Below are 244,351 nucleotides of genomic sequence, written 5' to 3' on the forward strand. Positions count from 1 at the left end.
AGTAAGTGCCCAATAAGTTATGTGTGGCTAAAACACTTATTTATTTCTCGTAAACACTCGGGTGTCTCGCAGACGCCAGGTACTCACCCCTTTCCTCAAGCTCTTTCCACGTCAGAGCTCACAGCTGGTTGTAGCTCCTGGAAAATGGCTAGCTCAGGCTCTTCCTCCAGTAGGTCGAGATCACATTTTAGTATCCTCTGCTGCCACTTAAAATCACTGCACCACTCACTCACATTTAGTATTTTTATTTTTAAAAAGATCGAAAAAGTGGTTTGCTTATGTAGAACTTTTGAGAAGCGCAGAGGAGGGCACCTATATTTTGGTATTATTTAGTATTTTTTAGTATTAAGTATTTAGTATTATTTAGTATTTAGTATTTGGTACTAAGTGTTATTTAGTATTTTTAGTATTATTTAGTATTTGGTACTAAGTGCTATTTAGTATTTTTAGTATTATTTAGTATTTAGTATTTGGTAACGAAATACTTTCAGCTATCTTACTTATAATTGACATATATGACTGGCGACATACACTGCAGAAAATAGTTGAGCAACCTGTGAATATGTGGTGGCTGAAAGAAAGTCGCGTTCGAGTAAGAAAACACCTGGTTGGTTGGATTCCTTTTATTCATAGTTTATTTCAATATTTTATATGTTAGGCAAATTATGCAAAATGATAAAAAAAACGTATATATAAGAACCCTTCTAGCAATTACAGTTAGATTACAATTTATAATTATAATTGTTTTGATTTTGAGCTAAATTGAACAAATTGTTCGCAACGTTACAATATTTTTTTGTATTTCTTTCTGTTTCTGTATCTGTTTGTGGTTTTACAAAATGCCTGTATAGAGCATTGAATTTCTGAGATATTTATTACAATCATGTTGCGTTTGTCCAAATTCGAAAGCAAACTTTATAAATAATTACTCTGTAAATAACTGCGAATACAAAAAAAAGACGAGCACAATAAAAATGTTAAGGTAACTTATGATTTACGTAATACTTTTGCTTATTTAAAACCAAGTATGGGTTGGGGGTGTACACTCGTAGTTTCGTTGATTCTCCTAGTAAACCCACATCAAGTAACGATTTTCTAGGGGCAAGTTTGGGGCGGTTCTTTACACGTCTATATCTATTGAAAGCACTGGCTCTTAACTCTCCGGTATTTCTTTTTTCAGGCCTGCCTGGGGCAACAAGCCACATTTCCTTTAGAGTGTCCTCGTCTATTTCCCCCACACGCTCGAAATGAAGTAGTTTGGCAGTGCCTGAGAGTGCATTTTTATTAAATAAAAACGCATCTGCATGCCAGTGGATTGCCAGTGCGCTGCAGGAAACTAGGCGTATAATTGGTATAAATAATAGGAAAATGCAGGTTGATTGGGAAATATCGTACAGCATGGCAAAGAACGGACTCAACTGCAACTTTACCACCAGCGTAGTAAAGTAGTCGTTTCTGTACTGTCCAATGTTACCCATTGGACTTCACATTACTTTGCGGGTATATTCGTACTGATGATGGATGCCTTGCATATGCGTTCGTTTGGATACTAAATGAGTCGGGTGAAGGTAATTTGACGGTTTTGGAGTGTTTTCGCGGAAATGGTACATGGATATAAGCCAACGCCTTGCCTATAACTCCTCGTTTCTTCGCAGTGGTTGTGGTAATGGGAGATTGGGTGTATATTTAATGCCTAGAATGTCATACGTGAGTCCATGTACATACAAATTTATTTAATATGCCTTTATAACTAGTACAATCGTAATTATAGCTGCGCGCCCTCCCTCTAGACTATATGTATACATAGAAGTTTCAATTCATTGTTTTAATTGCGAATGCAAACTCTTTATCCTACCGCTAAACGCACTTAACAAACTTACCCGCTATAAATATACTTTCATGTAGTTTAATTCCCGAATCGCGTGGTGGCTTTCGTAAAACTAAAAAAAAAAATTAAGGATGCAAGTGGTTCCTTACACTAATATAAGTATATATCATTAATATATATATATATGTATCTATATATGGTAGCCTAATGCGATTAACTGTATGCCTTTACATTTACAATTTTAAAAAATTTGGAAAAAATTAAGTGTTTTATTCCTCTTCATTGCGCTTAAACAAACTGTCGTTGATTTGAAAGTTCTTTATGTATACTTGTTCATAATAGGATATTTCTTGTTCTAGGGTTCATATAAGTTTAAAATTGTGTGTGGTGTGTATATATATGTATGTCTCTTTATATACGAATAATGCATTTTGTACCGAACTAGCTATAGTCTACACAAAAAAAGGTGGTTTTAAAATTGGGTTTTACGTATAATCCGCCTATACGAATTTGGGATTTTATGCTTCTAAATGCGACTCTAAATCGCCCTAACGGATTTGAGTCTCTGTCTATTTGCTTTTTAACCATGTAACCATCATCTAACTCGTTGACGATTACACATTGCTCGTCGCATTTGCCTTTCTTGCCTGTTGTGTTGCATGTTCATCGATTTAATTACTAAAACCTACATCAGTCGTTTGGCACACAAGTCACGCAGTGGCGTGAACCACGGAACAGAATCCTTCCGCCGGCTATTTTTACAAGCCGCAACAGCGGATGTTGATGTTCATGTTGATGTTGATGTTGATGTTGTATTTTGTATTTTGTATTTTGTTGTCGACTGGGGGCTGCAACCCTTCCCTCTACGCAATAAAGTTATCAGCTCCAGCTTTTAGCCCGCCATGGATTCCCCATGCCTCGATCCGCATCTACTGCTGCTCGCTGTCAGCAGCGACATCCCATTCCATCGCATCTCGATTCAATTGGTTATAGTGCATCACGATGGGGATCGCCGTGGGTGCCAAACTAGACCTCGGTGCCATCCTCGCCCTCGTCGTCGAAGAGCTGGCTGGTGCTGCCCTGGCCGCTGCGCGTCGTCGTCACGGACATCTTCTTCTTGGGCTTCGGTGGTGGGCGTGGTGGGATCTTGGCGGCCTTCGGGGAGTCGCCGCTGCTGCTGGCGTGACTCGGCGAGACGGCAGCACCCGAGCCGGGTGATAGGTAGGCGGCGTGGCCCAGTCCGGCCCCACTAATGCTGGAGCCGGGCAGTATCGTGATCCCCTGTTGCCGAACTCCGTACAGGGGTTCCGTGTCCATGGAGCCCAGTCGCTGCTGCTGCTGCTGCTGGTGCTGTTGCAACTGCTGTTGCTGCTGTATTAGCTCGTGTATGGGCTCGTAAATCTTGCTGGCATTGGTCGCCGAGGACACCGATGTGAGGCTGGGCGTGGCCGGAAGTGGCCGGTCCCGCATCGAGTACTGCTGACCAGCGGCCTGCGAGCCGGCGATCTTGGTCAGATTGAGGGTGGAGTTGCCACCGGCGGTGGTGCGCAGTCCCAAATTATCGTACACGGGCTCCGCCTGCAGTTCCGCTGTGGTGGCGGTGCCCGTCTCGCTGGGATTCGGCGATGTGGGGCTCTGGAACTCACTTAGCTGAATGGTTCCGTGGCCAGCGGCGCCGGACGTACTGGGCGCCCAGCTGGGGGCGCGCGGCTTGCGCGGAATGGTCATGTATCCCTGCTTCATGACCACGCCCGTGGCCGGCGAGTAGACGACCGGTGCGGGCAGGAAGGGCGATGTGGTGGCCAGCGGATGTTGCTGCTGCTGCTGTTGCTGCTGCTGCTGATGCTGCTGCAGTTGGTGGTGATGCTGGTGCTGGTGCTGGCGACTGCTATTGGCGGTGGCGATGAGCGCCAGGTTGCGCGACTTGGGATGCTGCAGCGTCATGAAGCCGTTGTGCGGTGCCGTCATCGTCTTGGTGCCGTAGATGCCGTGCGGCGTCATGTGCGTGTAAACCGGACTGGTCAGCGACGGCGGCGAGCGGATGCCGTAGATCACCTGGTCGGGAATGTTCGACTGCGAGGACTGCATCGAGGGCGAGGTGGGCGGCACGCGGGCGGGAAAGGCCAGCAGATCCGGTGGCAAGCTGTTTGCGTACGCATCATCCACGTAGGTGTGTCGAGATCGGGGCGTGGTCGTCGTATCCGACATGGCCACTGAGACGGCCTCCTCATCGCGCGAGTGATTGGCCACTGGAATGGAGAAATGGAGAGTTGATTTACATTATTAACTGCCTGTATCTATTAACTACATCTGGATGCGAGATATGATCTTAAATCCTACCCTAACGCAGACGGTAATCAACTGCCAGTGGTCAAGCATTAAAGGCAGCAGCACCAATCCATTGAAAAATACATTTATTCTTTACTTTAATCCCACTCCTTTGTGCAGTTCCTGTTGAATGCGGCAAATTTCACTATGCAATTCATTTCGAACGAATTCGAATTCGAATTCGAATATATTGCCAGGAGAAGCTTGTGTTGCGTGGACAAAAAGGAGGGATTAATTCCGTTTGATTTTCCTACTATGCTTTATGTATTCGGGGGGATATTCAATAGTTATGTGCCTCGCAAAGCCCTCTGTGGCTTAATCCGGCATTCGGCATTCGGCATTTCCGCGTCCGTGCGAAATAGTTTTGACAGCCATTTCTTTTGAAAAATATAATGATTCTTGGGTAATCCCTCGCCATGGAAACGGAGCACACTTGGCACATGTCACTGCTCGTTTGCCCCATCGGACAGGGAACACTGGGCGGCTTAAGTGACACGAGCTCGCTTCAGTTCAGTTCAGTTCATCCCAGTCCAGTGCAGTGCAGTGTGTCCATCAATTGCATTCAATTGTCTTTGCCATTGTCAGCGCACTCCAATTGTCAACAGCAATTGGCTTCTTTCCCACTTGTTTGTTTTAGTTTGCTTTAGTTTATTTTATTATTTTATTATTTTATTGCATATCCCCGTGCCACGAGAAGAGATTTGAAAAAAGGCGGCCACATGCCAATACAAAGGTTATGGATTATAATATAAACCATGATATATTATAGCTTTAATATACAAACTGCTAAAGCAAAACGTGGCGAAACTAGAGTTCTTCTGCCTACATAGCGTACATAGTACTACTGTGACTTTGCCCTACTTATCTCATCATTAAGATATCATTCCTCCTGTTCAGACATCCACAGACATCCATTCATGTGATGACTGATGGATAGTGACTGGCCATCGAATGTGGCAACATCAAGTGCTGGATTAGCTAATAGATTCATCGCGAATCCCCGTGATTTACGTGGCTAATTTAGTTTTGACAGAATCGTTTAATATTGCCATGGCAATGCTTCTGCGACTATGTAATGCTGTTGTTGTGTTTGCCAAACATTGTTGGTTTTGTGGCCTCTGCGCTTTCCCAAATAGTTGATGGGCAATGGGCAATGGGAAATTTTAAGCAAACAAGCGACCGCCTGGCCCCAGGAGATCCAGGAGGCCAGGTTAACCATTTTGGAGGGGAACCCGGGGCAAATGAAATTTCGGTGTTGCCTTTTCCGCGAAAATACAAGTGTGTTTGCATTGGCACACGAATTGGCATTGGCATTGGCATGGTCATTCCGCTGACAAACGTCCTGGAGTGCCATCCAGATGGAAACTCTGAAACTCTGAAACTCTGAAACTCTGTCCAAATAGAGACGAACATGCCGTGTTGACAAGCGTCTCGCATCATTTGCTGCTCAACCGCCATGATGACACATAAAATAAGCCAATGTATAGTAGCTCGTTATTAAATCGCACAACTTTTCCACTACTCGTAAATTCCGTGTGAAAAGTAGGTTGGCATGATAACTAATCTCTTCAAGGAGCATGAGATCTCCTGCTTTTTTTTTTTAAACTTTGTCATGTCATTTATTAACATTACACGGCAATTTGCCTGCTTTTTCTGATCCCGCAACAATGGCAATTTATGATTTTTATTGAAAAAGCCAGGCCATAATCACAACTGCTGATTGAAACAGCAGCAACAACTGGCGAGTGGCAATTGCATTAGGTGTGGAAAAAGTATATGGATATGGATATGGAAGTGGAAATGGAGCCACACTTTGGATTTAGTTGGCCACTAAATACGCAGCTTTTTACAAATAATAAACAGTAATGACGGAATAAAATATGCAATCATGGCCAGCATGTGTGGTTACAATTTAGTCTGGCAATAAAAACTTAAATCCTTAACATTTTCGCGCTTAAATAGAAGGCATTTGTGCATTTGTGCAAATGTGCAAATGCATTTCAATATTAAAATAGTTCTGATTGGGAGAGTTGGTTTACGTAGCCATAATTAAAAAATAGCCTTTTATAGTTATATTTATTTTTTTTTATAATGCACTGCATTAAAAACTTGTTTTTTTCCCACCCAATTATGTCTATTTTAATTGGAACATTCTTGCTCATTTTGCATGCAAAAATATAAAAATTATTTGTGAAATATTCTACTCACCATAGACGGTGTCGTCGAGCAGCGTCTTCTTGATCTCGAGCACGTCGTCGCCACCATCCACGCTCTCGATGTCGGTGCGGCGTGGCGGCTTCTCGACGGGATTAACCTCGTTGAGGAGGCTCTTCTGCATCTCCATGATGACGGAGCCCTCGAGCATGGAGCCGTTGTGCGTCTTGTCCATCTTGGAGGAGATCAGGCCGTCGCCGCTCATCATGGTGGTGTCCTTCTGGTAGGTCTTGATGCGACGGCAGTACCAGAAGAGCGTCAGCACCGCCACAAGCACGAGCAGCAGCAGCGTGGTGATGATCAGGCAGATGATGAGGAACATGTTCGTCTGCGGATCCAGGGTTGGTGCTCCAATGGCGCCCATGCCCATGCCATCGGAGGCGGAAACGGCGCCGGCATAGTCGCCGCTCACGAGCAGCTGGAACTCGGCCTCCGCACGTCCGCCACGGTTGTCCGCCACACAGGTGTAGGCGCCCTTGTCGGAGGCCCTCAGGCCAACGATGCGCAGCTCCGAGGTGAGCACCTGGGTGGTCTGCTCCGGCAGCTGCTCCACGGAGGTGAGGACGCGCACCCGGGGATCGTATTGCTGCAATGGCCGCTTGTTGTACACCCAGGTGACATTGGGACGCGGACTGCCGACGATGCGGCAGGGCAGCGAGATGTTGTCGTGATTCGCCTCGATGAAGGAGCGCACGGAGCCGAGGATGCGCGGTCGGCAGGCGAAGTTCTCCGATGGCACCTCGCTCCACAGTTTGCCGCGCAGCTGGGGCGGCTCCTGGCAGTCGGTGGGCGGCGTATAGAGACGCTTGCTGATGGCAAAGTCGCGAAAGTCCTGCAGCTCGCAGCTGCAGTTCCACGCGTTGCCCTGCAGCGACAGATGCATCAGCTTCTGCAGATCCTTGAACGTCTCCTTGTGCAGATGGGAGAGGCGATTCTGCTCCAGCGAAATGGCGCTCAGCGCCATCGTTCCGGCGAAGACGTGCAGCTGCACCTGGCGCAAGCGATTGTTCCGGAACTCGATGCGTGACAGGTAGCTCAGGTTGACGAACAGATGGTTGGGCAGCACCTCGATCTCGTTGTTGTTGATGATCACGTTGCGCAGCTTCTCCAGGCCGGCGAACGTGCCCGGATGCAGTTCCCGTATGCGATTGCCCGACATGTCCAGCTCGATGAGTATGTGCAGTCCCTTGAACGCCTCGCGATGCACCTCCTGGATGGTGCAGTTGCGCAGAAAGATCTTGTGCACATTGGGCAGCCCGGCCAGTAGAAACTCCTCGCGCCGCAGCTCCGGTATTTGGTTGTGGGCAAAGTCCAGCACCTGCATCTCATTGCTCATGTCCTGCGGTATTTTGGTGAGCGCCTTGTTCTTGCAGTCGGCGCTCTTCTTGCCCGAGTTCCACTGGCAGTGGCAGGTGCCGCAGCTCTGCATCCAGTCGGTGGTGCCCGCCGTGGGTGGTGGCAGTGCCATCAGCACCACCAGCACTCCCAGCAGCAGGAGGATGCCCAGTCGTCCGTTCCCCTCCGCTCTGTTGCCCATCATCGCTGCTTGTGGCTCCAAGTCTGCGTCGATGTCGATGTCTGTGTCTGTGTCTGTGGGTCTGAATCTGAATCTGGCTGTGGATGTGGTTGTGGATGTGGTTGTGGATGTGGGTGTGTTTCTGGCTGTGATTTGTCGTTCGTTGTGGTGCGGCTGTATCGGGATTTATCGCTAATCCGCGACGACGAGCCGCCGAACACGTGCCAAAGGAGGCAGCTTCGCAACTACGCTGCAAACTAAGCTCCAAACTGCGTAACCCGCTGACCCTGGAATGTGGATCTCGGGTCGGTCGGTTGGTTTACTCGTGCTACGTGCTCCGTGCTCCAACTCCAACTCCAATCCCTGCTCCTGCCCTTGGCTGCCTTGGCTGCACGGGGTTAATCCTTTTGACGCACTGTTAATTTGATTTCTGCACCCTTCTCCAGTCTCCTGTACTCCTGTACTCCAGTACTCCTGTACTCCTGTTTGTTTGGCCGTTTTGGCCACTCCTCGATCCTTGCGAATGACAAGGCCGTGATTAATTAATGTCCCGGAGGACAGTGGGTATGGTCTCTAAGCTCGCGAATAGCCGTGCTTCTCCTGCTCTTGTCGCTGCTCTTTCCACCTGAAGGAAATGCGAATAAAAAAAGAATGCAGAGAGTTTGTCAATTAATAAAGTGTTCCGAAAAGTGTGGGCTTAACTCCGACTTTCTGCCTGTCCAAAGGGACGAGGAGGACATGGACAAGGATACCGATGCGGTTGGGAATGGGGATAACCGGACCCAGGGGTTGCTAGCTAACGAGCCAAAAGGTGAGACATTAGCGGCAAGGCCAGAAATCCCTCTGCCTTATTGGCAAAAGTTTGTTGTGTGCCATCAATGGGATTGGATAATTAGCGTGGTATTCGCAGCTACCGCATAACACAACATATGTATGTATATATGATGTCTACTTGGTGTATACTACATACTATATATGGCTTGGTGTGGTCCCGATATAAGAGGATTATTTTCTCCATGTCTCGCAGGAGTAGCAAGTTTTATTACAAATTGATCGCATGGCTGCTATTTGCATATATGTACATATGTACGAGTAAATGCGATGACTTCAAAGAACCATTAATTAAAGACACATTTTCTGAGCATTTGAATGCTAATTAAACTTATTTTGCTTATGATTTATATGCAAGGAAACATTCAAGTTGCATTCAAGCCAGAAACTTTCTTGTGCAAATTAAAGTTAATAAACACATTAAAATATATACATATATGTGATATACAGGAATGTTAAATAGCATAATTAATTGTACTTAGCTGAAATGACTGGCACTAATGACTCGTCCTTTATATGGAAACCCACCTAAATATATGTATATAAAATCTGATTATATTGCCATTGTTGTCTATCAAGATATTTAATCCCTCTCATCATCATGCAGTTTTTGTCACTTTCGAGCAAATGTGAGTGAATAAATCAAATGGAGGAATGCGCGCCATAATTAAAAAGGGTTTGCGGGGTGGAGAAAGTGCCGGGGAAAGTGGAATCTTCCAGCCACACGACAAAGTCCACCGACTCGGAGCCGGAGGAATCTGCAGAAGAGATTGACACAGCGGGACGACAAAGGCAGAAACAAGGATTCCGATGCGGATTCGTCCTCGTCCTCGTCCCCTTAATCTGCTGTTTAGTCCTTTTTCTTTTTGGCCAGCTCTTCAGGTGGCAGAAAGGCAGGGAAAGCAGGGAAAGCAGGGAAATGCTGGGAAAAGCAGGGAAAAGCTGAGAAGAACAGAGAACAGCGGCGGCGGCTTGATTAATGAAAATGTTGTTAAACTGTGACAGTTTGCGGCTTCTAACTGACTTGCGGCATCGCTGCCAAACTGGCCCCCCGCCTCCCTTCATTTTTCACCATCATATTGGGATGGAGATTGGGAAGTGGGAACTGGGAACTGGGAAGTGGGAAATGGGAAATGGGTGGCTTTGCTCTTAAGCAAGTGCAAACAAGACACAAAAAATGGTGAGTTTGTGCGGCTGAAGGACGAAGGACGAAGGACCGCCTCTTTAGCATTGAGCCGGGTATTCCGCTTTAATTAAGCGCTATTCGTGACGTCAACACTTCCCAAAGCCCCAAAAAAAAAGCGCCACGTGCTCCTTGGCTCCTTGGCTCCCCAGTCGATCCATTTTCCGGCCATGGCGGCTATGGGACAAATATTGGTTCAACGTGGCACCACCGCTAAGAAAAACTTTATTTAATGCCCAAAGCCCCTCTCGCTCTCTCCACAGAACTTATTTAATATTTAAGAACTTGTAGTTATTTCGAGGAAAGAATCTGCAAATACTCCGGGCACTAAAAGCCGATTGCATACAACTCCTTATTGATTTAATGGAAGTAATTTAATTGAAGCGTTTTCAAATGCCTACTTTCCCCTCACCATTTCTATTTCCAACTCGTGAATCTCCTGAATATCCTGCATTTCCCACTACCCTTTGCTTGCGTTGCCTTTATTGCCGGCTTATAATTACAAATATTGGTAAATAAACAGAAAGAAATCCATATATTTGATGTGAGTTTGATACATTTTTCGATGGCCCAGATAGCTTTGCATTGTGGGGCTTGGGTTTTCAAGCTTGAGCCTTCGGGAAAATCAAGAGGCGGAGTTGAGTGGGCTTTCCATTCGTGGCTACGTACATTCGAGTATTTGAGTATTTGGTGTATTCGTGTATTCAGTTCAGTTGGTTGAATATACTTTGAGTGTATGCCCGTGTGTGCTGTTTGCTTTCCTTTTGTTTGTGCACAATTTTTGTAATTTTTTTCCATTTGTTGTTTTTTTTTTGTTTTTTCTTTCGGTTTTTGCCGCTGCCTGTGTCAGCGGTTTTTTTTGCTCGGATAGAAAAAACCTCAAAACAAATTAAATATGCAAATAAAAGAAAAGCGGTGCAATTTTTCGCTTTGTTAAATATTTTCTCAATGGGTTTTCGTTCGTTGTTTTGCCACTGAGTTTTGCGTTCTGGGTGTTCTCGGTGTTCTGGGTGATTGGCATGGGTTTGGGTTTTAGAAAGCTCCTTCAGTTTTGTGAGGATGGAATTTCGTGCGCAGAGAGTTGCCGGCGAAAAACCGCCAAACTTGGATTAATACCTCAAACTTTTGGAATTGAAATCGCAGCCATTTACAACGAACGCCCCACAAAACTTTTCAGCTCAACAGAGAGCGCTCTGTAATATGTGTGTGAAATTTGTGGGGTGCTGTAAATCCTTGCTTTTGTCCCCGTCGGCCAATTACCATATTTACTTGGTCATATGCGCTGCTCAGTGAGATTAGAAGCAACTACATGGTATAGTATACTGCACCCTGTATTAGCATAAATCAATCCCACGTAGTGACGAAGCGCACTAAGCGTAGTCCAGAAATGTATATTCAGAAGTTATGGTATTCTTCAATTTTACAGCACAGCAGTCCATTAAGCCGAAAAATGTGAATGCATCGGCATGCCAAATGTAATCCACTGCCTTAAAATATTCCATTTGGTTTATGAACAAACCAGTTGGCAGCCAAATAAAATCAGAGCTTCTAAATCTAGCTCAATCCCCCGGCAACGTGCTCGAAATGCAAAAATATGATTTCAATTTCATCTTTTCATCACATTTATAAATAGGGCAATACAAATTGATTGTTTTATAAATAACTTAAGTCCACTTCGTCCCGTTCCATCTCATCCCATGCCATGTCATTGGTTTCGCGTTCCGGACTGCAAACTGCCATAGAATTTAACGTGGTCATTTTATTGGCAATTGCGGTTGTAATTGCTATATGGCGGGCAGGCCCCATATTCAAATGATGCCAACTGAAGTGAACCCGAACTGCTCCAACTGAAAGTCCAGGGGTCTGGACTTTGTGTCCGCGGACAGAAAATCCACGGACAGACGGACGGACGGACAAACGGACGGACAAACGGACGGACGGGCGGTGGGCCCATTGTCTATTGTCAGATTAAATCGATTTAAACAAATTTAATTGCTTTGGTTTCGGTTTTCGTTCATTTTATGGCGCCCAATTCACTTTTTCCTGGCTCTATTCCATTTTTTTTTTTGTGTATTCTGCTCGTTTCTGCTTTGTTTTCTCGTTTCCCACTGTTTTCAGTGCTTTCGGTACTTTTGCTGCTTTCGATGGTTTCGATGCTTTGGATGCTTTCTGTGCTTCTCCTTTTGTCGTATGCCAATTGGCAATGGCATTTTAAGTGTGTCTATGCAACAAAAGTTGTTGAACCGTTGAAAGCGGACAAGAATTCAATTTTTTGTTATTCTGTCGTCACAACAATTTGTTGCTAAATGAAGCGCATTTATTTCCCTTTTATGATTTGCCCTATTTTTCCGATCCATTCGCGTTAAAGTAACAGTAGCAATAGCAATAGCAATAGCAATAGCAATAGCAATGTCTACATCAAGGGTTTTCACCACCACTCAGCCCCAAAAAGCTTCGCTCCTTTGCGTATTTCTACATCAACATCAAGGCTATTATAATTTTGATCCGAATGTTGGCATCACAGTTAAGACCCAGTGTTTTTCGTCTCTGTATCTGTATCTGTATCTACAGATAGACTGGCAGTTTTCACAGAAAAAAAGAGGGAAAATGACACATATTTAAATGGAACTTCTATGCAGGATAATACAGTTTTATATAGCATTATGTTGGCATTTTGAAATAGCAAAGGTGTTAGGTTCGCTTTAAATTTGTTGAATAGTTGAGACAAACTGTTACTTGGTTTCTTTAAAGTAAATACGTTAGGAGACTTGTTCAATTTGAAAAAGGTTCAATTAAGGCAAGTTTCAATTTAAGCAACCAACTCATGTAAGGGCATTCACAGTTCGGCTGTCCGCAGGCAACGTGGCACTCTAGTTTGTAATTGCTCTCTGAATGCGATTGTTAATCTAGCTGCTATTCAAAGAGCCAGCCATAAAAGCATGTGCTCGCTGCTTTGGCGCTAAAGGGGGGGACAAAGAAAAACATTTTTATATACATATTAGCTTTTCGTCGCTTTTCGCCACTGATGGCGACGAACGATGCAAGAACACTTCTTCACATGTGTTTTTGTTTCGCAAAGTTCTATTGGTGTTTGCTCTTTCGCCAGCAAACTTCTGCGCACTCCTGCCAAATATGGTTATTTGTCCTTCTACACGGCGAACTTTTGCGGTCACGTTGATTGTTTGCAATGCGAGTGCATTTAAATACAAGTTTTATTCAAGTTTTATTCGCATCTATACTTCATCTCCGGATAATGCTTTAAATCAGCATTGCAGCGATTGTCACAATGAATGCCATTCCATTGAGTAACTATGTATCTGTTTTCTGTGTGTTTGGGGCAAAAGTCAGGGCTATTTGGCCACAGTGCACTTTAAGCCTATTTGCAAATTACTCTGTGTCGAATTGGCGCCCAAGTGTTGCTCGGTTAGCCGCGCTTCAACGGTCATTGCAATCATTTAGCTGAATGGAAATGGAATCACAAGTGGAAATGGAAATGGGTGTGGGAGTGGGAGTGGGAGTGGAAATGGTGGGCACGACCGAAATTGCTATCTTCCCGTCGCTCGGTCTGCCATTTCTTTTAGTTGGATGCTTTATTAAAAAGCGTATATGCCACTAAATGGAAAATGGGGGAATTGAGGGGAATTGAGGGAAATGGGGGGTTATAGAAAGCGGCAGATATTTGTAAGATGGGAGTTGCTTTACCATGAAAGGGCTGAAATTCATGGAATTTCATAAACTTTCTGTTTATTATTTGCTGATTTAAGGGGATTTATTGCAGTAGCTAACCGAGAACTCGAAAAACCAATAAACGCAAGCGAGATACCCTTTACTTTATAAACACCTTCGATTCGAACAGTGTAGAGATATTTGCCGCCTGAATAAAATTCCATTCATCTACAAGATGAAGAAAGAAAAACAATGAAAGAGAGAGTATACCCCTTATTCATTTAATTTAGTTTTAATCCGGCTGCGAACTTTACTTCTCTAGTAGATGTATACATTATTATGTATGTATATTTTGCTGGCAGAAAACTGCTTCTAAGTTTCGTAGCAGCGGTGAAATGATGATGAAATGAGCCCACTTTATATGCACTTAATGGCTTCGTGGATGGCTTCTTGACTGCGCCATAAACATAAACGTGTGGCCGCAATTAAGGCATACAATGTTGGCAAATTCGTGGGTATAATGTATTTATTTCTTCTTTTCTTTTGCAGGTTTTTTTCTTTTTTTTTTGGTTTTTTGTTGCCCGCTGCGTTGGCCAATCTGCGTGGATTTAAATCGCTGACAGGTGTTTGGCGGCCAGGTGCATTTCCATATCGAAAATTGGCAAGCTGCACGCGACGGCTCAATAAGTCGCGGTGAGTCGCGCCTGTCAACGTGTCGCCTGCCAATCAAGTGTCGTGTGTAGTAGTGGGGGCATATATAGTGAGCTGTGGCATCCTGTGGCATCCTGATGCATTCTGTTGCATCATCGTGCATCCTTGTGCCTCCTGGTGCATCCTTGTGCATCCTGGTGCATCCTGGTGCATTCTGTTGCATCCTGGTGCGTTCTGGATGTACTGGGAGTACCAGCTCATCGTGGCGCAATCAATGCCACATTACATGGGGCATGTTGCACCATCATCATCATCAGTGCGATCATCATCCCCATCATGACCATCATCATCATCTCTCGCTTGCTGCCACGGACACAGCGACATTTTAAGGATTCATTTGCTTGGCAAGTAGTGAGGGCGGTCCAGTTCGAGTTCTGGTTCTGGTTCTAGTTCGGGTTCAAGTCCAGCTGACATTTGCCTGAGGCTGAATACCAGAGCAATAGTTGCTGGCGAGGATGGAGGATGCAGGATGGAGGATGTAGGATGGACTCAACTGTCATCTGGCTGCTCGCCTAATCAAATATTCAATTTCTTGCTCCTGCCCGCCGCAACTTCATGGCTCCTTTGGCTCCTTGGCCCCCAGCTTGCCCAGCTTGTCCAGCTGCAGTTTGTTTTTCAATTTCAGTCGAAGCTGCGACGACGACTTTCGCCTTGCCTGTGGACGCCGCAAGTCCACCACCTGCCACGTGGCCACGCCCCTTTTCAATTTGCTCCACTTCGGGCGCTGCCAAGTGGGAAGTGGGAAGTGGGCAAGTGGAAACTGGAAAGTGGAAAGTGGGGAGCTGGGAAGTTGCAAAGTTGGAGAATGGGGAATCCCCTTCATCAGCGCTTCAGCATGCATAGTGGCAGTGGCAACAGGCGACAAAACTTTCGCTATCGAGAACGCCGCAAAGAAATGGCAAAAAAAAAACGCGCAGAGAAGGAAAGAAAAAAAAAATGGAACTTTCTTGATTAAAGTCTCTCCGCTACACAAATCAGTTGGCGAAGACGGGTGTGAAGGCAAATGTTTGAGGTGGCGAAACTTTTTGCACAGCCTTCGGTTGCGAAAGTTAAACTTCAGCTTCAGCTCCAGCTCCATCCTTAGTCTAGACAAGATTGCCCTATGGATGTTCTTCATCTCTTAACACCACACACTTGCCAAAAACCTAGGTCATCCTTTTGCGAAATGCATCATAAAAGTGCCTGTTTCTCAAGAGAAATTTCTTTTTAAATGTAAATACTCTTGATACAGGCTTTAATCTTTGGAAGTTTGCGCACAAATATAATGGCTTTATTTGAAAATGAATTCTACCTAATGCAGTTAATTTTATTTAAGTGCAGTAAGTGATGAAAAGTACGGCCAGACACGAAGGCTGGAAAAGTGTTGCACTTGATTGCCGCGATTTGGATAATTTGGGCCCAAAGCCATCAAGAAACTAGCGAAGTAAATAATATTTCAATTCTTTTAATTCACCAAAAGACTCGTGAGTATTAGAAGTATTTCGACGCAGTAGGTACCGTGTACCAATTGCTGTCGCCCCCCTCGTAAAGCACTTTGCGCATTATTTAAGCTTTTTATTTTTCATTCGAAATAATATCAGCATAATTTTGAATAATTGATGCTTGGGGAGTCCTGCCATCGTGGCCATCATGCCATCCTGACCATCCTGGCATCCATCGCTCCATCCCCCCATCCTGCCATCCCCCCATCCTGCCATCCTTGTATCCTCTCGTCCTGCTGTCATGCCACGCAAATGGCCATGACGTTATGAATTTCTATGCTTAAATCGTTAACGGGCGGGGCGTTGAGCTCAATATTGTGCCACTCATTTACGATGCACTTACTCACTCGCCCGCCGGGCGGGGCACACACACACTCACACACACTCTCTCGCACACACACACACACACACACTGAATTGGGACATTACACGCAACTGCATTGCCATTTTGCGTAGAGCCCCGCCATTCGCCATTCGCCATTATTCGCCATTCACCGTGTGCCATTTTTGTAATACAATTTAATTTGTTTTGGGCCGAGACACGGCGTGTACTGAGTACACCGAGTATCGCGGGCTAACGCTTACGTCATGTGGCCTGACCACACACACACACACACACCACACATACACACCACACGGACACATACACACCACACGGACACAGACACAGACACTGCGACCTGCGACCTCCGACCTCTGAGCTCCACAGCTCGATGAGCTTACCAAGCAACACGCATTATGCCATGTGCTCAGTGTGCATAATAATAAAACACGTACATGCAAACGTGGCCAAATGTGTGCGAGTGTGTGTGTGCGAGTGTGTGTGTGTGTGTGTGTGTGTGTGTGGAAGACCCAACGAACTTTGCATCAATCATATCGTATTGGATATGGACAGTCGGTGTAATTTCCAACGAACCACGTCCTCACTTTGTCCCCCCGCCGCAACGTATTTCTTATTTATGAATTCATCGTCAGGAACAACGCCTATTAATGGGTGATTCCAGTAGATCCAGCCATCACTACCACACCAATACCAATACCAATAGCTACATATCCACACATATACCCACATATATCCATATATCCATTTTCAGGACCCAAATTACCACCGACCACCGAGATGCCCAATTGTCTGTCCTGTCCGATAAGTCCGTGGCATTATGTGGACTAGTAGTGGCAATGAGTGTGCCTGTGAGTGTGTGTGTGTGTGTGTGTGTGTGTGTGTGGGGGCACCCATTTGTCGACAGTTGTGTTTCGTGCATATGGCCAAGTGATCAGAGGGGCGTGAAAGTACAAAAAAAAAGTGCACTTACCAACTACTCTGGCCCAAAAACGCCCCCCAGCTCATTATGCTGTCCGCATTTGTTGTGTGTTTAGTGTTTACCTTACAAATGTGTCGACTCAAATCGACTCAAATCGCCTCGAATCGAAACGAAACGAATCGAAACAAATAGCCCCATTATAATGGGCAATTTTCATTTGAATCGATCATAATCGATTGCCAAGTGTTTTCTCATTATGACAATTACGCTGGCGGATATCTATCTGTATGTACATACATATGTGTACAAATTGATACAAGTATTTCTAGCGGATGAACTGATAAAAGCTGTTCCATGCATATCGCATGAATATGATAAGCAGGCGAGCTGCAAAACTAAGTACTCAAATCGAATCGAAACTAGGATACAATGCATAACTTTCATTTGAAGCGATCACAATCGATGGCAGACTTTTGCTTGGAGTGCAAGAACTGATGTTCTTTGGTAACTGGGGCATGTGGCACGGTTGCTACACTCGAACTGTGCCAAAATAAAGACTGGGCTTTAAAACTACTGGCTGTGCAGCAATCCACGAAATTAGAGGGCCTGCTGAGCAATGACCACTCTGCAATTGCAATCTCAACAGCAGCAGCAGCAGCAGCAGCAGCAGCAGCAGCAGCAGCTGCAGTCATGGCCAACATTTTTGCCAGAAACTGGCGAATTGTTAATAATCCAGGAGCAGGCCGGGCACCATTTATCTGTGTATCTGCTAATTTCCGCACTACGGCTTAGTTTGCACTGCCACGGCAAGATGGTCGCTTGGTTTCGAGGAAGGAGGCTTCCAAAAAGTGCCCTTTATTTTCATTAGCCACCAGGAAGCAGCAGGAAGTAGCAGGAAGTAGCAGGAAGTAGCAGGAAGTAGCAGGAAGCAGCAGTTGCTGCCAGATGAAGGTGAATGCTGAATGGGGAAATGCGAGCCAAAAGTGGGATTTCCATTGCAGCTGATTATAAAATAAATCCCTACAAATTTGCAATTAAATGAGATCAAAAGCGAGAAAATGAAAATGCTTGCTTTTCATATAACTTTCCATATAACTTTCCATAAGCAGACTTAAAGGGAATATAGGTGCTCTTAAGATTATTGCCCATGATCGACAATTTGCTTCTATTTCGTAGTAGTATTAGCATTATAAATTACCCAGCTTTGCCAGCAGTACCTTTATGCCACATCATACTGGATCCTTTATTGGGGCAAATACAACATACTACATAGAACGCCAGTCGAACAGAAGAAATGCAATTTAGCAGGCCCGTATTAAAATGGTGATTGAGTGTGTGGAGGATGGGAGAGAGAGGATGTCGCCTAGTTAACTCTTCAGGAAGAACAGATTTGCGGCTCCAACTGCCAACACATCCAACTTTCAACTTGAGGTGGGCCATTTTTAACGAGGGTGTTGGCCCCATTTTGCCCAGACGATGGCTTTTTCTTATGGACCTCGCACTGAGCCATTCAATTCAATTGAGCCACCCTCTTACAGTCGTTTGCGCAAAATTAGGAGAACATTTAACGCTCCGTTGCAGGCGTTTGGATGGATGAAATGGGAATGGGGAACAGGAGTCGGGGTGTAGGAGGCACTGGTCCTTGTGGACCTGTGGGCGTGGCAGCTACAGCTCTTTGTCCACAAAGCCGAAGCTGAATACTGCATAAGAAGCCCAACTACGCACAGCTTATTACTTAGTGTCGTCTGGCATGCCGCTTCTGACCATTGTTGTTTGTCTTAGCGCGGTTCCCTCCTCCATCCTCCGAGTTGCCCTCCATCCTCCGAGTTGCCTTCCATCCTACGAGTTGCCCTGCTTCCTGACCCACTCCCGGTTTTATTTGCTCGTCCTTTTCCCTTTCCGCTGCGAATATCAAAGGAGCGCCGTCTAGACGCGACAAATGGCTGTCGCAGCTCTCGAAGCTCTCCGAACTTCAAAGCTCTGTGGCAACAGCGAAACTTCTTACTCGTCGCCAGCACTGAGTAAGTATGCACTGCGCAAAACGGGGTGCTATGTTTGCTTCAGCCTTGGCAAGCTAAGAAAAGCAATTCGAGAGGCAAGCACTACAATCACAATAATCTTTTAATATATAATAAAATATTAAACATTTTTGGAAATATTCCAAAAACGAAATTGAAATGGTTTTCAGCGCCTTAAAGTTTAAAGCGATGTTATAATTCCCAACTCAAAGTCACAGTTCATGTGTTTATTTTCCTCTGTGTATCATAGTTCATATGTGGATTCTTGCGTTTCATGCACATGTTTTTCTCTCAGTGCACGGCCAGCCAGTTAGGCGGGCCAAAACTGTGAAGCTAAGCTCTAAGCCCCTGACGCAAGCCACTTGTGTCACTTTCCTGCCTTCCCCCGACCAAACCAGCCTCCGGCTCAGTCCCAGCTTCAGACCCAGCCCCAGCCCCAGCCTCATCCTCATCCTCATCCCCAGTTTCATTCTCATCCTCAAAGCAGTAAAAAATAAGTGCTTAGAAAAAATGGCAATTTACTTTGGTTTTACATGGCGACAAGGCACGATTGTCCCCTTCTTGCCACACATCCACCTTCATCTCTCCCCGCGCCGTCGCAGCAAGGAAAAGAGGAAAAAAAAAAGTTGGAGCAGAACTAAAATTTTATGCCATAAAAATTATTGTCTCGAGATTTGAGCACACAAAAGGTGGAGGCAGTGGTGGAGCTGTGGAGCTGTGGAGCTGTGGAACGGCGATGGAGTCGAGAGCCAAAAGGGTTAGCTACGCCCTTTTATGTACGCTCCTCAGAGCCGAGTGAAGTCTAACAAATGCGAGGGGGTCGCTGGTCCTAACAACTATAAAATGACTTTCAAGAAAATTAAGACGTTCTGTCTCAGAGGCGGCGGCAAAGAGGGGCGCACTCGCAGCTACAGGAAGTGTGTGCGAGTTCGCCAAGGGAGCCAGCGAATGGTACTACGTTGGGTAATAACGTAAATATCTCAAGGGTTGTCAAGGGGCGATGCTTAGCCATTAAAAGAGCGGTCCAGTGCGCTGTCTTGACCAAACTGAAGCTCGCTTGCCACTGCTCATCGAAATAATCGACCCCTTACACATATCGATATGTTTGTTATCGGCCAACTTCAAGCATCGAACTTTGATGGTTTAAACAGTTTTATTTCCCTGTTCTTACCACGAAAAGTAAACCAATCGATATATGATCTATAGCTATATCAGTTTTACGATCGATATGCTGCTGTCTAATGGGTGCGCATAGTTTTGCCGACTTCTGTCGCCCAGCCCCGTCTATTTAATCAATTTCTCAAACAAATAATGAACTTGCTCCCCTCTTTCATGAAAATGCCATGTTTGGAGCGAGCAAACTGACAGTTTCTTGCTACAAGTGAAAATCGGTAGATGGGCGGCGCCAGGACATTGGCCGACATCTCTGCTTTTTGCCCAGTCCTCCTCCCAATCCTCCCAGTTGCATCTATTGCTCTTTCTGGCATCAGGGACAAGTTTGATGGCGAACTGCAAACTGCGAACTGCAAACTGCAAACTGCGAAACCACCCACATCCGGTCTCCAGTGTAATCCGGACCAGGGGTGCCAAAAACTTGCTTATTGAACAGAAAACACCGAAACACATGTGCAAGAGTGTTGCTATTGGTGGCAAAAAGCAACGGAAGGCTGTTGGGACACATGCTCTTTAGGAGCAGTAGCTCTGTGAATGGGAACTAGAATGCTGGGATGCTGGGATGCTAGGATGATGGGATGCCAGGATGCTGGGATTCTGGGATGCACAAACGTACACCGAGAGCAATTATAAGAACAAGGGCGAAATGAGACTAGGCAACCCCAAAGTGGACCAATTCAATCGATTTAACATCCTGTTGCAATTCACCATTCACCACCTTCAGCTCCAGCTCCAGCTCCAGCTCCATCTCCAGCTTCGGCATCCCTGGAAGCTCCAGAGTGCCGCCTCCATCCTGGTCGGTGTCCTTCTGGCTGCTTCCGTGCGCTTTGACGCTTCCTGCAGTTTTAATTTATTTTCGCCCAAACAAAGTTTGATTGTATCAGGTGCTGCTCGCTCATTGTTCTCTGCTCCAGTGTATAATTATACCCTCGCAAAGAGGGTGTCACAATTTGTTCCACATGTTTGGAACTCCTCCTTGACCCCACATACTTTTCATTCTTCTTAGCATGGCTTTAAAATTCCAGTTCTCTAAGGCGAGGCAACACTGTATGTTAAAATGGCAGGGTATTTCGTAGTCGGGTTGTTCAAATACGAGGGCTTGCTTGTATTTTCAATTGCTGTCGTGCTGCTCGCTCTTGTCGCCACACACTCGACTGGGCAGCAGCCCCGTCGCGTTTTTTATCGAATTTCAAATTTATTTTATGGGATTTTTCGATTAAAACTTGCCAGGACAACAACAGCGTAAGGCGACATTCCTGGCCAAGGAATTACTATGCCGTCTAACAACATTAGCACAATGTCGACGTTGTCTGCCGCTCGTCCTGCCAAAAAGTACACTTTTTGTGTAGTCTCCTGACCTAAAAGGGGATATATGTATGTATGTCGTATTCGGATGCTCTCGAGCACTTATGTATGCCATAAAGGCATTAAGGGCATATGGTGAGTGTTTATCAATTCCGAATGCCACTCATGCCATTGAGAACCTGTCGACACATGGTGACTTGGCCCAGTTAATAGAAACAGTCAAATAGAAACTAGCCCCCAAAATCCAGCAACATAATAGAGATAGTGTCATAGAATCCTCAATTATGTTATTTCCAACTGAGCCAACAAGACCGACTGACTATCCCCCCCCCCAACCGCCTTTCGAAGCCATCTGGAGCGTCTGCGTTTTGGTCTTGGTCTTCATCTGCCAAACTTGAACTCCAGCCCCGGTGGAATATGTTATCCTACTCCGCTCCACCGCTCCATCGCTCCATCGTTCGATTTATATATTGCTGCACGCTGCGGGGAAGCGGAATTGGGCTCGGATGCAATTGTAATGGACAAATTCGGTTGGTTTACGTGCACGACAAGCTGCTAGACAAACCCACTAAAATTTAGCCCAACGCAAGTCACTTTCCAGGGCACATGCAGTCAAGTGATGTGTACGTACGCCATGCCGGCTCTGTTTGCCATCCTTTGAGTGGTTGAGAGTCCTCCTCCTTCTCCTTCTCCTGCTCCTTCTGCTCCTCCTGCTCCTACTTTTGGCCTCCTTACTGAGCCAGTATAGCGTTCTCGTTGTGGTGGCTGGAGTGGTGGTACTGGTGGTAGTGATGGTACTGCCGCCTTGTCCAAGTAGTATTAGTCCCCGAGCTCTGCGCTGGTGTGCAATACTTGAAATGCAACAAAATTTATGTGCATATGCATACGGCGTATGGTGTATGGTGTATGGTGTATGGCATATGGCATATTGTAGGCAGGAAGCCCGGCCCAAGAACGTAGCCTTTGTCTGCCATGCCCCTTCTTTATCCGGATACCCCCCTCTTACCCCACTTCTTTTACTGGGGCGAGCCTGATACAACAGGCACCACCGCATATTCTCGACTTGGGCTGCCAGCAAACTTAACAAATGAGCGCTTGAGAGTCCTGCCAAAAAGGGAAAAGCTGAAAGTTGAGCGCCGCTAAGCTGGCGCCAAAAGTTTCTCCGTTTCTCCGTTTCTCCGTCTCACCATTTCTCCAGTTATCCAGTTCTACAGTCTGCATTTCTCAATTTCCATGGAGCAGAACAAATGTTGGAAACAACTTGGAGCAAACTTAGCTGCGCGAGGCCAGTCAAGGAAGCAGCCAGTTTGAATGGGAGCACAGTTTGCGAAAGTTCACTAGCACTAGCACTTCTACTCCACTCAGTACTCACTATACTCACTACTCAGTACTCGGTACTCGGTACTGGGTACTCGGTGCTGGGTACTGGGTACTGGGTACTCGGTAGTGTGGCCAGTGCAAACAAAGTGAGTGCAGTTTGTTGTCCTCGCCTCGTCAGGAGCGCCGGAAAGTTTGAAGGCACTCGCGAGGGCTGAGCTGATGTATTGTGCGAATCATGGAATAGTTATAAAAAGCAGAGGGAAACTTTTCAGCCATGCCCACTGCCACTTTCACGCAACGGGGGGCGGGGGGTAAAAGCCCTATTTGTAACCGTTTCTCATTCGGCAAATGGGGTATGAGTATGCCAAAGGTAGACGGCATCATTCTTGATCAGCACTTAAAAGTCCATTCAACATCAAGTTGTACCGCAAAAGCCATTTCACATTCTTTCTAACTATGATGAGCAGTGTGACCAAATGCCAATGTCAATCAATAGTTAATGTCTTTGGTGTGACCATATCACCGGAAACTGTGTTATGCAAGTAGATCTCAACCAGAACAAGAATATGCATAAGTTTATGCGCACACCAATTAGCAGCCGTATATTTGATGGCAGAGATAAGTTTTCAGGCAATTCAAGTTTGTATTGTCAATATCTACCTTTGTTCTGACTCCGGATTTAATTTGGTTAGCAGATGAGCGCTTACACCTGGCAGAAAACTGAAGTCAGAGTTGAACCGTACGCTTCTGCGAGTGTGAGAAGGTGGAGCCTCTTTATAAAACACACCAGGGGGTTAGACACCCACACCCACACCCACACTCATGCACTTGCACTCGCACTCAGACAATGCAGTATAAGTGCCTGGCTACACATAATGTGCGAAAAATATACATTCTTATATATACACAACGAAAAACTGTGCCGCATAAAATACAAGCTCCTGAACTGAAGCGCACACGAGTAGAACCAGCACTTTTATTTGATTTCCCGACATTTTGGTGTGGAAATACAAGTGTGTGTTGTACTTATATTTTTGATGTAATTTGCCAAGCAAACAGAAAAATGTAAATATCTATTTGACTTGCGAATATTAAATGGATACGAAGCAGGCGCCCACATTTTTTTTCTCCGTGCACGACTGTCTGCACGGCGTACATGCATATGCATCCCAGTGCTGCAAAAAGTATGCAAATAGAACACAATTTGCATGCAAAGTGCCATCAAGAGAGCGACAGAGTGCGAGCGTGCGAGTGAGCGAGACGGAGCGACGAGCGAGAGGGCGGAAAAGCTGGCGCTGGAAAAGTGGAGTGAATCTTATTAGCCGCGCCAAGAAAAACCCGGTAGGTAGGGCTACGGGCTAAGGACTAAGAAAAGGACGACGGCTCCACCTGGAAGCCGGTGTTCATCACGTAGGATTTAAGTCGCGTTTGAAGACCTCGTCGACCTCAGCAAGTTGTAACCTCTTCTTTCTAAAAAATTGGCGGAGTAGTCGTGCCAAATAAACACATATTCCCTCGTACTCAACTATATACGAAGGTACATGAGACCTATGAAGTATATGAGGTGGATGTACATGAAACGATTTATGCAACTATAAAGTAAAATTCAGCAAAATGTCTAAAATATATCCAGTGCCGGGAATTGCACTGCATGTGGAGATGGTTATATTCCAGTTTATGTGTCATTCAAAGTAGAAATTGTTAAACAATTAATTTAAGACTATGTTCGTGTTAAAAAACGATCTTGTATAAATAAACATCTTTGTAATTGGGAAAAATTCGAATGAATACATATGAACAAATAAAAGAAGAAACTTTATTCAGCTACAAAATAATGCACTTTTAAACATGCTATTCATTTCCCCCATGTCTTATTCATTTTCCATCAGAGTTTGCGATTTGTGTACGTCATTTGCGGTTTTTGGTCAAATAGATAATAAAATGGAAACAGTGGTTTAGAGTGATGAATAGTTGTCTATGCAAGATCGAGATTCATAAATTCCTTTCTACTAAGAAAGGATATTGTTTGGCAAACATAGAAAACTGCTATCACAAATTGAGCGAATTAAATTTCGCATTTAATTACACAACAATGCGCCGCACTTCATGGCATTCATTCCGTTTTCATTCAAGTTTTGCCAATTTTTGCACTTTCCTGTTGGCCATTTGTATACGTCATCTGCGGTTCTTGTTTTTGTTCGTATGGATGCAAGAATGACCTCGGAACAAATTGTTCTTGTTGTTTTGGCCTGTTTGTGCCGCCTTCAAGTGCCTTCTAGTGCCTGGCTTGTAGTTTGTATCGCATGTTTTGATTTCTTGCGCATTTTAGCCATTAAAATGCAGTGCATTTTCTTTAAAACGAACATTTCTGCCGGAATTTCGCTCGACTCTTTTTCTTAAACTCTCGCAAGCGGAACACAACGCGACAAAACACTACCCTTCTTTTTTTTTTATTTTTAATTTTTTTTTTACATTTTCATTTTCATTTCCACTTTTTTTTTTACATTTTTGTTGTTGTTGTTTTGGCTATGTGTGCTGTTTGTGTGTGGGCGGAAGTTCGCGTGCCATTGTGTGTGTGTATGTGTGTGTGTGCGGGTGTGTGCGGGTGTGTGCGGGTGTGTGCGTGGGTGTGTGCAAAAGTTTTACGAGCAAACCGAACTGACATGTTAATTATTTTCCGTGGAACTCCAAAGACGAATAATACGCCGGCAAAGTACGTGTGGCGCAGGAAGTGGGCGGTAATGAGCTAAAAAAATTGCTGCCAATGTGGGCCACTTGCCACTGGAAAAAGGGTATGCGGCATGCGGCATGTGGCGTGGCAAGTAAGGGGAAGGGGGGGAAAAGTGCAGAATGCCATGGCAAATTGGCCCAGAAACATTAATCAAATCGACTGGGCAAAGTGGCATCTAACGATCCGCAAAAGTTTTATGACTTCGTTGGTTGCTTTTGCAGATAATTGCATTTGACTGCAATTGTGGTTGCTTTATTACAGCCAAACTACAAAAGAGTTTCCGTGCAATGTTTGTTTTGGTTTCAAGTTAACTTTAACTTTCGTATAACTTACCCATTTAATAAAAAAACCCGACAATCTGCAAGAGAAGAGACAGCGAATTAGCTATATTGTGTGCACGAGATGAAAAGCCTTTAGGATAATTTGGGTTTTTGTTTGGTTTTTCTTTTCTTTTTTTTTTTTGGTTTGAACAGTATACCTGTTACATGCATATACATTTATAGAATATTTTTAAAACGAGACAGCTCCTAATGGCGAAGGAAATTCCCTGGAGTTTCGTGGCCGGGAAATTCCATATCTGTTTGGAAAATCTGCCGCGCCCTGGGGAGTGTAAAAAACTGCTATTTAGTTGGGGCTGCACGATATCTAAATATATAGTTTCCGATGGTTGGAGGGTAAAATCGAAATCGAAACTCCCCAAATTGCTCTATTAGTTCGAAACTTTATTGTGCGGATGAATCATTTGTGTGCAATTCACACTGCGGGCTGTTTGGTTTTCTTTTACCAATTTCGTTGGCACGAAAACTGGTGAATTGTTTTCCTCCTCCTTTTTTTTGTGTTTTTTTTTTTTTTTTTGGTTTTGTTTTGAATATAAATACTTAAAAATAAGCACAGTACATTTTGGTATAGTATCGAAAATCTGGCCAAATCGGATTAGTTTTTTAGTTGATCAATACATTTGGTGTGTACCACCTTTAATACTATTTCAGTAATAATTTAGCAGTGGTTACCCCCCCCACCCAACCCCCCTCGAGATTATCGCCCAGAGCAGAGCATCCGCTTTCCCGATTCCCCGCTCCATCCCGATTGCCATTCAGGGGGAGGGAGGGAGGAGGAGCAGAGGATGTCAATCCAACTACATGGCGAAATCCATAAAGATTTCGTTCGCCCAATGCCCGGAGGCCTAACTCGAATATAGGTGCAAAAATGATTGGGCGGAGGTGAAAGCGTGGAAAGTGGGGGAAGTTTGGGAGATTGGGAGATTCGGGGGCGTGGATGCTGCAGAATCAAACAATAAATCTCTTTTTGCCAGCGACGTTACACACACTAAGCTCATTTAGATTTATGTACCCCAAAACTGTTTCGGGAAATCCATTTGTGCGCTGCAAACTTTTCTGCTTACGCATTTTGCCGCCTCCTGCGCCACGCCTCCACCACCGCAGCTCTTTAGGCGTTTTGGCTGGTACACTGAACACACACCAAACACATCGAGTACCAGAGAACCAGATACTAGATTTACCCACGCGGAAAATTCTGGCAACGCCTCGCCCGCTTTTCCCCACTTTTTCCCACTTTTTCCCACTTTTTTGCCCATTTTCCACGTCTCAAAAATCGCGAAAATCGGTCGCCTCCTTCCCAGCACAATTCCTTTTTCAAGGTAGAAAAGTTAGCATTGTCAGTATCAATATAACTTTTTATAAAATTACCATAAATGTTTGATTTGAACCAAAGTTGCGCAAATGTATTTCAGTGATGCAACATAAGTTGTTGTATCCATCAAATCAGCCAGCCAGTAATGCCTATTTTATTATTTAAAATAAAATAAAAAGTTTCAAACGTCAAGTGAATTGCCTGTGGGCTTAGCTTAACCTTCTGCAAAGGCATGCAAATAATTGAATGCTGATTTCAATGGGTTTTCCTTTCAAAATATATATATATACAAGCAGCTCTTCTATTTTTGAGTTTTTCAATGCCGATCGAGAATTGCTTTTAGCCATCGCGTTACGCGTATAATAATATATTTATTTTTATTGCGAATTGCGAATTGCTTATAAAGTATTTAGAAGCCCGGAGGAGCTGATTCGATTGCATATTTATGGTGGAGTTTGGTCGAGCAAGCAGAGGAGCCAAAGGAGCCAGAGGAGCAAAAGGAGTCAAAGGAGCACGGATTCCCTGACTGAGTCGAGGACTCCTCCTCGCGATGTAGTTTTCTAGCTGACAGCACAGCAGTTGCATTTGCAGCTGCATTCGCCGCACAGGAAGCACGCTTCTTGTCCACGCAGCAAAGTCAACGTCGTCAGTGGATGTGGATGTGGATGAGGATGTGGATGTGGATGAGGATGTGGGTATGGGTGTGGGTGTGTTTGTGCACTCAACCAGGACACCTGTCTCCAGTTCTGCGCCAGATAGATGTAGTCTACGCTCGTGTAGCACACAAGTGCACATGGGCTGCTGGGAGAAGCGGCAACCTAGAGATTCACTCGATTTAATTCAGTTTGTTTCCCCAGATCGGGCGCCCATTTTGGCTGCTGGTGCAGAAGAAGCTGTGAAGCTTTTGCCGCTTACATTCCCGATAATATGTTGGAATAAGAGGTAAGTACATCACCTAAATAACGACATGCCAAAGTGAGTTAGCGAGCATTCTGGGCTGATGATTCTCGATTGCTTTCATGTGAATCAGGCATGTGCATCTACATAAAAATTGACTCTTTTTTTTTTCCGGATCCAACTATGTACATGCTTTGACTGTGAATCTAAGCCGCTGCTTGACCATCAAGTTGGCCAAAGTTCTCACTAAATAACAACAGGGAATACATTTCAAATTATTCAAAAGCAGCTGTGGAAATCTGTGACAGGTTGAATACGTTAGGACATTCAAAGAGCCTCTCCTCCAACCCCCCCCAAAAAAAAGAAGAAAATGTATATCAAACAATGGAAAGAAAAATAGGTTCCAAGAAAAAAAAACAGAACACAAAACGAGGGGACAGTAATGTGAATCGACGTTTGACTTGCGAAACCTTTATGTCACTCCCAACAAAATACTAGTATCTGTATCTGTAAATGTATCTGTATCTGTATCTGTTGAATGCCCAATGCGATGTCAGAACCAATTTGATTCTTTTGTATCGCGCCCCAAAATCTTTGGGGCTCATGCAGCAGTATTAGTTGTAGCCGTAGTAGTCAATAAAGAAATACTTTAAAAAGTCGAACGTAGCCGAGAATCGCACTCTTTATGACTCCGGAGACTTAGATTTGGGTATAAATGAAGCATTTTAGGCCCGTTTGGTTCGCTGTTGTGCCACATCCGCTCCCTAATCTCCCCGTGATTCCCACTTGCACTCCCAATCCCAATCCCAGTCCCACTCTCGCTCCACTTCTACTCCTACTTTCGGTGTCCCCAAAATACAGGCGGGACAATCAGTTGTAACATTTGCAGGCTTATCGGTTCAACCCGAGAGCCGACCAGCCCACCAGCCGAAAAAGAGGCCCACGCTGACATGAGCTCTGGGGAGCAGGACGTGGTGGCCATGTGGCCATGTGGGAAGTGGTCTCTAGGATGTAGGCTGTAGCATGTTGGACGTGGCCTATGGGCTGTGGGCTGTGTGCTGTGTGCTGTGGGCCGTTGAATGTCGGAGGTAGAAGTGAACGGTCAAGACCGCCGGCCTGGGCAACCGTTTTTCAATGGCTTTTGAGGCTTTTGTTATTTTTGGTCCCCGAGCCTCAGTGTTTTTCCCCACTTCCCCATTTCCCATTCTATTTTTTCCCCAAGCCCCATCTGTGCTGGATTTGTCAGCCCTGCGACGATGCAGAAGGCAAACGAAGAAGGCGAAGGCAGACGAGTCGGGGCGGGGGGAGCTTTTCACCCTGTCATATTCTCGTATTCTATACAAGGCCGCCTTGCACCCCTTCGTTGTACTTTTTAATCGCCGTTTCGGAATTTAATAATTTTAGGCCGCAGGTTGCAGGTCGCAGGTCGGAGGACTTTGGCCCTTGGGTCACTCGCCTTCTACTTCTGCCATGTCGAAACACATTTTCCCCATTTACTTTTCTCTTAACCATTTTTACACCTGTTTGCCATTTGTTTTGGGGCGAGTAAGTGGCAAAAGATGATCTGGTTTTGGTGCTCATGCTAGTGTTCTTGTTTTTGTTCTTGTTTTTTTTTTTCCCGGCTTGACCTGATGGCCTTCATTGCGGTTTTTGCCAGCATCCTTTTTGTTTTTAGTCCTGTGCTCCCAATTTAACTGCGAAAAAGGCCGTGCAGTTGCTTTTCATTTACTTTTGTTGCGCATAAATTCATTATTGCTCACTTGGACTTGGCAAAAAAGTTGCAAACGGGTTGACCCAATGGCGCAAGGCGTCGGTTCGGTTTGTCTTTTCGCACTCAAGCAACAAATTTTGTAGTGAAAAACACAATTAAATGCTGTTTTGACATCTTTACAAGCATTTTAATTATTTGTTCTTGCCGTGTTTGTGCCACTTTACACTTTTCTGCTTTCAAGAGCTACAAGCTTAGGCATTGGGCAGTACTGGAAAATTAATAATTATATCTTTTGCACCGTCTCTTTAAAATTGCTATAATAGCTATCACTTTCTCCGCGTTCTTTTCGCTTCTTCTAAATATATTTTATTTTCCATAATCTCCGATACATACGTGTGTATATGCAACATTATGCCGCAGTTGCATTGCCACTATTGTTGCCACAGCCACCGGAAGAGGTGGACATCATTGCATTTGTATGCCACCACAAATGGGATCGAGATTCTGTGGGATAGAGGACGCATCCGGGCCGTGGGGCATGTATGCGGTGCACAGTTATACTTTTGCATTTACATATACATACACATACATACATGGTCATAGTCGGAGCCATAGTCATTAAGATAAGTTAGTCTCTTGGACAATGGGAGCGGCACGTGCGTGACAAGTAAATTAACAACCAATCCCAATGTCCGCCCTCCCCCCACCCCCCTGGGCCACAATTATCTGTCAAGCGACCATAAAAATGCTCAATTACATCAGCGCGCTGCGTTTTCCAATATCCCAATATCGCTACATTCAATGTGGCACACGTGCAACGCCACACATCCCACACATGCCACACATGCCACACATGCTACACATGCATCAAATAAATTATGAACTCACTATCGCCAAGCGATTTATCAACAGTTCGAAAACTCGATTGTGCGATAAGCAAAACGAAAGCGAAAGCGAAAACGCAATCGGATTCGGCACACGCAAGTAGTAAATCCATTATCTCGCCAATTGCAAACTATTTGAAAGTTTCGAAATAAACAAGTCCTGCCAACCACAACTTCGCCAACATCTTAGGGGAGCTATATAAATTTCAAACTTATTGCCGGCGCCATAACTATAATGAATGATTGCTAATTTGAGGAGCACCTCCTAATGGCTGGCATGTGTACTATTTTATTCCATTCTATTATCTGCTTTAATATCCATTATTGTAAATTGCCAAATCGTGACAACTCACATCCACTTTGGGGCCAAACACACACATGGTTCAACTTGCAATAAAAGTGATTGAAAATTATTTGAAAAGTTCGGCGAAATTGTGTGTAACAGGTGGGCATTTTTTGCGTTTTAAATATTGCATTGAATATGTTTTTGCCCAGCGGGAAATACAAATATTTCGATTGGATTTACCCCTGAAGTGAAATATTTTCCACCCACAACTAACTTAATTGAAAGTTAATAAGCACACTTAGTTATAAATTCACTGAAACTTACCAGGTTTGTTGTGCAATTATAGTTCCTTCGTCCCTTTCCAATTCACGTGTGTTGTTTGCTCCTGTTTGTGTCAGTTTTTATGCATTTGACTTGAAGAACCATGACGATTGCCAAACGTGATTACCCTGGAAGATGATGCAGCAGAACAAAGAGGTAGAGTCAGTGAGTTTCAACCTGTTTTCACCCATAGATACTTAAATTTAATTATAATTAGCCTCGTTCACGGCGGAGCCAAGTGACTGACGCTCGCACGTGAAGTGAAAACAAGCCGTTGAATTGGGCGTAGTACAAAGGGCGCCCTGAAATGGAAAGCTCATGGCGCTGGAATGTGTTGGCGGCGATCAACTGTTAGTGGTCGCCCATTAGGCGCCTAATCGAGCGTGCCTCCCATCCGTAACCCATCATATCCCGATATCCCTGAATCCCCCTATCCCTGAATCCCCATATCCCTGAATCCTCATATCCCCGAATCCCCAATATCCCCATTTACCCATATCCCCATTTACCCATATCCCCATTTACCCATATCCCCATTTACCCATATCCCTGAATTCCCATATCACTGAACTCCCATTCACCCGAATCCCCTATATTCATCCGCTCCCCTCGTCGAATCGAACCCATCTATTCCATCCGTAACCGAATGCACACTAGTCTTACAGCACGCGAGCACGTGAGGCGATGCTGATTGACAGGTGCAGCCAATTAAGTGGTGCTCCTGGGTAACCGGGCTAGCCCACCAGCAGTTGGGCTCCATGCTGATTAGGGGGGTTACCCGCTTGATACCCGCTTGATACCCGTGTGATACCCCTGTGATACCCCGTGATACCTTTCGTACCTGGTGCGCTTGCTAGCTGCTGCTGCTGTGTAGTTCTGTTCGGCCAGCGATTCCGGTTGTCCGACGTGTGCGAGTGTCAGTGTTTCTCCCGCTGGACTGACGATGGATTTATTTCAGCGCAAAAATGGCAAACAGGAAGCGAGCGAGTGAGCATGCAAGGACGAAGGACGAGGGTGCTGCGACAGCTGCAGCTGCAAATGCAACAGCAACAGCAACAGCAACAGCTAGAGCTAGAGCTAGAGCTGGAATAGAAGCCCACTGCATTGTCACGACGACAGCTGTCCTGGCAACGTGCAACGCGAACGGGGACAGAAACAGAAACAGAAACAGGAACAGGAACATCAATAGCCATAGAGCAATAGAATCAGCAACAAGGGTCCGCGATTGCGGTACTAGCGGCGGATGGTATCGCAAATATAAAGCAACCCCCATCATCCGGCTCACATCACATCCCAAACATCCCATTCCATTGGCATCCGCATCCTACCCTCTTGCACATTCCATTCCATTCGCCCGATGCGATATTAATTCAATGGAACTCGGTTATCGAATAAACATTCTGTTCATTATAAGTTATAAGGCGAGGGTTCGGCTTATCGACGCGCGGAGGGAGGAAAGGTCGGAGCAGCTGGAGGATCATCAGCCACAATGCCATGTCCACACCATAGAGCATACTCGTCGAAGGTTCGAGTGACTTGAAACCATAGGTGTAACTTGTATGAAAACGCAATACATATGGAGTTATATGAGTAAAATGGTAGCATAAGATTGCCAGTTCGATATCAACTTGGCAGCAGGGAAGCGAAAAGTGTTCGTGCATTTATAAACATGGCCAAACCACTTTAATATTGATATGAAAACGTTCGCTTCACTTTAAGACCATCATATTTGCGGGCTACAATCTCGGGCCAAAGATTGCTCCATCTGCGTGCTGAACTGCGGTTGCTTTGCCAGCCACACAATTTGCAAACCGCGTTAAAGTGCCTTCTGCCAGGAGGAGTCAGGGAATCAGATGCAGCCGTTGCTATCCTGGCCATCCCATCCTGGCTATCCCATCCTCGCTATCGCTGGAAGGGTGAACGTCTCCTGGCACATCGAGCGAACTGCACTTTGCTTCCACCTTTTCCGTGGGGCTTCGACTTTGGCTTTGGATTCGAGTTTGGCTTTGGGTTTTGAGTTTGGGTTTGGGTTCGGGTTTGGATTCGGGTTTGAGTATGAGTTTGGCTTTGGCTTTGGGTCTGGGTATGGACTGCGAATTAAAGGTACATGGCTGCGTTGAAAACTGCAGCGAAAATTTGCATAAGCAATTACGGGCGCTTTTTGTGCGGGAAGGCAGTTGGGCAGAGGAAAGTGGGTGGTGGCAGTGATGGGTGGTTAGCACAAATATTGTCCTTCGCCGTCTATCCGTCTGCTTTTCCACCGGGCCGCTCGACAACCTGAGTTCAAGATGACAGGGAGGAGGAGGTAGGGGAAATTCAGCGGGGATGAATTCAGAATGCAATTGGCTTGGCTGGGTGTCGCCATCGAAGTAACGACATCATCGTCGCGAGTCGCGAGTCGTCGCCAAGTGCCTGCCACGAAATTTGTAATGCATCAAAACAAAAATAACAGGTGTTGGCAAAAAATGCAACACTGCACTTAGGCGCAAGGTGTGCCACGGGGGAAAGCTGAGGTTTTACGTAGCGCAAACAGAATGAGTGATTCCAAGGACCCTCTAATAGGGATGCCCATCCACGGGGAAATGTGATCAAAGAGCCGTCATGATGGGCAATTCAGTTGGCAAAGCATCATTAAATTCACATTTTTTTTAGCTTGCAAGTATGTAAGTATTTAAGTTAATATATTACATAATAAACAGCGTGTAAACATGTACGAAATTAAATCGGAGAACTTTTCAAGTATTTTCAAGTGTTTTTATCATTTACAAGTTGCGTTTCTTATTTTTGTAAATAAACCAAGCTGCTAACTGCAAGCCTAGCAACTTTGGCTGCAAGAAAAGAGCACGTTAAAAACTAAAAATTAATAAACTACTACGAGCGTTGGGATTAAAAATAAGTACTTTAAATTGCACTGTTTGCATGGGGGAATGCTGCAAAAACCGGGGAGATGCGCCAGAAAAACCCGAGTATAATAAACTGCATCATGTCGGGAAAATGCCCCCACTTTTACAACGGTGGGGCGAAATGCTGTGGGGTTTCTTTCCGGACTGAACTTTTGAGGAAATCGGCTCACAGTTTGAGAGCTGTGCAAATTTCCCGGCTGCTAACAAAATTTATTTGTGTGCCCTTTTTGGGCGGAATTGCAGGCAATTAAAGTTGCAACTTAAAGGCACTGCCACCTCAACGAGCTGTTTGTTAAACACAAAGTAAGTGGCCATTTAAATTGTTGTGAAACCTTCAAAGGTAGTGAAATTCTGCAGGTCATGTTGATTTATGGCCAGCGGTTTTCGTTTTCGTTTTTTTTTTTTTTTTTTGCTGTCAGTTATGTGTATCAATCAATTTCGCATTATTACAGGTTTCACATGCACATCATGCACTTAACACATAGGCTTTTAACCCTATAATATAATGTGTACACAAACTTGAGGATCCGAACTCAAGCTTTCAAAACAAAACATGGTATACTCTTCTTATTCAGAAGAGTGTTATAAATAAATTCGTCTTTGGAATGCTAAATTAACATAATCACATTTCGATGTAACCCAATATATTTTGCCACTTTTGCTGGCCTCCTCGTCGCTGTTCCTTGTCTCGGGGTCAGTAAAACCATTTTCGAGGGTTCCACTTCCACGAACGCGGAAGCCCCGAACATTAGCCACTCTATAATATCGGCATTATTCGCGTTCCACTTGGGTAGAGCAAGCACCCCGATAATTTAGCCCGCCTCAAAACCGAAAACCCTCCAGATCCGACGGGGCAAAACCGCTAACGGGTTCGTTAGACGCCGGCCACTGCAATCAGTTAAACAATGTTGCATATTAACGCGTAGCCCAGCGAAATGTGGCGCCCAACGCGGGGCCCTGACTCGCCCCACCCGAACAAATATAGTACTGAACTTCATTTCACATTTCACATCTGCCAGTGTCGAGGAGCGCGGAACGGAAGTGAACAGGACAGGGCAGGGCAGGACAGGAACGGAACGGACCGGACCGTGCCGGACCGCAATATCTTTGCATAAATAAAACATAAATTACCGACAGGCGGTGTCGGTCTTCGCTGGGCATGGCACAGAGGCAAAGAGGCAAAGAGGCAGAGTGGCAAAGAGGCATAGAAACTGAAGCAGAAACAGGAACAGGAACAGAAACAGAAACGGGGGCACGGAAAGGCATCTGGTCTGTGGAGTGGATAGTATGAGATGGTATGAGATGGTATGGGATGGTCTATGGTCTATGGTGTATGGTCTGGGTGGGCTAATTAAAACACTTGATGGCCTCTTCTCGCGTGCGACGTGCCGCCCCTCTTCATCGCCACTCGACTGGGCGTCTGGCGTCTGGTGTCAAAACCTCCTAGCTGGCGGCCTTGTTGATGGAGAATTTCGAATGGCCCCCGCGGCTGGAGAGGCTGAGGATGAGATGTAGCTGGTGGAGGAGCAAATGGAGGAGGAGCAAGAGGCTAAGGCTGAGAGGATGATGTTGTTATTACACATTTTTCCTACGCCCCGCGATGAAGGGGGTGTTCTAGGTAATGGTAAGCCTTATCCTGGGGGCGTGTCGGCTTTATTACGCGGAAGGGACAGCTGTCGATGCCAAGTTTTTCGCTTTTCGGCCTGCCAGCAAAAGCAAAGCAAATGCAAAGCAATAGCAAAAGCATAGCAAAAGCAAATGGCAGCTCTCTCACCTGTCACGCATTGCAAATAATTTATTGATATTAAGTGCTATTAATTATGATGCCATTTACGAAGGTATTCATTGGAGACTTGGGTCGGTTTTTGAGGCTTTGCCTTTGGTTTGTATATGATTTCTCTGGTCTGGCATAAATTGATTTCGTGAGCGTAGCCGCGGAATTTTAATGTATTTTGAAGAGGCGGAGAAATGCTGCGGTGAACTGATTTATTTCGTACACTTCAAGCAAAAATAGCAGAACGAGTGCGCTGAGTTTACACATTCGACAACAAAGGGACGTTTTCCCAGAACTTTAGAGGGAACTTTGTGATATTTGGTATTGTTCTGGAAGTAGTAAAAATACGCATTTAAGGTGTAAAGAAGTTCCACCACATTGGTAAATAAAAAAAAAAGAAGGAAAGTTCTTGGAAAACATGCGCGATTTTGCAAACAACTATTACACTACGTTTGAGAACCTACACTTGAAAGTATTTGCAACTGCATATCTAAGCTATTTCGACTTATATCAAGACATTTGCTTAGTAATACAATTATTACAAATCCATTGTTGTAAGTGGAAAATAAATATTAATTGTATGGATATTGATTTTATTTTAAAGATAAAGGACAGCAATGGTATTAAATGAGGATAAATAAATAACTTGCCTTGTAAGCTATGTACTCCTACTTCACAGCTGCTATTTGAATTTGAAATAGCCAAAAAGTCGTTATGGATGAGAAAGCCAATTGAAAATTGAAATACAATTAGGTACTAAAATCGATGTTGGTTTTCTGGAAGTGTTCATTCCACGACGATGGGGCCAAACATTGAGAATGGGCAAACTTGGTAAATGTTGTAAGTTGGCATCTCACCCGTCCGTTTGGGTTTATAGAGGGTCACGTGCTAACTTGGTTCATTTTATGGATATTTCGCCAGTGCCTCCGACACGTTTACTTTTAGTGTAAAGCGTCATCCGAAAGTAAAAGAATCGACGGACACGGGATCTTGTGGGCTAGTTGTCGAAGGAAAGGAAAGGAAAGGGAAGTGTTGGTCACCAAATTCGTTGTCACAGTTACGCCAACTTATTTTAGTTGTCGGACACTTGCGATTGGGAAGAGCATGACAAAAATGAAAAGCAATAAAAATTTCGAACATAAAATTTAACTTTTGCTCCCTCCATTCTGTTGGTGCGGGGCATTAAAAATCTAGCGTTGCAGTCTCCGACTACAACTGCGAAAGAAAAAAACAAGCAAGCAGATAAGAGGAATGCCTGATGCGAAATCCCCAATCCCCAAGAGCTTTTCGCCCAGTTTATCTTATTTGAGCGAAACGACGTAAGTCGTTAAAACCAAGCGGATTTCGCTATTGAATCTCTGCAGGACCTTTACGCAAAAAAAAAAACAGAAAAGCGAACTTCGGCCAATATTAAAAAATCAAAAATGGCTAAAAATGTGAAAAAATTAATTTTTTTTTTTTGAAAACAGAGCTTGATTGGAAATTTAATTACGAACTCAACGAGGTATGACATACCATATTCGGACCAATATTTCAAATGTTCTGATCAAAATACTGATGTTTATAATCGCAAAATAACAGAAAATCGATTTTCGGCAATTTCAATATTTACGATTGGTATTTTCGGTATAACTTAGCTAAAGATGGTCAGAAAGCGAAAAGGATTACATTCTTTTACTCCTAATTACCAATACTAACCAACCAAATCACTTTTTGACCGACTCTGTTAAAATAATTTTTGGCCAAATTTTCGCATTTTTTGTAAGGGGTAACATCGTCAAAAATTACAAAAATTGTGAAAAAAATAGAAATTTTTTTTGAAAACACAGTTCGATTGGAAATTTAATTACGAACTCAACGAGGTATGCCATTCCATATTTGGACCACTATTTCAAATGCTGTGATCAAAAAACTGATAATTATTTACGCAAAAACCAGAAAATCGATTTTCGGCAAAATTTCAATATTTACGATTGGTATTTTCGGTATAACTTAGCTAAAAATGGTCAGAAAGCGAAAATAATTACATTTTTTTACTCCTAATTACCAATACTAACCATTTTTTCGCATTTTTTTGTAAGGGGTAACATCAAAAAAATTTGCAAACAAAAGGCCAAAAAATAAGTTTTCCAAATTTGAATGCCAATCGATTGGGAAAGTCCTGTCTACTGCTTTATGGCCTAAGCTTATTATGAAACTTCTCATAAAGGTGCATAAACGTATGCAATAATAAATGGTAAACTATAATAGACAACGGAATTTGTTGTATACTTTTAGACACATTTGTCGTACGGTTGCAGTTTCATAAAGTTGCTCCCAACTGACACGTATGATTAAGTATTTGAGAAATTTGCAATGTCCAAACTGATTTCATAACTAATTATTTAGATGTATTGTGGGCGGTTAGAATGCCGGAAAATCCCTTTCTTGCCTTTGTGATTTGTTTGTGACAGCGAACAACTGAACCAAAAAAAAAAGAATTGAAAACGAAAACGGTTTTTTTCCATTAATCCTAAGCCCAGCAGTGCGTACTACCAGCTCACTGGGTGTGTTCGTAATTCACTTGGGGCGACTATGGATAGATTAAGATCTGACTTGGGCTTAATGGAGCTCGGCGCTTTATACAAGTTTCAGTGGCGCCATCGTCCAGCTGTGGACTCTTTTTCCCAGCAAAATTCATTTCGGCGATTTAATCAAGCGAGTCAGGCCAAAACCGCCCATTTAAGTTACGTGCAAACCTCACGAACGGACCAACCAACCAACTAGCCAGCGAACCAGCGAACCAGCGATCCTAGGATGTGAAAAACAGGGAAGGGGCACTACCTCTACATACATGGCACATGGCACACGGCACATGGCCACATGGCCATACAACGTAACGTTCCAAATAATAAACGAAATCAAATTAATGTAAATCGCGTTGTACCCATACTTTCTCGTTTACGTATACGGCACTACAATTTTAATAGCTACTGCGGTTTTGCGTGCAATTAAGCATTTTGTCTCAGCAGGCGGGGAGTTCGGAGGTGTCGAAGGATAAATGGGGATGGAGTTTGTTGTAAGGACTCACTGCGGTGCGGTGTGTGGATGTGGCTGCCATTTAATGGATGGAGACATGATCCGGGAAATAGCTCAAAGAGCTTGTACCTCTTAACAGCAGGGGAAATTAAGCGGAGTTTAATTTACTCGTTTTCATTACAGTGGAATTTGAGATAGGTCGATGTCGATGGGAAGTCGGTCGGTTCGGTTGAGTGAAGGATACGTTTTATTTCTGTTCTAAATTCACCAGCGAAATAGAAATCGCTAAATGGGAAAATTGCTCAAGCGAATATCTGCTATAGAGCTAAAACCTTACCTTTAACTTTCAAACGAATTTCACATTTGACTAAGTTAATGCAAACACTTGCATTTTGCAATTCTATTGCGTTGATTGAACCAAAAATATTACATTATACATAGTGAGTTGATATCTTTTCTTTATATTTAGTAGTCTGCTTCGCACTTTTTCCTAGTAATGTCTACCATGATTCATAAATTTCTTTGTTTTCAACATTTTTGTAGCATTTCTGAAGTTAAAGGTACACATATAGTAATGAGAATGTGCGGTTCATGAATAAACCTCCAGTTCAATGAAGTCAGAGGTAACTGGCTTGGAAGACTACAGAAATACCGATATGTTTGGCCGCTTTTGTTGCGTCTGGCCAAATTCCATTGGAGTTAACTTTCGGCGTACTCCGTGGCTAAGTAAAAGGAGTGCCCCATTGTGAGCACTCAAAAAGTTCGTCTCGTTGGGCACTTTTTTGTGACTTATCACATCGCAGTGCCAGCCAGGAGGTCGCCATCATCGTTCCACAATGCAAGTCGTCCTGTGTGTCCTTGGCTAATGCCAAAGATCTTTGTTTCGCTCCCGGTGTTCCCATTCCATTGTCGAGAATCGGTATTCATATTCCCGCCGGGGGGGCGGCAGCAGCAACAGCAGCAGCAACAGCAGCAAGTAGAAGGATTGTTGTTGGCTGGCTGTCGCCGGCGCTGGGACACATTCTCCAATCTCCCAGCCACCCATCTCCTTTCCACATCCACATCTCCATGCCCATGCCCACACTCATCGCCATGCCCATGCCCATCCAGCTCCTTTGTGGGCCGAAATATCGGACAAGCACTTGTCACTTTTCACTGCAGTTGGCAACAGCAAAAGCATCAGCATCAGCATCAGCAGCTGAAACAGGCAACAGAGGACAGGAGGCAGGAAGGCAATGGAATGGGATGGGGCAGGCGTCTCGCATGGCTGATGCTAAAAATGCATCATGCCATCATACCAGATGCCACAGAGACGAGACACTCCATCTCTGAATAGGTCATTAACTTTGGCTAGCATCGTCACTTGGAAATGTGCGGTGTTCTTTAAATTGATTGAAGCGATTTAAAAAAGTCTTCCGCTGGTCGAAAATTTTGATTACAAAAACCAGGTGCGAAAATGGAAAAGCATACACACTATACATACGTATTTATATATATGTATATATGTATATATATATCAAAGGAAAGAAGTGAAATGCGGGAAGCTGGCGGTTAAATCTGGAAAACGTTTTCGTTTTATTCGGCTTCGGTGTTCGTTTGGCTTTTTGCTGCTCCCTCGCACTCACACTTGCACTCACACTCACACTCACTCTCACACTCACACTCGCATTCACACTCACTGGCAGCCCACGTTTCACCATTCCATTTAAAAAGCAATTTGATTTATTTGCCATGCAAACGCCAAACAGCGACAAGAACAATGCCAGCGACAACAAACAGTAACAAACAACAACAAACAACCAGCAAACAACCATCGTTGATTGTTGTTCGTGATGGTGTGGTTGTTGCCGTGGTTGTTACTGTGGTTCCTGCTGCTGCTGCTGTTGCTGCTGCTGCTGTTGCTGCTGCTGCTGCTGCTGCTGATTTGGCCAACTCTGTTTTTGTCAGGCAGCACTCGTGGCATGAAACATACCAGACTGACTCCATCCATACGTATTCGTATTCGTATTCGTATATATGCAATGTATAATTATAATGGCATTTTGCCAAAATGCTTTACAAAAAATGAAACACAAACACATGTTTCTATGTCAAGGCGATGGCCCCCGATATGGGGGCGTGGCAGAGTACTCGCATAATGGTATAATGGGTGCGGGGGGCATCATATAGTTGCAGCCGACTCTAATGCAACATGGCGCATTGAGCGTATGGTAAACTTTCGCCAGGACGCCAAACGCCAAATGCCAAACGCAAAACCAACATGATAGCACTGATATCGTTGTGGATTCCACTGAAATTTGAAATTGAAACTGGACAATGCCGCACTACAGTGGGCTTTTGGTCTCCTGAGTATGTAATCCAATTGGTATGCGCTCGCAACGGGCATTTACGCTTCTGAAAGTTATTTGGCATTATCTGAAGTTGTACGAAAATCTACTTTTAGATACTTTCGATGCAGCGAGCATCAATGGTTTTGAATCTTACTCGATGGTATTGCTTGTTTCTCTATATTTTTGTGTCTTTTTTGAGATGCAAAACCCTAAAACGCCATCACTTGCGGAGTTGCATCTCTAACTATCTATAATTTATCGTACGCTATTAATGTTTATAATGAAAGCACATATAATGTAAATAGCAGTGATGTAATAATCATAGAAAACCGCATCACTCGTCTGCCTCAGTGCGTTGCACATGAGAATATCGATTGGGTTGCCAAGTCATAATTTCGTTAAGAATAGTTTAGGCGAAGGGGGAAATTCCTGAAGGAGACAAGTGAAAGGGTTAACGATGGGCGTGGTTGGATGGGATGTTGGGTTGACGGTTTGATGGGTTGATGGCTTGATGGAAAATTGGTGAGCAGCAAAACGGGGACAGGACATTATGAAAACGTCGTTTTCGTTGTTGTCGTTGTCGTGGGCAACATATAAATTGCATTTTGGAAAATGTTGCATATCATATATAAATGTAAGGGAAAATAAATCAACTTTGTTGACATTTGTCAGTGTGTTTTTTTGTTTTGTTTCTTTCTTTCTTTCCAGCATTTTCATACTTTGGTCGTTGCCCTGCTGCTGCTGTTGTTGTTGTTGTTGCTGTTCTTGCTGCAGTTGTTGCAGTTGCAATATATTTGTCGCTGCAATTGTTATTGTTGTTGGCGTATATGTTTATGTTGTGTTCCTGCTGATGTTTCTGCAGCTATTTCAGCTGCTGTGCTGCCTCGAATCCAAGCACAAAATTCAGTTTTTCTATGTTCTTTCCACTACGAAGCCCCCCTCTTTCCGCCTTCCCTCTCCACACTCCACGCTGCCTTGCACCCCCCCCTCTACTGGTTTTGTTTCGTTTCATATTTTTTATTTCCCCCCATGTTTTTTGCCTCCATTTCATATTTTAGCCCTCTGCGCTAGAGAAATGTCAAGCGCACTTGCACGACCTCCCAGCCACGCCTTTCAACTGAGTGCTCCTTATGCTTCTGCTGTGTTGACTGACAAAATGCTTCTAAGTGCACAATATTGCTCACATGGCTATGTGGGCGTTCGTCGGAGCATTCCCCTCGCATTTCCCCCCCCCCAGACTTCACGGATTACCCAGAATCCCTGGGATGCTCGTGGGTGCCAGGGGAACCAGACTGACAATAAGCAAATGACTGGAGCAACAAGACGAATACGAATACGAATACGAACACGAATACGAATACGCAGCAGCACCAACAGCAGAGTACATACAGAGTACAGAGCACAGAGCAAGACTTTTCGAAAACTTTTAAAAGGATCTCCATCTCACACTCTGGCTGGGCTAATGCGAGTTTGCCCGGAACTCATTATCTGCTAGATTCACCGGGTCACCGAAAGCTACCTGGTGGTACATAAATACACTTGGAGAACACAGGCTGCACTGCTGCTGGGGGGTTTAACAACGGTTACTTGCTAAAAATAATGCTTAACTTTTCTCTTCTCTTAAGCACTCAGCCACACGGAAAAGTTGCTCTGGGTTCTGTAAGCTCATTTACCATATTAAGGCGGGGGTGTTTGGTTTTGCAACACATTTCCGTAGAAATCATGGGGAAATCATAAACAATAACACTACTAATCTAATTAAAAATTGTGCGAGGGCGGTCACTTTCGCCGCCTATGAAAATGAACATTCAAAAATTAAAGAGTAAAGTAACTGATTAAGTCACACTTTTCGCTATCACCCCAAAGATAAAAAGTTTAAGAGTGTGTTAGATTGCTAATAGCTAGTGTATGAGCACACGATTAACCCCACGGCGACCGGAGGACAGGTGATTTGGAGGACAGGTGAACTGGAGGGCATGAGAACAGGAGGAGAGGGGGACATGAGGTCATCACCTGGAGACTGACAGATGCTCATTAGAGTATTCACGAAGTGGTGCGTACCAGAGAACTGCAGCAAGCCACCGGCACTCCAAGTGCACCCGTGTTTACACTCTATTTGCGGCAATAACAAACACCCGGGTGTTTTGCCACATTAAAAGAAAAAAATGAAAAATACTAAACCTTAAAAAATACTAACTACTAAATACTAAATAATACTAAATATTAATACTAAATGTACCTAAATACTAAATAATACTAAATAATTAATACTAGAAAATACTAAATAATACCAAAATATAGGTGCCCTCCTCTGCGCTTCTCAAAAGTTCTACATAAGCAAACCACTTTTTCGATCTTTTTAAAAATAAAAATACTAAATGTGAGTGAGTGGTGCAGTGATTTTAAGTGGCAGCAGAGGATACTAACAGTGTGATCTCGACCTACTGGAGGAAGAGCCTGAGCTAGCCATTTTCCGGGAGCTACAACCAGCTGTTCGCTCTGACGTGGAGAGAGCTTGAGGAAAGTGATGAGTACCTGGTGTCTGCGAGACACCCGAGTGTTTACGAGAAATAAATAAGTGATTCGGGTATTTGCAAATGCCAGTCTTGCAGTTCTATAGTGCGTACTTTTATGGTAGTTACACCATTTAATTTGACTTTCCCTCAAGTTAAGCAGATAGTTTACAACTGGAAACGCTGCCATTTGCCATTTGGAGTTGGTTGCCACATAAATGAGTTGTGATATTTCAAAATCGATGTAAGCACCGATGCACTGACATCGCCATCGCGGGCTATGGCTATAAATCAGAGTCTTTAACGTGCTCCAAATGTTTTCCCCTTCGCCCAGATAACTTATCTTGAAGTCACAGGGCTAAAAATAAAGTCTACTCAACGAGCCACGGTGTCATTTCGAGAACGAACACGCCTCTTTGCAACGCCCACCGATAATGATAATATTGAATTCGCCTGATAAGGAACAAAGCCGCTTATCGCACACACACTTTCGATAAGTGCGAGCAGCTTTCGCCGCTGCCATAAATCAAAAGTGAATGTGAATGTGTTCAACAAAAGCGGTGAGCAGCGCACATGAACGAAATGCAAACAAAATGCAAAGAGCAGCAGTGCAGCATTTACTTCACTTGGCCACCAACTCATTCCGAATCCGTTCAACTGCAGCTGGGTCAAATGTGCGAAATGATTCGATGTCTAGATGCTGAATGTACAGAACATGGGATATTTTGTTGTATTTTGTTTGTGTTGTGTTTGTGTTGTGTTGTGTTTCACTCTGGCTTTTTGTCACCTCGTGGCACAAATTTAAACTTTAACTAAAATCGCAACTTTACGCGAAACACACACAGCAACCAGCACACAAAACACCAAACACAGAAACTAAAATGAACTCAGCATTCAGAGTACCAAACCCTCATTTCTTTTTTTTTTTTTTTTTTGGCATTTTTCGTTGTGATGCTGAAGTTAGTTGTGCGTAGAGTTCCATCAGATGTCATTACATGCACATAAAAAGTGCACACAGTTGGCGAATGCAAATAACTGCAACTGTTTTTAACTGTTTTTCCACATGACATGTGGACTGGCATGAGTCCATGCTGATTAAGTTGGCCCAAAATGTTTACCTTTCGGCAAGTGAAACACTAATGAATTGCTAGTTTTTGGCCAAGTATCGCAAATGAACATAGTTATGGCCAATCTGAACCTACTCACCAAATTTGCAAACATTTTCTTGCGGTGCATTCAACTTGTTCTTTTGCAAATAAGCAGTTTCAAAAACAAACCATTCGAATACTTGATTCAGAAAAAACGCGCTCTACTCGATTTCGGTATGCACAACTGTTTATATTAATTTGGCTTAAATGTATTGAACTTATTATCCCATATCTGCGTCCATTCAGCTGATAAAACAATATTGACTAAAAGTTTTTATATGCTGCACAGATGGAAAACTGATTTAAATTCAAATTGATTTCCCCAAAAATGGCAGAAAAGTAAGAAGCACAACTTTATGGTTAAATTGCAGCTCATATTTTCGCTGAAAAGCATGCTAAACTTTTTTTTTTTTTGGTATAATGAAATCCATTAACCGAAATTCTAAATATGTATCAATAATCCTACAAAATTCTTTAACGAAAGTAACTCATTTAGATCAGCTTGTGCTCAATTTCTTAATTTAAAATCCTTTCTGTCTCTAAGTCATTATCTTGGCACACAGTGGCCAAAAGTGGCGCACATTTGGGGCCGTTTTCAATGGGAATGGTAAATAGAGGACACTAAATGGGTTTTTCTCGGCCCTTGCTCAAATCTCTTATCAATCACAAGGGAGCCACATTTGATTTTTGGCTAAAAGAGACATTTGTGACACCCCAGCTGGTAATTGTTTGTAAATGCCGACCTCTCGGGAGCCATTTCGAGTTGGCCAAGAGCAAAAATCGTGAATGTAGGACGGCGTTTGAGGGCCCGCCTAATTAGTAGCGCCAAGTGGGTGGTGCTGGGTGGTTACTGGGTGGTTTCTGGTTGGTTTCTGGGTGGTTTCCCGGCTGTCTCGAACATGGAACATGTTGCACGGCCTTGAGGGGACTTTCCACTGTAACTGCTGCTGACGTTTTGGCTCATGTTGCTGCCACCAATGTTGCTGCTTTTGCTGTTGTTGCTGCTGCCGTCGCTGTTGCCTAATGAGCGTCAATTAAAGTGGCATTAACGCAGCTCGGACGGCCAAGTGGGACCCACCAAAGCGATCCGATCAATCAAGGCACAATGGTAAGGTGATTGTTGCCAAAGGGAAGCCTTTTTGCCTTTTTGCTTAGCATATTTTTTTTTTTTTTTTGCTATGTGTGTGAGTGTCGTTTGTGCGTTGTTTTCTGTGTGGTTTGTGTGTTGTTTCTGGGTGTTTTTGCCCCGCCCCGCTTTTTGCGTAGAAATAAATTGAGTGGAAATAATTTTTTTATGTTCTCCCTGCCTTTATCTGCCACCCATTTTTCTGTTTTCTGTGCGTAGCGTTGCGTTGCGTTGCGTTTGCCTTTTTATGAATTTGTCGTTCGTCTCTCGTTTGCCTCGCCCGTTTTATTGTTGAACTTAAGTAGATTATTTGTTTATTAACACAAAAGGCAGTCGGACCCAAAGCTTTGAAGGCATAGACCCAAGGCCCAAGACCCAAGTCGTCGCCAGTTCCAGTTCCAGTCCCTCGTTGCCAACTGGTCAGCAGCAGTGGCTTTAGTGGGTAAATTGCCCTATTTTTCATATTTCGCATAGAAAACAACAAGCGTACTTATTGTTATTGGCCGACTTGCTGACATTTTCATTAACAGGGCAAATAAAAAAGAATTGCTTTAATCGCCCAGCATGACTTATAAAGCACTTGCTATCCTGAAGTGATAAATACATTTATATATTGGTGTTTTATAACAATCACAAGCGTTTTTCAATCAGTGGTCCAAAAGGACACTTTTATAAGGTTTTTAATACAAATAGTGGAAATTCCTTTATATATTTTAAAATATACATTAAGTACCCAAGGCACTCTAGTATATTTCATCGAACGATAAAGTCAAGTTTCGCTGCGCATTTTAATCAAATTAGTAATATACCTGCGAGTATATATTACCAATGCAAAGTTTTTTGGCCCCAAAACTTTAAATTACGAACGCTTCCGAATTTTATGGCTGAAGGAAGGAAGGAGTGATGGTGCCGCCAGATTCTGATTTCGTTCGTCATTTGAACTTTGTCGGTTCAGCGCGCCCATCGATTGCCAGACTCCGGCGTTTATATTCGTTTATTCGTTTATTTTTGTTTTGGCCATCGCCGTACCGATGGCGGATGGTGATGTCACCGGTGATTCCTCGATGCTTCTGACAACAAACCCCCCTCCCCCCGCGAAAACACCTCGCCGGATATTATGCAGAGCCCCTCCTCCTCCGCTGAGCTCATTATCAGAAGTAATTTAACTTTGGTGCCGCTTCTTCGCTAATGAAAGGTGTTCCACCCCCCTCCCCCGAAGCGCTCCACCTTTTAACAAGCAGCTGTTCCGGTCATCTGAAAGCTGCCATTTTCCGGAAAGGTTGAGAATCGCCCGGAGCCGCACACCAAATGATTGCCGACAAAATGAAATTGCAGTCGAGCATCCGGTAAAGTTCGGTTAACGTGCCCTAATGATTGACCACTTTTTTCAAACGAAACTTTGGCTTAATATTTGATTTGACCTATGAAAGTCAAAGAAAGGAAGCTTAAACAATAAACAAGTTACAAGTATGAATGCTAAAAAGTGTACAAAAGTGTAGTGATGTAAGAAAAGTAGCGATGTAAAAGTGTAGCGATGTAAAAAGTGTAGCGATGTAAAAGTGTAGCGATGTAAAAAGTGTAGCGATTCAAGAGTAAAAGATAGAATCGGCGAATAAAATGCGATACTTCTAAGAAATATGCATAGAAATCTGTAGAAAATGATTTTCAAAATTGATAAAAATTGTTTTGCTGCTACAAAACGGCAACGGCAACGGCAAATCGTCTTTGGGTAAACCCAAATTTGAATATTTTGTTGGAGGTGAGCGCACTGCACTGGCTGGCGCCGAAATATTGATGTCGTTGTTAGTGGCATTTGCATTTGCATTTTCAGATTCAGTTGGGAACTGAGCTCAGTTGGTGAACTGAAATGGGCGATGGGCGGCGGGTGGCATGCAGAATGCAATTTCTATATTTGCTTTTTCCTCCTTTTTTTTTCTTCCGTTTTCTCCAATTTTTTTTTCTCAATTTTTCTTCATTTTTTTTCTTTTTTTTTTTTGAGCAATGCACAAACATAAATATAAACGAGTGCCGCGGGTGTTGGAGGAAAAGGGGAGCAGAGAGGCTCCGACAATCACAAGTCGGTCTTTAAAGTCGCTGATGGCTGTAGATGGTGAATAGTTACTGGTGAAAATGCTGCCGACGCTGACAATCGCAGCGATTTCTTTGTAATTTCATCGATTTTGGCAACGACTTGGCTCCTGATGCCCGATAAAATTAATGAACATTCAGAGCTCTGACCTGAAAAATGAAATGCACCAGCACTAGCAGCGTTTTGCCTTGGCATTTGTGTTTTGCTGCTGATGTTGCAGTTTCACTTGATTTCCAAAGCGATTCGATTCGTTTCGATTCGATTCAAATCGCAAAGGGGCAAGAATGGTGTATGGTGTATGGTGTATGGTGTATGGTGGGGGGGCGGCTCTTTAACTGGAGCCTTTGGATGATTGAGCAGGCAAACAAAAACAAAATCAATTTATTTGCGATTATTCAACGGTTGCAACTTGCAAGCTGCAACAACAGAGCTGCAAAACAACACAAAACAACACAAAACAACACAAAACAACACAACACAAAACATCAGAAAACATCACAGTGCGGAATGGTGCAGAAGAAAAACAGCTAAATCAATGGCCATTGGCTATTGTGTTTCAAGGAGCTGTCGACTGCTGGGTCTCTTCTGGACCCTCGAACAGTTGAATGAATAAACAAGATATGCTCTTCAGTCAGTAAGTAAGTGGGGGGGGGGGGGGGGGCCTGAATAAAGTGAAATCCGTTTATTGCAACTAATTGCATTCAATTGAACTTTTATGGGCCCCCCATTTACTTATCACCCCGCACTTGCAGCTGCTAATAATGCATCGGATAACTTACTTTCTGCTGCTCCGTTAAGTAAACTCTGCCACGGGCTTAATCAACAATGCCATATTGCTCTTGGCATTCGACAACGAGTGTGAATCGCCCGGAGGATGAACTGGGATGTACTGGGATGCCATGGGATGCACTGGATGCAGTTGATTCAGTGGTGACTGGGTATGCATACCAAAGTGTTTTCAAAAGAAAGGTCAAGTGGTCGGTCGAGCCAACGGATAGAAATCGCCAGAGGCTTGGAAAAATTAACAAGAAGGTTATTGATGCCAATGCCAATTGAAAATTGTAAACAAAAAAAAAAAAAAGAAGGCATGCAATAATACATACCAAATGCAATACTGGAAAACCATTTCATTTCTACTAAAGCAATTCGCAACAAACAATTTTGCGCATAAATATTATCGCCGCATAAACATAACGTTTTATTTTCAGAACGTAAATGAAGCTTGGTGCAATAAAAATGTGTGTTGTAATGAGAGGAAATCCAATAAAAAAGATATATAATTTTTGAAAGCCTATAAGTAATAAAGCTTTGCCAACACAACTTTGCCAAAGTCAAGATTCAGTACAAGTTGAAATATGCTCCCAGAAATAACAGAAGATATTAGCATTTAAAAGAACATTTTATGGCTGTGTAAAATATTAACGAACTCCCAAGATTGTTGCTCATTTAAATTGATTGCAATTGCAACTATTGCCACTAGGCAATTGAAAAATGACAATGGGTAACAAAAAAGTACGCGACCAGCAGTTTTTGGCCATTAAATTCGGTTTTAGCCAGCGAAAAAAAACCCTTCAGCTGGATTTTGGCCCAAAAGCTCTTTAGCCATACCGATACCGATACCGAAACCGAAAAGGTCCATAAAAATGCGATGAGTGTGGCTGGTGCTCGTGAAAGCATCTAATTTCCATTTCCATCTGCCTGCGGCACTCATAATCCTTAACTCAGCCAGCAAATCCCGCACATTTAGCATAAATGATATTATCAGGCAGCCTCATCAGCATCATCATCATCATCATCATCTACACCATCGCCATCGCCACCATCACCATCACTATCGTCTACACCAAACTCATCGCACCCAACTGCTCCTCCAATCGAAAACTGTCAACAGCTGGTAGTTGCTTTCGACTAACCGGTTTGAGTCATCAGAGTCATCAGGGCAGAAGCCGCCACAATATGGGGACATTGACTGGATGGATCCGCTCCGGACTTGGATGCACTGATCCCAGACTCCGCCCATTTGCCTATCTGGATGATCTCTGGGATGGGCATACATACATATATAATGCAGGTCATATGCTCAGTGGGTTGCCTCGGCAAATTTCCATTCATCCTGCCACTTCAAATTAAATGCGCTTAATGTCTTTATGCGGTTGTTGCCGCTGCAATATGATGCAGTTCAGCCGCCGAGGAGGCGGAATTACATCAGGACACCGCATCTTTGCCATACATTATTGCGGATACGGATAGAGATGTATATATATATATATATATATATACGTTGCGAGTGGATTGAAATTAAAATGGAAGGGAAGGACGTCCTCCTCTTTGCTTGGCATAATTTCTATGAGATTCGCTTGGCTCAGCGAAAGTAGCAACACTGCCGTAAATTATTTATTTGGGGCCAAGCAAGCGACAGCTAAGTGTATGGCAACAAGTGCACAGAAAGAAATATTCTTTATTAGCTATTGTAACCTTTTTCATAACCTTACGCATAATGTGGTAAAAACAAGTGTCAAAAAGTATGCTGCCTAGAAAAGAAAAAACATAGTTTAACAATATTTGTTGCATATTTTTAAGCACATATGTACAATGTGCTATTGTGATCTTTTCAGGATTTGACGCAGAGTGTCACTCTTTGAAATGAAGACTTAAGAATCCTGGCTCAACGCTGCGTATTTTTGGTTGCAAATTTTCGTAAGCTCAATTATTGATATCAGAAACAAAGTGATTTCTGTGGCATTATTATTTGTGCTTATAAAGCAGCTCAAAAACAAAATCACAACAAAATCACCACATAAACATAAGTATAAGAATGAGTGTCAAAATGCTTTGTGGCATCATTTGTTTTGGGAAAACAATTTTGCCCGCTGGAGTACTGAGCCATATTTCTTTGATATTAATTACTGATTAAAAACATACCAAACAATGCAAATCTCAATTTGACCTATAAATACGAAATTAACGCCGAGAGCTGCCTTTTTATCCGTGTAGCAAGCAGCCAACGACGACGACGACAACATGAAAATGTAGAATGAAATGAAAATTGTTTCATTCTAATTAGAGCAGCAACATTTTGCGCTGAGACAGCAAACAGCAGTGGGGTGGTAGCTAGTGGGTGGTGGGTGGTTAGTGGGTGGTAAGTGGGCGGTTATGGGCCACGACTGTCGACTAGAGATAGACGACAATTAGGCAACGGCTTCGCGAGAGAAGAAGGTGGGTGGGTGGTTGGTTGGTATGGGTTTGTGGGGATGGCAAGAGGCGTGTGCAGATTGGGGCATCAAATTAAATGAGTTGGCGCTTTGCCTGCCCCTTCCCCTCCCTGCATTGCCCTGCCTACTGCTGAGTATTGCTGAAAGTAAAAGTGTTAAAAAGCTGAGCTGCTCACTTGAAGGTAAATCTGTAGCTCAAGTAAGCAAATGCATGTGTAGCTGTGTGTGTGTGTGTGTGATTATGACACTTATGTGCTCATTTCTGTCACGCCCCATTTTCGAGGCAAGCGGCAAAAAAGCATGGCAAAAGCATAGCAAAAGCAAGAAACTGAAGCAGAAGCAAAGACTTGGCGCTTGGAAGTTGTGCTTTGCATTTGTTGTTTGTTGTTTGTTGTTTGTTGTTTGCTGGCGCTGCGCTTTGTTCATTTCTCGACTTGAAATAGAGAGCATTTGAGACGTATTTAAAAAACAATTAGAGACGGAAAGGATGTTGGGCAGGGGGGGCAGGGGGAGGGCAGAGGGGCTGGCGTTTCTGGTTACGCGGATTGCTTAATTTCAAAATTCCTGAGTGCCAGTACCTTCTCCCGCCATTCGCGCCACCAAAATAAAATTAATTTTTAGCCAAGCGACCGTAAAATGTATAAAAAACAATTATGTTCCTTTCCTCGTTGCTGTTTTCTTGATTTTTGCCTTCCGTTTCAATTTTTTTTCTTTTGCAAAACATGTGTTAATTGGAGAATAGTTGCTCCATCACACATTTGAATTTCTAGAGCTTGATTAAATTGACTCGTTGAAATGGGATACTTGATCCACCTGAATCAAACAACTTTTGACGCTGATTAAGGGGAATTCTCTGGGGCAAAGTTCTTTTACCAAATTAGAAATGGCAAACCATTTAAATACATGTCATTCTTATTGAGGAAATTCAAGCGCTGCAATTGATGCTGCGGGTTATAATTTCTGATAGAAAGCAGAATATTCAATTACTAAATAATGGATAGCTCCGTAATTGAATTTCAAGTGGAAAAATCATGCTTTGTTATTAATTTTTTTTTTTCATTTTGTCTTTTCGTCTTTTTGTCTTTTTACTCAAATTGATAATCAACCGGGCGAGGCATTTCACTTAATCAAGTGGGCAGCACATCTTTGACAATCAAATTGATTTCATCCTCAATCTGGGCCACTCGATTATCCCTCAAGGCTGTCACAAATTGTTTCCAAAGTTGGTGGTGAGCGTTGTGCATATAAAATTGCAATTTTGAATGCAACTTTAGCCAACGACGAGAGCAGTAGCAAAAGTGGCAACTATAGACAGGCAGGCGGCCACAAAAAGAGTGAGCCGAGTAAAATTATACAAGTTTTTGCCATCTACCGACTGACTACCCTGACTATCCTGACTATCCTGACTACTCCCCAAAGCCCAGTCATAGTCACAGTCCCAGTCACAGTCTCAGTCCCAATCCCAGTCCCATCCCAATTGCAGTTGAGTTTCAAACTCATCCCACTCACCTCTCTATTCTCAAACTTAATTAAAAACCCTCGCCTCGCCGAATCAGAAATGTTCAAAAAGTGCTCAAAAAAAAAAAAAAAAAAATGTGTACACATAAAAATGCTAATAAATGCGTCGCGGTGCTTCTGCTATCCTGTCATTCTACCATCCTGATATCCTGCCATCCTGCCAACCTGCAATCCCAATCGGAGAATCGGGAACTTCGGCTGCTTGCCACCCACATGCATTTCCTGGTTCCTGTTGCCCAATTTGGTGCCACTTTCCAATTGCAATCCTTGGCCATGGCCGTAGTGTCACCAACGCAAAATGGAAAGTACCCCGGAGTTACAGTTTTTGGTTTTGGTTTTGGATTTGCTTTTGCCTTTTCGGCCTTTGAGCCTGAGGAGTCAACTTAGGCAACTTGGCCCTGGTTCGATGCCTTGCAATTTGGCCGATTGTGCACGTAACATGAAATCAAGTAAAATACACGAATTACATTAGCCCTTTGCGTGCCATGCGCCATTTGTTGCAAACGTGACAGTAGTCCAAGTCCAAGTCGAAGTCGAAGGATTCGTTCCTGCTCCTGCTCCTTGAGACACCCCATTCTCATTACCGGTCATATTTTACGCTCCCTGTGGCCATAACCAAAAATGTGGAGCACTTCGTGCTGTCACTCGAGTCCAAGGAGCGGTGGCTGGGCAAAGGACACTCCATTTGGAGGCCCATTCGACAGCTGGGTTAACTCTCAGCAAAAGAAAACACACACACAAACTTAAGGATTCGGACATGACTTGGATTGTGATTTTTTTTGACCCACTCGAATACCGGGAAATATTTTAAACTACAGATTAAACCCAACCACTTCATTGATAGGCATAATCTTCGCTTGGTTTGTATTTTACTCTGAGCTAAAATAAGAAGAGTTTTCTTTTTTAAGATAAATATAATAAACCTGGAGTGCATTTCTTGACTTTTGAGTAAGAACTGTAGCTTGTGAATTGCCATTAATGTTGAGAACTCAATTGTCATTTGGAAAGAATATTGTTTACAGTTGCGCTGGTCACACACGCAATGGCTCTATAAAAATATAAATATAAATATTAATGCTGTACCCATGTGAAGCTTAATTTATTAATATTTAAATTACCCGGATTATTTACATGAGTAAATAGCAGCGCGTATGTACATTTTTACTATACGACCTGCGTGTGTGGACTAATGGTCAACAACGTGCTACCTCCCATCTCCATACAGTGCATATGGCATCGAATTCAGGACACTCTTGTTCAACAGTTTTATGAACTTTAATAAAAATATATAAGAAATACTTAAATAAAATATTCTTCCTGCTTTCTAATGATTGGTTTGAACTCCTCACTCTAACTTCCTGCTTTCTAATGATTGGTTTGAACTGCTCACTCTAACTCTGGCTAATTAAATCTGCAGAACTTAACAACTATTAAATATTTATAAGTGCATTTGCATTATGGTTTCCCCATTAGCTGTTTAAAAAGCACGAATCCCGCGAGTGAGAGTGAGTGCAGTGGAATTGCTGGTTTTGCCCCATTTTCGCGCTGATCACGATCATTTGTCAGGCGCATTACTGGGTTCAACTTCAGGAGCTCCAGTCCGTCCGTCTGGGGTGGTCATAAATTGTTTCTTTGCATGCCGCAGTGGCGGATAATGCAGCTCAGAAAATATTAATTAAAAATACAACGCGTGTGGGTGTGTGAGTGGGTGTATGTGGGTGTGCAAATTAGTGCCGAAGTAAGCATTCAGCTGGGGAAATGTGTGAGTGGCTTAGTAGAGGACTGCGCTACGCAGGAGCTAATATAAATGGTAATGGTGAGCTGGGGAGGAGCGGGAAAAGTTGGCAGACAATAAGTAAACCCAGCTAGCAGCAAAAACTCTTGAAATTAATGAATATACATTGTTAAATGTATTTAATTAAAGCTCCAAAAAGAAAGTAAGATGTGCGGGGTGAGTTGGTAGGTGGTAGGTAAAGCCACCAAAAGCCGTTCCAAGTGCAGATGAAGTTTCAAAGCAACCAACACAAACGAGCACTCTTTACCACAACAACCTTTGCCTAAATAAAACGCCATAAAGTTGATAAATACCCGCCCATTCGAACTTTACGAAAGTAACTACTTCATTCGCCCCCCTTATTTTCGGTAACTTAAGGTATATGGTTACAACCATTTTATGGCTTTTAAGCCATTGGTTTGTGATGCAAGATGGCGTTTACTAAAAAATCAACAGCGCATACATAATTTACAGATAGAAAGTTACATTTAGAAGACGTTTAATGAAGCTCAGCTCAAATAAAACAAAGCAGCTTTTAAATTCTAGTGACGATTGTACCAAGTTCTGTTAGCAAAATGGGCGACAAAAATCCAAACATTTTTCAATTTTGTTTAAAACAAATGCTAATTCCAGAGCAATACATTTTCCGAAAAGCCAGCGCCTAAACTGGGTTTTTTTTTGTAGAAACCCACAAAATGTGTACTTGTGGCCAACACTCGTTCCGCTCGCGTATCTCGGCATAAGATTTATTTATTAGCATTACAATATTTCATCGATATGTCAACAAAGTTTTGGCTCGATGCTGCTTATGCAGTTATACATAGATGTCGTTATCATTTCATGGAGGAGCAATTGCCACAAATAAATCAATGTTATTAAATGCTGTTAACGTACACCGCTTATTTATACTGTGTGACTTTTTGCTCGCCAGCCTGGGAGCCACTTAAACCATTTAAATTGTACTATTTGCTTGGAGCGAGGGCGTTAGTAATTGAAAAGGGGTGGTATCTCTACTATAAATAATGTATATATATATATGCATTTGCAGGCAAAGGTAGTCGACTTTCGTTTGTCAATAAATTATTTAATGTGTTCAAAATGATATAATTAGATTTTTATTGTTTTTAGAACTAAACAATGCCAGCCAATTGTCACTGGAAGAATACATTAGGCTTGTTCTTCAATTAATTAAATGAATTGTTGCAATATCTTGTTGGTTTCAATCATCAATCAACAAGATGGTGTTATTGATGTGTCGAATTTAAATTAATTAGAGACACTTTATGCAAGCTTACCAATGCTTTGTTATTTCAAATATAAATACGCTTTTGTCGTGAATATCCCGATTATGTTTGAGATGCATTCTCACCTGCAAAAGTGGGAAAAATCGTTGGTTAATAATTATTTATTGGTGGAAAAGGTAGAAAAATTAATGAATGCCATACATAATTTATTTTTACACGAATTAATTTAAGCGTTATGCCTTTTGAGGCAAAATGAACATTGTCAAAATCGATAAATCACGCGGTGAAAGAGTACATTGTTTTCGTGAATAATATCTTTAGTGCTTTAATGTGTGCATCACATCGCATATGTGTGGCTAATTGTTTGATTTGCGGACACTTTTCCCACGGCCAATTACGAAATTAAATTAATGTAAGTCCACTCAGCGGAATCAGAAACAAAGGCAACAGAGCAGGCAAAGAGTAAACGGTCAGTATCGATTTTCGACCCCACACAACAGCGAAATGCACTTAAATTAATATTTATGTCGGTGGAGGGGTTGACAAATTGCAAATTGTAAGGTATAAACTAACGAATTTCCAATTATTTTCGCAATTATATTGAAAGATGTACATTGCAAGTACAAGTAAATTAACGAAAACTAAACAGAGTTTATGGAAAATTATGAATGTTTTGGCCATTTTTGTTTATTTATTATAATACAATCAGAAGTTGAATTGCTCACAAATAGGAGTATGCTTTCTCTCTCATTAAGTTATTAATTGCATTATCAATTATAATAGTTTATTTTAATTAGATCCCAAGGGTAAATCCATATTGAGTGGAATTGCAAGATGTTTTACAGGGTATTTAAATCTCTGCCCGCCGAAATGAACTCCTCCGCCTCGTTCATTTTCTGCGTGACCATGGTGTCTGGTCACAAACCACGTGACCCATCTTTTGTCTCCACGCATCCAACCAGATAACCGCGTAGCGGAGCAGGAGCAAGTCACTCCCCCACATCCACAAAATGGGATTGGAGATTGGAGCCACGACCCGACCCGACTCGCAACTCGGAAGAAGGCGCCAGTGTTCACAGTTTTGGGTCAGGAGGAGCAGCAGTTGGTGGTAATGGTTTATGCAGCGACGCCTGCCAAAAAAATATTTATACCACCGTGTGTACATGTGTACGTATGTTACGTATACTTTTTGCCGCGGTGGCAAAAAGTTTCGGCCCAGGGCAAATGTATTCACACTACGAGGAGGCATCGAGTGGCCATAAATAAGATACTAATGCAACTTAAATAAGACAATAATATGGGAAATCTGCCGGGAACTGGCGCCAATGATATATATTCCGCATAAGTAGACTGGCTGTTGGGAAAACCACAAAAAAGAAAAAAAAAAAAAAAAAGAAACCAAGCAAAAAATAAGGGGAACTAAATTCATAGTCGAAGATGCGATAATTTATTTAATTTCGGCTTAGTTTTTCACCTGCACTCGCTCTGGTTTATCCAATTTCAGTGGCTCTGCATGTCCACTTCGCTATGTATTTATTCAGAGGATACTCCGCCACTCGACACTCGCCACTTGCCACTTGCCACTTGCCACTCGCATCAATTGCCAAATCCTTCTGCCGACAGCTGCCCCACCTCCTTGTGCCGCTTAAGGAACTTTTTTTTCACTCAATCTGCCTGCCTGCGTCGCATCCTGGACATGTCTAGCAGGTCGATGAAGCGTTGGATGGATGGATGGATGGATGGATGGATGGATGGATGGACGGATGAATGAATGGATAGATGGATGAACGGTAGAATGGATGGATGGGTGGACGGTTTGCATACACTCATCTCTTACTTAAAACAACCAGAAACAATCCAAGTAAATCTGTTGTCTTAACACATAATAAATCAGCCACATTTTGAATGGCTATTTCGGCATTATTATGGGCATTGACTTTGACTTGGATGGAATGGATGGAGCGGAATGGAATGGATCCACCCAAGTGGGTGGCCGTGCCAAATTAAATATGCCGCACTTCAGGCGATGCCACTCAGGCGATGCCTCAATCAATCAATCACAGCCAACAGCTGCCGCTTCACTTGATGCTGATTCGTAGACTTAAGTCCTAGCTTCTTCTGCCTCTCGTCCTTCTTGGTTAATTAAATACGCTCATAAATTCAAAAGCCCCATCGTCCCCATCGTCATCGTTCTCGTTGTTGTCGTTTTATTCTTAGTCTTAGTCTTGGTTTTAGTCTTATTCTTAGTCATGAATGCCTGCGCCTGTATTGTTGTTTGTTTGTTGTATCATTGTGTCACTGAAGCCGCAGAAATGCCAGAGAGTTTGGTGCTTCAGTTTCTGGTTTGCCAACGAAAGAGCTACAGTTCCAGAGGTCAGAGGTTAGGTGGTTCGAGTTTCAAGATCCACGGCTACTATTGTTCGTTTGTCACGCCGAATGCGAGAACAACATGAACAAGGCACCTTAAGACCGCTTTCACCTTGGCCCATTCCCATTTCCACTGCCCACCTCCCAGCACCCCACTTTCCATTTTCCATTTTCCACTCCTTTTGCTACTGCTCCTCCTCCTCCTTCAACGGAATTCCAGCCCAGAAGTCGCCGCTTTGGGCCTATGAATGCAGCCAGCCAGCTTACTGCGAAAAGAACTGCGATTGGGAAACCCTTTGAGCTTGAAATCAAGTGTTCTGTTGTTGTTAATGTCGCTGCTCAGACATTGCGCGGCTTATTGATTGATTGAATGGCCTTGGGGGGATTTGCCAAGTGCTCAAGTGCAAAGCGAAAATATTGATCAAATTGAGAACTCAGAATTGAGGAATGAGGATTGGGGAATGGAGAATGGAGAACGCAATTGCACTTTACTCTGAACGTAGGCTTTTAAAAAGGGGAAGCCCCGGATGAGCTGCACAGATAAAAACAAAAGCTCAAATAAAAAACATTCTTACAAAGGAATGCGCTTCACATCTTCCACTTTCCAATCATCTCGAGATATATTCTTTATGCAAAATGAGTTGTTAATGTTCAAATCACCCAATTTCTAAACTATGTTCCATAGAAAGATGGAATTACAATTACACAAGTTTGCAAACAACAATATATACTTAATTCTGATTAGTGCCACTTTTTATAGTCACTCATGACTAAGATCACATGATCAAATAACTTTAAAACTTATTGTTGTGTTTAAAATGTGTTTTAAAGTACATTTCTGCAGTTCTGCAGTCAATTTCAATTTCTTTCCGTGTGTCCATTAAAATCGTGTGCGCCCTGTTAATTCAACAGTACAAGATTATTGGGGCAGTGAGGCATTGAGGTATTGAGGCATTGAGGCAAGCAGAAGCCAAATTGATTTTGATTGACCTCGCGCCCCGCGTTCGCCACTTGTCGCCAATATGTGTGCCAAAGTTTTGGGGTTCCCAGCAGGATGCTTTTGCCGCTTTACCTGCATTTTCCCGCATTTTCCCGCTTTTGCCACTTTTCTCGGTTTTATGTGATGACAACTTAAGGAGGGAGTCTCAACTTTTAAATCGAACTATCGACTATACTTTGAGCAAGTGGAAGAAGTGTGCAAAATGCTCCCTCAGCTCACTTTAAACCCATAAAGCCCCCGCACTTTTACCGCAATTTAATATTTTGCAACAACTCACACAAAACTTTTCCACCAGAGCCGCAAATTCGTATTAATCCAACTAGGAGTGGGCAAGGAGTGGAGTGGAGTGGAGACACAGCGGATCCAGGCAGGCATCCAAGTGTCCAAGTGCCCAACTACCCAAGGATTCGAGGAGCCGAGCAACCAGAGGAGATTGACAGTGACGGTGGGCTGAGGGGGGTTTAGGGGTAGGGGAAATGGTGGTCAGAGTGCAAAGTGTCTCACAAGTCCACTTGACACTAATAACAGATTTTGCGGTCGCTCGAAAAGTTGAGTAAGCACTACAACAACTGCAATGGCCGACAGTTTCCATTCCATTCCATTCCAATCCCCATTCGACCACAATTGCCCCCACTCCATAGATGAATTTGACCAGAATCGAACGATTTATATACTATGACAGCCTTAGGAAAAATCCTGCCATTCATAATGGTAATTGTATCACAGTCTTTGCCGAATTTGGGGCCTTTATGGCGAATAGAGCTGTGTATTTACAAGGACTTTACTGACTGAACGAATCATAACCTTCACATTGTTTAGTTTCAGTAATCACTGTGTATACATATAGTGTAAGCGTTAGTTAATGGCATAAAATCCTTACTTTGTAAGCTAAGTTCCCTGAAGTGAATGCAAGTCTTTGGTTTGTTTAAACAGCCGTCTAAAAATACACCGATTTTCGCTGATTAAGTGTGCGAAAGTAAGTTTGTAATGATGTTTTGGGTCGACGAGAACTGCGTAGTTAGTACGATTCTTGCCATCGTTACGCAGTGCGGCGTTAATTAATTCGTTACATAATCGGCAAATAACTCAGTAGTATCGCTGCCGGCTACTTTTTGACTTTTGTGGCGCCGCTGCTGCTGCTGCTGCTGCGGTGGGCTTGAAAATAAAAATGAAAATGAAAACTTTTGGGCCTACGGCCTGGCGGTCATAACTTCAGCTTTAACGGCGCGCAACACAACCCGCAGCGATGCGATGGCAGATGCGGATAAAGAAAAGGCAGATATTTACACAAAGGGTGTGGGGCCAGAAAACATTTACCACCCATTTACCATTTTCGCCTTCCCCTCCACCCCCCATTTCCAGCAACCTTGAAACTTTCCTGTGGCCTGTCCACTCACTCACACAAACCCCCAATATCGGCGGCATCGCATCTGGCGAACAAATCTCTCGCTCGCAATTCGGAAATGTCCAAAAACTGTTTTGCAGCCCATTGCGTGTGTCCTGCGTGTGCTCTCCAGCCCAAATGCTCCAGTATGCTCCAGTATGCTTCAGAGGGCTCCAAAATGCCTCCGAGCCACCTCCTCCATTCTGCTCCACCGCCCCCCTTCAGCGTGCATACATAGTATATGGGTAGCAGATAGTTCTCCTCTTATTTTTTTTTTTAGGGGTAGCTGGGATGCTCGGCTGGAATGGCGGCTGCTGCCTGCGGGCCAAAAACTGTTAAATTATTTTTTTATTGCCGGGCAGGAGGAGGAGCTGAGTGGCGCTCCTTTATGAAGGCGGCGGAGCTGTCTCTGCGTTGAAAGTAAGCGTTAAGTACGAACAAAGTGAAAAGTATTGCCCGTGCGTGCCCAAAGTTTTTACCCCAACAAAACAGTGCACCATCAGTACCACTACCAGTAGCAGTACAGTGGCAGTGGCAGAAAGGAGTGGAGTGGAGTGAAGTGAAGTGGGGTGGGGTGGAATGGGTTGCAACTCAACCCAGTTCAGCCATCAAGCCATCAGCCATCAGCCGCAGCGTCAAACAAAGCACTTGAAGTGAAAATTGTGCTGGCTTTTGTCTCTTTGTCTTTGCTTAACTTTGGTGTGCCACTGCTGCAGTTGCCCACTGCAGTCGTAAGACAAGAACGAAGGCTATAGTCAAGGGTTTACCCCCGACTTTCAGATACCCCGCCACCGACTAACAACTGCCAACTACCCAACTACCCAACTACACAACTGCCAACTGCCAACTACTAACTACCCTTTTGTGTAAAGTTTCAGCGGAACGTGGGCGTAATTTTTGTGAAAGTCAACGGTGTAGTGGTAACTTTTGCTAGAAATCACTACATGGGCGCAGACAGTATTAATGCCAACTAAATAAAATACAAAAATGCATAAAAACCAAAAAAAAAAAAACTGCAGTTGAGAGTTTGCTCCGCTTTGAAAAAGTCAAGCATATATCAGCAACTTGCTTACACATTGCAAGATATTAATAAAGGAGCATACTCGTAGTATAAATGAGCATAGTATCAATGTCAACAAAATATATATGAATGCCAATAAAAGTTATAGTCGAGCACTTCCCCCTTATCAGACTATCAGATACCCCACGACAAACAAGCCCTTTGTGAAAAGTTTTGTAATCATCATTAAAGTTAACTCTTAAGCAGTAACTCCGTTAAATATTAAAAAATATATTAAGCCAGCATGCTAAATTGGGTTAATGAAAAGTGATTGGGATGCATGAATACTTATCTTATTCTCCACGATTTATTTGTATTATTATTATGTATTTAATATAGAAAGTGTGGCACAAATTGCAATTGGCTTTTTATCATATTTCACCAATATTAATAATAATAATAATCAAAGGAATATTAGATTAATCCGCTCACAAGGCAAACAAATGAAGTGGTTAGGCGAAATACAAAGAATCTACGAAACAATACACGAACATTATTTGATTTTCAAGAGATTTGCTAGGAATGAAGGATTATATGTTTCCTTTAATTATTCCAAGATTCCACCGCTGTGCAAGAAAACGCACCACATTTTGAAGTTATGTGACCCATTTAAAAGGAATTTCATTAATTAATGTGTGTTGCCCGAACGTGCAGTGCAGTCATTTCAGCAAATCATTTTCAAACAACCCAACAAAGTTGAAACCTTAACTTCAAGCACAATCAAGCCCGCCCATTAAAGATTAATCCATTGCTGGGCGAAACCTTTGAGCCATAATTTTCGATGTGCGTTCGATGGCTGTTGTATTTTCGTATGTTCGTGTCCGTCTGATGTTTTCTGTTTTCGGTTTTAAAGCGACTAAGTGGTCTTTTGGCGTGATTAGTAAGTTTTTGAAACTGCCCAACATTTGCCGGACACTCTATATCACAATTTGTACACATTGTGCGAATGGAGAGTGAGTGAGTGAGTGAGTGAGTTCGAGTTATATAAACTCGTGCTAAACAAATGTGACGGCTCCTCCGACCGAAAAACACCAGAAATTGAGAGGTCATAAATAACTTATTTCCAAATTGCAGACGTGGTGGCGGCACACACCGCACACACTCGCTCGCTCCAATATGAACATACATTCGTATTCGCATTCGCATTCAACGTATTCGTAGCATTCATCGTATTCGAGAACCCACATCAGCTGTCACTCAAAAATGACTAACACGCATTGCCCCTCCGGTCGGAAGTTGTGCCGAGAGTTTGGACAGGACACGCTGAAGCGAAAGGAGCACCAACAGCAGCACCACCAGTATAAATGAGGATAAAAGTTTTCCTTTTGATTGATTTGAGTCATTTGAGTGCTCTGGACAAATTTCGATTCGTATGGCAGAGCATGGTCCATCAGGCAGTCGCTCTAATTAGTGTCCGTGTCCGTGTCTCTGATACGAGTAACATACATACATACATACATACATATGTACATACATATATATTTTCTCATATTGTGCCGGCACAATTTTGTGAAATATTCACTGGCCGCTCGGAATGCAGCCGAAAGTCGTTTGAATGGCCAAAAGTCGGATTCTTTACCATCATTGAAATGTGCGTAAATGAAAAATTTCGTTTACATAATACTCTCGAAATGAATGCGCCCCACAGAAAACGCAACGTAACGAAACGAAACGCAATCGCAAACGCAAACGCAAACGAACACGTAACGAACACACAAATCCGCATTCCCTTTCAATTCGCATAATGAATAGATCACAGAAAATGGCAAATTACCAAAATGCCAAGGCAAACTGCAAGTACGCTCCTACCAAATGCCTTCGCAATTGGGCGAGAAGGTCTCTCCGCGGAGCAGCCAGAGGTGTGGATGGCCGGATGGCCACAAAATCCATTAGGGTCAGGTCTGGAACGTTCCACAAACTGATGAATTGCCATAAGTTGACAGTGAGTGGGCCGCAATCGGTTATCAATAATGTAGGAATATGCAAATATGCGGTGTATGCCCCATAATGCTATTTGTAGCTTCCTTCGCAGCGTACACTGAAAACAATCAGCGCTGCCCGAGTTCGTCCATATAAGTCAGGTCGATAGAATTAATACATTTCTTTCAATTTATCAAAAATCAAATTTTTCTTGTCACTGATTGCTTTGCATTTTTCTGAGTGCGCCGCACGAAAACAAATTGATTTTCTAGTTGGGGAAACTCTAAACTTAAACTTGTAAAAGCTGTGCCATTTTCGTTTTTATTTCTTTTTTTTTTTTTTTTGGATCAAAAGGGAACAAAAACTTGATATGCGTGGGCATTACAAGAGTGATGCACTAAAAACACTCGAATTTCCATGAGCAGGGTTCTATGTGCATACAATATGGGTGTGATTCTGGACTCGACAAAATTTCAAGCATCATTGAAAAACCAGTTAAATGGGATATCTGGAATCGAATATGGCGGAAACGGAATAAGACAAAAAATATATAAATATATATATAAAAAGCCAGGAAAAGGTTGAGAAAAAATAAACAATAATAACAAAGTCGGAAGCGCCATAGAGATAAAAAATATATTTACGAAAAAAAAAAAAAAAAACTAAGCAAAGAGGCGAGAGAAGAAAATCATAAAAACGATATGAAATTTATGCGCATATTTCATTTCTTTTTGTTGAACGCCTGCTTCCTGCATCCACCCCACTTCAGTGGGTGGGTGGTGGTTGATGGTTGATGGGCGGTGGGTGGTGGGTGGTGGTGCAGAAGAGGCGTCTTCCATCTGAACCCCAAGTGATGGCCGTTTCTTGTTGAGTTTCATTCGATATTTTCTTTACATTTTCTTGTGCTCGCTACATTTTGTTTTCTTGCGGTTGTTATGACGATGCCGTTCTATTTTTCTATGCCACTCAGCCATTCCGAACTACCTCAAACCACCCGAAACCACTCAACCACCCAACTTCCTCGTTCGTTGGCGGCCAAGCCAAGGTGTAATGTAATGTAATTTAATTCATTCTTTATTCTCCTAACCGGTGGTACAATACAATTGTATCGTGCACATTGTATCATGCACAAGTTCCGTTTCCGACCGTACATACATATATAAGGTATACGTTCGTAATCCTGATCGGAATAAACTGCAATTAACTCGATCTAGCTAAAAGTATCTAAAACTATATAAAAGTATTTAAAGCGGTTATTAAAGATACAATAAACATTAAATGCAATTTATAAGATTGGCACATATCCATTAACTATATATATAAACCTTCTGAATTAAATTCAACAACTTTTGTGATTTACTCGTGTTCATCTATGATTTAATCAATATTTCGAAATATTTTAGTAATTTTTTAGTCATCTATGATTTAATCAATATTTCGAAATATTTTAGTAATTTTTTAACAGCTGCAAGGGTGTAAGCACTTCGGCTTGCTGAAGCTGCCACCTTTTGCTCGCTGTTTTTTTTTTGTGTTGTAGGTGGATTCCTTTGGAGCATGCATTAATATTGCCATCTCTCACATGACTCCCCTCAAATTTCCTGTCCAATCTGACCGCCCTGCTGGCCCTGCCGCTGCCAATATATTGATTCCCAGCATCCCCAGCGACCTTTTCCCCCCCCCGCCCCACTTTTCCCAATCCCCTCCACTTTTGGCCAGTTCGGCTGCTGGCAACTGGCAACTGGAAATCTTGGTAGTCGGCGCCCGTCGTAAAATGTTTGCCGTGATGCCGGCGCTATCTGTGCAACCGATATTGGATGCAGTCACGCCTCTCAGACACACAACCTTCCACTTGCCACCGGCCACACACACACACACACCTGCTTGTATACACACAGCGAAGATGTAAAAGTAACCCAACTGAGTGGTAGACATCATAAAGGAGCAGGTTTACATCGGTGTAACAATACAAAAAAATTTGCTCAACACAAATAGTTTGCATGCAGACTCTCCGATGTTCCTCCTTAAAAGACATCAACTTTGCTGTGTCTTCAATTTGTAGAAAATCAAAACTTAGAAACCCTACAAGTCAACAGAATGTTAATCGTGTTTATTACTACAGAATATTTAGTATTATTATAATCGCTTGCTAGGAAAGTTACTCAAAGATACGCTTTATCTGAGCACCACATTTTATACCCTTTCTTCATTTTAGTTCTTCGTTGCCATTAGCAACGAAATCTAACAAATTATCACATATGTTGTGCTCGTAAACAAAAAAATTATGCAGCCATATAAATGTGAGCAAAATAGCATTTCGGTATTAAATTTGTTTTCAGCCTCGCCTTTGTGTTCTAATCTCATTCATCTACGTGCGAGTACAATGCTTTCAAATGCTTTTACTTTTAAGAGCCATGTCGAAATTGTAGCCCTCTAGTTAAATGGGGTGCGGTGGGGCAATTGGGAATGGGGCAATGGGGCATGAGGCATGAGGCATGAGGCATGAGGCAGGGGACATGAGGCATGGAAAAGGGGGAGTCAATTATATTGTGCTTGTTTCACTCGTGGGCAACATAGAAAAATGAGAATTCGAAATGAAATACTCTCAGACGAGCGATCTCGTGCACAGCACAGATTCCGAGATTTACAGATTCACTGTGTGACTTGGATTCGAAATCGGAATTGTAATGCTGCTGATTTACCCGAATTTCCACATTTCCACTGACTGAAGCCGTTAATCGCAACGGAAAGCACATGGTATAGATTACATTTGAACTATGTCGCTCCACACAGCAAGTGCTATAGCCCCATCGCATATAGTATAGTTTTGGACGCTTTGGATTGAATTCTTCCCGCCAGCCAGTCCCTCGCACATGATTGACGTAACTATGTTTGGCGGCGGTTTTGGTCCCCAGTCGACTGTGCACCGTGTACTGTGTACTGTGTACCCTCAACTGTGAAGTGGAGCAAAGGGCAAAGGGCAAAGGGCAAACACCATGCAGCAAACACCATACACCCAACATCATACACCATACAGCTAACAGCTAACGACAGCGATAAACACGTGTTGGGCCAGTTGTGTCATTGTTTGTGGACCGGAATCAAAATCACGGAGTTTGGGTCCGAATCATCCAACAATAAATCGAAAACAAGAGCGGAAAAAAAACACACACACACACACTTAACGAGGCTCATCGAGTGAGGGGACAATTATTGGATGCACTGGGGAAAAAAACAAAGGGAATCCCAATTAAATCATTCAATTACGTATTGATTTATAGCACCCTTTTATTTGATAACGAACTATCAATCAATTGTTTGCTTGTTGCGTTAGGATTTTTCTTAGGGAACTTAAAAACTTACTTCGAGACAGAGCTGATTATTGTGACACTTTCTATGTCTGTTTATAAACACGGAGTGTAAAATGTTTGTGGCCCAGGGTGGAAAGTGATAGCAAAATAAACAGAGGGAACCAATTTGACTGGCATTTAAAAAATAATCGGTTTCGCTCGGTTAGCTTTGAAAAACACATGTGCAGCTGTGTTTACTCTTAACACATTGCGCCTGTGGTTTATTCTTTTACGCTCAGCTTTTTGTCAATTTGAAAATGTAACCTGTTCCTCAAACAGAACTGCATACGTGAGAATTTGGTGGCACGCCATACTCTTTAGTATATTCTTTAATATATGTACCCTTAACTTGTAGAACAAAAAGCTAAAGGCCTGCAACCGCAGAAAGTCATCATGATTTTAAAACTGATCTTAAATTACAAAATGGGCATTTAGTGTTTAGCTGTTGATTTAAAAGCTATTAACAAATATATATTTTAATTTAAGGAAGTTATGAGCAGTACATGCAACCACATTTTCCTCTCACTTTCGACAGCTGATATGTGATAGTTGATGACCTGATTTCTTTTATAAAAAAAAAAAGTTGAAGTTTACCTTATGCACTTCGCGTTCGATTTGAGAACTAATATTTTAGCACGTTGTGCAGTCGGACGTGAAATAGCCCACGATCCCCAGGCACCGAGCGACGTAATCATAAGTCTCGAGCGGTTGCTTCTCGACTTGTGAGGAAATTGATAGCCAGTGGGGGCGCTCAATCAAATGCGAGTGCATGCAGCTGGTGCCGTTGAATCATCGACGGCATTCATTAGTCATTTAAATTAATTGAACGCGCCTTTTTTCTTTTTCTTTTTTTTTTTTTTCTTTTTTGCCGAACAGGTGAAGGTCAACGGGCTAAGCCAGGCCACAGGTGCATTTCACGAACCGTTCTTGTGGGTATGAGAACGCAGCTTACCTGAAACGGAGCACAAAAAAAAAAAAAAGAGCTGTTGAAATATACATCATAAATGTTTTAGAGAGACAAAATATGGTGGAAGTTCGTCCTTTACCGCCCAACTAACTTGTAATTTTTCATCCAATAATGCCATATTGTGTCAAATTGGTCGGGGGGTAATTGGTAATAATTTAATCTAAAATGTACTGCCTGTTTCGTAACTTCCGTTACTGTTTTGTAATTCAATTTTTATTGGATATTTAATCGAAAGACAAGCGTCCGCGCGGAGGCCATTGCATGTTCACATGTAGGTCATCTATGATGGCTATGTTGGGAAGTTATCGCGCTTCGTCCGTCGTGCCACAACATTTTGAAGTCTCTGGTTCCGCCATTTCCAGTCATAAAGTCAGCTAGTCAGTCAGTCAGTCAGTCAGCCAGTCAGTCAGCCAGTCAGCCAGTCTGTCAGTTAGTCAGTCTGTCACACGGGTTAAGCCTCTGGAGGCGGAGGATCCCTAACGAAGCCAAAAGTGAGGGTTTTCAACGGGTTAGCCTCTGACCTCTTCACTTTCTGCCGCTTTGATTGCCTTCAAAAGTCGCGCGGCGCGGCGTAGTATTCCATGAGTGCTTTATCCGTTATCCGTAGCAAAACAAGTTCGTGTTCTATCACCACCACCCGTGACCTTTATCACAACTGTCAATTATGCTATAAAAAAAAAATATATATATCCTCAAATAATAAAGGAAAAATGTTCACGGGGCCAAATGAAAAAAAGAAAAAAGGAAGGAGCACCGCCACTGGCACAGAATTAAATTGTTTTATTTACGACCCGCCCACCATGCCAATTAAACCGGGTTACAAGCGAAAATATTCCTAAAAATGGATATTTCCTCATTTCTTATTTTACATTTTTCATCATTTTTAACATGCTGCATGAATGTAGGTGGGGGAAAAGGGTTGAAAATTTATGAACAATTACAAAAATATTGATCACGAGTCAGATATGTATATAAATATGTGCAGCTTGTACGTAGGTTGCTCTTGGTTACTGTTTTGCCATCTAAACAACTTTCTCTCAAAAAAAAAAATAAAACCAAATTAGAGGACTGAAGAATTTGCGTGGAAGTTTGTCTTTTATTTTTGCCAGCCAAGAAATATGTTTTCATTCATTTTCACCATTTATACCCAAATCACCATACCCACACATAAGCTGTCCAATTTTGGCGATATAAAATGAGCCTCCGCAGCCTTTTTGTACGAATTTCGTGGGACAAATATTTAATGCTACCAGTTTTATTAATTATATCGTGCTAAATTGGCACTTCCAGCACTGCGGTGCTGGCTGAAACCCGAACATCTGCCGGTTCTCATGTTGCGATTCGCTTTTGCCGCTTTCCCCCCCGCCCGGTAAATTGATGAGCTCAGCGTGGCAAACATCAACGGACACAACGGACACTCACCCACAGAGCAGTGGCATACGCCCACATAATTAACACTTTGCTTCGATGTGGGTAAATATTTAGCATGCGTCTATAAAGCGGACTACTCTGCGGCCAGTACGGCCAGTATGGCCAGCACGGAACGGCACGGAACGGGTGGGTCCTGCCAAATAAATTTATTCAAGCTATACCGTATACTACTCGTACGTAGCGTATACCCTAATAGAGCAACTTGACTGCCACCGAAGGCCACTGTTGAGTTCACGAGATGGAGGAGAAATCACAAAGGAGCCGAAAACAAATGGTGCTGGGGAAAGCGAAGTAACACCGCCCACTTTGGCTTGCTAGGTGGAGCCGGAGGCGGTCCAAAACGCCTCCGCCTTTGACTGGGATAATCAAAGCTTCGGATTGCCCCATGGCCCAGTCTAGCCACCATGCCACCAAGCCACCATGCCACATCACACCATGCCACACCACACACACGTGCTCCTTGGTTTGTGGGCTATGGGAACTGGGGTTGATTCAAATTACCCAACGCACTCAACAGAAAGGAGAAAAAAAAAAAAAAACAGAATAAAATAAGACACAAGAAAAGCTATCAACATACGTAAAAGTTCCTCGTGTATCGAGCTACCTTAAATCGCCACTTGAATAAATAAAAGTTATAAAATCGCTTGGGCGAGAAAAAATCATGACAGTGGCTTTGGGGTCCCGCAAGAGACCGTTTTCAGTAACAAATAAAAAATAGTTTAGTATAGTTTACAATACGTTGTTTCAATGAGAGTTATAAAATACAGGATAATCCCTTGCCGTTGCAAGGCGCCATAATGATGCCGAATCTCAACGGGGGCAAGCGCTTTTGGCTGAAAAATCACTTGGGCCCCGCCCACTGTCTATCTGCCACGCCCACCTAATGATGCCCTGCCCTAAATTTAAGAAAGTTCGAATGCAAAATAGTTAAAGTGTTATTCTGCGACATAGAGTCCATTCAATTATTTATAATTTAAAATGTATCCTTTTTCCAGTATGTTGCCCATATGCTGAGCCCATGAATAAACCTTCTTAAAGTTTGAAAACTGCCAAAGTGGTAGACTATCCGTACAAAGTGGACGTATTGGTCGTGTGCTAACTGTCAATCATCATAACTATATGTGACGTCTGAAGTAGTCTGGAATTAGAAAAAGCTTTTAGCTGGCCAATGCCAAAGGTGTACAAAAAGCATAAAAAAGTATGGCCAGGCATCGAGACTGCTGGCAGTTTGTGTGTGACTATCAGAAATGGCTGAATCGTACTTTATTGCCACTGAAAATGGGGTGCTAATTGCATCGACCTTTGCTAACAGTCGAGTCAGTCGTCCATCCGCCATCCGCTCCCATTCGAGCGTAGTATCAGTATCGGTATCGGTATCAGTTTCTGTTTCTGTTTCTGTTTCTACTTTTGCTACTGCTACTGCTACTGAACCGCGCACCTCCTCTTTTATTTATGTTTATCGCAATTAATTAATCTGTCTAATGGCGTGTTGGGTAACGAGTGCGGCGGGGCCAGCTTTAACCCAGTTTTGTTGCACAACTCTGACTGACATCCATCTCTCAATTCATCCGGCTGGCTGGTCGTTTGCGTCGTTTGCGTCCTCTACTCTGATGGCAAAGGCAACTTTTGTCCGTATGTCGGTATGTCCGTATGTCCGTATGCCCGTCCTTGTGTCTGTCCGCGTGTCCGTGTGACCGTCTGTCCGTATGTACATGCATCTGTCCGTATGTGTACGTCTGTCCGATGTGTCGGACGTGCGCTTGTCTAAATGCATTTATAATGCCAATCAATCAAACGCAATTATAAACCCTATTGGCGCGATGTCTGTTCATGCAATTGCCTCCTTTAAATGCGAAGGAGGCCGGCGCGGGTTGGATCTGCTCTGCTCTGCTCCGCTCTGCTCTGCTCTGTTCAGCTCAGTTTAGTTCATTTCAGTTCAGTTCAATTCGGTTAGGTTTGCTACGGAGAGGGCAAGTAATGGCATGTAATAGTCTGCATCGGGCCTGACTTGCAGTTTAATTCGATTCGGTTATAGGATGGCGCCCGTAATCGCTGTGGTTTTGCTAAATAAAGAAGGCGGGCGAGTGGAGCTCTGATCCAGTAAAGTAATTTCGATATATTCAGAGCTACGTTTACCTACCAGCCTTTTGCTGTCTATTTAGGAACTGTGGTTTAGATTTTTATGACAGCCCGCATTCGCTGGGTTCACTATATAAGATCTACAACTATATGACCTTACACTTGCACTTCTGTGCAGGCAACACAATTTTGTATTCTTTGCAATTTAATACTCAGATACCTTGGTACATAAATCTTAATGGAATTTTGGATTCGATGTTAATTTATAAGCCAGAATCAACAAAACGTTTCAGCAGCATTAGTCCAAACTTGGCCAAATGAAAACATAGATCGAATTTTCTGGCTAACGCCCAGTAGTCCAACAACACTCGAAAACAGAAAATTCCATAAGAAATGTTGCTGGATTTCTTGTTGTTTTTCAATGCAATTTCGTTAGTTTGCTTACTAATCCTGACAGGTATTTCATATTCGGCAGCTACCTTCTATTCGCTATTCATCATTTTTCCACTCCGCTTTTTGCCGCCCACAGCTTTTTTGCCTTTGTGAAGGGGCGTTGTAATACCTTTTAGTAGATGCGATTACCTTGAGCAATGCATTCATATTCATTGTAGTTGCTAACACTGACCCAGATCCTGCCACAGAACAAAGCTAAACGTGACCAAGCAGCAGATTCTCAGTGGCTTCTATCAAGCTTTTGCGTCCATTTTGCTGGCTGAATGGCTGGCTTGGTGGCGTCATAACGAACCAAAAGTGCAAGCCATAAGCATTTTCTAATTTGTAATATATCACAGTGCCGCACAGCAGCTGAACAATCCGATCCCAATGAGACAAGTACAATATTTTATTTCTATTTAAAATATATAAAAAACATACATATCTAAACGCACACACACACGCACACACGCACACTGTAAAAGGTTGTAATTAAAAGTCCCAAAATGCTTTGACTTGTGAAAGGAGGGGGGAGGTGGAGGAAGGGCGTGTGTGCGCTTTTCCGGTTATTATGAAAATTATAATAACCCAAAAATCAACATGGTCCTCGCCTCGAACCCACTGGCCCCACTGAACCCACCCATGTGGCCCATATAGGATTTAACTACCGAAAGGACCACCCACGGCGTATCCTTGCCCACTTTTTCTCTCTTTCGGGAGAAAGCGAGGCATTGCGTATGAAGTCCTTTTATGACATGTTTGCCGTTTATCTGTTTGTTTGTGAGCTTTGCCGTCTGTGTTTTGCTTTTTCGTCTGTTTGCTCCATTCTTTTTTGGTCATTGCCCATCTCTGTCGCGCTTTCTCACGCCCTCTCTTTCTAGTCTCGCTGGTTTTTTACTCGAAATTTGCATAATAAATAAATGCTGAAGGAATGAAAAGAGCAGGGCGAGAAGAAGAAGCGGGGAAAAGGAGAAGAAGAAGAAGAAAATATGACTTTTAGCCAAAACCCTTAATCAAAAGTTTAAACAATATAAAATTTTTTAAAATATGATGGAATAATAAAAGGGCCAGCGAAGAGACCGAGTTTCATAACATCGCATTCCCGCAGATATCCAAATAATGGAGTCCACACACTTTGTCCACTCGCAATTTTCTAGCTGCGCGCTGCCATTTGAAAGCACAATTTTCCCGCATTTCATGCTTTTCTACCCGTGGTCCTTGGTCCTTGGTCCTTGGTCCTTGGTCCTCTGTTCATATTGTCAGTTTTTTGTCCCGTGGCCTGCTTGCACTTGGCTAATGCAAAGAGCCAAATCGGAAATCTGGCCCAGTGGGCCAATGTTTTAGAAGAGGACAGACACACTCTCTCCTCTGTCCGCATCAAAGTTATTTAAGGTATTCCACTAAATCTTGCCCTAATGGCTAATTTAAAATATGGCAGGACCTTGGATCAGGAAAAGGCCATTCGTTCTGCCCCTCATTGTTTTCAAAGTTTTCAAACTTATTTTATTAGCGCTTTCATAAACTCCCTAAAGACTCTTTAAACAATAACGCGCACAGGCGTGTAACGTATTTTTTTTTTTTGGTTTCTTTGATTGATAACCCTCATCAGATTTAATGAAATTTTGAACTTGCAGCAGTTTTCACAGTTATCACCGATTCAAAACGATATAAGTTCAAGTTCAATTCACCGTTTACACATTACTGTTACGGCCAAAGGAAGCCAATGTATCAAGTTTATTTTTGTTAAGCACTAAAGTATTGCTCAAATGAAAATACGCACAATCATTTTGTGGCCAATAATGTCAGCCTGACTATTTGGAAAAACACCCAAAAATAGGCGCCTTTCCGCAAACAATATATTCATATTCACATTCACACTCAGGTGACAAGGCAGGAAATTTGCGCATACAAGGTGCTCGAAACTATGGGAAAATCCACACAAAAAAGCCACAAGACGAGCCAAATATAACAAATGTGGCTTGGTGGTCGCTCTTTTTGTATACTATTAATGGTCGGTCGTCGGTTGAGGCATGAGATTATTTGCTCGGCCGAAATGTTTAATAAAATTCGTGAAAAGGGGCAAAAGAAGACGAATCATCCCAAAGCACACCACCCTTGGCCCCAAAGTCATGTCTAATGAAATTCCTTTGATCCCTTACACCAGCAACATAACTCAATGGAGTTCGATGGCTGGCAACAAAGCGTTCGTTGTTCGCCTAATGGATTTTAAAATCATTTTTCCAAATTTGCCAAAGTGCAAGGCCATAACTGGACACTGGACACTGAACTGAACTGGCCTGGCCAAAAGCGCCTGGCAAAATTGGGCCAAAAGAATGCAAGTGTGTTAATCATCATGGAGAGCATATTTTGAAGAACATTAAAAGCGTTTTAAACGAGGCCAGAAATGCTAATAGCAAGCCTCGTAAATCTCAGCTTTTCCGCCCACTCCGCAGGATGGCCAATAAAGGGTCCAGCAGATAGTCGCTTCGGTCCCAGGAGCGTGTCCATGGTTTGTGGCCATGTATTCTGGTCTCCTGGTCGCCTCGTCTCCTCGTCTCCTCATCTCCTCATCTCCCGGCATCCTGTGTCCTTTTCCTGCTCCGTAGACCCGACTGCCGTTGGACCCTTTTAATCGGATGGCTTTTGTCACAGCTTACCCGCTCGGGAGTGGTTAGTTACGGTCCCTTCCACGGGAAGGGAAAAGGGGGCAGGATTGGTTGGGATTCGGTTGGTGATATCCGTACACAAAATTATTTCGATTCATATATGCAAGAGCCTAAAAGGATGCTGGCCGACAAAGTGGCTTATTCATTTGCTGGGGATTTCGATTAAGTGCACAACGGCTTCCGATTTGATCTGCACGATTTGAAAATTATTTAGGCAAACATTGGCAGTGTATATGTAAGCCCCATCACCACCACCTGTCGGTTACGCCCCCACCTCAGGCCCATATCCAGCATATGACACTTGTCGTCGTCACGGCACTTTGGCCTGTGACTGAAATCTGCTTGGGGGCGCACCTTCATCGTCCACTGTCCAGTGTCTAGTGTCCACTGTGCAGTGTCCAGTATCCAGTATCCAATGTCCAGTGTCTGAAAACCGGACGGAAACAGTGACAGCCGTGATGTATGATGTTTGTAATATTTTGTGTCACATTAAGAAACAGGTGCGTCCAAATACTTGGCCCCGGTGTGACAAGCGGTCACTTGGTCGATGGCCTGATGGCCTGTTAGCCTGTTAGCCTGTTAGCCCGATGGAGATGGATTCATTCGGTATGGCAATTCATTGGGTCGGGTTGGTTAATGAGCTCTGGGTGTATGAACCTCGTCTTATCGGTTTAAGTAAGTGCACTTGAGAGATTCAGCAGTTTTTGGGTATATTTACATACGATTTACTGATTCAGCGATTCACATTCGAGTCAGCACTTCATTTGGGGCAGTGTAACACAAAACGAGTTCCACTGAATCAGCACAGGTAATGCAATACTTCATGGCAAAATAATAAATCAGATGAGAACGCTTTCCAAATCGAAATACAAGAGAAGGAGATAGTTATGCAGCTATTTAAGTTACTAATCAAGCTGCCAGATGTACAAACCAACTATGTAAATGCAATAAATGAGTGCATGAGAGTTTAGAAAAGTTGCTACATTGTAGGGTATTTAAGTGCCAACGACACAGAGAGCAAATAAAAGCGCTGATTGTGTACGGGTTGGTTTTTTGTTTTCCAAAACCGAAGTGCCACATTAGAAGGTGGCCCCCCACTGTGATATAGGGAAAAACACGTTAAAATGCCTCTGGACCGCAAATATCCCGCTCTGCTTCTCTGTTTCTGGCCGCCATATAAAAAAAGAGGCAGTAAAACGCTTGCGGGCCAAAAGGAATGGAAAAAAGCGCAAACATAAAATTGCTAATTTGAATAAGTCACGTGACACACGGCGGCGTTAGCCTTGACAGCGGTGTTGCTGAATCGGAAAGTTCTGTGGATATGTGGTTCTGTATGCTCGTAAGTATATATATATGTATGTACATACGAATATATGTATACACAAGCATAACCGGCAATATATATACCCTGCGCTTTACTGGAGACGACGGCATTATACTTGGCCTGGCTCAGCAAATGGCCGACACGACTGTTGACGTAGTCAAACCCAAATTATGGAAATTTGTCATCGTGTGCGAAAACATGCGATATGTGGCTCAAGAGTTCTGAGCTGGGATGTGGATGCCAGGCTAGCTGGATGGTTGGATGAATGGTTGGTTGGTTGGATGGAAAAATACGAAACTGCGCCACATACAATGCGTTAACTGCAGTGCCGCCATCCCTGGACTTCATTATCATGCAAAGAGCGTTTCTCCAAGTGGGACTTCATCCTCCTACTGCTGCCTGCTGCTGTCCTCTTAATACGTTATTTATTCGCACACTTTCATTTTAATCGTAAATGCAGACGGGTCAGCGCCGCAATCTCCCAGAAAGAAACAAAAAAACAATTATGTCCGCAAATTGGTGTCAATTTTTGCGTCCGCTGTTTGTTATTGCCCCTGGTTGTCGGCTGTTGGTTGTTGGTTGTCGTTTGTCATGAATGCTAAAATGACATTGGTGTACCACCATCACGTTCCCAACTAACCAACCACCCACCACTTCCTTTAACGATGATGGAATCGCCGTCCGTCATGCAAAGTGCCTCGTCCACAAATGTTTATTTCACACGCTTTCATTTAAATTTGCTAATTTCTTACATACTAAATGTAACTGCCGCAGTCAGCCAACCAATTATCCGCTTAGGGCTGTAAATAAAACCGCATTTCATCGACAACCTACGAAATCTGTCAAATTCTTATCGCCTATCAATTGCCTATCCCAGGTATGTGGAGTATAAAATGTCACAGCATTGAATTGAATTGAATTGAATTAAGAAAATCTTGCACAAAATTAATCTTCTTTTGTGAGTGCAAGAAAGTGTCAGATTGTGTTTGGTTTTCTCGTTTTTGTAAGGCAAACCCCCTTTGAACTGTGCGTATAAATATTGAATAACATTTTTTTATAACAAATTGCAATGCGATTTTGTTGCATTTTCACTGTGAAGCCAGCCAGCGTACAAGGTATTAAGTTTACTTTTTCCGCCATGCAGCAACACAATCCATTCGTTTCTGATGCAAATTTAAAGGCGTGGCAATGGATGCGAACGGCATTCAATATCGCACAATATCGACACATTGCATATCCTCTAAATCGATTTTCAAATCATTTGAAAGCGAATACCTGAAAACAATCTTAACTATTCACTGTCTATCCGTCTTAATAGTACGGTGAACAAAACCAAGAAACTTTTCTGCGAAAACATTCGCACTTTCCTCGACTTCAACGACTTCTGCTCGCCCTTGTGAACAACTCAAATTCAAGCGCATAACGTTAATCGACATCCGGAATCTATTTTTCCCCTTTCACCCGCCAGTTTTCATCGTTGCTGACCGAATGGAACCGATTCCACCGATTCCACCGTCGACATTCAGAGTCGCAGTTTTTCAGCAGAATTCACTTTTGCTGACATCAACGCGAAATGACTTTCCGCGTGAAAATTGTCAGAAAAGTGTGGAAAAACTGCAGGCGGAAAAAGCCCGATGCGAAAACACAATTTCCCAAAGGTGTAACAAGAAGTAGATGTATCGAAAACAATTATTTATTTAAAGCGTTCAAGCAAATTTGCATGAGTTCATTTCGAGAAAGTATACAATTTGTTCTCAAAGATTATCAATCTGTTGTTTGTAATTGCAATGTTATTAGTTATTGCATATTTTAACTTTAATTGGCTTGAGAGCTCATTTTAAGTACTAATAAACTGCTGCTATTTAAAGTACATTTATCAACTTGTTAAGAGGGTTTTAAATTCAAAAATCGATAGCTATTAAATTTGTTAAAAGGGAATTGTAATTAAATTGGTTATTAGCAAATTGCAAAGAGCTGAGGCCTTTTTTATAATTAAAGTAAATAATGCAAGCATCGGAGTTTTTAAGCCCCTACATTTGACTTTTTGAGACCTATATTCTTTGTGCCGAGCTATATTTGTTCGAGTGGCTCTACATTTCCTGATTAATTATAACGCGTGACTCTCATAATTAGCGGGCTTTATATTTTATCATGACAGCGCTTCTGTTTCTGCTTCTACTTCTGTTTCTCCCTGGAAACAGCGCTTCCCATGTGTTTGCTGTTGTTGTTCCTCTTTGCCGAGAGTGAGGGGCTGTGCCACGCCCAGAATTTACGGTGGAACACAACAAAAATTAGCTTTTTAGAAAGATATGGCGAAGACATCGCAGCTCTCAACTCGCAACTCGCAACTCGCACTCGCAGTTGTCGCAGCTGTTTGTCATTTTTCCACTTTTCCATTTTTCCACACACACACAGTTTTGTTTCGCCGGTGGTAACTTGGTGACTTGGTTGGCAACTTGGCGACTTGGTGACCCGGCTGGTTTACTGGCTGGTTTGGTTAGCTTGTGGTGGGTGGGTGTGTTATGCTTTAATGCCGGTCATATGACTTCTGCTTTTCGCCGTCACTTTTATGCACATGAGACAATGCTTTATCAACAGCCATCCACTTTTTTGTTTTGCGTGCGGTGTTTTTTCGAATTTTCATAAATGAAAATTTGTTCCAACAATATTTTAAGTTTTTTTTACAAGAGCACTGGGACGAAGCCGTGTAGTAACTTCATGGAGCGGGGAAATTGGAAAACAGACTTGTAAGTGGTTTTCCTGATTAGACCACGGCTGGATAATGTGTGCTGTCTACTGGCATCCATGTGCGGCAACAAAGATTTACGCGCTAAACAACTTTTTTTTTTCCTTTTTTGTGTTTTTTTTTAACAAACTTTAAGTTGCAGGTGTGGCGACGCAGTACTGCTTGTTCAGTATTGTGGAAATCCAATCGGCAATATTGACAAAACACGAACGCTGCCGCATCCCGAATTGTCAGGATTCCAGATCGCAGTTCTACTTTCTAGAGGAAAAACGCAAGGAAGGGAGAAAAAAAAAAGGAAAAAAAAAAGGAAAAAATAAAAGAAGACAAAAAGTAGACAAAATTGGCTGTCAAATGGGCCGCTGGGGAGAGTGGCTGCTCGACAGCGCCGGCTAATGGCGCACTCGTCTCGATTCTTAATTCTAGTTCCCGACATGTGTGTACATGTGTGTGTAGTACGCAGCACTCGAGTTCGAGTGTATCATGTCCCAGGTTCTATGTCCCATGTCCTGTGTACTATGTCCTATGTGCTCCACGACAAGGTGCATATTTTGGCTTATTCATGGTTCAATTATCCATGGCGATGTGGCAAGGACGACGAGCGTGGGAAGCAATTTATGTCGCTTCGAGCGCATTTATTGTGAGTGTCGGATATAACTTAGAAGTTGTCAACCATCTCGGGTTTTTCTTCTTCGAAGCCATGTGTGTGTATGTGTGTGTTTGGCTTTCACCGGAAACTCGAGCTATCTATTTGTTATTATTTTAGCTAATTGTCCTTTTGGATATCCTGCGACAAAGTGCTCGTAATTTAATGAGTTTGTTCACTAAATACATATGCGTTGCACAAAAGGTTTTATATACATATATCAGATTTTAAGAACCGTCCTTGTGAGACGTCAAACGAGTGGGTGTTGGGTGTGTTGAAAGGCATGATTTAACGCCTTGATGCCAGGCTGTTTTATAAGGACCAAACACACACACACTTGAGTCTGATGAGCACAGCACGTACCTAAAATTATAGAAATTGCACGGCATACATGAATATTAAAAATGGCATACAATTATTTGTTTTCCTCTGACATTGAATACAGATGAACGATGAAACACACACACACACACACACAGCTGTGTGCAACATAATAGCACTCATCGAAATAATACGACGCTCATAAAAATACATAAATAATGTTACAGCTCAAAAATCTTGATTCAAGACCATAAAAACCAGATTGCCACACACAATATTTATGTCTTCATGCCTTCAACTTTAAAGGCTTGCCATTGCTCCTCTTGCCAGCCGTGCGGCAATTCTAAAGAATCCGTCTGATATCCAATGTTTAAAATTGTGATTTCATTTAGAGAACATTTTTTAATTGCATGACCCCAATCCACGGCTCTTCTTCCATCATCCAAGGTCTCGGTGGTGCACATGTGGCGGACGGATGGAGCTCTCGAATGGCGTCGAGGATGATGGGTGTGCATATGGATGCGGCTATGGATGTGGCTATGGATGTGGATGTGGATATGGATGTGCATATGGATGTGCCTGTGGATGTGGATGTGGCTATGCAGCATCCAAGCTGACGAGGAGGCCTTCCTTTTTTTAACCAACCAACAAACCAACCAACCAACAGTGGCAACAAAAATTACGAATATAATTCAACCCAATGAAATCTTCTTTGAAAGCAATCATTCGCTTCATGCGAAGCCCACTCGACTCGCCATAAAGCAGCTCGAGAATGGCCCTTCGTTAAAGTATTTGCAGTAAGTGTGAAAACTACATAAATAACATTATTTGTAATATTTTTAAAAGACACTATACACATTTTTGTTGCTTTTTTCATAGAGCTCCATCTACTGTGCCCGGACCCCTTCTTTTTCTTCCCTCGACCGCCTGGCTGTCTATGTTGTGTCTCATTATTTGTGATTTCTGGAAATCCCCTTCCGCCGACTCAATGCACTTCAACGCTTGGGCGGGCACCTCCCAACCACCCAACCACCCATCAACCACCCACCCATCCATGTACCACCTAAAGAACCCTCTAAAACCCCCTAAACCCCATCGCCATCGCCATCGCCATTGCCACTGCCATCGTCATCGCACCGAACATGACACGCATGCTGCCCCCACAGGAGGCGTGTACTTTGTTTGAAGCGAAGCTCGCAGACAAAATTCGCAGGCACACACTGAGAGAAAAGTGACGTGAGCCCACCCCCTTTTTTTTTTTTGCAAGTGGTGGTTTTGCTGGGACAAGAGATACGGTGGCAAACTCCGGTTTTGTGAGCGGCTGTTTACTTAACAAAACGCAAAAGTGGGCGCACTTCGACTTACGGAAAACGGAAGTTATTTCCGTTTTGCGACAAGACGCAAATGCCTTATCTTAATTGCAAAGGAAAAACACACACATATTCCACTTACGCATTCTTTGACATTTATTTGACATCATCAGCAGATTAATTCAAGATTTTTGATCCAACCTCAAATTGTTGGCTTTGAACTTTGTCTGCGAATTGCCATTTGCGTTTTCACAAAAGCGCAATACAAAGTTCTATCGCCGAAGGCGTTTCCCAATAAAAACGGAACCTTTTCCTTAAATCTCAGCACATCAGAACGATTTACTTAAGAGATGAGCTGTCTAATTAATGCTTATTAGTGCGATGAAAAGCGTATAACGAAAAAGGGTTCAATTGATGAATTATTAATTCGAGAACGGGCTTGAAAAAAAATGTTTAACTTACTTATTACTTAAGATTTACATTTACATTAATTTCATTTAAGCAATATTCAAATATTTTAGTGGTTTATGTATTAAATTTGTTATGCAGAACATTCACATTATAACCAAATTGTGGCCAGTTATCCATGTTTTTCAACCCGTTTTTCTCAGTTTGCTTACATTTCGAATGGCAGCATTCCAAAAAAGAGTAGAATTCATTTTTTGAGTGCAGATGTTTGTGTGCATTTATGTGTGGGCACCAGCAGCGCTGGAATACATTAACATCCAAAACGTTAGCGTGCCAAGGACCGACTGACAATAATTTTCCAGCCCTGCAAAGTAAATTTCTTTCCCCCCAGCTCCATTCAGCTCCAACCCATCAACACCACCCACTTTTATCGCATTCGACCTCAAACGGGGCAAAAGTGCTGTTTTGTCTGAGGCCATAAAAAGGAAATTTCAAAACCATAAATTGATAAATTGATAATATAAATTAACCAATTCGATATTAAACTTGAATGCGGTCTCGGGTGCGCCTTTAAGTGTGACGCCAAAAGAACAAAAAAAAAATACAAAAAAAAATACAAAAGAAAAAAAGAAAGTAAGAAATATTACAGTCAATAATCCCTCAGAAATATGACTTGAGTTGAGTCGAGTTGAGTTGAGTTTTTTTTTTTTTGGTGATTTTCAGGGCAGGGCGTGGCATTTATGTATATGTACCTGTACTTCTTGTTGCATACTTCTTTAGGAATTCCAAATACCCTTTGAAAATAAATGGGAGACACGGCCCAGCTGAACAAAGGGAAAATATTGTGCCAAAGGAAGTGGAAAAATGTTTTCGGTTCGTGGCACATCCTTGTCTCTTATCCTTGGACTTGCTGACCGAATCGACAATGACCACACAGATAATTTGCAGAGCCCTATGTACACATTGAAAAGCCAACAAACATATGTACATATATGTACTTAGTATTCTAAGAAGCTTTCTAATGCTGCTAATTAAACAAACTTTGAATTAATCAACTAATCACATTCGGTGATTTAGGGGAGCGTCGCTAAAATATTATTTATGGGATTAGTTGCCTCCCTCGAACAATAATCGATCCGGATGCCCAAATGTAATTCACATCTAATTTCGATTTATATTCAATGTCAATTTGTGACTTTCTACAAGTGTATCTCTGCCGTATGCCAGCCAACTTCCAAACCCACACCCTATTCATATCCATATCCATATCCTGCTATCCAAAGGCTCCTTGAATTCCATTTTGTATGCGGTGCCAGACGCTTTGATGTTACACGATGTTGTTATGCTCGTAAAAATACTTTTACGTAATCATTAGTATGGGCAGAAGCTGGCGAGAGCGTGGATTCACTGTGGAACAAACAGTTCAAGGATGGGATAGTTGGTTAGCTGGATAGCTGTATAGCTGGCTAGCTGGTGGACCCAGGACAACTCGGACTACCCATGCACACATAATTGCACACCACCACATGCCCATTAAGTTCTAATCCGAAAACGGCTATGGAAACTATTTGCCACTTAATGTTGATCAGTTCAGCTTAGCACCGAGTTCTTAGTGGGCAAACATTCATATATGTTTAACATTTTGGCTGGAATGCTGCTTAATTCCTGCCTGCCATGTGATTTAAACTTTTGACGAAAAGCCAGCTGAAAAGCGTAATCCGAAATATTATGCTTTGTTTAGGAAACACCATCTATGAAGCACTAGTAATACTCTGTAGATTTAATCACCAGACACATTAGTATTAGCCTCGTTCATTTTTTCCCACAATACGGATACGGCAGCCATAAATAACTCATAATCTTTAAGAGTTCAAGAGGTTAAGGGAAAAGCGGCAAAAACGTTGATTATGGCACTTGGAATTTTGTTTGGTCTACCCTAGATACATAAACAAACCATCGGTCACGGTCTATTGGCTTTGGTCAACATTTCTTGTTTCTTTTTGTTTTTGTTTGTTGTGTGTGTGTGTGTGTGTGTGTGTGTGTGTGTGTGTGTGTGTGTGTGTGTGTGTGTGTGTGTGTGTGTGTGTGTGTTATATATATATTTATAACCGAAATTAGCTGTCAATTATGAAAGTAAGTCGCTGGCGCCCGCAGAGGAATCCCGGGTGGAGCAGACATGCACGCAATGACTTCGGTGTCCATTACGTCCATTTTATTTGACCTATTGCGCCGTGCTGGAGGCTCTGCTCCTGCCAGCGCTTCTTAAGCCGGTAAATTGCTGTCAATTAGTGGGCGAAAGTAATAAATAAGCCAACCACGGCCAGAACCACAAACACCTCCTCCGCCAGGACCATGTTGTTACTCCAAGAGGCAATCAAGGGCGGGCGGCTCAGGAGGACAGGTGAGCTAGCTAGCTTCTCTAGCTCCACTAGCTCCCTCTAGCTCCACTAGCTTCCTCTAGCTTCCTCTAGCTCTTCCAGCTCCCCATCCTTTGGAGCTTCGGCCCAGAGTGCGTAACTTTTCCACACCTTCTGCTTCAGCGCTGCGGCGAAGTTGGGCGACCTTCATTGACATTTTTACATGTCCTGAAGGACACAGGCCATCCCTCCCCTCCCCTGCGCAAGCCCCCTGCGACCTGTGGCAGGAGCAGGAGCAGGAGGAGGAGGAGGATTCATTGTTATGGAAGGGCATGCTGTAATATGTTATTGTTGCCAGCATTTTTATTGGATTTTTACAGGTGAGCATTGCCATTAAGAACGCCCATGCCACACAATCTTACCCCAAAACCACATAGGTATGCAGTACAGTACATACATGTATGTATGTACATATGGGTGATATATATATTGAAAGGAGGCATAGGCATAGGCATTGGCAATGGCAATTCAATAGGCTCCCTAATAGAAATGCGATCGATCTAGATGTGTGCAACCTGTAACCTTTTTTCATACACCCACTTTAAGTCGCTAATCTGTTCAGGCCCAAAGAAAATCGAATAGATGAACTCCGGATACGTATACTTTTCGAGTAAGTTATTTGTTTCGCCCACACTTTCCCAAAAGTCACTTTTTCACAGCAGACTTTGGGAAAGCAGCGCTATCAAGACAGCAAGTTGCCATTAAAGCGTTGAGCACGGTCTGTTGAGCCAAGTGCTCCTAATTTTAATGAAATGTACTCCAAGCGTATATTTTCACGCATTAAACACATATGAAATGTGTTAAATATGTTAATTTGTTTATTTTATGGGAGCGCAAAAGTACGTAAGTAGACTGAACCGCAGGCATTCCATTCCATTGCGGTTTGGCGAAAGGCAGGAAGCGGGCTCTTCAGTTTGCGTTTCGATTGAAATCTTTAACTTTTTATCCTGTACAAATTTCAACTTTCATGTCCTGAATCAATGTTCCACTGAATCAATTAGGTCTATCGGGTTTCTACCTCTCACTATCGGAATATTGCTCAATTTTGCGGATAGATATCTGGGTGTGATTTTTCACAACAACTTTCTTTTTTGATTTCAGTAACAAAAAAAAAAAAAAAAACAGAAAACAAAAAAAAAAGACCTCTATTCGCTGGCAGGAATATTTTTCATGCATGCGTGTTTCACATTCCTCTCGTGTCGCCAGCCTTTTTTTCATCTATTTTTATTTACCCCAAGCCTTTTTTGTATGAGCACCCGATTCTCGGTTTGTCAGCAGAAAAACAAAAGGGGGTGTGGATGTGGGTGTGTGAGTGTGAGTGTGAGTGTGGGTGTGGGTGGATTGTGAATAAAAGACTGAGGAGCTGGGAACCCATATTGATTAATCTTGTCATTAACATTTTTGCAAATGTCATTTCAAGTTGATTCGTCCTTGTCTTCGTTCGGATATTGTTTGTTTGTTCCTCTACTTGATTTTCATAGCGAATGGCGAAAACAATTTAAGAATGGGAGCGAGCGGGAAATGTGGGGAAAGTAAGCTGACTAGCTGACTGGCTGACTGACTGGGATGTCTGAATGGCTCATCATCATTGTCATCGGCATCCGACATCCGACATCTTCGCGGAAACTTTGGATTCTGCCCCATGGAGCAAGCACTGCGTCGCCATCAATAGTAGACATACAAATGGTCCCCCGGAATTTCTATAATTTATAGGCTTTCAAAGCCATTTACATTCGCCATTTTGCCGACCATGGCCAAAACAGGAAACCCTACGCGTCAGCCACCATGACTATGGTATACGTTTTGGTTTCGTTTGGTTTGGTTTCGTTTGGTACATAAAGTCAAGTTGTCGCAGTTTGGCATACCATAAAAGCGGGCTAAATAAAATTCTGTCTCCTGCTGATGCTCCTTGGTTCTTTGGTGGTCCCCCCTGAACCTAATTTTATTATTTGTCAACTTTTATTACAATAAAAGATGGAACTTCAACACCGCCATCACACCACCTCTAACCATTATTTGCCATTAACCAATCTCGAATGGCTGTCGGCAATTGTGAGCATGGGTGTATTGTATAAGATTACCAATTAGCATCTTGTCCCAAGTACCAAGAAATAATAGAAACAATAGATTATGCATGATATTCACTGGGCGTGGTTAAAACAAAAAACCATTTTAAGTCCAAGAATTAGCTTCATCAGTTATCATGAAGAGCAGAGACGGTTCAAAGAGTTAATAAGTAAGAAACTGAGTTAATGGTAAAAAAGCGGAGACAGCTTAGTGAGAGCTTGATAATAAAATGCTTAAGCGGGTGCACTCGTAATTTTTTATGGTATGTTTGCATGTTTCTAATAACCCGTTGACAGCGTTCAACGCCAACAAAATCTTCGTTGTCACCGTGATGATGACGCATTTTGGCCTGGCGAAGAACAAAAATGAGCGGAAACACGCGGTGCAGATGGGGATGGAGATGTAGATGAACTCTGGAGAGGATGACGATGACGATGACCATGACGATGATGGTGATGGTGATGGTGATGGTGCTGGTGCTGGTGCTGGTGCTGGTGCTGGTGATGATGATGATGATGATGATGATGATTCAGATGCCAAAAGCAGTTAGGGGTCAGGGAAACTTTAACTTGGAGTCAGAACATGAAAAATTCCTTCTTTGATGTCCATTCATTTCGTTCTTCTGCCAACGACAAAGTTGCTCCACTCGCGTGACCTGCAGTTCGTCATCTTAATCTCCTCCACAAGAGTTGCCATCGGGCAACGGATTTACCTCCACCGAATCCACCTCCCTCGTCCACCTCCTCCGTCACTGGCCGAAAAAACAATGAAAATTAATGCATTTTGAGCTCAGCGCACAGAGAAATGAAATAATTCTGTATTAGTCGTTGTTGGAACAGCGTGAAAAACAAAGGACAGAAACGAATAGAATCCAGATAAAATGAAATGGAAGGGCACTCAATTCTAGAGCTTCCAAAAAAAAAAAAACACATTCACCTAAAAAACTGAAGATTAGCTACAATAACAATATTCGGGATTGACCCTCGCCAATCGAGTGAAAAGCAACGAGGGGAATCACACATTGTGTCTTCTTTGTTTTTATTTGCCAGCTTATATACATATACTATATGTACTTCCTGGGGATTAAGATATAGGGCACACATGCCATGCCCAAAAGACGTTGGTTGGTTCATAAAAAAAAAAAAAAGAAAAAAATGCAAACATGTGTTATTGATGAGTGATTCCCGGGGGCAGGGAAACCGAGCCGAGCCCACCAAATGAATTATTTAGCCATACGTAAATCTTGCCGTCCACTGGGAACTGCTAATTGTCACACAAAGTAGCTGGCAGCATAGATAAGCTGGAAGCACTTCTACTAAAAACGGGCAAGCTGAAGTAGTTCGTATCCACAGAGCAAATCAAATAAATTAGCAGGGACATTTGATTCACAGATTGTCACCATTTACTCGGTGAGCAGGCAGAAATATTTCGCACATATCCTTCGCAAATCGCTGTTTGCTGTTTGCTGTCTGCTGTCTACTGACTGCTGACTGCAAATGAAATGCTCGAAACCTTGGTCGAAAACATTTTCGATTTGAAGGTTGTTTGCTTAGCGTTTTAAATATGCATGAGTTTGATGGTGTGCTTATGCATACTCACACACACTTTTCGACAGCCGAGAGATACGCACTCAGCCACGCAAGCGAATGCCGCAAGCTCCTTGCGATGAAGTCGGGTCTTCTTGTTTTCAGGTTTTCAGGTCTTCTGGATTTCAGTTCTTCAGTTCTTCACACTCGAATAAATAACGAGTAAGACCGCAATACTCAAAGACCCCGCTCCTAGATTCAACAGATTCAAGAGATTCGAAAGCACTTCCTCTGCTTGTTTAGCAGCATATCTCAATCATGGAGTACATGTACATATGTTGTTTCCAAATGAAACTAAATCAAATGAGAAAGGGTACAAGATTTCACCTTGATGAATTATTCTAATTCCAACACTAGAGGCTCTTAAAGAACTGAATTTCGTGATTAAAGTATGTGAAAGAAGATTTAACAGAAGTGCAATAATAGTATGCATAAATAAGAGGCCCAAAGTCGACTTTAAAGCAGAAGTGACTTAAGCTTGATCCGCTCGCCAAACTGACATTTCATTAGACGCCACTTTGTTTGCCCGCCGGGTGGCAATTTAATAATGACCTAAAAATTCGCACCAATCTCACCACCACCACCAGCAGCACAGCACAGCAGCACCATCGTCTCAGATCAAATGACAAAGACCCAAGTACAAACACCGAAGGACAGCAAACCCTAACCCAAACATAAGACCCCCAATCCAATCCAATCCAACCCAATCACAACCACCTCCTTTCCAGTCTGCCCCATTCTGCTATAAGTAAACCCATCCAAGACAAACAAGATGAGGAGCAGTTGGCCAGATGCTTTTGCACCGTGAGCAGCGGCCTATAGTTTTAATTCAATTGATTGAGCTCAAGTTTTTTGGCCAACAGGCAACGGGCAACGGACAGCCGGCAATCGGCAATCGGCTACTGGCGACACCTTAATTCGGCGCCCAATCTCGTCAAGAGCCGAGACCCGGCACGTAGAAAACTTGCCTCCACAGTCCCAGAACTCGTTAACGAGATTCCTGTACATGGTCCGCTTGTCCCGGTCACATCTGTTTCTGTTTCATTGTCACAGCGACGACGACGACGACGACGGAGACGCTCGATATGGATATGGATGCCGATGTCGGGTGTTTAACCTCAACTAACACCTCTGCCATATCCACTTAGGGTCCAAATTGCAGACCTACACTCGGGAAAACTGCCTGCTGTGTAGTGTAAAAGTGGCACTTAACTAATTTACCCGAGTGCGGTTAGGGGAGGAAGGGCCGAGGAGAGGGCTTTCAATTCAACATTAATAATTTGCCCAAGACGATGATGGTGTTGATGGTGATGATGGGTGGTGGTCGACTGGAATCTTTGCTTATAAAGATGGGCATGTTAACGGGAACGGTTGTGTAGTCGTGTGCATCGGATGTTCAAGTTTTCTTTGAAGTTGGCCAGGCTGATACACATTTTGTACACTGTGCTAAATTCACTACATTCACAGCATGTATCAACGATATTGAATGATGCATTTTGTAGTTTGAAGCATCACTTCTTTGTCTGCAGCCACAGCATCTCATTCGATAACTTCGCACTTGCAAAGATGTCAGCCAAAGGGGTTGGTTAACCACCAGGCCACCCATTCTTCGCACATTCCACCCAATTATCCTGGATCTCCTTCACTGCGCTCTATTTGTCGTCCCAAGAGGCCGTGTTTGTCCACCTCCGCTCCAAGTGGACACAATTTAAATGCCATGTCAATGGCCATTGCATTCGGCATACAAAGCATAAGTCGTGCTGTTTGCAAAACTGCCACAAAGGTCTCAAACAGCACTTAGGGCCTATCAATGCCACGAAGCAGTGGTCTCTGTTCTCTGGTCTCTGGTCTTCTACTCGTATCTTGTAGCTCTTAGCTTGTAGCTTGAATCCACTCGAACTGACTTACTTTTGAATTAGCACTATGAATTGCAAGCGGGTGAAGCGGCGGAAGCAAGAACATTGCACTGTGAGGGCAGAATCTATTTTAATTAGTTTGTATATTTTACTGATTCGCATATCTTAACACATCTCCTGCTCGAATAATCCAACCCGAGCTGCCAGATCCATTTTCGATCTGCTGTTTTCACTGCACATGTTATTGCAATGCGGTTGCAAATGCAACTATTGATATGGCAAGTTTGCAAAACCTTAATTAGTGAATGGTTATAGGCGGCATATCCTTAATTATAAAGCTAAAGCTATGTCTACAATATGTATGTATATAAGGCATTTAATTTAACCACATTTATACCACAAGGTATCGATTTAAAAATAAGACGCATTCAATTACGGGCCGTTTTAAGGCAGCATTTTAGTCACCCCTATGAAGGTACGAACTTTCACAAAATCCCCCTCCTCTTTTATGTGAAATGCTGCTTGCTGTGCGTATTTTTTTGCGGTTTCATTTCGCATTCTCGTGCCAGCATTTTGCCTTTAATAATTATTTATGCACATGTCTGCTGCAGGCTCTTCCTCTCATTGCTCAACTCGACCATTGGACCACCCCCTCCTCGTGAAAAGGGGCAGTTGGGGCACATGGGGCAGTTGGGGCACATGGGGCAGGCTGGCCCACTGTGTCCGCTCGAGTAGCACTAAATCAAATTGTGTGGCTATCAAACATGCAACTAGCCGTTCCCGAGCAACGACAGCATTTCGGACTACACTTGCACAAAACTTCTTCTTTTCTTCTATGGAATTGTAAAGAAACTGTAGGGCTATGTAATGTGATTGGACTCGCGATCAAGGCCATCAAGGCCATTTGCCATTCAGAAAAGGAAAGGCCTTGTTTACTACAAAAAGTTCTTAAATCAGGCACCTATCTCAAAAGCTAGCCAGTTTCCAGGATGTAAATAGTTAAATTAGTTCAATTATTTATAGCTTACATCGAAACTCGTAGTTTGCTGTTCAGCCAAACTTATTACAATAGAGTCATCGCATAGTAAGTGGCCTTGTCTTGAATATACGATTGTTAGCAGCAATTGTTCTATTTTATCCTTGATATATTCTCAAAAGAAATCAGATGATAATTATGCCTACATGTCAATAGAAGTGTTGTTCCTTGAACATAACAAAGCTTTAGTTCCCGAGTTTCTGTGCGAGACTTTTCCCATCTGTATAACTTGGAACCTTTAAATCCGGATTATAGAATGCAGTATGGCATACTATTCAGTTTCAAAATACTGGATTCGAGAACGGTTATAACGATTATCTATCTGCCGTGGCGCATCGGATTATCTGTGCGTGTGGTGCGTGCCCTCGACTTTGCCCCTCACCTCTGCCAGTACTTTTACCTAGGTTTTCGCCTTTGGGATTGTAAATGTATCTGTATCTGTATCTATATCTGTATCTGTATATCTGTATATACGGCATATCGGTTAGCCGTGTTAATATTTGCGTTTTACATTGTGTGCTCACTGTGCTCAGACAGCGATAACGACAACGACGGCCAAGTGAGCAGAATGGAGCAGTTGGGTGGTTCGATGGTTGGTTGGTTGGCTGGTTGGGTGGAGTACTGCAGAAGTGGGGATCGGGATGTGGATGTGGATGTGAATGTGGATGTGGCTGTGGATGTGGCTGTGGATATGGAAGTTGCGTGGCTTTGCTTTGGAGAAGGGGTGAGTGGACGTAGTCGGATACCAAGAAGTGCACATATCTGAAGCTCCCAATATAGATTCCGATACAAATGCAACTACAAATAGTCGGTATCTTTGAACAGTTTTCATGTTTTGTTTGGCTTTTAGTGCCGGCTCAGTTGTTCCCTGCGTCGCACACACACACACACACACACACACATAGATACATTCGCAACACGTACGCAAACGATTTACCAACACAACCCAGCCACACAAGCTTAAACATTACCACAAACACGAGTGTATACGGAAAGTTACAGATGTACGCCCTATATACCTTGATACCAGTTCAAATAGGTTCACGTACGAGCACAGAAATATTATTAAGGAATCGTACAGGAAAAGGCACAAGTTGTCACTTTACGTTTTCCAAACAAACCAACAAATCTAAACTATGATCTGAGCTGGCTTTCATTAAACTACAAACTATACCTACCTTTTATCTAAATATGCTTTCAAAAACTTAATGAATTACAAAGGATACATTTTCCATTATGTCAACATCACGCCCTATCATTGTTACTACAAAAAATTCCAATCTTTTGCGTCAATACAACGTGGCTAAATATTTATTCACCTCAAATACTGTTGCTATTTACTGTCCCAGAACTGATAAGAAAGTGCAATCATTACACACATCAATTGCACGGAAAAAATACTTGCCCGTTTGATTGAGCAAATGCAAATACGACTGCAGTTCAAAGCGCCCTTTGTGCCGGAATCAAACTGCAAATACATGGCCTAAAAGCATTGGCAAACAAACTCGGCCATGTACTCTACTCCCCGCCCCCTTTCCCTGCCACGCCCCTTTTCCTAATGATTTTTTATTAATTTATCTGACTTTGCCATCGCATCTTGTTTGATCGGACATTAATGGCCATTCTGGAGTCAAAAGCTCAGCAAGTATTCGGGCATCTTCTTGGCTTGTTTGTCTTACTAATTTGACTTAAGTGGCAGGATCCTTGTGCTAATTGTTATTCCGATGCATTCTGGACTTCAATATTTCAATATTTACATTCTCATTTTCGTTGCTATTTTCAATTGCATTTCTGGGTTAAATGCTCCCTTTTCATTTGAAATTTTGCCTTCGCCTTCGCCTTTGTCTTTCGACTTAATAAACGTACATTTCAGCGAAATGCCTCGATGGCAAAGGTTAGTAATTATGAATTTGCTCACCTAATTCAAGGTGAAGAATGCTATTTTTGTGGCAAAGAGACAGAAATCTTCATGCACAAAAATGGAATGCAAACAGAGGTTTCGAGTTTTGGGTTTCGTGTTTCGGGTCAAATGTTCCTTAGTCGTTTGGGCATTTTTTGGGTTGCAGTCGAGCTGCAGCGCAATGCTTCTCCAATCACCGAAAATGCATTCCAAATAACTTTGGCCTAAACTTGGACCGATATGCCTCTCGGACGTGTTACGACCACGGCAATGGTGATGCTGATGGTGATGGCGTTGGCGTTGGCGATGGGTTAGAATGGCAAGACTTTGCCATCCCAAAGTTGCTTGCCCTGCCAACGCAGCTCCGAACGGCAGAGCACAGATTTTTTCTTCTTTCTTTTTTTTTCATCCAGTTTAAGCAGAAAATTGCACCTAAAAGAGCGTAGAATAGTTTCCAACACCAACACCATCAGCAACAGCATCAACCACCCATCCACAAACACGCCCATCCCGGCCAGCAGCCCCTCATCATCTGACCCTTGTTCCATCCACCCTTTATCCTCCATCATCCTCCTCCAGCCAGCACCCAGCACCCAGCATCCAGCACCCAGTGGATGCCCCGGCACACCAGCCTCATCTGGTCGAGCTTTGGGATAGTTGGATCGCTGGATAGCTGGATGGCTAGATGGGTAGAATGGGTGGATAACTGAATGGGTAAGAATGGGTAGGAATGGGTAGCTGGCTGGGAAACAACGGAAATTACAAATTGTTGTTTGCTTTGCATTTCACTCGCACCAAACGAGCGACGGATGACAACAACAGCAGCAGTCGAGCAGTTCGTGGAGAACAGAACAGAACACAAAAAGCAAAAGGGGCGCAGAAAGCTAAAAACAAGAGAGCCAAATGCAAATGAAAATAAAAATGAAAATGAAAATACATTGGCCAGAGAGCCAAAGGAAGAAATGTGGAAAATGCTCAGCCTCCTTACCCCTTAGTAGTGCGAGTAGTGCGAGTAGTGCCCTTCCCTGATGTTAGTGCACTTTTCTCGATTTATCCGAGTGCTCATGAAGCTATTAATTTCACGAATTCTTAAATACGTGGATTCAAAATAACGACTCCCAACCACCACCCACCACCTCCCTCCCAAACCCCACAGCCAGCCAGTTTATGCGACGCAGGCGAATTTGGGCAAAGGAAATTGTTTATCCACAAGCCAAAGGGTTTCCACTACAGCAGCATAGAGCTGCCATGCCAAAGAGCAAAGAACTTTTTCAGATACAAGAAACCTATTCAAGTATACATGTAATTAGTGTTATGCATAATTCCTTGGAAATTACCGACACTCTTTTGAGAAAACCCATTAATTAAACATTTTTCATATATTTTAAAACTGATTTCTAGTCCAGTTAGATAAGAAGTAGAAACATTTCTATTTCTATTTTTATTATTTCGATTTAATTTATTAAGCTCTTGGAGTATTTTTGGCCACTGACCTGCTTAACCCCCAAAACCCCCTGTGTTTCTACCCCTCATTTCCCCCTTCCCTTCCGCTTTCCCCCTTTCCTCTGGCGAACAAAAGCTGAGATGGCGGAAGTTCAAACAAAAGAGCAGCAGTCAAAATGCAGGGCTATTTACTTCGGTCATTTTTAGCAAGAGTTTGCCTCAAATGCGTAATTAATGAAATGAGCATTGTTACCCAGCGCCTCCAGACAGATAATGAATAAATTATATCACTCTTATCACGATTTATATAAAACAAATATACTAACATGCTAAAAATATGTAGCGCAAATGAACAATGATGTATGTTGGCATTGGGCAAAAGTGGCGCTTTCAGTTTCCTTTATTTCGATTTAATTTTTTTTCTATTTGCACAGAAATAATGCATATGAAATGGTGTCGCTTTTGTTAAATCGAATGGCCATACATTATGTAGCAAGTTAATCGTTATTGAAATAATTGAACTATACTTTACACATTACTATCAATTATTCAAAATGAAGCACAATTAATGCAAAGTTTCCTGAATGCAACCTTTTAAATTCCATTGTTTACACTGCCCAGGGCGATGACTCCTATAGGTCACAGTGGGGCATCGATATGTGTGCTCGTTCCGTACAAGTCAATATGGGTGTGTGTTCTCTGTGTGTGGAAGTGTGTGTATTTGTTTACATGTATCGAGTTGCATGCACACTGTACCTACAAACAACATTCATAAACTCGTACATCTTAAAGTGAGGTCTGCAGTCAATTTAGATAAACAATTATGAGCACAATTGTGCCAGAGCCGCCTGTTCCCCGCTTCCCGCTCCCCGCTCCACGATCCCCGCCAGCAATTCTTTCGGCGCAGCGGCACCCGTTCACTTCATTTGACCCACCATCAAGTGGAGTGCAGTGGAGTGGAGTGGCGAAGTGGAGTCGAGTGGTGCCACCAAGAAGCGGAATACGCCGTAAACAATGCAACGTTGAGTCAGAATGCCAAGCAAAAGTACAATTTTCTCATTTCTTTCCTTTTTTTTAATTTTTTTTTTTTCTGTGTGAGTTGTGAGTGGCGCGTTGCGGAGCCAACGAAAAATAACAATCAGAGCGATAATAAAGCCAGCGCAGGGAAAGTGTATACATGTACAAACGAACATACAAATATACCAAAAATGCATAAATTATTCCCTTTCTGTGAGCGGTGAGCATCTTGTGTACAAGATGCCGAGCAACAGCATTTAGGAATTTTAATTGGGCTCCAATAGTAAGCAAACAGAACGGAAAACACAAGGGTATATGTGACCAGAAACTGGGCGGGGATACCAATGGTCTACTGTACTGTTTATATTCGGATTGGGCACTTAATGCGATGCCTTCTTTGCTAAGCCTCAATAGAACATAGATCACGATGTATACATTTCTAGGGATAATTACGTCAAGTACTATCGCCTATTTATAGTCACCACTCCTTTTTACGTGGCTATGTACTTCTTACTTTCCGGAATGCGGAAAAGTACAAGGGCTCCCCACTTCAGCTGCAATGTGATGTGTCAATCTCACCTGGAAAGAGATAAAAATATGGATTTTATCAATAAAATAAAACGCAATAATCGTAATACAAATAATTAATTAGCGAACAAAATATGCTAGGCCATCAGTTCCATATTCTAAATGTGGTTACTGACATATTCTCAACATAATCACATTAGTGTGGTGTTATTAGTTTGCAATTATTCCTTTAACACAATTTATAAACTATTAGAACTCCAACTATTGATTTATAAACTATTAGACATCCAACTATTGATTTATAAACTATTAGAAATCCAACTATTGTTTTATAAACTATTAGAAATCCAACTATTGTTTTATAAACTTTTATAAATCCAACTATTGATTTATAAACTATTATAAATCCAACTATTGACATAACTTGATTTGATCCTCAATCGAATGCGCACTTTTCGTGAATCGAAGTAGTTAAAGGTCGATAAAATAATTATTTGCTTAAGTATTTCGAGAGGCTACCCATTAAACGTGATGTTAAAATCGTGACTGACGTCCAAGAATACTTAATTTGAACAAAATGGCAGACTTGAATATTTAGTCTCTGTAAAAATAAAGTTTTCAGCTCCATGGCGAGCAGTAGAAACTGAATCAATTCATCACCCAGTCGGGAGAAGTGTGACTTTAAGACCTTTGATCGCCGAACAAATTGAAAGGAGCTTCGAAGGGATAAAGGAATGCTGCTGCTGTTGCTGCTAGTGCAATTCAATTTAAAAATTCTGCGGCTAGCATCATTAATTACGTCACCGTCGCGACGTCACCGGCCAACCGGCGAAGAAGGAAGAAAGTGAGGCGTGAACAAACGAATGAATTAATGAATGAATGAATCGGGGAAACGAATAAACCCGTTCCCTGTACACTTGAATAACTGCGAAGAATTAAGCACGCCGGTAAGTGGAAGCATGTACGCTCTACCCTAGACTGCATACACGCGCCCACGTGTGGAGCCAGCCACATGCACTGGGAGAAAAGAGTGGGCAATTTCAATTTCAAACAAAAATGTATAAATTCATTTTATAAATAATTGAATTATCTCATGATAATTCATGGGAAACAAGCACACCTTGATAATATAGCAATGATGCAGCGTTGAATGTTGAAAGTTTTCGATGTGGGGAAAATCAAACTGTGTAGGTATTAGGTCGGAATATAAAAATAGTTGTATTTCAATAGTAACATTTAGCGGCAAATGAAAGAGATTTTGAACATGTGTGGAAACTTGAACATGGACCACAATTTGAATTCAACAGTTTTCGGTTTTCATACCAACTGAATTTCATACCAAGTTTGCAAAGGAATGCAGTTTCTATGCAATAAACATCCAACAATATATTCCAGAAAATAAACTTTAAAATATGTAGAAAAATGTTTGCAATTCAGTGGGGATTAAAACTCAACCTATTTGAATGCTGAGATTATTCGTAGCGAAAGAGAAGAGCAGAAAGCATATCGTTTTGATATTACCCACTCAAATACCCATTTGACCCGCGTATATCAAATATCGATGCCGTTGCCTCGATATCGTGCTGTTTGTTTTTATTCGTGTAGAATTAAGAATTCTCCTCTGGTGCAATTTTAAGCACGTGCTGCCAGCCATTTCCCGGTGCCTCCATCACCATCACCACCGCCACCGCCACCTCCTCCTCCACCTCCTCCGATTACATGGCTTCCATGGCCGCCTGGCACGCCGTCGTGCTCCACGGACCGCGGTCGAAAGCGGAGATGCACAAGGAAACAACAAAGGCAAGAAGTCCGTCTCAGTCCGTCGCAGTCCGTCCAGTTTGACCAATCCGTCCCGCAATCAAACAGGCAAGCAAATATCAATGCGAAATTTAATTAAAGCAATCCGACGGTGGGTTATACAAGGCTTTCGGGCCCTTGGAGCAGTTTCCGTACGAATTGCCGGCGCTAGTATCAATGACATCGATTGGTAAATTAGCTACCAGGCAACGAGGAGGCCCCTCGACCCCTCGACCCACCAAACCGCCAATCCGCCAATCTACCAATCTACCAATCCACCAATACTCCTGCCAGTCAGTCATTACACGTAGCGCTCATTTAAATAAATTTATATGTGCTATCGTATTTCTTCTGGCTCAGCTACATTTTATGGCATTTTTCCTTCCATTTGCCTTCCTGCCCTCCTGATATCCACAGTCTTTTTGCTTTTTTTGCGCCTATCGATTCGGAAAGCAGGTCGCGACACATTGCTCGGCTCATTTGAGGCGCATTGCGATGTTTTTGCAGTAGCGTCAAAATACTTATCTTAATCGCTTTCCACCCCTCCGCCGATTTTGGCCAAAAGCCTGGATATCCAAAAGCCAGCGACGAATGCATAACGCATAACGTATAACGCTTTTATTAACACATTAATTATATATATATCGATTTGACTCTACTTTGATTTCTCCTTCACTTTCGTGATCTTCACGACAACTTTGTTTGCCATTTGTGACGCTCGACTATTAATAAGCCATAATGTGGAAATGAGCCAATAATAAAATGATAACAATCAATCGAGAAACACATGAATTTACCAATGTGGAAAGCCACAAAGAACATTTCGTTTCTGGCATTCCTTCCAATTAATATTTTGCGCAAATGTCTCTTCTGATGATTATTTTCTTGAGAGTGGAAAATAAAAAATAAAAAATACAAACGAATCTAAATTAAATTCTACATAGTAAAAAGTAAAAAGTTGTTCTAAATCAGTTGAGAGAGACTCAAAAACTTGCGCCATTGGAAGCAGACTGTCAGAGTCCATAGCATTCTGATGTCCAATATCAATCCAATTAAAACTAAAAGTTTAGTTCAAAAGTAGCTTTCAAACTGGCAACTCATTTATGAAAATTTCTATTCCACCAGCTGCTTTTCCATCGTGCAAACTGATGCTGTGTGGAAAACGCGTCAAAAAGCATATTGTTCGTAGCAGCAAAATTCTTTATATCATTCATGGCTTCAATCTCTTGACGATGATGACCTCCTGCAGAACTGTGGAATGCTGTACAGATTTTGTTTGCCAGCAGATCTCAAAGCCTGGGTTCGGTTCCTACATCAACCTTTTACAAGGCTCATGGCTCCTTCATGCCCTTCATCCAACATCTAACATCCAACCATCCAAGCCACCTTCTCCTCCTCCTCCTCCAACCGCCCGGTTGTCTGTCAAAGATTTATTTTGTGCAGCAAACGTGAGCAAAACGTACGTAGTACTCGACTCAAATTTATGTATGCAATACGCATTTGGAGCTTTGTGGTCCCAATTCCAAAAGCCCTTCAATATGCCACTCGCCACTCGGCGCTCAACGCTCGGCGCCCCACAAAAGCCCACAACACCTCAGGCATCCAGTCACCCAGTCATCCCCAGCCATCCAGTCACCCAGTCATACAAGTCATACCAAGCCATACCAAGCCATACCAACCCATAGCATCCCATCCCATCCACATCCCATCCAGTCGACATGTCAGCGTTGATTATGGCCCAAGGCGACTTAAGATAAGCATCAAGCTGCGAAAAATGTTATAACTATTAGACACAAAGCAAAGCGACTGGTAAAACAAAAAAAAAAACAAAAAAAAAAAGAGAAAAAAAAGAGTGATGGCTGTGTGCTGACAAACAAACACACTTGGTAAAATCGCTTTTTGTACTCGTAGCCAGGGAATTTTTATGACCAAAGGCTCTACTCGGCACCTTAAATAAACTGTTCGATTTGACCAGAAATTCGCCATCGGTATTTATATATTCGCCATACACTCACCCATTATCTGGTGGTTTATATATATATATATATATATATATATATATATGTAGGAAGAGAGAGATTCGTGGTTTTTTCGCATAAAGTATAATAATATTTATGTGTTGATCGCATGAAATGTGCTGTATAAATTTATCCAAGCGCCAGTTCGGTGCATTTGCTTTCTTTTTATGGTCATAAAATAAAACTGAAGGGGCGGGCGGATGAGCAAGTGGGCAGGTGGTGCTATCGGTGGTGCTAGTGCTGCTGCTGCTGTTAAAGAAGATTCCTTTCGGGTGCCAGGCAGTCAACCAACCAGGCAGAGATTCCCGTTCCGTGCGTTTATTGCAAACTGTCACAATATTTCGAAGGAGCGAGTGCCTAAGAAAAATTGACAGGAAATAGTAAATGGAAATGCGAATGCGAAAGCGAAGGCGAATGTCACAGGCACAGTGTTCGTGATCTGAAGCGAGTGGTGCAAATGGTGGCACAGCACACTCAGTGGTTCTATCTATCTATCTATCTGACCCAGAACCCAGAACCCAGAAGCTGCTCGAATAATCTCATTCGCCACCGAACCGTACCGTACCGCACCGATAAAGTGATGATAGAATGCCAAATTCATGGAAATTTGCCAGCGCAGCCTGAGTTTTCCTTGCTGGCGTCACATTTTCTGCGGTAACCCACCCAAACTCCACTCCATCCTCGGCAATCCGGCAATCCGGTAAAAAGGTCATCGAACGCACGCTGTGATATGATATGTTGGTGGTGATATGGTTGGTAATCCGTAATACTGTTTGTGGTCAGTGGAATTTGGCCGGAAAGATTTGCATTTACCTGCGCTAATAAAATGAATTTGGTTCGCGCCAAAATAAAAAACAAAAGAAAACCAAATATATAATTTAATCAGCTTTGCTAGTTAAGTTGATTCAACTATGCATAGTGGGCAAAAACCCACTACAAATATCGATATTAATCTTTTAGACACAAAGAAAACGAAAGCAAATAGTTTTTCAGAGTTATGTGCGCTGCAAATGGGAAAATGAAATGCACGCACTTTTTAGTTTTAGCTCAGTATTTGGGCAAACAAAATCGCTGGCAACGCAAATAAATGCAAATACAACGAGTACTTGGCCCTAAGGGCAGCCTTTAGAAAAGTATTACATTTCTCCCATTCGCATTTATTAATTTTATTTGTTAGCCAAAACCAACTGTTATTGGTTTGCTTGTTTGCCAATGAAAATGTTTCGATAGGCAAATATTGCTACATAAATACGCTATTATTAGTATTTCTATTAGAAAGTCACGGTAACTTGTTAATTGACTTATTTCTTATTTGTATTCGAGTATGTACGCGAGTATTATAATAATGGAATTTTTTAACAAATCCATTGAAAAGCGGCAGATTAAATGCACTTACAAATTGTACAAATACAATTTAAATGTAACCACATTGGTTTCCGTTATTAAAAAGTATCCAGATGCATTGTTATTATTGCACAAGTGGGGTCAAAAGCACCAGTGCCGACAAAGCTGATTAAATTATAATATTTCATAGGCAAAATACCGTGGATAAACATTGCCAAATGACCGACACTTGATGCATTTTGGCGGTGTATTCAACTGGAAAATATATGATATATTGTTAATAACACCAAAGCTAAACCATAATTAACCAGATATTTGAGGTGAGAAACTAAAAATCGTGTGCGATTAGGGGGTATTCTCCAGTTTGGCACATCCGATGGCAGTCTTCTTTTCGTGTCCCCCTTTTGTGAGCAAGTGAGTCCTTGGGTTTTGCACCGGAATCTGGCAACTTGTCTCCGGAGATGGGTATCCAAACCGGTGGAAGTCGATGGCACTTGGTTGTGCCAAAGAGGAAAAGAGGCTGATGCTGATGTGGATGTGAATGTGGATGTGGAACCTGAAATGGTGTTGCTGAAATGGTGTTGCTGTGGCAAGTTGAAGTTCGTGTATGCGTTTTGTGTTCGAAAATAAACGGAAGCCATAATAATGAGATTTATCTTTGGATTCCCCAACAGTTCAACCTGCAGCGGCTGGATAGTAGGAGACTACTACAAAATGGCACTCTTAGAGGGGCGAAACGCCCATCGTTAAAAACGTATATTTTCCCCAAACAAGGATGCAAAAAATAAAGGGAAAACAGCGAAGAAACTGTGCGGTTGCTTGGAGTTTGGAAGTTGGGTTACCAAGGGATTTCGGAGCCACACAGCACGGCATATATGCCTATTATAATTTTGTGCGCATAAAACTCAAATATTTCTGTTTCGCCACCAGACCAGTTGTTGTGTTTAGCCTTCCGCCACCAGCAAAAAAAGAACAACAAAATAACGAAAAAAAAAAAAAGAAGAACCAATAAACAACATTTAACATATGTGGGATACGAACGGTTATTTTTAATAATAGACTTAAAAGAATTTAATACTTAGAGTCGTGCCCGGAGCAAGCAATTTCCTCAATCGCTGAACCAGGCTAAATCGATGATTCTGTGCCGTTCACATGCAAACACAAACAAACAAACACTCAGTACCTTGGCTTAAAAGGCTGAATATACATAAACTCCTTAATGAGCTGCTAAAAAGTTTCGTGCTCCCAAAAGTCAGTGTATAAAATCCAATTGCTTTTGGTTTAATTGCCCCTGCTGACATCCCTTTGTATTTTGTATTTTTTTCACGTGTTCGCGTACAGCTAATTATGTTTTTGTCTGGATTGTGTCAATAAAACGTTAATGAAATTTACGCACTGAAAGTATTAACTTCTTCGTTTGGGGCTCCCTGAACCGATGGTCAGTGCCAATACGAGGGTATTTCTAATGCCTGGGCGGCAAACATTACATTTGATTGTTATTTTTCTCAGCGCCCAGTGCCCAAACAGAAATGAAATCCGTAGCAGGCGCAGGCAGGCCTACAAGAACCGAATTCAAAACTGGAAAAGCAAAAGGGCGAAGGAGCTAAAATAAAATACAAAATACAAAAAACAAAAAAAAAAAAAAACCAAAGGCAGAGCGGAGCAAAACAAAAGAAATGACTGCCGTTGTTTGGACTGCATACAAATTTCGCATTAGCCCCGGCAAACCATTTCCCCAGCTCCAAAGCTCCACAGCTACCCAGCTCCCCAGTTCACGAGCTCCGGGGGTAATGGAGTTCCGCTTTCATCTGACTTCGGCTCCGTTTTGTAATGGCCCACATATATAGCATATATATTGGGTGTTGGATGGGTGGTTGGGTGGTTGGGTGGTTGGGGCGGCTGCCAGACGTTCATTTGCCCATTCATTCGGCGCTCATTCATACTTCAATTTGGTTTGGACCTTTATATAAAATTTCATTAATTTCCAATCGCCTGGCGCGGTTTGCATTATGAACTGGGCGAAGGCAACAACCACCTTCTGTGCATCATATTTTCCCTGTTTTCTTCTTTATTTTTTCCCATCATGTATACAATATACCATATATACAATATACAACATATATAGTATATTTACATAGTGGAATGTGCAGCCACAGCCATCCACCCCCAACGGCCACTCACCCTAACACTCACTGAGACATCTTGACGACGCATTTCGGTCTGTTTCCCTCATATCGAGGGCTCAATGTGCTTGCTGCATTCTGTACACAATATGTGGGAAGGAAGACGAGTGTTTCGTTTGCAACCCCATGATGTCCATACAATTCAATCGTGAAATGTACTTTCAATGTGCGTAGAGAAATGTCTTCCTGCTGCTTTCACTTTCTCGGTTTTCATATTTTTCATTTAGTTTTCAAAAAAAAAATGTTTACAAATTATTATGCACATTTATATTGAACGTATTTATATACATATATTCACTTGAACAATTTTCGAAGCAACTTGTAGGTCACATTTTTTCATTTTTTTTCTTTTTCCCAATGCGTGTGTGCTCATTGGGGTAATAGTAGTATAAGAGTGTGGTAAGGAGTATTTAAGCCCTGCCATCTGTGCGCCACCTTGACATCTGTTCACCGCAGTTGATTATTTCTCCACCCATGACCTTTCCCCTTTGAGCAAGACATATATATTGTAATTTTTCTTCTCTATTTAATTTTAGGGGTTCTTTCCCCGCCCCGAGAAAGCACACCTAAACCCAACATCCACACCCCATACCCGCACTCATTTCCGTTTAAGTTTCTCAGTTTCTCAGTTTCTTGGGAAACCGTGGGGCAACGTCTAGCAACATTTTGGCTCTTAAGAGGCGAAAGTCCCACGACTTGATCCGCATCCTCCCATCCTGCGAAATGTTTTCGTGGCAAGAAAGCTTGTTGCTTTGGCCCGAAAGTGCCATACTTCTCGACCTGGTTCTAAACAACATTTTCTTAGCCACTTGGCTAGCTCTCCGACCGTTCAATAATCTCGATTTAGCAGGCACATCACGTAATTCTAATTTAAAAATTACAAGCCTTGCTTGGCAGCCGGTATCATGGTATCATGCATTTGATAAGGCCCCATCGCATATGCATGCATGTATGTTTTCTGGCCTACAAATATATACATATACATATAAACTGGTTGGATTAGCGCCGTTTATTACCTGGAAACACATGGGCGTTTGCTAATCCCCAAAAGTTTATGCGCGACGAGTATTTTCTAAAGCAACTATCATATTCCTTATAAAACAGGCAAAAAACAATTGCTTAAAGTTAAGGTTAAATCTGTAAGTGTTTAAATTTGAATTTAGAATATATTTACCTTTATAATTATTTGACTCCAATCATCAGCAAGTCTTAAACTTCATCGGCGTTTAAAAAGTGTATATGGGAAACATGAACTATGACCCCAAAGGTAGTCTGAAAACAAATGAAATAGGGAAATCTTTAAAATTATGATTACATAAGTATATACATATGCACATAACATGGTATGTTTTTTTCCAACACACCCACTACAATTAACCATTTTCAGTTCTCCAGTAGCAGGTGCAAAAGGCGCTTTTTCGCGCACATTCGAACTCCAAAAGGCACATCCTCATTTCACGCAGTGAATCCACGAAAGCACTCACAGTTGTTGGTGGCACTTCTTTCGGTAATGTAGCGAATGCCAAGCCCTAATTAGAACACTAGGTATTTGGGTTCCTGTTTTTTTTTTTTGTGTTTTTTTTTTTTTTGGTTTTTTTTTTTTGCGCCCAGCACTTGCATTCAATTAGTTTCGAGCGACTAACGAAACTTGAAGAGCAAGTTGTTGCTCTGGGTTAAATGATGGTGGATGGTAGATGGTAGGAAATACTCGTATTCGTATTCACATGAAAACGAAACATCAGCACTCTTGGAGTGCATTTTAGCTGGAATAATAAATCATTCCACCTGTTGGTAATTACACACGATGGCGTTGACATGCATGTGGCATATGCACACTGCTCATTGATATAAATACATATAAATACTTCAAATATGGTTTCGCTTCTTAAAGCACGTGAGTTGCTCGGCAAGCGACTTAACTATTGACATTCGTATGGAAATTAAGACATTAACCATATAATGGTTTACCGCCACAAAAGGTAAAAGCACATAAATTATTTTATCCATTTTGTATTTAACGATTATTTGAGTACTTTGCGACACCCGCATGATTGCGACGTTATTACAGGAAAGTGACTTGTAAATGAGCAAGTATTATGATAAGTATTAATACACAGCCCATCTATGGTACACCCCCCATCCATTAATATCGCTTCCGTAAACTTTAACTTTGTTGAGATGAGTTAAAAACGCGTCGATTATGAGATTTGCCAGCGATGGGCAGAGATGAGTTAAATGAGCTGACGAACAGGGGCGAAAAAAATTTAATTTCACTTAAATCTTTCTTTCAATTAAAAGTTTTAATTGATTTTCCGTATATTCATTCACGCACACATGCACACATTGTGTGTGCGTGTCCGACATCGCGTGTGTGTACGACACGCGTGTGTGTAAGAGGCGCTTGACTCTGTGTGTGTATGTGTAAATGAAGTTCGCGATACCTGCAGTCCGTAATTAATAATAAATACAGGAGTGAGGTGTGGGAAAAGTTAGTTTAAGACACTTTTTTACAGATGTAGTACAAGCAAAAGTGTTTCGTGGTCTAGTCAAGCGATTATGACGACATAAGTTCTTAACACAATGGATTCTACTGCAAAGTCAGAAGTTCGTCAGCACACATTTATACATTAGATTATATGGACAAGAAAAAGTTTATAAATAATAAATTTATAAATTATTGCAATCACTTGGAATGTTACTGATAGCTCGCAATTTTATTTGTTTAAATCGAAAGACTTATCATCGAAACTATTATAAAATATTGTATGTAGCCGATGGTTTTTGCAAGTGTGGAATGCCAACAAACAGATTTGTATGAGAGTACACTTGGAGTAACCTCTCTAATGCTTGTTGCTATACTACATGTTCGCTATATCGAACATGTGCGAAGCAACAGCAAAACATAAATATGCTTATTGTATACTAATCAATTTGAAAATGCTTTAGACAATAGGAAGAACCAGTCTTATTTGCCACTTTACAAACAGAAATCCGGCCAGCCTGAAACGAAAAGAACGTCCTCACAACTTCTCCGAGTGCACGGCTCTAGAATCAAACATGTTCGAAGCAGCTGAATCGAACCTAACATCTCCGCAGTGAACTTCGAACTCCAGCCGCGTATGAGCTGATCATGAGAAGCCGAGACCCAAAAGAGAGAGACGAAGGAGAGCACGAAGACAGAGAGCGAATGGAGGGCATAAAAGGAGTAAACAATGATGAAGAACGCCACAAAGAGGAGCCCAGCACAGCGAGCAGAGGGTAAACTGAAACTTATTTATGAGTTTTAAGAAGTAGAAGTAAATGGTAAATGGCGTAGGCGCTAAAGAACAATACGCTCGCAAAACAAGCAAAACAAGCAAATCAAGCAAACACACTGAACACCACAAAACAGTCCGATAATGAAGCCGAAATAATGCAAAAACCACACACAATAGTTGAGTCGAGCATGAGAGTACGAAAATAAACCATATTGTGCCAAGGTAAATGTTAAATGACGTAGTAGCATGTAGATATAAAAAGTGCAGACTGGGGAACCCCCTTTCCGTAATTTAGGCGCAAAACAGTCTCACCTTTGGCAGAGTGAATGAAATGCTTTCATAAATCGCTATTTACATACATATATACATATGTACATACATACATATGAATATATTTGCTTTATTTTGTAACGACTTATCGCCTTTATTGAGCTTCGACTGCAGTTTTTCCCTTCCATATTTATTTATACCGTGCCATTTATCTACTTTCAGAACTGATAGACCAGTTTACCTACATAGATAACTTAAATGCACACAGCGGCATGGAAAAGTCGACTTCTTTATGTCGATGATTATGATGCGCTTACAATAAAAGCATTGTTTAACAATTTGCTCGAATTCTGGTTAAAATGCAACAGCTTTAAAGTGCAAACATTACAATCTAAATTTTTGCATTTAGGGCGCAGTAAAGTACCTAATAAATGTTATGAATTATTCAATTGACTGCCAGCTGTGCGCTTTGCTAACTTAACAATACTTCTTTGTTGTTGGCCATAATTAACTTTATGCGAATAAATAAAACTTAATCCAAAGGTTTTGTAAAAAATCGATTCTGATATTAACACACCAAAAACAAAAAGATATTGACTGTCAACTGACACTGGCACTTTTAAACTACTTGAAATTTATTATCTACTTTTCTTTTAGGTTTCCTTAGGTTGAAGATTATAAACCTATAGATTGATAACTTTATAGTACGCTTTAACGCTGGTTTGTGATTATTGAGTAACTTTAAAATAAACATTTCGTACGATTTATTTTAATTTAAAAGACATCATCAATCAATGCCAATTCTGGCAAAGACAAATTTGACCCTTTTTACCGCGCACCACCAGTTTTCCACCATTTTTCCAAGCGCATTGTTCTCCTTTTAAAAAGGGTTTGTGTTTTTTTTTTCGCGGGCGTAAAATTTGATTTCCAATTAGCCAAACACAAGGGGAGGGAAAAATCAGCGCTGGAAAAAACGCTGGCTTTTGTTGTGCAGTGTAGCATGGTACACACCGCCTTCCTGAGATATCTTTTTCACACATTTTTCGGGGCAGACATTCTGCACGTTTTGCGCATTATTTCGATTTGAAGTGATTCATTCATGTTCAAAATGCTGCTCACATGCGTTTTCAAAAAACTTGTCAATCGGCCGATAAGTGTTAACTTACCAAGATACATACAAGATGACGCATCCTGCGCAAAACAAAAAAAAAAACAAAAATACAGCACTTTTGTGCTTTTTAGATGCCATCTTGCTGCAAATGCTATTCTGCAAGATATCTACCCTTCTGGGAAAGATGAAAAAATACAGTTTCGCTGACCAAAAGTTCTGGCCACTACATACATACAATGTATTTCTGGGTTCTGACTGAGGAAGCTGGCTCGGTTTGGTTTTAGACTATTATTATCGCGTGGTTTCGATCAGGAAGCCGAAAAAGATGGCCAAGCTGTACTGCCTTAATGCCAAAAGCAAACAGTAACACAGTAACAACCACAGGCAATCCTTCATCTGCAACACAGCAGTGGTGGTTTAAACTTCGGTTTTCTCAGCATCTTTCTTCTTTTTCCCCCATAGCTTTTTTTCATCTTTTTTTCGCTTTGTGCTTGGCCCCAACTTTATTTGAAACTCCAACTCCATCTCCAGCTCCAACTCCAGCTCCACAGAGCTCTGCCTTTCCGCTTGGGCCATAATTGTTGTCAAAACGAGTTTTCGATGAAGTGGTTGCTCTGGTTGTTGTTGTTGTTGTTGCTGGTACTACTTGTTCCTGTTGTTGTTGCTTTTGCTGTAGAAGTGACCGTTGCTGTTTCCAATCTTGTTGTTGTTGCTGTTCTTGTTGTTCTTGTTGTTGTTGTTGGTGGTGGTGCACGTTAGTCTTAACTACAGCTAACCCAAACTCCGAAATCTAACTCAACGTTAACTCGAGCATGTAGAGACCAGAAAAAGAAAAGATCGCATTCGTCGCAGGCCTCGACTACGCTATACCCACTAATTAGGAGACTTTTAAAGGAAATCAAACGGGCGGTCATTTTGACATTACAGCTAATCATAACTAACCCAATCTTAACATTTACTCGCATGTAGAGACCAGAACAGATCGCATTTACCGCACGCCTCGCCTATTACATACCCACTTACTGCGAGGATTTTACACAAAACCCATTAAATGCTAAATCCAATATGAATAACTACACATACGAAATTCCGCTAGTTTGATAGACTCCAATAATTATTTCGAAAATGTCCATTGAAAGACTGTTTGTCATTGCCCTGGGAAACTCTGCGGCATTTCACGAGGAGCACTTGGTGTTGTTATCCATCTTCTGCAGTGGAACAGTGACTTGGCTTAAAGTCCAGTCCAAACGGTATGGATATTGAGCGCAACATGGGAAGCTTATGTGTGAAATGTGTGTGGAATGGCTTGGTTCACATGTACACATGCCACAAGACTGCTGATGCATCGTTTATCAACAACAGCTTTTTGGTGACTTCCCATGTTGACTTATGCACAAACATACATAGGTCCTATTCCAATTCGAAATCAATGACCTTAAATGTACTCTACTCGTTTGATATTTTCCGTTTGCTGATGTTATTTTCCCTGGGTTGTCTACGAATATTTAGATAACGTCTTTGTCAAGTGCCGTCGGTGGAAAAAATGCGGGAACAATTACAGGCAAGCAATGTTTAAACAATTTCCGACTCTACTTTCGGGTCATTGTCTTGATAAAATCGAGCTTTATCAAAAGTTTGCCAGTTTGCCAGTTCTCCCAGGCCAATTGTACTTTTGACTGTACAATTTTGAGGTAGTTTTAATGAACTTCGGATTCGTCGCTTCTGCAGTCGACTGACAGTCCAACCACAAAATTACCACCGGCATGTTTGCCCCTGGCAGCCCAAAATTCAGCTTAAGCCACACGCAAATCGCATCTGAAACTTCGTCTCGTCAGCAATTTGAAGGTGATAATCCCTATTGAGGTCCTTTTTGCTAAACGTTATTTGTGAGTTCCCTAATATACTTATGCGGGCTCTCCTTGGATAAACTTCAATGACATTCCTTTAGATTGAAGTCAGCACTCGGTGTACCACAAGAAACAGATATAAGATAGTATAAGATGTTTAGAAATACCTAGTTTATTTGAGAAAAAAAAAACTCCTTTCAATTTCCTACATGTTTGCATAAAACCCTAATTGTTATAAATTCTTATTTATTTATATTTATATTTATATTTAAGAGCAATCACTAAATGCGTCCTATAAAATTGTATCTATAAGATTCTTAGAGCTGTAAAACTACTTGACTTATCTATTCTTTCAAGTGCTTCTGGAATGGAATGTCTCACATGTTTGTCTTAGGACAATTTTGGTTATTGGTTCTTGTAGAAAATGAAAAACAATAATGGATAGTTTAAATAATTGCTTTCAATAAAATTGTGCGTGATCGTTTTTGTGGCAACTGTACATATGAATATGAATTTCTGAAATTGTTTGTGTTTAATTCAAGTGTTTTTGAGAAACAATAAAGTATAGAATTCTGCACCGCTTTTCTATGATAATTAATGGGAAGGGTAAGGAATTTTTTCTTTCAGAGATGAAGTGGAAATTCTATTTTCGTCGTAAGAAAATCATAATACGCATTCCCTAAATCGAAAAATTCCATTTCTGTCATATTTCATTTGGGTTGTAGTAAAAAAGGCGCCCCAAAATAAAATCCATAATCACATTACACCATTTAAAAACCATAAAACTCAGGGTAGTAAAATTAAATTTTTACTATACAAAATTATGACTGAAACTAGAGTGATAAACTAAAGCAATAAACAATTGTTTTATACACTGTGTTGAGTATACAGTTTAAAATGTATAACATTTAGATTTCTCATAATCTTAGATGGTATATGAAATCCATTTCCGTCTTAATCATGATGAAACGAGGAAAAACATAGGTTTCTAACGTTTTGAATTTGACCTTTAGTGCATATAAGCCAGCAAAAAACTTTGAGCAAGGGTATATCCAATTGCTTTTCAAGTCTTATTGGCACTTTTTCTTCGTGTCTCACTTTCTGGGCCGCAATATTCGCATCTTAGCTGGCTTTCCTGCGTGCTAATCGCTTTGTTTGTGCTTTTCCCTGTTTTCCCTGCCTTCCCGCTCCTTTTTCGCTCCTTTTGCCTGCAGTTCTTATTGGCCCGAGGATAAATTCATGAAAACAAAAAAGTGCCCCGCCAAAAACACCAACTCACACACGCACGCACCTACCAATACCAAGGTAATCGCACCCGCAGAAACACGCACACTTTGACAGTACCACTGGCGGCTAACTGTACTGCATGGACACAAGAAAAAACCAGCAAGAAAGGAAGCCAGCTTCTGCAAACCGAAGCCTATATACCCTTGCCGTAATACAAAAACCTGGTGTATACCGAATAGGAACACTATGATCAAAAACAATGTATCAATTATGTATTTCTAGCTTATTACTTTTAGATCATTTTCTGATTGTTTCTATGCCAGCTACATGATATAATCGTTTGATTTTGATCAAAACAAGACCGAAATGATATACATATTGTATTTAAACTGGAGTACACTGATAAAAAATAAAACGCAGATCGCCTTAAAACTGTAATAGAGATCAAGTATACTGAACAAGAATTATCTATACTTTACATACAGAAATCAATGTACCGTCTGCAAGGGTATAAAACCTGAAATTAAAGCAAAAAAAATTAAGTTTCTCTTCTGTTCGCTGTCTTCTAATTTCTGTTCGTGCTTTTGTTCTGCTCTTGTTTTGTTTTGTTCTACGTTTGTTTGTTTGTTTTTCATTCTTTCTTAATTTTTGGCAACGTCAATTACACGCGAAACTTCTTGCCTGAGTGCTTAACCCTTGGCAGGGCGCGCAGGTAGCGCGCGCTCGCTCGTATTAACCCTCCAGCGGGGCACGCACACACACGTCTGTTGTTAAAGACTATGGATATAGAAATATGGTTGCAAATTAAAGATCATATTGCATATTAGCCACCAATTTGTCAGAGGATCAGTGCAGTCTGGCCAAACAGAATTGAGTTCAGTGGGAAAATCACCGATCTCCGGGCAGATGATTCGTTACTTTAGTTTTTGGGGTTAATGGCTTTTAAACTGCACACCGCACTTTACGTACACGTACATATGTATGTGTATATACACACATATATATAAGATGTATGTTTTCTTTCTTTCTTTGCCTTTCCCTTATTTTCCTGCCTTCGAAAACGCAAATGATGCAGTTCGTTTGATTCATTTGACATTACAATTGCTGCAGCTGCACGTTGTTGTTCTCATTTTGTTGTCGTCGGTCGTCGTTGTTGTTGTTGTTGCAGGCGATGCTGCATTTTGCTTCAGTTTCAGTTTTTCATGTTTTTCCAAGCACAAACCACGCTGCAGTCGCAGTTGTTGTTGTTGTTATCATTGTTGCTTCTGTTGTTTTGCAGGTAAGTCGAAGATGAGTGTCGAACCGGTTCAACGGGTACACAAACACCATCGAAAGAAGCCACATACGTACATAAAAAGACACACACACAGGCACACCACACGGACATCACTTGCACTCTCCCGCTCCCGCTCTTTCTATCTCCATCTCTCTCCCTCGCACTCAATGCACTTATTTTGACTCTTTATCGCTCCCACTCTCTTTACCTCGCTTTGTGTTGATCCGCTCTCCGCTCCGTTATTTACTCCACGGCGTTGCTTTTCCGAATATAATCACCTTTGGCGTTTGATGCCAGCGAGGGGGATTGAAGTGTGGGGGGGAAGGGGTCGTTTAAGGGGTATCACTTGCAAGTAACCGAAAAAAAAAGAGTGAGTAATGCACTCGGGACCGCCGCAACAGCCGCGTGTTTCGCGCGTTCGAAAAAAAAGCAAACACACACACTCGCCGCCACTCAACTCAAGTGAACTCCACGCGACGCGAGGCGAGTCGACTTTTCGTGTTTCGTTAACCGCGACTGTCCATTCAATTGGCGGCAACAACTGACTGCTCCGCGCACTCGACTACGTACATATGTGTATGTGTGTGTGGGTGGGCGCTGCGCTCAACGTTTCACACTAGCAACAACCTACGCGACCGGCGTTTGCAACAACACTGCGACGCACATCTGTTCGAGAGCACGGCTCGATGCAAGCCGCTCGAGTCGAATCGAACCGAGTCATAGCGAACCGAACCGAACTAAGCCGAGCCGACATGCAACATGTTGGACCGGAACATCAGCTGAGTGGTTGCAACAGCAACAATGCACTCTAACAAAAAGTTTACAGAAGAATTATTAAAACAACCCTTTAAGTAACAAAATGACTTGCATACTCTTGTGCGTAAAATTATATTTTTTTTCACTTTTCTTCCAATTTTTGATGATGATTATTTCCGAAAATGGGTTTTCTGTCATTTTGCGACTATAAATATCAGTATTTTGATCAGAACATTCGAAATATTGGTCCGAATATGGAATGGCATACCTCGTTGAACTCGTAATTAAATTTCCTATGGAACTGTGTTTTCAAAAAATAAATTATATATTTTTCACTTTTCTTCCAATTTTTGATGATGATTATTTGCCGAAAATCGCTTTTCTGTCATTTTGCGACTATAAATATCAGTATTTTGATCAGAACATTCGAAATATTGGTCCGAATATGGAATGGCATACCTCGATGAGCTCGTAATTAAATTTCCTATCGAACTGTGTATTCAGAAAATAAATTATATATTTTTCACTTTTCTTCAAATTTTTTGATGATGATTTTTTGCCAATAACCGCTTTTCTGTTATTTTGCGACTATAAATATCAGTATTTTTATCAGAACATTCGAAATATTGGTCCGAATATGGAATGGCATACCTCGCTGAGTTCGTAATTAAATAAATAAAGTCGAGGAACCCGGCTATAAATGTAAATTGTAAAAACCCCAAAAATACAACAGAAATGTAAATTGTAAATGTCAACAAAGGTAAATAATAATATTAGTACCAAAGCAAAAAAAAGTAGTACAATGCTTTTTATTTAGAAGGTGTAAAAGCTTTTTCTCAGAACCAAATTAAAGTTTTGGATTTGGTTCAGTCAAATGGTAAAAGAACGGTTTTCATAATAGAAGCTATTGTTAAAGCTACCGAGCTTTCTAATTACGGCTTGTATTTAGTCACCTCGTGTTTATAGTTTAAATAAGTTATTTGACAAAAACTCAGGCGTATAGAAAATTGGAAGCCCAAGCTTCCTTTGATTATTACCATAAAGAAACATTCACCTCTGGTAATTTTGGGACATTTTAGGACATAGCTTTCTATACAAGCCTTAGGTTATGGAAACTAGGGGTGAAAAAAGTCGTGTATGGTGCAACATTTTACTCAACATGGTGTGGAGAAAGCAATCTTGCAATAAAAAAAAAGCTTTTAGGGGAAGAAAGTCCAGTGGATCCTGTGTTTTCATCTGAAATGTTGTTGTGAATTGCTGGCAATGAAACTGGGTATAACAGCTTTCAGGGGCGAACATTCTTTGCGGTACACACAAAAGAAAAAGTATTTATTATTGTGACATAACATTTAACATGCTTTATGCTAGGTTTAATGTTTGTTTGTTTTATTTCGCAATATTTGCATTTCAGAGCTCCGTTGCATTTTAAATATCGTATCAATGTGTATTCTCTGAAAAGTGTTTTGGTAAAAGCACTATTAAAATTTTCTCTGCGTGTACCGTATCCTTGAAGCGCTGACAGAAAGTTGACTTGCCCCTGAACGGAACGACACATGAATGATGTTAAATCCTTCTGGCACCAAATGAGATACCTGATTTCGATCTAACGTGATTGATTACTTGACTGATTACGTGAATTACTTTTTGTTTTAATTCCAAAAATACTAGCTTTTTGCAGCTTGAAAAGCATGTCATATACATAGCCGTATACATCGCCATTGACAGGCGGGAGGACAAAAAGCGGGGAGCACCACGTGGCGTCCAGTCCAGTCCAGTGCATCCTTAACATGCATCAACAAGGATGTTGTGTGGCAGTGCCAGCTAATTTGTTTACTTTTCACAACATTCCGGCAAGGCGTGCGCGCTGCTAACAGCAGGAGCCATCAGAGTCACCAGAGTCACCAGAGCCGAAGGACACGAAGGACACCCGATGGGGCGATGTTATGCTCTCGTTTAAGGTCACAGGACCGGCACGATGGTGGGCCACGTGTCGCTGCGGAGTCGGACTCAGTTGCAGTTGGAAAGTCGAGCGCGCTCCTCGTGGCCACTGTCTACATTCTCGGCTTTCTCAGCATTCTCAGCTTTCTCGGCTTTTTTGAAATGCTGTTGTGGTAGTTTGGACTTTTGTGCGGCATCGGACGCCTCTGCTATCACAGCCATTCAGTCGAGTGCGTGGTCGTGAGCGAATCGGTCGAGGAAGTGCTGCTGGTCACGTCAGTCCCATTCGCATCCGCATCCGTGTCCGTATCCGAATCGGAGTCACAATCCGAATCCAAATCCGAGTTGGGAAAAATAGCTGCTGGCAAGCGAGTAGCAAGCAAGCAAACAAACAAACAAACAAACAGCCGAAAATGTGCGTACTTTGAAATGGAATGTGAAATCAATGATAAATCCTCGAACGCGCCGTAAAATCACCTCCATCATCTATCGTCGCAGCGATCAACGTTTTTTTTTAAAGGTGTTACCCACATATATGTACATATATATATCAATACATATATCTGCATATATGTATCAATTTTTTTTTTTGTACAAGTTTCGTGCCTGCAGAGTGCCATGCATCCGTGGTGCGTAAAGTTCCTTGAGCAAGCGGTCAGTAATTGTGTAAATAGCCAACCGATGGTGCAACCAGTACTTATTATGGTACGAGTTCCATTGCCATACTCCATTTCCCCCACTTTGCATCCAATTTAGAGCACCAAACACTCGCCCTAGTGTTTTCGAAGCAAACTTTACTGGTCACGAGTGCTATGGGAAAATCAAAGCAAACCAAACAAAACCAAAAAAATTAGTCTCAATGGAGCTAGACAATTCATTCGTATCTATGCAAATATTATGACTGGTGAGTGCCCAAGAAAAGCCCCTTATCATTAGAAACCTGCGTTGATTGGCAAGGATTTAGCTTTGTTATCTCTGCAGCTATCAGCTTTATACCCATGCATAATCGCCAATGTGTGGTAGCTCCGGAAAAAATACATTAAATGTGTCATGTCGCAGAATACAAGTATTCAATTTAATCATCTTGCAAATTGTAAAAGTCCTCAGGCGGCTTCAAAAGCTCTTAGGATTTATGAATTCTATAGCTAGCTCTCATGCTGTGAATAAATATCTCTTTCATTTTACAGCTGAAAACTGGATAGGAATTGTATTTCTGTGAATTTCTTCTTCAAGAATTCAGGGAATTTATAAACTTTATAACTTTTTAAACTTTACAAGCCATTTGGAGGATACATTTAACCATTATAGATGATAAAAAAATTCGTTAATTGACATTAAATAAATGCCTTAGATGTTTTTAAGAACTGAGACCTTGCAAACGAATTTCCCCTACTTATTTTAAGGATTTTTGAGCAATTGAGAGTGGATTCTGGGCCAAAGCACTTCCTTCTACCTGTTACGTTATTTTTGCAAATATGTGAGGCGAGTAAAAACACATTATTCATTTGCAGGGTGCAAAAATAAACAAACAACTTAATTGCGCGCCATCCTCACTAAGTATTAAATATTTGAGGGTATGCTCACTAATTATTAAGTATTTGAGGGTATACGATAGGCAATACTGATATGAATACTTTGAAGATGGATTGTTAAGAATTGGAAAAGTGGAATTTCTCCATTAAAAACTTTGAGCAAGAATGAGGATAAATTTTTAACACTATTGGCCAATTTCTGTAATGAAGAAGTTATTCTTCACGCGCGCGGGTTTTTCTTTTTCAAGTGCAAGTGATAAACATTTAACATCAAACAGTGAAAGGTAAGTGATAAAGAAAATGTATTTTTAATTCACGTTTATATAAATACCGCAGCTTGCCATTGCTTTTCTTTTAGCCAACTTTTGCATGACTGAGTGAATTAGGGGCACTAAAAAGGCACAAACATTGTTTAAAAATAGAAAATCGCTGGTCGTATTGTATGTGTATATTGTGCATATGAAATCAGTGTAGTTGGAATCGCTGGAGTCCCACAAATGTATACCGCGAAAATTTCAATAGTAGTTTCCCTCAAAAGTATTAGTTCCATTTTAAATAAATTATGAATAGAAACGTATTGTGAAGAACGCTGATTAAATACATAAATCCTAAGCAAGATAAAAAAAATACAAAATTAAATCGAACAATAGGAAAAAGCATAAAAAAATATTAAAAATGTATATTATCTGTGAAATGAGTTGAACATTTGAACTGAAAACATCCCATATTTTCGGCTGCCTCGTAGCAAAAATTTTCAATTCCCCAAAAATGTAAGTAGATGCACGCAATTCCATTGTAAATTCATAAAACATTGCTCAATTCCAGGGGAAAGCATGGGACATCCGAAAAAAGACAGCAGCCCCCTTCTCCTCCTCAATTTAGACAGCAAAACGTAGATATTGCGAGGGTCCTAACCGTGGGGACAGGGTTATATTGTGGCAATCACTTGGGAGCAGCTGGCCAAGAACCTAAATGATAATGGACTGCCGCAGGATTTTTTACGGCCCCAGGGCGATGGGAATTTTTAAGGATGTAATCGAATAAATTTTGAATGTAATAATCAGCTGCACAGTGCCGGTTTATCATCTATTATTTTTGGGTTGTAAAAAAAAATGTGTGCTGCCTATTTATTTTTCAAGTAAGCCCAATCTCTAGCATCTTCAGTTGTTAAATCAAATTGAACCCAAAATTGCGCTTTAAATAGTTGCGTAATTTTAATAGTTTTTAAGTCTTGATTACAACAATTGTCACCATTATTTTAAACAATTTTATTTACATTAAACTTACCGCTTTAACTAACTTGCCTATATATGCTTGAGCTTGCCAACATTTAGGTCCATATATTTACCATATTCAACATAAATTTGTAGTAATAGAAACCAATCAAACAACCACATTTTCAAGCCTTTTTCTAAACTGAACTGCTTTGTCAACTCAAATCTCCATCTTTTATAACTCTTATTTTGAATTGCATCACATATTATAGAACATTCAATTAGACTGACTACAAAAATATTAAGATATTAATCAAGAACGGAAGCCAGTTTTGGGAATCCGAAGTCTTATACCATTGCAGTTTGATGATGAAAAATGCTGGCATTTTGTAAAACGAGTCAAGTGTCTATTTGTTGTAAATAATACCCTCTGCAATGGTATATTATCTCATGCTTTTAGACTAGCAACATTTTAAAACACCATTTCCTTAATTTTTTGCCTGCATTTCTTATCCACCAAGTATATGCTTGATTAGAATACTTATCGCAGTGTATTGACTGATATATCATAAACTTATATGCTAATTTACATGTAATGTACGCCGGTTTGCAATTAGAGAAATATATAAAATTTATAAAGAAAAAACCATAGTTGTATAATTTCCTAAATTTAAACTTTCACCCGTTGAAGCTAAAAAGGCCTTTCACCCGTAATATTTTTGGTCCAGACTTTATTTGCAATTTATTAAGCAATACATTTTTGATTTATTTTTGAATAGATTGACAAGATATATAGTAAGTAGTAACAGAACAAATGTGCATATTTTTCAGATGGGATCGGCATTTTCAAATTGGGCCAAACGAAATTGCGTCTAATTAAAAAAAATCCGAGCAACGTTTGGATAATCTTAAAGGTAAGTTGACAAAGTTTTTATAATTGATATAATTTTGCGAGTTTTACATTTAAAACGATTTTATTAAAAGTCAATTTGTTGTATTATTTATGTTGTTGTTATTTAAAAACTATTTAATATGCAATGTTATTTGTGTGACTTGTAAAACAAATGGCTAGGAGTCCATACAATGCATTCAATAAAATAAACATTTATAAACAAACAAATTTATATATAATTTCAGGCAATAAAATCAAAGTTCGACCAGGTGGACCAGGAAAATCTGTGGTTCTTCATTTGCATTTAATGCATTTCCCGGATCACGGAAATTACAATGCGGCCTAATATGCGGCCGATGAAAAGCCAAATCACTGGAAATAGTCGTGCACAAGAAAATTGTTTGATATTAAATAATATGCATAGTATTCTAAATAAATGTCACTCTTTAAAATCATATTCTATGTATACCGTCTTTGTGAACATTTTGTCATATCAACATAAAATCTAGATGAGTTTACTATGTTACTTGTGTAAATCTGGGGTCATCGTTTTCCTTTTTGTTATCTGATAACTACATCAACTCGCCTTCCAGTCATTTCTCAGACAATGTTGTTTAAAACACAGTATTTAAGCTGCTGCAGAAACCATTTTAATGCAATAAAAGGGAACATTCACACGAGATAATAATCAATGTCCGAAAGCAAGGTTCAAATTTTTGCCCAAGTATTTATTTAGATTAAAACCTAATCATTTCTTATCGCAAATTAAAATTGTGTGCCACTTTTCATTCCTTTACAGCCTGTCGAAAATGGATCGGCCTGTAAGAGTCTCACGATACTGTTGCAATTAAGAAAAGCTAATACAATCAAAGTTAAGGAAGATTAGAGTGCAGCCAAGTGTAAGGCGATACAATATGAGAAGTCAATCAAAATCAGAAAGCTAACGAAAAGCGTAGGATTAGAAGAAAGTCAATGGATGCAAAAAGTGGCACGAATGCGCACGATCAGTAGGCCAGAATCCAAAATTTGATTATCGACAACACCAACCAAAAAACACCAAAACACACCGGACGGACACCACAACAAATCACAATGCAAAACTATGGAAGTGAACTTAAAGGAGGCTGAGTCCCACTAACAACCTTCTGCGCCCACACATCTAAATCTAGATTATAGGATTATCGAGCTGCAGGATAATCGGGCTCAATCGAGTTATGAAGAAGCCATCACATACTCGGCCGGACAATCCACCACTCCGCCCTGGTCAGGAGCGATCGAGAACCATGAGCTTCCCACAGCCGCACTCATTGCCGGAAGCCACTGCGAACGGTGGCAAGATGCTGGTCTATGGCCTGGGCCTTTTGATTATGATACCGGGTGAGTGTCCATGTCCCACCAACTCTTCCGGAAAATACTTAAAAAACATGATAGAGATTCTTTGGGTATCCACAGTTCCATGCTGATCACATTATTACATATTTAACCTAGTTTTTTATAAGGCACATTTCACAAACCCTTAGGGAATCCTTGTTAAGCTAATCGTGAGACTCTGAACTCTTTTTACCATTTTCCCACAATCAGCTTGTACGGCTGGTCCCCATGAGAAGCGGTTGCTCCACGCCCTTCTGGACAACTACAACAGCTTGGAGCGTCCGGTGGTCAACGAATCCGATCCATTGCAACTGAGCTTCGGACTAACACTCATGCAGATCATCGATGTGGTAAGTGAATACTTCATAGTAGACCCGAAAGCGAGAATTCCATATATATAAGAGTGGAGTTCTTTAGACAGACACACTTTTTATCCAACTGACATTGTGTGTTTTTAACGTTTAGAAAGCAACTCTATATATATATTTTAAATAGTTTGTGCACACAAACTATACTTTAATAATACAATACATAGTAATTAGCAGAAATCAATAAGTTTGCATTTTCCATTTTTCAGGACGAAAAGAATCAACTGCTTATAACAAATATTTGGCTCAAATTGGTAAGTTATGGAGCCTCCCCACATCAGCCAGAAGAAAAAGCTTGTGGCAGTGAGTTGATAAGAATGCAATGTGGTTTCTTATCAGGAATGGAACGATATGAATCTTCGCTGGAATTCGAGTGAGTTTGGAGGAGTGCGGGATCTGCGGATTCCGCCACATCGCCTTTGGAAACCGGATGTTCTGATGTACAACAGGTAATTTACTTCACTAAACACTTGCTCTACTCTTGAATAACATACGTGCTGATAATTGCTGAATACTCTGTGACAAGTTGGTACAGTAAAGCCTGCTCTAACGTCTGCTTGCAGTGCGGACGAGGGCTTCGATGGAACGTACGCCACAAACGTGGTGGTGCGCAATAACGGGAGCTGCCTGTACGTGCCGCCAGGTATATTCAAGTCAACGTGTAAGATCGACATTACGTGGTTTCCATTCGACGATCAGCGATGTGAGATGAAGTTCGGTTCGTGGACCTACGATGGGTTTCAGGTAAATATGCAGCACTAGCTTAGTTACTAACAAATACGATCTACTTCGCATCCATTTCCCAGTTGGACCTGCAATTGCAGGACGAAGCTGGTGGCGACATTTCTAGCTTCATCACCAATGGCGAATGGGACTTGTTAGGTAGGTTAAGAGCACTGCACAAGCTAGCTTAGCACACTCTACTATCGCTCATCTGATTTATTCAGACCGATTCTAATGAAATGTATCTTATTAATTTCATAATTAATATCTTCTTCTCTACTCCGCCAACCAACCATGTGTCATATTGAAAAAAAAAAAACAATACCATTTGCTCAAAACCAAACGAAAAAAAAAAAAAAAACCAAACGAAAAAAAAAATAAACAAACACACGTTGAAATGATTCGAACTCAACTGACAGGTGTGCCCGGTAAACGAAATGAAATCTACTATAATTGCTGCCCAGAACCTTATATTGACATAACATTCGCCATTTTGATAAGACGCAAAACATTGTACTATTTTTTCAATCTGATTGTGCCGTGCGTACTGATCGCCTCCATGGCACTGCTAGGGTTTACACTGCCACCAGATTCTGGTGAAAAGCTTTCGCTTGGTAAGTGTCGTCCAGATGTTCTGGCCTGATCTCCCTGCCCTTCTATCTCTGTGCTCACGAATTTTCACAAACTAAAAACTAGAAACTGCAACCTACAAACTACAACCTAACAAACTACAACCTACAAACTATACCGATATTCGATAAACGATAACCGTTAACCGCTAACCGATACGATTCGAGCTTAGAACGAAACGAACTTTATTACCCAGTAGTCGAGATTGTGCAAATTACAATGCTACCCTCATTTACTTCTTGTTTGCTTTTGTTTTTAGACATGCTAATGCATCTGGAGTATCTATTGGAATTTAATGTAGATCTTTTGCATGCGACTCTGCAACTCATTCTAGCCACCAATTGCTCAAAACAATTCTTCCCAGTGTTTCCCATCTTAGATTATTTCTTCATGCTAATGCAGCACCACTTAAGCCAGTGTGAATAGCCTTTTCATTTGCTGCACTCGGTATTCGTTCTAATGAAATTCGTGGCAATATGTGTGACAGAAGTAGGGAAACGCGGCAGTGCGGCAGCACACGTAGTGACGAAGCGCACCGCAGAGTCATATACCTCATGCTTGATGTTTTTTCTGAATCTTTATCTTCTGGATAAAAAACCGTTTCCTCTGTCAAAAAATAATTCCTTTAAAAACAAAGTTAACCATTAAGATAATCATTACATTGAAAATTATATTAGAAACACACACTCAAAAACAGTTTTGTCTGCTCTTCAATCCAGAAGTTCTGAAAATAACTATCCCTTAACTAGGGAGATTTTCATCTATAGTAACTCTGTACTTGTATCTTGGATATCAGCGAATGCAACCAAGGACTTGAATTGTTACACATATTTCCACGAATATTGTGCACACGTGTACTGAGTATCGGACGGGAGCTAGAAACCTGATTGATGCATTGATGAACTGAAAGCTTGTTAAATTTTGATCGCTAAGTGGGGGTGAGGTTCAGTGCAGAAAATACGGTAGTAGTTTTTTATTGAAGGCAACGAAAGAAAGGTCATAATAATGGAAATGGCGACCATCCAATAAACCTGGCCAAGACATTGGACATGCAAAGCGGCAGTCGCAAATTCAGGATCATGAGGAGCGGAATCAGGATCAGCAGGATCACTGGTTATTACAATAAAATATTTTGTTAACGTAATCGTACTAGTGCACGCATTTAATGTGTAATAATCGTGGCAGCGCATTCAATTAGCAATGCATTGACTAACAAATGAACTTTCATCTAATTCCATGCCGCCTTCAATCCGTTCGATTGTCCTGACCAATTCAACTGAACGCTGCATCTGTGTGAATCGCAACAACACAAAACTGAATCACTATGATGATTGAGTGGCTCTTTAACCCTGTGCTGCCTACTTTCAGGAGTTACAATTCTATTATCGCTTACAGTCTTCCTCAACATGGTGGCCGAAACTATGCCGGCGACCTCCGATGCGGTGCCGCTGCTCGGTAAGTAGATCGTGGCCAGAATAATCAATACCGCCCGTCTCAATTTCAATCTCAATATCAATCTCAATCTCAATTCAAATCTACGTCTGACTAAGTTTCTAAACTAACGCACTACTCTCCACTCATTCAGCAATCATCCAAGACTCTTCTTTCCGCACAGCTTTGGCGTCTCAGCGTTCAAATAAACCATCACTGATTTTATCTTTTGCCTTTCTTATCAAGAAATTATATTTCTCTGTGAATTGGGGCACACATAAAGGGCTAAAATTTAGCTTCCCAAAATAAAATAAACCATAATCATCTCGTTAACCCCTTGAATAAAGAATCCCTACCAAGCACTATCATCAGTACATACACTGAAACAAGTAGCAAGTTAAATGAACTACAGGCATGCTTATCTAGTTTTTGCTAACGTCGCATGTTGTTTAATACTTATGATTTTTATCACAAATTTATTTGTTATTTGCTTTACGGGATATTAAGTGTAAAGAAATTTCGGTTTGAGTACTTCGTTTATGCTCGACACTCACTTAAAAAAAAGAATGTTAACATGCAGTTTAATGAGCGAATATCTGATCCAGATTCACTTTCTAAATTATTGCTTAAGGATATATTTAAAACTATATGAATTATCAGTATTTGCCTTCAATTCCGAAGTAACCATACTTAGATACATTAAATTAAATTATAGCTGGTTTTAAATGGCTATTGAGATTTACAAGTAAAGTACTTAAGTACTTAATGGAATGTTCGATTGAGGAGGCAGCAATACTTTATTAGTTTTTAGGCGAAAATCACTTGTTTTCTTTTTCTTTTTAAACCAAAATCAGGTTGATTTCATAACTAAAGTGAAGCGTAGATTATTTCTCATTTCAAAGATCGCTTTATTTGTTTTTAATCCGTTAGCAATATATTGTTTCACTAGTTCCAATTGACTTCGCATGGCAGCGCACATGTTAGATAAATAAATATAGTATTTTATTAAAGACCCTCTTCCCGCACATTTTGTAAACTATTAGCACACGTTTTCACTGTACAAGTATTTTGACCACGCAAATGAATAAAACACGAATACACACTTTATTGAACTCAAATATTAGTTTTTACAGATTTAAATATTTGTATACCTGTTGTATGCAGCCAAAGTAGAAACATTTTGTTATGAAACTCTAAAGAAAACTGGTAGGGAGTTTTATTTTCTCTCTGCTCCTTGAGCCAAAGGTATATTACATATTTTTGATTTTCCAGTATTGTATTTCTTGTTTGACAACGATTATTGTACAACATACATACATTTATGGATTTCATTTGTGCAAACTCATTTTGGGGAATTTCTGAAGAAGTCTGAGAAGCGCAGACTTTCTGTTTACTTATCAGTTCGGTTTGTGTTTGGATTAAATATTAATTTCAATTGATTCGTTTTGGTTTTCGCCAGTGAGATTTCCCAAGGACCACTACCACATAATGTATGCGAAAAAATGTTCTTGTTGGCATGAAGGAACACAAATGCCCGCCTGACTTTTCCATACGTCAAGCATCGGACTGAGGAAAATTGGTTTCCACGTAACGAAATCAATTTAACCCTTTCCCACTAAGCGCCACGCAAATACACCGTACACACTCGATACATATTCACCCACACGTATATGTTATATATATAGTAACACCGATATATGAGTACTACACCATTGTAAACCGAGATCTATACCCTTCTTCCATCCATCTGCGCCACAATATTTACTTAATATCCAAAAGCACCAACTAGCTGACTTAGGATCGAATATAAACGTAATCAGAACACACGAGAGTTTGTCTGACTTTACTGCGATTAAGGTGGCAGAATTCCCACATACAATTAAGCTAATATTAAAACTTTTCAATATTCAATTTGGTTTTCTTATTTTGTCCCCTTTGCCGCTACTTTTTGTTAAAAATCTGTGTTTGCTAAATAGGAAGACAACTTCTTAGAATCACACGACTGAAAGAATATTGTTTCCCAATTGAGTTACGAAAGCTAATTAATCTATATTTCTTTAACGATATGTAATAACTTTTATTAAATGTATATTTATATAATATATTTAATGCCACGTGCCAGGTGATTATTAGAATTTGATGGGATTATTCCAGACTTACTTGAAACAATCCAAACTCTTTTCCATATTGTGGTGTAGATACAACCGTCAGTCGAACGCTTCCATTTGCTCAACAAATCTTGTTGTTACCATTGCATTTCATTTAAACTCCTAAGTGTCGACTTATCTTCTCAAAGTCGAGTGCATTACTCCGAAAATGTGAACTTCTCAGACAGCTCAAAAAAATAAGAACAGGTATATATGTTGATAGATTTGCTCGTTGTTGCATTGCTGTTTTCCATTTTACAATAGCTGTTTTTATAAATGTCTCGACCATTTGTATGGAAAAGCATGCATATAAGTCTTGATTTAAATCAACATCAGCATCTGATCATTTCAAGAAATAGATTTGTTGTGCGGATGCCGACTTCCCTTTTCCATGACATTATCCTTCGGAACCATAAATATTGATAATACTCTTCTCAGACATTTACTCCACATTGAAATGTAGTGTGTACATATTGCCAAATGTATGTTACTGTCGAGATATATGTTGTTTACGATATGTTCAATTGTTTCCAAAGTAAAACCCACAAAATAACGTTTCAAGAAACTAACAAATACGATCCATGTTCAATTAACTACTCAATTATTCATGGTTGATTAAGAAGTTTGATTATATTCACCGATAATATTGACTAATCGACAATGTTTGAATATTATATGCATACATATATGCATTTTGTTTCTGTTAACAGACTCATTTCACCAGTTCAATTTGTTTATTGCTATATGAGCCATTGATAGTTTTTATTATATTTATGATGAATTGCGTAATAGTTGTGAGGTTTTTTTTTATCAGCAAATAGTGGGAATAGGGAATCTAACTTCAGCCAAGCTACACGATTTATGGTTTTCTATCTGAAGTCATCGTTTTTTCACAGTCATCTCTTACATCTTGGACATTTGTTTTATGTTGGCTATTTATGTGTATGGTTTTCTATCGTAACTTTTCTGTTTAACTGCCCAGTAGTGTGGTAAACAATAACAGAAATATCTTTATTGCTCCTTTCAATTGTTTGGGCAATTAATACCAAATAAATCTATACACCATAGGCTAGAAGAATTACCCTCACACTTGTAAATAACACACACCAAATCGTATCGTATGACTTCCCCAGATCCAGAAAATTGTAAAACACAAATTAAAGGAAATGCAGTAACTTATTTGTTATTACTTATCCGCTCAACAGGTATTGGAATTCTGCCAACCTTTTCCGTAAACTACATACATATGTATCTAAAAAAAAATGATTGCCTTTTTGGCCACTGATTGATTATTTCAGGCATATACTATATTATACCCATCAATAGTTTGTTTTCACGTACCTATAGAGCTCGGAAAAACATCTGTGTGGGGGTCAAATCTTTTATTTATAGGCTTTAACACATTTTTGCAGGGTATCTTCTAGTCAGCGAACTCGCCTATTATCCTTGTTCATCCCTGAAAATAGTTAAATGTCGAGACCAATGAATCAAATGCGTCGAAGTGTGTTTTATTACGGCTAGGCTAAACTTCGGAGTGGTTTACCTTAAGCTTTTACTCTTAAAAATCAAATACTGCGAAGCCCATGCATTTTTCAAGCTTACCCGCTGCTTTTCGATCTAGTGACGAAAAATTAGTAACGAGAAACTATCGATGGTTCTCAAAAATAGATCTACTTCTTTTATAAAAGTAGCAAATACATAATAATAATTAATTTGCCATCGATGTTTTTCCAGCTCTGTTTGTCTTGTTTTTTATTTTAATTACATTGTTCACAATTGGCTTAAAGAAAAGGAAGTATAAACAAATAAAAAGCAAAATTTATCCAGTATTAAACCCTCACTTTTTTTAGTTGAAAAGGCCATGTTTTTCATATTAGGATTGATTCGAAAAGAGAACCTTTCTTTATTTCCAACAAATATGCCCCAGATATTTATTTCGTTGTAACTTAGCAGATTTTTGCATATTTTAGTAAAATCATACTTAAGTATACTTGAAAGAGTATTTGCCATTCATACGCTTAGCGAAACGTGTGTGCCCCAAGAAACATTTAAGCCAAAATTGTACGCCCATGAGCGTTTAATTCTCATGTTCCTCAAGCCACTTACAAAATCATTAAAATGAAAGCTCATTTGAAAAAATCAGACCGCTTCAAAATAAATGCAAAATGGCGAACTATTTTTTTGACGAACATATGGCGAGTAACTTGTAGAGTGAAAAGTAGCGCAGCTACAGCCTAATTTTCTAGCAAACCCATTCACGTTTATTTGTTCATCAGTGCGCATACTAAAAACAGATGACATCTAACATTAATATTAATCCAAACGCCCTAATCAAGCCAATAAAAGTGTACTAATATCATGCTAATAAACCCCATTAAGAAAGCCGCCATCCAAATCTAAATTCCCACATTAAACTGCAACCACATCAATGAAAACCCGATCCAGAACAATAAAAACAACGTACCGTGTGGAAATGAACACAGACTGAGTAAAATATATATGCATAACCTAACTCAACTCAACTCAACTCAACGATTAAGAAAATTACCAATTAGATCTCGATTTTTAAAATAAAATGATGATTGCGGATAATTGGTTGTACACTCAGTGACGAACAAATGGTTGACATCACCCAGCATCCGAATTTAAGGCGATAATTACCAATAACAATATATATTATTTGATATATATGGTAGTGTCCTCTAAAAAAAAAACTATTAAAAAAAAAAAAGAAAAGAACCCAAACATCCACATTCAGCTATGTAAATTGGCAGCTGGCCTGCGCTTTGAATCGATCAATTTCGGGAATGTCAGCCACTGATGAGTTTTGGTTGCTAGGAGGAAATGCCATCAGGGGTTTGGTGGCGAAAGTTTGTAGTTAATTTCACTCTCTGAATCGCTAAGACGAGCGCCCACGCCCCCTTTTAATATTCCGCCCACACGGCCGAGTCTTATTCAATGGAAAAGGGAAATGCCAGCCCAACCCGCGTGCGTTTTCTATCCCAAAAGTATCATTTTGGATTTCGCGCCTAATCCCTCCTGCCCCCTCGAATTTTCTTTGCCATTTCACAAAAGTGACTTTTCCCCAATTTTTTCGCCTCTGCACGCAATCGATGTGTACAATACAAAATGAGCTTTAAAGGGCCGCCAAACTTTAATAAACTCTATATAAGCCCCGCACAAATTTTATTTTCCCCGCGACACTCGGTTTATTTTCAGATACACACAGCAGGTGGGTAGGATTTTACTTTTGATTTTTGGGCCTGAAAATGTGCCTTTCGCTTTCCTTTAATAATAAATTAAAAATTAAATTAAATTCAGTTTCGGTTACGAGGTTGGGTTTTTTGCACTGGCTTACATAATCTTATATATTTCTTAGCAATTTGCTTCTCAATTCTCCTTGTTTTAACAAAGAGCTAATGTCTTTATATAGTAATGTCCATAATTTTTCTTATTGTAATAAAATTTTATCCAATTTCATAAAGTAAAGTCTTAACAAACAAAGCGTTTGATATGTATTCTTAAAATGTACAATTTCGATTTAACAACACATATAATTCTACACCTAAGTGCTTGCTAGAAAAGGGAGCAATTGATGATTATTTTCAATTTAATGGATAATCAGAGTGGTTAATCAAACGGGGGGAAAATGGTAAATGGTAAATGGTAAATGGGAACAGGTGGAAAAAGCAGGTGCAGTGAAGAGCACATGAGCGAACACAAAAACACACCTACACTGTAACTTCGTCTATGCGTGATCGATTAGGAACTAGGTTAAGAAAAATGTGAACAAATCGAATACTTTTTACAAGTTTGTGTAATTTTTGTGTCCTTCTAGGAACTTATTTCAATTGCATTATGTTTATGGTGGCCTCATCAGTTGTGTCAACCATACTTATCCTCAATTATCATCATAGAAATCCAGATACGCATGAAATGAGTGAATGGGTAATATTTTTATATTCAAATTAACTTTACTACTTTCATACATTGTAAAAAAAAAAAAAAAAAAAGAAAGAAACCAATGCAATATAATTTTCTTTCCACATATATCACAACATACTGATTATGTTTCAAATTTTTGCATTATTCCACTGCTAAACATATGTATATTTATTGTTTGTTTACAAACGTGTTTTGGCTTACCAAAATAAACCAATCATTTTAAACCAATTTAATTGTAAATATCTAGGATACCAATAATAAAAACATCAATTTGCATCAACCCATATTTTTCGCCCATTAAATACACCAAACTCAATCACACCAATTCACCCAGTGACTTGCAAGATATACTCAAGTAAAGCATGAGAGACCAAAATTGAGTTCCCCATCTGTATACATATGTCTTCTACAAGAGCCCACTAAACTTCCTTAAAACTATAATAATATTCAAAATATCCTCTTCCGCAATGTGTCCATACACATATGTTAATCTAATCAAATCTAAAGATCACAAACTTATATACTTAAGAGTTTTAAACACACTACTAACTAAACAAGCATTTTAATATGGCCCCTTCGGACGAATTTGAATTTAAAGCCGCGTTAAATTGTTTTAAATTCATGCAAACTGGTTGAAACGATTTTCATTTAAAGCTCACACTTCTGGTACATTAAAATATATTGATAATCAATTGTTAACAACTTTCAAGCTAATTACAACTTCATAAGCAATGAATAACACGTTTATTTTCCTGGCTAAATTTAAATTACAAATAAAAGCGTATCGACAGTCGAGTATTGCCCCTTAAAAATACAATTTCCTATCTCATCTATGAGAAAGTGTTTAATTCTGATTTTGATTATTTTCGATTGTAAAACATACAGTTTTTAACACAAGTTCACTGTTAACTTCACGAGAAAGATCATTTCTGTACACTTTAGTAGTTTTCACACAAACACAAAGACCGTTTAAAAAATCTATTTAATTTCCAGCATAATCTTTTTACTTAAAAATGAAAGTGTCCGTTTTAACAACGCTTACAGAACTAAATTTGTACTAAACCTTTAATCTCAAAAATATCTTTAATCTCAAACAATACCAACAATTAAAACCCGATTTACACAAAGATAAAAAAAGAAAGTGACATAGAATTTGCTTTATGTATTCTCATTAAACGTAAACTATTTATCCTGAAAATTAATCAATGGATTGCAGGTATGTTTGTATAATGTAAGATTCGATATATTGCCATGCAAAATCAAGAAAGTTATTAGTGGTAATTAATTTCTGAATGAAACCATCATTTATTTGGACTCTTTCGAAAGGGTTTTTTTTTTATACTGCCATTCTGCCAAACTACGCGATTTAATAACTACGTAAATTGCATAGAATTTCTTGTGTTTAAATTATATTTTTAAATTTCAGTATACTCAGACTATAATCACATAATAATATAAGACTGTAATCCTTAATCCTTGAATTAAATAAGAGAACATAGTTTTCTAATCACACTGACTTTACTAATTACGAAAATGAAATCCTTCTAAGTGGAGTACAACTCATAAACGACTTTTGGATAAACCTTGACAGAGATTATTAGATTTGAGATTCCCCCGGTTGATAGCAAACTTTATTTAAATAAAAGTACGCATAAGTCTGTAGAACTGTTGGTTTAAAACTCTTAAGCATTTGAACCTCGATAAAAAAAACTCACCCATATAACGTTCATATGGGCTATTATTCAAGACCTGACCAAATGCAGTACCCTTTAGTAAAGAACGAAATTCATAGAAGCTTAGATAATGAAATAAGGATGAAAGTAGTATGCAAACTCTAAATTCAATACCGAATCGTATGTTTTTACCCAACACTGTTGCATAATTAGTTTCTAAGACTATTGACTGTACTTTCGAGAGTACTGAATACGATGTTTTGCAAATGTTTAGAGCCATTTCATTCATATTCCTCGATTTAGTTTTTGGTTCAATGTTCATGTTCACACGTTTTTCCACATACTAACTTACATACTTAAGAAATCGTCTACCAACAACAGCATCAATAATCACACAAAAATGTTTATTTTTCAACAAAAACTCTGGCCAACAACTACAACTACGCAAACCGGCAACTCAACTACTTTCAACGCAAATGACTCAACTCAATTGCCTCTTCAATTGTTTCTCTCTATATATATATATATATATCTTCCTCTTTCTACATGTGTATCTCTCTATCTCTCTCTGTTACTTTAACTATTAAAAAAAAAAAAAAAATATATACAAAAAACAAAAATTTAATTATATTCAAATATCAACATGGCGACCACAACAACGACGACAATTGCACGTGTCAATAAACTATACAACAAAAAACCAAAAACCAAAACCCATCGTACACACTCATCATCGCTGTCCCACATAAAAAAAAAAAAAACTCATAATTACCAACAACGAACAAAATGTATTAAAAAACGATCGATAAATATCTGTACGACGAACTGTTAAATAATCCCGAAACTTAAATAACCATCTTTCTGTTCATCCTCGTTTTCATGCTAATTCAACAAAACGTTTAAAATTAAAAAAAAAACAAAAATCTTACAACCAAACAACAAAACGCACCTGAGAAAACAACGTTAAAAAAAAAAAACAAAAAAATTGAAAACACTAATCATGAATTTAAACAAAAAAAAAATATTACTAACATAAACCTAAATGGCATTCATGTTAAAAAAAAATACTAAAAATTCGTATTGCTATTATTTTTAAACGCATTACCCAACTACACTCCGTCTCTCTGTCGAACTCGCACACACAGATAAGAGTAATATTCCTTTATTGGTTACCTTGCATATTGCGCATGCAAAGACCCGGACAGGTTGGCTACGAGTGTCCGCCGCCGCCCTCTTCTTCCAGTTCCTCCAACTCCGGCGAGAAGAAGCAACAGATCCAGAACGTTGAGCTCAAGGAGAGGTACGCTCGCCATGTGGCGCCTCCCTCCCCTTGTACATATGTACATGCATGAATATATAGGTGCTTAAATGCTACTAAACTACACACTCTGTACCAACCCGAAACAGATCCTCAAAGTCCCTGCTGGCCAACGTGCTCGATATAGACGATGATTTCCGCTGCAATCATCGATGTGCCAGCGCGACCTTGCCCCACCAGCCCACATATTACAGGACGATGTACAGGTGAGTGACTCCTTGCCTCGGATGACTCACTGCCACGCACTCCATCTCTGCTTGGTGATACATCAGCGATGAATCCGCATCCCTGAAGTACTTTTTAAGTATTTCCCACAGAGAGCTTCCTGCCAACTGCTTCATCGTGTAGAGCACATGCAGCTGATTCGCCGTCAATTAACCCAAACTATATCTTATAAAAATAGCAAATCCATACAAGTTTAAATGAGGTTTAACATCCCAAACTGAATGAATTAATGCAGATAACTATTCTTTCTAACAGTGCACCAACTTATTGCTGCATATAAAATAGTAGTTGTAATTTAAGGAAATTTATTCAAAAGTCACGTAAAAATGCTAGTTATTTCCGGGAAAACCCTCTTCATATTTATGATATCCAGCAAGTGGAGTGCGCACTTCATTTCAAGGCTGCTGTAGGTTAGAATGGTAGATTTGAAACTGCAAGTGCCACGGTTTTCGTAAGTAAAAAGACAATTACATTTGGATTACCGCGTTTTCGGGTGGGTGAGAGGGAAGAGGCAGTTGAAAGCAGTTCCTGCACTTGATTACCCAATCTAAGACATTACCATAACTCATCCACAGGCAAGGGGACGACGGCAGCGTAGGACCCGTGGGACCAGCCGGTCCAGTTGTGGATGGGCGTTTGCACGAGGCCATTTCCCACACCTGTCTGACCTCCTCGGCGGAGTACGAACTGGCGCTGATACTCAAGGAACTGCGCTGGATAACAGAACAGGTGCGTCTATACTCGTAGTTGGGGAAAGACCAAAATAGTTTAATAAATCCATAGAAGGCGACAGTGAAACCGCTTGTAAAGGTGTCTATATCTAATTTCAAGTCCCACAAAGCTCTCAAAATAAAACTAAGTTATTAATTATTCATTATTTACTTCATTTTTCTTATTTCAGCTCAAAAAAGAGGACGAGACAAGCGACATCACTCGAGATTGGAAGTTTGCAGCCATGGTCGTCGATCGTTTGTGCCTTATTATTTTCACCTTGTTTACTATTATCGCAACCCTCGCTGTACTCTTTTCAGCGCCACATTTCATTGTAAGTGGAGTCCGTGGATTCCTAAACGAGTTTTCTATTTGCGGACAGTAAGAATGGTTATTTATTTTCATTGCAGTTCCCGTAAGGCGGAAAAGCGACGCTGGCAAAAGCGGAAAATGTGGGGAAAAGCTGGAAAAAAAAAGGAGCAGAAAGTGAAAGTGACAGACAGATCATCGGCCACTGGAGTTTTGCGGTTGTATTGTGAAGTATATATACATACATATATGAAGAAGCCAATCAAAATATTAGGAACAGAGAACATGAATTCAACATGAAAACAGCGCGAACCTAAGCTTTTCCAACTGAAAATACTTTGACAGTCAAAGAGTTTTGCTATTCAACGTTTTTATACTTTTAAAGATGTGTCTGATGGTTATAAAAATATTAACAATGAATTGAGATATGAGATAGTAACGTATGTACGTATGTGAATGCATTTTGTATTGAAAACACCAAACCAAACCAAACGAAAAAAAACCCAAAATAAAGTCGGTATAATACAATAACTTTCCGGGCATACAAAAATGTACGTTGCCGTGTACATTGAACTTGCCCCTTAGATACAAAGCAGAGGTTTCTATATCTAAATCGCAAATCGCAAATTGCAAAACACCTATCGCTCGTAGAATTGCAATCCACCTCCCTCATTTAAACGATTTGAACAGAGAATGACATTTAAGGATATACATATGTATACAGCTTCACACTGTTACTGTTCAACTGAATCTGAAGTATCTACTATAAAATAGTCTGTATGTAGCATTCGAGAGGTTTTTTTTTTTTTAAATTTATTTTCACTTTGTACTGCATATTGTTTGTATCTTCTATTCTTACTTTTGAGCCCATGCTATTAGATTTTTATAGGAAAAAAACTGTATACAGATGTGTTGCTATGATATAAAAAGTATAAAATACTAGCAGTACGCAAATCAATCACAAGCAAATCAAATGCAAATTGAACGCAAACAAAAGTGAATAGTTGATAGTGGATAGTAAAAAGTGAATATTGAATATTGAATAGTGAATGAATTGCTGCCGGCAAGGAAGTGCACTTCAATAAGAAAATGTCATTTATCTGAAATGATCGCACAATAAATTCATAAATACTAACAAGCCAATGTCTAAATTGAAACGCAGCTGGACAACAAATCATAGTTGTGAATTAAAAGAAAACAAATTAAAACAATGCAAACAAAGTAAACAAATACAAGAATACTATTGAAAAAAGAATACTTGCTAAATTTATCGAATTGCACTCTGCAAATAACCAAAAGAAAACAAACACGAGACACTGATTGCATTTTCAAAAGATATGCGGTGCCAATGGCTCGACTGTGCACAGTACACAGAGGAAAATAATTGCTAGCCACTAGAGGAAATGAAATACATACATAGATGCCTATAGCTATATCACTAGATCACTATATCACTAGATCACTAGATCACACCCAATTCATCAAGTCTTTCCTGCTGATCGCTCAGCGGTTAAACGGTGCTTCAATATATACGGGTGCTTCATAACTAGGCGCCAGATACAAAGTAATTTTAACTTGTATAGTTAATGCTAATTGGCAAAACCACGAAATCAATCAAAAGGGTTTGTAGAACGTAAAGCAATCTAACGCAATGCTAGTGTAGTCAATTTGGAGTCCAAGCAGCCTCAGCAAAATTTTAAGCATTCCGATTCTGATATATTGGTATATTGGCGAATATAGCAGTTATTTGTAGCCAGTATTTTTGCCATCAGTGAAGTGATAACTTGCGGATTGCTTTCCCAGTTGAAACTCGACCTTCGCAAAGAGGAAAACCCCCTTGCTGTGCTAGCAAAAAAGTAATTTCCATCTGAGTACTGGACTTGGCGAGCGAGCATAACTTATCTTAAATGAAGCCAACATAATTTGGATGAAACATGAAACACATAAGCTAAAATTGTATGATAATGTTAAACACAAGTATAAAGTTAACTATTTTTAAATGAAACACAAGAGAAGAGTCTCAACAGCAACGAATGCCGAATATAATGAGCGTTAAATGAAGATATTTCAAGAGAGTATAGTTTTCAGAGAGAAAGTATCGCTATCGATATTCATGAATACGAAAGAAATATATATCACTACAGTCAAACTTCCATAACTCAGCCTTCTCTCTATGTAGTCGAACTGATTCTTTGTTGGCAGCAAAAAAATCGAAAATATGCCTCCAATCAATGCCTCTACCACGGGTCTCCATAAATCGCGAATTTTTTTTTTCTTAGCTGGCAGATGGCGGTTTGTGTTATCGAAGTTCGACTGTATCTTTGAATTCCGAAAAAAAAAAAAACAAGTGCAAGCTAGAATACAAGTTAGATTTAACACATTTTTAAACTAAAATTAAAACAGCAAAAAGTTAACAGAAAATTCATGAGAACCGTAAAAAATCTAGAGTAAACAAAAAATATGTAAGACCGAAACTGGAAACAATAAAATGTTTACATTTTAGCTAGTGCAAATCGGCAAGGTATTTCTTTGAAACTCTCGCTAACCAACCATTGGGCTATTTTTATTGCATTACATAATTAAACCCACATGTAATCCCTGATTTAGTGATTTGGTAAACAATTCGTTTAAAGAGTTACGAATTTTTATTTAAATTTAAAGCGCTATTTTGAGGGTTGCCACACTGTTTTTTCTGGTGCGTGTCCCGGCTGCCCATCACCAACATTTCGCAGGCCGCGTTTCGAAAGGTTTGGATCTTCGGTTCTTAAGTGCTTAGGTTTCAAAATGAATAATATTCAACGGCCATTTAAAATATCACGAAGTGGTTAGTTTTCCAATTTGGTTCAATTGTAATTGGCGTGCTGTATTAATAATAAATGCATATATAATTTATTTTCTAATGAACTGACTACTTAATTTGTTGTCCCAAGTCTTGAAATCCATTTCAAAAGGTTATATATTTTTCAAAATGTTATAAAATTAGGCTGGCTTCTTTACTGGCGATGGAATATGGTAATAGCTGCGCCTCTCTGCCATCCGATGCAATCGCTGGTAATTGGATAGTTGGGTCAGTGGTGTGTTGAGTGGCATGGAGTTCTCCGACTCCAGTGCGGACTGGAACTTCGCCAACTTGTGCCAAGTGTGTGACAATGTGGCGAAATTAGCTGCTGACCCTGCCCCTCCTCATTCCACAAATGTAATTATCGCATGGGCCCTCAGCTTCGGTTGCGGCATTATTCTCGGTCTGATCTCGAATGCTGGGAACCGGTTAGTGTCGACTGGCCTGCCCGAACTCGGCCAATAAACTAACCGCAAATATGTTGATTCCAAAGGTTTAGGACAGCACTGCCAGCCCCATCGGCGTTTGGACGTCGCAAATATGTTGTTGCAGTTGCAAATTGGAATTGGGAAGACAGCCATTGTCGCATAAATAGCACTGCTTCTTAATCCACAGCCTGAGTTCGAAGTACTAAATAGCAATTCAAACAGGAAGTGAAGTTTTCGCACTGCGATCAATTGCAGGTGCATAGTGCCATTAGATTAACACAGGTGGCGCTAGGTGCAGCCTCTATGATGCGAGCGCCATCTACATGTTAGTTTTTTTTTTCAACATTTATCATTAATACAACATACACTCATCAAAATGTCATTAAAACACATTTAAAATTCCACAAATTTGTTTCATACTTTTTTTTTTGAGTTACTATAATTGAGATATATTCAATATTACATATGCAATATTCATCCTCGTTGCTTATAACCTAGAATTCTAATCAAACGTTGGTGGGCGAATATTCAGTGTCATTGTATGACGTAGAATTGCGATATCAGCAAATAAATTTCAGGAATGAATTGTATTTGTAACGAATTGCAATGATTGTATGGGTATCGTTTGATTTGTTTTTAATCTGACGCGCCCTAATGAGAACGTTATGAAAACAAGTTTTATAATACCAATTAAACGCTTTTATATCCGCACAATCAAAAGTATAAATTCAGAGACATTTCTTTCCGGCGTCTTCTACCAAAAAAGTGCCAGTAATTGTAGCTCCAATATTGGTGGTTTCTGTGAGTCAATTGTGGTGTCGTCAGAAGAATTTTAACAATCACGGTTCCCCAGTAGAAAATTTGTTTGACTTTTGGTTAGAAGTGACACATAGTGTAGGCCAAAGTTTTTCCCTGCGAATTAGCGCCGTAAATATTTAAAGTCTGAGAAATTCTGACTACGATGACTTTTTTATGGAGCACAGTATTATGACGGCAATTACTGGATAGCTATGCCGTTTTGGGGACTTTGCTAGTTGAAGTAGTCTAATCTAGTTACAAATATTTAACCAAGTAATTGTATGTAGTGAGAGCAACTAGGCGATTGCACACAGTGGGTATTTAATTTCAGTGTACTGCCAATTGGCTTATCAATTGATAGTTTTCATCTATTGAGCTCCCGAAACTTCCAATCTTTTCGCCACAACACCAAATTAAACTCAGATGTAATAATTTCGCAATGATATATACCAAATGTATGTTTGCTTTAAGATCAAACGGAATGAGAATTTCGAGGTGCTATGAAATTGATTTCCTTTTCTTAATCTATGTGCGCTGATTTATATTGTTGATACGGCTTTCTTATCAAATGTTTAGGAAAATGCTAGGAAATTGAGGTTCAACAAGTGGTTTGTTGTCGTTGTCAGCGTTAATTGTTAACTTCCAAAACCAACTGCCGTGCAACTCGTGAATGACCCACAAGTTAGTTGTGTCTGCATGGCTAAGAATCGGTTAATTGGTGGAAACTTTCACCCAATCAGGTGGAATAATATTTTCGTAATTCCCAAGACGGGAACACAAACAAGAGTATCAAAAGTATCAGCACGCTTCACGGCCATTTTTCTCTGCGCTCTTCTAGGGCAATAAAAACATCACGGGACATTAAAACAAATAACGAAAAACACGCGAGCGTCGCAGATACTGTCTTTAAATGGGCACCGAAACGAGTATTTGTTGAATTTGCTCAAAATCAAGAACCTGACAAATTCAGCCAGTCATTGGCCCACAGCGAATTTGCCTTATGCTGGCGATGTCTCATCATCGTGGTGGTGAATGAAATGATAATGTATTCGATTTCCAAAAGCACGTACTACCTGCAAACACATAGGTACATATTACATCCACATCCCTATTCACATGTACTTATAGCTCCGAATTAATTCAGTCATAATGGCAGGGAATCGTTCTCGATTTGTTTGCCTATTTATCTCCGGCAAGAGCATTGTAATTGCTTTGGCCAACAGAATGCCCATTGCCGATTCGACCAGCGAACTGCGAGTGTAGTGCCCGCGAAACCGCAACCACCTGTTGTAAAAAAAGGGGGCTGAGCAAACTGTTGCTCCCACAATGTCATGAGGCCACTACACTGAGAGAAGCCAGAGGCACTTCTCTGCTATATAATACTATTACGTTTTACTGAGTGGCTAAAGCTGGCTACTCATTTGCCCACCGTGCTGCTGATGCATCGTTTACATCACATTTTCACAAAAAAAAGTTCAGCATATTAATTTTTAATGCCGAATAAATTATTCAATACATTTAAATAGATCATAGTACTAACAATATATGAAAATATTAAAAACTATATATGACAATTTTGTATGTTGTACCTAAGGAACAACATTTTATTCATGTTTTACCACTACAAATACTAGGAATGCAATATTCCATTGGCCACCACATTTTCTCCAAGTGCCAAGTTGGGTGACAGGGGCGATAGGTTGCCGGAACGAACGACTTACTTATCGTTTCCAAGGAGTTTTCATGTGGGGGCCACTAGTGGGAGTTGGGTGCGAGAGAGCGAGCCAGAGAGAGTGGGCTGCACAGTGGGGCAATGTGGCGAAACCGAAATAGAACCGTGAGTCAGGTTAATTAATTCGCCGGGCATTTGGTAAGTTATTGATGGGCCTGGGATACGGATTGAAAAATGATAGATGGCTCGTTGCTAATTGACATATGATCGAAAGCTTGGATTTTCTTCAATGGGGGATGGGGACGTTAATGGTGTTCATAATTACTTTATTGCAGTCGTAAAAATTAGAAAAAGGACATACGGAATTTTAAAAACATGTCAGTAAAAGGTAAATTCGTAATAGTAATTTAATTTAATTTTATGAGCCGCCTAACGATCGTTAATTGTGGTTAGCCCTAAAAAAACCTCATAGGGGTTGCTAGGAGTGACCAAATTATGCTACACTGTTCAAAAACATAATAACTTTAGTTATTCACGAGTCTTTCAAGTTGCTAAAAAGTAACAAAAGTTACGAATGCCTTCATGTATCGAATAGAAATTCAATTAATTTATGTCTTAAGCTCTGGTATAAATTGGTATTTTATTTAACGCTTTTGTCGTTATTATCGCTTCGCAGTTTCCTCTGTGTATGGCTAGTTGTCTGCCAACCAATTAGTGGCCACTGCCTACCTGGCCTGCGACCTTTGAACTTGCTGTGTGGCCGGCAAGTGGCAACAGTTGGTCGGTCGGTCGGTCCATAGAGCGGCTCTTTAAAGATCACCCACTCCGTCACACCTCGCTCTTTCTCTTTCTCTCTCCCTCTCTCCCTCTCTCCCTCTCTCCCTCTCTCTCTTTGTAGCTCTCTTTTTCTCCATCTGATGACTTTACTACACAGAAAAGTATTTGAACTCTATTGCTATTTTCCGGAATATGTAAGTTAAGCAAAGTGTTATTAAATATAAATATTAGCGATTTAGAAACGTTTTCAACTCTAAACAAGGAAATATACAACATTTTTCAGTTTCGCTCAGTGCAACGGGATCTCTGAGTGGATCTAGTCGCAGTCCAAGATCTACGCCGTCATCGTGATGCTGTAAACACTCGCCAAATCACATCACAGCCCACTGTTGAGCCGGTCTTGTGCGAGTGCGAAAGAGAGGCTCCAACCTGGCCCACACTGAGAGACAGAGAAAGAGAGTGGGAGCGAGAAAGAGAGAGAGAGAGAGAGAGAGAGATGGATATTGCCCGGCAACTGCTAATTGGGATGGCCAAGTGGTGCTGCATCGCATCCTCCTCTGCCGCGATTCCTGCTGCACTTACGGTGCATCCATAGTCTATCCTGGTGCTGCTGCCCACGCACGAAGAGAGCAGCGGAGCCACTTCACACTCTTCCCGCCTTTCGCCGGCGGTACACGGCGAGAAATGGTATCAATTTGTTAGTAAATTAAGTAAATTTGTAGCTGCATCTTTAAGCTCACATTTAACAGCCTTATCAACAACATAAATGTTGAAGATGTAATGCTAATGCTTATAATTTATAAAATAATAAATTAAATATAAATACAATGAATTTGTTTCAATAATAAGCTGATCATTTTATATATAATTATATATTTCAATAAAATATTATATATATCAAATAGTTTACAAAATATTTAATTAAATAAAAATACAATGAATTTGTTTCTTTAATAAGCGATTAGCTCACAATCACAATCACAATAATATATTACATATATTCAAGAGATGCACATATATTTTCGTGCTTGTCTCAGTGCTAATTTCTCTCAGTGCACTGCCAGCTCTCTCCGACCATCTCGCTCTCGCTCCGCCGTGCTGCTTTGCCAGTGCTTTGCTTTTGCCTTGCTTTGCTTTGGCGTAGAATGCTATAAAGCAGACCGCAGCAGAGGACGGCAGCAAGTCGACTGCTGGCCGCGTAACAGTAAACACACCCACGAGCGGACGGACGTGCACGGAGCGAAAGAAGGTGGCAGTTCCATGGAAACGAGCTCCCACCAAAGAGTTATTGTTTTTTAAGAACACCAGCCAGCCAGCCAACACAGCGGCAATACAAATATTGTGTGCCATTCAAAGAGAACAGCTGAGCCACACGCTGTTTTTCACGCTGTTTCGTGTTTTTTATTTACGGCACTTGCTGTTTGCTGTTTGCTGTTTACTGTCCGTATCCCCGTCGTTTGTCGTCGCATTTGAACACTCTTTTTGTTACTGTGCATTTATTTTTGAACTCTCTGTGTGCTGCACATACGGCAGGAAAAAGTGTTAGAATTCGCAGATCATCAAGACATCTGCTGCTGCCCTGTGATAATATCCAGCATTCAGCCAACTCGACGGCAAATCGGCAACAAGTTAACCCAGTAAGTCTCGATCAACAAGTGAAGAAGTTGGTGTTAAGTGACAATGAAACTGAGTACAAAGGTTTAAATTGAATTTGGCAATATGTGCCGATATTAAGCCGTAATCAGAAAGCTTTATTAAATGCGTGATTTGTGACAGCTATTTATGATGCAATACAAGTAGTTCTGGTGAAACTTATCAATTATCTCCCAAGCTAATGTAGCCCACCTTCCTGGGGTAGAGGATTTTCAGAAGCTTTAACCGTAATTAGATGGCAATAAAAACGTGTGAATTGTAAAGTTGTGAATTAACCTTATAGGATTTGTTGATGAATTAGCTGATGTTTCAATTATAAGCGCTGCCCAAGTTGGGATCCGTCTGGCGCCCATCCATAATTCCCCTCATTCCCAGATTCCCAGCAGCCGGATGATCTGATCCCGGAACCAAATTGAGTTTTGCCAAAGGTTTCAGCATTTTTCATGTGCATTTCTTTTTACCTAACCAACGACCAACGAGACGGGGAGCAGAAAATGTTTACCAAATTGAATTACACATTTTTATGATGTGCTGCTGGTGTGCCGTGTGCCGTGTGCCTTGCCTGTTCCCCCATCTCCCCAATCGCCCCAATCTCCGCCTGACAGGCCTCAGGTGCTGTCCTGAATCTGGAAATCCGGGTGGCGGTGCCGGAATGGTAGAAGTCCACGTTTTCGAACGGGAATGCATTTAGGGCGCCGCCATTAGGGTGGACCAGTAAATTGGGTTAATACTCCAAAGTGATCGAAAGCTTTAGCCGCACCTTATCATCTAGCAGAATGAACTTGCATATTCACAATGAAAGGAGAGTTATTCGCATTTCTATAGATGCTGCATTCATTACTCATTACATTCTACATTGAATCTATATTTGTGCCTATGTAATATAAACAGATTTCCACAATCTGTGCTACAATCAAGAGTATCACTGTTCTCGTTTGCATTCCCCTCATACGTTTGACCGTAGAGTAAAGATACGTTTCAAATCCTACACAATAGTCAAAATGAGCATAAATGAAGCATATGCTTGCATTATTATGAAAATCACAAATTTGACGCGAAACCTGGCTTGTAATGGCCGATTATTTGATTGAAAGGCAACTCAATGCAATCGAATACGTTTGTCCGTAGATAACATTGTTGGTTGCTAAGGTTTCCCTTGTATTTGCACTGGGCTCACAAAAGCTGCCGAAATTTCGTGTGAAATTCCGATTTAATTCCCCATCACCCAGAGATAACCTGTTGCATTTTGCAAAGGGGTAAACGAACAAAGGCCTTCTCTCGCCCACAGATTTTGAACTGCATATGGGGAAAAATTGGAACGCATTCAGCTGGAAAATTGATTGTATATTTCACATTTAGCTTGATTCTCTATTGAATCAACAGTTCTAAGCTGCTTACGTGCTGCTGGCCCCTTTGCAAATTGGCAATGGATTTGGGGCCGGTGCAAAGGTCTATTGTAAGTCCAGAAACTCGAGAGGTGATAAGCCTCCCAAAAGGCAGACTCTTATATGCCGGATACTCGTAGATAGTTGGGGTAATTCTCAAAAAAGTTACATTGCCTTCCGTCACTTCACAATGACTATTTAGAAAATGAAACCTATGGGATTATAATGATATTATATATCAACAGCATTGATTGAAACTAATTAGTGAGTTACGTAGTTCATTTTTAGCTTATAACCATGAATTTGGATTATTGAAGTGTCAGTTGTGATCTCAGTCAATCTGCTCATTGTAGATCGTGTGTCAGACACTTGTCTTGTATTTGACAGCACACCCAAGTGGCATTAGCATTTAGGTATTGAAACTGGAACCATTGGCCAGTTTGCCCAATAGAATTTCTGGGATTGCTTTTGGGTTTTGGGTTATGGGTTTTTGGGTTTTGGGTTTTGGGTTTCACCACTGCACCGCAATGCCCTAACCTGCACCGACTGCACTTCACTCCTCTCGCTCCACCAGCAACCACTTCAGTTCACGGAAGGCACCACTTGGTGGGAGTCGGGTTGAAGTACGTGAGTTTATTTGGCTGAACACAAAAATCAGAGACTCGAACGAACAACACAACAACACACCAGACCAAAAACAAAAAACAAAATTAAACACAAAAAAATCAAATAAAATAAAATAAGAGAACATAACAGAACATAACAGAACAGAACAGAGGAGAGGAGAGGAGAGAAGTGAAGTGCCTAGGAATGGCCTGAAATGTGCATTAAACGCTTTGCATAGGAAAGCGACATGGACATGGAATGGGGATTGCGCCGGAGATTGACATTCCCATTCCCATTGCCATTGCCATTCGGCTACCCACACTCCTATTCCCATTTCCCCATTCCCTGTCCCTACAATACCGATTTCACTGCAAGAATCGCAGGGAGCACACACACAAAACACAAAACACACAAAACACACATGTGAGAATGTGCCGGGTGTTGGGATTATTTTGTGGCCTGGTGTGAGGGGCCTTCGCCTTCAGGCCCTCGGGCAATAACAATCATTCGAAATGCGCCTTAAAATAGCAAGCTCCGAACACGTTGCTCATAATCTCGGATGCAATTGAGTGCTGGCAGCCAGCACATGAATGATAACTTTGTCCAGGCCCACTGGAGTATTAATAGCCATTTCTAGTCTCTATTGAAACCGAGCATGACGCCGCTGCCATGCCAACCAGCCACCATCAGCCACCAGCACCTACCATCAGCCACCAGCACCTACCATCAGCCACCAGCTCCTGCCATCTCCTGCCATCTCCTGTTAGCTCCTAACAGCTCCTACCAGCTTCCTGCCATTTCCCGACCCTGAAGAACAAAGCCGAAAAAACGTCCAAACCACAGTCCAACTTCAGTGGGGTTGTCACCAGATGGCCAGGTGGGCGGAGGGGCCATTGTCAATGTTTTAAATTGTGTTTTTGCATTTCCAAACACCACCCCTTTACTTGCACTTGTTGGCTTAATTAGCAGCGTCAACTTTTTCTAACACAACCAAAAACCAGCAGAACCCAGCAGCCAACTATTTGTTCAAGGTAGCGAAGTTCAACTGTATGCTGGCCGAGATTTGTTTCCCACTCTAGGGGGTTTGGGCTGGTCTTTATGCATTTTGCAGTTGGTTTTACACCACAGCTCCACACAAAAGTGTCAGGCGCTGTGGGATCGGAAGGTCATAGATTCTGTGGTACCAGGGGCTCTTTATTGGAGTTTACGATTCGATGCGTTTATATTACCGAAATAAACCCTAATTGGACACCTTGATGTTGCAAAACGCCACACACATTTGTGCCAGACTTTTCTCCTCTGTCCTCCCAGCAACGTTAATGTTGATTTCTAAAAACCGGTTTCAGCTCTATATGCATACAAATCACTTCCTCTAAACAGCGCGATTTCAGCGTCATTATAACGTCGAACGCAGAATACGCCCCTAAAAACGATAGTTTGACATATTTGTATAACCGTTTTTCAACGAGTAACTATATTAGTTAATCACGGCAGAAATAATACGTTTGGGTATATAACTAGGGATTACTAGCCAGCAATATGACTTCCGAAACAAATAATTAAATACACAGTTTTCCATAGAACTGTGTTGTTTTGATAGCAAGCATACTGCGCCGATATAAAAAACTTAATATTTCCCTACGCATTTTCTAGACACTCGACTTGAAAGCGTTGTGAAATTATTTGTTTTCGCCTCCCTCAAATACTAAATCACTTAATAATGTTCTTCAATCAGATCAAAGCAGAATCCGTTCCCATTGTAATCTTCTGAAAAGAGGTAAGCTCTATCTCGTGGATAGATGGATGATATCTCTTCATATAGACATCCCTACCAGTGGGTGAATATAATAGTATTATTTATGACGAAGGCCTCCGTTCACAAGTGCAGTGATTGCTTTCCTTCACAAGCTTTTGGTTCACCTCCAATCAGATTACATGCAGTGCATTAAAGTAGTAGTTATAGTATATGGTATATTCTCTTATTTGATCAGCTGAAAGTTCTCTTGGCGTTCTCTTACTTTGCTCATTAGCAGCGAATCAATTACGCGCGTATCTCTGGGCTTTAATCAATTCTCATTGACACAATTTAATTGAACCGTTTGCTTGTGAAATAAAACGATCTGAGCGCCAATTCGTTGACGCCTCTCGCAGACCCATGCATTCACATATACTATAAGTGAATGAATACTCACATATACTATAAGTGAATGAATACTCATATGTTGTATATACGATTCGATTCCGTTTATTACACACAAAGCAAACCGATTAATCTCAATTAGGGGCCAATTGGCTGAGCGAAAATGCTGGAGAAAACTTCCGTTGCGTGTGGAAACACTTGGAGAAAATCTTGTTCCTTAAAATAATAGAGATAGTAATACATTCCCATGTTAATTGGGAATTCAAAGCAGTACAAAAAGAATTATTATATAATATTATATTTTTTGTTATAATACTGCCTAACGCTCTTTGTTAGTTTTTTCAAAGTATAAATGTCAGCGTAGATAAGATATGTGCTTATATAATAGCTACTAATAATGTAGTGATATCGCTGATTCGCTGAGTGTATCAATGGGAAGCTTGTCGGCTAGTTGTTCGCCCATTAGTTGCACCTGTTCTACACGCTCGCTCCTTGTATTTTTTTCTACCCCGTCTGTGTGTGCCTGAGTGGGCATGTCGTGAACTTGAGAAGGTACAAGTGTTTCCACCATTTGTTCTCTGGCTCCGCTTGGTCCCGCCCAGAGATAACCGGCGATCGAACCTAATCAATAGTGCCGCCATCGGTGCCCTATCTATCCATCTATCTATCTATCTATCTTTCCGAGCGAGTGACTCATCAGGGCCAACCGACGACCGACGACCGACGACCGACCGTTCGTCATTCGGCTGCGATAAGGCCTAGAATTCGGTAGAGCCGTTAATTTGTACACGTAGAGAAATGCTGTCATTGGTAAACCCCATTTATTCATAGCTACAGATTGGAACCCCATTTATTCATAGCTACAGATTGGATTGGCTTTTTAAGGCTTACATCTTTGAACTTTCTTTTAGAATCTTCGGTAAGCCACCGCCAGATCCCGACATGAAACAGAATGCAAATAGTAAATAGCACGTGCTTTTCGCAAATGCTTATCAGCACCCACGGAATATCCACATCGATTCTTATCAGAGCAATGCGAAAAGTATTTGCCAATCCTGAGGCCCATTCAGTAGACCGCGAATCGGTGGTTCCTTTGTCTGATCGCTTGGGGCCACAGGGCTTTCCATTATTTGTGGCCCGTCTCTTATCGTACAAAAGATAAAGCCATTCGGCGGCCATAAGCCCAGCGAATCCCTTTGTTTATTAACTTATTTCTCTTCTTCTTCTACGGCGACCTTATGGAAATGCAAAATTATAGGCACAAGCGCCTTATCGGCGGCCAGGTGATCCAAATATAGGCTCCAACCATCCAAATCAAATCCTGATTTGTATTTTATTGGTGTGACAAATCGAAATATGTGTTGCTTGTTTGGCATGATTGGCATGTTGGGGAGAAATTAAAAAAATATAAATATATATATATATACCTGTGAAATTCCCAATTGTCCCCAACTAACCAACTAAACGGCCGGCACTTCCCAACTTTATCTCAGTTCGCTCGCATAGCATGAGTGTTTGCTTTCCAACACAAAATTGCTGTCCATGCGGCATGACTGCGCAAAATACAATGTCACTTATAAGAAAACATCGACGACGAATTGCGGAAACCACTCGGCACATGCCCCACCGATCCCCAAGCCCCAAAAACCGGAATATGGTGGATCGGTGGATCGGTCGATCTCTCAATCGCTCCAACTTGCTCGATATTCCGACGACTCAGAGCGAAAGTATCGCCCCAATAGTCTCATAAAAGCTAAGAGCAATATTGCATGTGGAATGTCATGCGATGAGCTTGCAAATACATATAGTGTAGCAAGTCGAGTGTTTGTTTCTAATCAGTTTTGATATGTTAATAGTGTAGTGGTTTAGGTTCAATGTTATCGCGTCGAAAATCTTGCAGTGCATGAAACTGAACACAATTGCCTTTTTCTTTGAGTTTTAAACGAGATTGTGTGACTTTTTGTATGCAAAGTAATTAGAAAAGGTGTCTAAAAGTATGCTATATCTTTAGTGGAAGTGGAAGTCGGTTATTTCAAACGTCCTATAAGTTCTGTTTAAAATTCTCACATATTCCGCTTATAACTAAGTTATTTGTTTAAATACGTAATCCCCCCCTTATACTTTGTTTAGTTAGTGGATTGATAATATCTTTATACTTTGTTTAGTTAGTGGATTGATAATATCTATAATGTAGCTCCACATATTTCTTGCTTGACTTTAGTGTATTCCCTGCTTCGTCCTGTGTAAATGGCCAGACGCTCATCCAGTTTTTCTCAATTGATCGATGGCTTGGAGCTCAGAGTCTGCTAAGTGCCAACGTCAGGGGTTTTTACTTCTGGTTGTACCCCTTCCCTTCCTTCCTCACTCGATCCCAGACGTGGTGGTTTCAGACTGACTGCGTCAGCGGGCGGGCGTCAATTTGTGGCACGCTTCGATGAAGTTCCATGGATGCTGTTGGCGATGGCGATGGTGATGATGGGATGGGGTACCAAGGGGGAGCCATGTCTGAATGAAGACATATCCACAGTGCAGCAGCTGTACTCGTCCACGCATTATCGATGCATAAGCAAACGAGATGCCACGATCCGCCGAGCAGTGCTTTTATTTTTACAACTTGTCTGTTGATTATCGCAAGAACCGAACGATGACAACGACGGCGTCTCGCCTTGCCCTGCCGCATTTTGATGGTCCGGTCTGGCGGCTTTCGCACTCCAATCTCCAATCTCCAATGTGCAATCTGCAATCAATGCGCCAATGGAAAGCACACCCGCTAAGTGATTTCCCTTCAAGATCACCAAATTGCTTCAGTTTCATTTGGGGGGCAGGAAGCGTGCCTCGCATACCCAAGCTCCGTGGTGTGTCGCACCCATGATGATGGCAAATCGAAAAATAGAAATAACTACAAGTGAACGATGGAGCCGGCCTATCGCGTGGTCTATCGACCCCGCCCCATTCATAAATGCCTATGACTGTCATATAATAATGACTGCAGCAATTCAGCTATCTCTTGCGATCCCAATTAGCAATTAGAGCATTATCTACCACCTCTGTCACCCCGCCAAAGAGTCGTTATAGGTGTGTCGCCGATTTAACAGTCGATATTGTTGAGGGGGAAAATATGTGATAATGCCAATGGAGCCTGATGATGACAGCTTTCCCAATCCCAATACCTTGTAATTTGGAAAAACGCCGGATGGGCGCATATGTTGTCCCAAGTGATGTGCATTTGTAGATTCTTTAGATCGCTTTTTATGGTTGGGTTTCTAACGTCTTCTTAGCATTTATAAAGTGAAAGAGTTCTCCGGGGAATAGGTGTTACCTAATGAAAAGTGTGAATGCATTTTAATTCACACAATTTACTCAGCACTTTGTACCTTAAAGTGGTGGGAAAACCGAAGTCAAACACCAAGATTCCACAGATACCACAGATGAAATAAATACCGAGCTTAATAGTTAAATAGTAATAGTTAAAAGTAGTTAAAACCTATGCAAGCTGGATATGAGTTTACCTAAGCAGTTGCTAATTTTTGTTGTTTCCACGAGAGCAGCAACTAATTTTGTGGAAAAATGCGACATTTGCTTATCATATAGCCCCGTATGCGTATCTAATTAGCACAGTTTCGTATAGGTCATTCATCGTACTATAGTTGGGTGTCTGTCTACAGCGCAATTTTCCCACTCCTTAAACGTTGAATCACTAAATAGTAAGCCTTTTAAGCAAGTTCTGCCTTGAGCGAAGAGAAAAGAGCTGAGCTAAAAAAAGAAACGACCCAGGCAGTGCCATTAATCAACGTCTTTGCACTTTCAGGATCAAATCGCGGCACAATGGAAAAATCCAGCTTAACGGAGAAGAATCACACCCAAGTGTACAATGACACAACGAAGCCAAAGAAGCCCAAGCGTCGCGACAGGAGCGATCTGGGTCCGGATTTTGTGGCGCCCGACGGCGGATGGGGCTGGGTGGTCTGTCTGGCAGCCGGTTTGAATAACGTGAGTGGCCGAGTTGGAGCAGTCAGAATGGGACATAATAATCCCTATTTCCATTCCCACCCCACAGTTCTTCCTTTTCCCGGCCTTGCAGCAGTATGGCCTGATCTACAGGGTGCGAATGGAAGCTTTGGGCTTCGATGACGAGGAGACCACGACCATTGTGAACGTGGTGATGGCCATCTCCTCGCTAGTGGGTAAGTTTCACCAGGCTAACGCTTAATCGATGATTCCATTGCTGATATATGTACATCTCGTTTGTCCCCTCCTCCATAGGCATTGTGAATGGCGCCATGTTCCGGCGGTTCACATTCCGTCAGGTGGCCTTGACCGGCACCACTTTGGCCTTCCTGGGCGTCTTCATGTCGTCGTATTGCACCACCTTCTGGCAGTATATCTTCTGCCTTTCGGCGGTATTTGGTACCGGTTTGGGTCTTGCCATGGCAGCCACCTCACTGGCGGTCAATACGTACTTCAAGCAGAAGAGGCGTCGCGCCACGGGCTTCTCGTGGACGATCACTGGCGCAGGACCCATATTCTTTCCACAGCTGTCCACCCTCCTGCTGGGCTACTATGGTGCACAGGGCACCATTTTGATCTACTCTGGAATCGCCATGAATGCCATACTCTGCGCTTTGACCCTGCAGCCGGTGCTGTGGCATGTGAAGAAGCCCGAGAAACAAGTACCAATTACAATCGAGGGGATTTCCGAGACGGAGAAGCTGCAACCAGAACTGCTGGAGGCCAATGGCAATCTGTTATCACCCAGCAATGATCCGTGGAAGGATTACGAGTGCAAGTACTGTCAGTATCAGAAACGTTCCAAGCGAGGCATCTTCTCGTCCCAATACCTCTTCAATGTCGATGATCCCGAGCGGCCTGGCTACGAGATCACCGAGCCGGGCACTCCCATGTTGGCCCGCGCCAATGATGGCTGGTTTGGATCCAAACTCTCCCTGACCTCGGAGAGCGTGGGCGGACCACGCTGTCGCACTCGCCAAGCGCTGATGCGTCAGGTTTCGTCCAAAAGTCGTGAGAATCTCGATAGACTGGAACAGAATCGACATGACCAGGGTCCAGACACTCCAACCGCTGCGCCCTTGTACAAGCCGAACTACTTTAATCGCGAGCGCGAAGACCTCGATCGCTATGCCAGCAAGACGAGCGTGTATTCCCGACCTGGTCAGGATGAGCTGCAGCGCTGCACCTGTGCGGAGGATAAGGTACTGCTGCAAAAGACCGCCGAATCGCTTCAGGTGGACCTGCTCAATAATGTGGCCGACGAGTTCACCGAGGAGGAGGCCAAGAAGCGCATGACCTTCTGCCAGAAGGTGAGCAAGTTCTTCGATCTGGACCTACTGCGTGACTTCACATTTGTCAACCTGGCCATTGGCATGAGCATCATGATGTTTGGCGAGATGAACTTCTCGGTGCTGACCCCATTCATACTGCACAGCTTTGGGTACACGGATACGCAGACCTCGCTGGTGATGTCGCTGCTGGCCTGCATGGATGTCACGGTGCGATTCCTCGCTCCGCTGGCCTTGGAGAAGGTGAAGCTGGATAACCGTGTGCTGTTCGCCTTCGGTATCCTCTGCATTGCCGTGGGCCGCGTGGTGGTGGCCTTCACCGACTCCTACGAGGTCATGATCGGTGTCTTCCTGCTGATCGGCTTCGGCAAGGCATTCCGCACCATCTTCTCACCGCTGATCATACCCAGCTACGTTCCGCTGACCCGCTTGCCAGCTGCATCTGGTCTGCAGCTCATCTTCAACACCGTGTTCTCCTTCGCCATGGGCCCCGTTCTTGGTGAGTTTCACTGGCTGATTGGTTGTGTCTACAGAACATAGTTATCATTACTATTTTTTTTTTAAAGGTATCATAACGAAGGCCTATGGTTATGCAGTCACCATCCATACCATCAATGCACTCACTTTATTGGCTTTACTCCTCTGGCTAACTGAGTCCGTGGTGCGCCGCATTTTGGGTAAACCCTCCAAAGGATTGGGTCAATAGAAGTCGCATTTATACTAATCCGAATTGAAAATGCAATAATGCGATAATGCGATAAGGCGACGAGTGGCAGCTCAAAAACCTTCGTCGGAACTGAACTACTTGCGTTTGTCCATCCCAGTGTGCGAGATCATGGCTAACTTGGAGCTGTAGACATAACCTAGTCCATACTTCCCGATCGATTTGTGTGAATAGTATTACTTGAGCGTAAAGATACCTAAGAATCATATCTCTTAACTAGCTCATAATCACCCATCGCTACCTAAACTTACGGTCCATTTTTTTTTTAGCTTTTGATACTCGTACTAGAATAATTGAATGTACTTAGTGATACGTTATAAGTGTAATAATATTGTCTTGCAGTTGATAAAAAAAAATATATATATATATATGTATATTAGTTAGAAAAAAGTATCGCAATTGTGCAAAAGTGAACACTTTTTGTTAAGTGACTATGTAATTTGAAATACACCATGGTTTGAATATGTGAGTCAACATATTTATCAAATGAGAATTTAAACTACTTTTTGTGTACGTTTGGATTTAAACGTAGTGATTAAGGGCAATATAAAAACATATCTCAACCTATGAGGATGATTTTAAAGAGTTGAGAGTTGAGTTGAGTTTACTCAAAGATTACTTAGCAGAAATAAATAATTAAGAGGCGTTCAAGAGTTTGTTCAATATTCATCAAGGTTCTAATTAAGATATCAGCTTAGAACAAATAAACAAAATCCCAAGTTTGTTTTGTTCTATGCGCCTTGTTGAAATAGCTTATCAAGATTCGTACTATCTTTGTGTGATGCAAGAAATATGAGACATTTTTTAAATAGCAATAGTTGATGTTTTCCATTTGAGAACGATTTACTTAAATTAATACAATTCAATTGCCCGTTGGTAGAAAATGTGTAGAATATGTGTAAACATTCTCCTTTGCATTTGAATGGTAACGTTAAACCAATAAATTGATAAGTAAATGTTGTGTGCGTTTCTTGTTCGATTCTGAATATTAAAAATGTATGTTATTGTGGTTTAAATACGAAATAAATGCAAACATATTTGTTTGATTTTATTTGTGAGCAAGTCATTTATTCGGAGAATAAATCTGTTTTGAGTGTGGGGTGCCCCTAAAAGTAGGCTTGAAAATTGTCTGCTTGTCAGGTTTTGCACACATATTTACCATAAATTATTTTTAGTTAAATACTAAATAATACTAAATACTTAATACCAAATAATACTAAATAATACCAAAATATAGGTGCCCTCCTCTGCGCTTCTCAAAAGTTCTACATAAGCAAACCACTTTTTCGATGTTTTTCAAAAAAAAAATACTAAATGTGAGTGAGTGGTGCAGTGATTTTAAGTGGCAGCAGAGGATATCAACAATGTGATTTCGGCCTACTGGAGGAAGTGCCTGAGCTAGCTCTTTTCCAGGAGCTACAACCAGCTCTCAGCTCTGACGTGGAAAGAGCTTGAGGAAAGGGGTGAGTACCCAAAAACAATTGGACAGTTTTAAAAACCCCCTCGATGTTTGAGATTTTGTTGTTAGTCCTCCCGCGATAAGTGAGAGGTTTGGTTATATTATTTATATGTTTAATTGCAATGTTATGGTACTAGTACTGCATGTACGGATTCGTCGCTTTAATAAAACTATTACAAGAAATTGAAAAAAAAAAGAAGTTATTTACGCCTTTAAGATTCAACACATGACTTTCTCTATATTTGTATATCTATGGCATACACTACAAATTATATTTTTGATGGGAAAAAGGACATACTAAAATCATTGCCCTTCTTAGGGGCGCAACGAAAGCGAGCATAAAATAAAACATCTTTTAGGGTTTGTTTTTCAGAATCAACGCTTCATTTATACATTCGATGAGCCAAATTAAAAATATAGTATCTATCGCTTCTAAAAACGTGATTTTCCATAGAAATATTAATACTCCGCGAATCTTAATTTAAATTAAATTTTTAACTTAAATTAAAGTTGTATAATCACGACAAATATATTCTCTGAATACTTTTTTGCAGACTTTTAAGTTTTGGAATCCCTAAAAACCCTAGTAACCCTTAAACTTGAATAAAAATACGCGTGTTTGTCTGCAGCATTACGTATATGCGTTTTCTTTTTTTTAGCCCTGCGAGGCTTCACTGTGCGCCACATTTTATAACATCTCCGACATCCGCCAGTCCGGCGATTCCAAATTTCGAATACGGAGCTTATCTTTGGCGGAGGGGGCAGGTCTCAAATATTAATGTATATTCCCCGATTATATGGCCATGTCATGGACATCGTCACTTGGACCGCAAAAAACTGCTGTTGCCGCTCTTCTATTTGCGTGTCGACACACCCACCTTGGTCTTTGTACCCGGGTGGCAAGAATCGAAATAAAAAAAGGAAAAATGAAGAATGAAGAATGCCCAATTCCAGGTAATCAAGATATCGACGAATTGTAAATGGCACAAACGAATGAATTCGCATTCTGACCACTCCAGCTGCCTGGGGAGCAAAGGTTCCAACAAGTGTCGCAATCTTTATTGGTAAAAATATCGATATGTATCAAAGCAATTTCGTATTTTTCCAGTCAATATCACAAGTTAATTATTTGAAGTTCCTCACGCAGAGTACGGTAGGTTATCCCTAAGATCATCAGGCAAAAAAAATATGAATTGCTTTGCAAGCTTATTTTTAGCACTTGACACTGATAATCGGACAGATGTCAGTGCAAAAGTGCAAAAACGAAATAATCCCAATTCGAGCAGAACCTTTCACTTGGCGCCCAGTCCTCGATCTGGTCATCATCATTCTGCGTCACGGGCTCCAACGGCCTTGAAATCAAATGCAAACTGCTGATATACATATGTATGTATTCTTAGTACGACTTGGTCAGAGTCTGGTCTCTGGTCCCTGTTCCAGTTCTAGTTACAGTGACAACCTGTCAGTTTCGGGTCCAAACCAAGGGCTTAACACGCCTGTCACTTGCCGGCCAACTATGCGCACTTCCTGTAGCCAAAGTCTGCTGGGAGACGTAAGACGCACAGTGGGATGGGATCTGTTTTAAATGCCTCAAACTGCAAAGTGCTATTTCGTGATATTTCACTCACTCATCTCATGTCTTTCTTAGTTATATTATGTAAGTGGGATTATCTTGGACAATTTGTAGTTATTCATTTTTTTTTCGAAGTCAAGGCTGAAAAAGCAACGACTAGTTCTAGACCATGTCGCCTCAAAAAAAGCCATTCTAATTGGCCTAGAAACCGTACTCATGTAGCACCAAATGTTTCGGCTTGTGGAGGATTGCTTCGTAAATAAATTGTATTACAATCATCGTTTGATCGCTTTCAATTAAAATGGGTAATTTAAAAATGTGTGCGCCTCTCGTTTGGCTGGCACTTATGGAAATTGTGCTTTGCAATTAATCAAATGACACTTTGCTCCAGGGTGTCGGTCGATGGCAAAATCAAATTCTAATCGTCGTCGCTATCATAATGTATTTATGAGTTGTGTTATTTGTTTTTGGTTTTCGCGCACCGGGCGTATACGTAATGCGCTCAGTTTGGAGTTATCTGTGTGCCAACTGTGTGTGTGTGTGTGTGTGTATGTGTGTGTGTGCACATGTGTGTATATACATACATGTGCCAGCATATGTATATGTATATGTGCTCATATTTGCCGCTGATAATCGGGTGTGCGACGACAAAACTAATTACAACAACAGTAAAGCAAATACAGTGGTAACACGGAATAATGGCCTTATCAGAACGCGGCAAGGCAACAACAACAACAAGTGCAAACAGAGCCAAAAAAAATAAGAAGCAGAAGAAGAAGCGGCAGAGCGAGCAGGAGCAACGGTAAAGCTAAAGCTGAAACCACCGAAGCTAAAGACCAAAATAACACGCACACCACCACAGTGGAAACAACAGTGAAACAGTGAAACAGTGAGCGGGCATTGCATTGATGTGTGCCAGTGTGTGCGTTGTGTTTGGCTCTTGAATACTATAATTCACAAAATTGTTCAGTTCAGTTCGCGCTGGTGAACGTAACGGAAAAGTCGTCGCCTGTTGAATATACACATATCTATATATGTGTATATATATATTCTATTTACTTGAATCGCCGCCGCCGCCACCGCCGCTCGTCTTCTTCTTCTAATTACTTATTTTTTTTTTTTTGGTGCTTTTGTTTTTGTTATTGTTTTGTATCTCAAGTTTACTGCAGCATTACAACAACAACAGCAACAGCCGACGGAGGAGAAGGGAAATCATTTACAAAAATAAAACGTACGGCCCAAATACATAAATATATGCACAAATATATATATATAGTGTGCGTGTGTGTGTGTGCGTTAGCATTTGTATTTAAGTTTAGTAGCAATTAGCACTAGAGCAGCAAACTAAATGATATTTTTTTTTTTACCCGAAGCGCGCGCTTTTCGCGAGACACGTGCACCATACTCAATATGTGGAGCGTATGTATCTGAAGCAGCGCTCAAGATACTTTTTCTAACTGAATGCGTGTGATTAAAAAACTCAAAAAACTCAAAACTCAAAACCCAAAACATACGTATCACTATTACCGGCGGAAACAATTTTATTGGTGGAACCAGAGCAGATAGGCAAATATTCTTGGAATTCCCAGCTTATTTTACTTCTCTTATCAAATAAGACAAATTTATGATTAACATGAATCAGATACCATGGAAAACTAGTGAATTTGCCAGCATTTTCACACAGATAGCTGGCAATTTCACCACCTTATTATTATGTGATCAGATATGTATATTTTATAAATAGTCAGTTTATTGTGAAATTGCGACGAATTAGGATGGGAATAGTTTTGAGCGTTACGTATGATTACGATATCGGTGCATATGTGCGCTGTTCTCCCGCCAATCAATCAAACATCAATCAAAGTCGCTTCTCCTCTCAAACGGAGCGATTTCACTTTATAAGTCGATAGAACCACAAAACGAGGCACACAGTGGCTACCAAAAGGCAGTCTACCGGCCGTAAATGCTTTTATGGCCCTCATCTCTGTTCCCACATCTTTGTTAGGCCAATGCAAATACTCCTTTATGGTGTGTGAATAATATACCTACGAACGGTGAGTGGCAATGTGAGTGGAGTGAATAGAGTGAGTGGGGGGTGCGGGGTAGTCATATAATGCGGAAAGCTCTAATTATACAAATGTTTGTGTTTGGCTTTAGACGGCTTTAGATCGCCTTTAACGACGCGTGTTAATCAAGCACTTGAGGGCAATTATACCACCTACGAGTATGTATGAATGTTTTTTTTTTTTTGGGTACTTAGATGGCTTTTCCAAGACGCTAATCTTGATATCGATGAATGCGCGAATAGCCGATGTACTAAACAGTTTGGAAAGTGAATTATCATCTAAGTTCTTTGTGGCAAGTGGGAGGATCTCGGGAAACGTCAATTGATCAGCGGTCAAAGTTTGCTCATCGAATTGATTCACATTCAATAGATTAGGAGACTGCATGATTTTATTACGCAAAAGCACTTTAATAGTTTAAAGTGTTGTTCATTTAATCAACTTGCCCTGTTTGAAAAACTAAAAGTAGCAGCTGTTCATTCGATTATATTTGATATTTGTCAAGTAATTATATCTGTTGCATCTCTGTAGTTTGTCCAGTCACATTGTGCAACAAATGTAATTATTTAGATGAAGATAGACCTAATTGGATTATGTGAGCATAAAAAAGATGCATTTCAAACAATAAATTTATAGTTAATCTGATTTCCATATACCCACACCAATTAAACGAATTTCAAGAGATTCCCAAACGAATTAAGTTTTAACGACGAGAGCCAGTTTTAAATTATCATAATTAAATTGTCAGATGATTTAAATTTAAAGTCCAAGTTTTTCTTTGGCATTTGGGTGCAGAACCTGGTCACGTGTATCTTGTCTTGTTGTTATGGCCAATTTGTGCCATGTGCTGCTGGCTGATCGATGATTGGCATTGAAAAATTCCACAATTGTGGCCATAACCGTATCCACTCTGCCAGGCGCTTCGATAACGCGACCAGACCAGCTGATTCACTTGGACTGAAAAGTGAGGTCAATTAGGCCCATTCCATTATATGCGATTATATCGAGTGCCGAATCACACTTCGATAAGCACTTCTTACCCACTGTGTTTGGCATGCATAGAAATGTGTATGTTGCTAATTGCGTGGCAATTAAACCACTGTAAAATTGTTATTTGAACAGCGGTTTTTTTTTTTTTTTTTTTAATGGCCAACTCGTTCTGTGTAGCGCGACCTTTAGTACAAGCCAGTAGTATATCGCATTTGAGGCGAACTTTGCCATTGCCAGCCAGTCTTATCTTCTGCCCCCATATACACATATTAGCAGTGGTCATTCGCGGATCGGTTCGGTTCGGCTTGGTTCGGTTCGGTTCATCTGCCGGAGCAGTCGCCAAACCACTGACCACTGGTAGCCATTCGGAGTTGGATAGAGCAGCAAGTAAGTGGGATGTTGGGTGCTTCAAGGAGAAGTCGGAAAAATTCCATCAACATTGCTTGTGGGAGGGGAATGATACAACACCAGGCTGATACAACACACCAGACTGATAAGCAGCAGTATTAAAGATAGTTTATAGCAAATTAAATCGGTAATACTCTTATTGAAAGAAAGGAAGCGCAATTTCTTCGAGTGCAGTGATTCGGGCGATTGATTGGTGATTGCTTGTGAGCAGCCTTGTGTGGCGGATATAACCGTGCCGCTACAATATAATTAGACGATATCGGTGGCCGAAGGAGTGCGCCTTATCACATGGCAACCCCCGTTCCGACAACCCGTTCTCATTTAAAGCCCCACATGCCGATGGGCGCTTTGACATGCGTACATATGTAGATGTGTATATCTCGATGTTTCGGTGCCTTTGTCGCCCAAGTCGGCTCAAGTATTTACGATGAGCACTTACTTCTGGTCAGCAAACTCTCGGATACGAGTTTCGAGTTCGAGAAAAAAAGCAAATAAAGTTCGTAACTTTTGCTCTTCGAAATGAAATCGGCAGGCAGGCGCGATAAGGCGGCGCTCTCCCAACCAACAAACAAACCGACAAACCGATCATCATCATCATCATTATCATCATAACTAACAATCGAACCCATTGACGTTTGATGAGGTGTTGTTGTTGTTGGAGTGTTACTGTTACCGTTTTTATATAATGGGTGCTAAATCTGTATTATTTACATATCTGTCGCTTTTAGGCAGTCACGTTTCCAGGCCTCGAAAATTTCACCCGCACGCCCTCGAAAAACCCAAAAATATCAAATCGTTTAGCACAAGAAGAGTGAGAGTTGCCCAAAATACTACGCCGCCTGATTGATCAGTCAGTTGAGTTTGTGACTTTCGTCCCGCCGCCTCGCAAAGTCTTGTTCCGATAAAAAAAAAATTAAAAATTAATAAAAGTCCAATCAATTGAGCTGTTCGGCGAGTGTACAAAGTGCTTTTCGGGTTCAAATATTGGCTATAATTACATTGGTGTATAATTACATAATATATTGGAATATATACGTGTATATATTTGTGAGAATTCTTCAAATGAATTAGCAATGAATGCCCGAAATGAGAGTAAACTCAGCATGGCGAAATACTAAAAAGTTAGCCCAATTTACACTACTGTGAGTAATAGTGACAGATAAATGGTGACTTATTGTGCACACATTGTGTTTGCTTGTTCCATTTCAAATTCTTTCAAAATGAGTATGCAAATTAGGGAATACTAAAACTAAATAAATCTACGCGTTCAAGTGAAACTAAAATTTTTAGGTGTTACATATTTTCTAATAAAATACACCTTGGGGTTTCAAGTGATAAAAGTTGTAAAGCGACTTATTTGATTTTTGTGTTTGAGTGATGTTTAATAAAAACTACATTATTTATTTATTCTTATTGAGTTCCACTAACGAAGTTTCGCATCTTCCCACTTTTCAATGCACAGAACTGCAATCACTGGTTTCCAGCATTTGATCGCACCCATCCATCCGATCCGATCCAAGCAGTAATGCAACAACCGGACAAGAGCCCTCAGCGCTAAACTAGTCCAAGCCAAAAGTTCCAAACCCACCTAATCCTAGTCCAGCGTATCCACGATTCCAAGATGACCGATAATGGGAACACTCATAACAACAACAACAACAACAACGATGAGGCACTCAGACTGCGACTGCCCGAAGAGCAGGCCGAGCAGCTGCTGCCCAAGAACGGATCAGCTGGATCTGGTGGCCAGACCAAGATAGCGCCTCCCACGCATCATCATTCCAACGCCGAGTCCCAGCCACAGAAGGTAGCAGCGAAAGGATCGCATCCGGCCAAAAAGAAGCGGGACAAGAGCGATCTGGGTGAAGATTTTGTGGCGCCCGATGGAGGATGGGGCTGGCTGGTGTCCGTGGCCAGTGGCGTCAACATTGTGAGTCGCCATCCATCGCATTTACTCTTCTGGTTGGCCGTAGATACTAACTTTTGCACCTTTTTATCCATTCTCCACTCCAGCTGGTGACGTTCGCATTGGCCCAGCAGTTTGGCCTCATCTTCCGCGATCGCATGAATAATTTAAGGATCACCAGCTCCGAACTGACCACCATTATTAACACACAGATTGCTGTATCCGCATTTACAGGTGAGCGGGCGAAAATGTTATTCATACAACTATTTACATGCAAGATCATTAGATATGATATTCAAAGTCATGAGCAGTCTTAACTCTCATTTGTATATTGTCCACGTAGTGACGAAGCGCAACGAGGGTGTGACTAGAAGATTCGTATCTAATATAGCTACATATCACTCGTCTTCTACGATTGTCAGATCAGAAATATATATAGTTAACTGAAATGCGTGCATTTTGCTTTTAGTTAGTAGAAACTTGAAACGTCGAAAGTGCTCTCGTCACTTGCTTTTTAATTTCAATTTTCAACTGCCAAACAACAATTAAATTCGAACATTTTTAACATAGGTCTGCTGAACGGCCCGCTTTTCCGTCGCTACACCTATCGAGTGGTGGCTCTGGTGGGATCCGCGCTGACCTTCCTGGGTCTCCTCTGGATGGTATTCGCCGACACCTTCGCCATCTACTTATTGAGCTTCTCAATCATATACGGATTCGGACGAGGACTGACGGTGTCCGCCTCCTCGCTGGCGGTCAATACATACTTCAAGGCGAAGCGACGCACTGCAACAGCATTCCAGTTTGGAGTGGCCGGCGTGGGACCAATTGTGTGTCCCCACCTTGCCACCTACATGGTGTACGAGTTTGGTGTCCAGGGGACGACGCTGCTCTTTGCCGGCGCCTCACTGCACACCATTGCCTGTTCGCTGATTTACCAGCCAGTCAAGTGGCACGTTGTGAAGCGGGATCGCGATGCGGAGGCACTGCAGCAGGTCCAACCGCTGGCAGAGCGCGAGGATCAGGACGATGATATTATCAAGAACGTGGTGGAGCCGGATACCCCGGTGCTGCCGCGTGCCAATGACGGTTGGTTCGGCTCGAGGGCCTCGTTGAACAGTGTGGGCACTCGTAATCGATTGAATACCTGGGAGAAATCCGATGGCAATGGACACATGGAGCTGAAGAGGCTGAGCAGTAAGGACTCGAATCCTGGGCGCCAGCTGCGCAGCATATCCGTGAGTCACAGCATTAAGGAAGAGGAGGCCACTGGCTACAATACTGATCATGAAGTGCACACCACCGAGCTAACGGAGAAGGAAAAGCAAGAGCTGGAGGATGAGGAGGAGCGCCAGCGGCGCAAGAAGCTGCCGTTCTACATGAAAGTGGTGGTCTTCTTTGATATGGATCTGCTAAGGGATATCACGTATGTCAACCTGGCAATTGGCATCACTCTGATCAACTTTGTGGAAGTCAACTTTGCCATCCTGACACCCTACATCCTGGGTGATCTGGGCTTCAATAAGGATCAGGTTGCGCTGGCCATGTCCACGCTGGGATTCTTCGATCTGGTGATTCGATTCCTCATACCCCTGATCACGGCTAAGATCAATTTCAGCAACCGTACCTTCTTCGTTGTGGGCATTTTGGGCATGTGCATTGGTCGCATGTTCCTCTCGATGACCTCCAACTTCTACGTCCTGATGGTCATCTTCCTGTGGTTGGGCCTAAACAAGGCCTTCCGCACGGTCTTCTGGTCCCTGATCATTCCCAGCTATGTGCCGCTGAAGAGATTGCCGGCGGCTGCTGGCCTACAGCTGCTGATGTCCGGCACCTTTTCGATGATCTTCGGACCGCTAATTGGTGAGCAATAGATATAAACCTACACATATAATTGCAACTTCTAATCTCCTCCCCTCCCCTCCCGCATTAAGGCCTAATCAGGGATCGCACCAGCTACGCGTTTACCCTCAACGTGCTGAATGCCCTTTGCCTGCTGGCCTTCGCCGGCTGGTATCTGGAAGACTTCATCCGCGCCCGCAGACGGAAATCGCCACCCGTCAAGTCAGTTAACTGATTAACTGAACAACTACTGATCAACGGATCAACGGATCAACTGTACAACTGATCGTATGATGGCGTAGTTTTACTCAGTGCCAGCAATTCCAGGACCAAGACCGTTCCCCCATCCATCCTAACTTTAGCAAAATGTTATTCTTGTTATCGCATTTGCCCAGTGCTTTTTTTTTATCTGTATGTTTATGTAAACTATATTCAGCGTGTACATTGTGTATATACTATTCGAGTGTAGTAAATTAATTGTATTAAATATTGATAATTGTTAAATAATATGCGTAAGCTGCCAAAACTTAAACTTTAAAACAAGCCTTTCATTGAAGCTGCTCGAGTGTTGACCTTAAAAGTAATACATATGCATGTATATGCGACATTTAACAGCAATAATATTAATATGTATTTATAATCGCAGAAACACAGAAAATCGATTTTCGGCATAAATCCAAAATCATCATAAAAAATTTAAAAAAACTTGAACAAAATAAATTTTTTTTTTGAAAACACAGTTTGATTGGAATTTTAATTACGAACTCAACGAGGTATGCCATTCCAAATTCGGAGCAATATTTTGATTGTTATTATCAAAATACTGATATGCATAAATAAAATAAAACAACTTTAAGCGATCGCTTAAATCTCTTAAATGACAATCGATCTTTCAGCATTATTTCATTTTATGTTATTATTATTAAATGTTAAGTATGCATTTTTTCGGTTGGTTTATCACTTTATATACATTAGACAACCAAAGATTTTATTTTGATCGTGGTGCGATTCGTCACCTGCCAAGCAATTTGTTTCTTCATTATATGATCTCATCTCTTTTGATGCAGCAATAAAGTCTAATCAAAATGTGTTTGTCCATCCATCTGACAGAATCCAAAGTTCAAAATCTAACAAGAATCTTATGACACTGCGGAAGAAAGTTCGAATGAATTGAAAGGAGCACGTGAATATCACGAGCCTACTCATCATAACATCGAAATCAACGTCCAATAGCACTCAGAATTGATGCGGAAAAAATTGAACAAGCATTGGTGCCAACTTGCCTTATGAGAATTTATATCTGATTTGGCTTCAAGCAATTGTGTGTATCCTGAGTAACGCAATGCGTAATTTTCTATGAAATAATTTTCTAATTCGTTTCGTAATAATTTAAAGCCAGTCAGAAAATCAATGCAAAACACCCACACTGTATGGAGTTGTAGATTTATTATAATCAGCTCGCTGACCAAAGAAATAAATGTGTAAATTGGGCGTGCTAAAGAATAAACCAGTTTGGTGGATGACAACAAAACAGCGCAATACAGCAGCGAATGGGTTAAGAACCGGGAGTAAAAATGATATGTAACTCCGCCAGCGGAAAGTTACAGGCTCGAAAAAGTGTTTTAAAAATGTTACGATGAGGCGATCTGGTTCAATGCACTGCGGTGCTTATCAAATAGACGGGTAGGAAGAAGGCTGAAAATATATGCCAAAACCAGGCATAACAACAACACAAAGTTCTGGCCAAGTACTCTGTTTCTACCATTTCAATGACAAATAAATTTGACGCAGCTGGTTTTTGTAACTACTGTCAGTTAGTTCCGCTGATTTAAATGAAAAAAAAAATTCGGAGGTAAACATACCGAACATTTTTTGTCCGCTATTTTCATTTTTGAAAATATGTATTATTAGGCATAAACGTAATCAATTCATGATGACAACATTTAAACTAACGGCGAATATACCTGGAAATGTATAGTGTAATTATTATCAGTTTTTATAGGTGCTTCGGTGGGTCAGTGTTCCATTGCAGGGATGCTGCGTGGAAATCCATCTCGCACACAACCAAAGCTTCGTCCTACTAAATCCTCTTTTCACGAGAGATAAAAGAAGACACACACATAAAGTCACCCACTTACGGACATCCCAGCCACATAAAGTCACCCACTTATGGACATTCCACCCACTGCGAGTGGGTGGCGTAACCAACTGAGCAACAAGTGGAAACAGGAAACAGGACTAATGGCAGCTGAACTGCCCATCTAGCCATTTTATAGCCAATACCGATTATATTTATTACTCGTTCTACATACATATGTACATATACATACATACATATATAAAGGGGCTCATCCATAACATACAATCCCAAAATTGCTTTGGGCCATCTACAAAATACGTTTGTCATATACCTATTAAGTGGGGAATCAACTTTTTTTCGTAAACCTCAACAAAATTACTCATTACTTACATGGCTGTGTGGCGTCAGGACAGCACAGTGTGCTGGAGATCGGGTCAATACACTGCTAGCTGTGTTAGGTGTGTAAGCAATTGGGGTGGTTTAGTAACAACATCGCACAGTAAATCAACAATCTGTTGCCGGCAGCTTCAGGTTGGAGTACTCGCATGCAAATGCCACGTGGTTGTGTGCGGTGTCATTGCCCCACTTCCCCTCTATCACTTCCGGAACTCCAGCAATTATCGATTATTTGTCTAACTTTTGGGACAGCGCCATGACCATAGATATACAGTTTCCTTAATTAATATTTAATAATTCAGTACCTACAGTATGGGGGGCAATAAACTGTTGAGCTGTTTCTATTTGATGTATTAATTACACAAATGGCACATTAATTAAAACAGTTAAGTCTCTGGTTTAATCAAAAAAATTGAGAAAGTATGAAAGTATAATCAAGGTACACTTCAAATCTTCTGATCTCATTTGCGAGGGCGCACTGTTATCACTCTTTCACAAAGACGCAACAAGTTAACAGAAGAGTAAAGAGAGATAGAGAGCGAGAGAGATAGAGAGAAGGAAGAGCGGGTTCATTTGCGCAACTGCAGCAGCGTCAAAAGGCCAAGTGAAGAACGCAAAGAGGAGAACGAGAGGAGAGGGAGAGCCTGCGAGTGCAGCGCAACAACTGCAGACAAAGAACGAATGTAAACAAAGAAGCGAGGCGCATTGTTTGTGGATTTTGGCAAGCAAAGTAAGCAACTTCTCTCACTCCCTCCGCTCTTTCTCTTTCGATCGGCATTAGAACGCGATCTTGAAATACTGCAACACCAACAGTACACACACACTCACACACACACACACCTACATGGACATGGTGACTCTCTCTGAATGGAACGACACTGTGGCACAGTGGGCCCAAGTGAAAGCATTCCAGTCAGATTTCCTTTGAACCAGTTCCGATTCCGTTACTTATGGTCGAATGTTTAGTATGAGATCAATAAAAATACAAATGAACAAACAAATCTAGGAATAAAAACTGCCACCAACCATAGTTAATATTTAACATCTTAAAGCCTATAAACTTTTCGCGTTCTTTACAGAAAGTGAGATCAAAAGTTATAGAAATCTAATTGCAGAGGTTCGGCCGCCTGGTTCTGGACACATTCCCAGCTAGTTAACTAATCAACTTGGCCCACTGTGCGACGGCGGTAACGACGACTGCGGCAGAGGCAACGGCAGAGGCAGCGGCGGCGGCGGCGACGGCAAACGGCGACGGCAGTCAGTGTTCAGTATTCAGTATCGATTGAACAGCCGCGCGTAGCTCATCGAAATCAAGGAAGGAAGAGACGCGACGAGAGAGCGAGCGAGACGGACAGGCGACCAGACAGAGACAGCGACAGCAGGGAAAGGGAGACCAAGACGGAGACGGAGAAGGAGACATTGAGCGCCTGCCGCCCCCTCTTTTGTAATAAATAGCGCTGTGCGAGGCGACCACACTACCAAACGGCAAAAGTCCGCTGAGAGCGACGCAACGCAGGCCACAAAGGCCCGCCCCCCTCCCCCCCGGCGATAGACACACCAGACCAGGAGCAACTATTGCAACAACAATATCACACACACACACACACACACACTCGCAGAAACAGTCAACAGTCAACACCCCCCTGAACGAAAGGGAGAACAGTGAAACAGCTGGAACAAGAAACCAGAAAAACAAACCAGGCTGACACAACAAATGTCAAAATTAGCGACTGACCAAAGGGAATCATAATCAAAAGTTAATAACAAAAAAACCAACAAACCACAACGCGTTTCTCCCCCAAGTGCCTTAAAAAATAAAAACAAACACACACAAAAAAAAAAAAACATAACAAACAAACAGCGATACCGATTCAAATGAATTTAAATAACAAATTTCAATGTGATAAAGCAGAAATAATCGTAAAAACTTAACAAACAAGAGTTCGCGTCTGCTTTTTTTTTTGTTTAATTTTTTCGTAAGTGTGTTGTCTAAAAATCAAAGAAATGGAAAAATATAATTAGAACATCGGAAACAACAACAAACCCCACAGAGACGGCGGGCATAAATTAAGAAAATCGAAAAACACAAAGCCACAACGTAAAAAAGTATCCATAAATCTATATGTGTGGCTACACCTCATATATAGAGACCTAAAATAAGACCAAAACAAAAACAAAGCAAATCCAGGAAAAGCAGACAACCGAGGAGAACTCAACACAGCTCAGCACAGCACAGCACAGCACAGCACAACAAAGCAGAAATGGCAAGCAAACAGCCCAGAAAAGTGGCGCCCGACGGCGGATGGGGATGGGTCGCTTGTTTTGGCGTTAGTTTGGTCAACGTAAGTCCATGTTTCCAGTTACCAATTCCCAGTTCCCTGTACCCACAGCTCACTGATTAATGCTAGATTCACCCTTCGACACATTCCAATGCCAATTAGCTAATACGTACATACATACGTATTGGTCAACCTTTTATCCAGCCATACAGTAACAACAAGTCCCTTGCCCCAACTCACTTTCCCCATTTGCACTTAGGATAGGTTAGTTCCAAAAGCCCATGGCATTTCATAGTTGTATTTTTATATGGCTCGTGGTAAACGTGTTCTCACATGGACGATAAGATTCAAATGAAATATGACGAAACTCAATATGCTTCTGTCCTACCCGCATTTTCACATGTTTGTACACCGATTTATGGCTACCTGTAATGCCCATATTTGTATATTTGGGGTGCTGGGGGCGGCGGCATTTAGACCAATTTCATTAATAATAAATCCCCAAATGGACGTGTTTAGGCAGCAAGATATTATTGGAAGGGCGATGCCAGTGTGTATCAAATTTTAAACGCCCTTTAAATCACTGCATATCTGGTCATTAAAATGCTTGTAGTACTGAGCTTGTGGTAAAACTTAATCGATGTACACAGTGATTTACTGCCCCACACGTTTAGGCAATTAATCACAGTCGTAATGAGCACTAATATTTTAAAGCAAAGAAGCTTAAAAAAGGGCTTCCTATCATCAGTTATAGACTGTTACTAACGCGGAGCATTTTGTCAGAGAATACAATGTTTGAAAGTGCACTTTCATTTATCTGAACCTGCAACCCAACCTCTGTTTGCATCTGTGCACTGCCATAAACGCCTCTTTGGCCAACAGCTGCTTCCCAATTTGAAAAGGAGCCGACACACAGACACACACAGAGAGCTGTGTATGTGGAGTGGAGTCGTGAAAGAGGAGACCCCGATCATGGCCAAAGAGTTTGCTGTGGGTTCTCGGATCGCATCTGTCTGGCGGTCACGCACCCGCCGCGTGATCTCGAAAATGCGTCTCAACAGAGGTTTTTTTTTTCTCAATTTATGTAGTTGGCTGTGGACTCCTTATATGCCTACGTGCTACATTGTTTTCATTTAGTTTTACTCTGTGCCCCTTGTTCTTACTGTTGCGTTACTGTTGCACAAATCTGGCAGCAGAGTATGATAGGCGATGGCAAAAACAAAAAAAAATCAATTGACACACTTCTATAGATTTAATGCATATATCATAGGATTTTGAAAAGATTTTTGGAATATTCCCAAAGAAAACACTCACCTTGACACATATTGGTGTCTTCTCTTGTTGGTGAGCTCATCATTAATTGGGTGTCGTGTTTTGCTTCTTAAGATCCAATCGCTTATTTCTTTATACCATCTGCATCCAAGAAACAATAAAGTTATATATCTTTATAGCACCACTTGTCAAATTGTAAGAACATATGATTTTCCAATCTGAGGAGACAAATTCACTGAATGTAAGAAAAGAGATAATTAATTTCACAATTTCGAGGCTTCAAAAGAGCTTTACTTGCCGAATGTCCACTATCTATGGCATGACTCATGGCGACACGAAATCAGATCATGTCAATTATGTAATGGTCCTGAAATTACCTTCCTTCCATATTAGCGATAACAAAGCGACTTGCTAAATGAGTCGAGACGATGTGCAATTACAAATGCTAATTTGTGTGTGGCCAAGCGAAGATCTCTAACATTGACAGCAATGGTCCCAATGGTCTCAGTCCCAGTACCAGTCTCAGTCTCAGTCCCATTGCCATGCAATGATTATGCGTGCTCAGTGTGAAGGCAATGATATGAGCATTATAGGTGCTTATATCATCTGGGTGCCGCCGACTCTGAAAATAATCAACGACACAGATGGGGGGATATGGTTAGGATTGAGTGCCAATGGCTCGGCCATTGAAGCCAAATGCGTTGTGACAAGTTTACGCGAGGGCGGTTTCAGTGGTTTCGACGGCTTACGACCAAAGCATAGAACTTATCGAACATATCAAACAAAAAGCAAGAGAAAAAGTAAAGCAAGAAGTAAGAAAAGAAGTAATTTTATCACGTGCACCTCAAAATCCAGTATCTCTAGTCCGAAGTATGACAGAATATCACAAACCTCCCCCGATCGAACTTTGTGAGTACTAATCGGTCAACCCACGATGGCCTCTTCCAGTCAATCCCCACCCAGCATTGGTTGCAACAAAAGCAAAACACTAGAAAAAAAAGACCCCCATCAGAAACGCGCCATTTGCAAAACAAATCGAGTGTTTGCCACGGAATTTGCCTTTTGTATTCGGTCTCTTTGAATGCGTACTTATGAAGAGAAAACCCAAACCCGCGACACGTGGGCTTGGGGATTCAAGCTGAAGTTTCCCCAAAATATTTTGGCATGAATGTGCCGAAACCCCGAAAATTTGGGTGACATCAGAGGGCAAAAGTTCACACGACCGATAATATTCTTCAATAATTTCGAGCAAAAGAAACATATCTGCAGTCATCTCGTTATCAGTCGATTGAAACTGGCCCGAATCATGGCCGTGCAAATGTATCCCATGGAAACAAGATAGATAAGATATTTGTGACCCACTTGGTCACACGCCCAACTTGCCAGAGACTTCGACTCCAAAATGTCGAGTAGTTCTTGCTAGGCAGAGAAATTTAGAGCACTCGTAAAACTTAATTGTTCGCGGGCACAATAGAATGTGAGGTGCATTTGGCTTGGCGAAAACAAAATCGATCATCCTCGCAAAGGGGAGACGGAATATTGGGGTTAGATGGCCTGATATGCCAATCACTCGGTTATGTGTTCGCTTCGATTATAGGTTAAGTTCGAACGATTACTAATCGCAATCGCGACATTTGTTTGTTTTCGTTCAGTTATTGTACCACTATCATCGAGCAGGCACACGTTTAATCGCTTTTAAATCATTTACGAGGCAAATTAGCACTTGAACCTTATACAACACGGCAAACCAATAGAAGAGAAATATGTGCACCATAAACAATACGGTTCTGAAGCTGGTCAAAAACAACATGAGTCTTACTAAACAAACAGGTGTTGCCAAGTCGCTGGACCCCTGAATTAAACCTATTTTTCATTTTCCACGCAATCTAGCCGGAAACCTGACCGTAAAACTTTACGAAATTTTTGTTATTCACTGATTTAGGAATACTTCAAGTAATGCTGACAATAATCAAATAATCAAGATGAAAATATACCCAGCAAATCTAGTTTAAGGATCATCTGAAAGTACTAACTGCAAATTAGTTTATGTGTAAAAATAGTTAAAAATTATACGATTCATTCTAAATTAAATCATGTTTATTTATGTGTAGTTGCTACTTTTCTATCGCCCGATAAACCGATTCAAATTGTATTTCTGGGGATTAACTCGACTTTTATATAAACTTTGGGTACATATACAGTGTCTAGAACGGGCGCATTGTTGAAAGACCTTATCAGGTAGCCAAAGGAAAAAGCACCGCGTCGTCTGTCTGTCTGCGAGGCCCGAGAAAATGATAAAGAACGGTTTGCCATATACTCATAGGCAAATATCCGCGCAATCCAATTGGATATTGGCTGGAAAGTGTTTACGTAAGACCCCAAAACAAAGAGCGGCCGAATCCATGGGAAAATGCGAAAGCACGTGACCGATAGCAAAATGCGGCTACAAAGGCTGCGAGATAAAATGGTGAAGATATATGCAAAATATCTACAACGCACATGTATGTCTTATTTTGAATCGTATTTGACCTCATCGAAGTAAAATGGATATGCAATTCAATGATGTGCAGAACGATTTCATATAATGCTTGGGTATCTTAAATAATGCTGCAGATACATATTTCAGTTATTCATATATTCCAATAATTACGAAAATTAACACATTAAATGAGATACCACGTCTTAGTCTCGGCATTTAGTCAGGAAAATCACAAGCGAAAGGAAGAGCCCGTAGAAAATTATCTGAAATCCGCGGGTCAATTGATTGACTTTGCAACTCGTCAATTTTTATTTGATTGTGATTGATTTGCAGCCGTGTTCTTGTGCAAACACTGGAGACGGCAAATAAAGTGTATTCTGCAGTTGCGTTGGAGCGACGAGGAGGTTGCCCTCTTTGGTTTGCCCGATGATGAAATTTGCAAAACAATTGAAAGCAGACAGATCGAAGATTTCTACGGCAGAACAACTGTGGACTTTGCTCCACCGACTTTGAGCATGCGACGAATCTATTCTGTTGGTTTTTATTTTCTTATTTTCATCTGCTCGTTTCTATCCACCTTTTCATTTTTTTTTTTTTGCTGAGAATGTCGTCCGATTTGTTGTTTCTGTTTACCTATAAATTATATATGGTGTTTTCGCCTTTGTGTATTCAGTGTCAGCGCAAAATTGAGTACCAAGTTCATGTTGTGGGTGCTCTTGTTTTTCAGTTTCCCAAGTGCTCGGGGAATATTGTGTCATATATGAAGTTTGATTCAAGTGCCCCGCATTTCTATAAAAATGTATGAATTCGAATTGATACCCATACCCACATAATGTAACAGTTTCCTTTCACTTGCCAAAGAAAATTATCACAATGAATTGCTCTTCTACAAATCAAATTACAGATATAAGCTTAAAAACAGGGTATCCGTTAGCCATAAGGTATTTTTTGCTGTCTAAGCCTTTTGTTTTCTATTTGAAGACTACCGTTCCACCTCTACACATTTGAAAACGAAAAGAGCAAAACAAGTAATCAAATATACAAAGAACAGTCGTCACTATTTGCGATTCCGTTTTAGTATCGGTCTCTTCAGTCTGCGGTATCTGTTATCATTATCAGGGGCGATTAACACATTGGTTCATGGGGCTCAAGATGTTACCACAGCGCAAATGCCCCGAATCGAGCAACTGCCAAGCAATTAGGCTACAAATTTAGCACATTGGCTTAATTGATAATTAGAATATGCGGATTTTGATTAGCGGATGACACTGGACATGTAAGGCGGGCGTGAGAGACCCGAGTTTGAGTTTCGCCCGGAATCGAAAGAAGCCCCTCTCGACTTTGTTGTCATTCATTGACGCTTCTGTGGGGTGTAATCACCCTGTGTTTGACCGATCTGGCGACCGTTTAGCATTCGACTAACGCATGCTCACTCAATACGTCATAAAAGTATCCGGCATGCTTCACTCGAGAGTCGAACAATCTATATCTGGACATGCCGCACATACACACACGCGAATTGATATTGTACATATGTGAAGTGAAGTGAAGTGGCATTAGTGTCGTCGCACTTCGCAATCCAATTAGAACATTTCCGAATGGTGTTCAGATAAGTTAGCGTTAACGTTAACGTTAACGTCTTTCAAATCAGCTGGCTAACTTTTGGAGAAACTACTCTTTAGGCGTGACACCTTGGGGTCAAAAAACCAACAGGCAAAGTAATACTTTCTGGTTTATTATTATAATTGCTTGATTTATTATGGTTCGTTTGGCTGCCTGTCAACTGCCATTGAGATACTCGTATTGTTTCCATTTGGAAAGTCAATAATAGGCATTATTCCTTTGAAAGTTTTATAGGAAGTATTTCCGATATGTACATATGCACTACCACGCAATTTGTTTGTATGAAAATTTGAACATTTTGCCACTTAATTCCCCCAGTAAATTCCGCATAATTCTAATGCGTTCTTGTTAATTGTGACGTTCAGTTTCTTTGCACAATTGGTGAATGGGTTGGTGTGTGGACTGGCCTCTGTTTTCGCAAATGAGAGCTAATTTCTTTGACAAATTCCGAGTACCAGGCGCGAGAGAAACAATAAATAGAATTCAAATAGAGCACAGTAATCTTGAAATATACTATATTGTCGTCTATATCTATATCCCAGAAGCACCCGTGCGAACGAGTTGCCTTTAACTGAGCAAACACATTTCGCACTAAGAAGCTGCACAATGAGCATTCGCAAGTGAATGCTAAAACCAAACTATATCATATCGATGGACCCGTGAGCGATCCAAAAGCGTGCGGCTATATCTGCATGTTAATTGAATTAGATTCTAACAACTGCTAAAAGCGAGCAGCTGAAAAATTGATCTATTGTGCCTTTTGGCCACATAGGCGGCACTGGGTTATTAATTTAGAATGGGGATGTTAATCTTCAACCCACGCGCCAGACATTTCTTCCCCATCAACCCATCAACTAAGTGGTGATTTTCAGGCGTGTTATGGCTGCAGATCAGCCGATTTCGCAACAATGGCAAATGATACAGCTGTTTGATCTTGAAATCAAATATGTTATACATTCTATGTGATATCGAATGGAATACTTTGGGGTATTTCTTGTGTACTTCCCTACTTTATCTGAACTGAAGTTTGTGATTAATGAACTGCAAATACTGCACTAGATTAGATTGCTGATATTACGAATGGCCATTGCCTGTAGGGTTTTCAAATTTACATTGTACTAAATAAAATCCAGCCGAATGAAAGCCAAAAGCAGCAAATCGAGTGGAAGAAAACTTTCTTTTGTGCCCAATTTATATTAGCATTGGCCTCAACGACGTCACGTGATTGCGATCAAGATAGCAGAATATCGAGCCCCAAACAGGCTGCAGCAGTCGCAACAACAGGCTCCCCATCAATGTCAATAGTCAAATGTGCGCCAGTGACGTTGAACGCCGTCTTGGGGCACCAATCCGGTTTGTCCACAACAAAGGCCAGCAGCTGATGCAGTCGCGCGATCACGTGACTCCGTTGCAAGTTGCGCCGCCGAGCTGCAGCTTCCTGCCTGCCTCGTGCCCCGCGAGAAAATTGAGTCTAACTAAGCCAAACTCGTTTGCAACTTACAGCAACAGCAAACAGCTGGTCTTGTTACTGTTACCGTATCTGAATCTGTATTTGTATCTCGGGCTGACTATCTGTATCTGCACTGATAAAAACGCAGCTGGGTATCCATTGGATACAGCAATTGCACAACTTTATTGTACTTGATTTACTAATGTTCCCATAAATACCTTTCTATTGCTCCCCTAGCAGTATAAAAAATATTTTAACAAATTATTATATCACACTAATTTTGGTTTCTGTGCACGAGAATGTCCATTGGGTAAATCACATGATTGCGATCATGTGCAGGCCAGCAAAAGCCGCATCACCATCATCTCCAGCAGCCCAGACCCAATATTAAGCCCCCATCCGCTCCGTTTGTTGCCCCATCAACAGTAGAGCCTCGCTGGCACGAACAGAGAATAGAGTTCTGTGTCAGAAGTTGAATAGATATGCATTCGTAAAACGATCAGTTTCGCCATAGCCAGCTTGCACTGTACTGCAGTGCGATTGGCTTGGCTTCGATTCCGTTCGATTCAATTTCGAGTTCAGCTTTGTGACGGCTTTTGTTTTATGGCAATGTCGAGTCAACTTTTTGTCATTGTTTCGTTTTTTGGTTTTTCATTTCCATTATTATTACTTTGCCGTTGTTGCTCTGTTGTTGCTTTTAATTGAAATGTTTGGCAGCGGCCGAGCACCCCTTCAGTTAAGTTCAGTTCAGTCGAGTCGAGTCCAGTCGAGTTGAGTCGAGTTGAATTGAGTTGCAATTCGCTTGGCCTGGCTGGTGCGGTAGTGAAATGTACTTCACAATTAATTGCTTCAATTGCCACAAGGGCCCAGCAACAGCGGCAATTCGATTTCAATTCGAACAAATTAATTCGCCGCGGATCGTTTCTCTGTCTTTCATGCAATTCTCCGCCTCCTAAAGGGAATTTTTCCAACTGAAACGTGATTGTTTTAACCAGAGCCTTCTTCTCAAGTTCAAGGCTCTCGATGAAGTTACAAAAAAAAAAATGTAATTCAAATTATGCAGCTATACGTAAAATTTCAATATGCAAATGTGGGTACTTTTGATGAAGTCAAGGCGGTAACCGAATCTGAATAAAACACATTGAACTGAACGCGTTTACAAGTCACCATCCCATTGAAGTGAACTTTAAGGTAAATCGAACAACAAACCACAATTCAATTATTTCGATATCTACGTGTTATAGTAGATTTAACAAAGGCATTAAATTTGTAATGGTTAAATCGTAAATCTAAACGCAAAGCAAATTGAATATAGCTAACCTTTGCATGATTCGCACGCAATTACGGGAATATTAAAATACAAAACGCGATTTTCCGCACTGCGAGTTGAAAAATGCGTGTGTTAATGCCGAAAATAAATTCATTAGGCATTCCCATTCCCAATTATATTGTACAATTGTACAATTTTACAATTTCTCTAGACGATTACCCATAATTGAGCGACTCTGGCGCACATACATATGCACAAATGAGCTACTAACTTCGGAGGACTGTGGAATTACTGCTGCCCAATTGGAAAAGACCGACCCGGAAATTAACCTGAGGCTCAACTATTCACTCCTTATCAAGCTGCAAAGTGGACAGTGGTCGGTCTACGTACCAGATACCATTTAAATGTAAAAAGTTCAAATTGTGAAGGACACGGCACGGCGCTAGAATGATGAAATATCAAGTTGGAAGCATAAAAAATGCCACGCAAAACTTAATGGGAAATCGATAGGATGGAATGGACTTGATTTACGATGGCGGTCAAGAGCTTTCTGGAATGGAAACGACGAGGAGTCGGCGGAGTCCAGTGACGTCCGCTCGACAACGTCATCGTTGACATGCGGGTGACACATTGTGATGGCATAATAATGTGGGTTATGCCCCTTCCACCTATCCAACCCATCTAATACATCCATACCCATCCATACATTCGCACGATTCGCACGCAGGAAAGAGACACGAACTTTGGACTTGAAAATTGATAACACGCCAAAAGTGAATTCGAAACCAGTGAAACACGCGCCGCCAAGTGGCTCCCAAGTGTCCCATCCAATATCTTACCAGATAAACAGTGGAACTTTTCGTATCCCGGGTCCCAGGCGTGTCATATTCGCACATTGTGAAATGGACTTCGGTTGATCAGAGGGCTGAAAAAAGATCGAAAGTATTTAGCGAATCTGTGGTCTTGCATGCAAGTGATTTCACTTACTTGAAAGGAGGATATTATATTATAATATTTAAGCACAAGTCCCATAAAATTAGGCGTCCTAAAGCGGGAAACTAATTATTAATAAATACAATAATGAAAACAATAATTAATGTGGAATAGAACCCCACAGCTGAATAAATTCCACGAATTATATGTCTTTCTAACTAAGGGGTTGAAAACGAGTTGCACCTACGGATCGTATGGCTTCCGATTCGGAAGTGTTATTTATGAGTTGTTTGAAAGGTAGCAGCAAAAAGAACGATAAATCACAACCCAAGTACTTGCAATGAAGTACTGCTCTCTGGTCTAAAAACCCACATATTTCCATGCCATAAGCTCTTTATTTAATGTTTAGGTTTAATGCCAAGGTTGGGTTATGTATATTCCCTATATTGGGATTAGTAACTAAACAGACGTACGTATGGTATACAAGTTTCTAATATAAGCGACTTTCGTTGCGAACACTCAGGTGTCACGTTAATTTCACGCGGCGGCAACGGGGCATCCACACTTGTAAATTGGAATCGAAAATATTGCACGAAATGTTTAAAAATAAGTTAGCGGCTAATTGTGTAAATTATACCCAGCAAGCGCATAAATCAATAAGCTGATTTGGAGCAATATCCAAATCCAACAAACAGATCACTTCGTTGTTATCGCGTTTGCTGTTTGTTCTTGGCTGTTTTTCGCTAAAATTGTCGAGCGACTCAAGCCAAATATATGAAAACATGTGCCTCTCTATGGATATCGCACCGAAGATTGCTAATAAACAATTCCCAACAGCGGGCAATTGGCATCAGAAAATGTATTTACATATTACAATAAACCCTCCATCTCCTCCTTCTCATCCTCCGCCGCCGTTCCGACTGAAAATGTGCAAATTTCAATTGGAAACTGGTATTCTTGAATTATTGTAGAATCGAAAAACACGCGTTGATTGAGATTTCCTTGTTGTAGCGGAAGTTCAAAAGCATTCGAAAGAATCCAGAACAGACTCGATGTAAATCATAAGAATTTGAATAAGATGAACTACTAGTTGTGATTCAATAAAACGCAGACAGCTTAGCACTTCAGTTTCTCTTCCTATTAGCCAACTAAAAATACCACAAATTAAATAGTTAAACAAGTCTAAGGAGTGGCAGCATTGTTAGCCTTTTGGAGTTGATCCAAGGCAATAGTTTCCACTACTATAAACCCATTTGATTTGAACAATCAGCTGGAACTGAGCGATTTGAAATCAAAGTGTGGGAACTAAAAGTGAATTATGGATCCGCGATATCAACTTCACACCCACGATCCCGAGTTATTGAACCATTTCAGCAACTTTAGCTACGAACACCTAGTGAACGCGTGTTCGTTGCTACAAATGTTTTTCCTTCTGCAATTATGAGTTCTGATAATTGAATTATCAAGCAATTAAGGCTTTGACTGAAACGCCCCATAAAAGCACATATAGCGCCGCAATTAAGAAATTCGAATACATCTACAAGCACCAGAGAGCGCAATCAATAATAATCGCAGCCCAGTCGCAAATAAATAAAACACTTTAAGAAGCCCATCAATCGTGTACACATATGTATGTATGTACATATATGTAGGCCTCGGCGAACTTGAGGACTTAATATGTTGGGCAATATCACAAAGAGTATTCTGTAGATCTTTATAGACGCGAATGAAGTGACGACAGATGTCCGCAAATCGAGTGATTCAAGCCCCTATTATTTTATCAGGGTAAAAGTTATCAGCATGCAACCAGCTTTCTAGCTTTCTTCAGCTTAAATGTCCATTGAGAACCCAATCGGTTGAACAGACATTGACTTCGGCCCATATTTCGATAAGTTGGCCTCAAAAATGTACAAAGTAACTGAATTTCAATGATAACCAGCCACCGCACTACAACTCGTATCATCTAATACCGAATTCCCAGCAGTTCGCTTTATGGGCCAAACCACTTTGCGAATACAAATTGGACATGCACTCGACTTTGAAGTCATGACAGGCAACGGTCGCAGATATGGCCAGTTATAGATGGTTTCGCCGCAAGGCATCCAGATGGAAGCCCACAAGGAAGCAGCGACGCAATCCATCAATCAATAGCGATCATGAATGGAAAAGAACGATGGTCGGAGCTGGATTCAAAGACCCTGGTGCGATGATAAGGCTGCCCAGTGGAATTGCACAACCGATAAGGTGAAACAGGGGACAATCATCTCAAGTGCATCGATAGGGGTGCTCCAGTGCTGACTTTGGGTTTCCTCTTGAAGGGTTTCGCTTTGGGTTTGGTTGTTGGTTATTGGTTGTCGATTGTCGGTTGTCCCAGTGAAAAGCGATAAGCTCTATTTTTGCGATACGGTTATCCGTGTAATGACGTCATTAGTTGTGTCCATTTCTTTCAAACCCCAATCGCCAATCCTCCTTCATGTCACTCACTGATAATGATAACCATCATTATGGTTATGGCCCAGAGCGTCCGCTCTCCACGTAATTCTACACGTAATTCTTTCCAAGCTCTGCCCCCGGAGCCGATAAATCACGCGGCCTCTGAGCGGCAGATTAGCTCGCACAAATTGGCCCACATAAAAATACAAATGGAATGAAAGTAATGCCAAGTTCGCGAATCGCGTGTATAATTTATGGGACGCCTAAGGGATCGCGAATCGAAGAGCACCAATGAAAGCTCGTCGATAATCTGATGGATGTACGAGTATTACTAAAACGTAAAAGCCTTGAAAAATGAGATCTCAAACGAAGTTGCTGGATTTATGTGTTTCCCGACTTAACAATTATAACAATATTTTGATTAAAATATTCCCAAGAGATATGATGAAGTTGTAACCTATTTTTAAAAGTTACGCTAACTTTATTGCTCAATAGTAATTATTGATTTTGTTGTTAGCTATAGAGAACTGTTTGGATCGTTTTGATCACTGACAAACAAACATAGTAAAATGGTTCATTTTGACCAATACAAATTGATTGAATTCTTTTCCACTTATAATGAAAATTTGGCCTTGCTTATTAATTATACAACAGTTCACAATGAGTGGATCTCGATGGAATTAATCGAGATAACCACGCCGAAAATCATTGAAAATATGCAGGATAGATAATGGTCTCTGTCGAAATGTGGCAAAGTGAGGGAAACATTCCAGTTAACCACTTGATACTCATCCAAATCCTCTATCCCTTCTTATAGCTGGCCACCCGATCCATCGAGCCGTCGTTTGGACTGCTCTTCGGCGACACTCTGAAGGAGCTGAATGTGGGCACGACGGGAGCAGCGGTTATCATCAGTGCGCTGGACGTATGCATGAACTTCTCTGGACTATTTGTGGGGCCGCTGCTGAAGGAGTTCTCCTACCGCAAGGTGGCCATCGCCGGATCTCTGCTGTGCGGCCTGGGCCTGGCGCTCACATCGCCGGCGACGAGCATGGCCCACATCCTCAGCACGTACTCGGTGATCAATGGCATCGGCGTGGGCCTCTCCACGTCGGCGGCCTTTGTGGCACTCAATCACTACTTCAAGCACAAGCGTGGACAGGCGGTGGGTCTATCGATGGCCGGTACCGCCATGGGCATGCTGATAATGCCGCAGCTGGTGCGGATCCTGCTGGAAGCGTACGACTTCCGGGGGGCGGTGCTGCTGCTGGCGGGCGTGGCCCTCAATGCCACGGTCGGATCGGTGCTGCTGCAGCCGGTGAAGTGGCACATGAAGGAGGAGTTCGACGACGAGGAGCTGATGTGCATCTCGGCCCTGCCCACCCCGCAGCCCCAGCTGACGGTGGGCGGAGCAGGTGGCGCGGCATCAGCTGGAGCGCCCGTGTTTAAGGTGATCAAGGAGGATGGCAACGAGGAGGACGCACTGCCCGAGATGAACACGCTGTTGTTCCACAAACCCCATCCCCACCAGCACTCGATGCGCAAGAATTACTCCGAAATGGCCATGAACACGATGAATGGTTCGCGGCTGGGTATTCCGAAGAGGCCAACCTTCCCACGAATCATGTCCCTGGCCGGTGTCCAGTCCGCCGCCCATGGAGCGGGCGGAGATTCGGGCGGCTATACATCACAGGCGGAGGTCAACGCCACGCAGCTGCGCTGCCGCAAGGCCTCGGTCACCTCGAACCTCTCCTACATGGACTTCACCGGCTCCATTCTCCAGGTGCACCTCAACACCGGCGACGATGAGTTCGAGCAGAACGATCGCGAACTGCGACGTGTTGGCACCGCCACGGGCAGCATTGTCCTCGGCGGTCATCGCGATAGCTTCATCAAGATGAAGCCCACCGAGCTGGACAAACAGGCCGAGGCAGCCGCCGCCCTCGATGAGGAGGCCAAAAAGAAGGCCAAGAAGCCGGGCTTCTGGCGCCGCTTTGCCGATCTCCTGGACATCGATATGCTCAAGGACAAGATGTTCCTCAATCTCCTGTTCGGCCTCTCCATCTTCTACGTGGCCGAGATGAACTTCAAGATGGTCACGCCATTCTTCTTCGCCAATCTGGGTTACCAGAAGACGGACGTCGCCTTTTGCCTCTCGATTACGGCCATTACGGATATCGCCGCTCGTATTGTCCTGCCACCGATATTCGATCGCACCACAATCAGAAAGCGCACCATTTTCCTCGTGTCCATCATCTTTGTTGCCCTGACCCGTTCAAGTGAGTAGTTGCGTCATCAGAAGTAGAAATATTGAAGTGCCACTTGCAACAGAGCATTCAGATAACAGCTGCATAATCTTGATTTTGATTCAAATTTCTAACACATCATTGTGCTTTTGCAGTTATGGCCGAGCAAACGGAGTGGACCCAGTTGATGATATGGCTTTCGATCTGCGGCTTCTTCCGAGGATCCGCTCTGAGCAACTTCACCCTAACCGTATCCGAATACTGCTCCCTGGAGAAGCTGCCCTCGGCTTTCGGCTGGCATCTGGTGGGCAAAGCCCTATTTGTGATCACATTTGGACCGCTCATTGGTATGCAATTCTATCGATCTTTGGCCTAGAATGCCCAGCTAACATAGACAATGGTTCGTTTCAGGTCTCATCCGGGATGTGACCGATAGCTATCCGATTTGCATACACACCCAGAGCGTTTGCATAATGATTTGCGCCATTGCCTGGGGCATCGAGTATCTGGTGGAGTACATCCAGTCGCGACGTCGCACCGCCGATGCCGCCCAGTTGCCAACCCAAGATGGAGGAGCCACAACGACAGCGACAGCGGACCAGAACGACGTGAAGCTGTAATGGAAGCGGGCAGAAGCAATGGACACCAGATGGACCAGAGAGAGAGAGATCTACTTTAAGGAAGACAGTCTCGCGGCGGGGCGGAGGGTTTCCTCCAGCGAGTACCCAACTAAAAATATACTTAAGAGGTTCCTGCACAAAAGAAGGATAAGACTACGTTTGATCCTCGAGTGTGGAGGCCGAAATCCCCCAAAATGTATTAAAACTCAACATAGTTAAGTCATTTTTTTCGTTTGCGCTCTTTTTTTTTTTTGCAATATGTTTAAGATCTTGGAGAGACATAATCACACACACTCCATACCACACATGTAACCATAATTATACATATATGCATAAGCAGGATTTGTCAGTTTTAGTTGTATAAACACATCTCTTAACTGTAACCAAACCCAATGGGGGCACACGAGAAAGCCCCACAAAAACCACAAGAAAGTGCGTTTACATTTTAATGTTAGAATCAAAGAAACCCAAATTTGATTCAGTTAAGTTCCCAACTTTTTCTAATGATTTGAGCCGTTCCCTTCGTTTTATGTTTCGCCTTGAATTGTTCTCCCATTTGCTTCTTAGTGAACTTGTATGTGATAGTTCAAAGATAGTTCTTAATTTAGAAGTTAAACCACTACTTATAGAAATACTGATATCTGTATCTGCATCTGAAAATTCATCGATGCGAGAACAAAACGAGAAAGGAATGTTGAAAATTGATCGGCTTTAAAATGTACCTTAGGAGCGAAGTTAAGCAACGACAAAACAATTAAACTATACAAATATAAATAAAACACTATATATCATTTATGCTACATTTAATACAACAACTACTTTGGCATAAAACTAAGTGCGTTAAATGAACTGACGAAATATACAAGAACAAACCGCCAGAGGCGCAATTCCTCAACTTTTAAAGGCGGTGAAACTCTGTTTCTATTCAACGAAATGCCACAATATATGTATATTTACAATTGAAGAAGAATTTTTGATGAGCACTGAACAAAGTGGAATTCGAAATGTATGCTTGGTTCAAAAACGAGAAAACTGTAAGATCTATAACATTTTACCAAAATGCAACTAAACCCAACCGATAAGCAATAAATGCAAACTAATCCACACGAATTGTGGAAAACGACCAAGTAAATTCTATGTAGCAAACTTTTGGGCTCGGTGCGAAATGCTACACTGAAAACGAAACTAGCCGATGCCCAGATAACGACATTCGGATATCCATACTATATACACAAACTATTACATTAAGTATATTTTGGGTACTTAAATATATCATGAAGTATATATATATTTTTTGCCGAATTAGTAACGTAGTAAGGAGCGTTTTTGATACAAGCGTTTGAAGCGAACTTTTGGAAATGTATTGCCCGATATTGTAGCCTTACTAAATAATATATTGTATCAGTATATGAATATGTGCATATTTAATTGGTGAAATAAAGTGATGAATAAAGTATGCATTTTATGAATAATATTTCCTGGAACTGCAATAGAACTTGCCAAGGAAAAGATAAGAAATTGTAACAGATTAGATTCTTGGCATCTTAAAAATAAACTAAGGTTGGGGTAACCTTTTTAATGTAGCACTCAAGAAGTGCATATAATTTCACAAACTAAAGCAAGTCTTTCGAAAATGCTAATTTAAATTATCTAGGAACTCAAACATCCGATTTAGTTACTCCTAACCATAATCGCAGCACCCAGTGCGAGGTTTATGCGTTTATAGAGTGGAGTTGGGGCAAAACGCAGCGTCTGCGGGTAAACAAATGTAATGCGTGAAGAATAAATTTAAGTTTGTATAAATTAAGCAGTAGAGATCTCGGAGGAGGGTGTGGAATGCGACGACCCACGAGGACTGTTGTAAATCTAGTGACAAACCTGTCTGGAGCATTAGTTCTGGAACCTCTTATCAGCGGAGGAGGCGGGCCAACTTGTTTTCGATGGAGGGCGATGATAAAGGCCGAAATGATGCTCAAACATGGTTTCGTTATTCGCAAATGTACCATTACAATTACAACTGGTGCTCGAAATTCGGCGGCGTGGAAGTGGAAATGGTAGCGGAACACCCGGTCGGGTATTTACACTTACGGAAATGCTTGAAAATCACGACGGGGGCCGGCACTCGAGAAAATTTGAAAACTGTGCGAGTATCCGGCCTAATCTTATCGGGAAAGCCACATTATAAACCTTCGTCATAAGAAGCTTAGCTTGGCCATAAAGACCCGAGGTGCGATAAGCGGGTAATCGAGGAGGCTGCTACTGGTAGCGCCGACTTATACGATGGGATTGATATATGCATACGGATGGATGCCCCAGACGTCTGGGTGACGAAAGAACACCGACTCCAGTCGCGCCCAGCATTCCAGATGAAGAAGTCGAAAGCCTACACACTGGAGGCCCCCGATGGCGGATGGGGAATCCTCGTCTGCATTGGCATGGCCCTACCCTTTGTAAGTGCCACCGAAGGAAACTCCATCGGAGCGAAAGTGAAGTCAGTTGCATTAGGGTGCATTTCAAGTGCACGGCAATACTATTAAAAAAAACCGCGAATCATTCAAAATTGTTACCCGTTAAGAGTAATCATTGCATAATTTTGAATCAGTAGTGCCACGTTTTTTTTTTTGTAATTCAGAATTACTAGGTTAAATGATGGTCAAAGCCACATAAGTTTTTTTTTTTTTAGGCAAACATTTAACTTAAAATTTTTGCAAACACAAAATCTCGTGTGATTTTATGACAGAAATGAAAGTCCCAAATAGCATAAATTTACTGGATTACTTACAGACGAGTGCCCTTGCAGCTTTGCCATCGTTCGGCCTGGTTTTTGGCGAGTTCCTGAAGAGCATCGGAGCGGAGACGAGTGCCATGGCCATCATCACGAGTGCCTTCTTCTCCTCAATGAGCTTCGCCGGCCTGTTCTCCGGCTCCCTGTTCCAGCGCTTTGGGATGCGGCAGGTGGGCGTCACTGGGGGCATCTTGTATTTTCTGGGCACTGGGATGCAGTTGTTTGCCACCTCCACGATGCACCTGATCCTGGCCTTTAGCGTAGTGCAGGGATTCGCCTTTGGACTGATGGTGCCCACGTGCTACACGACATTTAACCATTATTTCGTCAAGAACCGAGTGATGTGGATGAGCTTTGCCCAGACTTTGATCGGCTTGGGCTCCATGCTGTATCCGATTGTCATGCAGAAGTTGATGTCATGGTACGGCTTTCGGGGCTGCCTGCTCATCCTCACGGGCCTAAATGCCCATGCGGTGTTCGGTATGCTGGTCATGCACCCAGTGGAGTGGCACATGCGTCGCGTGCCCATCGCTCCCGAGGAACAGGAGGAACTCAAGGAGCTGAGCCCAACGGTGGTGGTTAGAGTGCAGCCGGAAACACCTCTGAAGGCTCCCAGGGAGGAGCCCACCTTTCATACCACTGATCCAGGAGCGCGGAAGCTCTCCCATGCCGAGGAGCACATGCTGAGGGTTCACTCCAGTCGGGCCTCGAGCATCACTAGCCTGGGCAATTGGTCCGGACCCGTGGTGGTCAGTGATGCCTCGCCCCAAATGATGCACAGCCTGCAGGCCTCTCGACGTCCGAGCATGATTGCCGGTGGACCCGGTGCAGCAGCTACTGTTGCTGGCGATGCTCCCAAGAAGGGCTGGGTGCGCACCATTGTCGACTTCCTCGATCTCACGCTGCTGAAGAAGCCCATCTTTGTCAACATCGTGCTGGGCATCACCTTCGCCCTCTACTCCGACATCACCTTCTTCACCATGCAGCCGGTCTACCTCTTTGAGCTGGGATACAGCAGGGTGAGTCATTACCGCAATATACATAGTTAAGAACTGGAGTATATATCTTTTTCTATAACATTACTTGGAATACATAGATCAGTTAATCACGATATAATGATCACATTTCTAAACTCACCTTGAAGCAATCTTTAAAGCAATCGATTGCTGCTTGCCAAGCAGTCAGTTTACTACTTGCTAAGCAGTGCATTTCAATTCTTGCAAATATATATGTATACATGCGAAGTAACGGGTAACGCAGCACCGACTAAAGCGTTCTCGTTCCTGTTCTTTTCTGAATGAATTACTTAATAATACATAAGTACATAATACATGCGTACATAAATAGTACATACATACGTTATAAAAAGTAGTTCAAATCACTAGTAGCATCGTAACGGTGTTTTCAAAGGAGCGCCAAAAAGGAATTCTTTAAGAACCAACATTTAAGAACCAATTCCACTTTTAACGCACTTGCTAAGCAGTGCACTTGCTAAGCAGTGCATTTCAATTCTTGCAAATATATATGTATACATGCGAAGTAACGGGTAACGCAGCACCGACTAAAGCGTTCTCGTTCCTGTTCTTTTCTGAATGAATTACTTAATAATACATAAGTACATAAACATGCATACATAAATAGTACATAAATACATACGTTATTAAAAACAGTCCATATTACTAGTAGCATCGTAACGGTGTTTTCAAAGGAGCGCCAAAAAGGAATTCTTAAAGAACCAACATCTAAGAACCACTTCCACTTTAAACGCACACTAAACCAACTTTCATGTTAATACGCTGCACAATCATATAAGCAACTGGTAAACAAGGAATCTTTTGCAAAAACTGAGTCAAATGAGATTTAGAAGCTCCTTAAAACGATCACAAAATGAAAGGAGCAACAAACGCGTCGCCATTTTGAATTTTTCGAATGCACTTTGGCCGCTTTCGCCGATTTGAGATGGACCTTCTACGATTGTGTGGTAATCGGAAACAGTATTTCAGTGGTATTTCCAAATTCAAAAAGCTTACCGCAAAAATAGTTGTTACGAAGTTTGTTCCTCTTCTTTCCGTTTATTCTACCCTATAATATTAAATAATCTATATTTTTCAGCCTGACACGGCTACCATTATCGCCATTGGAGCGGCCGCAGACTTGACGTCTCGTATTTTCCTGGCCATCACCGCCGTGTGCATCCAAGTTCCTTCGAGATACATTTATTTGGCTGGCGCCGTCCTCACGGTCTTTGCAAGATTCGGTAGGTAAACCCTTCGGGCTCCAAGATCTTCCACTAATTTTCCTCATTTCCCAACAGTTTTCAATGGTATTAGCGAGTTTGTGGGCATGGCCTGCATCACGGCGGTTATTGGATTTCTACGCACCTGGCTCCACGTTCCATTGCCTCTGGTCTTCGCCGACTACTTACCCAAGGAGAGGTGGGTTCTTCCGGCAAAACTATACACTATTATTACTGTTTATATTTCCCTTGTTCAGGTTCGCCACTGGCTATGGCTTGTTTATGTTCATCCAAGGCAATGCCATGTTCCTCATTGGGCCCATTGTTGGGTTTATTCGGGACAAGACCAAGGACTACATTTTCGTCTTCCACATCCTGAATGGCTTCATGATCCTGTGCGCCGCTCCATGGGTCCTCGAAGTGCTGATCGTCAAGTTTCGGAGGCGCAATAAAATCGAACGCAACAACGTTGATCACGAGGATGTGGATAACCAAGGTCGTAGTGCAATGGTTCATTAAAAAAGAATTCCTCTTTTTCGAACGTAGTGCGATGGACCATTGAAAAGATTTTCCCTTTTTTTTTTTTAACACTGTTGTGTGTTCGTGAATTGTTAGAGGTATTTGTGGTACAATTATATGAAGCATTAAACAAATAAAACTAAAAACAAAAGTGTTGTTATAATGAAGTGAAATGTCATTTGCAAGACATTTGTTAATTTATGTTAAACTATTTCATGCTTAATTTCCCTTTCCCTTTATTTGGTATTTTGAATGAAGAAATACATAGTTTGGTAATACCATTTGGTATTCGCCGCTGCCCACGTGGCGGTCACACTAAAGGGGCCAAGAAACTGGAATTTAGTAAATAATATAGAATAGAATAGTTAACCAAGTGACAATGCTGCAGCAAATCAAGATGCTGCTGCTGGGCATCATTACGCTGTGCCGGCGTGCCTTGTGCTGCTTCTCCAGGCGCCGCAAGCTGAGCCACAGCGGCTCCGGATCCGGTGACCAACTGCAGGCGGTGAACGTAATTGTGGAACGGGGTGACTTTTCCGCCTCCTCCGCTGGACAGCCCAGCGGTGGCAGGTCGGCGGTGGCGCGCGAGCGGGACTGGAACTCCTGGGACGACAGTCCGCGCACCGTGGAGGAGCACATCGAGCAGTATCGCCAGCGAATGGCACAGCCGCCTACGCCGCCCAAGGAGGAACCCGAGCCGGACTTCTTCAGTGTGAGTTGGCACATTCATAATGGCCGCGCATTGCGCCGCTTGCCCGGCCAATAGCTCTCCAAATTGTAGAGGTATCCGCGCTGATTGGTGGGATATGTTGGGGCTAATTGGGGCTACCTCCATCTGTACACGTATATAAATGACTGCTGTGTGATTACCCTTTACACTATCATCTGCACTCATTTGTATGTCATAAAGATTAGTCGGCATGGAAAACGGCAGGTATACAAATCCAAGAAGAATGTTATTCGAAAATATTCTAGTTGTGTGCAACAACATTGTAAAATATTGGTTTTTGCGTGTTAACTGGACAATTGATATTCGAATATTTAAAATACGTATTTCCTATGCTTTAAAAAACTATTAAATATAGATAGCCTTATATGGTTAACTGATGGGGCATTTAGCCTACGACGTTGAATAATATTTGTTAATGAACAGCTGTTTGAATTTGCTGATTGTTTGTATTGAGTTATCTGTTTTATAAACAAAAACAGACGAGCTAAAGAAATAAGAAGTTAAAATACCTAGTTTTTACCTCTACTATTACTTTACTGTACTATATGTAACAAAGTTCAGTACAATTTAAAACCTTTAAATATCCTGAATGATTTATTCAAAATCGACTTCTTTTTTAGGAGCTGACGCCCACCATCAAGCCGCAGATGAAGTTCTACCTGGAGGATCCATCAGCCAGTGCGGCGGCCAGCCAGCAAAGTGACTTTTCAAGACTGCAGGCCCAGGATCTGGTGCCTATTAGCGTAAATGTGAGTCGGTGGTAGCCCAAATGGGATGAATGAATCAAACAAATGTCTCCATCTTGCCAGGCCGATCTCGAGGACTGGGTGGATGATAATGCCGGTGGCTGGGAGGAGCTGGACACCTCTCAGACCAAGCAGATTCTGCGGGAGAAACGCCGCGAGTTGCGCCACCAGCGACAGCCGCCCGTCCGTCCAGCTCCGCCCACTGTGGGCGCTCAACGGCTGACCGACGGACAGCGAGCGGCGTAGTTGTCGCTGCACCAGCCCCTAACCAACCTCGCCAACCTCACCCACTCTGACCATTCCACAACCAACCACTTGCATTCTGTTTCCCCTTTCTTTTGTTCGATTTAGTTGATTGGCCACACGAAATAAATCTTGCCTTTCACTCGCACTTCCCTGCTCGCGGATCAGTTGGGCCACACTTCCTGATGGCTCTGCGGTTTGGACGCGCTCCATTGGACCCGCTTCCATCTGGAGTGAAGTGGAGTGGAGTGGAGCGAAATCAAGTCAAGTCAAGTCAGGCCAAGTGTCGAGTCCATAAAAGCAGCGCCAGGCGACGGAAGTGGCAGCTTTCTGTGCGATGCTGCTGCCGGAGCTGCTGCTACTCGGCTTGGCCGTCTCCCTGGCGGACAGCTATGACCGAAGCGTCAACTACTGGGAGGCCTTTGCGCCCGGCAAGCTTCTCCAGCGCCTGGACGCTCTCACCGTCACGGATGTGGACCAATCGAAGGTGGTTAGGCTGCCGCAGCTGATGCAGCCCGTCCTGGCAGCCAACCAGGCGCAGGCCAAGGCGGATGAGAATGTGGACGTGGATGTGGATGTCGAGGCGGATGCAGAGGCGGCGGTCGACGACGATGTGGACAGTCTTAGTGCGGAGACCAGCCACGAGGGATACTCCGGCGAGGACTACGAGCGCAACTACGAGCAATTCGTCAAGGAGTACTTCGATCGGGCTGCCGACGACGATGACCACGACGACGGCGATGGCCTGGAGGAGGAGGAGACCCAGGCAGAGGCCACCAGTGTCAGGAATCAGCGCTGCCGGCAGGTCAAGCGGAAGGATGGCCAACTGTGTGAGATCTGTCGCCAGTTGAAGAACAACGAGGTGTCCGAAACGTGCAGCTACTCACACGACGATCAACCGCAGCAGTACGCCTATGGCAGCGGCACCGAGTACAAGCGTTACCGCGACGATTCCGCCCGGAAGGCAGACCAGGAGCAGGCTGAGCCGGTGGCACCCAGCAGCCTATGCGTGCGCCGTCAGCAGAAGAACAGCGTCTGCTACGAGTGCAAGGACAGCAAGGGCCAGACGATCGAACGCTGCTACGATGTGCAGGCCCGAAAGGCAAAGACCCGAAAGAAGAAGGCCTCCTCCACTCGTCCGTCCACCTCCGCCCACAAACGGAAGCCACGTTCCCAGCAGTCGCAGCAGTCGGAGCAGGAGCAGCGTATCTACAAGCGCACCATTAGCTACAGCTATGCCCAAGGTACGGATCAGCAGGGAGAGCAGCCGCCAGGCGGGACAACGGATCTGCCTGTGCCCCGCCAGCGTCGTCGGCGGCTGGTGAAGATCACGCGTCGGCGCGGACCAGCTAAAGTGCAATAATCATGTTTTGTATGACTCTCATGTATTCCCCACTCATTAGCTTAGATTAATTGCCACACATTTTTTTTTGTTACAATAAACCATTCTATAGTAACACATTGCATACTTGTGGGCTAATCAGCTAGAAAAGATTAGCAAGCCTATAAAAAGAACCAAAAATTGTTTAAAACAGAGCCTAGAAGGTTTTATCTCGGAAGTTTTCGAAAATCGGAACACAATGTACTTGAGATCGATAGGGGAAGTTCCGAATAATGATGTACTCTTGTGGATTTTTATACAATTCTACTATTAGCATAAGTACATATTTCGAATCATTTGCTGGCTTCAGAGTTTGTTTTAAGCGGAGAGATCATGATTTAGATACCCTATAAAATTTGATATGAAGTGTAATTGTTAAATGAAGATCAATGTTCGTACGAAAGGCAAGGGTAGCCTTTCGTAAACAGACAAATGTAAGACAAGAATGACAAAGATATATGCAAAAAATAAAACCATGATTCGTTGTTACGACATGTAATAAATAAGACACGTCGAATTGGTTTCAATTGAACAACAAAACTTTCACAAAAGTCGTTTATTAGCGCGTTTTTTGGGGTTTCGGCGATTTGCTAACCATTTCATTTATTTGTAAAACCACAAACATCTTTACATTGGCATTAAACTGGATGCGACAATTTTGCAATTGAAACGAACAACATTTACTTAACAATAATTTCGGAGCTGCCGAAGGGAAAGGGACAGCAGGAGAGCGGCGAAAGAGACGGGGATAGCAGTTGGTGATAAATGCGGATTTGGCTTTGGAATTGCTAACGTTAACTTTTCGATACGACATGCGATTGAAATCACAATGCCTTCAATATGAAACCATACTCAAACACACTTGATTACTTAGCACATGAAAAAGAGTCTGAAACCGACTTTCTAGCCTAGCAATTATGCATTTTAATTCTATTGTTGCTCCGGTGCTTGGTGCGCATAAAAAATGACATTGCATATTCTTATTATTGTGCGACAGTTGATAGCTATAACTTTCCCTTAAGCGGGGCTTCATTTTTGATTAACTTCAATAATAACACAAAATTCGATGACACCAATTGAATGCAGCTCGTTTCTGCTTTTGGATAATTTAGTGTAGTTTCATAGTTAAAAACCAATTTGGTTGGTGCTTAAGAATAAGCAATTTATAATACTACTAGAATCCAAAGTTTCATTTAGGGGAAGTGGAGATGGGAGCATGACTGATATTTGCGGAATAAACATTTGTGTTTTTCGCTTGTGTTTGCTAACTACACATTTTCGACGCATCAAAACGCCGCCGTGAACAATAATTAGTTCGCAAAGTGATTCGTTGGCTATATAAATAGGTACATTATAGTTAGTTATAGTTAAAGATATCTATAAATTGGCTGGCCTAAATGTTGATCATCGTGTAAATATGACGGCTATCGTTATTGCTAAAGCTTTTACTTCCTTATCGTCGTTACTTCATTGTAGTATTCTAATTCTCGGTTCGAACATTTTGTGGCTGCGTTGCTTTCGTTATGTTAACATTTGCGTTTCAATTACGGTTAAATATCTACCAGTACAAGTACAATAATATGAATATAAATTTTAAAGCTTTGTTTGTATGGAAATACGCATTCCCTTCCATTCGCACAACCCTCACTCAACGTGGGACGATTACAAGTTTTGAACAAAAAATGAAACAAACATCTTGGCAAAGAGAACACAGGCACACGCACAAGTAAAACTTAAGTGGCTAAAGTTTCTTAGAAATGTAAGCATGTACATACAGATATATATATATTTGCATTATATAATTTAAAACAATTGAAACGTTAAAGGTAAACATTTTCAAGCAAACATTGCTGCTCGATGTGGGTTTTGTAATTTTTCGGTAATTGGCACAAATGTTTCAAGCAGACGACACAAAAATGATCAAAAAAAAAAAAAAGAAAAAAAGGGAAGAAAAACAAAATAGGCTTAATCACGAATAAAAACAAGTTGCATTTTAAGGTATACATTTAACTAGGGTACGATCTAGCTGCAGTTGTTGTTGCTGTGGCTGTCGACGCTGGCCACGGCCTCCTCGATGGCGGCTCCTTGAATGGCTCCAATTGCAGGTACAGCTGCTCCAGTTCCAGTTTCAGCTCCAGTTCCAGCTCCAGCTCCAGCTCCTGGCAATTCAGCAATGGCTGCCGCTGTGGGCGTAATGGCCTTGGGTGCAAAGTAAACCTCGTAATTGTAATATCAAAGCTCTTCGCTGGCCAGTTTCTGCTCCTGCACATACTCCTTGGGAAAGTAGCCCACCTGCAACGGAACTCTTGAGTAACAACCAATCCGATTTGAGTTGCAAAGTGTGCTCAGCTTACCGTGTCGCCGATTTTGCCACGCCACCAGCCCTTGCTGTCCCCATCCTTGCCAATGACCAGCACCTGGCAGTCAGTGCGCAGCTGCAGCTGATTGCTGCCCGCTTTTGGTTCGTAGTCATAGAGAGCGGTGGCGATGACCTCCTTGTACGGCCACTGCAGTGATTGATTTAGCCTGGAAAAAGAAAAACGTTCCCTTGGTCAAACGAAAAGCTCTGTCTAATGCTCTGTATGCTTACCCCGCAAAGTTCTCGCCCAGATCGTTGCGTTCGTAATAGGAGACCAGCTCGACAATGGTCTTGAAATGCCTCCGCGAGGATAAACAGTAGAGCATGGAGTCGCCGGAGTTCTCCTGGTTGATTTTCATGTGCTTGATCACATGATCATCGGTCCTAAAGAAAGAAAAACGATAATTGTAATGCAGATCTGGCCAAAAAGAGTTAACTACTCACTTTAAGCTGAGCGCATACATCGTCTCGTGGGCAGTTGATGGGCCCTGCGGACGAACTCGCAGCAGGTAGGTGCCTATGCGCCGGTTCTCCAGCCGGTGGGCCGCCGTCTCCCGATCCATGTTGCCCGCGAACCAATTGAACTCGGACAACTGACGATCGCAGACGGGTGGCGGCACACTAACCGGATTCTGTTTGCAACGACCCGTGGACGAGATGCAGCCCTTGTGCACGCTGATCTGGCACACCTTGCAGCGATAGCCCTGATGGATGCGGCCCTTGAGGAACTTGGAGCAGTGGCGGCACGTGGTCGGGGCGTCAAACGTGTAGATCTCCATTTTGTGGTCTGTACTTTGGCAACCAGGCGGTTCCAGGCTTTCCCTAAATCGGTTGAAAATCGATTGAGCATTGAACTCTGACCACGTTTCACAATCACTTACATGGCTTCGGTGAGCGCCTTGCGCCACTTGTCCCGTTCGTGCTCCGATTTTAGGTACAGAGTGAAGGCCGTCTTGCCTGACTTGCGGGCCAAGAGGAGCTGGTACTTGAAACGCGTGTCCCGGCCAAGAGTGCGTCGCGAATGGCTCTGCTCCACGCGATAGTCGGCCAGGTTGTGGGAGTCGCGGTAGGTGTACTGCATGTCGCCCGTCTTGATGTGCAGCGCTTTCACCATGATGAGGATCTTGTCGAAGACGAAGGCGTAACGCAACTTGGTCTTCTGGTCCTCGTGCGCCTTGATATGCAGCTCGCCGTCGAGTAGCAGGCGGCCGTACTGCAGCAGATCACTGCCGTTACCATTCTGCAGCAGATGGAGATCGAAGATGCTGTCCTTCACCTTCTGTATGATGACCAGGTGGTCGGAGTCGCGCTTCACCTCGTTGATGTACTGCGACACGTCTATCATTGCCTCCTTGGCCCGCTCCAGCGAGCGGTAATCGTCGTGCAGCGGCGATGTCTCCTTCACCAGCTTATCCAGCAGCAGATGGTACTTGAGAATGCGCTGCATCGGCACTGAGAGGATGTCCCGCAGCTGCAGCTTGCCCACATTGTAGTCCCGCTCGCACTTCTGCACCAGCTGGTCGATGATCTGGTTCTTCTTGCACACATCCGCCAAATAGTCGATGGCGGAGAGCAGGCAAGAGCAGTATTCGCCGTAGATGAGGAAGGGTTCGCGGAAGTCGAGAAAAACCTGGGCCATCTTTATTTTGGCATTGGGCGTCAGCGATTCCCTCAGCTTATCCAGGAACCTTGTGTGGATATCGGCTAGCTCCTGAAGCGATAATACAATTAATGGACTTTAAAGCTGAACGCAAAGATCAGACAGCTGCAAACTCACTCTGATGCGCGGGAATATGAGACGCAGCTCGTCCTGGTTGAGATGCCGCTCCAGCGGACCCATGAACTTGGTCTTCAGCGCAGTGAGCACGTCCAGGTAGTTGGACTCCGTGTCGATCAGCTCCCGGATGACGTAGTCGCGCTGCTCGAAACTCGTCGACGAGGCGGTCTAGAGGGGAAAGACGAGGGGGAGAGCCGGGAATTAGTGCGTTCAGGATTCCGGCCAATGTCACGGGGCCACCGAAGTGTCTCATGCACGGACAGGCGGTTCGAAATTCTACCTGGCTTCTACTCGTCCTGTGCAGGGCGCACAGGTCTTGGTACACCTCCTCCTCTTTTGTGTTGGTGTGGTCGTAACCGGTTCCATTGCATGCAATATTGTCGGTGGTACTAAACGAAAACGAAATAAAGGCCAAAACTCATAAAATAAATAATGCGAAATCATAATGGATGTTCGGGAAGAGGTAGTTCCTAGCAAACGATATTGAACGGCTTCTTTTTAAGTAATTATTACCCAGTTTATTTGCCATCTTTACTATTTGTTTACTATTCATCTGGTTCTTTCTATCATATGTACTCTTTACCAGCATAAAACTATATGTGCAAAAACATAGTTAATTATGGAGTCTAATTAAAGCTATTAAAAACATTTGATTGCAAGTTAAAAGTTTCCATTGAGTGCGCCATAAATTGAAAGTCGATAGATCGATAGGCACGCCGCCTTATAATCGATTCCCCCACTGTTAGCCAACAGACCGCTGTTGCGCCTAACAGGCCATCCCCTACAGCAGCCCTGGCTTGCCAGTGCCAGTGCAGCCAGGGCTGCATCGCTGTCCAGAACATCTGTGGCAGAACAAATAAAAAAAAAATATAGTGGCTGTGTATTTTCGGGATTTCAATTGCCAACGTCCTTCCCCGAAATCTTCAACTTGGCCAGCTCGCGCCGCCTGGTCACCTGCCCGTCCAGTTCTCGCAGCATGGACCACCACACGTACGCCAAGAGCGGATCCAAGAAGTGTAAGCAACAACAACAACACGTGCTCGCTGCTCAAACTGAAACAACTATTGCATTATTGTACTCTTCTGCGGATTTCGTTTCGAATTCTGGACATTTGCAGGGTCCGCGGAGGAGAAACGCGACCTGGTGGTGCAGCGAATCGCGGCGGATGAACTCTTCTCCCGCTACTCACCGAAGCACGCGGAGCCATGGAAGTGAGTTGGTTTCTTGGTTATCAAATCCACGAGGAGATTCGAAAGAGATGCGGGCAACTCCAGAATTTTGGCACTGAGAACACGCGCCCGAGGGTTTTGGTTTACGAATTGAACACTGTTTGTAATACTTGCAATCAAGTGCCAAAAAGAACGTGCCACAATGTCAAGATATTAGGTTAAAAACGTGATAATAAAGTAGGTTTCCTTGCAACTATCACTAACTTTAAAAGGCATTTGCTTCAATCAGAATCCTTATGATAAACTGCAATTGCTTGGATTAAATTGAATTTGAAACTATGTTTGAAACCTAGCCTATAAAAACTAAAGCTTAGGAGCTACAAAAACTCATGACTTAATTGATTCAGCATTAAATATCCACTTTAAAGATCCCAACTAACTAATTCAGAACTAGTTTCATCAGTTTAAGCTTTAAAACTAAGAAAACATATTACATTTGATTTCAAAACAAGCATCATTTGACTTGAAAACTTAAAGGTTTCAAATGGAAAACTTTAGTAATGCCTTGTGTTTTGCTATTCAAATACTATGAAAACTAACCAAATTCTAATTACGAACAGAAAATTCAAGGAACTGGCCAAGATTGGCGATTTCAGCGAGAATGCGCTGCGCAAGCAATGGTTCTCCATGGTGCAGCGGTACCGCATCCACAAGGCCAACACGCTGGGCGCCCCACTCAACAAGCAGAGCATCGAGGAGCTGAACAAGGAGTGGGAGTTCTTCGGCCTCATCCACGCCTACATGAACCAGAAGACCGCCGACCTGCACTCGTACGCGCTCAAGGAACCGAATGTGGAGCAGCCGAACAACAACCTGGCCATCGCCAGTGTCTACTCCTGCGATGAGGCGCAGCTCTCCCCGCTCATGCTGGGCGTACTCAATGACCACAACTTTGGCGAACGCTCGCCGCCCAACGACGGCGACACCGATGACTTGGACGAGTCGAACACGTCGCCCTGCCACCGGAGCAGTAACAGCAGCAACAAGGATCACGTCCACAGCAACAACGATGAGCTGAACAGGCTGCTGGCCGAGGCCGCGGCGCACAAGGATGCGGCAGGTGGCGACGGCGACTGCGAGGATGTGTGCATGCTGAGCAACACCAGCTGCCATGAGATGGAGTGCGGTCCGGTGATGATTGGCGGCGAGGTGTCCCTATCGAATAGTAGGTACAACGACTTCGAGGAGGCCACACTGCCCGCGACAACGGTTGTGAAGACGGAGAAGCTGGAGAAACAGAGCCAGCAGGCGGATAAATTGTTAAGGAAACACCACCGCAAAGTGCTCAGCGAAAAGGAGAAGTATTACAGGTGAGTGATATCCAAAATATCCAAATATCCAAAGATTAATTGAAAAATGTTGTTTGTAGGCACCGCCGTCGCTACGAGCAGCGAATGGAGAAGCGTCTGATGGGACTGTGCACCGTGGTGGGGCACCTGCTGAAGCAGTTTGCGCCCGACATGGATGTGCAGCCACTGTTGGCCCTGGGCAGCGATGTGGCGCTCAGCTCGCCGGCGCCAAGCAGCAGTGACGAGGAGAGAAGCGAATTTCTGGACGAGGCGGAGGAGGATCAAGAGATCCAGGAGCAGGTGCAGGAGCAAAAGCCGCAGCCGAAGCTGGGAGTCGAGGCGGATGCCATGACACTCAGAGTCTGAGCAGACGCAACCGAGTGCTCATCTGGTTGGCTGTTTGTTTCAGGGTTCAAGTGCAAGTTCCTAGCTGTGTTGCTGCACAATGATATCGTGTGGCCCCTCAAATCCCATCTCAAATGACTCGCACTGCGCTTCGTCACTACGCGGACAACCGTCCACAGTGATTTCTCGCTAAGGAAAGCGGCGTGAAAAGCGCTGCATAGATAGACACGTTAAGTGATAACGAAAACTGAATACATTAATCAAATGAACGAATGTAAGCATTATATAAACCAGAAAGCAAACCAAATACAATATGTATGGCAGTGTAAGCCTTGGAAACTCAATGGGGTCAATGCGAGTCTCAGTTGCTAGTCATTGCAATGAAAGTCAAAGTGGCATTTACTATACTTAACTATCGCGCAATTAGCTGTCTGCGCTTTAAAACGATGCACTTATAGTAAACTAAAACCAAGGCAGCATAATCAACATAAAGAGAATCAGGATAATACGATAAACACTGCCATTGACGGACGAGATAGTGGGACATGATGTTGTTAATGGGATCTGGCTTTCAATCGGCGGCAATGGCGTTGGCGTTCCGTGTTCCATGTGCCGACCTTATCGCACCGCATCCCCGCCTGACAAGCAGAAGCTCTCGATTATGGATCGGTGTGGTTGGTTTTCCCCTCTACCTCAGACTACGCGCTCCGATGACTGTACCGCACTACTTTCGCGTAGCGCAAAAAAAACACAGTAGGTGAGCGTTAAAAGTGTGCAAATAATGGTGGTAGCTTCCACATCCGGTGGCTATGTTTGGCGCGGCCTTCGATCGGTGTCAAGTGGGGGTCGATAACCCATCGACATGGCCATCGCTATGGCTGCTCCGTTGCAGTCCCGTTTTGGATCTGGCAGCCGGAATCAGAATGGGAATGCCAGCCGCAGAAGAATGGCAACGCTCGCAGCGATAGTAAGTATCTGTAGGCTTGGGGATGCGGGCTACGTGGGTGGTGGTGCGCGTCCGGGTTAGTGGTTCGTTCTGGTGTGTTAGTGGAGTTAGTGGTGTGAGAGTGCGGACACAGTGGTGGGTGAGGCTCAAGCTCAAGCGCAAGCAAGACAAGCAGTGTGGGTGGCGGTGCAGGGCATTGGTTGCATAGGCCTACTTGGAGGAGTCTAAGGGAACAGGCATGGCATTCGAAGGAAGAACGGGGATCGGGCGCGGAAGGAAGAAGAGGTTGTGGGAAGGAGAAGAGGCTGTTACACATGACGATACACGGGGGTGGTTTGATTTCTAGAACCAAATCCGCGGAGCAGAAGGTAATCTCTCCTTATATTAGGTTTCCACATGCAAAGAAGCTATGATTGGGCGCAATTCGAAGGAAACTCCTAATGAGCCAATATAAGCAGCTTAAAGATTACGTTCCGCTCCTGGGATTTAAGCTCCATCTCCAGCCAGACAAGAAACTGCGGGGAAACAGACAATTTCCATGCAAAACATTCGGCATTCGCTTTAAATGTTTCGTTTGGAAATTCCGTTGCTACAGCGTTTCTCGTTGGGATTAGGCCTCGCTGGGGATTCGCTCAGGATCCCACCCTCCGCTGGACACAAAGACATTTAGTATGTTGGACAGCACACCTCGGGTTTGGCCTTCGCCTGGAAGGTGACGTAGCACAGGTCCTCGTAGACCTTCTCGTCGTCCTCGCTGTAGATGTAGGCATACTCGTGCTCGGTGGACGCCATCGAGGAGCGGTAGTTGTAGACGGCGGCGGCCGCTCGCTGCAGCCGCTGGCTCTCGCTGACCAGAAGCGACGACGATGAGGAGGAGGTGGACACCAGACGGCCCATTGGTGGCCCCGGTGCAGCCGACACTGGGATGCTTGGCGCTGCGGCAGCCAACGGCGATTCCGATTGCCGGGCATAGGATTCCGGTGTGGGTGTGACCGCATTGGAGGCGCCATCCGTGGTGGAGGTAACCACGTCCAGGGCGAGATCGAAGGACAGCTCGCGCACATGGCTGCCCTGGCAGTCGGCCAGCAGGGGCGTCTCCACGCCCGCATCCTCCACATCGTTGTCGATGGTCGAGTCGCACATGTTGGAGAGCGAATCCTCGATGTAGTCGTCGATGTCCTCGGTGCCGTTCTCGATCGTGATGTCGCTATTCTCGTCCATCGATCCGCTCTGCGACGTTCTGTCGTAGTATTCCGCCGACGAGGAGGCGGACGCGGTGGCGTCTATGCTGCTCGCCTTCCGCATGTTCAGGTCGCTGGGGGAATACCCCAAATGCCAACGATTGGGCAACGCACACACATACACACATCAAACACACACACACACACATACACATTCAGATAGAGAGTTAGTGTGTTAGACAGAGATAGGAGACAGAGAGAAAGAGAGAGAGAGAAAGATATAGAGTGTGTTAGATAAAGCTGGACACGCAGATAGCTTGGGTCGACTTCCTCGCCTTGCGCAGACAACTCCAATGATGGTGACCATCCGATATCGAGGGCAATATATCAGGAGCATGTATAGCATTCATAGTGGCAAGTTCGGTTGGAACTCTGGTTCGTTCTATGAGTTTAAGGGGACTTTGCAAGCAGGGAAACAAGGGAATATTTCGGAAGTGCTACTTCTTCCATGTGCTCGATAAGCAGGCAGTCATGGGCTTATAGACTTGGGACCGGGAGACATGTGAGCGCATAATGAGATCGCTTTCGGGTCGCATGGGCTTGGATTTGGTGGCAGGCGCAGGGGCAGGGGCAGGGTCAGGGATTTGCCATTAGTGGAGCAGGAAATGCAGGCTCATCGCCCGCTGATGGACAGCGGATCAAGCGGTGGAATACGCAACATGGCTAAGGGAACTGTGGACAGTGGACGATGGTCAGGGATCCCGACCGGAATTGGAACTCACGTGGAATGCAGGTCCTTGTAGATGGCCTCGTCCGAGTGGGAACGCTCCGTGGGCGAAAGCTGCAGATTGAAGCCACTGAAATGGTGTGCAATTCATTAGTTAGGGTAACAATTGTCTAGATTCCACTATTTCTACAAACTGATAATTGATACTTATTGCGTATAAATGCCTCAAAATAAATGCATACGATTTTCTTGTAGTTCAAAAAGCTATTTTTACCAATTGTAATATACAATAATAATACTTATACGCGCCAAAACAATGTTATACATCTTTGTACAAATTCAAATTCCAATTCAGCACATTGAAATGAACATGTAAATGTTTGCAAACTGCATGGAATGATTTATTAAATGTGTTATTTTTGAAAAACATTCCGTGCAGGTATTTCTAGAATTCATGAATGCATTAATATCCTCTAATTATCATAATTTACGAATTTTGAGAATGTTGTTAAATGAAAAATGGACATAGACATTGGGACATCGCCAAACTGCAAGATAAACCTTTTCTTTTAGCATTGAATAATATTATTTTAGCTGCCTGGAATATCTCCATAATGAGTTTCCCTTTGAACCAGCAGCTGAAACGGAATACAGTGGACCCACTTGTTTGCCCACATAATGCTAGTTGGGATGATAACCGGGAATCGAGATTTCAAGCGGAGCACTCACATAAGATCCGGATGCAGTTGCTGCACCTTGCGGCACTGCGACAACTTGGAGAGCGTGATGAGGACGCGGTGGAAGTTGGTCAGGTCGTACAGCATCGTCGGCTCGAAGAGATCGGCGTCCCGGATCCCAAAGTTGTTGTGGCACACGTCCAGGAACAACTTGATGTTTTTGCTGCACAGGAACTGCAATGATTCAAATAAATTAAATTTAATACATTTGTTTTCATTGTTTTCTGTATTATATAATATTGCTCGTTACTCAAAAAACATAAAATATAAAAATGAAATAATAAATTACACAAATTTGTCACACTGAAAAAAATCTTGAGATTCTTAGATTTTATTTGGCCGCATTAAACATTTTTATATTAATATTTACACATGCATAAATTTGTCTCAACTTATTTGTTTTTGGAATTACATATATAGTATTTATAATTATAAATATAGGTGTATTGGATGGGATTTATGATATTGTTATTATAAAATGTGGTTACTAATTATAATGAATGTTTTCAAATACTAATTGGGGAATTGTTTAAATGTAAAAGCTTCGAATTATTTAATCAAATATTAAATATATACAAGTACATAAAAACCAAATAGGCACACTGCCCCCATTTCTCTCAGTGCACCGTGTTTACAAGTGTTACAATGAGCTACCATTCACAATTTCCCACCAAAGGCACTTGCTTGTCGTTTTGCTCACCTGTGCCATTTGCGGCTTGCGATTGAACTCGCGCGGATCCATGCTGCTGGGGTCCAGATGGATGACCAGGTTGCAGAGCAGCACTCCGTCGCGCAGCGTCATCGCCAGGATGCGGATCTCGGCGTCCGGCTGGGCGGCCTTGTGATCGGGCGGGATGACCTTGCACCTGGTCAGCCAGGCGACGCACTCGCGCCACAGATCCCCGTTCACGCCGGCCACGCCCCCAAAACTGTTGCTGCTGCTGGCCATCTCGCAGTGGGTGGGGATTTGGGTCTGGGTTTGGATTTGGAGGGGGGGGGGATTGCGGGTGGGGCTGGAGGTGTTAGGTGGGGCGCGGGCCCAACTGGCAAGTGGTTGGGGGGTGGGATGGGGGGTGGGGGTTGGTTGCTACTCTCGTTGCGTTAATGGAAACAATTGAGACTCATCAGTTGGCCGTTGCGATTGGATTGGTGAACCGAGCACAGATACACAGAGCAAAACGGAACGGAATGAGAAGCACAACACCACACCACACACAAAAACAACAATGATTTCGGGGCGATTCGAGGGTGGAAGGGTGTATCGCGTTCGCGAAGGGCTCGCCCTGTGCACCGATACGCGCAAACACTGCTTGCGGCTGCCGAGTTACTCAGAAAGTGCTCGCCACTGTGGTTTTAAAACTAATTTACTTTATTGCAAAATATTGCGTTTATCGAAGAGGAAGAGCAGACTCGACATCGATATCAGTCTGTGCGGCCGTGTGACCGTTTGCGAGACGCCCGAAAATACCGACTGGCCAGATAAAATACCACAAGTTAACAGCACTGTTGCCAGTTTAGCTTTTTCCCGCCAATGCTAGCTATTCAATTTCCCAGCTCTCTCTCGAAAAAGAGATTTACTCTGTCGGTACGTTATATTAAAATAATTAAATGTTTGGAAACAATGTCACCAAATATTCTTCAAATTGTACAATTTTCCCTTTTCTAGATTTAGTAATCATTTGAAATGGTTGTATGATTTCTAGAATTCCTATCTGGTGGTTCAGCTGCGGATTTCCCTGGATATATTTGAATATTTCCATTTAATATATACATTATACATTATACATTTAATATTTACAGTACGTTAAAAACTACAATGTATTATGTAAAATAAAATATTTTTATTTGAAAGCCGCGTAAATAATCCTACTTCGCGTGACCGCGGCGGCGCTCTACAGATGGTATTTCCTCCTCCGCCAATGACGGTTACACTGAAGCGGCGAGCAATAAAAAAAATGTAAATTGTGCAGCAAGTGAAATTGAAAAGCAATATATTTAAGTGTGATCCGTGTGTGTGGTGTGTGCGTGTGTGCGACATACAGCTAATAGGCGAGCGGGCGACGGCGCCGCAACCGCCCCCGCCACGCCCCCATCGGCGAATCGAAAAAGAGGCGAAGCAACGCGATGGCCTCCCAACATTCCAGTTGGCGTTTTGGCAAGCGGAGCAAATTACAATTACGCATCAAAGGTAATGTAACGAATGTGCTAATTGACATCAAACACGGCGACGGTGGCATCGGCATAATGGCGCAATCACTCCGTTCGACGTTTTGTCTCTCATGGCCCCCCCACGACCCCGCCATCCGATTCAGTTTGCATTATTTTGCATTACGGCGAGGCAAAAGCATTACAGTGGCAGCAGCAGCAGCAGCTGTTGCTGTTGTTGTTGTTGTTGTGGATCTTGAGCCGTTTCCTCCCTACACCCCCACCTGCCCCTTCCGCAGCCTTCTGTTTATTGGACTTGGTCAATAATTGGTTGCATAGGGTTTTTTTTTTGTGTTGACATTGATGTCAACTAGCAGCAGCAACAACAATAACATGAGGGAAAGCACACTGGCAGCACTGCGCATAACGGTAACGATGTAGCAGCGATGCAACAGTGATGTACGCATGTATCGACAGCATGGCATTCTGATCAGCAATTCTCCTGATATCCTCAGTGTTCCCCCGTTATTTATACATTTGTTGTTCTTTTCGTTTCTATTTTCTATTTATTTTTATTTATGTACTTCTTGGTTTTATTTTGGTTACTATTGTTGTTGTTGCCATTTGACCAAATTCTTCGGCTACATGTTGGCCGATTATTTATAGAATGGTCGCCACAGCATAGAGAGAGCCCCCAAAAACGATGACGCAGCACGAGCAACAACATAAACATTCACAAAACATCGACAATAACAATAACAGCAGCAACAACAACAACAATAACAACATCCACTACTAGAACGACAAAAACAATAACATACCAAATACTCGGTTTCTTCCATTCATCGTGTCCTTCACTCTTTCGTTCTTCCCCCACTCGCCGTGCTCTCTCCTTTCTCCACACTCTTTCGCTCTCCCTGACTGTCTCTCTCTCTCTCTCCCTTTCCAACCAAATCCATCATGCAAGTACAGTTAGCTGTAACGACGACGACAAAAACAACAACGACAACGACGAAACTGTTATGACGCTGTGTTGTTGTCATTTCACGTGCACAGCCTGCGTCAGCGTCGGCAGAGGCAGCAACTGAAGCAGCGGCCGCGTCCGCGGCAGCGACTGCAGCTGAGCTGATTAGCTTTCCTCGATCCCCCGATCAATTTCACTTTGATCGCTTTCTAATGCAAGTCGCTGTGTTCATGCATGTGTGCACCTCCTCTTGACCAGAAAAGCCCCATTAAGTTAATATGTATATTGTTATGATCAGAATATATGTAAGCTCATCTGAAAAAGCTATTACTAGTAATTAAGATGTATATATTATTATGATATGCTCATGGAATTGGTATTACTTACGAACTTCTAATGCATATGTTCATATTGTAGATGTGGGACCATTATTTATGCATAGTTTTTAATCACTTCGTTAGTAATTACGCATAAGGATCTGTTATATTATTGACGTATTCTTTGGTTTTAACAAAAGAAATGAATCTATTCCTCCATTGCAGTTTCGCAGGATCCGGAGGACTTCTACCGCCTGGATCCGCAACGATCGGCCGCCGAAAATGCCTTCGACATATACTCGATGCTCTGCTTGGAGGAGACGCGGGACACGAAGCGCCTGTTCCTGCTCAACGCGCTGGCCTCGCTCTGTTTGGGGGCCCGAAAGGGCTCCCACCACAGCAACATACGCTTCACCACCGAGGAGCTGCTCTACTGGTAAGTTGCCGGCTGTGGTGTGGACACCATCGTGCATGACATGGCTAATAAATCGCCCTTTATTGCAGCCTTAGTGCCTCACTGGTGCACACCTTCACCCAAGTGCGAGCGGCGGCGCTGAGAACGATCCGGTATGCCATTAGCACGCCCAAGGACATCAAGGCGTTCAATGCTCTGCAGCTGCAGCACCTGCTCTGCCGCTCCATCGATCTGATGCTGAAGAACGACGACGAGCGCGTCCAGGCACTGAAGTTGGTGCGCAAGATGCTGGCCATCTCGCCGGAGGACATCAGCCCGGCGGTGGTGCGCTGTCTCGTCTCGCTGGCGGACAGCGGTATCGAGGAGAACGACAACCTGCTGCGCGCCTGCCTGGCCACCCTGGCGGAGTTTGCCGTGCTCAATCCGGCGCTGCTTATCGTCTGCGGTGGCGTCACCTCTATCACCCGCAACGTGCTGGAGTGCCACAATCCCCGCATCGCTGAGAGCCTGTGCGGCGTGCTCCTGTACCTTCTCGAGTGGCCGCAGACGAGGAACATCTGCGGTGTGCGGCTGGATTGCCTGGCGGCTCCTTATTGCGACTTCACCTACCGGCAGGGCATCGTTGAAAAAAACAAGTGAGTGCTCCAGAACATAGAACCGTGCTGTTAAGCCTCTTTGGAGAGAACTTTACAAGTGGGTTATGTTCAACTGAAATCACATTCATGTTTCGTAATCGCTGAATCAGCTAATTGAGCCAGACGTAATTTGATCAACTTCACTCATTATTTCGCCGAAAGTTATCCATATTATACCTGATGCTGGGATATAAACCAAATAATCAATGAATATGATGCTGCTTTTCAATAATCAAATAGCGGATGCAATCATAAGATTCTAAATATAACATATGTATTAGATAACTCAAGGCAGCATGGTCATTGACCTCGTTTCTTGCTCTAAATGAGTAGTACAAATCGAGCAAAACACTTAACAATTTTTAAGAACATATATTAGGACTACCCCACAAACATCTTAAAATGTTTTTTCACAAGTTGTGCTTACCACAAAGATAAGCGCTATCAGTTACATCATTCTTACGTCTTTTATAAATAAAACTATCTTGCAGGGATGCGCGCGAACTTCGCTACACCAGCTGTCGACTGGCACTGCTGTCCGTGCTGCGCAGCTGGACGGGCACCCTCGAATTCTGTGATCCTAGCAAACCCTCAGGCCTGAAAGCAATAGTCGACGCTCTTTATTTAAACCAGATAGAAGTCAGAGTGAGTACATTCCCTTGAAGTATCAAACTATACCTACTGAACATGCGATTTCAACAGAAAGCAATATTGGATTTGCTGTACGAGCTGCTCTCGCTGCCGCAGCCAACCTGGACGGATGACTATGCGGTGGCGTTGCAGGCTGTGGATCCGTCGGACTTCCAGGACTCGTGGCTGCTAAGCAATGGCTTCGTGTCCGCCGAAGGGCGTTCCATTCTGCCAACGCTGGCGGCGCGTGCACCAAGCGTAGTGGAGCAGCACCTGGCGCTGATGCTATACTGTTTCCTCGAGACTGGACTACTCAATGCGCTCGTCGAGGTTGCGGTGAGCAGCGACCAGTTCGTCTCGGTGCAGGCTACGGTGCTGATTGGCAAGATCCTGCAGCTAATGCACACCCACCTGCCGCCAGACATTTGCTGTACGAGTCCGGCTCTGCCGACGCTGGTGGGCCATGCCACACTGGGAAACCAACAGGCCAATGCGGCGGTGGCAGCTCTGCAAAACTACCAGAAGATGCTGCGGCAGCGACCGGCGTCGTGCAGCCTATTCCTAGACAGCATTATCCAGGGCGGTGCTCTCATCCAGACGCGACTGTTTCGTCGGCACCTCAACGTGCAGGAGCAGGCGGGTCCCGTGCTACAGTTGCAGGAAACGGCGGAAGCGGCGGCCTCTGCGGTGCCGCCTGTCACTCAGTATAAGGGCACCCTCGATCGCTCTCGGCTGGACTCTGTCTCCTCCAGCGACGAGTCCAACTCACAGGCATCGACATCGTCGAGGTCCAGTTTTCGACTGAAGCGAAAGTTCCTTCCGCAAGCCTTCTTTGATAACTTCCGAGCCTTCAATCGGCTGCTGACAGACTCCCGTGTGCTGAGCCAAGCGGACGCGCATCTCTGGGACTGGGATGTTATCACCACCATACTGAGGGTAAACTAAATCAAAAATATCAAAACATCAGTTAATAAACAATTGTAACCTGTGCTTTTGCAGTCGAATCTAATCCGCAAACTGGACTACACCCAGGGAAAGTTCCTCAAGCGCCTTGTGGACTTCTACAAGCCGCGCAACAATCGGTTCTCCCATCAGGATTTGGTGCCTGGACAGAGCCTGCCTACCTATGTAAGTGCCGGACTGGATTTGATTGACGTTCTCCTGTGCAGCAACGAGGTGAGTTCTTCCCATGACTTGTAAATAAGTTAAACTAACCTAATATTACTTTTTAATTCGCAGCTTGAATGTATGCGGTTTATAACCGACTACTTTTCGGACATCAGCCAACAGCTGGCGGCCGTCACCACATCGAATCGTGCACACGACTGTCTATTCAGTCCACAGCACATGAATAACACGATGTGTCAGCAGTATTTCCTCTACATCGGACGCATGTGCCGAACCCTAAAAGGCATCGAAGTACTCAAAAACACCACCGTATTTGAATAGTGAGTGCTGAATGATATGTAGTATGACTCAAATCATTTCAGGTTAATGAACCTTTAGATGTTAGACCAAAATGAATCCACTAATCAAAAGGGTTAAACTGGATCCATATTGACTTAAACTTGTAAGACCTATGCTTATCCAGATTCCTTTACTTTCAGCTTGATCAATTTGGTGCGGGTGACAGACCACGTCTGCTATGTTAAGCTGATTGTCTCCGGCCTGAACTACAGCTACGAGAAGCTACCGCGTCAGGTGCTGGAAAAGGCGCTTACGTCGGCGAAGCCACGCGGACGTCTGTACGCCACCCAGTTCATGGCGGTGCTGCTCCGTGCCCGTCTGCCTCACTTTGAGGTATGGGGCATTCCATTGATAATCAACCAGACGCGGGATACGGACCGCAGCGTGGGGCTGGCAGCAATGGATGTGCTGGAGGAGGCCTGCCACGACAAGTACTACTTGGAGGAGATTATCAGTCGGTGGCCCAATCTAACGCATCGTGGTGATGCAGGTCGTCTGCTGATGGCCCGCTTTTACTCACTGCCCCGCGGCCTGAACAGTACGATGGCGCGGATCGAGGAGGAGATCCGCTACTGGCGAAATGGGTACAACAAACGCTACGTACTCCTGGTGGAAGCCGACACTCACTCTAGCCTGACGCTGCACATCCGCAACGAGGATGGCTACTACTCGCGTCGCAACTGCAACCAGAGACCACAGACTGTACCTCCAAATATTGCCCCCCATCTGTACGGGCAGATGGCGCAGACTGGCCAGGGTATGACGGCACTACGGAAGCACGGAGACCTGCCCCAGCTGTTGGAACTGCTCACACGCGCCAAATGCACGGACGATGCCGAGTGCCTGGAACTGAAGGCGGCCATTTGGGCACTGGCCCACGCCTCGACCCACGCCAATGGAATTGAATACTTTGTAGAACTGAATGCCAGGTGAGGGATCAATACATACTATAATCATGCCCTACGAAAGTACCAAAGGAGCAAAATGTTAAAAATTTCTTAATTTTTTTAGACTGTACGAGAAGCTAATTGTTCTGGTGACCAAGTGCGAGGTATATTCGGTGCGGGCCACCTGTTTTAGTGCCTTAGGACTTATCGCAGGCACACAAGCAGGTGCCAATATTCTTTTTAAGTTGAGTAAGTATTCAGCAAATGTATTTTTCATGTACAAATGTTTACAAGATTTGATTGCGTGCTAATTGGGAAATCAATGCTTTGCAGACTGGCTGAGCGTGCGACATGACAAAAACACAATGTGGCCGGTGCATCAGCCGGAGGATTGGATGTCCAGTCAGTATACACCAGTGCGACATTACTACGAGGACGTGCCGGCGGACAATGTGACCATGATGGATGATTATATAGAAAGATTCTACGAAACAGGCTCAGACTTTTGGCACATGCTCGCCGACCAGACTGATGCGAGTGGTGCTGGGGGTGTAGCGGTAGCCGGCACAACCGGCGGTATGCATCCCATAGTGCAGGATCCAAATACAACGATTACGACCACGGATAGCGTTCGCACCACGACCGATGATGTGCATCCAAGAATGTTGGTTGGCGTGGCTGCCAAATCAAAGACATTGCCGGAGGGCAGCAATCTGCGCCAAGGCAAGCACCAGCGCTCGCTCTCCGAATCGAAGACCACGGATGTGATCAGCTTGCTGGGCGGTGGAGTAGCGACGATGCCGGGAGCGGTTCTCTACCCAACGCCGTATCAGCATCGAATACGCTATAATTCGTGCACGGATTCAAACACTTCCGGCGTTAGCAGTTGCGAATCGGTGACCGGACGCACTGCAGCTGCATATGCTGCTGCAGCCATCGAGTTTCAGCAATTCCCTTTGAGTCCTATTCCAAGCATGTCCAATCTGCTCGAGAGCGATGAGCTGATCCGTCGACATCACCTGGCCACCAGTATGCTGCCTACCACCCTCAGTCCCATGGCGATGAAGGGCTATGCCCAGCTACGCTCTCTGCGCAAGCACAGCCGACCCGTATTCTCCGAATCGTCGACGGAGTTCTACGACTTTGCGGAGATTTTGGATACACCCGAGGTTCAGATGCGCAAGCTCGACTGGACCCATTCCCACCGTCGACTGAAAGTGCGCAGTTTAGACCGCCAGCTGAGTGAAGTTTATAGGTGAGTCATTCACGAGAATGGTTACGTTAATTGGTACTAATTGTGTAACTTGGTTATCTGCTTATAGACGCCTTTCCGCGGACGAGCTGAATGTGTTGCTGCCCACGCTTAACGCTCCCAAGTTCCTGCCTCCAAATGATTTGAAAGGGCCGTGCTATGCGGGTATATGCTTGCCTAAGAACGTTCTCGACCTGTTTCCGACGCGTAACCTCAGTCGAACGTACGTGTCGCGTGATATCCAGGATCAAGATCTAGTGGGCATAAATCTGCTGAGCAACATTGGCCGGCCACAGTTCCTCAATGACTCACTGACCAACGAGGGCGGCGACGAGTCATCGGTTATATCATCGCTGTCGGACGTCTCGTCTGCAAGTCGGCGACAACCACGACAATTGCAGCAAGGCGCCAAGCACGCGCGCAGTTTGTGTCTCCATTGTGCCCGCTCCCCGCGACAGCAGCGTAATGACAGCGGCAGCCAGAGTAATGGGGGAGGTGGCGCATCCCTCGCTCCCTGCGAGCTGTACAGCAGTGCAGCAGCAGCTCTGGTGGCCGCCGGCATCCAGGCTGGACCAGTTTTCGCCAAAAAGAGCGGCCCATCTGCCCAAGGAGCTACGACGGCACTTGGCGCCGACATCAGCTTCCATTCGCCAGAGAGCATGCTGAGCGAGGATAGCCTGCCGGACAGGCTTACGGCCTCCATCTTGTACAACGTGCAGCGTCTGGCCAATCCCGTTAGTGCCAAGCAGTCGAAAATGGCTCTGTTGGAGCTGAAGCAGAAGCATCCGCACGCCTTCCAGGTGAGATCCATTAAAAACCCCCAAATAATGGTCCGTACTTACCAAGTTTTTAACTCTAGGATATTTGCCTTTATTCGGAGTCCTGCAAAACACTTGGCAGGAGTAGCTATCGGATGATATCCCGCCGCTTCCTGCAGGAACTCTTTCTGGACCTTAATTTTGACTCGTTCTACGTCGAGCCTCAACTGATAATCGGGGCACGAAAGTTTTCCACAGAGGAGAAAGCAGAGGCCACGCCCCCCACGGCAATGCAGGCCATGCCGTTCAAGCAAACGATTCTCAAGCCAAAGCCGGCGGCCCAACTGGCTAGCGTTTATGAGACTAGTTGGGAGAACCTGCTGATGGACCAGTCGCCACGAATAAACAAATCATCGCCTGCTGCTCAACCGGCCAATGCTCAAACGAAAGCAAAGGCCCGGAACCAGCTGCACATTGACGATACGGAGAGTTCGTTGTCCAGCACCGACGGCGAAGATGACCCTGGCGAGGATGTTTGCGACGGCAGTGGCGCAGGCACCCAGGCCAGCTCGGTGACCACCGCTCATACAGCCCTGCCCACAGGAAACAGCAATCGCAGCAGCATCTGCACATGCACAGCAAGCCAGCCGGTACCAGGTGCCGGTTCAGGTGCGGCAACTTCAAACTCGGCTGGTGCTGCGACTAGTGCATCCGATAATGCCAGTACAATTCTAAAGAACGAAAACCGGCAATTCACACGCGGACGTTTCTATACGCTGGAGCTGGATTTGAGCTGTACCAAGAACAAGTTTCCCATCAAGGATCGCAGCCAGAGAACACCAACGCCACCGCCAATCGAAAGCTCAGTTCAGTGCAAGCGCACGATCCAGAGTGATGTGAATGCGTATGCGCTGGCATGTGTGCAACGAACCGGTGACAGCAATGAGTCCTCGTCGGCCCTAAGATATTCCACGGTGACCAAGAGCTTGGCGGCATCGATGGCCAAGCCGGTGGGCAGTCTGTACTGCGAGAAGCGCTTGCAGAGCTCCAAGTCAGAAGCGGTCCTCGATGAGGTGGCGAAGGCGAGAAGAGCATCCAGTGGCGTAGGAGTGACAACCGTGCGCCAACTCCTGGACGCACTCGGTGAGGATCAATTGAAGTAGTCCAACGGGGACGCACTGCCACTGCCCACACATACATCTCGTTTACTGCCCGCCCGCCTTCCCAAACCGAAACCAATCGGATGATTGTAATATATCAAATCAAAGAACATGTAGCTACCTAGGTTTAGGCAAACCGTACTATAGGATTTAAGTTATTTTCGCCTAGTTCGTTAAGAGTAAAGTTATTACCATAGTTACATTTACGATCACCACTTATTCATAGTTATTTTTAAACAAAAATGCATAACCGTAAGCAGGAAACCAACAACAAACGACAAAAATCCCAAAAAATAATATATAATTTTCTAATGTAGCATCTACCAATATATTTTATAGAAGCAAATCGAAAGCAAATCGAAATTGGATAATTACCTTGAAGCAACAAGAAACAACCACAAACCACCGCAATTTATTTAATTAATGTACTTAAAACAAAAAGAGAGAGACCCAGTGGCAGGCGAAAGCAATAAGGCCACACAATCCTTAAACCAAGAAATTATCATTATTGTTGAAAACAAAGCAAGAAGCATACCGTGAATCGTTCACAACACAATTCAAAACCAAAATGAAATCAATAAACTACAAAAAATGAAACCCTCTCCCTCTCTCGATTTACTAAATGTTGTGATAACTGAATATTTAAATTCTTAAGAAAAGAGAACAATATTTCGGTTCGGTTGACTAGATTTAAGGTCGATTTATTTAGGTTGTGTTTTAATTGAAATTGGCTAAGCGCAATCGTATTGGTTGAGTCATGCAATTGAAATTCTTGGAACTATTCATACAATATTGTATATGTTTGTTTAGGAGACTGTAGGAATTTCGTAGTAAGCTCTATTATTTCACTATTCTTGTATATAAATGCACATAATGATCTTAGGTATATTTGGTAATCTGGTAGTACATAGCAATGGGTGTGCCCAGTGGGCGGGAGAACCATGTCCATCTCCAACTGCTTGATACTCGAGTATAGTGGGAAAAGTGAGTTGAGTGAGTTTCATTTGAATGAGCAATGAGGAATGAGTAATGTGGAGTGAGGAACCGTATTGTTTGAGTGCGGACTTTTCAAAGGGGCGCACTTTGTTGAATTTGTCTCCTGATAAAGCTACAATTAATTGAGCACTAATTTTATGTGTGTGTATATTCTATATATATATATATATATATATGTAAGTACAATTATATGTATCAAAAATGCAATCAACAATATCAGTCCGTTGCCTGGCCAGCAACAACAATATCTCAATATCTCAATTTCACAAACTCCATTCATTTCACGTCTGCTGAAACGGAAATTGATACCAGTTATTAGGGATTACGGATAGTCAAGCATACTCCAATGGAATGGGATATGATATGTAAACTGAGCAGATCGGTGAAAGTGCCTAGAGCTGCTCCAGGCGATCCTGGCCTAGCCATCTATGCACGAGTATGTATCCCAGTTCCGTCTACTCACCCAGCCGTGAGGATCCTATGGCCAGGCGAAGTTGATGCCCGTCAGCTGGTAGAACTTGTTGTTGAAGGGCCGATAGAACTCCCGGAGTCGCTCGATGGCACCGGGATCAATGTGCGGATGGTTGCGACCCTTGGTCTTACCCAGACAGTGGGGCGTGGAGCGGGCCTCCGACTTGAAGAGGCAGGGGAAGCCCTTGGTGGCATTGAAGTAGAAGTGCTTCTCGGTGACCACGCGCTTCAGGCCGAGAAAGTCCTGGACGCGTCCAATCTCGTAGGCGGGATCCATGATCAGACGCTCGCCGCTGATAAAGAGCAGCTGCGAGAGCGGAAAGTAGAGCAGCCAGCGCTCCAGGTAGCGGGCATAGACGCCGATCTTCACCGGCCCCCAGTTGGTGTCCACCACCGAGTAGCTCCCATTGACGAAGGCCAGCTGCTCGAAGAGCTTCATGTCCGCCTTCTTGCTCGCCGCCTGCGTGTAGTCGGAGATGGCTCGCGTCACCGGATCCCGCACCACAATCAGCAATCTGCAGGCACAGAGAGTTGGCATTAAATGGGATATGGTAATGAAATATGGATCAAAATCGTAGGATTAATGTAAACTACTACTTGATTACTACTACTTGATGATCATTTTATGATTATGATCCTGATATTTTTTAACGTAGAAAAGCTCACTTTGTTGCCGGATTCATGTGGTAGACGCGCTGCGGCACCTCCTTGGTGACAAAGTAGCTGGGCGTCTTCTCCATGGTGATCTGGCCCTCGATGGTGTACGGCATGTGGTGGCGGTACCAGCGCAGTCCCCGCTGGTAGTGCCTGTCGAAGAAGTGCACCTCCGAGCCGGCGGCCCGGACATCCGGATGCAGGCGGATGAACTCGAGCAGCGCCCGCGTACCGCTCTTCTTCACGCCAATGATGAGCGTGTCGGGCAGGTGGCGCGATGGTCGGAGGCCCTGCTGCCGGAGCAGCTGATACTTGGGCGCTCCATCCAGGCTGCTGGTCACCGTCTGCGCTGGTGGTGCACCGGTGGTGGAGGAGCTGTTCCTGCTGCTTCTGCTGCTGCTGCTGCTGTTGTTGGCGGCGTTAGTGCTCTCGTTGCGGGGCGAGGAGGTCAGCGCCAGTAGGTTGCGTAAGTTGCTCTGCGCGGGAGAGGTCAGAGGTCAATGCCACACATCGTAGGAAAGATATCAATATTGGCTTATGAAAATGCCCAAGTCACAAGGCACACATAAGCATGCCGAAAAGTAGGCAACCATACATATAACATCACAAAGTTCAGCGACAGGCGAAACTTTACTTGCACAGCACACCTTGGAACAGCTTATTAAATATTTAAAAATTTTAAATAAGCCTCAATTTATATATAGCTGTAGCCAAAATTGCAGATACAATTTCGCAATATATAAAAACATGCATAAATGCAATTATTGGATACACTTATCCGCAAATTGGGGCACATGAACCTGCATGTGATGCGTGTGCATATTCACCTGCTGCAGGCTGCGACTGATGCTGGCCAGGAGGCAGGCATTGAAGCTGTAGGAGAAGTAGACCAGAGTCACGCAGATCACCAGGGCGATGGCCAGGCTGCGGCTGCTCAGGCTGAGGCTGCTGCACCAGATGCTCATCACAATCATGGCTGGCAACTAGGCGCTGGTGGCTGCCGTCTCTCGCATCTGGCGGAATAATCGGTGCCGAGCACTCCGTCGAATTCCATTGCCAGTCAGTTGCCCCGGAGCACTGACTGCAGCATCCGGATGCCGTCCGATTCTGATACCGATTCTGATTTGCAATCGCAGCAGCGGCTGGCGGCTACCGCCAACGCGAACTGAAGGAATGGGACTGTTTTTGGATGGGGCTGCTGGTGTCGGTGGTTGCTGGTAGATTCGGGGTGTTTGCTGTGCTATGGTGTGGTGGTGCAGTGTGGTGCGGAGCGGTGCGAAGCGGTGGAGTGTGGTGGTCCAGCCGCTCGAGTTCGAGTTCGGCCTGCAATTGCCGGAGCTGTCGTCGCAGCCGAGTTCCGGAAGTGAAAGCCAGGGATAAGGCAGGGCCAAGACATTGGGGTGCCCTGCCAGGAGCGGATAAGCGCTGCCTGGGAACCGCCGGTTAGGCTCCGTTCGGGCGGAGAGGGCAGGAAGGGGCGGACGTGTCATGGTTACGCCTGGGAAGCGCACAGGCGCATTGGCCACATCCGCTCTCGTCTCAGGACGCTTATGCAACTGAGCGTTTTGTGCGCTCTCGCCAGCTCGCATCGCCTTTGTTGTGACGTCGCAAATGTACACTGCTCGAAAGAAGTACCACGTCTTTTGAGGGATTTCTTTAAGTGTGGCAGGTGATGTGTGAAAACCTTAATTATCTCTTAAAGAATGCAGCCACGTTTGAATTAAGTTAGTAACTATTCAAAGTCTAAGGAAGTAATATTTAAATAAAGCGAAACCAAATGCATCGGCCCATGAATTAATTAATTTATACAAATTGTTCATTTCTGATTTCATTATAACTTCTTCTTACGTGGAATTTCCGCTATTATAACTAACATTTTTTCAATAATTCCAACAATTTTTATAATTTCTAATGAATGCTGGGGGAATGCCATCTTAAAATGAAATCGCCCATAAGCTTTTCCCACGGCCTTTTGATTTCTTATTGCCTTTCGCAACGCTCTCTTTTTCGCTCTCGGCTGCAATCAATTTTCCGCTCAAAGGTAAACAAACGAACTAAGAACTTACCCCCACCCACTTTAACCACCCAGCCACCCACCTTTCCACCTTACCACCTCCCAACCCCACTTGTGCCTGATAAAGTATCTGCTGGCATTTGGTATTGAATTGAAATCAATTTCCCAAGCTTTATCGCCGGACGTTCTATTGCCCGTACTCCCTATCACCATTAGCCATTTTAGATTAGTTTTAAGCCCTATCGATGGAATGGCCCAATAGCCTTTTACCATATCGCCGGTTCCTTCTTAAGCATGTGAAAGGCCGAAAATTGTACATTTCTCAGGCGGCGTGGAAAATAGCAGGGGCCCTCAGTTGGCCAACTCCCAAGAGGCTTATCAGCCGGCGGACATCTGTTTATCTGTCCAAGTGGCTTATGCCACTGCGGCATTAGTCACTCACTTTGGGATACACTTTCAAAAAATAGGACAAGAAATTATACCAATATATATGGACTTAAACATTTTTCTAGACATACTTAAAGTAGTTTAGGAATACAACTTATAAATGGATCATTTTCATAATTTATAAGTTTTATTAAAAGAAAATTTCTTGTATTTAAGGAGATTTGAAAAATGCTGTTTTTGGATACTTGTTTGAAAATAGAATATATTTAAGTGGAAAACCTGGCTTAAAAGACTACCTATACTCTTGTACAAGATGCGGCTTCTCTTCGTTTTCCCGTTTGGTTATCATAATTCATAGCTGAAATAACTAGATAATCCCAAGCCCTCAGCTTTTCCGCCCGTGTATCCATGTATCCATGGCCACACAACACATGCACCTGGTCGGTTTGGGTTATCTTATCGCCTTATCTGCGCCGCCTGCGCCGCATTCGAATACTCCGCCGGACTTCCACCGGCCCATTTGCCATTTGTCCGGCGTCCCATCGTGGGCATCCATCCACTTCAGCTGCTTGCTAAAATGCTCTAAGCTCCTCCCATAGGTGAACCTCCCTGCTGCTGGACTAACCTACGCTAATCTAACGCAAAATATGACGAACATGTGGGGCAAACTGGTGCTGAAGTTCTTCAAGTATGCGCCCAGCTATGTGGGTGAGTCACCCAAGCCAGGCTAGACCTTTGTCCAGATACCAAAACTCGTCTACTTGCAGTCTGCCTGTGCTTCCTGCCCTGCGGCATGATCTTCGGCTATACGATCTGTGCCTTTGTTGCGGAACGGAACCTCAACGCTGGATTCAATTACTATGGACCACTCATACTTGGCGCCTGCTGGGCGGTGGTCACCGCCCTGGCCATGCTGGTGGTCAAGTTTGTGAAGAAGTGCATCATCTATTGGCAGCCATGGCTGCTGCTGGCCGCCGGAATCTTTAGTCTCATAGGCAGCTGCTTCTACTTTGCCGATGGATTTGGTGAGTCATTAGGATTCATAATATATTAAATTTTCTCTATCCAATTCTCCGCCACAGACCACATTGGTGCCTACATATCGTACTTGGCGCACAGCATGACCTTCGTGGCCGGCTATAGCTTCCTGCACACGATCAGCTCCAAGGGCGGCAGGTCGCTGTTCCTCTCGGGCAGCTGCAGCTGCTACCTCCTGGGCGTGGCGTCTGCCGTCAGCCTCATCGTGTCCTCCTACAGTCGGAATGTAAAGGAGCTGGCCGGACAGACGGCGACCACGGAGCAGCTGATCGATGGCATCTACGTGAACTTTGCGGGCACCTACTTGAGTGTGGCGGCCGTTGTGCTGGCCATCCTGGTGGGCCAGAAGGTGCTGCACTTTCTGGGCACCGTCGACCTGGTGAACAGCATGGACAACGACCTGCGGATCGCCAACTCCAATGGCAGCATCTTTGAGAAGCGTTCGGAGGTCATCAAGCGGCTGCAGTTCTTCTACGTGACCAAGAATCAGCAGTGGAACATGATGCTGCTGCTCCTCTTCACGGAGGCCGTGCAGTTCGCGCTGTTCGTGTACTTTGTCTACTGGTTCGCCCTGAATCCGGCCATCCGGCTGACAGAGTTCTCCGGCATCGACGGCATGTTTTGGGTGATCTTTGCGGGCAGCCTGTTGGCGCTCATCTGCCAGTGGTTCCTGTCGGTGAAGGTCACCTTTGTGAGCACTCAGGTGGCTCTCATCTTCTTCACCCTGCTGGCCATGATCCTGTGCAGCGTCACGGAGTCCAGGTGGTCGCTCTGGCTGCTCCTCGTGCTCTTCGGCCTGTCGTACTCGCAGCAGCAGATCCTCCTGCTGGAGGTCACCCACCTGCGCTTCACCGAATGCATCATAAGCATCTCGTATGTGCTCAAATTGGTCTGCACCAGCATTGTGTACTTCTACTTCGTGGCGGATGCGAAGAACTCCTACTTCTATGCCACCGACTCGAGCACCCTGATGGCCCAGGGATTCGTCTTCCTCATCATCACCTCGCTGCTGGCCCTCGTGGTGGGCATGAAGGTGCCCCGGACGCATCGCGCCCAGCTGCTGGAGATCCAGTACGAGGTGTACGGCATCATCTTCATGAAGCACCAGATCGAGCAGCTCAATGTCCGTTGGCTGAACGACGGCACCATTCCCACCATCAACCAGTGACCGCGTATTTGATCTTAGGTCGCTCGGGCATCGACTCCCGATCTGTACACGCACTTTCTTATCTTATCACAAATACTCAGTATTTAATGAATCGAAAATAAACGAGACTTCTCAGTCTACATCCACAGACCGCACTGGACTTATGGTGGCAATGGGAATTTATGTATAGAAGTCTCAATTGAAGTTTAGCCTACCATTTTCCACCTCTAATAAATATTAAATATGGAACATATTTAGGTATGCAGTTCAATTTAACGAAAAGATAGGCTGATTCCGAATCTAAAGCTCAGATTTCAGATAGTTTTAGTAGCAGATTATAAGAAATGCGTATCTGGCGCCGCGTCCTGTGAAATACAATTCCATCAGAGGTGCAATCAAGATCTTAAGTGGGATCTAGATTGTGGGGTGTTTGGTTTCGTGGTGTCGGTTTATTTTAGGACTAAAACTAACGTCTTATGGAGATAATCTGAACGGCGGCGGTGTGATCGCGACAAAAGTGGCTGGCACAGGCCGATACGTTCGCACATGGAGTCACCTTGTAGCCATAGTCACCTGGAGGAAGATATGCATATTTATGCGGTCATACGTTTTGTGGAGACATGACAACTTACCCAGCTGAGTCATGAACTTGTGCAGCGTGTCCACATTTCGCACCGTGCTGGCCAGCAGGGTTTCCAGCCCACATCCTCGACGGGCGTACAAGTAGTCCATGGCACCCAGCAGTGCATCGAACTGGGAATCATCGTAGATCACATCGGCGGCCATCAGAAGATCCGTTTCCGCATGCGACTCCCACGGGAACGTGCCGACCGCATCCCAGTTCAGCTGCTCCGCCTTGGGCATCTGCTCCTTGGGCGTGTCTTGGAAATTCAGACTGATATTCTCTCGCATCAGCTGGACGCACGGCTCGCTGCCATCGGTCAGCAGGACCTGACCCACTTGCAGCTGCAGGGCCGGGAGTTTCAGCAGGATGCCCAGGAGCCCGGCCCCGGCACCCAGCTCCACTATGTTCTTGCCACGCACCAGGTCGCGGTGCTGCAGGAGGTAATCGCCGAGGGCCAGAGCCGCTTCCCAGGTGCACAATCCAGTTGTGCCCTCGGCCACAAAGCTGGTGGACTCACGGAGCGTTATGTGGGCGCCCGGTTCGAGGAGATAGTGCTTGTAGGCGTACGTGGACGTGGATCCTGTGCTCGCTTTGTTGTCCGCCACCGGACCGCACAGACTGCTGTATATATCGTCGTGCACATCCTCCTGATCGCGGAGCAGGTGCATCAGCTGCTTGAGGAACGCCTCCAGGTAGCTGCGACGCACCGGATAGCGCCGGTTCATCGGGTGGCCACAGGTGGCCGCTATCAGCTCCTGCTGATCCTCCCAGTTGAGTGGCAACTTGACCGACTGCAATGGATGCAACAAACAGATTGGGATGCAAAAGGTGGCCGCGGCATGCAACACGGGGTCTACTCACCGACCAGGCCATCTTGTTCACCGGATAGCAGCAGAGGAACTGCTGCTGCAGCTTGTCGTACTTCCCGGACATTTTCCGCCGCTCCAAGATCCGGATTCCTCGGCAATTTCGTTGTGAAAACCCACTTCCAAGCGAACGAAACTGACAACGTGAATCTCACCCGGCACCTGGAGCAGTGTGACCATCATTCCCAAATATACCCTCTGTCGGGGTGGGGAATGTCAAATGGGGAAAACGAATGGGGTATTCCCAGCTGTGGGGAGTACCTAAAAATGTACCTAAGCCTAAGAGAAAAGCATGTAATTTTCCAAAATAGGAAGTGTTTTTGTCCGAATATGGAATGGCATACCTCGTTGAGCTCGTAATTAAATTTCCTATCGAACTGTGTTTTCAAAAAAAAATTATAATTTTTTCACTTTTCTTCCAATTTTTGATGATGATTTTTTGCCAAAAATCGCTTTTCTGTCATTTTGCGACTATAAATATCAGTATTTTGATCATAACTTTCGAAATATTGGTCCGAATATGGAAAGGCATACCTCGTTGAGTTCGTAATCAAATTTCCAATCGAACTGTGTTTTCAAAAAAAAAAAATATTTTTTTTTACATTTTTTGCAAATTTTGATGATGTTACCCCTTAAAAAAATGCGAAAAATTGTCCAAAAATTAATGTTACATAGTCGGTCAAAAAGTGACATGGGTGGTTAGTATTGGTAATTAGGAGTACAAACATCAATTCTTTTAGCTTTCTGACCATTTTTGGCCAAGTTGTGGGGAGCGGCGCGGGGTGCGGGGTCCATGGTGTTCCTAAGATTACGACGTTCATTTGGACAGACGGACATGGCCAGACCGACTCGGCTATTGATCCTGATCAAGAATATATACATTATATGGTCGGAAACGCTTCCTTCTGCCTGTTACATTCTTTTCCAAAAGGGTTCAATAAATCAAATAGACTCGAGTATATAGATAAGGTTTGCAATATCGCTGCCCACTTTTGGGCTTTTTGTTCCACTCACCGGAAATAAATTCCCTTACTACTGACTATATATTATGTGTAGATAAAGCAAAGCTTGGAGCATCCAGTAGTTTTTGGATGGCGGGTACAAGAAGGCACTTCTGGCTGAATAGATGGATGGATGGATGGATGGATAGATGAACGGATGGATAGGTGAACAGAGGGATGGATGGATAGATGTATGGGATGGTCATGACTATAGCTCCCTTGAGTCCCGAACAGCGCTGTTAGCCAACAGCGGCGGGCACTGCTATTATGTGGACGTAGTGCCGATCGATTGGCGTTAGTCGATCCGATCTTCCCATCGGCGCTTTCTCGGCTCATGCTCATGGCAATTGGGTTCCGTTCAGATTCAGATTCAGATTCGGTTTAGTTCATTTCCGCAGCTGGCGGCGATGGAAGTGCCGCGATTACGTCGAGTCCACGTGAAATGAGATTTTAGCTGCGTTTTCGATTCGGCGGTTACCGTTTTGCTTTCGAGCTTTTGAGCTATCGAGCATCGTGGAAAGTGGAGAGTGGAGAGTGGCGTTTGGGAATAGAGCTCCATACAGCAACTGTAGTGTTCCAAGGAGCGGCAGACCCTGAGACGCATCACTGCCACCAACCTTGAACTTCAGTCGTAGTCCACATTGCGTCTCTCAATTAGATGCAGGCCATTCGGTCGGTCTTTCAGTCATTCTGTCATTCAGTGATTCGGTTGCTCGGCGAGTGAGTGCATCTCGTGGTGTTTAAAAATAAATTGCATTTAGCAGCAGCACCCAAAATAAAAGCCATAAACTACTGGCGCAGGAAGCGCTGTGCTGCCAATTGGCGGGCTTGCCAAGGAGATACTATACACCAAGCTGTGCGCATCCCACTGGGAATACCAACTACTACATACTACGTACGGAGCACAGGTAGGATTTGGTGGAATGGGGTGGGATTAGGTGGGGATATAGTGGGTGCGACACGTTTCCATCACACACCTCGCACGCGTTCATCCGACGTCTTTTGGTTTAGAATGCTGTTTTAGTTTTTGTTTTTGTTTTTGCCCTGCTATCAGCAAGATGTTCAAAACACCTGATTGATTGCCAGATTAATATAGTTGAGAGACACAAGGGCAGAAAGTGGCCAAAACATTTCGTAAGCCAGGCAAATTGGCTTACTCCTTATGAAAATAAGCCTAAGACTAATTTTATTCATTTCCCTATAAAGTTCTTAAGAGAAAGAGAGAGTACTGCAATTTATAAAACAACATATTATTCTAAACTGCGTTTAAAGATTTCAATTTAAAATAACGTTTACAAAGAATTTCTTTTCTAAGTCCAGTAATATTCATATGCATATTTAAGTTCGATTTAAGTACAGAACTGCACGATTTCGTTCTCAGTGCATGCCAAAACTAGTCGAGGGCGGGAAAGTGTCAATACCCCATCGAGTCATTGGCACAGCTGGTAGCCAAATATGTGGCTTCCACTCGAGAGCCACATGTAACCACGCTCCTCATCGCAATCTTATCACCTTATCGATGGATCCACAGTCACTGGGCTTTGCTTATCTCGATCTGTATCTGGGCCTATACCCGTTGTTTTCCATCGACTTCAGTCAATGGAGTGCTTAGCTGCTCCTGGTTTATTGGCAATAGCTACATGGATATTTACCCAAAACATTGCTGGGTAAAATATATATGGACAATACGTTGTACTACTTCATAAGCTTCTTAGGAATCTTCGTTCATAGAATGATACGCAAAAACACAAAACTATTTCATATATTTGAATATGGAATTAAAGTTTAGTGAAGCAATGCGAAACTGGCAAACATGTTCTAATACGAAATAATTGTTGCTTATCCGTGACTTAGTTATGACAAATTGTCGAATGAGTTACGAGCTACGAGCGACGTGCAAATGTCATGATTCTGTAACTTCGAAACATCGACAAGCTTGCATTTAAACGTAGGTACGAGTATTTTTAGGGCAGCTGTGCTATAATTACCGAAAGTTCAAAAACTATATAGATTTATACTATACTCAGATTGTAGAAACGTGTACGTTCAGCCGCCCAATTATGCATTATTATTATTATACAGGGATTTCAATAGTTTGCATGCTAATTGAAGTGCAGCAAAATTCCATTGCAATAACTTATTTTTGGGATTGAAATCTTCCTTGTGTTTCGTTAGTTGTGAAATGCTCTGTTAATGGAACTGGTTGTATTGAACTTAGTCATTATCAGTGGGCTTTTTATTACATTTTATCAAATGAAATCTTTCCTCGATTGTCTGCAAGCATTTGTGGTAGTTTTGAAGAGCTGTATTAATCGAACTGGTTGATTTGACCTCAGTCGCTATCAGTGGGTTTGTTATCACATTCCACGAGCCTCGCACCACTATTTTATTAGTCAATTAAAGTGTAAAAACCCAGCATGCTTTTTCTAAAAAAAGCTAGTTAACTTCCCACAGAATCTTTGACTAGTTCAATAGTGATTTAATCCTATCTCTTACCACTTAGCTTCGATTTCCATACCATTTCACCATCAGTCATGTGGCTTGCATCGAATTCTCAAGCACTCGAAAGCACCTAAAACTGATTTCGGCTGGAATCCCGCGACAAAGCTCGCCATTGATGCTTAAATGTTGTAGATCGCATCTGGAGCACTACGAAGCACAGCATCGAACTACTGATAAGTGGACATCTTACGGACCAGACGCCATTGACCTTGGACAGGGGGATCGCTACACTCGATCATCACACGCAAAAAAATGCTCCAATCAAATGCTTAATTTTCAAATAAGTTTGTATGTTGCAAACTAAACCATTGATCTTTTGTCTTGACATATCTCAAAACACAATTGGTGCAATTGGTATTATGTGACTTGTATCTTTTAACTGCAAGAAGATGCATATTTCTCTTGAAACGAACAGCATGTTTAGCATCTTTCTAGAGGACACAAACATGATTCACATTTTGCGCGCTAACTTTGGTCTGGGTCTCTGGGTGGAAATCTGTCACATGACGCCGCTGATAAGGAAAGCTGCCGGTGGTGGATAGGGAGAGAAGTCGCTGGAAGGCCGGAGATTTCGAATGTCAGATTTGGGATTCTGGTCTCTTGGTCCACGAACCCGTGAACCCGGCTTCTGCTCCGATGGCAACAACACTGTGCCATCGATCTGCCATCTGCCTTCAGGGGAAGTGGGTAACTGGGGAGGCATCTTTTTAACTCTCGTATGCGGTTAATTGTGACAAGTGATCGTTAACGTATTGCGCCAAGTAATTGCCGTAAATGATTTACGAACTCGGGCAGCTGCCTTCAATGGAATTTTACCCATATCACTTCCCTATTTCAACTTGTTTTCAGGGTTACCGGGCATGCATTTAAATACAATATTTCTCAATATTTCTCAATATTTCTCCCTTTCAGTTGGCCATGGAAAAGAAGGTGTATCAGGACACAACACGACCACTGCCCAGGATCGCCCGTGCAGGGTACTATAACAAGCACGACAAGAGCGATCTGGGCGACGACTTTGTGGCGCCCGACGCGGGATGGGCGTGGGTCGTTTGCGTCGCCGCTGGCGTTTCCAATGTAGGTAAAACCAAGCCAATTTCCTCCACTTCCTTCATACATTTATTTTGACAAAGAAGACCTCTAATAGCGTTTGTTTACAGCTTTCCATTTACCCCTGCCTGCAACAGTTTGGCTTCCTGTTCAGGGAGCGGCTGTCCGATCTGGGCATGTCCAGTTCCCAGATTACGGCCATCATCAACACTAATCCGGCCGTATCGGCCTGCACGGGTCTGCTCAATGGACCGATGTTCCGGCGGTTCACCTTCCGGCAGGTGGCCATGGCCGGTTCCCTGCTAATCTCCGGTAGCCTCATACTGACCGCCTTCTGTGAAACCTTCGTGGGCTACATGGTGGCCTACGCCCTGCTGTTCGGTGAGTGCGAAGGCATCTCTGCTAGGTGAAGATGTCATTCGTAGCTATCCTTTGACATTAATATTATAGATCCATTTCTAAATGAAAGTCTTCCCTTGAATCCACAGGCTTTGGCATGGGCATCAGTGTGTCGGCCTCCTCGCTGGCGATCAACACGTACTTCCAGAAGAAGCGTCGTCGGGCGGCTGGGTTTTCGTGGACCATAACGGGTCTGGGACCGATCTTCCTGCCGCATCTGGTCACCTTTTTGCTGACCATCTACGGGGTGCAGGGCACAACGCTGCTCTTCGCCGCCATCTCGCTGCACTCGTTCGTTTGCGCCCTGATCTATCAGCCGGTTCGATACCATGTGAAGCCACCGGAGGAGCAGCTGGCGGATCAGGAGCAGCAGGCGGAGGCGCTGTGTGCGCACTGCTCGTGGCAGCAGAAACGCGAGCCGGGCGGCATATTCTCCAGTCAGTATCTGTGCCAGGACGACGATGCCCAGCGACCGGGCTACGAGATCTGTGAGCCCGGCACTCCGATGCTCTCGCGCGCCAACGATGGCTGGTATGGCTCCCGGCTATCCCTGACCTCGGGTCGTCTGCGTTTCCGCACCATTTCGAGCTCCAAGGATCTGGAGCAGACCCAGCGGCTGCATTGTCCCATCAGCGAGGAGCAGAACCACGAGACCGATGAGTTCCTGCGGCCCAATAACTTTCGCAGGGAGCGGGTGGAGTCCAACCTGGAGGCCAAGCTGTGCTGCCAGTGTGCGGCCAAGCGGGAGGAGCACAACAACAACCGAAAGGAGAAGGAAGCCGAGGCTGAAGCTGAGGAGGCAGAAGTAGAGGCTGCTCCGCTGCACGATCCACAGATGAGCTTTCTGGCCAAGGTGGTCACCTTCTTCGATCTGGACCTGCTGCGCGACTTTACCTTCGTCAATCTGGTGGCCGGACTGACCATCATTAACTTTGGAGAGCTTAACTTCTCCATACTGACGCCCTTCATCCTGGTGGACTTTGGCTTCGATACACCGCAGATCACGCTGGCCATGTCGCTGCTGGCGGGACTGGACATCACCATGCGCTTCATGGTGCCCTTCCTCACCGAGAAGATACCGTGGGACAATCGGGTATTCTTCCTCATCGGCGTGGTGGGCATCGCACTCGGCCGCACAGTGGTGGCCTGCACGCGTTCCTACAGCCTGATCCTCTGCAGCTTTGTGTGGATAGGTCTCTGCAAGGGTGTGCGCACCATCTTCTGGCCACTGATCATACCCGGCTATGTGCCTCTCAACCGCCTGCCAGGCGCCTCCGGACTGCAGCTGCTGATCTCGGGACTGTTCACGCTGATCGGTGGTCCATTTGTAGGTGAGTGATCTACACATTATATTATAACTAAATATCAGATTAGAAGTAATATTAATCCATTACTTGCAGGCTTGGTGCGCGACCGTTACGACTACTCGGTTACCCTGCACTGCCTCAACATGATGTCCTTTGTGGCAGCGGCATCCTGGTCCTTGGAGGCCCTCATCCGGCGGCATCGCCGCAAACAGCGCCTGGTGGACAGCTGAGGAGCTCCTCTAAAGCTCCAACTCAAAGACATTGTAGCGTAGGAAGAACTTTTTTTTTTTTGTTGCTAGCCTTAAGGAAAAGTTTTGTATAATAAATGTGTGTCCATAAAAGTGTGCCAAACTGAAGAGTATACTTTTGGGCTTCTTTGGTAATCCAACAATCAAAAATCGCAGCAAGTCAATCGTTTATATTAAAAGTCCGATGATAATTTATTTGTTTTATTCAATCATACTTACAAAGTAGAGTAGGTACATTAGAATGACTTTGATTGCTTTCATTTTTATTCGATCATTTGTTGGTTTCTTCATTTTTGCTATATTTTGGTTGCACATCAATATTATAACGTTGTCAACCCGCCTGACAACCCACTCTTCGCATAGATTGAAATATAGATATAATAGGTAATATTTATACATAGAACTACAACTAGTGAACGGAAGAGCCAGAACAAAAAAATACAGCGATTACTAATACACACACAACAAAAAAAAAAGGCAAAAAAGGGAATTGTGTATACAAATCCTTTTTCGAATATATGTATATACTACAGGCAGCTCCACTCCTTTGGTTCTCTGATCCTCCTCCTCCTCGTGTGTTCTGCTCATAAAGCTACCAAATGCGAAAATACTCTAACTTCGAATCGGGACCTCCTCTCATCGTCGCACTTCCAAGGACTTTGCTCCACATCTAGCTTTGATCCTCTCTCCTCCTTGCGATTTGGGTGGCGGAGGGCCTGGAGGGGCGGCTGGGGTGAAATATATTACAACAGGATGGGCGGGGGGTGTGGTTCTGTGTGGCTCCGGGCGCCTTGACCTTGGTCCAACCTTGGTCTATCTGGGCGAGGGCGACATCGTGGGCCTCGCTGTGGGTCGCTGAAGTGCCGCCGCCGTCGGCGCTGCTGTCACTATCGTGTTGACCTGCGGTGTGCGATGTATGGTGGGTGGTGGTGTTGCGTGTTGGGTGGCATGGTGTGGTATGGTGTGGTATGGTGTGGTATGGTGTGGTATGGTGTGGTATGGTGTGGTATGGTGTGGTATGGTGTGGTATGGTGTGGTATGGTGTGGTATGGTGTGGTATGGTGTGGTATGGTGTGTTATGGTGTGGTATGGTGTGGTATGGTGTCGTATGGTGTGGTATGGTGTGGTATGCGCGTGGTATGGTGTGGTATGGTGTGGTATGGTGTGGTATGGTGTGGTATGGTGTGGTATGGTGTGGTATGGTGTGGTATGGTGTGGTATGGTGTGGTATGGTGTGGTATGGTGTGGTATGGTGTGGTATGGTGTGGTATGGTGTGGTATGGTGTGGTATGGTGTGGTATGGTGTGGTTTGGTGTGGTATGGTGTGGTATGGTGTGGTATGGTGTGGTATGGTGTGGTATGGTGTGGTATGGTGGTGGTGCATGTGTGTCATGGTGGTGCAGTGGTGGTGGGTGAATGGAGCAATGTGGGTGAAAGGTGTGTGCGGTGTGTGTTGGAGACAAGAGAGAAGCTCGATTACATGTCTAGACGAGGTGAGTTGCGATTTACTTTGGAGTTTCCGTCGATTATCTCCACGGGCTCCGCGGGCACATAGGCGGACAATCCCATCAGCCCGAAGATGTCCGGCGTATAGTTGCGCAGCTGCGACGAGCTGGTGGGCGTGGCCGACTTCACTTCGCCTGCTTTTGTGGAATAAACAATGTAAAGTAGTTAGTTTGGAGTGACTATTGTTACTATTGGCTAAAGGCATATGCCTTAATCCTCACCTGGAGTTGGTCGCATCCGTGGAAAGCGCGGCGCTGGCGTTTGGTATACGGGCCTTGGCGCCGAGGCGGAGGCCACATGGCGATCCCGATGCTCCTGATGCCGTGGCTGTGGCGTGACCACGTACACCTTCTCGTTGGTCTGCGGCAGAATGGCCACCTGGGCCTGTTTCCACAGCTCCTTGGGCGCCGTAGTGCTGCGCACATAGAGTGGTGTCACCACCGTTGTCGTTGTGGTGGGTGCGGCTGTGGTGGTGGTGGTGCTGGGCGGACTGTGGGTGGTCATGGCCGACGTGAATCTCGGTCGCTGATGGGCATCGTAGTAGTCGAAATGAAGGCGATTATCCTCGATGGGCTGGAAGCCCTTCGATCCCCGTTCGCCCAGCAGATGCAGTTGCTCCAGATTGTTGATGGATGTGGACAGATCCCTGGCATCGGTGGGTGGAGCGCCACCCAGCTCGAAGCCCTCGCCCCGTGTGGTTTTCGACTGGCGCTGCGATACCGGCGCTGGAGTTGTGGTGGTGGTGGTCAGATACTCGGACGGTATGTGCTTGGATCTTCCACGAATCGTGGGTGTGCTGGGTCGGTGCGATAGCGAGTTGTACTCCTGCTCCGTCCAGCCATCGATGTTCTTCTGCAGCCGCGAGATGTCCACACCCAATCCCTGACCAGGCAGCCGCTTCGTTTCCCGTTCCCGCTTGAGCAACTCCCGCAGATTGGTGGCCAGGATCTTGGTCAGGTATTTGGTGGTGCGTCGCGAATTGGGTGGTGCTGTCACTGTGGCTGTGGCCAGCTTGGACTCCTGCTGCTCGTGGGGCTCCTCCTCGAGGTCGTTGCTTTGGTGATTCTGGTGATTGTGGTAATTGTGCTGGTGATTCGGCTGATGATGCGGATGCTGCTGTTTCAGGGGCGTCCAGCTCTCGAAGGGGCGTGGCCGCTGCTTGGTGGTGTACGGTATGATCACTTGCTGCGGACTCGGCGGTGCCATGCCCGCAAACTGTCCACTGGCATCGATGGCACCGTACGTGGATGTGGGCGTTGGTGGCTGCGTGGGCGTGTACACCTGGCTCACCCGGAAACTGAGATCGGCGGGATCGCGAGTGAATGGCCGTCCTCCGGCTCCTGCCAAGGGGGCGTGATTGATGGGCGAGTCCAGCAGACGCTTGGGCGTTTCCCTGCCCCTTCCGATGCCCTGGCGATGCGAGTGATGCACTGCAGCCAGGTGGTTATTCAGCTCAATAACCGGCGCCGGTGGTGGCGGTGCCGGAGCTGTTGTGGTGGGCAACTCCGTGGTGGTGCTATACAGCAGTGTGCTGGTTTCATCCGGAAACTGCTCTGCATAGTAGAAGGATTGCTCCTGCTCCTGTTCCTGTTCCCTATCCTGCTCTTGCTCCTGCTGCAGCTGCTGTTGCGACGAGGCCGCTGGATAGTTATCCGCCGGCGGTGGCTGCGTGGTGGTCTCCGCAAAATGGCCAATCTCGGTGAGCAGCTGCGAGGCTGGCAAGTGCTGATGCACCTGGCCACTGCTCAGATCCTCCAGTTGATAGCGCACCGTGCTGATATCCGCCTGCAGTTCCTGCTCCTGGGCCACCTCCTGGCTGGGTCTTTGGCTCGAGCCGAGATCGATGGCATGCGACTGCACGAACGTGGCTGGGTATTCCACGGAGGTCACAAAGTCCGTCACCTGATGGCTCTGCACAATCTCAAAGCTGGAGGTGCTGGCTGGCGGCGCAGGAGTGGGCAGTGGCAGGGAAACCGGCACGGGTCGCACTTCCGACTGAGCCACTGCGTTCTCCTTGACCAGCGATGCTGGCACCACTGGCCGGAATGGCTGGGCATTGTACAGCGGCGGCAGTGGCACCGCCAGGGGCAGGAAGACACTCTGTCCGGAGCTGGGACGGAATTGCACCGCCCGCTGGCGTTGCTGCGAGGCCTGGGCCACTGGCTGCTGCAGCTGCCATGTTGCGTGCTGCTGCGGAACGGGTTGCTGCTGCTGCTGCGGGATGTGCTGCGGTATGTGCTGCAGTTGCTGCTGCTGCGGAGTGATGTGTTGCAGTTGCTGCTGCTGTTGCGGAATGTGCTGCAGTTGTTGCTGCTGTTGCGGAATGTGCTGCAGTTGTTGCTGCTGCACTTGCAGCTGCTGCGCATGATGATGATGCTGTTGCAGCTGGTTGTTCAGCTGCTGCGGATTCGGCTGATGCTGCTGCTGCTGCCCCACCATGGGCACCCAGGGATACTTGTTGCACAGGCTGCACGGCTTGCCACCCGCATCGAAACCGGAGACCGGCTTTGGATAGGCATAGCTCAGCGAGTTGGTGGCACTCAGCTGCTGATCCTTGGACGACTGGCCGCCGCCGCCGCCGCCCAAGCCAAACCACCTGGCCACGCGGGTCATGAAGCCGGCTTCGGGAACGGAAACGGAAACGGGTGCAGTGGTTGGTGGAGAACCCGCTGGAGAACCCGCTCCGGCGTGCGAAAGTCTCTGGGGAACGGGCAGTGGTGGCGGCACCAGATGATCCGCCGGCTGGGCGGGCAGTGGCGATCGGCCCGATCTTACCAGGGCCTGTGCTGTGGATGCCGCCAGCCAGGAGGCCAATACCAGGGTGAGCAAGGATCGCCGTTGGAGAGCCTGGAAGAGCGAAGAGCGAAGAGAAACAGGGTGAGTTCAATTGAATGCCAAATTTCACTTTCCATCGCATAAATCCCAGCCAGACGCCAACGATCCAAATTTATAGAGAGCAGGCGATCCGGTTGCGGACGCAGATGAAAGATGTGCCACTGCGTCAAGCAGCTGATCCGGTTTAGTTTTCACGGACTTGCACTTGACACTTGGCAAATCAAGAAATCCCACGGAATAAATAAGCCAATTTAATTGGAAAAATTGAAGCATGAAATTCATGTTTTAACTCTGCGATTCAACTAATTATTATCAAGTAACAATAAATAAATGCATAAATAAATGAATAATAGATAAAAGGAAGTTTTCAAATCATTTAGTACATTTAGTGAAAATACCACATCACCTATATATAAATTAGTTATGGGAGCTTGGAGGCAACTTTCTCCTGGTGGGTCGGGTTGGTCAGTTGTCCAAAATTGTTAATTAGCCAAGGCAATTGGCCACCAGCTACTGGCCAACTCCCCTCAACTTCCTTTTCGCACACAAACATACAACTGACCGCAACATTCGAGTAAAAAGCCAAAAACATCTCGGGTGATGACTTCCTCCATGACTTCCACTCATGTGCATCTCTAAACGACAATTTGCCATTATTTATGGCCATGATGTTCATCCGTTGATTGATGGCCAGCTGGCTGCACTGCATCCGATGCAATGCGATGGATGACCATCGAAGACCACCCCCTCACAAGGTCGGCGCAAGGTCAACAGATAGCTGGGTAATCAGGCATCAACAAATTTATAAGTGTGGGAACTAGGGGATTGATCTATGAAGCATACCATTTCATTTCATTTATAATAGGCTTTCTACATTGGAAACCCATGAAGCAATAGTTATTCTTCATTAATTGTATTAAACATATTCAGCTGGCAAGTTTTCACAATTGTTAGCTTAGGCGCAGATCGTGATAGCTTTGAAAGAAATCGCGAAGAGAGTTTGTCCCCTAGAGTGATCTCCCCGCCCTCTTGACCCAATCCCCATTCAATCCCCATTGAATCCCAAGCAATCCCAAGCAACCCCTAGACCTGCAACCCAGTTTCCCAGTACCCAGTGAGCGAGGGAACTAATTATGTGAAAATTAGCTCTCATTAATGTGAGTTGAGTTATCAATAAGCCAAAAAAAAAAAATAAGCCAAAAACGTAGACAGCCGCGAGAGTTAACAATGGGCGTTCACTTTCCCATAATTATTATGATTTTATTTTATGTGTTTATTCAGCACGTCGCCCATTTCGGGGGTATACTTCCATGTAGAGCCCATGGAGCAGCAGAAGCTGCGACTTAGCTCGGCTCAACGTAATTCAATTATGCCCGCCGACGGCGCGGGCATCAAAACAAAAGCAAATCCGCGGGGGCTACTAATGCCACCAAAGCCACTGCCACTCAATCCCAGTCTCTAGTCTCCAGTCTCCATCCTCATCTCCATCCCACTGCGCTGGAATCCAGCTCGTCCACATGGCGATGTCGCTGGGTTGGCGATAAATCGAGGTCGCCGCAATTTGAAAAGAAAGTGAAATTCTGCAACTGTTGGCAAACAACCGAGCAGCTGACAGATGGAGGAGTCGACTCCTACACTCAGAGAATATAGATGCCTCTGTATTTTACCCTAATTTGTAAATTAAATATTGTCGTTATATTGGTTTATAATCAACCAAGTTAGGAAATAAGCTTTAAAACATTCTGAAAGCCATTTCATGCGAAACAATCTTTCAGTGAGCACTTATAAGTTGATTCCATCTGCAGACACTGTGGAGTTACCAAACAAAGCCCTAAATAAACAGCGTTTGCGTATAATTAGCAGTCATGGGCCAGGCTTTTCGGCACTCTTTTCGCCAAGTGAGGCGCCCCAATCGGAGTCTGGGTATGGCTCTGGGTCTGGATCTGGTCTGACTGCGACTCTCGGAGCTCTCGGAACTCGCGGAACTCGCGGAACTCTGGGAACCGGCGGCATCAGGGCCCAAAAAAAAAAAAAACTCGTTTCGTGTCGATAATACAAGCAACTCTTGCAACTGCCGCCGGAGAGGACCTTGGCTTTGCACTTGAAAATGGCAAAAATGGGAAACTCGGGCCCATGGAGCTTATAGAGCCCATGGAGCCCATAGGGTTTGACAAATGGTGGCCCAAGAAGAAGGGGGAGCTCCACTGCACGCGATCCGACAATGTGCTTGGGAATCTTTTTGGGGGCAAATAACCAAACCGCAATTGTTGGTCCGTCATCGCATATCGCATATGAGAGACCGAATCACCGACCCACCGACCAACCAACCAACCAACCAAACGACCTCCCGCTTTTCAGCTGCATCTTCGCCGCAAAAGTGAAATTGTCGATAAAACTGGGCAGCTTTGCTGGGCGTCAGCGGGGGGATTAAAAGCTATAGGAAAAACGCAACAACAACTACACACTACTGTCACAGCGCGGCACTAGGTTTTCCAAACAACAACAACAACAACCAGTAGGAGTGTTTGCAGCAATATTTCACTTCGCACAACAAAAGGCAAAGAAATTAATTATGAAAATATACTCGTACTCATATCGCATGCGCCGTTGGAAAATATTGTTTGCAAAAAGGAAAAGAAAACCCAAGCGGACAGAAGCAACACAAAAAAAACAAAAAATATATGATAAAATAAAACAAAGTAATGGCAACAACAAATGCCATTTTATGGGCCGCAAAGTCGTCAACCGCCAGCGGACGTGGCTATGGAAATGCAGATGGTTATGGATGCCGCCACGGAGATGGCAGCTATGCCCCCAGCAATGACCCCATGAATGTGTACATACTCGTATGCATTCCAATTTATTGGGTTTCCAAGCCATGCTTATCCCGGAAAACCCAGGCTAGGAATGCTTTTAAATGTGATGATACATCTGGGTAATAATCCAAATAATACACTCTTTAAGTTGGCTAGCTTAAAAGATAGAAAGCTGGTTATACCCATTGCTCGTGGAGTAAGAGGTTATACTAGATTTCTTTAAAAAGTATGTAACAGCTAGAAGTAAACATTTCCGACCCTATAAAGTAGTTCTTGACTAGGGTTACCAAGGGGGTTACTAGGGTTTTGTTAAGTAGAATAACTTAGTTTTTATTTACTGTAGATGCAATGTGCTGGCCTAATCCTAATCCTCCCTATATATACATTAAACGCTTCGTAACTGCTACCTACTTTTACACGCGGTCATTCCTTTTGACGTTTGCTGATGGCTTGACACAAAGTGGTGGTAGCAGCTGACACACGTTGACTGTCATGTGCGACATCTCTTGGAACAGATCCAGATGCAGTGATTGCACACTGCAATTCTATTGTTTTTCCAATCGGCCGGATCGTGACACACTGCTTGGCAGGTAACGCCTTGGCCTCCTATCGATCCATTTATCTGGTCCATTAGGTGGCGCCCAACGTGGGACTATCAGGTCCAACAAGTGGCGCCCAACGTGGGGCCATCACTTTCGCTTCGTTTTGCTGATCAATGGCAGGCGTGTTTCTTGTGTTTCTAGTGTTTCTAGTGTTTCTTTGCTTTTCCAGGCAATCGAGAAACGTTTTCCGTATTTACGTTGGCCCACTCATCATTTGGGTATGGGTCGCCGTGGCGGAAACGTCTGTTGTGGTTGCTGTTGTTTGGACCGGCGACAGGTGGGGACTTGGTGACTGAGATCTTCCCGCTTCTTGGCGACAACACTTTTTCCAAATGAGATGGCACAAAATGCATGCAAAATGTTCGCCGTTTGCCGAATGTGGGACAACTGAGGCGACTGTGTCCGAACGAAATGACGAGTGACAATCCATAATTAATTTCACCAATATCAATCGCCAACGACCTCAGGCCTTTATGGTCTTCCATCATGCGCCTCTTATAACTCAAATTATAATTACGAATACTTTCGAAGTGACTTTTATCGATGATCGCCTTATCTCGCCTTCAGTCTGTCCGCAATTTCATTGGTCGACAGGTGTCTGTGGAATATTATACGAATGCTATCTCCGATGGCCAGTGAATAATGCGAAGTTATATGTTATATATAAATATATATATATATTAAATTGCCTGATTAGTTTTTGTTGACACTGGGCAGGAAATTGATATGGCTGCGGTAGCACGAACTCAAATATCAAAAACAGTTGTATACTTCTTAACTTAAATTAATATTTTTTATTTAGATCTTGAGCGTAATCCAATGGACTATTATTTACTATGTATATCTGCCCTGATTTCCCTGTTGGTTAATAATGGCTTGGCAAGAAGAAGATTTTTCATTGCCATACATTAATATCAATTGTGAAATTTCCAGCAGTAAATCAGTTTAATCACATTTTGCAGCGTGTGACGTGAAAATTGCACATGTTGATTCGCTGGCGAAAAATGAATCTCACCTCGACGGAAAACCAAGTCAGTGGGCAAGTGTTCAAGTGTCCAAGTGGCCATTGGCCTTGTCGCGACCTCAGAGATTCACTCGAATGTGGACAATTCATGGAGCTGGCTAATTTGATTACCAGTGCCCGCCACGCTCAGTTTCAGCTGGAGTTGCGGATCGCGTTGGGATTTGGGACTTGGGATGTGGAAGTGGAAGCGGCTGATCTGGAGACCAAAAATGCCACAGACATTTTCGAAATGTCTGTCATGGCTGGTGACTGCTTGCATTTGGTACATATGGTACATAATTGTGCGATGAGCAATGCGCAACTGCGCTGATGATTATAATGATGTTATATGTGTAGTAGTTATATTCGTAGATTCGACGCAATGCGGAATCGCAATTGTGACAGCACGCGAGGAATTAACAAGTTTCCACCCAGCATTTGTCGCATAACCCGATGGCTCCACATTCGCCAGTCATTATAAACAAATTAGTGCATTGTTTGCCATTTGTATGCCGTGCTGGTTGTTGTACGATCGATCGATCAATCGCCGTGCATTGCAATCGACTTTGCATAATACCCATCTATATATCCATCTATATATCCATCTATGAGTCTAGCCAATCCCAATCCCAGTCACTATACAAATCCCGATCCCGAGTCCCGGAAGACCGCAGTCGATGTCGATTGTGGTGTCTTGCTCGTCTGACGGGATCAATTACCGCTTTCTGACTTTCTGCTCCCTGGATTACGCACAATGTCCCACGGCTATAATGTAGATAAGATAAACAAATATGTGCGCAAAACAGGAAAGGATGAAAGTGAAATGTGTGGCCTGCGATGTGGAGGTTTCTAAAAAATAATATTAAATATGCATAGTATATACAAAGGTTCCCAAAAAAGGAAATGTCACATCTTACAAAGTATCTAATGAGTTACAATGCAAGGAGTAGCTACTCAACAATGTATTTTATATTCCATGAGAACCAAACTTAGAACAGTATGCCCACAAAAAGTGCGAATGATGAAAGATAGATGACAAATGACTCGTAAATTATCAAATCAAATCTGAAATCAAGCAGCAAAGCGGCAAATGAAGGTAAGGCGAAACCATAATTGTCCAAAGGTGCCCGTGATATAGTTACCTTAAATACCCACACATACATACATACATATATACATACATACATACATACTCGTATAGCGCCCCCTTGTTTCTTGGATCCATAATAAAATGGAGCAAAAAGCCATGGGGAGCCGGCATAGTAGTAGTAATAATAATAATAATGGCAACAATACCGATTCCCAAGATTGCCAACATAATCGGCGCATTGTGGACTTTATTGCTCCCTCTTTCCATTGTCGCTCCACTCACCCACAGGCTGAGACCCCCCCACCCGAGACCACCCTTCCCCCTTTACCCCCCTTTATATGAAGATGGGGCTCCTCCGAGGCGGTGTGATCATTTTGAACAATGAGAGCGGAGAAAAACTTGAATCGCTGGGGAGATGCTCGGGAAAAAAGTGAAAATTTGTCCGCGTCCAAAAATTATGCGCTTTTCACACGCGCTCCAAGTTTCGTCCAGTTCGGGGGGGGGCCGTACGGGGAAAGGGGGGGGGGGCGTGCCGCTTCACTCTCAACTCTCAACACTTGCGTGTAATTGTCGTGTGACAACGTGAGCTTGACTCCGCCTGGAAACCTTTTTCCCCATCCCATAGAACCGGTCCGGTCTGCCCCCCAACTGCACCCCAATTTTGTGGACCGGCTCGTCATCGTTTGCTTTACTTTTTGCACGGTTCCGGCGGAGAGCGGATAGCGGGGGTTCCGTGGAGATCGCCGGTATTCCGGCGACCTGCCTTGTGGGTTACTGAGGCACAGTGGGGCAAGGATAGTCAACAAAGCTGGCTAAAAATCATAAATTAAATGTTGCAATATAAATGGGAATTTATATTTGAGAAATCTGTTAAAAAAAAATGCAGCAAATATATAAAACTAAGGAAGAATTTATTTATCAGTAAAATGGCTGTTTAAGTTAATCAAGAATTTTGAAAAAAACCATTGTTTTATTGTGCTACAACACCTATAGACTTTTATGAAAATAATAACAAAATTGGGTGTGAAAATTCTAACTTGAAGATGAATTGGAAAAATATGCAAGATAAATCAGTAATTCAGTGAAAATATTTGTTGGCACTTTACAAAGCTCTTTCATAGAACTCGTGCCACTGTGCAGCGCTGAACTTGGCTGTTGAAAATCCTAAATAAGAAAGAAGTCGGCGGCATAAACTTGTAAAAAACAACTAGCTTGAATGAAAACAAAAGTAAAAGTGGTTGTTGTTGCTCTCATTGTTGTCTTAGACTTGAAGTTCACTTTTGTTTCTAGGCATTTTCCTTTGTTTTTCAGCTGCGTGTTGAGCGTTGGGTTTTCTGTGCTCTTTATTTTCTTTTCTCTACAAAGGGGAGTTGGGGTGTGGTGTGGTGTGGTGTGGTTGGTGTAAGGTAAGGTCATAAAAAGTCGAGCACCTGTCCAACATCATCCCCTCCCCAACCTTTCCCCCGCTGGCACACACCTGTTTCTTCTTGATTCGTGCGGTAATTAAGATCGTTCGCTGGCCTAAGTGACGCCAATTAAGTTACGTTGGTCAGTTGGAGTTTGAAGTCGGTGGAAAGAAGTGGGAGTTGGGGGAAAAAAGAGGTCGTGTTTCAGTTTTATACTTAGTAGTATTATTACTTTGGGCGTGCATTTTCTCACTGGTCGCTCGCTTTTCTCAATTTTCTCGCTTCTCGTTATGCAAGTTCTGCAAATGCGCCGCGATGGGGAAAATCTGGACATGCCACTGCTGTGGGAAAGAAAAGCCCATCTGCTGCCGCCCAAAATAAAGAAAAAACAAACAGACAGACAGCTTCCAATTATGAAAGTCGGAGGCTGAGAGACCGTGTCACATAAATAATCTGGCACTCTTCGTGGGCTGCTAAAATTGAAGTGAAATTGCAGCTGATTATTTAAAACTGTAGCTATTTCTCTTTTATTATCTTTCGTATTTGAGATTTCAGTTCCAAGATTTTCCCCAGCCCCACAAAAAAAAAACCACACAGATATAATATTTTAATTATGACTTAGTGTGGCTGCTAAAGCGATGGTCGCGCCAGATATTTTATTGTTTCGTTCGGCTCGTTAATTGCCAGCCATTGCCTTAATTGGCCCACTGTGCTGCGCATGTAACACACGGCGTATGCGTAATCTGCTAATCATATATCTCTCATTTATGTATACATATACAGGTATAAGTTTAAGTATAAGTATGCATTTCTCGTAACTGCTCTCGTTTTTGTCCATCTATTATACAATTGAGCGGGCGGCCTGGGATCGGAAATCGGTCTTTGGGGAAATGTAGATTTCTGATTTATTGCGATTTGCATAGAAAGGTTTCAATTCCCTTTGTCTTCCGTTCAGAAAAAACCAAGAAACGTACTTTCCCAAAATCGAAACGGAAGCGAGTGAGTTGCCAAAATGCTAAACTGACTGGGCGGAAAAAGCAGAGCAAAATTATCAAAGCTGTGTGATACAAATATTACGTTTCTAATTGTAAACTGAGTGATCTGAAATCTTGGGTAAAAATGTCAGTTATGGGAAAACTTAAGGGAATATATTTCTAAAATAATACAGGGTATGTCACTTATTATGTATCTGTATAAATATCTTTCAAGCCAAATAATATCTTCATATCTTTCAAAGTAAAACAGATATTCAAAGTTTGATATGTCAATTTGAATGCGCGTTTGTTAGCTTGAAAACTGGCAGTTATCTTTCATATTTGAAGTGCCATACATCATTTCAATGCCAATGAACATGAAATCGACGCATAATTAATTGAGATGTAGCCGTGCAACAATACCCTGTACTTAACACGATAGCCGGCAAATTAGAGGTTTGTCGAGTGCAAATTGAGGTATTTTACGATTTAGTAAGTTTCATATATAGTACATACATAGGCCCTCCTTCAGGGCGAGCAAAGCACTTGCCGTGAATTCAGCAATTATGTGAATTAGTTTTTCACGCAACGCTAACTATTTCCTTTTCGATCTACTTAAAGCGTTGACAGTTGGCTTCGGTGAATTAAGGTGCCATCATCGAAGGCGATTATGTAATGGGCGGCGAGCGCATTAACCAGTCATTGACACCTTAACCCTCCAGTGGTCCAGGGGGTTCAAGTGGTCCAAGTGGTCCAGTGATCAACGCCTCCATGGCTGGTTGCCTATTGGTTTTTACGATGCACGGCACAGAGCACAGCAATAAAGGGTCGACAAAATGCAAAACTATCCAAAGAGACATAAATCCAGGAATAATGCGTGTGTGTGCCGCCTCATAAAGTGCAATTCAACAATTACACAATGGGAATGGCCACGGTATGCCTCTTTGGTATGTACAATGCGTTGTGTTGATGATGGCTAGTGCTATGATATATTTGGGTGCCTAAAGACAATACAATTTCTGCACAAAATTCGGTGGTGTTACAATTACGTGGCATAAGCAAGTACTCAGTAACCAAACTATATGGCTATAATACACATATTCGTCATGCATCTCGCGTTGTTTTTCCCCCTTCTCGCCCATTCGAAATAAGAAACAAAAATATGTACAAAAAAAGAAACACAAAAAACAGAAATACAAAAAACAGAAATACAAAAAACTGAAATACAAAAAACAGAAAAACAGAAATACAAAAAACAGAAATACCGAAATACACAAATACAGAAAACACATATAACGAAAGACAAAAGCGAAACACTCTCTTTCGATTTTCGATTTCAATTACAATGCGAACACCACAATTACAATTGAAATGCACTCGACGCACCTGTTACGCGTGTTACCTCCACCAAACAGAGTTAACTGGGCAAACTGAGCCACCCAATTGGATGTGTGTAATACATACACTTAGCCATAATATTTTCTGGCTCTTGCGCAACCCAATTGCCATCCGTGATCGGCATTTCAGAGTTCCCGCGATCCATCAGATCCATCAGATCCACCGGACGACGATAAGGTGCGTAATGATCATGGATCACCCAAAGCCCTAAAAGATACCCAATTCGACCTGATTCAATTCGATTCGATTCGATTCAATCCGATCTGATCTGATCTGATCTAATCCGATCTGGGGGCCATGGGAAAGGGCAGTGCGCAATGAGTCGGGATTTTATTGGAGCACCGGCATCACGATCAATTTGGCAACTCAACTCAATGATCTGGTCGAAGATCGAAGCGAGCAGATTGATTAATTGGCTACTTTGTTGCGATCATTGATCAATTTGCAGCCATTAACCTTACAATTGTATTCATTGAATTATTGGCTAATGGATATAACATGAATCTGCAACTATAATCCTTTTCTATGAATATGAAATTGTGTACTTGGTGAATATTTGGGTTACAATGTAGTTCTAACTTTTACCAGAACTTATGTTTGTAGCGATCGTTCATATGTTTCTAAGGTAATAAAGCACCCATTACTTTTCTATTGTTAAACTAAGTTTAACGAGAATTATTTGTAGTTTTCATAAAGTAAAAGCAAATGCTCGTCTCAGTTAAGCGATACCATTTACCATTAGATACCATTTACCTCATTATTATTATACCATTATCATTTAACCATTTCATCCAGAACTCAATTTGCAAATGCAAAACCAGGTTATTTTACAAAGTTTAAACTCTACATCTATGAGCAATACCTTAGTGAAATCATCTCGAAAGATTTCAAACGCTTTAAACAATAGAGGTTCTTTACATTCGCATTAAAGCGTAAAACAATATTGCCCGAATAAATGAATACTCGTAAACTGGGTGGGTTTTATATTTATATTCCCAGAAATTTCTAGGCTGATTTCCCTTTCCATTGTCTGCGTTCTCCCATCGAAAGTGATAACTTTAGCCCACAGGTGATTTTCTATAGCCCAAATATCGCACAATCTCCAACTCTTAAGTGGCCATAAAAACCCGAAAAGTCACCGGGGAGCGAGAATCGCTCTGGTTCCCTCGCTGAAATCCTGACCTACGAGACCCCGTCTTCTTCTTCTTCATTTTCTCCGTCTTCTTCTTCTTCATTTTCTCCGCCTTCTTCTTCTTCATTTTCTCCGCCTTCTTCTTCGTTCCTCATTCGACTACGATCGTAAAACCGATTCTCCGCGGTTCCATGTGAAGAGTTCTTGGTAATTCTCGCCTCGGCTTACTTAGCACTCTGTATACTCGATTCTTGATTGCACTCACCATTGCTGGTAGATGATTTCTCGGGATAGAGATGTGGATGGATAGATCAGCCTCCTCCTCTAGTCGCTGAAGGTCGAACTCCTCTCCGGCGATTGATCTGGTTCTAAAACCCGGCGAGATCAGGTAAACCCGCTGGCTACCTGAAATTCCTTTGAATTTCGCTTGAGATTGGTTAACTAAACACTCGGCACTCGAACAAAAACGAAACAAAAAATCTGATTGTGATTTTGGCAACTCAACTTTTGCACTCAAAAATTTCACTTTTATCACCGAATCGCCAGGGATGCTGCACACATATACATGTATAATGTGATGTATTTTATATCTCCGACTGGAACTCCCGATCTCCCATTCAAAAAAACCGCCGACGAACGTACACAAAGTATCTGAGCATCTGAGTATCTGAATATCTGAGCACCAGAGTATCTTGTAACTGCAAACTCGAACTGCACATGCGCGCAGGCGCCCACGAACTGAGCGCTGGCCGTGGAAAATGCGGCAGGTAAGGCCGCACTGCCAACTGCGATCGAAAGAGAGAAGGAGAAAGAGAGAGAGAGAGTGGGCGCTCCGGAAAGAGAGATCCGATTGAGATTTGGCGGGAGAGAGCGGGATCGTGACGTACTGCCACTGCGACTGCTACTGCGACTACGTGAGCGGCATCCGCTCAAAGGCCACATGCAAAATGTTGCAAATATCTGTGACAACGACTGCGGCGACAGAGGAGGCACTTCGTCCACTTTCGGGGCCCTGCTCCGCGGATCGGGAGGCACTGGGGTCACCATCTGGACCCTGGGCTCTTGGCTCTGGGATTCGAGATTTGGGTCTGGGCTCAATGGAACGTGCCCGGGGGACACGGCTTCCTTGCAACACACTGCGATCTAAGTCTTACCTTAACTAAAATCTTTAATAGATTGGAATAATCACAGTCCCTAAATATGTGGGTTGATTTCAATGGTGATATATTCGCAATGTTACAGTTCCTAATTTGTATTTGGATAAGTGCATGGTTTTTGTGTTTTCAGCTACAGTTCAAAACTCAAAGAAATCCCAAATAAAGTTTAATGTTCATTTTCATCACTATCTAAATTCAGCAAGTAATATTCAAGCTTTTGCAATATATCCTAAAAGTTAGAAAGCAGATCTTTAACAGCGTTACTGACTGAAAACCTACTTTAATTCAATTGTGTAACAAGGATAAAATATGATTAAATAGAGAAAGCAATTAGGTAAACTAGTAAGGAAAATAGAACAGCTCAGATAGTACTACAAATATGAAATAAGCAATGTAAAACAAGCTAGGTTCAAGGCATTGAAAATAAGACCAAAGGTGTTTTCACCTCAAAAAACATAACGCAGTAAAGAAAATAGTCGAGTGACTGTGCGAGTTTCAGTTACGAAAAATGAGTTTAATAATGGGCATATTCGGTGACCCCTTTTGTCATAATAAATTTCAAATACACACAAGTCATGCGAGTCAAGGAGTAGGTCTCTAAAACTGATATGCTACCGATGATTATGACACTTGGCCAGTCAATCTGATTGCTTAAGTGGCTGGCTGCCTCAAGAGTGCCAATTCCCTTTCATCTGGAAAGTTTTCTGAAGATTTCCTCAATTACGGGGAGTCTTGGCACATTAGCAGATCGATGGATTGCTAGAAATGGCCATTCCAACAGCCCGTTACATCGCTTACATCGCTTACACCGCTAACACTCGCTTAAGAGTTGACAATTTTCTCAATTTCCAAATCATGATTACGCTCATGATGGCAGTTACTCAACTGCAGCTCGCTTTTGGCCGGGCTTTTACTAGGAAGCTGCTGCCACACATAATCTTAATGGGCCTGCGGTGCAGAGGAGCTCGCATAATCGTACAACATTTAAATGTTGATCTTGACTGGCAGAGAGTGAGTCTGCCCAAAATGAGATAAAAGATATAATAGCACCGAAAAAAACAACTCAACAAAAAAACGCATAAAACGTGTAAATGTGCAAATGTGCAAATGACATAACGAGTACGCGTCTGCGCTGGCATTCAAATAAAGATACAATTGTATCTGGCCATTTATCTCGGGTGTCCCCACCCAAAAGCCAAATCCCCCCGGCCAAAAAATAAAAAAAATTAAAAAAAACGAAACCCAAATGTTCGCACGCAAATGTTTGTCGGTGCGGTGCGTCAATTGTTCCTCAAGTTTGCACAAATGAAAGTGGTCAACAAGAGCGCTCCACTGTTCGAGATGCAGGATGGGTATCAGATACTGTGTGGTGACCCCGATACCATGCCCCTATCTACACTGCGAAAAGTAAGAGTGCAGCCAGTCAATATTTGCCGAGTCAATTGTGCAAGGCGAAGCGCTGTGACTTCGCTAGTAATATTTACTAGCTAAATAGAATAGCAGCCTGTTCATTTTTCCCACCATCGAGTTGAACTTCAGGTGACCCACAGCAAAAGTTTCCTATTTTAAAGTATGATATTCTAAATTCTGCGCTTAATTCCGAAGTTTAAATAAAGCAAATACAATAATAAGTAGTAAGCCTCCCTCCTTTAAATTGTTATTTTTAATTACAATTTTCTTCATTACTTCAGGCTTGGAATCCCATTGAGTAATGTTCCCCAACATTTTCTTTCCGTGTTCGCAAACTCAGTTAACTACTCATTTGCCTATGATCGTTTAGGGCCAAATGGCAAGAGCTTGTGTGCCAAATGGCACTATGCACGTATCCAGGCTTTTATGATTGCGATTTCAAAGGAGTGGGTTTGGAGAGGGGGTTGGGGAGGAGCTGTAGTCGTACGTGCCTGGACTACTGCCTCCGACCAGCGAATTTGGCCAGACTCTGGGCTGCTTCAATTGTCGCCGCCGAAAAAAGGCATTTTAACGAGCTACGCGCATGCGCAATTGTCCAACCAAGCGGCGTCGTCGTCGTCGTCGATGCTCCGCGTCCATCCGCCACTTTTTATGCAACTGCTCCGGGCAGCGAACCGATCCAATCCGATCCAAAAACCGAGCTCCATTGCCACGGCGATGGCGATGGCGATGGCGCCCGGTGAGAGACTTTCACTCATTTGGGAATCCGAGTCCATCGGTTTGCGGCGGTAACATGCGCATTTATCGCGTTTCATTGCAAACCCCACCCAGTGCCCCCCACATGATGATGATCAGCTCTTGAGCCGTGCTCCGCCATGCGGAAGTTAACTCGCCAAACCACCACCCACTGACCAAGAGTCGAACCAACCACTGACCGAGCCACACGGCGATCCACCGTCCAGTCACCAAGTCGCCAAGTCGCCAGAGACACGGAACCACCAGATAACTCGGGTATTTTCATTCATTATCGCCGTGAAGAGCACGGCACGTGATTGAATGCCAGTTTCACGGCGGGGACAAGGGAACTACAAATGATATGTTGCTTAATGCGTGGATTTATGGAACTACCAGAAACGCAAATGGGGTAAACACAAGTAGATATGCACAAGGACCTTGCGGAGCCAAAAATGGAAAATGATTTAATAAAAATCTTTTAAAGAGGGTATGTTAAAGATACTTATGAATAGCAACGAATCATAAATAAATTAAATTAGAAAAAGAAAATATAATTACTATAGTATATATCTACTAGGACATTCAAAAATTAGTTAGCCTATTTCCAGATAGTCTACATATTTTTGCTATAACTTGTTGCACGTCAACTGAAATATATCATATACATAAAAAATATATCATATACATAAGTAAAGTGGAATCATACTCTACATTTCCTGGGTTTTCTGGTTCATTTATTTAACAAAAACAACTAAATAGATTATTAACATTAATCAAATCATAAAAGGTATTTTCCCTTTTAAATAGCAATTATTTATATTCATTTGACACCGATTAGATAATATTCGCCGAATTCTCGCTTGATTAAAAAGCCTCAACTACTTTTATTACTTTTCATTAAATAATGAACATGAAAATCAAAACAAAATACCATACAAACTGAACTGAACAATAAGTTCAAAACAGGGAAACAATAACTTCTTCATAGTAAATTTCATCAATCAACGACAATTTAGTTTAGTACAGGTCAAGATTAATCAGCACAATTTAGATAAGATATGGTTCCAGGAACTGAAATTATTATTTTTCAATTATGATAACCGAAGTACAGACTATTACCACAAAATAAAGCCAGCAAAATATAGCAATTAAAAGTTATTTAATTTAATTTTTATGAAAGATACGCCTCTGCTGCATGAACTCAGCGGTAAATCCCTGCATTAAATCTACAAATGCCAGTTGCAGAAGAGAGTCTTTTGTGAAGGATGAATGAAAGTAGCAAAGATTAGATAATGTTCCGGAAAATTTCCCTGCTGAAGTTCAATGGATGATACCCGAAACAACGAAA

At 42.9% G+C, this 244,351-nt stretch overlaps 16 protein-coding genes and 1 long non-coding RNA gene across 32 annotated transcripts; 11 read left to right on the forward strand and 6 right to left on the reverse strand.

The window, feature by feature from the left end:
• Nucleotides 1-608: 608 nt before the first annotated feature.
• LOC26535979 lies at nucleotides 609-175,171 on the reverse strand. 5 transcript variants are annotated; one of them, XM_039370156.1, is made up of 7 exons: nucleotides 174,982-175,171; nucleotides 167,363-167,942; nucleotides 103,737-103,834; nucleotides 31,320-31,444; nucleotides 25,901-25,925; nucleotides 6,365-8,511; nucleotides 609-4,077 (listed from the first exon to the last, which is right to left on the reverse strand). In XM_039370156.1, exons 6-7 carry the CDS (start codon nucleotides 7,908-7,910, stop codon nucleotides 2,855-2,857), a joined length of 2,769 nt encoding a protein of 922 aa, XP_039226090.1. In that variant the 5' UTR covers nucleotides 7,911-8,511; nucleotides 25,901-25,925; nucleotides 31,320-31,444; nucleotides 103,737-103,834; nucleotides 167,363-167,942; nucleotides 174,982-175,171; the 3' UTR covers nucleotides 609-2,854. The 5 variants fall into 5 exon arrangements, with proteins under 5 accessions (XP_039226090.1, XP_039226091.1, XP_039226089.1 ...); XM_039370157.2 differs by lacking the exon at nucleotides 174,982-175,171 and adding an exon at nucleotides 168,164-168,419; XM_039370155.1 differs by lacking the exons at nucleotides 167,363-167,942; nucleotides 174,982-175,171 and adding exons at nucleotides 56,017-56,090; nucleotides 111,759-112,217.
• On the forward strand, nucleotides 114,318-135,063 carry LOC6525200 (neuronal acetylcholine receptor subunit alpha-7). 6 transcript variants are annotated; one of them, XM_039370160.2, is made up of 16 exons: nucleotides 114,324-114,898; nucleotides 115,001-115,148; nucleotides 118,682-119,259; nucleotides 119,464-119,603; nucleotides 119,831-119,875; nucleotides 119,961-120,070; nucleotides 120,185-120,365; nucleotides 120,428-120,503; nucleotides 120,764-120,958; nucleotides 122,343-122,429; nucleotides 128,391-128,500; nucleotides 131,316-131,470; nucleotides 131,578-131,694; nucleotides 132,289-132,442; nucleotides 132,615-132,758; nucleotides 132,835-135,063. In XM_039370160.2, exons 3-16 carry the CDS (start codon nucleotides 119,097-119,099, stop codon nucleotides 132,841-132,843), a joined length of 1,686 nt encoding a protein of 561 aa, XP_039226094.1. In that variant the 5' UTR covers nucleotides 114,324-114,898; nucleotides 115,001-115,148; nucleotides 118,682-119,096; the 3' UTR covers nucleotides 132,844-135,063. The 6 variants fall into 6 exon arrangements, 2 of the variants coding, with proteins under 2 accessions (XP_039226094.1, XP_002101038.2); XM_002101002.4 differs by having other exon boundaries at nucleotides 114,324-115,148; XR_005559963.2 differs by lacking the exons at nucleotides 132,615-132,758; nucleotides 132,835-135,063 and having other exon boundaries at nucleotides 114,322-115,148; nucleotides 131,366-131,470; nucleotides 132,289-132,352.
• On the forward strand, nucleotides 140,427-151,551 carry LOC6525201. The gene is made up of 5 exons (XM_002101003.4): nucleotides 140,427-140,884; nucleotides 148,840-149,021; nucleotides 149,089-149,215; nucleotides 149,295-150,827; nucleotides 150,895-151,551. Exons 2-5 carry the CDS (start codon nucleotides 148,857-148,859, stop codon nucleotides 151,032-151,034), a joined length of 1,965 nt encoding a protein of 654 aa, XP_002101039.1. The 5' UTR covers nucleotides 140,427-140,884; nucleotides 148,840-148,856; the 3' UTR covers nucleotides 151,035-151,551.
• Nucleotides 155,058-161,797, forward strand: LOC6525202. Of its 4 annotated transcripts, none has more exons than XM_015190669.2 (5): nucleotides 155,058-155,315; nucleotides 159,008-159,475; nucleotides 159,559-159,685; nucleotides 160,022-161,314; nucleotides 161,386-161,797. In XM_015190669.2, exons 2-5 carry the CDS (start codon nucleotides 159,167-159,169, stop codon nucleotides 161,526-161,528), a joined length of 1,872 nt encoding a protein of 623 aa, XP_015046155.1. In that variant the 5' UTR covers nucleotides 155,058-155,315; nucleotides 159,008-159,166; the 3' UTR covers nucleotides 161,529-161,797. The 4 variants fall into 4 exon arrangements, with proteins under 4 accessions (XP_015046155.1, XP_015046156.1, XP_002101040.1 ...); XM_015190670.3 differs by lacking the exon at nucleotides 155,058-155,315 and adding an exon at nucleotides 155,856-156,138; XM_002101004.3 differs by lacking the exon at nucleotides 155,058-155,315 and adding an exon at nucleotides 157,348-157,524.
• LOC6525203 lies at nucleotides 165,033-181,830 on the forward strand. Its single transcript, XM_002101005.4, has 4 exons — nucleotides 165,033-166,111; nucleotides 178,326-179,787; nucleotides 179,910-180,101; nucleotides 180,166-181,830. Exons 1-4 carry the CDS (start codon nucleotides 166,031-166,033, stop codon nucleotides 180,372-180,374), a joined length of 1,944 nt encoding a protein of 647 aa, XP_002101041.1. The 5' UTR covers nucleotides 165,033-166,030; the 3' UTR covers nucleotides 180,375-181,830.
• An 873-nt stretch (nucleotides 181,831-182,703) lies between these two features.
• On the forward strand, nucleotides 182,704-186,092 carry LOC6525204 (monocarboxylate transporter 7). Its single transcript, XM_002101006.4, has 5 exons — nucleotides 182,704-182,824; nucleotides 183,159-184,178; nucleotides 185,272-185,416; nucleotides 185,474-185,594; nucleotides 185,653-186,092. Exons 1-5 carry the CDS (start codon nucleotides 182,741-182,743, stop codon nucleotides 185,912-185,914), a joined length of 1,632 nt encoding a protein of 543 aa, XP_002101042.3. The 5' UTR covers nucleotides 182,704-182,740; the 3' UTR covers nucleotides 185,915-186,092.
• LOC120320459 lies at nucleotides 184,297-185,262 on the reverse strand. The gene is made up of 2 exons (XR_005559966.1): nucleotides 185,190-185,262; nucleotides 184,297-185,127 (listed from the first exon to the last, which is right to left on the reverse strand). It is a non-coding gene; the product is annotated as an uncharacterized LOC120320459 (long non-coding RNA).
• Nucleotides 186,093-186,204: 112 nt separating the features above from the next.
• Nucleotides 186,205-187,781, forward strand: LOC6525205 (receptor-binding cancer antigen expressed on SiSo cells). Its single transcript, XM_002101007.3, has 3 exons — nucleotides 186,205-186,626; nucleotides 187,265-187,393; nucleotides 187,454-187,781. Exons 1-3 carry the CDS (start codon nucleotides 186,294-186,296, stop codon nucleotides 187,634-187,636), a joined length of 645 nt encoding a protein of 214 aa, XP_002101043.1. The 5' UTR covers nucleotides 186,205-186,293; the 3' UTR covers nucleotides 187,637-187,781.
• Nucleotides 187,782-187,924: 143 nt separating this feature from the next.
• On the forward strand, nucleotides 187,925-189,090 carry LOC6525206. Its single transcript, XM_002101008.3, has one exon. The coding sequence runs from the start codon at nucleotides 187,971-187,973 to the stop codon at nucleotides 188,994-188,996; it is 1,026 nt and encodes a 341-aa protein (XP_002101044.1). The 5' UTR covers nucleotides 187,925-187,970; the 3' UTR covers nucleotides 188,997-189,090.
• Nucleotides 189,091-189,535: 445 nt separating this feature from the next.
• Nucleotides 189,536-201,052, reverse strand: LOC6525207 (protein vav). 3 transcript variants are annotated; one of them, XM_015190671.3, is made up of 11 exons: nucleotides 200,305-201,052; nucleotides 199,597-199,778; nucleotides 198,923-198,997; nucleotides 197,645-198,274; nucleotides 193,431-193,539; nucleotides 193,151-193,318; nucleotides 192,255-193,084; nucleotides 191,818-192,195; nucleotides 191,605-191,757; nucleotides 191,369-191,540; nucleotides 189,536-191,306 (listed from the first exon to the last, which is right to left on the reverse strand). In XM_015190671.3, exons 1-11 carry the CDS (start codon nucleotides 200,551-200,553, stop codon nucleotides 191,247-191,249), a joined length of 3,006 nt encoding a protein of 1,001 aa, XP_015046157.1. In that variant the 5' UTR covers nucleotides 200,554-201,052; the 3' UTR covers nucleotides 189,536-191,246. The 3 variants fall into 3 exon arrangements, with proteins under 3 accessions (XP_015046157.1, XP_015046158.1, XP_002101045.1); XM_015190672.3 differs by lacking the exon at nucleotides 193,431-193,539 and having other exon boundaries at nucleotides 197,647-198,274; nucleotides 200,305-201,051; XM_002101009.4 differs by lacking the exon at nucleotides 197,645-198,274 and having other exon boundaries at nucleotides 200,305-201,049.
• LOC6525208 lies at nucleotides 193,955-196,342 on the forward strand. Its single transcript, XM_002101010.3, has 4 exons — nucleotides 193,955-194,166; nucleotides 194,268-194,361; nucleotides 194,940-195,689; nucleotides 195,749-196,342. Exons 1-4 carry the CDS (start codon nucleotides 194,127-194,129, stop codon nucleotides 196,032-196,034), a joined length of 1,170 nt encoding a protein of 389 aa, XP_002101046.1. The 5' UTR covers nucleotides 193,955-194,126; the 3' UTR covers nucleotides 196,035-196,342.
• A 470-nt stretch (nucleotides 201,053-201,522) lies between the features above and the next one.
• Nucleotides 201,523-210,831, forward strand: LOC6525209 (rapamycin-insensitive companion of mTOR). Its single transcript, XM_039375441.1, has 12 exons — nucleotides 201,523-201,792; nucleotides 203,256-203,466; nucleotides 203,535-204,080; nucleotides 204,572-204,725; nucleotides 204,783-205,646; nucleotides 205,710-205,886; nucleotides 205,950-206,158; nucleotides 206,318-207,106; nucleotides 207,189-207,313; nucleotides 207,398-208,319; nucleotides 208,387-209,116; nucleotides 209,176-210,831. Exons 1-12 carry the CDS (start codon nucleotides 201,729-201,731, stop codon nucleotides 210,235-210,237), a joined length of 5,853 nt encoding a protein of 1,950 aa, XP_039231375.1. The 5' UTR covers nucleotides 201,523-201,728; the 3' UTR covers nucleotides 210,238-210,831.
• A 72-nt stretch (nucleotides 210,832-210,903) lies between these two features.
• LOC6525210 (heparan sulfate glucosamine 3-O-sulfotransferase 2) lies at nucleotides 210,904-213,960 on the reverse strand. Its single transcript, XM_002101012.4, is given in 4 exon segments — nucleotides 210,904-211,517; nucleotides 211,694-212,216; nucleotides 212,368-212,831; nucleotides 213,183-213,960. Coding segments are annotated over 3 exon segments (1,734 nt in total). The 5' UTR covers nucleotides 213,945-213,960; the 3' UTR covers nucleotides 210,904-211,517; nucleotides 211,694-211,708.
• Nucleotides 213,898-217,091, forward strand: LOC6525212. The gene is made up of 4 exons (XM_002101014.4): nucleotides 213,898-214,024; nucleotides 215,356-215,464; nucleotides 215,524-215,781; nucleotides 215,839-217,091. Exons 2-4 carry the CDS (start codon nucleotides 215,404-215,406, stop codon nucleotides 216,960-216,962), a joined length of 1,443 nt encoding a protein of 480 aa, XP_002101050.1. The 5' UTR covers nucleotides 213,898-214,024; nucleotides 215,356-215,403; the 3' UTR covers nucleotides 216,963-217,091.
• Nucleotides 217,092-217,370: 279 nt separating this feature from the next.
• LOC6525213 (protein-lysine N-methyltransferase EEF2KMT) lies at nucleotides 217,371-218,615 on the reverse strand. Its single transcript, XM_002101015.4, has 3 exons — nucleotides 218,428-218,615; nucleotides 217,574-218,357; nucleotides 217,371-217,514 (listed from the first exon to the last, which is right to left on the reverse strand). Exons 1-3 carry the CDS (start codon nucleotides 218,497-218,499, stop codon nucleotides 217,408-217,410), a joined length of 963 nt encoding a protein of 320 aa, XP_002101051.1. The 5' UTR covers nucleotides 218,500-218,615; the 3' UTR covers nucleotides 217,371-217,407.
• Nucleotides 218,616-219,794: 1,179 nt separating this feature from the next.
• Nucleotides 219,795-225,042, forward strand: LOC6525214. The gene is made up of 5 exons (XM_039372959.2): nucleotides 219,795-220,341; nucleotides 222,848-223,012; nucleotides 223,096-223,366; nucleotides 223,474-224,715; nucleotides 224,785-225,042. The coding sequence occupies exons 2-5, from the start codon at nucleotides 222,854-222,856 to the stop codon at nucleotides 224,919-224,921; spliced, it is 1,809 nt and encodes a 602-aa protein (XP_039228893.1). The 5' UTR covers nucleotides 219,795-220,341; nucleotides 222,848-222,853; the 3' UTR covers nucleotides 224,922-225,042.
• Nucleotides 225,043-225,099: 57 nt separating this feature from the next.
• Nucleotides 225,100-240,458, reverse strand: LOC6525215 (putative uncharacterized protein DDB_G0291608). Of its 2 annotated transcripts, XM_039372956.2 has the most exons (4): nucleotides 239,967-240,458; nucleotides 226,667-229,292; nucleotides 226,449-226,579; nucleotides 225,100-225,839 (listed from the first exon to the last, which is right to left on the reverse strand). In XM_039372956.2, exons 1-4 carry the CDS (start codon nucleotides 239,967-239,969, stop codon nucleotides 225,753-225,755), a joined length of 2,847 nt encoding a protein of 948 aa, XP_039228890.1. In that variant the 5' UTR covers nucleotides 239,970-240,458; the 3' UTR covers nucleotides 225,100-225,752. The 2 variants fall into 2 exon arrangements, with proteins under 2 accessions (XP_039228890.1, XP_002101053.3); XM_002101017.4 differs by lacking the exon at nucleotides 225,100-225,839 and having other exon boundaries at nucleotides 226,316-226,582.
• Nucleotides 240,459-244,351: the final 3,893 nt, after the last annotated feature.

The sequence above is a fragment of the Drosophila yakuba genome, chromosome X, assembly GCF_016746365.2.
Source record: "Drosophila yakuba strain Tai18E2 chromosome X, Prin_Dyak_Tai18E2_2.1, whole genome shotgun sequence".
NCBI classification, from domain to species: domain Eukaryota; kingdom Metazoa; phylum Arthropoda; class Insecta; order Diptera; family Drosophilidae; genus Drosophila; species Drosophila yakuba.

What these genes read in the sequence shown, in the direction of transcription:
- LOC6525209 (XM_039375441.1), top strand. Translation starts at nt 201,729, where the DNA reads ATGGCCTCCCAACATTCCAGTTGGCGTTTTGGCAAGCGGAGCAAATTA. An exon ending in ATTACAATTACGCATCAAAG is followed by an intron (nt 201,793 to 203,255) that starts GTAATGTAACGA and finishes CCTCCATTGCAG; the next exon opens with TTTCGCAGGATCCGGAGGAC. An exon ending in TTATCACCACCATACTGAGG is followed by an intron (nt 205,647 to 205,709) that starts GTAAACTAAATC and finishes GTGCTTTTGCAG; the next exon opens with TCGAATCTAATCCGCAAACT.
- LOC6525215 (XM_039372956.2), bottom strand. An exon ending in ACGGATGCGACCAACTCCAG is followed by an intron (nt 226,580 to 226,666) that starts GTGAGGATTAAG and finishes CCACAAAAGCAG; the next exon opens with GCGAAGTGAAGTCGGCCACG. An exon ending in TAATCGACGGAAACTCCAAA is followed by an intron (nt 225,840 to 226,448) that starts GTAAATCGCAAC and finishes CGCACACCGCAG; the next exon opens with GTCAACACGATAGTGACAGC.
- LOC6525204 (XM_002101006.4), top strand. Translation starts at nt 182,741, where the DNA reads ATGAAGAAGTCGAAAGCCTACACACTGGAGGCCCCCGATGGCGGATGG. An exon ending in TTGGCATGGCCCTACCCTTT is followed by an intron (nt 182,825 to 183,158) that starts GTAAGTGCCACC and finishes GATTACTTACAG; the next exon opens with ACGAGTGCCCTTGCAGCTTT. An exon ending in CACGGTCTTTGCAAGATTCG is followed by an intron (nt 185,417 to 185,473) that starts GTAGGTAAACCC and finishes ATTTCCCAACAG; the next exon opens with TTTTCAATGGTATTAGCGAG.
- LOC6525202 (XM_015190669.2), top strand. Translation starts at nt 159,167, where the DNA reads ATGACCGATAATGGGAACACTCATAACAACAACAACAACAACAACGAT. An exon ending in TGGCCAGTGGCGTCAACATT is followed by an intron (nt 159,476 to 159,558) that starts GTGAGTCGCCAT and finishes TCTCCACTCCAG; the next exon opens with CTGGTGACGTTCGCATTGGC. An exon ending in TGCTGTATCCGCATTTACAG is followed by an intron (nt 159,686 to 160,021) that starts GTGAGCGGGCGA and finishes TTTTTAACATAG; the next exon opens with GTCTGCTGAACGGCCCGCTT.
- LOC6525214 (XM_039372959.2), top strand. Translation starts at nt 222,854, where the DNA reads ATGGAAAAGAAGGTGTATCAGGACACAACACGACCACTGCCCAGGATC. An exon ending in TCGCCGCTGGCGTTTCCAAT is followed by an intron (nt 223,013 to 223,095) that starts GTAGGTAAAACC and finishes GTTTGTTTACAG; the next exon opens with CTTTCCATTTACCCCTGCCT. An exon ending in GGCCTACGCCCTGCTGTTCG is followed by an intron (nt 223,367 to 223,473) that starts GTGAGTGCGAAG and finishes TTGAATCCACAG; the next exon opens with GCTTTGGCATGGGCATCAGT.
- LOC6525207 (XM_015190671.3), bottom strand. Translation starts at nt 200,553, where the DNA reads ATGGCCAGCAGCAGCAACAGTTTTGGGGGCGTGGCCGGCGTGAACGGG. An exon ending in TCATATTCCCGCGCATCAGA is followed by an intron (nt 193,085 to 193,150) that starts GTGAGTTTGCAG and finishes TTATCGCTTCAG; the next exon opens with GAGCTAGCCGATATCCACAC. An exon ending in CTGGGCGAGAACTTTGCGGG is followed by an intron (nt 191,541 to 191,604) that starts GTAAGCATACAG and finishes TTCTTTTTCCAG; the next exon opens with GCTAAATCAATCACTGCAGT.
- LOC6525201 (XM_002101003.4), top strand. Translation starts at nt 148,857, where the DNA reads ATGGAAAAATCCAGCTTAACGGAGAAGAATCACACCCAAGTGTACAAT. An exon ending in GGCCATCTCCTCGCTAGTGG is followed by an intron (nt 149,216 to 149,294) that starts GTAAGTTTCACC and finishes CCTCCTCCATAG; the next exon opens with GCATTGTGAATGGCGCCATG. An exon ending in CGCCATGGGCCCCGTTCTTG is followed by an intron (nt 150,828 to 150,894) that starts GTGAGTTTCACT and finishes TTTTTTTTAAAG; the next exon opens with GTATCATAACGAAGGCCTAT.
- LOC6525212 (XM_002101014.4), top strand. Translation starts at nt 215,404, where the DNA reads ATGACGAACATGTGGGGCAAACTGGTGCTGAAGTTCTTCAAGTATGCG. An exon ending in GTATGCGCCCAGCTATGTGG is followed by an intron (nt 215,465 to 215,523) that starts GTGAGTCACCCA and finishes GTCTACTTGCAG; the next exon opens with TCTGCCTGTGCTTCCTGCCC. An exon ending in CTACTTTGCCGATGGATTTG is followed by an intron (nt 215,782 to 215,838) that starts GTGAGTCATTAG and finishes TCTCCGCCACAG; the next exon opens with ACCACATTGGTGCCTACATA.
- LOC26535979 (XM_039370156.1), bottom strand. Translation starts at nt 7,910, where the DNA reads ATGATGGGCAACAGAGCGGAGGGGAACGGACGACTGGGCATCCTCCTG. An exon ending in GCTCGACGACACCGTCTATG is followed by an intron (nt 4,078 to 6,364) that starts GTGAGTAGAATA and finishes TCTCCATTCCAG; the next exon opens with TGGCCAATCACTCGCGCGAT.
- LOC6525203 (XM_002101005.4), top strand. Translation starts at nt 166,031, where the DNA reads ATGGCAAGCAAACAGCCCAGAAAAGTGGCGCCCGACGGCGGATGGGGA. An exon ending in TTGGCGTTAGTTTGGTCAAC is followed by an intron (nt 166,112 to 178,325) that starts GTAAGTCCATGT and finishes CCCTTCTTATAG; the next exon opens with CTGGCCACCCGATCCATCGA. An exon ending in CACATTTGGACCGCTCATTG is followed by an intron (nt 180,102 to 180,165) that starts GTATGCAATTCT and finishes GGTTCGTTTCAG; the next exon opens with GTCTCATCCGGGATGTGACC.
- LOC6525208 (XM_002101010.3), top strand. Translation starts at nt 194,127, where the DNA reads ATGGACCACCACACGTACGCCAAGAGCGGATCCAAGAAGT. An exon ending in CAAGAGCGGATCCAAGAAGT is followed by an intron (nt 194,167 to 194,267) that starts GTAAGCAACAAC and finishes GGACATTTGCAG; the next exon opens with GGTCCGCGGAGGAGAAACGC. An exon ending in AAGCACGCGGAGCCATGGAA is followed by an intron (nt 194,362 to 194,939) that starts GTGAGTTGGTTT and finishes AATTACGAACAG; the next exon opens with AAAATTCAAGGAACTGGCCA.
- LOC6525206 (XM_002101008.3), top strand. Translation starts at nt 187,971, where the DNA reads ATGCTGCTGCCGGAGCTGCTGCTACTCGGCTTGGCCGTCTCCCTGGCG.
- LOC6525205 (XM_002101007.3), top strand. Translation starts at nt 186,294, where the DNA reads ATGCTGCAGCAAATCAAGATGCTGCTGCTGGGCATCATTACGCTGTGC. An exon ending in CCGAGCCGGACTTCTTCAGT is followed by an intron (nt 186,627 to 187,264) that starts GTGAGTTGGCAC and finishes CTTCTTTTTTAG; the next exon opens with GAGCTGACGCCCACCATCAA. An exon ending in TGGTGCCTATTAGCGTAAAT is followed by an intron (nt 187,394 to 187,453) that starts GTGAGTCGGTGG and finishes CCATCTTGCCAG; the next exon opens with GCCGATCTCGAGGACTGGGT.
- LOC6525200 (XM_002101002.4), top strand. Translation starts at nt 119,097, where the DNA reads ATGAAGAAGCCATCACATACTCGGCCGGACAATCCACCACTCCGCCCT. An exon ending in CCTTTTGATTATGATACCGG is followed by an intron (nt 119,260 to 119,463) that starts GTGAGTGTCCAT and finishes TCCCACAATCAG; the next exon opens with CTTGTACGGCTGGTCCCCAT. An exon ending in TGGCGAATGGGACTTGTTAG is followed by an intron (nt 120,504 to 120,763) that starts GTAGGTTAAGAG and finishes CTCAACTGACAG; the next exon opens with GTGTGCCCGGTAAACGAAAT.
- LOC6525213 (XM_002101015.4), bottom strand. Translation starts at nt 218,499, where the DNA reads ATGTCCGGGAAGTACGACAAGCTGCAGCAGCAGTTCCTCTGCTGCTAT. An exon ending in TGAACAAGATGGCCTGGTCG is followed by an intron (nt 218,358 to 218,427) that starts GTGAGTAGACCC and finishes CATCCATTGCAG; the next exon opens with TCGGTCAAGTTGCCACTCAA. An exon ending in CAAGTTCATGACTCAGCTGG is followed by an intron (nt 217,515 to 217,573) that starts GTAAGTTGTCAT and finishes ATCTTCCTCCAG; the next exon opens with GTGACTATGGCTACAAGGTG.